This window comes from Phaseolus vulgaris, chromosome 7 (assembly GCF_051622355.1).
Source record: "Phaseolus vulgaris cultivar YP4 chromosome 7, ASM5162235v1, whole genome shotgun sequence".
Lineage (NCBI taxonomy): Eukaryota > Viridiplantae > Streptophyta > Magnoliopsida > Fabales > Fabaceae > Phaseolus > Phaseolus vulgaris.
In genome coordinates this window covers 57,129,010-57,411,386 of record NC_143504.1, presented here as the reverse complement: position 1 = coordinate 57,411,386, position 282,377 = coordinate 57,129,010, and the positions used below count along the sequence as shown (strand labels likewise).

Here is a 282,377-nt window from a genome sequence, read left to right as displayed (position 1 = left end):
AATCATGTCATGTGACACTGTTGAACATTTTTTATTTTTTTTTTCTTTCTCTCTCTCTTCCCACTAAATAGTCACCAGAGTTATTTTTCTACCAATTTGGTGCATGCAATTTACTTTTTCATTTTAAAGATAGATATATTTTTAAAAATATATAAAAGAGAAAAAATTATGTTTGAAAATTTTGACTTGACATTATAAAGATAGATATATTTAAAAATATATCTGTTTTTCTATTTAGTTTTAATATCACTTGAAGTCATTGTGTTTGAAAGAGTATTTTAGGATTTTTCTTCTAAAAAAATTAAATGTGATTATCATATTGTATTTTTTATGTTTGAATATATATATATATATATATATATATATTAGTTTAAAAAATAAACACAACTTTAAAAAAAAAATCATTACAAATATGCTTAAAAGCAGGACTTTAACTAAAGAATTAAAATTTAAGAGATATAAAATGATTTATTTTTTCTAATTATATTTTTAGTTTAAGAAAATATTTTCAACCTTTTATTTTTACCAACAATTGTAAAAGATGGCATATTGTTCTTATTTTGTTTTTACCATTTGTGTATAAAATGGAAAAAAATTCTTTCTTTTTACTGTTTTTAATTAAAGTATTTGTAAACAAAATAACGTTCCAGGTATATTTTTACAATAATTAATATAAATTAGAAAAACTTCAAACTTAACAAATCCAAAATTTCATTAGTTTCATTTCATCTTTCTCAAACACAAATAGTATTAAATATAACATGCTTAAGAATCCTTCCCATGAAAATGAAAAAAAAAAATATTGAAAAAATATACTTCTGTAATGTATACTAAATAATATACGTATCTTCTCTAAAAGAGGTATTTTATTTTTAGTAAAATAACACTCAAAAGCTCCATCCATCATCATCGTGCAAGAATATTTAAAAGTCTTTTTTAAGCTTTATTTAATTATGGTTTCTACAACTAACATAACATGTTCTCTACAAAAAAAATGACAAATATAAATAAAACTCAGAAGATCATACTAAAAAATATATAAATAATAAAGTTTCTTTTGTAAAAGAATATTAGAGTGTTTGGAATAACATTATTCGATTACTTATATTTTTTTAATATATGTAAGGACCAATTGTTTTGAAGATCTTTTTACGAGTATAACGTGTTTTTCCCAATATTACAGTACAAAGAAACAAAAAGTTACCAAAAAATTAAAATTGTGTAAAAGAAATTAAAAAGAAAAATGAAAAATAATTAAAAATGAAGTATTAAAATCATTGGAAAAAGTTTAAATCCTAAACTATTTTATTAAGAGACACAAACATTATAATTTCTATAAGCTAATGTTGGTTATTTGTTTATTTAATTTTGTGTGGATAGTGATTTATATTCAATATTTATTGGAGACAACCATAATTATTATGTTATGGTTAACACGTTGCACGATCACTGTCTAAGGTTGTGGTGTCAACGTTAGTCTATACTTGCTTAATTTTAATTTTTAAGCCATTACATATCAATTTTATTTCACCAGTTATATTTTTATATGTTTACATTGTTTGTACAGGTTTTAGTATTTTAATTGTTTATAAATTTGTGATTTAACTTTCTAAATTTCATGAGTCTACCGTGTAAGTTTGCTAAATTCTAATTTTGTGTGTTGATGTTTTAGAGTAATTTTAATATCGTTTATAAAATTTTAATGATAAACATTTTACATGTAAATGTTAAATTTAAAACTATACAATCACTTCAAATAAATCACTAAAATTTTATTAACATGACATCATTAAAAAGGGTGTGTTCTAGTACACTTAATAAAATTATCATTTAAAAGTTGAGATGAATAAATATATATATATATATATATATATATATTATACGTAATTGAAAGACAAAATCATAATAAAATTTTGAGGAATTCTAAATTTTAAAGCGGATAATAAATACTACTAAATATTAATGTCGTCTCATAGTTGAGGTTTACTAATTTATTTAACTATTAAAAAGAATAAATTGATCTCAAGTTACTACAACTGATCTAAGTAAATGTTTTTTTTTTAACTGTATGGTGCAATTTAATTTTTCATTTATGAAAATTGGTATATTTTAATAATTTGTTATTTTTTTTTAACTTTATTTAATCTCTTTTTATTAGTCTCATAAAGGAAAATGATAGAATCGATAGACTTTAGAAGTGGTGTTAAAAAGTCTTTGAAATTATTTTAACTTAAATATTATTATTTCTATTAAAAGCGAAACTTAATTAAAGTTGTGCTTCCTTAAAAATATTAGTTATAGAAAGTTGTGAATGGTTTAAATTATTTTCCGTCAAGCACAACACAACTATGTTTCAAAGCTTTATATATTGAAGTTGTTTTTAGATGTAAACTAAAAAAGTTGAATGGTAGTTATATAACTAATATTGCATGGAATTAATGCTTATAAAACAAAACAAAAAACTGTGTTGAATTTATTCTTGAATGAACTTTAGCTGAAAACGTGGAAAAAAAAAATATTGCAAAATGAATTCTTGCATAGCATGATTTTAGCAACAAATTATACTAAAGTTTTTAGCCAAAACAATTTGCTAATTTAAGTTTATTTATCGTATTGTTTATTATTTTCTAATATTTTGTATTTTTTTCAAAATCTTTAAATTTCATTAGTACTGAAAAAATAGAATAACCAGTCACAATTTAAGAAAAATATAATTTAAAAAAATGCAGCATAGTAATGGTTTTTTTCAATCAACTTTGTCAATTTCTAAAAAAACAAAAAATTGGATGGATTGAAAATCTTGATTTATCATTTAAGTGGGACTTTATGTAAAACCAATTCAAAAAAATTATTTTGTAATATTATTTAAATTAAAAAATAAAATACATTTGAATTAAATTTATAAAATCAATTAAAAAATATATCTTATTATTTTTAAATACTAAAAAGATAAAAAAAAATACCCACAAAGAATTTTAAACCTAAAAATTTAATAACTTTTTTTTCTTTTAAAAAATAATCAATAATTAAGTTAATCCGTTTTGAGACTAGTTTTCTTGTAACGACTTATATGGAAAAAAGTACTTTTTTATAAATTAAAATTAATTTATGTATAAAATGGTATATAAAAGCTCTTTCATATAAATTATTTAAATTTAAAGTTTTAATTTATAAAATAATCTATTTCAACTATTTGATGTCTTTATCAATTAGAACAAAACCATCATATACATGAATGGAGAAGAAAACAAAGGAAGAATGAATATGGAAGTAGTGTTCAAAGGAGTAATTCAACAAACTCATTAACTTCTAAATGAAAATAGAAGGGAAGAGAAAGCAAACAAAGACTAATTAAAAATACTAATTAAATATTAATTAAACACATAATAAAATGAAGTGCAATCCATCAAGAGTTGAACTGTCCAATGCTAATCAACTTAGGGTTACTTTGGGCAATTCACTTTGTTCACCAACCCTTGAAACCCTAACTTTTTTGGGGGAAAAAACAGGTGTTTGGCCCTATAGTCCAAAATTGGACCACTTTTAATTTTCTTTTAAGATACAAATACTTGTCAACATAATTTTGTGTTCTTCTTGTTCAACTTTATTCTCCTTTTTTCCTCTTCTTTTTGTAAACTATTTTTCCACTTTCTTAATTATGCAATTTTAACTATGCAAATGCACAATTGATAGTGCATTAGCATTAACATAAATTGATAAATAATATAATATGGCTTCAACTTTTTTATAAAAGAAAATGGAAGAACCAAATATGAGATGGGATAATACACCAAGGACAAAGACTAGATTAAATAAATTTTTTTATAGTTGTTTTATTAAATATTATTATTCCATCAAGTTGTTCATTTTTTTTTTGTAAAATTAAATGTATGATAATATATTTGTTATAATATTATGTGTGAGTATATATGTATTATTATTATTATTACATAAAAGATTGTGAAACGATGAGCACTAAATAATTATGCATATATTTTTTATATTATTTCTAAAATAAAATCTATCAATAACACTACTTGTTAAAAAATTAAATTAATAGACACAATATAAAATAAAGCAAAAGTAGTAAGAAATAATAACAAAATTATATTAAAATCATTCAATATCTCGTAAAAAACATATCCACAATGTTGACTCTCTAATCAAACAAAATAATTTCAAATAAGATTATTTGTGCTATATATTTGATATAAGAAGCATAGACAAATTAAATCTTAATTTCATTCAGAATATATATATTAGTTTCTTCATTGTTTAACTCCTAGAATTAATTAAAAAAATTACTCTAATTGCTCTTGGATGGAAGAATACTAAGCAATATTGTTTAAAAAAGCTTTTAAGTGATTTTAAGAAGCTTTAAGTGATTTTGATAGAAATAAATTTACAAACACATTCTAACAAGTTTAGAATGTAGATTTAGAAACACCTATATAAAAGGCAAATTTAATGTTCCAACTATTTGAACTCAATATCAATTTAATCATCAATGCAAACATATCTGAATTCAATAAAATTAAATATAATTCTGCTACCAAGTTTTAGACATCAACTTAAAAATATTCTCTATCTTAACGTTCACAAATACTGAATTAACCAAAAATAATTATCCAATTCTGACAAAGTTTTCTATTTCAATATCAATCTCAAATTTTATTTTAATTCCCACACAAACTCAACATGTAATAATGCATGAGGGATAATTTCCCTTAGGTGCTATTTATTTGCAATTCAACTAATGGTTAAAAAAAGTTGGAAAATCACAAAAATTGTAGTGACACAAAATTTAAATCTAATTACGTAAAGAAATTCTAAACATTAATAACCATATGATAGAATCTGGTTTGGAAAGAAATAAGAAATAATTAAAAATTTAGAGTGGTTGAGTATTAAAAATTGACGAGGAGGAAAAAAATTGATAATTAAAATATTGGTAGCTAGATATCAATTTATAAATTTTTATTAATAATAAAAATTATTTTAAATATAAATAATTTATAAAGTAGTATTGAATTTAGTTAATATAATAATATTTTTTTAAATTAGTTTCTTAATAATGTTTTAATATAAATGAATTATTAACTGAAAATTCGAGAATTAATATATTTTTCAAAAATATTAATTACATTAATAAGATAGTGATTAAATTATGTTACAATTAATTAATCAAATCAACCTAAAATGAATTAAATTACTTTTGAAAATAATATTAATTAAATAGAGCTGAAATGAAGTAATTAGGTTTTGTAACGGTGTGAACAAAAGTCTACAATTACCGGTTTTATTTTTATTGTAACATTTAAAAAAGCTTACTTTACTATTTTTGTAATTATTGTTTGTATTTTGAAAATAACATCAACTAAATAAAACTAAAATGCACTAATTAATATTTTGTAAATGTTGGTTGAAAAATTAAAAATCAATATAATGTGAAGATAAAGTTCAGCTACATGCGTTTATTATAACGTATAAAAACTTACTTCATTTATTATGTGTAAATTTAAAAGAATTATCAGTTATACTTTTATTGTAACATAATATTTGTATTATACATTGTTGTCTAATTATTAATAAATATAAATATTTACAGATTAATTAACATATTTACGAGTATATTCTTATTGAAAATATTACCTTACTTATATATATATATTGAGGTAATAATTTATTTTTATATTTTAATAAAGATTATAAAAAATGAAGTGACACTGGTTAATGTTATTAGTATAAAGAAAAGTATTAACGAAATATACAAACATTTTATTTTATAGGTCCTATTTTTTTTTATCCATAAAAATGGTCTATTTTGATATCTAACTTAATTTTGAAAAATAATGATGGTTTATTTGAAATTTAAAAAAAAGAATTAATAAATGATGGTTTATTTGGATGAGTTTGAAAATGAATTTACATGGATAAGAAAATTAGCATAAATAGGATCCTTTACACAGGCCTTAAATTATGGTAGCCACAACTACACTAAATTTGGTCACTGTTACAGACTCATCAACTAAAGTAGTATTATTAAATTCACAACATCTTTCTTCTGCAGCATTTCTTTATTTGACTTTGTTGTCCTTCAACTCTCTCTTCTCTCTCTCACCTCTCTTTTGGTAAGTCATCAAACTCTCAAATATTTTTGGTATGTCTTCAATCTCCTGAGGAGCTAGTTTAGTTCATGTCATTGTAGTTGTGGAAAGTTCAAACCCCTTCTTCATGCTTCCTCAACTTCATTCAATAGGCACCTAAAGGAGTATAATAGTTAATGGTATAGATTGAAGCTATAGGTTTGTGTCCATTTATAGCACTTGGAAGAAGCAAAAGGGTTGCTGCCTGAAATTCACACACACAACAGCAAAAAAGCTTTGCCATAAAATAAAGAATCAAAAAAGAATCAAAGATTTCCCCAATTGGGTTCCCAGCAAACCAGGATCTGCTGGTTCAGTGCTTCACTGTTTTGTCTTGTAGCTTCTTTTGGAGGTTTCCATGGAGAGTAGTGCCAAGGTGGAAGACTATGAAGTGATTCGGCAAATTGGAAGAGGAGCACTTGGTGCAACTTTTCTTGTTCTACACAAGACTGAGAAAAAGAGGTAAGGCTGTTTTGTTTTTCTCTTTTCTGTGTGTGTGCTGTGTAATTGCTGGCTTGAGCCATGCTATATAAATTCTTCAAGATCTTTTCTTTGGTCAAATTTGGACCGCACCACAAAGAAATTTTCAATCTTGTTCAGATTTTAGTGGTCGGTTGTGGCAATTGAAGCCCTGCAAGTTCAATAGCGGCTAGATTTTAACTTGGGTACTAGATGAATTCATTTTCAGTTCAGAAATGGACAACCCCAGAATTTTGTTTTGTTTTGGACTGAAATCTATGCTGATTCAATACAGTTTTGCTTTTCAGCTTCAGTTCTTTAGTAATTTTTCACTATGAAAATTTCATGTCTATGGTATGGTAGGTATGTGCTGAAGAAAATTCGCTTGTCCAAACAAGCTGACAAATCCAAAGTGACAGCACAACAAGAGGTTGGTGTAACCAACACTTTCTTTCAATGCATGTATTCAGTGTCAGCCGGGCGATTATTTGTTTGTTGCTATTATTTATCATATTTCCTTACTTTCTGTCCAATTGATAGGGCTTGCTACTGTTTCGTGCAAATTATGCTGTTTTGGTTCTGCCCTTAACTTTTGTTGTTTCTTTTTGAAGTGGTTTTTAATTTGTCCCGTCACCAAAGAATAAATAGTAACAATGATCGAGCCATTTCCTACTTTTTTTTTTGACTTGAGTCATCCATGGCTTGAATAAGCTCAACCTATCATCTGAATAGAAGTAACATTCCTTGACACAGACACACAGAGACTAGAAACATACAAGTAAACTCAAATTAAATTTGGTTTCATTTAATGAAATGTTGTAGGTTCTCTGTTACTCAGTACTGTCATTGTCATTTTAAGTACTTACTCATTAGACTTCTACTCCATCCAGAGTGGAGGATGTTTTATTTTTATTTTTATTATACTTACAAATGCTATGGGCACCATGTGATATATCATTTTTATGTGAGCCAAGTACAATCTGAATTCTGAAATGAATACTTCTGTAAATATAATATTATTAATAATGGTTTCACTGACTTCATTTCTGAGAGATTTTGTTCATGGTTTTGAAGGAATGTTTCTTACCTTCTTAGTTCTGACAAATAGTAAAATTCTATCTTTCTCTGTTCCAGATGGACCTGATAGCTAAACTAAATTACCCTTATATTGTGGAGTACAAAGATGCTTGGGTGGAGAAGGTATGATATAATCATTCTTTCCTATGCTTTCCTTTTCTTGTTTAAATTTTCAATTGCACTTTTTTATATTGCTGAAAATTAAGTTTGAAGTTCAATATAATTTATAGGCTTGATTAAATGTTTATGAATCCTTACAATTGCTATTTTTATGTTACGAAGGAGGATTACATATGCATTATAACCGGCTATTGCGAAGGAGGTGACATGTAAGTATGGTCATATCTATTAGCAGCACAAATTGTTTCAAGCATAAATTAAGGATCTTACTTATTCATTGTAGACAGAGAATACCATGTAAAGATTAGAAAGAAGTAAAATATGTATAAAATAAAAACTTCTATCTTCTCCAGAAGCTACACTGAACTTTGTACTGAGTTCAATCCACAGAAAGAAAATGTTATTTTAAAATTTTAATTAGTTGACAGGAGATGACAAGTACTTTCCAAAACCTGTGAACATAAGTGCTCTGTAATATGTAATGTGGTGATTCTGGTAAGATTATTGTTGATAGATGTTAATTCTTTGCAATAGCATAAAGGGCTTTGCGATTCTGTGGGTCTCATGTATTGTATAGCATAGCATATACGTTTAGTGTACATTTATATGACACTTGGTAGCATTATAACTTGTTATCTAAACTTTAAATCATGGAATGTTACATTCTTCTGGAGCAGGGCTGCGAACATAAAGAAAGTTCGGGGATCTTATTTTTCGGAGGAGGTAACTAATAAGGTTTTATGTTCCATTCCTTAGTGTTTGTGTTGCTGGGGGACATTGGAAGGAAAGGGAGGGGAGAAAAGGTTTTAAGTAAACTAGGAATTATCAAGTTATCCTTTGCCCAAGAAAAGGGGGAGGAAACCTTGTACTTCACCTCTCATCTTCCATTTGCCTTCCTTCTCTCTGGATTCCTTACCCATTCTGCGTTTCCATTCTATCCCATAGAAAGTCTGCAAATGGTTGACTCAGTTGTTACTAGCTGTGGACTATCTTCACTCCAATCGCGTACTCCACAGAGATGTTAAGGTACTACTTATTCTTAGAGACTGGGGAAGAAATCCTTACATGGTGTTTATATTAATGGTACCTCTTTTTATTTCAGTGTTCCAACATATTCCTTACCAAAGAAAATAACATTCGATTAGGTATGAAGGTGTTATCCTTTGAATGCTCATCACTATGGGTTTCTGTGTATCCTGTTGTCTAAAGAAAATGTGCATTACATGGACACTGCAGGTGAATTTGGTCTTGCGAAGCTTCTCAATACTGAAGATCTCACTTCTCCGGTAATGTAAATAGTAATATATTAGCCTTATCTGCTTCCTTCTTCATGAATTTGTTTTGCAGTTGTCCCCTGATGGTAATTGTTGTCTTTTAACTAAAATTGATAGCCTTTGCCTTCCTTCCTTAAACCTTAAATCACAAATGAAAATGCTACTTAAAGGGTGTTTATTGTTTGCGTCAATCTTGTATCTTTTGTAGGTTTTTGGAACTCTAAACTACATGTGTCCTGAGGCATTTGCTGGTATGCCTTACGGTTATAAATCTGATATGTGGTCACTTGGTAAGAATTACAGATACCTGATTTTAGTTGACAAAGTCATATGACATGATATCTAACCTTGTGTAAAAATGATGTCTCTTTGTATGTAAAGGTTGCTGCATGTTTGAAATTGTTGCACATCAACTTGCATTTCGTGCTCCAGTAAGAACAAAACCGAATCATCTATGAGTTTGATATTATTAGTGACAATGAAGTTTCTCCAATATGAGTGAAATAATTTGGTGAATCATGCATGAATCAAACAGGACAGGGCTGGACTTATCAACAAAATAAATAGATGCTCCATTTCTCCACTACCAATTGTTTACTCGTCCACACTGTAAGTAACTTTTTCATGTTAGAATATGTACAAAATCTTCGGAATACATCTACAAATTAAGTCTCTCCCTAAAAATTCAACAGTTTAAATAGAACCGTTGTGTTATTTTTTGCAATATTTCAATTCAAGGTAACCATATTGATCTAATATGTTATTACTCATGGTCTTTGTTCTCTCACCAATTATGAAAACTAAAATTTTTTGTTTTTTCCTTATATGCATTTTTGTTTCGTTCTGCTTTGTCTTTATGACAACCTTTTCTCTTCCTCCTTTCTTGTTGTACTCCTGTAAATCTTCATATCTGCTTTCTTTCCTGTTTGGTGTAAAAATTAATTTTCCAATGCTGGCATAGCATTGACGGAGAATGAGAATGATAGACTACATCTCTCGCCACTGAGGTGATGAGTTTGGTGACATCCATTTTTTGTCTATGATCATTTCAATGGTGACATCTCTTCCTGCCAACAATCATTCTGTTGGTGATGTCGCCTCTTGCTGATGATCATTTTGTCAGTGAGATCTCTGCCTACCACTAACAATCATAGAAGTGGTGAGTATTCTTCCCACAGTAAATCCTCGTACTGTTGGTGATATCTCTTGTCTCACTAATGAATTGTCTATTGGATGCAATTTGCACCAGGTTCCCACAGACAAAACATACTGATGGTGATTTCTGCCCTCAATTGATGAGTAATACCAGTGATTCACACTCAATTGTCTGTTGGCTTCAATACAAACTATATTTAATCTTAAACTCTTAATTATGGATGTTATTCACACCCAGCTTCAGTTTTTAGGTTTTGAGGCTACTTGTTTTTCTTTGAATTTGAATCTTCCAAATGCTTCTGTGATGGATTTGGATTTACTTGGGCCTTGTCCCCTGTTTGGAGTTGTCTTTCCAACTATTATACAGTTGACATTATTTTTAGAATTTTCTTTAAGTATTTTAACTGTGACAGGGTTAAAACTTGTAAGCATTAGCTTCAAGGGAAGTGTTTGAATGTATACAAACTATCTCAGAATATATTTTATGTCTTAAAATATATTAGAATATTTCCAAATATTATTAAAGTCTTTAGAATATTATCTCACCAATTAGACATCATATTTGGGAATCGATCTTGAGAGTTGTTTCATAATTTTATTATGTTTCTTGTTTAGTCACTGTAAGCAATTTTACTTTATTAACTTGTGCTGTGTGCTTGGGCTTGTTCTAGTATTGCTACATCATTTCTTAACCTTATTAAATAAAGTTGGCAAAAATAAGCAATCATTTCTTCGAACCAAATATGCACAAGATAGCATCAATGGATTGGTATTTTATATCAGATAATTACGCATCATTCACAATACACCTTTTCATTCTAATATCTTGTAATTTAAAGTCCTTGTTCTTTTACCCCCTTTACTACCAAAACCACAATTTGAACACCTAAAACCCATTAACATTCACACTGTTGTCATACTTTTCCCACCTGAGCTTTTCAAAGTTATTATATATATTTAAATCCAACAAAAATATGCCACTCAATCCCTTTGTTTACTTTAAATATGTCATTGAAATGATGAAATTGAAGCAAGAAACTTTATGTCGTTTATGTTTAACAGGAAACAACTTATCAAGAGCATGCTGAGGAAAAACCCAGAACACAGACCAACAGTGAGTTCATGGAGCTTTTCTTGTGTAACTCATTTATGTGGAGCTGTTTATTCTTACATTGTTCTTTTTTGGCAGGCATCTGAATTATTAAGGCATCCTCATTTACAACCTTATGTTCTACGCTGTCATAATGCTTCATCTATTTATCTACCAGTACATCTTATAAATAGTAACTCCCCAAAGGATAAAACTAAAAATAAATCTAGTGGTAGCAAAGATCATTGGGACAAGGAAGCAAGATTGGCTGGATTAGTAAATCGTTTGGACCGAATTTATTCATTTGAGGGAAATGTAGATGTACAGACACGGAACCAGCATAATGAGGGCAAGGTAGCAGTGCCAACCAAAGACAACCTTGAGACCAAAATGGTTGATTCTACCAGCTACACTCTGGAATTTTCTACAAGTATTAGTGGCTCGAAAGATGGCTCTACAACATCTGAATCAACCGTTTGCAGTGTGAGCAAGGAAGGAGACTTTAAAAATAGACTTGCAAGGGACATAGCTGACAGTGAGATCACTTCAAAAAGTACAATAGATTGTGTGCATGAAGAAGAAGGGCTTACTACCCTTAAGTCATACGCGATTGACATAAATACAGTAATTAAAAATGTTGAAGATACTTTTTCCAATGAAGATCTCAATGCAGATGAAGCACTGAGTGAAGGTGCCAAACCTGGGGATTCCAGTAAATCCACAATGTCCAGTGAAGGCAGCAACGGTAATGATAAAGATGAGTCCATTGATGAGATCATGTCAAAGAGTACCCTTGTTTCTGTGCATGAAGAGCAAGGATTTATGACGGATCATTTTCAGAAGTCAGATGTGATTGACCGAAGCTCAATATCTACAGAAGTTGAAGATAATTTTTCCAATGAAGGTTTTCATAAAATGGAAGCAGAGAGGGAGAATGCCATACCTGAGGACTCCAGAAAATCAATAGTGTTCATTGAAAACGGTGAAGGTAATGATAATGACGGGTCCATTGATGAGATCACTTCAAAGAGTATTCTAGAATCTGTGCATGGTGAACAAGAATTTACTGCTGAACATTTTCCAGAGTCAGATGTGATTGACACAAATGCAGTGGCTACAACAGTTGAAGATAATTTTTGCAATGAAGCATTGGACCAAACTGAAACAGAGAGAAAAACTGGCAGACATGAGGACTCGAGAATATCAGTAGTATCCAATGAAAACAGTGATGCTGATGGTACTGATAGTTCCATTAATGAGATCAGCTTGAAGAGTACAATCGGTTATGTGCAAGAAGAGCAATGGTTTATAGCTGAACATGTTCAAAAGTTAGATGTTGTTGAAGTAGAAGCTGCGGCTTCCATAGATGTGGGCGAAATTTCTAGTGAAGGTTTTGATAAAGCTGAAACACATAGGGAAGATGCCAAACTTGAGTGCCCAAGTGAATCAATAATTTCCTATGATAAGAGCAATGGTAATGATGAAGATGAATCCGGTGGTGAGATCACATCAAAGAGTATGCTAGAATCTGTAGGTGAAGAACAAGGACTCACTGCTGAGCATTTTCAGACATCTGATGCAAATGACATAAATGCAGTGACTACAGAAGTTGAAGATAAACTTCCCAATGAAGGTTTTGATACAGCTGAAACACAGGAGAAAGATGCTAAAACTGAGGATTCCATTAAATCTTTGTCCAATGAAGAAGGTGGTGGCGGCAGCAGCAGCAGTGGTGATAACGATGGATCTATTGACGAGGAAGGGTCATCATCCCCAATGGCACAACCTGTTAAGGTTGAACATGACACTGAAACTGGAAGCAGCTTGAAGGAAAATGAAAACCCTGAAGCATTTAAAGAAGGCTCACGCATGGACAGCTTGACTCTTGATAGTAAGGATGAAAACAGAGAAGAGACACATACAATCAGTTGCTCAACGTGTAAAGAAGACAACAATGGTGTTGTGTCTCATAAGCCAGCAAATGGCATTTCAGTAATGAAGCGTATTTCAAGAGGCAGCACTACTTCCTGCCTGCAAAGAGCTGAAGCTCTGGAATCTCTACTTGAGTTATGTGCACAGCTACTTCAGCAAGGAAACCTTGAAGAGCTTGCTGCTGTGCTAAGACCATTTGGAGAAGATGCCGTATCTGTGTCATCCAGAGAAACAGCAATATTGCTTACCAAAAGCCTCATGGCCTCACAAAAACTTAATCCTGAAACGTAGTTTGTGAGAGGTGTTGTGCTCATTATTTATACATTATTGTAAGAAAAATGTGTATTTCCAAATGTTACATGAGTTTGTTTCTTTGAGACTTTTGCTTGATTGAAGATTGAGGCTGGAGAATAACATGCCATAAATTCTTTGCTTGTTAACTGTGTATTGTAAATGGATTAAATTATATCTGAAATGGTTGAATATTCATTGGTGTTTTTTCTGAACATTCATTTGCAAGAACATTACTATCCTCTCTAGTCCCCTCCCATCTCAAACATGGAAAATCAAGTCCCTGAGCTTCATGCTTTATTTAATTGGACTTGTTTATAAGATATTGAACTACTTTTTTGTAACTGGCCAGATAAGGTGATGTGGGATATCGAAGAACGGATTACATTTCTTTTACCCTGTGCTAATTGTTGCTTGTTATCATAACCTTCTTCCTTATTTTGTGTATAAATATTGCTTAAACTGTGGTAAAGTGAGTAGTGATCATTTTAATCCTTAAGTGCATCCATGCTTCGGATTAAAGATTAGTTCTAAAATCCAGAATCAAAGTTAGTGGGCTAAAGGTTAGTTCCATAATCGGTTCATAGAATCAAAGCGATCACGGATGATTGTTGTTACTTAAAATGTCAGTCTAGCTGAGATCTCACTAGACCGAGATCTCACGTACATGAAAATGTTTTTATGAAAAAAGGAAAGAAAAATAAACAAACACATGTTTAATATAATTTTTTTCCATTATGAACACAAATCAATTACATTGCCAACACTGTTGATGGCACATAAACATCAAAGTAGAAACATATATAATTGCAGTGTTCACACTTTATTCCTTACATATATGTATATATATAAATAAATATAATCAGCCTCTTCCTCTACTGCATGTTTCTTCAATCCTATTACCCTGTAACATTTTAGTGGAACAAGGCAAAGAGGGACATGACTGAGGCACCAACCAAGGAGCCAACAACAGTGGCTGAGGCACCACTGCTGGGGCCAGGAGCAGGTGCAGGAACCTCTGCGTCAGCCAATGCTGCACTCATGGAGGCAGCAACAATGAGAACAACACAGGAAACCTTCCTCATGTCCATGATGATAGTGAGAGTTTTTGGAAGATGGAGAGACCCGCTTGGTTTGAGAGAAAGAAGCTGTTAACTTTTCGTATTTTGGTGCAGGTCTGAGGAAGAATGAGGGGTTGTGAAGGGTTTTATAGTGTAGGGGTTGGAACCATTTAGGGTAAATGGTTATTGGTTTGTTGTGACAGGGTTTGCATGTGTGGATTTGCATGGTTTAAGGGTCACAAAGGGTTGTGTGACAAGTGTTGGAGTTGGACTAGGATTCTATGAATAGTTCAGAGACACCAATTTTGTTTTGGAATAATGATATTTGAGACTTAGTTGATATCACATTCATCACTTATTATAAAATATATTTTTATTTTATTTTAAAATTGTGATTATATTAGTTTCACACAAGTTTTTGTTTTCATTTTCATTTTACAATTTCTTCTAATAATAAATATTATATTTTCTTAAAAATAATATAAATGAAAAATTTAAAATAAAATACTAATATATTTGATTGTCAACTTAACTTAATAAATTTGAATGCCACTTAATAATGTCAACATATCATTATTATTTTGTTTGGAATATTTATTTTTGCAGAAATACATTGTAGATTTTTATTTTCTCCTTTGAAAAAAAACTATCTTTGCCTTTTAGGTTGTGCTTTGATAAAATAAAAAAATTTAAGAACAAATAAGTTTTAATTAATGTTAAATTTTGATTAAATAAAATTATCTGAAGTTCTAAGTTTGAAATTTTATTTTAAAAGAATAAAATTACATAAGGAAATGATTGATATTGACATAATGAAGAATATTTTTTATAATCTTATAATAATAGTCTTGATAACTAAGAATTACGTGATTTCTTAAGAGATATTAAATGCATACATTATTATTAGATTGAACACAAGATATGTATTTATATTTATATTTTTCATAAATTGTTTAAGATATGGTCGGACATTAAATATAATATCTCTAATAGAAATTTATATGTTAGATTTATACTTATATCTGTATATTGTTGTCACATAAATAGATTATTTTTTCTGTACATTATATGTATTTTATTCTACTAGTCCTATTTCCCACACGTTTAAAAGTTTAAATTTAATTCTAATAATAACTGATTGATTTATGTACGGGATAAAATGTCTGTTTTTTTTATGAAGGATAAAATATCTCTTATTTTTTAATCAAGATTTTAGTACGGTTTCCAAAATTATTTTTCCAACGAATCCTAGTTGACAAAATAATTACATAAACCAAACCCTTTTAATAAAAAAATACTTTTAAAAACAGATGAGAACTCTCGATTTCTTTTATGTTTTCTTTTATTTTAAATAATTAAAAAAATCAACATAATACTTTTTTTTTTCAAAATACACTAAGTATGAGTAATTTGTTTTATGTTATTATTATTATTATTATTATTTAATTTTTACAAATTGTTTAACATAGATATTAATGATATATATATCAAACTATAATTTAAGAATTTGATCGATAAAATATTGTTTTTGAAAAAATTACAAAAACAAACCAATGTCAAATTATTTACCAAAGTCGACCCATTATTTTATTTTTCCAATTCAAAATTCAATTTTAGGGAACCAAATTCTCAATTATTTGATGAATATTGAAAAAAAAAAACATTGTGATGATATAAAGATGGAGAAAAAGAAAAAAAGAGAGCTAGATAAGAAAAATAGTTTAGACAAAAAGAAACAAAAGAAGAAGTGGTAAGAGAAAAATAAAATAAAAGAGGAGGAGTTGAGAGAAAAGTAAATACTAAGAAAAAAAGTTGAGGGAAAAGGAAATTAAAAAAAAAATAGAAGAAAAGAGAAAATGAGAAACAAAAGAAGAAAAAGTGAAAAGCAACAAAATGTGAAAATAATAATAATAGTAAATAATATAACTATATCATAGATTTCTTAAAAAAGAAAATTACATATAAATTATATCACTTTTTTACTATATAAGACGAGGTGACCTTAATCACAAGGACTATGACACCTTAAAAAATCAAATAAATATCAAACATAATAATCATTTAAACAAGTAGTTACCTCTTAATCTGAAGTTATGATGAGCACTTAACCAAAGTTTATGTAAATAAAAAAAATTATTAAAATAGTAAATAGGTAAATATTTTAATGTGTACACAATTAATCTATTACCTAATTAATATCTCATCTAACTTAAATGTTAGGAATCTTTGTGACTCCAATATTAAAGTATACAACAAGATATAATCGCTTAAGAGGAAAAAAAATAAAATTCAATCTTAAAGAAAGTGACTTGATCTTTCTAGAAGAACTTTTGACAATAATTTATTATTATTTTTAATTGTAAATAAAATTAATTCAAATGCTCATTATATTTAATATATCTTTTACTTTATAATATTTTAATTATACCTGTTTGACTATCCTAATTTTTTTTTTAATTTAACTATTTAAATATGATATAGTGACTTATAATTATACTTGTCATATGTTATAATAACTAAAATTTAACTATTTATGAATCCTCTAAATAACTTATTTGTAATATTTTATAATATTACACTTTTCCCAAAATTGTTATTATTTATTTTTTATTATAGTTCACTTTCTTCATAATTCTTAGCCGTGTGCACATCTTCTTCTTAATGGATCTCACATCGCAGCTTTCTGCAATGGAATATCGGTCATATAAAACAAGAAGGCAAAATTGATAACCCATTTCTTTTTTCAAACTGTTGTCTCTGTTTGATTACTCTTTTGGTCTATGCAGTTTACAAGACACATTACCCGCAATAAGTAGTTGAATTAACTTGGCACCATACCAACTTCTAATGGATTTATGACTTATCAGTGAAACTTATCCGTGTCGAACACACGTATTGGATATCAATATTTATACAATTGAAAAAAAAACCATCAATTATAATCCCAAAGAACCAGATTTCGTAAACAACATAGAGGAATAATCGTAGGACACGTATCGATAAAGTGTTTAATTCAAAAAATATTTATTAGATTTTTTATCATTCTAACACGATTTTATTACAGTTTTGAAAATGAGCAATACATCAATTTTCTAAAAACTAAAATTTATTATATAAATTTTTAATTTGATTATAAAGATAAGAAACACATTCTTTTGAACCGGTCATGAAAAATATTTTTCTATTAAAAAAACTAAAATATATCTATACACATAAATCTTTATTATCAATTTTTATAATTTATAATTATATAATATATAGTTCCGTATTTTCATATCTTACATTTCAATAATTATACATATATCATAACTGTATCGTATCTGTATTGATGTTTGTGTTAGTGCTAGATAATCATTCAAATTAAACCAAGTGATTCTGATATTTCTTGTTACATCTCTGAATAGCTACATTTATAACTCAGTCAACAAAGCAAATGATGCAAAAGAAAATGAAAATGCTATTAATCGTTTATTCTTAATTGCCAAATGAAACTGAACTTCTAGATTGATCTCTATACTAAGCAAAAGGGTATCTATATGCAAACCATAGACCAAGCCTTTTCCATCATAACATATCAGAACCGTTGCTGTGTCAAGGGTGCTTCAGCTGGGTTGAAAGAGATTTCCCACCAATTGCAATGAATTCAGAAAAGATAGCTTGCCTAGTAATCCCTTTCACATTCCCTTTTATTCTTTTTTCACTTCCAAGTAACCAACAGCACAAAAATGTTCATGAATCCAAACGTGTCACTCATCCAAGCCATGTGTGAAACTCAAGTGTAGTAGTGTAGGGTGTACCATAAGTGGAAGTTACCTGATTGTTCCTACATAGCTGTGATGTAAGGGTCTCTTTGAGGATGCCATGCCACCTTTCCCCAACTAGCTTTGATTGGGCTAGAAGGGTCTTCAAAGAAAGCCTTAACCAAAAAGGGATATCCAAAATGGTTCATGTTTAATGCACCATTTTACCAACTTAAATATCATGACCTTATGATGTAACAACTTTTCCCAAGTCCTATATAAGTACACCTTTTGGCTCCACCTTTGAACAATTCAGTGCCAATCAATATAAATCTCTTCTGTCTATTTAGTCATTTCATTAGTAACATAAAGATTTTATTTTTGTTCTGTTGAAATGGCTCCTTTTGGTAGATTCACTGCTGAAGTTTTGATAGCATTGATGATTTTGGGTATGTTTTGTGTAACCAACATTGTGGCACAGGATTCAGAGATTGCTCCTACTGGGCAATTGGAGGCTGGAGCTGGGTTTGCTTTGCCTGTCTCAAAGGTGATCATGTGTTCTTCTGTGCTGGCATCTCTTGTGGCATTTATGTTGCAGTAAATTGGAAGACACTGGGTCTGGAATTTGTCACTTTCTGGAGTTAATCTTACTTTGTTTGTTGATTAAAATTGATATGTTTATATTTACTTTATGCTTCCTTGTTGAAAATGGTACTGTTTTTGTTGGAATTTTGTAAGATTAGCTTTATGATGAGCTACAGCTACAGCATGTACTTTCTACTCAGCTATTGGTGTGAGCTGATACATAAATGTAATTGAAGTTCCTTGTAATTGATGAGTTTTGTTGTTTCAATTTATCAAATTCTTCAAAAGTCACTCTCTTGTAGCATCTTGCTTTCAAGAAATAACTTGATAAGTAATCAAACCCAACATTAAATTTGAATCTTCAATTTTAAAAAGTTATGTAGTTAGACTTCTGAGGATGATAATGACAATAATTAGTTATTAATAAAAATAACAAAAGTAACTTTCTTTTCAACTAAAAATTAAATGTACACATTTTTTCTTTGGGTTTTGAAAATAAATGTAAAGGTGTCTTAGAAGTCAAAAAAATATTTTAACTTCATTTTTAATAGGTTTTGCTTTTAAAATTAAATTTGAAAATTAAATCTGGCAGCCAACTCTCAAGACCTAAGTTGTTGAGTCAAAGGGTTTTTTAATCAACAAAACATTTAATAAGATGTTGACACACCATTATTAAAATAATATTCTATTAAATTAAACTAATTTTTAATAATTCAAAGTTAAAAAGTATATATTTTTTATATTTTGATTTATATTTTTGATTATGTATAAAAAATATTTTTTTCTATAATATTTCACACTTTTAGAAGTCCCTGTAATGAGATACTTGCTAGATTAGACATGCTTCAAGTACGAGGTAAATTTTCTACTATTCTATTGAATTGTATATACAATCTGTTCCACTATTTTGTATACCTTGGCGATCCCAATGTAACATTGTACAAATTGATGAATTTGGTAACAGCAGCACTAAGCTACCCTTTCTTTCAACTGTTAAACATTGAAAAGAAAGTGTGATATAAAGAAAATGCAGTTGTTCAAGAAGCAGTCCCCTTGGACTCCTCCATGTCCAATGCATGCTCTGCTACCATTATGCATGAATCTGCTTCTAGAGATGAAACTGAGGCTTTGTCTTTGGTTGAACTTGAAATCTCCTTGGCTGAATTGAGCATTTCTGTTGTGCATTGCACATCTGGTGTTATTCCAACCTGATCTATGTCATGAAGGGCTGGTGATAGATATTTTGCCACTGTAACAAAGAGGGCTGATCCATCATGAAGCTCAGTGACACTCTGAAATTAGAATGATATATTCCCAATTAGACAAGGCATGTCAAAAAGTAGCTCAATGTACTTCTAAATTGATTTTGATAGAAAAACAAACACAACATAGATATAGTTCCTTAAGTACTTTTGGTGTTTTCTACTTAGAACTGTTTCAGCTTGAAAATCTAATCTGACCTTTTAATACAATAGATATTGAAGTGAAACTCTAATTTCAATTAGAAAACAAGTACTATAACAATTAGCACCATGGTCTTTGACTATGCATTGTTTCAAAGAATTCAGGGTTAACATTTGTATGGTCATGGCTTTTTACAAGTGAAAAAGACTCTAATATGAAGATTTGGAGTAATTTGTCCACTTTATGAATACAAATCAGTAACTCTTGTTTCATGCTTTGGCTTGTGGCAATCTTGTTTAGAAGAGATTTGAATACTTCAGATCAGACATCCTTCTATGATTAACTTATATGTAAACTATATAAACGAATAATAGTACCTGAATCTTTCCTTTACCAAATGTTTTGCGCCCCACAAGAATAGCTCGACCGTTATCATGTAATGCCCCAGCTAAAATCTCACTGGCACTTGCACTTCCCTCATTGACCTGTTAAGGATACAAAAATTTCAGTTCATTAAACTAGTTATCTCAGGAAAGGAAATTATAATGCTCAAGAAAAACCAAGATGTGTCTAGCTTATGTTTTGAAACAAAGGATACAAGTTGAGTGTATATTTATAGGCAAATAGCATCAATTACTGAAGTTACTATTTTGTAGCATACACAAAGATTGTAGAATTAAAAGGGCATAGTCAATTAGTACTCACAATCACCACAAGTGGATCATGTGTTATAGCATGTCCATTGACCATATTAATCGGTAACATGTTCCCGTCTCTATCGATTGTGTTTACTAGAGTCTCATCTCCATCTAGCCACATCTGTGCAACATCAAGGCCAGCTTTTACCAAGCCACCCTGCAACAAAATTTTAGGAAAAAAGAGGAAAACACTTCCAAGTTACTTTGTTCCAGAGGCAAGAAAACAACACTATGCGTGGAAGATTCTATCAAATTAGTATATTACAGGATTGTTGCGTAGATCTAGTATGTATGAGTGTACTCCTTGATTTTCCAATTCCTGAATGGCATTCCTCATGTCTTCAGCAGCAGTCTGTCAATATGGAACAAGAAGAGTATGTATGATGAAGAACAAGTTGGTATTTGGTTTAGATATTTTCTCTATTAACTATTTGGTTTGGTTCAGTTTTTGCACAAATAATTTGAAAAAACAAAAAGTAATGGCTTAGAACAAGGTTGTTCATTAACACATACTAGATACAAAATTGAGATTTTATTTGATAGTTGATTCTTTGCTAACCTGAGAGAAAGCTGACAATTTCACATAGCCTGTTTTCGTGAGATTACCATCTGGGGATCTATGAGGGATGATAGCACTTGATATCGGAGAGAGCTTGATTAACTCCCTAGGAAGTTTGACCTTCAATTATATTAGATGAGAAATAATTCAAAATGCTGTGAAGTTAAGTTCAATTAAAAGTGAAAGTGCTTGCTAGTTCAATCAAACTAAAATTGAAGAAACGAGTAAACATTTGAGGTATCATACATAATCACTAAAATGTCAACATTACCTCTCGGATACAAGACCCTGTCCCTGAGTCTTTAACCTGTAGAAGAAACTGCTAAGTTAGTTTCTAGAAAGCTTGTGAAAAATTAAAGGGTTAAGCTATTTCCTAATGCACTCTCATGTACTGTTTTTTTAACGAATAAAGGTTGTGATCACCCCCACACTCAGGAAGAAAAAATGATAGTTGAAAATTGAACTCTATCCAGCAATCAACAGCATCCATTGTTTCAAAGTTAGTCCATGATAATTTGTCAGAGGCATAGCTCACTAGTTCAAATAAGGCTTATATTAAGGAAGTATGATAGTTACATGATGAACCTTTACTGTCACAGTGGTTCCAGCATTCCCTCTCAGCCTTTGTGCTGCAGTTTCACTGTCAATGCCATCAAGCCTCTCACCTGCACAATCCAATTATTTTCAAACAAAGAGAATCACACACACACCTGCTTCACCTCAGAGATTAAATCTTTATATCCTAATAAGATCTGACAGTGACACCAGCTGAAAATTTATGAAGCATGCAAAGCAGAAAATTGTTTGAGGACTCGAGGAAGATATGATATTTTCCACGATACTTTTTCTACATCAATTCAATCTATTCAGTATTAAGCATGCAAACTCTAGCACCTTTGAAACAGTCATATAATGGTTTTCAATGATAAACTAAAAACTAGATGCTAATAGCTTCATAAGCAAGAAGAAAAATATAGATACATGATCAATACCATTTATCTCAATCAATTCATCTCCTTGATGTATACCAGCACGAGCAGCTGGACTGCCATCTATGCAAGACAAGACAATCTGTGATTTCAATTAAAATAAGTAATTAGGAAAATCAATACATGTTCATTACATGACTGATATATAGTTCTTGTTGCTGACAATAACCTTTAGAGTTTAATTTTGTTATACCCCCAATATAGAGATTTTTATATTCTCAATGAATTAAAAATCATCCAAAATATGAGTTCTCAGTTACTTATTGCAGAAGTGAATAATTGCCAATTATATGACAATGCAAAAACCTTTATACTACCAATATAGGTCCAATTAAACTATATTTTCAAATGGGAAATTGAAATTAAAAAAATTTCAAAAGGGCAGGGATCAATATCATAATTAAATGAACAATTAGCATAAAATTTCTTTGCTAGTCACTGACCAAGTGCCCTGTTCTTGGTTCAACATTTATGAAGAGGCCAACTCCTTGTAAGTTCCCCTCACTTCCAATTCTAAACCCTTGGTATTCCTGTAAGTAGAAACCACTGTTAAAAGCTAACAACTAAATAAGACTTCTAAATAGTCTTGTTGATTTGTGAATACAACTGTTAGAATATAGACTATTTCATAGGAAGCAACACACTAAAATAGGCAAAATAAATTACTATAAATTGGACCTATGATCATCTTTCTAGTTACTACTTTTTCTATTGAACAAAAAAGGTATCTTAAGAATCATGAAAGTGGAATAATAGTTGAAATACCTTTGGGCTAATAATTCGAGTGAAAGGATCTCCAAGGGTAGAAAGCATTCCACGGATTTTTGTGTATGCAGCATCAGCTGAGTTCAGGGGAAACATTTCCACCATGGTTTGCTGCAACTTCAAGTCCCAATCTATAAAAAAAGTCTGTTATTATTGATCCATGCAAATAATAACATATGAAGGAAAAGGTAAAGTGATGAGAAATACCTTGATGATTAAATGTAGGATCAACAAATGTTTCTCGAATTAAACCCCATGCCTCCACAAGAGTTCTTTGAACTGCATTTACCTACCAAACAAACCTTTTTTCCACTCAGCAGTGTTCATGTTAAAGTTATGAACAACTCTACAATTATCAGTTAGTCTGCTGCTAAAAGCTCAATACTATCACTTAACTAATAATTGCAAACTATAGGCTTTTCATCTAAAAATAATTTATATTTATCACTTTATATCAATTTCTAGATAAAAATAAAGTCAAATAAAATAGCATTTAGACTTTACTAACCAAACAAATATTTTCAAAATATTAATTAAATAATTAATAATACAAATTTTCATGAAAAAGTACATTTTAAATAAGTTAAAAATCATAAGAATTAATAAATAATAAAATTAATTCGGTAGATTTTCTACTTTCATGATCATATTTTTTTTAAGAGAAAACAATACTGTATCACTTCTATAAAGAGATTTCACATTGTATTGAATAGAAAAATTAATAAATATTTTTTTAATAATAATTACCTTATAAGTTATAGTTATCATTATTTTTAATTTTTTTACATTAAAATAGATACAAATTTAGCACATTTAAAAAATAATTTATATATATATATATATATATATTCTTTCAAATTAAGAACATGCTTATTTTTTCTAAATTAGTTTTTATAATTTGAAAAATATTCGTTTTAATATCTTTATGTCAAATATTGTGAATAGTTTTAACCAGATTACTAATAATTACAATTTTTTTACATAATAATATATCCTGATTTTCTATTATTTCAAGTTTGCATTCATTTCAAAATATACTCTAATAACATTTAAATTTAAATAAAAGACATTTAACAAAACGAAAAACTAAACATAAACTTAATTCAAGTTTTTCTAAATCTTTTGAACAATCAGTAGTGAAAAAAAGAGTCTGTTCATACCTTTTACAGCAATAGAAAAGTAGCTAATATATTTTTTTTTAAAAAGAGAAGAGATTATTATAACAGGTATATAATAAAAAAAATATAACAAATGAAAAAATAGAGAGAGAGAGTGAAATGACCTCAGGTGCCCGTGAAACGGGAAAAGCAACGGTGAGGGACTCCGCGAGCGCCGCGGGGGAGTGGCTGAACACAGAGCACAAAAGCGCGGCGGAAACGCCAAACCCGAACGCGCTTTTCCCCGCAGACTCAATCCACCTCTCACTTCCACCGCACTTGGCCTTGAACTTCTTCTCCTCACACGTCCACGCCGGAAACCACAACCTAGGCGGAAACAAAACTTTCCAAGTGGGTTTTCCTAGTTTTGGCGGAAGCGTGGCTCTGACGTCGAATTTCTGACAAAGATTTTTCATCTTCCTTTCCTTAAAATTTGTTTGCAGGAATCCTTACGTTAGTAAGGAAGTGTTGGATCGGTGTTGGTGGTGACCGTTAAGTTGTGTTTGATGTGGTTTTCTAAGACTTGGGTGTGGGACCCGCTTGAATCTTCGTGGGTTGTGGCTATGGTTTGCTCCTAGATCCTCTGCGCATGCGTGTACGTATCTCAGTTTCACAAAATAAACTCTTTCTTCTTCTTATTTTATTATGAGACTCCACGTACACACTTCTTGACTCTTCTTCTTTGCTCTCACTCACTGTCATGTCTCAGAAGTATGAAAAATTAACTACTTTAGCTTTGAAGTATTTTTATTTAAATTTAATTGCTTTAATTTTGTTCAGTTTATATTTATTTACTTTGTGAAATAAGGTTAGATTCGGATTAAGTGTAAATTTATGGAATGATGTATTTAATAAAATAAAAATATAACATTAAAAAATGTATACATATATTGTAATTTATATTACATCAAATTATTGTATCTAAAATTAAAATTAAATTTATTAATGTAACTTAAATTTTAAAAATATTTTTTTTTAGTTTTTAAAGGAGTCAAAATTATCTGTCTCTAAACTTAATATAAGATTGAGTTAAGAACAAAAATTAACTATTTAAAAATAAGTAACTTGTTTAATATTTATTTGTTGTCTTTTTATATATAAAAAGTGTAATTTAATATTGAAAATAATGTTATAATTTTATCATTTTATCACTTTTCGTTTATATATTTTTTTCTTAAATTTTTAATCACAGTAACTTATCGAACAATCAGGTAATTTATTATTATTTTATTTATAAAAAAGCAACACAAATAGATTTACAGTTACTTGTCTCCACTAAATAAGAAAGAACTTTCATAATGTAATAGTAAATAAAGATATGTTCATGAAGAGACACGATCACTTAAAGCCAACCAACATCAGATAAAGCAGATTCTGAGAATTATGTGGGAGGACATTTTTTTTAATGTAAAAAATATGGTTAGTTTTCCTAATGAGTATGCATATTAGTGATTAGTCAAATTAGATTATTAATAAACAAATTTGCAGTTATATTATTATAGTAATTTTAGGATAGGATCACATTTTATGTATAAAGTTAGATGTAAGTAGAAACATTAGGAAAAAGCTTTTTATATTAATTTGGTTAATCAATCTATGTTTTAATCTCTGTATTTTAGGTCATATTTAATAATTAATCAAATTAGATTATGTATATAGACTTTCTCGCAATCATTTTAGGACTCTTTCGGATCCATTTCATTTGTAAAGTTAAATATATATAGAAATATTAGGCAAATTTAGTTAACCAATGTTTTAATCTCTATTTAATGTAATAAAGAATAGAAAATAAAAATATGTTCTTGAATTAGAGACATTCACTTAAGCAACCAAGATCAATAAGGACAAAGGGAAAAAATTATACATATAATGATAATCAATGATTATGCAGATAATGCAGATTGTGAAAATTATATTGGGAAGAAGATTTTTTTGTTAAAAGATTGTTAGTTTTAGTTGAATCAAGGTAAAAGGGAATTATAATATATGACAGTGTATATTTCAGGATTTTTTTTAAGGTGATTAGTCAAATTAGATTATCCAAATTATTGCACTTATTTTAGATAGGACCATATTATGTGTAAAGTTAAATGTATGTAAGAACATTCAGACAATTTTTGTTATGCTAATTTGGTTAACCAATCTATGTTTTAATCTCTAAATTTTAGGTCCTACTTAGTAATTAGTTAAATTAGATCATTCATATAGACTTCCTCAGTTATATTATTGCAATGATTTTAGAACTGTTAACCTGTTCCGAAGACCCCATTTCATGTGTAAAGTTAAATGTATGTAGGAACATCGAAGTTTTTTATGTCAATTTGATTAACCAATCTTTGTTTAAATCTCTGTATTTTAGGTCCTGCTCGATGATTAGTCAAATTATAATATTTTTATAAACTTTTTCAATTACATTATTGCAGTGATTTTAGGACTGTTAACACCTGTTTCAGGACCACATCATTTCATGTGTAAAGTTAAATGTATGTAGGAACATTAGGACGAAGTTTTTTATGTCAATTTGATTAACCAATCTTTGTTTTAATCTCTGTATTTTAGGTACGGTTTGATGATTAGTCAAATTGGAATATCTATATAGACTTTTTCAATTACATTATTGTAGTGATTTTAGGGTTGTTAACACATTTCAGGACCATATTTCACGTGTATTGGAAATATATACAAGTGTATAAAGACTTTCTCCCTCCAAATTACAAGCTAATTAGGTAGGGATCCACTAATCATAGATTTTATAATTATTAAATTAATTGCGTACAATATCGTACAATAATTGCATACAATAATTTGATCATTATTATTTTAACTTTAGGACATGACCACATTTCAGGTATAAAGTTAAATGTATGTAGGAACATTAAGACAAAGTTTTTATGCCAATTTGATTAACCAATCTATGTTTTAATATCTGTGTTTTAGGTACTACTTTGTAATTAGTCAAATTAGATTATTCACATAGACTTACTCAGTTACGTTATTGCAGTGATTTTAGGACTGTTAAACCTTGTTTTAGGACATTTCACATCTCATGTGTAAAGTTAAATGTATGTAGGAACATTAAGACAATTTTTTATGCCAATTTGGTTAAACAATCTATGTTTTAATCTGTGTTTTAGGTTATATTTGGTAATTAGTCAAATTAGATTATCCATATAGACTTTCTCAGTTACATTATTGCAGTGATTTTATGACTGTGAACACCTGTTTCAGAACCACATTTCTTGTGTAAAGTTAAATGTATGTAGGAACATTAAGACAAAGTTTTCTATGCCAATTTGGTTAACCAATATATGTTTTAATCTCTGTATTTTAGGTCCTGCTTGATGATTAGTCAAATTAGATTATCCATATAGATTTTCTCAATTACATTATTGCAAGTGATTTTAAGACTGTTAACATTTGTTTCTGGTTCACATTTCATGTGAACAGCTAAATGTATGTAGAAACATTAGGACAAAGTTTTTTATGCCAATTGGGTTAACCAATCTATCTTTTAATCTATGTATTTTAGGTCCTGATGATTAGTCAAATTAGATTATCCATATAGACTTTCTCAGTTACATTATTGCAGTGATTTTATGACTGTTAACATCTGATTCAGGACCACATTTCATGTATGTAGGAACATAAGAACAAAGTTTTTTATGCCAATTGGGTTAACCAATCTATCTTTTAATCTATGTATTTTAGGTCCTGATGATTAGTCAAATTAGATTATCCATATAGACTTTCTCAGTTACATTATTGCAGTGATTTTATGACTGTTAACATCTGATTCAGGACCACATTTCATGTATGTAGGAACATAAGAACAAAGTTTTTTATGCAAATTTGGTTAACCAATCTATGTTTTAAGCTTTGTATTGTAGGTTCTGCTTGGTGATTAGTCAAATTAGATTATCCATATAGACTTTCTCAGTTACATTATTGCAGTGATTTTAAGACTGTTAACACGTGTTTTTGGGTTCACATTTCATGTGTACAGTTAAATGTATGTAGAAACATTAGGACAAAGTTTTTTATGCCAATTTGGTTAATCAATCTATGTTTTAATCTATGTATTTTAGGTTTTGTTTGGTAATTAGTCAAATTAGATTATCCATATAGACTTTCTTAGTTACCTTATTGTAGTTATTTTAGGATTGTTAACACCTATTTCGGGACCACATTTTATGTAGGTAGGAACATAAGGACAATGTCTTTTATACAAATTTAGTTAATCAATCTATGTTTTAATATCTGTATTTTAGGTCCTACTTGGTGATTAGTCAAATTATATTATCCATATAGACTTTCTTAGTTACATTATTACAATGATTTTAGAACGGTTAACACCATGTTTCATGTGTAAAGTTAAATGTATGTAGAAACATTAAGACAATGTTTTTTATGGCAATTTGGTTAACCAATCTATGTTTTAATCTATATATTTTAGGTCATGTTTGGTGATTAATCAAATTAAATTATCCATATAGACTTACAGTTATATTATTACAGTGATTTTAGAACTGCTAACACATATTTCCAAACTACATTCCATGTGTAAAGTTAAATGTATGTAAAAATATTAGGAAATTTTTTTTTATATTAATTTGGTTAATAATCTTTGTTTTAATATATCTTTTTTGATATACAAATCTTTTTTAATCCTAATGAATTAGATATGTCTAAAAAAATTTATATAAGAATTGAAGTATCTATGAAATGTTCTAATTTATTTATTTTATTCTTTAATGATAAAAAAAAACTTAAGCAACCTTTCATGATATAATATTAGCATTTTACGAACTTTTCTTATAATCATCATAAATAAAAAAAATACTTTTATACTAAATTTTGCATATGTGTGATTTCTTGAGTCAAAATATTTTTTTATGACCTAGTTATATATATATATATATATATAAAATTAACTAATAAAATTATGTTTGAATGGTCACGATAGACTTAATTCGAACGGAAAATGAAATTGTAGTTAGAAAAAAAAATGACGAGACTCCAATCCTTAATTTTTGATAAAATTGTAAAGATAACTATAATCACTAAATTAGATACTAGTTTAAAGATTAAAAAATTATTAGTATTTTTTAAAGTAATTTATATTATTAATATAAATTTATAAAATGATTTTTATATTGATATTTAATCATTATCTACTAATATTTTAGATTCTAAATTAATCTCTAAAAAAATTAATAGAGACTAACTTATTATTAGTATTTAAAGTAATTTATATTATTAATATAAATTTATAAAATGATTTTTATATTGGTATGTAATCATTAGCTACAAAATATTTTAGATTCTAAATTAGTCTCTACAAGACTAATAGAGACTAACTTATAATATAAAGTAGTAAATAGCTAAAATGGTTAAATATCAATTTAAAAACTATTTTATTAATTTTTATTATTAATATAAACTAATTTAGATATAATCCTTGTTTAGTTTATAAAATAGTATCTAATTTAGTCGTAACTGATTATTTTAAATTAGTTTCTAAAATTAATTTTTATTTAAAGACTTTTCTAATTTAAAATATAATTATTTTAAATTGTAGGATTTAGTTTTAGATTAACTAATTTAAAATATAATTATTTTGAATTGTATAATTTATAATATAATTTAAAAGATGATTATTTTAAATTAAATAATTTAAAATATATTTTTAAATTATTTAATTTAAAATATATTTGTAAATTTGAAAATGTCATGGTTACGTATTCTGGAATTAGGTATCATTTCTTATACTATGGTGTAAGAGAAAAAAAGTGTGGAGTATAGAAGAAAAAACCTAAATTTTATGAGAGTGCACTACGAAAAAGCCTTCCAAAACATGTGAAGGGCAGTGAGGCCCAATTCATTTCCTCGCCTCGCTAATGTACACACAAGCAAGTCATTTGGGCCTCTTTTTGATCCAATCTTAGGTATAATACTAAGGTATTTCTTTCTGCACCCCTACATTTTTCTTCATTTTTCTTCATGCACCCATATATCTTTGAAATACCAGAATTATTCTTGATAATTTTGGGTGATTCCAGAATAAGAGTTTAAGAAATCAGAATAGAATGATATTTTCTGAAACACCCATAATTTTCTTTGCAACTAAAAGAAATTGAATAGCAAATACATAGTTTAAAAATACCAAATAATTTTTCCATATTTGGATAAAAACTATATCCCATAACTTCAACATCTTTCACTATTTACAGATGTTCTTACTCAGAGTCAGAGAATATAGAACCAAATAAATTCCTCAGCATGATAAGTTATTGCAAGTAGCAAAATAAGTTAACATTTCCACAGCCAAATTCCTTTAGCAATGCAAAGTGTATAAACAGTATCCCATGAAAATGGATGAAGTGATGCAGATATTTAGGCAGAAGCATCATACACCATATCAAAGTGGGGACATATGTTTCCTATCAAGAACAAAGAAAGTAACCCCACAGAATTACCAGATCTTGTAACTACTTTTCATACTCTCTTCCCATGGTATACCCTTATTTCATGGAGTCAAATATAATCACACAGGATTTATGCTTGCATAGTTATAGTTAAATCAACTTCTTTTCACCCCTACTTCCAACCCTATAAAAATTTCACTCTCCCTAAAACACATCACAATCACAATCACAGGATTATTGGCTTTAGTCACATTCCCCATATGCCCATTGCACGTCAATTAATATCACTGAAAATCTATTATAGGACGTCTCGCAAGAAATGTATATTTAAAGTATCATTGATATCGACTTCTAAACAATATAAAACTATAAAACATATTGAACACGGAGCAACCACAATGAATAAAAAACTAATGTGATATGGAGGACATAATCATAATTCACCGATGTTACATCATTTAAGATAAAAAATGTATATTTAACGAACCAAAACATGAATCCGTTTCTATCTAACGAACAACCACAGTAAATCTAAGAAGTAATGTGATATGGAGTACATACTTATAATCCCCCAATGCTAAGCCATTTAAGGTAAGAAATTCTCCACATCCCAAATCAGCATTTATGGTTGTCATTAAAGGTGTGGAACATAAATTCCCTAGACATCCTAGTAAGAAGCAGTTGATGTCAGGGATTGTGATTGAAATGAAACAAGTAGCAATTGTGGGTTTTAAATTCATGGCTTTAGGATTGGAACAACACCAGAAAACAAGGCCCTTGTAAATGTCACAAATTTTGTGTAAGTCATTCAATGGGGACTAATATAAAGCTACATGTTCAATCCACTTTCCATCATAGGGGGAGAAAAAGTTGAGGCTTTGATTGGTGCTCAAAGATTTATTGAAAGGGTATGGGAAAGAGGGAGATAAAAGCAAAAGCCAGAGAAAAAAGGGGTTCATCCATTCAAGAAGCCATAGCATTGGACAAAGGACAAAGATTATATATCTATATGGTGAAAAGTGTGTATGTACCTTTGTTATTCATCTGTTATCATAATACATAGCATCTGATGTTATCAAAAAGAATATGAAGGGTTGTATGATGAAATGATGGTACGTATAAGAGGTACACAGATTTTGTTGCTGCTCAATCATATACTGCATTGTCCTTGCCATTTGTATTGTAAGGTTCCAAAGCAAAAATCTCTTAAAACAAACCTATTTTCACTTTATAGGGAAGAGGAGGGACCCCCCACTCTCTATTGTTCACACCCTTTTGGAATCACCTTCCATAACTCCAACATAAATCAACTTAAACAAATTATCATCAAAATAAATAAGAGATAACACAACTGAGTACTTTAGGATAAAGAGTTTAAGCTTAAAAAATCTCATAAATTATTTATTATCACTGCAATAAAATCATGAAATAGAAATCAATTTGTAAAAATCAAAATAATTAGTTGCAATAGTAACTAAATTAGAGACCATTTTAGAAACTAAAAAGAAATTCGGTTTCTAAATTAGTTTCTATTATTTTTTATTATTGTTAAATAGTTTCTAAATTGGTATCTAATTAGCAACTAAGGTGTTTGCTACCAAATTTAGAAACTAAATAATTGGTAGTTAAAATCTTAGTTGCTAATTAGATACCAATTTAGAAACTATTTAACAATAATAGAAAATAATAGAAACTAATTTAAATTTTATTTTTTTTAGTTTTTAAAATGATCTCTATTTTAGTTCTTATTGTAACTAATTATTTTGATGTCTAAAAATTGGTTTCTATTTTAAGATTTTTTTCTAGTATACTAGGTCTATAACCCTTCATGTTAAAAGATCGTATATCTTGAATATACAATTTGTGGTACTGAATATTTTGCAGGTGGTTAAATTGTGGGTCACTTGATTTTTAGATAGATTTTTAATTATAAAATTTACGAGTCTAACTCGATTTTAAAATTAGTTCATATGACAAAAGTTTCATTAAAATAATGAGATGTCAATAAGTCTAATGAAAGGTCAAATTATTAGGAACTTTTAATAAATAAAAATAATATTTTGACACAAATAATGTATTCATAATTAATAGTTTTAAGAAATAAAGACACTCATAATTACTTCAAACGTTGATTCAAATATTAATGAGAATAACACTTATATAAACGTAGAGAGATGAAAATGTAGAAATTATTTTAATAAATTTATGTTTAACTCAATATTAAAATTTGTTTGTAAAGTAAGATTTAGACTTATTTATAACTGTGTGAGTAATTATATCACTAATTTATGTAAGATCTTTAATTAACACACTTCATTACATAGAAAAATGAATATTTTTTAAAGATAAGTGAATGATCTAATAAGAGTCTGATAGTAGTGATATAATAATTTCATTAACTTTCACTAAAAGAAAGAGTTATGAATGAGAGATAAGTGTAAAGAAATGAAATGGAAAGATTAGAGTTATGTAATAAAGACTTGAGATTAACCTAACTAAAGTGGTAGAATGGCTATGGAAATCAGCTGACAAAGTAGAGTGAGGAAGTGAGGAATAAGATGTAGATTGAGTTGAGGAGTGACAGACATAGGTTTGGTGGTAACATGAAATGAAAACAAACATCAACTCAAATATCTTTATGAACAAAAAGACAAGAGAGTGACAAACTTTTTCTGCCCCACAATTTTTGTCACATGCATCAAGGCCTTCGTATTATCCAGGTCGATATCAAACTCATGCATATTCAATCATTTTTTTTAAATTTATATAATTATAGATAATCTGTAGTCATGGCTTCAAATTTCAACATTTTAGAGAGAAAAATTATACAAAGTAATTAGGAACACAAACTAGAAACCTCATGCTAACATAGCATGCATGTACTTTTGCTTGCATATTTTATTACAACATCATCATAACACCAAATGACCCAGCTAGGAGAAAGAGAATTCAAGCATTACTTTACTTTTGGGTATATGTCTTTTTCTTGTAAACCCCTTTCATTCAGTCAAGAACGAATCTTACCATTTTGGTTATCTTAAGTATCAGTTACTAGATGCTTCTAGTATGTTAATTTTATTATAGGAAATATTTGAATTGGGTTTGTAAGTGATGTTTGGGGACATAGAAATAAATGAATTTTTAAAAGTAGAGTGATTGATCTTTCTGAAATTTTTTTCTCAGTACAATTAAATGTTTGGTCTTGGATTTCATAAAAAATGTTTTATGTGGGCTTTTCCTTCTTGGATTGGTATCTAGAACTCTTGATATGTACTATGCATTCGATTTAAAGTTTTTAATGTTTTTTAGGTTGATTGGGCTGGTCTTTGGTGTCTTTGAGGGGTGCTAGTTTTTATGGTGGCTTTGGATGATAGGGTATTTTAGCTAATATTGTTTATGTAGGTAGTTGATGACAAAATTGTGGATTTTGTTTTGTCTAAAGAGAGGTGTGTTTGTTCATTTGTTCTATATAAGAGTTAAATCACTATTCAAGTGAGTCATATTTATTTATTTTTTTTGTCGAAAAAAAGTATTAGTTATTTTATATTTTAAAGTTGATAGTTAAAATTTTAGTAACTAATGAGATACAATTTAAAATTTAATTTATAAATATTTATCAGCAATAAAAATTATTTTAGATACTAATAATTTTTTAAGTTTATAAAATAATGTTTAATTTAATTAATATAGTAAAAAATTATTTTTTATTTAATAATTTTTAGTAAAATGATGTGATTAGGTAACATTGTGGTTAGAAGCTTTAAAATCATGAAAATGTTAAGTATAATATTTTTTATACTTCTATGTTTCTTTTGATGGGAAAAACGTACGCAGGAGAACACACAATCACAAATCAACTGCAGAAAATAACAACACATGATTTAACGTGGTTCGGTCGCCAACTGCAACCTACATCCACACGGACAACTATTAGGTTTTTATTATATCATGTTGCACACCAATTACAAGTACAATGATGTCTTTAAATAGAGATAATAAAGGGACACAATGATTAAGTCACATACTAAAACATGGTGTTTACTCAGCCCAACCCAATTGGTCCTGGCTTCATACCCAACATCTTTTTACCATATCATAATAATTTATAAAATGTATTCTCAACAAAGAATAAAATTGAATTATAATATATAAATGAGATATAATCCTTATTTAATAAATTAGTTTTTTGAAATTAAATTAAATATAAATTTTGTTAATAAGATAATAGGAGATTGATTTAGAATTTATTCTAATAAAGTTATTTAGAGACCACCTTTATAAAAATAAGGTTAAATTAATTATAAATCTACTTCCTAAAATATTAATGATTAGTGTGTAGTTGTAAATGGGTTATCTTGATAAGTGTGTAGTGGTAAATGTTTCATTCCTTGACTATATAATATTAGTATCGTTATCAATGGCTTCGGACACTATGCAACTGCATTGCAGCTACCTCGGAAAAATTTATCTGTTATTTATTGTAATATCATGAAGAATCTTGATGAAACAGTGACTGCAACAGGAATTTAAATTCTTTTCATCAATAATTAACAAACATTGGTAAGAAATGTTATACATCTTTTCTGCACAATCAAACCTCATAATCTGAAAAAAGCAGTGGAAGTGATATTTTGGAGAATAAATTCAGAGAACCTTGAGGGAGAAGCACTTTTTTTTACCAGAAAAAAATAAATAAATTATAGAGATATTTTAGAATACCTTAATCCTTATACTTGCGACAGAGATTCAAAACAAAATACCAAACCAAAACTATTATTGTCCCACTTAATTTTTTTATTTTTTTTATAGATTTCACATAAATCAACAACTCTAAACACCAATAAAAATAAAAAAACTAATTAAACAAACTTTAAAAAAAAATTGCACTATAATAAAAAAATTATAGAATCTATCATCTAATTTTTAAAAATCTTCTAATTTCTATATCTTTACAATTTACTTACTACTATCTACAAGTAACTCCATATCTAATTTACAACCTTCACACTCCAATCATCTTAAAATTTAAAAAGTGATATGAAGAAAGCTATTACTTATATGAAGGGATAGCAAAATATTGCAAGTGGGTAGCCTAAAACATGAATTAGAGGACAAAAAGTGTGGTCTTTATTTGTATTGTCCCTACTTTAGATGTAGTTGATATATAGCTTTTCTGATATGCTTATCTTATCTTTTTACTTTGTTTAGGGTTTAAAATGTGCAGTGTAATTCAGGTAGCAGGTTGGTCTTGTTGCACATTTCTTCATAAATAAAAGATGTTTAAGACTATGTAGCTAGGGTAAGATGATGACAGCTAAAGTGTAGACAAAATTATTTTGGCATAATTTGATTGCAAAATTAACCACTCTTAGCCTACAAGTATTCGCATGATTTGGGCATATTTACACTTTGAAAATTATTTCACTTATAATTGAAATGTAATTTAATTTTCCAAACTGATTACTTAAATATTACTGATTACTGAATAAAGAGAAACTCAATACCTCTTTTACTTTTACATTTGCCCAAACTGATTACTCAATAAAGAGAAACTCAATACCTCTTTTACTTTTACATTTGTGCAAACTGCAGATAAGACATAATAAAAACATAAAGATTTTATATACAGTTAATAATTTTTTTTATCAATAATAATAAATAAATAAATATTCAATTCATATATATAACAAAACACTGTAGCATACTATCAATAAATATTGTTTCAACAATATCGTTTCATCCAAAGGTATTGTTATACTGTATAACTAATTTGCATAATCATTCCTGCAAAATCAGCACATATATCTCTTTATCCTAAAGATATAACCAAACAACATAGAAGATTGATTATGTATTACATTTTAAATAAATGAGTTTCATCTTTGTTCAAAACTATTTATCACTTTTTATTTCACAGATTCTCCTAATAAAAAAACATAATTTGTAACTTGATGTAAGCTAAGGTTTGGTCTTAGATTTCTGCAAAATTCCGATCTACGTCGGTTTCCTTTTCCAGTTGGTGTTTAGAACCTTTGGTTTGTAGGACTGGTTGCCTGAAGTATTTTGAGTTTTTAGTATAAATAATGTTTATGCTTGTTGGTCTGGTGATTACTGGTAGATGCTGGACTTTGTATGTATAAGGTTGATCCACCTGAAGTGGTTGGCTTTGTATGTATAAGGTTGATCCACCTGAAGTGGTTCGCATTTATATATTTTTGCTGTTGATAAAAAAAACGTAGTCCCCATGATCTTTATTTGTATTGTTCTTTCATTGTCCGTACAACTCTTTCGTCATCATCTTCTATTTATTCATCGTATTTGCTCTTCTATCGTTTCCCTCCTTCTATATTTACTTCCACTAACATGCATTTTCATATTCCCAATCCATATTCCAAGCAACTTTTTTCGAGACTCTTGGCATCCTCCACATATAAAAATCTTACGAATCAATTTTGATTATATCTCTAGTTGAATCAAAATATAAAATTCTAAATTAAATTTGAATCTTACAAGAGAAGTCCATAGTGTCCATTTGTAACGTACACATGCACCCACTAAAATATTGAATTAAAAAAAGTTCTCTTTCAAACCAAATTTAAACATTGAGTGTGAATAGAAGATTATAGAACATTGTATTTCCTTTCAAAAGTGATTCTCATTATTTACCATTGCACGTTGATAGAAACCTCCACCCTACACCTTTTCTTCTCTTTTGGTATGAATAAATGTAAAAATGACATTTTCATTGTAGTTTTAACCTCAACTTTGGCTCACGATAACGACCCGAGAGACATCATAAGTAGAGAATTTTATCCAAGTAAATTCCCTACATAAAAAGAGACTTTTGTTTTATATCACTATGCAACATTTGTTTGTTTAGCTTTCCACCTTTCTTTTTCCATTAAAAAATTAAATTCGTTTAAGGTAAACATGAGGACCCCTTGTTGTTGTAATAAGATGGTGAAAGTGATCTTTTTTGAAAGGAAAAGTTCCTTGTTTTGTTTTTCTTGTATTTGAGAAAGATATGATGATGGTTGGAATTATTATTTTCACAAATTGTAGAGAAAGTGATGTTTTCTTTCCCTTTTGTAAATTTTGGTATTACAGAAAACAAGACTAGTCCCACCAAAGCAAAACATTCATCCAACAAAATAATGTGATTCACTAGGCATCAGTCAAAAGACGATCATGTCAAAAACTCCATCAAAATAATTAATTATCACCACCAATTACATTGCCAACTTAATTTCATTATGTCAAGGCTTCAACTATAGTTTCAATTTAGTTACCTTTTGATTATATTAATTTAATTGTGAAAGAACTCACAAAGGTGGAACTTCTTTTTAAAATAATGCTACACAGCTAAACATCTCTGTATCTGTCAACAAATAGATAACAGAAAAGTTAATTTATAATGGAATCTTTTGATGAGCATTAGAAAAAAACAAATAATAATACTTGTACAAGTTTTATTTTCATGTAATATTCAAAATATTTTTTAATATATAATCAATTCTTACTGCACCTATTACAGATAATGCTACTTTCTTTAAATCTATATATATGCCAATTGGAACTGTTTTTCTCATAGGTTTTTTTTAATCTAGATAGCTATAGTATTCCCATTTTATTTCATTTGTTACAGGACAAAAAAATTAAAACAATAAACAGCAATGTCCCCATACAACCAAATAATACAGTAATGCCCTCATATGTTATGTTAATAATATATGTATGTAATAATAGGAGAATTGTTAAAATAAAAAAATAAGAAGATTTTTAAAAACGGATGAATAGATTACATTGGAATTTTTATGATAACACAGTTAAAAATTAACATCAAAGGTATGCTTAACATGTTTTTCTTATTCTGATTGAGGTCACAAATCATTGGTGTGTATGAAATCTATTAAAAATAATAATAGTTAAAAGTAAAATGGTCTAAACAAATGGGTGAGTAGATAAGGTATAGGGAAGAACATGTTTGGTCATGGTCAGAGATTTATTTCAGATTTATTATGTTCTCGTCTCTTATATAAATGTTGAAATATCTCTAAAATACTTTCATTTTATATTTTTTTTACCAATAAAACAAGTTATGTTAATAATTAATTTACCTAAAAGTAAATGTTTGGAGTTTCTTGTGTTTAAATATCTTCACAGGAATAATAATATAATGTCATATGGTGAGTATTTTGAAAAGCTTGGGGTTGGGCAAGGTTTAATTGTAGAAGGGTTAAACCATAATAAAGTTTTTCAAGTTCAAAGGCAACACCTTCAATCACTGTTATCTTTCTTATCATGTGTGGATGCTGGCTCTCTTCAGCTTCAAGCTTTTTCAGTGTCCTCACCAGAAAAAAAGAAAGTTAATAAACCCACCAACTTGGACAATTCAACCAATGTCTCACATAGAACTGCTAATGGGGTTGTCGTCCAGGAATAACCCGTCTAGTTGCAGATTACATCACATAAAAAATTTAGAATTTTATTAAAAATAAAAAATATTAGGGTTTTTTTCCAGTATCAATTTTTTTTCACCTTTCATTAATTTTGTAATTTAATTTATATAACATAAAGTGAATTCCAGAAAAAAAAATTTGAAAAAAAATACATTTTGAAATAACCTTTCCGTAACAATTATTTTACGTAACAATTATTTTACCTTTCAGAATTTAGAATAATTATTTTGACTTATAGAATTTGATTTTTGAAATTGATGGGGTGTAAAAAGAAATTATCATTTTTATTGTTATGTGGACTGATCCATACCTAACTTGCACAAATTGCAGATTATGTGGAATGGACCTAAACCAGTTAGTGAACCAAAATAGTGAATCCATCTCACGTTTTTCATAATAGGTTGCAGGTCGACTCACATGACTCACCCTATTATCACCTCAAGTGTCATTTGAATATGAAAATAATGACTTTCTTTTCTTTTAAGTTTAGTTTTGATATTATTAAGTAAATTTTGCATAAGTATATGTATAAAATGAAAAAAGAATGTAAAATTTATTTATAAATTAAAAATAATTAGATTTCAAAGAAGTTGATACCATATAATTTGTATAAATCGATTTATACATAAGTTAATTTTAGTTAATAAAATATATTTATTTTTTTTATTTTCTCCTTTTAAGTGCTTAAGAGAAGTTTCTCCATCATACCTTTAACATAATTAATCGATTCAAATTTATGTTACAAATAATTTTTAAAAAGATATAACAAAATTGTATAAAAAAAAATCTTTACACTATTAGATGATAATATATGATTTGGACAACAATATAAGTTGAATCTTTAAAAATTATAATAATTAGTGAACAAAGTAAAAACTTTACATTGTAAATTATAATTTAATTAATTTTTGTATATAATCTTGAATATAACTTTTTTTGCTTTCAAAGTTATCATGATTATGGGTCGGAATTATTTTTCTTTCCCTTCTCCTTGATTGGGGTCTCTTAAACAAAGTTGTCTGATCTACTTTGAGGAGGACTAAAAGTGCCTAAAATAGTCCTACTTATAGTGTACTCCTTTTATATTTAAAGGATCATAATTTTAGTTCAATCATTTTATTAAAACCTAATATATAAAGCAGAAAACATGAAGATGCAATTTTAATCAATTAGGCACGTCAAACAAAATAAATTTAACCATTATGATGAGCAAGCACCACCTTTTTTCCCCATTCTCTCCTTGCTTGGATATGCAATCAATTATATGTAGTGTCATATACATATATGTATATTCTACAAATGTACACTATAAAAAAATTATTAAATAAAAGTTAATTTTAGAAAAAAAATAATTAGTTGTTATATTAATTAAATTATATATTATTTTATAGACTAAAAAAATTATTGGTTTCTAAATTACTTTATATTATTGATAAATAGTTTCTAAATTGGTTTCTAATTGGCTAACAAGATTTTTGCTACCAAATTTAGAATCTATATAATTGGTAGTTAAAACTGTAACATCCTTAGTTTTACCCATATATAATATAATAAAAGTAAAACAAGCAATATCTAATTACAAATAACATATACTACTTTCTCATATGTGTATCTCAAAAGAAATATCCCTCTTCATAGGGATTTAATATATATACATCAAAAGTTTTAACAACAAAACAAAACATTTAAATAAAACTATCTCATTCTCCAGCTGTTCACTAAGGAGCTCTATCACCTGAAATCTCATCTGCTCCCATGTAAAACACGATCATCACAGATAAAGAAACAAACACAAACAAATAACAGGGTAAGCTATCTATATAAAAAGTTTTGATATAATTTAAATTTCAAATTAATAAGCATAATTCATCAATTCTCATATGATTTCTCAAACCATCAAGAGTCTATTACATTCATAAAATTCATCTTTCATATGGACTTTTACTGACTCACAACACATAGACACTTGACTCTACTTCCGGAAGACTCGTGTATTGAAATTAGCATCCAGAGACCTGCACCTGTCATACTACTGCTGTGAAACCCACACAGCCATGCACATAATTATCTCAATATCTCATCATCTCATCATCTTCATATGACAGGGTAAATCCATTTGATATGCTCTGATCAGTTCTTTCAAACCTCAGAATCAGCCAAATGGACCTCCTTCGACTCTCACCAACTGAATAACTCACAAATCAATACACCTTAATAACAATCTCAACATGGTATTTCCTTTCCTGAAAATACTACGTCTTGATCACACTTTAACCTCATTACATACATCATTTAACATATCAATGCACCACTCAATCACTTCATATATATAAACTTTCTAAACAATCCAAATATATCTCAAACTTTACTTAAAACACATAATTAATTCCAAATATATGCTCTTTAAATCAATCATCATCTGAAATCACACAACCACTTCTCATCAAACATCTCACTTAAGTAATTCAACCAAAATATTCAAAAAGAATAGTTCAACTCATTTATATTATCATTCAAACACTTTCAATTCTCAATCACAAAGTTTCAACAAATTATTCCCATAACAGATTCAAAATCAACCATTCCAGTCAATATATTACTTTACTCTTCAAGAGAGACAATCCTGCAAGCAAAAACAATTGGAATTGGTGACCACGTCACCTCCACATCCAGAATCTTCTAACCTAGGGTTTTATTGAAAATAATAAGACTAGCTTAAAGGTAATTAACCTGCACCACAGAGTCCTAATCAAAATCTAACTTTATAACTAGGACCTTGAGTTAACAGAGATTAACCTAAAGCTAAAAGAGTCACACGTAAAACTCATATAGACAACCTATCAAGTTCAAAATTTGACTCAAAGAAAAGGGCCAAAAATGAACTTACTCTATTTAGGATTTTGATCGGGCAATCTTGTAGAGTTCATTGACAGGAGTTCAATGACAGACTCCGATCGTCAAACTGATAACTGAGGATGTCAGAATCATAGAGAGAAGGAGAGGAAAGGAAAAGGGTACGAAAATAAACTTACTCTATCAGAGATTTTGATCGGGCAGTCTTGTAGTCTTGGCTGCCAGGAGTCTAATGGCGTACTCTGATAGTCAAACAGAGAGGAGGTCAGAATCTTAGAGAGAAGGGATAGAAAGGAAAAGGGAAACTTTTTAGAGAGATGGTGGTTATTTTAAAATGAAACCTAATAACTGAATTTTCTATTTATATGTCATTTTCATTTTAATAATAAAATATTCAGGTATCATTTAAAATATATCACTTCTACTCTAAGGTTATTTTCTAGATCCTTACAAAAACCTTAGTAACTAATTAGATACTAACTTAGAAACTATTTATCAATAATAGAAACTAATTTAAAAATTAATAAATTATATAGTCTCTAAAATAGGATCTAATTTAATCAATATAATAACTAATTATTTTTAATCTCTAAAATTGGTTTCTATATAATAATTTTCTAGTAGTGATATTTTGGAATGTCGAGAACTTTTTTTCTAAGATATGCAGTTTTTTGTTATGTAGTTTTCAGGTACATTTTAACTTGCAAGTAAGGATATATGGAAGGATATTTCGACCCTCAATGTAATAAATTGTGTATATTTGGAATCTACATTTATTTATATTATTTTAATAAATGTTTACTCATTTAGACTTTATTGTGCTTCCATAATCACCTTAACATTTAATTAATAATAATCTAATTGTCCACCCAAGTTTTTTTATCAGTAATAAAAAAAGTATTTAAGGAATATTTTAATCCTTATAAAAAAAAAATTAGTGAAAGTAGTTCATCAAAATACCTAATCTCAGTGTATATATCCCTATATGGATCCACATGATCCAAATAAACATTATTCTAAAAATCTAAATAATTCAAAAAAAAAAAACTATCAATTATTTAGATTTGAAATGTTGGTAGCTAATTAAATATCAATTTTGAAACTATTTATCAATTCTAGAAACTAATTTATATTCCAATAATTTTTTAGTCTTTAAAATAATATTTAATTTAGTCAATATAGCAAGTAATTATTTTTTGTCACTAAAATTGGTTTGTATTTAATGATTTTCTTGTAGTGTTAGCTTCTATTATTAATAAAATTTATAAACTAATTTTTAAATTAGTATCTAATTAACTATCAAAGTTTGAGCTACCAATTAATTTAGATTCTAGAATTAGTAACTAAAAGTTGAATAACTAATTAAATACTAATTTAAAATTTAGTTTATAAATTTTATTAATAATTGAAACAAGTCTGAAGAGTCTTACTAAGGTGAAACATTCAAGAGAGATTTAAAATGAGATTCTCCAAACAAGAAATTATTAACACTAGGTTGGATAACATAGACTTCCGTGCCAATTCTTAGAAATGGAGAACAGTGAGTTCTTCACTAGTATAATCAAAGAATAAAATAGATTGGATAACATAGACTTCCATGCTATTTCTTAGAAATGGAGAACAATGAGTTCTTGACTAGTATAATCAAAGAAATAAAAGAAGTCCAGGTGGATGGTTATAATTTGAATATCCTTAAGAAAAATTGGAATACTTTAACATGATGTAATAAAGATAATTAATAGTTTTCATACTCTAGGAAAATGGCCTAAGATTACCAATGCTTCTTTTATTTGCCTTGTTCTTAAGATTGATAACCCACAAACCTAAGAAAGAAGTTTTTGTGGATCAAGAAGGGAGGAAGACTGGGTGGGTAAATGAAAAATTACTTACAAAACCTAAGCAAAAAGATGGTATATGAATAAAATATTTAAGATGTTTCAATAAAATCCTCTTAGGTTAGAGATTAGGAAAGGAGGAGAGTGACTTATGAATGAATATGTTAAAGACAAAGTAAAGAATAAGACGATCACTAAATAAAAATAAATGGGTAGTTACGAATTCTTGTAGTAGAGGGATCTTAAAAAAAGTTTGTGGATTTAGAAAATGGGAAAAATGTTTAAGAATAATATAATGTGAAAAAAAAAATCAATGATTTTGGAGATTTAGATGGAGGGGTTAATAATATATAAGTAATAATTGTCTACAAAGCTGACAAATAATTCAAGCAGAGATTAAACAATAACTCAAGGATTTATAAACTAACTAAAAGGTAGATGGGGGATAATTTTTTTTATAATAAGAAAGAAGTATTAAATACTGTAGGAATGTGTTGGAATATATAAATATATATGTGTATCTATATCTGTGTGTGGATGAATAAAAAGGTGGTGATTCGAGCTGAAGGAGACAAAGATGTCCCTACTGTGTAGGAATGTGAATACAAAAAGCAGAATATCACATTTAACATATTATTGGGTGTTGGGTTGTTTGTGTGCTTTAGATCAAGGAATTACATATAGTATCATATATATATATTTTACCTAACTCTGTTTCTACAGTATGGTGATGAACTATAAATTAGATATTTATCAGAAGGAAAAGAGATGTTATGGAGAAAGAAAATATTGGGATTAGAAGCAAAAGTATATTGTAAAGATGGTGCATGTACATGCATGGATTTATACTTGTGTTACGTATACTTTATTTGAAAGTGTGTTAGGTATGTTTATATTGAGCCCTTTTTGGGATAGTGTTGATATTTTTGAAGATAGTTTCCCAAAAATAAATGAAGTTGAGGCCATAATGATTGAGGATGGCATGTATTGACGTTGAAGGAGATATTGTGGGTATGGGTGGTTTTGAGATAGGGACTTCCCATAAAGGAATAAATGCAATGCAAATGAAAAAGATGATCAACATAGTGAGTGCTGTGGTGGGGTTCATCTCCTCAACAAACGGCTAGGATATTGATGCTCAATAAATGCTTTTATTTCATTCTTCACTGTTTCACTTCTTCCATTCTTCACAATTATTCTTCCACAACATGCAAATAGATTGTCTTTATTAAGGTAATCAAGTCTTTTAATCCTTATTTAGTTCCTTCTTGTTCTTATCATTTCTTCTTTCTATCATCATTCACCGTATTAATACACTGTTACCAAACAACTTTTTTACACATTATCACTGTAGTAAAGACAAAATCTGACTAACCAACCATTTATAAAGCTTTTCAAGTTTAGTAACAGTGAAACTTGTCGATAAATTCAACTCATGAACAACTACAGGTAATTGAGTAATGATCTGCAATTTTAAATTGAACAGTATCTTGTTATCTCACTCGGTGAGCTAACCACTTTGTTGTTGTCGTGTTCTTCAGTTGATAGTTGTACACAGTATACATGCATTATGCATACTGTAACTTCTTTTTATCAGTGGATTGAATGCATGTAATAAGAAATTTATAACCATTAACTCTTTTTTTTATCAAAAAAATAAAAATAAATAACGAAGATATTTTGAAGATACTTATAAGAGGCCAAACACTCAACTTCACACAAAAGCTTCTCATACTAAAGAGACCAAACTCTTCTAACCTTACCTCTATTTAACCATTCATAGTTCTAATTTTTAGTGTTATTGATAGATCTGTTATCTTTGCAGTTATTTATGACCAAACTCATGGTGATTAAGAACTGAAAAAGGAAGAAAGAAGTGGTGAAAATGAATTAAAATTTGGGTGAAAGGTCGATTCAATGTACAGTTGATCCCTTAGAAGGGATGCATGTACTGTAGGAGGCATCTGTAGATGTTGCTAATCAGCCCAACCAACAGAACTTGGGCTCCACACCCTCACAGTTTTCAGCTCTATCTCACCTTTTCCCATCTCTCTCTCTATAAACATACCAAAAGCTGCAAATCACGTTTTTTGTTTCTTTTTTAAATCAAAATATGCATGATTTCGCTTTTGAACTTCTGTATGCAGATTTGGTTGTCAAAAAGTATTTACCATCTAAAGTGAGTGATTTTAGCTTCAATGTGAATTATGGATCTATGTTTTGAGTTAACCTGATATGAAATCAAACATATACAAATACTGAATCAGATATCAAACAAGGAGCTCGTTGGTAAAGTTGAAAATGAGATCCATTTAACCTGTTTTTTTTCGTTCAGAATGCTCATTATCTTAACCAAAATACGTTTATATGTTAAAATTTTGTCTGAAAACTATTTAGCAGAAGCAAAACTTCGATTGTTTTTGCAAACTCAGTTTGTAAACTTATGTTTGCGTAATTTAACCAAACACAATCTTAGTTTTTATTTAATAATTTTTTACCCTTAAATCTTTGTATATCCTCCTTTTATAAGATTTGTATTTGTTTAATTTGGCTGAAAAGCTAATAATTTGGTTTGAGTATTCCGAGCAAGGGTGAATCTCGAATTGGCATATGTTGTATCCATCAAGAAACACATAGTCTTCTCTCCCACTATGCAAAGCAAAAGGGCATCATGCACCCTCCAACAAAAAGCTGACGTAGGTTTTTAGCTTCACGGGTTGAAAAGGCTATCCAATGACCTACAGCTACAATCATAACAATATATGCACCACAAACTTGTATGCACCAACTTCATCTTTCTTTTATATTTTTGTCATCACACTCTTCAATCATGTAATGACACGTACGTACTTTATTATCTCATTAACTCGCTTTCATTAACTTGCGTTGTTCAATTTCAAAAAACACATTCACATGTTAGTGTGTGTTTAATGAAAAGAATTAATGAACAATTTAGAAAACGTGCTACAAATTCGTCCCTGTAAGTACATGCTCTCAAATGCTGAATTGTAGAAAGTGGAGGTTCAAATCTCACCCTTGTTATCGTATGATAAACTTCATCATATTTATGTATGAAATTGTGGAATAATTGAGAAGACGTACCAAGAGGATCTTGAGGAGAAAGCCAGTTGTGAAAGGAGAGAAAACCATGAAATGCCCCCACAGATATTTGTCCATGCACATTCATCATTGTTCATCAAAGTTTGAACTTTGATGAGGCCTACAGCCTCTGGATTTGAGAAAAGAGGCTTTTCTTCCTTTTGACCCTTCTTCCTGTTGATTTTGACAAGCAAGAATGCAACATATATAGCTCCTTTCTCGAGTGTATACGTACAACAGTGTAACCACATAACATACCTCAATCTACATATAACGTTATGATACACACGTAGAAAGCAACAGTGAACTTTGTACATACATCCAAAAGGGCATAATCACATCAACGTACAGAAAACTAAAACTTTTTTTCAACATGATACTAAAATCTATGTTGGTTAACGCTCAATTCGTTCAACCCTTATACAACAGATAATAAACACAAAAATCGATCAAACTACTCTAAAACCAATCAAACTACTCTAAAAGAAACCCAAGTCTAAAAGCTAAAACGAATATAAACACACTAAAACTTCAACCAATGATAAAGAAAAAAAGTACCATAACGCTCATACAACAAGCGTAGATGACTAACAAATATAGCTGCTGATATCTCAGCACAATAAACCAACCAGCTATGGTAATGGACCCTAAAACCATTGAAATTTTCCGACAAACTAAGAAAGTGCAATTCAAAATACAACTGAGGCTGCATAGTGTGTAGGTTACTAGCTATTAACCAATTAGCTTGAGTTATATATGCTTTTTCCAAAAGCATATACAATGTAGAAATCATTGTCTACAATGCCTTGATCAATTTGATGTACAAAAGAGAGAAATCTTATACATGAAAACAAAGTAAATGAAGTTGGGTTTACACCTGGCTTTAAAACTTTGTTACCTGCGTGTCAGTTCCATGAGAAAGGAAAGAAAAGCAAAGGAGAAGAATGAAGAACAAAAAGGTTTGCCTTCATCTAAACTTGGTGCTTATATATAGTTCTCAACTGGGAAGTCAAGGATATGTACTCATACCAAATAAATAGTTCACAAATTAACTAAGATTGAGAATAAGATAATTCACAGAGACATATATATAAAATAGAACCAGTTCCATTTTCCTTATGTCTTTATGGATGAAATTAGTCATTGTCTTGTTCTACTTCAGATGCAGGCTCTTCTTCTTCTTCAAAGCCATCGATTCCATAAGCTGCATGGCCACTTCCAAAAGCTTTGATGTGATCTTTAAGAGACCTCTTGTGCTTGAAATCAGAGCCACAGATGCAATACCAAAGCTTCCCACAGTTCTTTTCATGGGTCCTCCAATCACCTCTCACTGCAAAACTCTTACCACATTTTCTACACATGAAGGGCTTGATTCCATGCTTCCTCTTGTAGTGTGTTTGAAGAGTTCTGAAATCTTTAAGGGGCTTTGCTCTTGGGTGATCAATGTTGTTCCTGCATCCTGGGGAACAACAATAGCATGGAAGCCTAAGCATACCTGTTGGTTGGGTACCCCTCAGAGATTCAGGCCCTTTTCTGTACTGTGATCCGTGCCCCCACATATGCATCTGACAAAACAAACAAAAGAAAAAAAATTATGGATACCGCAAAAAGAAGATAACTAGGATAGAGAAAACAACGCAAACATGATCAAAAGCTGCATTAGTTAATTTTTTTATGAGGTTGTCTCAGACACTTCAGAATCAGAATGTACAAAGCTGCATTAGTTAATTACATTCGGGAAATTTAAACAAAATGAAAATGAAAAACAAAAGCTGGTTAAACTTGACTAGTTCGGATTTTGGATAAAGCTGACTTAGAAAACTACTGTCTCAGCAGCCACTTCTATGGAGCAAACACTTCAATTGTTTGCTCTGAATTATTTAATTCTAGGACACTGAAATCAAATTAAGAAAAAAAAAAGATCTTCTTGTGATGTAATGAAACAAATAGTTAAATTATAGCACTCTTTTGATTTTACAATATACATCTAACGCAAAAAGAAGTCACATTGAGGTGAGAGAGAGAAGGAAGAGTACAGCTAATAGTATGTCGGTGTGTGAGACTTTAAGGTATGGAAGGTGTTTGAATTCAGACAGAAAAGAACTACAAAGAGAAACAAATCTAAGAGTTGTATTGATATCATTATCTGAGAGATCTGGAAGGAAACACTGCAAATTTTCAGTTCTGTTTGCAGCTGCATGCCAAACGCATACGAAGCACACACTTCAATGCACTCAGACATAAAGAACATTGGCTGAGTAGTTTAATCAACGAAAAGGATATAGCTCTGATCTCAGTCACAGTTTGAACCAGGAAAATATTAATCAGTTCATACATTAGTACCCGTTCCACCGTGCAAGAAAACAAAAAGGCTGAAAATAATTTTTATCATAATGATGACACAAGTACAAGTGAAAAAAAAAAGAACCCGGAGGAAAAAGGAAGATATGAAAAATGGGAGAAGAAAAAATATAAAGGAAAAGAAAAGGGTACTGTTTTCCTCTTGGTACTATATATGCAAATTAACAAATTCATTGTGTTTGTGTGGTTTTTCTCATATGAATTGGAAGAAAAATGGTAGAAGAAGATGAAGAATAAGAAGTAGAAGGTGGGTGTTTATTCTTTAACATAGTGTCGGTTATGTTTATGTTACCACTCCTCTTCTGGTTATGGTACAAGGGTTGAGATATTCTTCTGTATATAAGGATTGAAATATTAATCCTGAAATGTTTTTCTTAATTCATTAATCTTTTGTTAAAAAAAAAAAACTGACCTGCATGTTGTTGTATCTGTTGAAGGTTTTGCAACAAACTGGACAAGAGAACTGTGTAGGACCAATGAGAATCTGAGAAGGGGTAGGGATCCAGTACTGTCCCTTGTTGAGGCTGTTGGACAAGAAGGATGAAGAAGAATCCTGAATCCCATTATTATTACAATCTCCTCCACCTCCCCCTTGCTGTTGCTCTTTGTCTGTGGCACAAGCTGAAGACAGCACAGAAGCTATCTCAGCAGCACTAGGGCTTGGCAACCCTATGTGGAGTGCAACAGTGACACTGTCATCACCACCATCCTCTTCTTGCTCCTCTTCTTTGGGGTTATGGAGGGTCCTGTTGAAGTTGTCTTCCACATCCATGGTAGTGCAAACCTGATCCTGATCCAGGTACTCCTCTTGTTCATAATTTTTTGGGCTGAGACTGAGAAGAGGAAGGGCCTCTCTCAAGGGAGGGGAAGGGGGTGAAGAAGAACAAGTGGTGGTAGTGGTTTGAAAGTGGTGGTGGTGTTGGAAGTGGAAAAAGGTGGTGTGGTTGATGTTGGTGGTGGTGGTGGTTTGGTTGATGAAGTTGTGAGCATATGGATGGTGGTGGGGGGGAGGGTTTGGAGAGGGGTAGTGGAAGAAAGGTGGTGAGAAGAAATTGGAGTAAGGGTCTCCCATGGGTGGAATGGAAAAAGGGTTGTGTTTGAGGAGAGAGTGGGAACAGTAGAAGGCTATGTTGGTTTGCTTTATATACCGGTAGAGAAAGTACAAGATGGCTGAAGGAAGTGAATGGTGGAGATAGATAGAGAGAGAGAAAGAGGTGTGTGGGATATGGGGAAAAGAAGTAAAGTCAAGTGGAGGAGAAAATAAAGTCACCAAACAGCAAATTATTTTTATCAAAAACAAATTGCTGATTATGATTTTAATCATTACCAGAGTACAGGAATTTAATGACTTTTTCATTTTTGTTCTTAGTTTTCATTTTTTTTATTGTAATCTTCTTTTGAGAGAGACCACCGTTAGTGGCAGTTTATAGTTATGGAAAAACATTCAATTAACTTCAAATTATTAGTTTACTGGTTTACGTGCAAACTGTACATTGTGATTAGGGTGGATTCACTATCAGAAAAAGATAACAAGATGCAAGTTGAATCATTTACTGAAGCAGAAATTAGTGATGCCGTGGCTAATATGATTGCTTCTACGGCTAATTATGAGTTAACAAGTTGTTGTAGAATTGTTTTAGTTAGTTTGAAATTAATATTATGTTTGGTTTATGACGACGTCGGTAGATTATATCGATTTTGTTTCATATTTTTTTATTTTAAATTCTGGAACGTCTCAGTATGTAAATGTTTGAAAAAGTGTTTGGATTACATTGATAAGATTTTTGTTTTGATATGTAAAAGGGTTAAACTATATTGGAATAGTTCGTTTTTATTTTTTTATTTTTTTTCTTACTGATACGAAATATATTGACTTTAAATATTTTGCATTTATTGGTAAGAGAAGTTTGCTAGTGTGTTAATAGTTAAGGAGGTAGTAAAAGAAGTCAAGAGAAAAAGAAAAATTGTGTTATATAATTAAGGGAGATTATGAAAAAGTATATGATTTTGAAAAAGTTAATATAATTTTTTTAAATTATTTAATAAATTAAAATATTTTAATAATTTTAAATCGAGACGAGTATGAGAACTATGTCAATAGTTATTATACTAATTCCACAATTTACTTTAAAATCTATCAAATTAAAATTTCAATAATAAAATTTATATAGTTGCAAAAGAATTTCATAAAAAAATATAATATAAATTGATATATATTTCATCCTAAACTATAATTCATTACATAAATCACTTCATTACAAATTTCAGCTAGAAGTCATATCAAATAATAGAATTGGTGAGAGAAGGTGAATTAGATTATCCATTTTAAGTCTAAATTAATTTGCCGAATACATTATTTTCACAGCCATATTATCCTAGATGGACTCTCTCCATGAAAACAAAATTCACAATCTATTCTCTTTTTATGAATGCAAACCTTTTATAGCAATGAAGAAATATATGAAGTTTTAATAATAGTTAGTTGATTATTTTTTAGTATAATATTTGTTTAATCCTAAGAATGCCTAAGTTCAAACATGGAAAATCGATTATTGTTTCTCGTTAATTGATTAAATCAAGATTTCTATATTTCAAGAACCCAAAACAGAATAAGTAATTCATTAAGTGTGAATATATATTTTCTTTATACAAAAGTCAGCTGGGCTCAAACAATTGTTCTTAATCATCAATTAAATGTGAATATATAAGTTTATTTTAAAAGAAATTGTTGGAGGAATTATAATAAAATGTAATCGTTTTTTATAATCACTTCGAAACTTTTAATTTTTTTTTCTAAGAGCTAAATGATATTAATGATAAGTTTTTTTTTCTAACTCGTACAGTTATTTCACATAATTTACTTGTGGTTTATGTACTAGTATGGGCGTCACCGAGGATCCGATCACTCTAACCGAGATCCGTGAAATCCGATTGATATCATGGAAACTTGGTCGAGGCGAGAGAAATCGTTACGGTTGGTCTGGTCGGCTGACTCATACATCCATTAACGTTCAAACCAAGGTCAATGAAGTTAATTTGTTATTAAGAATTAGGTAATACACCCATAAGTGAGATCCATTTCACTAATCAGGCTCAATAAGGTAAGTCCATTAAAATAATATAAATAGCACACATTTCAAAGAGAAAGGTACGTCATTTATTACTTTGCACCTACCTGAATACCGATCACCCACTTTACTGATTTGAGCGTCGGAGTGCCTTCCGCAGGTACTCCCATTCGGTGTTCACCAAAGACCGAGAGTCGAAGGAGAAGCACGAAAACGATAAGGACCACATTCAAACACCCAACAACTTGTCCATCCGAAGAAGGAAGACGAAAACTTTAATAGTTCTCTAAGTCCCATCTGTCTATCAGAATCAATTTTCAATAAAAAAAAACTATCAAATGTTAGTGCAGAGTAATTAATTATTAATTAAGAATAGTGACCAATTGCGATCCCTAAATCGTTTAACAATCACATTTTCGATTGCTATGTGATGATTTTTGTAGCATCTTTTTTTTTCATAACATCATCCTTTCTAAATCAGATTAGAAAGTTAGAAATATGTGATTATAAGGAGAGAGTTTGAGTACCCAAAAGCTATTAATTAAAAAAAAAAAAAACTTGGAAGGCCTTGTGGTTTTGTGGTAAAAAAATCTGAGAGTTTTGTTTGTATTATATTGTGTTTTGTGGTTTGGAGGGGTAAAAGGATGTGTAGAAGACATGAGATGTTACATAAAGATTGGAAAGAATAGAAGATTTGATTAGTTAAGTTAGGATTTAAGAGAATAAGATAGTTTTGTGATAATGAAAGAAGTAATAAAATATTTAGGGACAGTAGTGCAGGCATCCGAGGATAGACAAGAGGCATAAAAGATAGAATCTGTTTGAGACAAGAAGCAAGCACAGTTCCAATATGCCACCAACATTTTTATTGGTCTGTGCACTCTGGTCGGCTAAACCTACTCTCACATTTCAACTCTTCAATGCTCACTACTCTGCCCCTTTCAACTCCAATTCTGTTCTTCTGCTCTTCAACTCAGTAATTAATCACACCTCATCCACACTTTTTTTATTTTTTTCTATTTAACTCTGTTCATCATATTAATTAGTAGCTAATCATTTCATGTTTACCATTAACAACTTCTCTTTTTATTTTTGCCCATTATTCATTGTCAAATCACATTGTAATTCAAACTCTAAATTAATTTATTAAAAAAATAATAGAATAAATTGATGTATTTCATGTATTTATTAATTTTTTTTATTGACCTCATACAACCGAGAAATTCAAGACACCAATCAAAGTAGAAAGAGCTCGTAAATTTTAATAAAATGCTTTCATTGAGAGTCGAACTCAAGACCTCCCACTTACTAAACGGGTGCTCTAACCAACTGAGCTATGAAAGCTTGATAATAAAATAAGTTTATTTAGGTTTTGAATTTTGTTTATTTACATATATAGTATATAAGTAGTTTGCATGGTGTTGTAGTTTAATAGTGAATTTAGCATTTATTTTTTTGGAGGGTTGATAAAAAGTGGTTGTTATGATTGGTGAGAGAAACAGTAAAAGTAGAAGAAATGTGAATGTTGACATGCATTCTATTCATCAATTCAGCCTAGGCCAGTCTCACAACAGTGCATCTTCTCTAAATTCAAACTATAAAACAATACCATCACATTATATATATATATATATATATATATATTAATTAATTAATTATCATCACATTTTATATATATTCAGAATTAAATAGACACATGTTTGGTTGTAGCTATATAGCTACGGACACATGGTGTGTCTCACTATAAATAAAATTCGGCTACACACCATAATCTATAACCTATACCTATATTTATTTTATTCTTATAATAATTTTATTATAAGCTTTCCTTCTAATGTTATATACTTTAGTAATTCAAATTTATTAAATTTTACTAAATTATAAGAATCACTTGTGACTTAATAATTTTTTATCAATAATAAATCATGTAACAAAAACTAATGTTTCAAAACAAGATTAGTCAAAGATTCAGGTAGAATAGTGAGTGGTTCAACTTTTAGTAAGTTGTTCCAAAATTAATTATTTTGGATTTGGATATTGAATGTGTCAATTTTTCTTATACTTTCATTAAATATTGTCTCAAAAGATAATAATAAAAAATATTTTTTATTAGTAAAAGAATGAATAAATAAGGATACATCAACCATATTAAAAAAATAAGTTATGTATATGTATAATAAAAAAAGGAAAACTCAACTAAATATAACATAACAATTACTTCAAAATAGTGGATCAGTATGACTGCCAACAAAATATACCTTATAGAAATAAAATTTCTAGCAGCAGAATCATGAAAAAATTGGATTAAAAAATATGTTTAGACTAGAATGATTCATTGACTCAACCACAAAACGAGTAAACAAATTGATTCAAATTAAGAAAAACATGTAAATATTACTAATTAACTTTTACATATTTTACATATGGTAAAAAATCCATCTTCAAATTATAGTAGATAAATAAATACAAATCTTATTCATATCGATTTTATGAATTTGAATTACATTTAAAGTTCACTATTAATATAGTATTAATGTTTATATTTTTTTTATCCGCAACGAATAAATTCAATAAAATAAAGTATTTATGTTTCAATACTCAGTAAAAAAAAAATACTACACACTGAATCTCGTACACATGCATTTTGACTTTCAGGAGCCACATGCAAATAACATATGATACCAAAAACAATTGATCTAGAAAGAAAGATAATTAGTTATTTGTTCATGATTTCGACCAGCTTCTTCTCTTCGTTGTAAATCCTTTGATCAGATGATTCAATTTTCGACACCATATGATCTAGACAGAGTTTATTTCTTCATTGGGGACAAAAAATACTTATCATGCATAATTAGTCAACAACAACATAGCAAAAGAAAAGCAAAAACATTAATATTCAACAACAAACATTGTTGCATAGAGCAAACTAAGGTTGCTTGATTTACCTAACAGACTCATTCCCTTCATAGTCATCTCGAACTACAAGAATTTAAGACTCATAAAAGGGCACAAACATCAATCAATCTGTGTAGGAGAAGTTGGCTTTGGGATGCTTACTAATTATACCTCAGTTGTGCAACTATGAATTTTTTTTATCAACAAAAAGAATAAAATAAATAAATTGGAACATTTAAGGATGTTTCAACCCGAATACAAAAAAATTAAGGACAAGAAGCTCCCTCTACCCAACAATACATTCTTATCTTACATTGTGCAATTGTGAATACCTCAATACAATTTGTCACTCTATCTTTAAAAGTTATATCATTCTTATGGTTCCATATAACCTAAATGATGGTCATCCACATACATTTTCATACTCTATTTTCTTTAGAGCTCATACCTTGAAGTGTTGTTTAACTTGTGAATGCATAACATTATTGATACCCACTCATTTACTACATTTGTCTCACACTCTGTTAGCAAAGGTACACATAAAAAATTGTTTGACATTTTCATCACCAACTACACACAAAGGGCACAAGTTATTGTTAACATTAATTGTTCTTCTCACTAGTTGATCTTTGGTAGGTAACCTATTAAGAAGAAGCCTCCACGCACAAAATTGTGTAATGAGATTTGTTGGATCTATCGTCTCACTCGTTATCAGTTGTCGAATCACCTATAAGTATATAATTCACGTTCCAAATATTCAATCCTTAGTGTAAAAGAATGTATTGAAAATTCGACATTAACTAGACATAAGGTGGTTAGAAGGTTAAGGCTAATTTGATTGTTTTTTGTGAGATGACTATGATACACATACATGTACAATAGTTTCTTTTTCACATACATGTAAATATATTTTGTATATGGGTTGGAACACTCCAAGTACTCATTTTAAATTTTTTTTTTATTGTTGATAAAAAAAACTAGACATAATGCAAAATATAAACTAAATGACAATATATATAAGAAAATGAATGCAAATCTCCTCTTACTAACAGATTTTGTGACATTGAAGTAAATTTAACATTCACTTCATAATACAGTCCACATTCTTTTATATTTCTCTCAAATACATGACATAATAATTAGACACTTGTATGGTAAATGTATAATAAAGAACATTATTCTTCTGCCATACATATGCTACAGAATTTGGTAGTATAGTGATGACTTGGTGGGCATTGGTGATGGCATGAGATATGTTTGTTACAGTTACACCATAAATCTAGGCTTTATTTATTCATCTCTCTATTCACTCGATAGCGTGAATGGGAGGACCACACTTTCTTCTGCTCAATCTATGTCTCCTCTTTCTCATTCCTTTTTCTTCTTTTTCCTCATGTATCATTCCAACCCTGTTACATTCTCTTTCAGATGAACATTCATATTGCACATGCATGCTATGAGTCTATGACTCGCTTGTGCAACACTGTAACACACAATCTTATAGGAAATGACATTGTTACTATTCACATTCAGACCTAATAAGAGTACAATGTGTGTCCACGTGCAGATTCTCAAAGTAATTAACAATGTGTACAACATTTGTATACAACAAATCAAGGACCAAAAGCTTACCTTTTATGGTTTAATAACAATGTTTGATACACAGCAATCTTTGATATTGGGTAGAAAACTTACATATATGATTCTGTAATGTTTAACTTGAGACCTTTTCTTAAAAAGAAAGTGAAATAAAAGAATTGAGTCATTGGTGAAGGTACAATAGATGGCGTACCAAGAGAAGCAAGTGAAAGTTGAAAAGTGGCTATCACCATTAATGATTTGGTAAACATACTGCTGTCTTCTTATGAACATTCAATCTTTTGAATTATGATGTGCACTTTTCAATTTCACACGCATGGCTTCATAGGTAAAGTCTTCAAAATAATGGATGCGTGAAACATCATTTTCTACCAATTTCACCACCACTATCAACTTTATACATGTGCATGCAGTAAGTTAAAAATAATTCATTAGTAAATCAAATCACTAACTACTTATTATAATGTTGGATTCTTCATGTCGTTTAGTCCTCAAGATTCTTATTCACATTTCCTTCAGTTCAATATGTGTTATATACCTAAATCTATCAACTTAGTTTTGAGACATTTTCAAAGGTGTAATGGTATATCATTTCAAAATTTTCTCCTTAGTTCAACCTATGTACAAAATTGCACATAAACGAATAATTCCTCTTATCAAAAGTTTGTCACTAACTTCTTACAAAAACAAATACAGTCTGAACAACTTAAACTCTAAACCCTAAATACAATTATGTGTATCATTTTTAATAAGAGTTAAAGTATCCTTTAAATACTTTCATTTATTAAAAAAATTTATTATTGATAAAAAAACTTAACCAAAGTTACAAAAATTTTGTTCATGAGTCTTCCCGAGAGGTAAAGATAACACCATGATGATGCTCAAAACTCTTGGAAAGTTAAGTTCTTTAATTGAAGTTAGGTTTTTTTTTTCGAAATTTGAGAACACATAAAAGTATTTTTGGGAAGAGATAAGATATAAGTTTAAGTTGATAGTTGGATAAGAGGAGTGGGGGAAGCACTATACACATAGGTTTGACACTGATGAAAAAATAATGTAACAATATAGAGTGTATAGCATAGTTAGGGTAGGTTTTACAAGGATACAAGTTAAATTTGTGTAGGAAAAAGGGGACACAATAAAACATTTTTTAGGAAAAGGGGTATTTGTGTTGACCAAGATCCCATGCATGCTTTCTTTCGTCCTTTCTATTCCCAAGACAACACGAGTGACTTTATAATAATATTATTGCAATAACATCAGAATAATATAGTTAATTAATAAGCAATAAATTAAGCATCATTTCTAAGTTATGGTCATGTTCCATGTCTTCTGAAAGAGAATTTTCTGAGTTAATTAATAGTGTAGTATTATTGTAGAAAGAGAATAATTTAATTAACATCTTTCCTACTTTTCATACGTCCCTGTCTTCAGAAAACCTCCAAACTATTAATATATATGTTCTACAATGTCTAATCCCTATGATCATTGCAAAGAATAAATTAACAATAGACTCTATGAATTAATTTATTGCTCCTTAATTCCTTCATAATATTCCTTAGAATTTGGTGTGGTCCCATTGGAACTTATACGTAATTAATTATTAGTGGTTTGAATCGCAATGAAGCATGTGATGGTAGATTTAGAAAAGATATGGTGAAAATTGACAAATATTCCAATGTGATTCACAAAATAAAGTTGTATCTTAAATATGTTGTTAGAAGTTTCATCAATGGTGTGTACTTGTGGAAAAAATATATATGTTGAAAGAGACAATCTCATAAATGAATCCCAAGTGTTTAGTCGCTATCTTTCAATCAAGAGTGAAAAATAAAATAACACATATTCCAATTGGTTGTACCTAATAAATTTGTTCAAATTTATAGACATGATATATTAATTTTTCTCAAATATATTTCTTCCATTTCTTTTTAAGTGTTTAAAAAAACACAATGATTTTAATTTATATGAAATAACTAATATTATTTTTTATTTTTATCTCTATAAATATTTATAGGGAAACTCCTAGAAGATAAAAAGTAATACCCACATAGTTATGTTGTTGTAACTTGTAAACTTTAGTAACATTGCAAAGGACTTTTGCTTGGTCGAAATATATAAATTTATATTTTTTTATTAGTAAAAAATAATAAAAAGATTAATTATAAATATTTAGCTGATTAATGAAGTGATGATCATTAGGATTGCAATTACATGATAGCTTGCTTATTTATCCCTTTTCAGATAGCCTGATAGAAATCTGGCCTAATGATAAGGACAGTAAAACCATAATTTTAGGCCTCTCAAAAATATTTTTGCTTTTTTTACAGAAAAAAAAGTTAATAAGTATTTTAAGAAAACAATAATTACTTGATAAATTATATTTATCTATTAAGAAACATTAAATATTTTTTAACCAAAAAAAGTCTCGTGTTAAATCACTACAAGAAAATCATGAAATAGAAACCAATTTTTAGAGATAAAAATAATTAGTTACAATAGGAATTAAAATAGAGACCATTTTAGAAACTAAAAGAAAAATGATTTCTATATTAGTTTCTATTATTTTCTATTATTGTTAAATAGTTTTTAAATTTGTATCTAATTAGCAACTAAGGTTTTAACTACCAATTATTTAGTTTTTAAATTTGGTAGCCAAACTTTGATTGCTAATTAGATACCGATTTAGAAACTATTTAACAATAATAAAAAATAATATAAACTAATTTAGAAACCAAATTTCTTTTTAGTTTCTAAAATGGTCTCTAATTTAGTTACTATTGCAACTAATTATTTTGGTTTCTACAAATTGGTTTCTATTTCATGATTTTCTTGTAGTGAATCAAGATAGAGGTAAAGTTAATGTAATAAATTATGAAATTATATTTTAATAGCTAATTTTTAAATTAATGATTTCAATTTTTGTTTTACTTTATAAAGTGAATCTCTTCTTTGGATTTGGATAATAATGTGACTATTTCTAGTTTTCTTTAACTTTTTTAAAGAAAAAAGTAATAATTACTAAAAATATTATTAAATCACAACTTATTTTTAGAGATAAAAACAATTAATTACTTTATGACTAGATATTATTTTATAAACTAAAAAAAATATTGATATTTAAAAGAATTTTTATTATTAATAAAAAAATTATAAATTAATTTTTAAATTAATATTTAATCTTAGTTATCAAGATTTTAGTTATTAATTACTTTAATTTTTATAGTAACTAATTTAGAATTAGAATAGTTAATTATTAAAATAGAATTAAAGTATCTCAGCAATACACTCTCCAAAATTAATAGGTGTAACTTTTCTTGTCTAGCTAGCATTGTTGTGAAAAACTATTTTGTTACAAAAAAAGCTCTATGTTGAGCAAAAGAATAATTAAAGTGACAATGGAACTGATACTAATTATATTGTGTGGTAGGTATAGATTAGGAGTGTTGGTGGCACTTAATCTTGAAGGAGAGATTGCAGTTTGAATGGCCATAGATGATTGAGAGGCACTGTAGACACATAGTTGTGACATCACCTTCTTTCTTTCTCTGTAGACCCTAAAATGAAATCACTGTTCTTGAGAGAGACATTCACTCCACCAGGCATGCATGCATCAAGCATCATTCAGGGCTCATCAACACCACTCTAAAGAACCAAAATATACAGCTAGATCATGTATTATTATATGTGTACTTTATCTCAAGAGTGTGGTACACTGCATTCATCTATGTATTCTTATAGAGAATAACACTCTCTTTATGTGTTAAGGTTGTAGTTCATCCTAAAACTTAGCTACATTAATCCTTTTCAAGACAGAGAAATCATTAAATGTTGAACAGTTTCTGTCAAAGAAAAACTATTATCAAAATGCTTCACATAAAGTTTGTTGTTATGATTTGACATATTTAAAATACAATTTCTTTCTGTAAAAGTCAGGGAATTTATCATATACATGTGAGTTTCTGGTTGAATGATAACTATAAAGTTTCTTAAAGTTTGTCTAGTATTTTCTCTTATAATAAGTTTGAAAGCCAAAGAAAAGAAAAACCAGTGGATGGATTTTTGTTCAGTGTACTAAAACATTGTTTATCTAAATATAATGCTGTGGATAGGTTTTTAGTTGCTAACAGGTCAGAAGGAATGTAGTTAAACAGCAACATTCTTTTCATTTTAAAATGTTTTGTCATATTCCAAACAAAAGATTCAACATGATGAACAAAGGTTTTACTATTGGATTATTCACCACTTGTCCCACGGGTCCCTCACGTGATTCTCTTTTGTTTTCCTGTTTTTATTTCTATCTGCTTTTGGATGAAACGTTTAATAAACACAGCTTTATGAATCAAATTTCTATCTTCCAGTTTTATTTAGATGCATTTACAATATTTATATCAATGTTATGATTTGGTTTATGTAGAAAAGGTGAGAAAGAGAATGAGCATCAAGAGTGAAGAGAAGGGTTGTGAGTTGGGACAATGTAGAAGGACCCTACTGAGTTGGTGATGAATTAAATAAAATACAGACACAGTTTGATGCATTTTTTTCCATCTCTTTTCAAGTCATTTTCCTTCAGTTTCTTCATTGGCTCTCTGATATGATGAGAAAGAAGGGAAAATGATAAATTAGGGGACAACAGCTTCGAGTGTCATTACTGCTCCCTCTCAACAGTCCAAAAATAGTGTCATTTTCATTCGGTGGCTTCGGACAGACCACAGTTAACCTGTTTTGAGACCATAATTGCTAACTTGTCACTTTGTGTTGAATCTTCCAAATGTTTTTTTGGGGAGCTGTAATACACATGCATACTTTTTGTTACACACTTTTTTCAATATATATATGATAATGAAAATATGATTTCTAATGAAAACCAAAAATTGGTCGATGTTTACTTCCAAAAGTTTTAGATATGTTGAAAAAAGTTTAGACAATGTAAGTGCATCTTAAATGGGATTTGTTTATTGGATATTTGAACATTAATCAATTCTTATTCTGTTTCAACATTAGATGAATTGACTTGACAGTTCTTAACTATTTGTTGATTATATTAAGCAGTGATGTTTAACCCTTTTTAAAGAATAGTGAAACAATCATAAGACTCGTTTGTTTTATGATCTTAAAATTTGCAAGGAGAAATAAATTATTAAATATCATGTCATACCATAGAACTAGCCAAAAATGTTCTTATATCAGATAGTTTCTAATCATAATTACCATTACAGAGAGAATACGCAATGTCTCAAAAAACATCATATGTATTACAGAGAGATCATAATCTGATATGCCCTAGCCATGACCTATGTTAATTATTACGAATGAGCTTATCATTAAACTTTGGAAAAGCAGTCTTCCACAAGTAAAAATCAACAACCATGTAGATTGGGTTGAAATATAAACTCGATTTTGTTAGTCTTCATTGTCATTAACAAAATCCCAATTTCTATAAACATGTTAGCTTGTTCTAGAGAAACATTTTAGAAGCATGTTCTAGAAAAAAATATTTTGGAGATAATTTTATGATATGTAGAAATATTTAGAATACTTTAGCAGGTTAATGTTTGCAAAAAAAAAGTCCTAGAGGTATTTGTAATCATTAAATTAAAAGTGTTAGCAAAATCCTAACCATTGTTTTGTGAGGAGCCACAAATAAAAATAAAATCATGAATTTCCTAAAATTTGGATAAGACAAGAAACAATAATCTATTGTATAAATACCTTGTTCCTCTAAAATTCTAATATTTCTCATTCTCAAACTAAAGCCGCATTCCAACAATCTGTTTGTTGAAATTTCCAAGTAGTGAAAACACTGATGCTCTATTTGATATCATTTTAAACAATAGATTCTGATTAAGAGGTATCTCGGTTTTTTGTTCATTAAGTTTGAATTGACTCAGTTTCATGAAATCAATGTTTATTACTTCCAGTACCTTGATGAAATATCTTCCTTTATTTACATGAAAAAAATATACATGCAGAAACATTTTGTATAACGAGTTAACGTAATTTCCCTATGAAAACATCACTATTCTAGTAAATGTTTACCACAGGATGTAATGATTCTCTAAAATCAGTTCACATTACCAAATTAACTATCCCCCCAATGATATATTACCATTGAACAACGGAGTAAATGCTAAAACCATGGCCTCATGTATTTGTCCTAAGTTGCAACCTATTTCAGTTGGTGAGATAAGACTATTATTGTTGAAGAAAAACAATCAATATCAAATTATATATGTGAAAAAAATATAGACCAACCGGAAAATCAAGGTCACAGGAACACTAGTCATTACAGCACCTAAGTGTACATTGGAGAATGAATGGCATTTCAGACTAAGCTAATTCTACCTCAAACAATTTAATTTCGAACCACAGACAAAAATGGACTCGGAAATTGTCCTAGTAGCAGTTATGGTATCAAAATTTCGCATGACCTCCAGGCATGCGGGGGCCAAAGCTGTGGTGCTGAAGAACATGCCGGCTACATCATATCTCCAATTTCTGTATCAAGTCATGGCACCCAGTTCCCATCTTCACAGGCAAACCAAGACAAATTCTGGAAGATGGTGTCTCCAAGTTGTCCACCTGCCCATGATAAGCTGCCTCAACAATAAATTTGGAAGCTGTCTCAAAGCACATTTTGATGAAAGGGGATGTGCAGTCTGCTATGCTCCCGTTTCTGTTCATAGGACGATAGCCACCAGAGTGCGTCATAAAGTCAGCAATGAGTGTCAAGTGCCGGATATTTACCGATATCCCATAAGATTTGAAAACATTTTGCACTTCCCTGATGATGGTCTCCCTGGCTGCTTCCACCCCATAAGCATTTAGCATAGCATGCACGTTGTTTGAATAAATATACCTAACATCAAGATCATCTTGCAACTCCCAGAATGTTTTAAAATGTACCCCTGATGTCTGCAGTGCTGGTATTTTTTCTTTCACAGAGGCTGGAATATCATCCCTTTTTCTGCTATCTTCACCATAGTACATTACTCCACTTTCTTTACATGTAACAGCTTTACATTCACCAACCCTTCCAGAATTTTGAATGCAAACCTTCTTGGCTGATCTCAAAGCAATCTGCATAGAGTTAATTTGAAAACAGTTGAGTTTTATAAGCAAAATAGGTAGCGACAACATATATATATATGCCCCCAAGAGGCAACGGCAGGCATATTTGTCATAGTTCACTTCACTTTCCTTAGAACATATACATAGGATAATAAAAGATCGAGGAATGGCCACTATCACATCTCATATTTTTCTTAAAAAAAAAACACGCTAGCACATATATAACATTGCCAAGATTTTCGAATGAAAAAGTAACTAACACTAACTTCAAAAAACCATATTTTACAAAATATTAAACTGCTTCTATGACTGACTCCATGTCAGAATAGAGGCACCCATACTATGGTAGGAAAAAAATGGCAAGAATATAAAATAAACTAATTTTAGCGTGGTAGAAGAAGGTACTGTTTTTCTAGGCATTTATAATGCCCAGGGTACCTGACCAGTGTAGAAGGCACTGTGCTTCTAGGCATTTATCCAAGAATATAAAAATAAACTATTTTTAGTTTTAAGAAAATAACACAACCTAAACTTTGATAGCAGTATAGAAAGACATGAAACCCAAAATTTATACAGCGTATTAAACAGAAATGAGCTAAAAGTACCTCAGCTAACAAAATATCAGGTTCACCGGTAAATTTAAAGTGGATCTGGAAATGCATCCCTTTAGCTTTCACAAAAACTGCCCTGTCATATTTTCTTGTTGTTGGTCTAGATTTTTTCTTTTCCCGTTTCAAACTATCTTTTTCAAAAATAGACTTGGACTCGGATAATTCGTCAAGTCCTTCAGAATCACTAGCATCAAGTGTCATGTTATCATCCACATTATCCTCATCATTTTCAATTTCCTCTGACAGCACACCATCATGTGTTTCCTCTTCAGGACCATCCTCATAATCAACCTCATCAGTACCTTGCCGTTTTCTCTTTTGTGCATCTGATCCCAGATCTTCATACCCTTCAGTGTCTTCAACAACATCATCATCGTCGTCATCATCATTACTTTTACCTTTTGTCTCTGATTCTGATCCATTGCCGTGAGCATCTTCTGAGCTGTTTGAATGTGATTGTGGATCTGTCTTGAATTTTTTTATGCCACTAATTTTAGAAAGCAGTGCCATGTGATTTTCAATGGCATCCTCCAACTCTCTCACAAAGGAAATTCTTAAAGTGTCCTCCCAATCTTCAAGGGTAATATCACTGTATTTTGGATACTGTTTAGGTTTATATAGCTTCATCACAAGTTTATATATACTGCAAACCTGACCACCAAGAACGGATACTGGTACAACAGAAACCTTCATACTCTTAATTATGTCAGCTACAGTGATTTTCTTCAATTTGTCAGCAAGACAAATAGCTTCTTCCCTGCAAATAACAATAGCATAAAAACCCTATGCATGTCGGAGTACAAAAAGCAATAAGTTTTCAGAAACAAAAATAATGTACACACAAAAACTATAGATAATGTATCTCACATAGATTTATTCGATCTCAAGGGGCATGTCATAAACGGAGTTTTGATATCACGTGCAGCAGCCATGACAATTTCTTGCAATCGTGGAATTCCAAGTGTCACATTCATTTCACCTCGACCAGCAAGGTGGAAAGTATTCAAACTAGAAAAAAGAAGCCAAAAATACAATTAATCAGCCACACAGGTGTACAAATTAATCTTACTTTATCATTACAGAGAATTTTATAGATGCAACGAGAACAAACCTATATAAACACCAGACACAAATAAAGACATTGTTCTAGTTTTGCTTAAACTTTCACCAGGAATACATACAAAAAAGTTGTCCACATCTGAAGATTTCCCTATGAAAATTTCAGTATGTGCTCATCGGAAAGCACTGCAGCTTGTATAATACCATATAAGCTTATACTTGTTAATTAAGATATAATTAGTTTACGTTTACATCAAGGCCAAGTCATTCCATAAACTCATTACACCCACATTTGTTTAACCCTATAAAAGCTTTTATAGAGTTTATATCAAACAAAAACCATTAAGGAAAGGAGCTGACTTCACAAATGACTTGCTTTGTCAAACAGTTATCCTCTTATCCTAAGCTCAGTGCAGGATAAGTTGTAAAAAGGCATTCCAGTATTCATCTTCCATAAGTGCTCACCTCAGAATTTCATCACCCACTTCCAACCTTACAAGTAAAACTCATTCTGTGTTTGCTAACTCTGGTTCAAGTAATCATAAAAGAATGGTTCTGCTAACAAATTCATACTTCTCCATGCGCTTTAATAATAAAACAATGCATAAAGAGCACCCCTAGGTGACAACACGTTATATTCACATAGTGAGGATCAAAGTTCACGAGAATGCAAAAATCTTACGTCATTTGGGTAGCTGGTTCGCCAACAGATTGAGAAGCTAATACACCAACTGATTCACCTGGTTGAGCAAGACAAGAGACATACTTATGCTCCATCAACTTTAAGAATTCTGCTCGTTTCAGAGAACCAAGATTTCTCTGTTTTAAGGAGTCACGAAAGAAATTCTCTGCTTTTTCTTTGAGAGCATCGGGCAATTTGTTAATATATGGACTTGATCTGTCTAGCTGACGGCAACAGTTGCCATAAACCAATTCTTTATTCTGAAAATAAAAATAATGAAACATATAAGCAAGCTACAAATTATGTGTAATTTATGGTTTTCTCAAAATAATAAGCACTCATACAGTTGACAATGCTTCAAATTTGTTGATAAAGCTAGTATGATGGACATCAACACCATCTTCACCATAGTGAAACTGAATAATTGAACCATCAGCATCTCGGACAGTATGATCATAACAAACTTTAAGACACTCAAGGTTTTTCATCAGGCATCTTTGCAGGTACCCACTCCGAGATGTTTTGACTGCAGTATCAACTAACCTGTGGAGCAAAAAAGAGGTTATCCGCTAGGATCATCATAGCACTTTTTCAAGGTTACCCTAGTATTATTACTCACATGCAAATTATTGTTCTAAAAATGCAAATTACAATGGTGTGAACTGATGATCTAATCATTTCTTAAGAAGCATGAACATGCATATTGAACTTTTTTCTATCATGTAAAAAGTAATTTTTATACCCTTCACGACCAGCCATGCAATGAAAGTAATATTCCTGTGGATGAAGGCCTGTAAGAAACCGATCAATAATGAACCCTCCAGCCCTAGGGGAACAATCCCAGGGAGCAAAGCAGGGCAAGGTCTTTCCAGAAACCATGCGTGGGACTCGTTTTCCTTCCAACTCTTGCTGGCCTAGATGAGAAGATATCTGCTGGAAATTCACCTGTTTAAAAGAATATGAAATCAAATTCAAATAACTAAGCCATAAACATGATGCATAATTGATTTGTACCACGCTAATTTTACAACCTTGTAAACTATTAATGAAAATGAATGAAAACATGTAAAAATAACAATAATCATAGTATAAAGATAAAACTTCAAGCTATTCCTTCTATAATTTGGAATGTTGAGAAGAATCTACTTACTCTTCAATATGATCTTGTATTTCAAAAACTATAAAACACACAATAATGGTTTAACTCTCGTCTCATCATAATTAAAATGTGTAGCACATAATAATGGTTTCAATAGGATCTTCTCATGCACAAAATTTTAGGACTTCAAATGTCTGTAGCATTAAAGAAACTTGTGCCACGCTCCACTTATAATATTAATAGAAAGGTCTTGGTTTTTCTAACAACGCATGTGCAGTATCTACAGTACTCTGAATCATAAAACAATACACTCACAACTAACAAAAGAGAGTAATGTAGACAAACATTTAGACAACAGTGCACTTACCATACTACCCTTAGCTCCAGATGTAGTCATAAGGGAAATACAATTTTTTCCTGAAGGTTTCAATATTCCATCAGATAGTAGATCCTTTAATATTCCTGAGCTTGTTCTTGAGTTAAGATTGCTTGTCATTTTCCTATCCAAGTATGTTAAGGCCGCTTCTCCATTACTGCGTATTTTTTTCTCAATATTCAACTGCAATGTTATTGGATCTGAAATGAAAAATATACTAAAGCATTACAATTTCACACAAAAAATATCAAATGGCAGTAAGGAAAGACCATGTACAGCCCTAAAAGATAACTGTCAATCCTTCATAAAATCTGTAAGAGCACAAGTTTTTCTTCAGTTTTCTACTATTGCATGAGCATGTTGTAGACACATTCTAATAGTTTCCATAACAAGCACAAAGACTAAACTAACATCAAATGAGTATACAACTGATGTCATCAGAATAAAACAACCCCAACCGATGATGGCCATTCAGGACACATTTGGAGAACATTCATTCATAGTAGCCACCAAATACCAATGGTTACAAATTATATTGATAATCCAACGCATGCACCCATCTCCATATCCGGGCAGTTACTTTTGTTCGTGGAACAATAGGTGAAATAAATACATTTGAGGCAAATTTTAGACGGTGAACATTCCACCAACAAATCATCAAAATGGTGTTATTGAACGTAAACATCGTGATATTGTTGAAATGAGACTTCCTCTTCTTTCCCAAGCTTCTCTTCTCATGACTTATTGGGATCATGTTTTTCACACTGTTGTTTATCTTATTAATAGACTTTCTACTTCTGCTTTGCTTCATTATGTTCCTTACTCCAAAGCTTTTCATAAAATTCCTAATTATGATTTCTTTAAAGTGTTGGTTGTGCTTGCTATCCACAAACTCGTCCCTATAATCATCATAAACTTGAGTTTCAATCCACTACTTGAACCTTTTTAGGATATTCTTCTTGTCACAATGATTACAAATGTCTGGATTCACATAGAAAACTTTTTATTTCAAAAGATGTTTTGTTTGATGAATATACTTTTCCATTTGCCATCAACCCTATATCCTTGCAGATGTCTTCTTTTCATTCTAACGAGCTTAGCCAGTAGTTTCTATAATTTTGTTATTACTTCCATCTATAAATAAACAACCTTATGTGTGTATTTTACACAGGGGGGATTAATCCTACATTTATTTTCATTATTCTTAATAATTATCATATTTGGAAATGGAATATTATTTTAAAATATTTTTTTGTATAAAATTATTTATTTCAATTACCTATATTATCACTATTCATTACTCCAATGAATTCCCGATGCACAATGTCACCAATTTCCTCACAACTTCTGAGTTGATCCATTCTTTCAACATCCTTTTCTTCAGTTATCATAAGATCATCTACTCCACATGTGAACCCATGCATCTGAAAGAAACAACAAAACCATGCAAGAATGTAGGCTAAATAAGTACTGACAAAAATGTCACAATAGCAAAACGATTGAATTGGTAGGTAACCTGTAAAAAGGTAGTAAACAACCGACTTAATGCTGAGAGTAGGTTACCAGCAACCTTGGATCCATAAAGTTCTTGCACTGTATGTATTATACCATAGTCACCAAATTGAGCCTTATCAACCACACCCCGCACCAAATCATTTTTATAAATCAATAATTTATCCTCATCATCAGGCTCAACCTTGTTCCTTGACTTATCACGTGTATGTCTTTTTCCATCCCTGACCTGAGTTTTGAAAAAATTTGATGGTATTTTTGCATTCTTCTCAACTGTAAATGGTGGTGAATCTCTGGTGATATAGTATAGCAATGCACTGATAACCTAGAAAAACACAAGAGACCAAATGTACTTGATAAAACCATTATATCATTCAAAGATACTGATTCCTTAATAAATTATAATGAAATAATACAAGGGAAGAAAATATTAAATGAAAAAGCTTCTGCCCAGTTTATGTTGAAAGTAATTTGCTAAAACATCAGAAGTGTGGAAGTCTTAAGGATAAGAGTAACAGATAGCAACCTGTTTTCCTGTCCATAGGGGTTCAGGCTTCCATATTGCTGGAGGAAACAAAAACATTTCAAACTCAGAATTTGTCATGAAAACTTTCTGCCCGTGTTTGCCAGAGAATGAGCCTAGCCCAGTCATAGATACACCAGAACTGTAGAGTAGTTGAATGAACACTTCATAAGTTATGAAAGTATCCTTTTTGGTAAGAAGAGCAGCACTTACAATATGATCCTGGAAAAATAGAGCAAAATGAGAGGGAAAAAATATTAGGACCCCAAAGAAGAGAAGTTTTGTAAAATATGTAAGGATTAACTAAATAAGCAAATAGAAGGTGAGGAGGTTCAGAAACAATGTTGTCACATAGAGACCTACTGGTCATAGATACAATACAACTATGGGAAACAACCCCTGATCCCACAATGGAGGGATCATTATGCCCTGCAGCATGGATCCGCCCTTTTTGAATAAATTTATGCAAATACCTGAATCAAAGCTCTGATTGGATCCCCGCTTGTAGGTTTCACATATTGATTGTTAGCATTTACAATATTGTAAGCTTCAGCCCGAGAAATTTCATCTTGTGGAAAATGTACATTAATTTCATCACCATCAAAATCGGCATTATATGTACTGAGATCACAAAGAAGAAAAAATAAGAAACAATTTTTTTGACATTAGTTACCCTATATGATTGTCAGATAGTCAAATGTATTGATACATAATTTATAGCACAATCACACCAATCTCAAACTAAATACTACCTGCAGTTTGCATAGTGCATCCGTACAGTTTTCTCTCCCTTCAGAACACGAACTACGTGAGCCATTATACTAGGTTTATGGAGTGTTGGCTGCAACAGAATATAAAGTCAATTCACATCAGAATGTTGTTCATTCATATCACACATTACTCAATATTATCTTCACATTTTTTCTATGTTGTAGTATACAATACAAAGTTATGCAAACAATACTATCAATACCAACTTATGAAAAAACAAAACTCAAATCACACATTTTCAAGAACCACATCAACTTGACAGTTTCCAATTGTAGATGAGAATAATCAAACAACATACATCCAGCAATCTGGTGTGATACTAGATTTTCTGTTTTTTCTATACCTAAAAAATCATTAAAGGAATCAAAGACAGTTCCACAATAAATATAAATTGCATTATTTCTATAAAACATCTGATGAGACAATGCATTACCTGTCGATTGACAAGCACAACATCACCATCCTTCAAGTGGCGATACACAATTTTCCCTTCAAATTCCTGATCAGAAATCTTCCCATGATCCAAAATAACTCCTCTTGACGATGGTAATTTTCTTGATATAAAAGAAAGCAACTTCCCATTTGGTGGAAGCTTGACTGTTGCTTGTTGATCAGTATAGTGTGTAGCACCAGGATGGGATTGAGGGCCATTAAGGATAGCATTTCTTAACATCGTGACATTCCAAGGAGTCACTCTCTGAAAGGTATTAACATAAAGGCATTGGCAGGAAACAAAATGAGATATGAAGATAATGACTAGTAATAACCTACTCCATGTAGAGTCCAATAAGACCATTGCAGTATAATAATCAGTTATCAGCATGTTATTGTATAGAGTAATTAATAAATTCTGAACATTTCACTTCTTTCTGGACCAATTTATCATTCTATATACATTTCTGGTGCTCTGGTGATAATAATTAGGCCAAAGTTTGGTGCAGTTATATTTAGAGAAAAAGACTTTACAACGACAGTGTAAATTAGTTTTATACTATCATCATAGTACACCACAATCTCAAAAGCCATAATATTGGTGATTTGTAATTGGAAGATTGAATTAAACTGTGTTTGCATTTCAGAGCATAATTAAACCCTTGTACTTATAGGAGAACAGTTACTTCCCAGTATCAATTTACCTTCTTTAAATTATATGGGTCACACCAAGGGAAAGATGGTGTGCTTGTCTAAGATTATTAGATTTATATATTATTAGCCGAAAATGAAGTAAAGAGAAATACAAGACCAAAATATTCTGACATGCAGTTCATGCATCAGTTAAATGCATTTAGTATTAATAGAAATTCGTATTTGTGAAGTAGCATCTTATACAGAAAACAGTTCTACTTAGTCTATTAAGAATCTATATAGATGTTCTTAGTAAGCTAACCACTTCACACTCAAGCTATTCCATTCTATCTCCCTCCAAATTAAACAAGAACACTTCACAAATGTATGCAGTATACATGTTGTGATCCTATACGCTATAGCCAAAATGAATAAACATCACAAAGAAAATAACAAATATGGAAATTGAATGATACCTAGTTACAACCCTCACCTCAGGATAGGATAACCTTAAAGCAAAATATGGGGGTATCCCAATTTCATTGACTGCCAAATAAGGATCAGGTGATATGACAGAACGGCACGCAAAATTAACTCTCTTTCCCATCATTTTCTGGCGAAAGATGCCTTCTTTCTTCTCTAGCAATTGACAAATGCCAGCAGCTACTTCTCCCTGGCCTAGACCAAGCAAAAAGAAAAGATAAGTTCATGTATGAACCATTAACAGCATTGTTCCATGTTTGTAATGATTCATTCCTCAGTTTATAGTAAACTATTCATCAAATCACAAATAACAGATATGTCAGCATTGCTCAACTTATGTGAAGGGATTAACATGTTAGAATAGGTTAACTCATCTTCTGTATAACCTATGTTTAGATTATCATATTATTTTATTGATGTAAGAATCCATATAAATGAATGAATCAGACAAGAGAAAATTGAGCTCTCTTAAAATATTTTTTACATTTTCCATTCTTAGGTAGATCATCTTATAAAGTATTTTATCACAAATTAAAACTTATAAGATTAATTTTATTTTCATTCTCTGCATTTGCTTTATTATCTATTAATAATAATATTGGTCAATGTTTTTATTGACAAATTAAAACCCACCCAAAGGCAGGCAGTTCCTTATTACCATTCAAATCTTGAACAGGTTAAAGAAAATGAAACAATAAGAAACTATTACCAGAAGTTTTATTGTCGAATAACAAATTAACAGATTGCTGAAGATCCATCCACCGGCTCAGTACTTTAGAAGGATCTAACTTATTTATATGGGCATCTCCTAAGGATATGTTGCCTTGTAAAACCTTAGTCAACAAAACAGTTTGAGGATGTTCCATCACCTACATAAGCATTCACTACACAATTAAAAGAAGTATAGGATAAAATGGTCAAACATTAACAAAATAAATAAAATTAAAATCAATAGTTACAATCCTAACCTAATTTCTGCAACAACCAAGTCTCACGCTAGGTGGATTCATCACATAGAGAAATTAGAAGATTGGAAAAGGTCAATCTTATCATTAATCATTATCATCCCTAATCTTATCACATACATATAATCATTATCAGCCCTAATCTTATCCTTCCCTGTATGTCCACAAATTTCCAGCCAACTACTCAATTTTTTTATTTATCTACTACACTCAACTATACCATTAAAAAACACAAGCAAATTATAGGGTACATAATCATTCCTTTATTCCTTAGAATTAAAAGTTGGTTAATCTGTTGGGTAAGATGTCAAATTGGTTTTTCACCAAAGATCAGTATTAACATGATCTAGAAATAGAAAAAAAAAACACTTTAATAGAATAACACCTATAGTAAATTATTGAGGATGTAAAGGAACTGAATGAACAAATTTATGTTACGTAGTTAACAGATAAAGAAAAGGCATACGTACATCATCACCTCCTTTAGTTGGGGGACGGAATTTGATTGGGGGCACAAAAATATTCTCTAGAAAGAACATTGAGTGACCGGCTTTCTTTCCAAACCCCTGATCTTGAATATCACTAATATAAGAGCAGAGTCGGGCCTCGTTTTCCCACAGAAGCTCTAAAATACCTTTAACCTGTAATTTGAAAATAATTAAATGAAAATATCCACACACATTTGCAAACAGCATCTATTATTACATTAAACATGTCATCAAGCAGACAATTCTCCTTCAAAATAGAATAGGTCAATATAAGCATGAAACTAACCTGTGATGGTAGCAACGACCCAGAAAGTTTATTTTGTGCAGCTAGCTTGGAAGACAATTTCCCTTTTTTTCTTTTATCTCTTTTTGCAGTCCCAGTAGATGTTATATCTTCTTCTTCTGTAGTCTCCCCACCACCTAAAGACATATCATCATTGATTGTTTCACTTTCCAGAGCTCTCATGGTATTTGCTCTAGCCTCATCATCAGATAGGACATTCTTGAGCCATCAACCAGAAACCAAAAAAGGAGAATGGAAAGGAAATGAAAAGAAAGGTAAGAATTAGACACTGCAACTATAAATACCTACAAACATAAATACTTCATATGAAAAAAAATACAATATCCACAGTAGAGATATGGACTTTATGGTATTCAAATTTCAAACTTACTAAGTCATCATCCATATTCCAAAAAAAAAAATTGCCAGTTCTAAACTGTACAAAAAGATTCGTTTAATATTTGTAATATATATTTTTTTTTAAATATCACAAAAGTATTATTACATCTAAAGAAAGTGTAGGGTAAAGATGTAAAGTAACTTGGAGCTAGCACTGACAGCAAACTATTTTTTATTATTACACTGATTTAAATTTTTTATTATTACAACGATTTAAATTCTACAATAATTTAATTTCTGAAAATAAACTAAGTAACAAGAAGCAATGAATTTACCATATGAAACCATCCAAAGGTTGGTTTACTGATTCTAGGATTCACGACTCCACAATTTTGACACTTCTTATATTTTCGGAGCAGAAATTTCCTTAGAACAGACATTGCCTCACTAAATTGAAGGGAGGACCAATTTTCTCCCAGTTGCTCAACACCCTGGCTCTCATCACCATCACCTGAGTGGTTGGATTCATCTGAAATAATAGAATCCAAACTTTTGGCCCTGATAATATCCCCTTTCATTATGAGCTCAAATTGAGAAGTACGCATTTCCACCTTACATCAACACAAGAACAAACAAACAATAGCTAAGAAATATATAAATATCTTACACAAATATAAGGACAAACATATACAACTACCACATCACATCTACAAATCAACATAAATTTACCTCTTTCCTGCTAGCATGAAAATGATGGCAAGAGAAACAAGTTCTCTGTAAAATACTGCTAAGAATATTGAACATCAAAGGGTTGTAGACAGGAGAAACAAGTTCAATATGACCAAAATGACCGGGGCAATGTTTAGAACCTTGACCACATGACTTGCAACTGCATCAAACAAAAAGGCATGTCTCATTCAAGCCATGAAACATAAATGCAACATGAAATAAACATCTTCAATTATCTGAAAACTATCAATTACTACTCTATACAACTTGTCTCCACCCAACCAAGTCAAAAACAATATTCTAAAACCAGAGGCCAATAAGACATAAAACCTCAATCAAAATATCAGAGTAAAAATCGATGAAATATGAAAATATGAACTTACAGAGACTTGTCATCCAGCGGACCCAAAGCAGGGTCGTATAGTCCACCAGAAACAGGGTTAAGCAGCGGATTGAGCAAAATCGGATTCGTTATCTTCACGCGACTGCTCCTTAGTAACTCGTCACTCGTTAAGAAACTGAACCCCACCGCCTTAACGGAATTCGTCACGCCCTGCGAGGTCACGGCGTCAGACAAATCTAACGGAAGAAGAAGAAGAGAGTTGCAATGTAAACCAGAATCATTTAGAGAGGACCGTTACCTCGGTGAAGAGAACCATGGCGGCGCCGTCAAAACAGGTCCAAACGTCGTCAAGGGTTTATCGGAGAGATACACGAAGAAGAAGAAGAAAGATTCAGTGTTAAAAGAAAAAATAGGTCTTTGATTTTAGGGGTTTTAGGAATCAGGGGTTTTATTATATTCACCCCAATAATAATCTTATTCATCTTATCTTATGTATCTTTTTAAATCAGTATAAAAAAAATAAATCAGATACTTCTTTATCTTACATTTAGAGTTTTTTAAAAAATAAATATTTTTAGTTTTATGGGAATATAAAGTTTGAAAAATAATTTTCTCACTTTTAATTTATCTTTAAAAAATAACAGGAAATTAAGTTTCCTAGTTTATAGTATGAAAATATAAACCCTGATAAATAATTTTTTTCTGTCACGTACAAGTATAATTCACGTCCTTTCTCACATAATATTAAGAAATCTCTTTAAATATTTAAATATTTAAATACTCAAGTATTATTTGATATTAAATTACTTATAATTTTCAAAAACACTAAGTTATTTATGAAAAATGAAGATATAGATCCAACAAACAAAACAATAATTAACAATTGAATATTATGTATATATATTGTGGTTCAATGAGTGAATTTAAACTTTGTTATTGCTTTCTCACTAATAATTTATTTTTCATCTATTTCTTCTTTACTATTTCTCAATATTTTTATTTGTGTAAGATTGATATGTATTTTACAATTTTTTTAATGTGTTATGTGATGAGGGGAGAGATCAACAATAAAATACCGACAAGAAAAATTAATTTCAAGAAAAATCCTAAAAAACATGATAAGTAATAATGTTTTTATTTACAAAAATATTTATTTACTTTGTATTTGTTGGAATTAAAATTTGTTGAAATTATTTTATTTTATTGTAAGTTTGAGATTAATTGTATTTATAAATAACATAAAATTTGGCTCCACTTAAAAACTTATTAAAATAAACTTCAAGTGACATGCAATGGTTCCATCTCATAATTCTTCTTCACCTTTTACATTTGATTTCTTCTATTATGTGTTGTTGTTATTATGCTCTTATCTAACATTATGTTATTATTTATTTTGTTCATGATATGTTTCTATATTATATAAAATTCAACCTTATTTATTTGTTTTGTTCTTTATTAATATATGTTGTTCTCGTGTTAATGGTATAGTTAGCTCAAGTCTCTAATAAATTCAATTCATGATAAATGTAAGGATGAGATTCTAATTATAATATAAACTTATATTATATGCTTCTATATTATTTAAGCTTTCAATTCATAGAAGTATTTTATTACTGAGTCATTTATTTTCTATTAAAAAAATATCAAGGGATTCGAATTACACCATCTAAAAACAGATTGTACAACTAAATATGTATATTTAAATTAATTGTATAATCTAAAATATATTTTTAGATTTTGCATAATCTAAAAACAGATTGTACAACCACCCAAATATGTATATTTAAATTAATATATTTTGAATTGTATAATCTAAAATATATTTTTAGATTATATAATCTAGACTTTACAATATATTTTTAATCTGCAAATATATATCAGATCACATTATATAGAATATATACTCAAATTGTGTAAACTTAAATGCATTTTTTTAGTTTTGAATGGTGTAATCCAGCATAAATATCGACACTGTGCAATTCATAATTTTCCATTCAATGAACAATTTAGACTTTTCCACACCTACAATATACAAGAAAAAAAAATAACATAAAACTTTAAAAGTGTATGCATCTTATCATCTACCTTTAAAATTGAGCCTATTTTACCTTTTAGCTCTATTATATGTCTAATATTAGGGTCAATTAACAATAAACTAATTGTAATTGAGAATTGTACAAAATGCAAGAAAAGTGAAAATTATAAAGATGAAATGAACGAAAATCAAACTTAAATTATAAAATTTGTAAAACATTATAATTGAGTAGTAAAATATGTAATTTAACCTATATTTTTACCACTTGAGGTGAGAATTCGAACCCCATTTGTTATGCTTTTAACTCAAAAGATCTAAACAATATAAAGTCTTATAGCATAAGGCAAATTAGAATAAGCTAGATTGATACCAGATGAGGCCTTGTTTTATTTATCATTTATTATTCAATAGTTTAATAATTCATTATGCTGTATTCAGTGTGAACCTATTACTGCTACAATTATTTTTTGCAGAAAAGGAAAATGGACTAAGCAGTAACTAGTGAATCAAATGTTTGTAAATTGTTTATTAAACTTGAGTTTATGAAAAGTGCATCTGAGATTGTTTAAGAAAACTGAAGAATCCTCTTGATGAAGTAAATAAAAAGTTTGAAAAGGGACCAAGATACTTCAAATTTTCAAAAAGAAATGAAGAAGCTATGTGAATCATTCAAGTTACAAAATTTCTTTTTCAGCATAAACCTGACTAACAACCCATATTAGAATCTCTTCTGCCATCATACTTATTCATAACATTAAAATCTGAAACCTTAAGTACATTACAACCCGGATTCTCCACAAAGATTTGCTAGAAATAATGAAGACTATACATGCATTGATGAAGTGATGAAAAGATGTTGGACCAACCATGCTTTATTCGCAAAATGGTAAGATTTTACATGCTTTTCCAAAGAGGAAAAGTCCATTCACAACTATTTTACTGTGATGAACAAAATGAAAAGGCAGACAACAGTTCACAGACATTTAGAAACTTGGAAAACAGCAAGAAATAACCACAAAATAATAGTCCAAAAACAGAAAGTGTACAAGTGACCAAAAAAAGTGCGATGTTAGGTAGGATTTTGTACGCCATTCCTATATATTTGTCTATACAAATTCATCCTAATTAATCTGAAAATAATGAGTAGTACATCCGTAGTACTGAACACATACGAGGTGGAATTCCAAAACAAACAAATAATGAGTCCCTAAAGACACGTTAATGCAATTTTTTTTATAAACCACAGAAGTGCAATTTTCAAGTTCAAGATGTGACCACTGAAGAATTCCCTACCTATGTATAGAATATTCAGGTAACTTGTGTGAACTAGTCTTGTTTGTTATCTCTAGCTTCTAGCTCTTCCCTATTCCTGGACTTTGCTGGGGCAACCTTGGAAGGGGTTGAACGCTCAGCTTGTGAGAACTGAATCAAGATGTGCATGAGTAGAGTCACAACTCCCAAACCAATTGCTGAAAATGCAACACCCTTCCAGGAAGATAGTAGTGAAGACCATTGGAGGAACTTGAGGGCCCCTGTTACAACCACACAAGCCCAAGACAAGACAACCTGTTCCCACAGTAAAATAGTTTGTCAGGAAAAATAATACCCCCCAAGATCTTTTTTACAGGAAATTAGTAAATGTAGTTAGTTAGTAGTATTAAATTTGTCTATAATTTATATATTTTCTAATATTACTCTTAATGTTAATAAAACTTACTTTTACTGCTTTTTACATATTTTTTAGATCTAATTCTTCTAAGCCTTCATCATTAAAATATTTGTTGTTTTAATATTTATTGGCTATGCATGTGAATGTTAAAGTTCCAAAATGCTTTTTATGCATGAGAGAGTTAGAGACTGCAAAGAACTTAAGATGCTAATGCATTCCACTTATAATATATAGTAGAACTCAGAAAAATACCAGTCGTTGAGGATATTTTTGTGAAAAAAAAATACTAAGGCAGGAGACATTCTAGATTGAATTATATAAAAGACCAACCTAGATTCTATGAAAAGGACAGAAAGAGTACAATTTATGCAATACGACAAAGCTGATAAATAAGGAATATGCAAGGTTAGACATGATGAGATGAAGTATCTCACCACAAGAGACTTTATGGGTCGACCGGTATCCTGCAGCTCTTGATCACTAAATGTGTCCTCAGCTATATGTTTGTCGAACAATGCATCCTGGTGTCCCAATGGAATAGGGAGTGAAAAATGTGCCAAAAGTGTAATACAAAAATTAGAAGCTACAAAGTATATCAAAACATTCTTGCAAATAGACCAGTGGGAACTAATACATAGTAACATTATTTACACAGTTATCAACAAAAAAAATACAGACTGGCCTACATGCTTCAATTAACAGCTAAAATTACAATTAACACACCTTAGCCACGAATATGTCTCGACACCATTGAGCAACAGCTTCATTTTCTTCTGGTAAATCCTTCATCAAATGTCGCTTAATATGCACATGCACCTACGGTGGTAAAGTGAGTAAATTTTTAACTAAACTATACATTCAATATAGAAAATATATAAGATTATGAAGGAAAGATAAGAAATCCTCTTGATGAACAAAAGCAAACTAAGGAAAAACGGCATATTGAAGTGGTGTATATCATTCGGTCAAGTAGCTACACAGAAAAATCTGAATCCTTACAAGCTTCGTTATTCTTCAAAGTAAAAGCTAAAAACATACGCACTCAATTGCTAAGGTAGCTGCAAATAAAACTATGGATCCTTAAAAAGTTCCGTTATTCTTTGAAGTAATAACGAAAGTACCAAATGCCAAGTCAAAACTCTTTTTCCTCTAACAAACAACGATATTGCCTCCAAATTCCCCAGCAATAGGATGGTTTTCCATAAATACAAACAAGCCTACTCCAAATCTCCAGCATAAAGTTTTGTAAAATAAGATTATCAGGTGTCCTACAATGGTCGTTAAACAACAACCAAGTCTTATCATACTAAGGGAGATAGTCAATATGGATAAATAAACACCATTCAGATCTGCTAAAAATGTCTTTTAATAGTTTCTTCTGAAGTTCTCTTTAGTCTTCTTTCAATCCATTTAACCAGACAATCTTCTATTTGATTCACTTTTCTTACTACAGTCTCTTTTGGGCTTCAACACCATAAAACCAAAAATCAAAGAAGAAAAAATGAAATCTTATTCCATACACACTTTGAAAAATATGCTCTGGAAATAGCATATAATTTGGGGAAGAACAAAACAAATCAATTCTACCTACATGCATCGGACTCCTAATCTTAATGCGCCTTCTTCATGGCTACCATAGTACCAAAGAATACAGATTGATCAGAGAGGCATTCATAAATCAAGACACACATTGAGAACACTCCTTTTCCTGCCTCCTGACCTAATTCTTATTTATGGTCACATTAAATTAATTCTGCAGTTAAAAACCCTTCACGTTAATTACTAGTAGGAGAATAGTGAAGACAATGAAATTAAAAGAAACTTGATGAAAGTCTCATGTTTGATAGCTTCTGCTCTTATTTTGTTCTTTCTAAATGTCTACTTTGATAGGCTCACCACTGAAGATTTCCCTCTGAAGAGTCTTAGCATTGTAGGAGCAGGTGAACTCTTGGGAATTGCCACTGTTACATCATAAATGGCAGGAACAAATGAGCGCATATGATTTACTGCTGAAACAAAACCCTGAAAGCAACATAGCCGAGTAAATATTTCAGAGCAAACAGAAAAGAACAATAAAACCTAATACAATGCTTAGCAATATTAGGTCATATATGTGACATTGAATGTGTCAAGTAAATTTAGAAGAACAAAGAAGCCAAACCATGAAAGTAAAATGAAATGATGAAGTCAATATCTACTTCGAAATCACATTAAAATCATGTGAACTTACTGTAACAGGTAGCTTAAACCATTTCGACAGTTTTTACAACAAGTAATTTGAAGATTTAAAGAGTGAAAGTACAGCTACAAGGAGGATGTGATATCTTCCCAAACAGAAAAATCCAATATATGACAGAACACAAAATCAGAAAGGCAAAACATCAAATTAAAACACAACCATCTCCACAGCAAGGTAGAGTGACATTGGCAAGATTGCATGTTTCTCAAACAAAATACAGCAAAGGGCAGCAACAACCTGATTTTAAAGTCAGTTGCATTGAAGAGTACAGGTATTTTGTCACTTGCATACGTATTTTTTAAGATATAACTGGGTATCTTTAATGGAGGAATTTTAAGATTTTTTCATTGTTTTTTAAAACTTAAGCAACAAAATTTAAACCCAATTTGGACAGAAAAAAGAATTTAATAAAACAGCAAGGATATTGGTGTATTCCCTTCAAATGTGTTGCTTTTAAATGTTGCAAATGTGACTTTCTTTGAGGACTCTCATTACTTCACCTCACTAGTAAAGCCCAAAAATGCCTCAACTTACTGTTGGAAAGCTACCTTAGTTATGGCCTCGTTGGGGGTATTAATTGCAGCCTCAAGGGTGTGATTGAGTCCTGCATCATCTAGTGATACGAGTTATAAACCCAAACCCTAAAATTAAGAACCTATTTTAGATCATCGTTGGGCCCTATGTGTGAAGGAGAGTGTTCAAAAGTTACTTTAATTGCGATCATCTCTAGCCTACCTTAGTTGTGGCGTCAATGGGGCTACCTTTAATTGTAGCCCTCATGAGTGGTGGTTTAGTTCCACATTAACAATTGACATAACTTAATAAGCTCTATAAAGCTTAGCTAGTCCACACCTTCAAAGTCAATTTTGAGAGCTTGAATTAGGCCTTAAATGCAAATTCTAGGACCTACCTTGATACATAAGTCTCTACTCCAGCTTCAGATTAGCTCAAACATCATGTGGACCAATTGATACTTCTGTACGCAAATGTTAAAAAATATACAATTGACGAGTTATATTCAGACCTGGGTAGGTATCAAATACTAGCGGAAAAATTAAATTTCCGTGCCATGACTAGTCCAAAAATGTTCAAGTGAGCAACATAGGGATAAAGTCATTCATATCCAGGGATATATAGGTTTTCTTCGAAAGGATCTAATGTACAAAAATATGGGCCACTACAGATAAAAACTAGGCAGGCTCCACTTGCGATAGATTATCAACTTGAGTACTGTGTTCAGAGTGGAGGAAATAATGTTTCATGGAAAAACAAGGAAAATGTAGTTGATAAATCAAATGCAAAAGTATTGCATTTAGCTCTGGCTCTTAATATGTGTGAAACTAATACAGTTGAAGATCAGCAGCATAGTCCTTACCCTTAAATGTGATGCCTAGAGTATTTTAAATTGCCTACACTTTTGGAATTAAAAATTGTACTCAATTGGAAAGGTAAAAGACACACCTCCCCACTTCTTCAAAAAAGTTGAAGTTACAGGAGTATTTAACTTTTTTTAATATGTTATTGATAACAATTATTTTATTGTCTTTAAAATGTTTAATTTACTACTATATTAAATAGGTTTTAATATGAGACTTCTACTTTTTTAATTTCTATCTCAAACATCCAAGCAATAGAATTGGAATGAAACTTAGAAGTCTAGTTCTACACCCTAATTCTTTCATTGGGCGACCACAGCTCAAACATAGAATCTATGGTTGTAAACCAATACCAGAACTGTTAGAATGAAATTAAAAATAAACAGTCACTACCAACTGGACCTAAACCCCCATCCAACAGCGTGCAAAATTTCCTACCCGATGAACTTCCAATTTTCTTGTTTTTATATGATTGATCATTTCTAAGAAAACCCAAATAAACATGTTTTTGTAGAACCCCTAATTATTTTTCTAACCTACATTGTCTAGTTTGGGAGACAGACCAAATTTACAATAAGAGTCAAGAAGTCACGAAGACAATAATACGAGGTGAAACAAAGAGTGAAATGAAGACACCCTAATTAAATTAAAAAAGGGTCTCGGGTTTTTTTTTTATTTAAATATAGTTTATATTGTAGTACAACAACAAAATTGATATAGGATTAAATCAACTTTGATGAAAAAGCTGTAAGAATATTCCACAAAATAAGAGGGTTATACATTCACAAGAATCTAAATAACTCATCTTACAAATGAAATTCAATTTTCACAATCCTCAAAACATTAGATAAATCAATGACCAATTGTCCATATTAACCTAGCATATATTTCACAGAAGTATCCAAAGTATCACCATTCTGAATCATTAAAAAGAAAACTAGTTCTCCATTTTAAAACTCAAAATTAAGACAACCCCTTTAACCACCCTTGACAGGTAGAGTGACAACAACAAATTATAAGCAGTAGAGAAGTAATATGTTTTCACATAAAATCCCTCCAAAAGTATGCTAACATGGATTAGTTGAGCCTGAAAATTAACTAGACAAGAATCATGCAGAACCTTCAAACAGTGGAAAGAAAAAAGACAAGGAAAAAAGACAGACAAAAAAATCAAGGAATTATATTCAACCTTAGTTCTTGGAATCAAAACATTTCTAGGAACAGGCAATCCAGCTGAGGCTGCATACTCCTGAGCAGCTAATAGTTTGGCTTGTGTAAAGCGAGTTCCTTCTACAAATAGAGCCAACCAAAAGGGAAGAGGGAAATCCCTCAATTGCTGTAGGCCTGACTGCAAATACAATATTGCAAGACTCAAATGAGGTTCACAATAGTAAAACAGTTAACATACCAAGAGATAGAGGACGTGGACAGCGCAAGGGTTAGACAGAAAATTTACAGTAATTTTTACATCTAGGTGAATAAATAAGAAGACATTAATATAACAGTTAAACTATAGGAAAAAACAAACATTGAGCTGAAACGGCGTGATTTTGAGACAATGATGCTTTATTTGTATTGAGAGAAAGGAATTAATACAATAAATAGAGGAGATTTAATATCCTTTAATAATAAAGATATGATACAAAAATAAATAAAAATGTTCTTAATAATACATATAGAATCTAAATATTAATAATTATATAATATTTGATCCTTATTTCTACAATTATAACAATAACATGTGCAAATATCAATTATATTTGAGTATCCCATACCTTTAGTGTGCTTTCATCCTTGGCCCAACTTCTCTCCAAGAAAAGATATTCGGAAAACCACATTGACCAACCAATAACCTGCACATTTTAACTTAGTTGATGATCAACATTGACATAAATGATGATATGATCAATGAAGCTATCAAAAGTTCAAGTAGGTTCAAAAGCATCCATGTCCAACCACGCCTTAAGCAGACATAGATCATGTGATAAACAAAACTAGCAAACGGAACATCCCGTTATTATCAATATATGCATACAATAAATGCCCCCATTTCACAATTCATTCCAATTTCAAATCATATAATTTCTATCACCCCTAATCAAACCATTAAAACATAAACATAGGAAAACAAGTACCATTCAACAAGCTCTAACATAACATACCGGTAGAAACTTAGAGGATTTCTTCATCACAGCTAGAGTGCTCCCAAGGCAACCTGAACGCTGAAGAATAATAATGTTCAAAAATAAGTCAGTAGTTGAAGCAAACCCAGATGAGTCAAGAAACACAATTCAAATCTAAGAATATCACATTTATGATGAAATAGACCTATAAGTAGGCCTCAACTATGAGTACTTTTGTCCTAGTAAGATAATATTAAACATTTCAGAATGACAAATGAAATATGCAATTGATTCTAATACATTGTAAATTCTAGTATTAATTTTCTTGTGTTGAATATGTGAAAGGGGTCATACTAAATACGACAATCACCTGAGCTAAAACCCATCCAACGAGCCAATCAATGTCACTTCTGTGATTGGATATGACAAGAGCATGCTCTTTACCTGGAAAATTCTAGACAGAATCAGAATTCAAGTGATTTATATTAAGAAAAATGCAGAGACCTTATATACTCCTTTTTCCTTTTCCAAAACACGTGCACAACACAAGAAGAAACAAAATGAAGGGGGGAGGGAGAGGTAGGAAAGCGTAAAGCACCAAATGCAATAGAAGATACTTACCCATTGAACGAAAAGTTTCACTATCTGTGAATACTTGGACCTGAAGACATAAAAGTTCCAAAAGAAGATTTGGTTATTCAAAATGCAACAATAAGAACAATTAAGTTAAATTCATATATGATGTCATTTAAATTACTACTTTTTCTTCTTAGATGAAAAATCAGTTTTACACATTGTAATACGCTTCAAATTAGTTAGTAGAAATAATAGGATTAGAACATGAGTCAGGGTGATCAAAAACATTAAACAACAAAAGAGAAGAGATATCAGAAGGATTGAATTTTTCCTATAGTTTAAATGAAAAGAAGGTCTATCAAGAAGAGAAAAGAATGGATAAATGTGCCAAATTGGTTGGTAAAACATGCCTGCAAGCAGTAATATTCAGTCATCCTAAATCTCTACTTTTTTCATAGCTTAGTTGCTAAGGGAAAAACAAAATCTATCACAAAAGGAGAAAAGTAAACACAAAAATAAGAATGATAAAAAATAATTGTAATCCTCAATCCAATTTCCCACCGTATGGACCCATCTAGCACTGTGCAAGATCTCCCCTCCATTTTAATGCCAAAATCCCTTAACTAAAAAAAGATTACAGTGTCTGCGCAAACCTGCTAATCACTAAAGAACTAGATATTTGTATTGCAATCATTTCAAGTCCATGAGCAGAAAAAGTAACTTTAACCCAAAAAATTCACAATCTCTAATCCTAGCCATTGCCACAGCAGTAATCATGGAAAAGTAGCAGTTATATTCTGTCTTGTCCATTAAATTCCCCCATTAAAAATAAACACAAGCTAGAACAGCTTCATTTCAGTTGAAAGTCGACATCATACAAGCCAAGCATCAACTTTCGCATTTCTTCACTTTTAAGTATCCTAAACATCACGACCCGGTTCATTCCCCAATTAAACAACCTTCACTCAAACGAACCTTAGGGTCTAATCGTACACCCGCCTATAAATACCCAAGGTTTAAAAATTCAAATGCCAATTCAAGAAACCGGCCAGAAATAATTCAGTAAAGATAAATAATACATACCCAATCACAAACCATAATTTACAGTAGCTACTTTAAAAGTCATACCAAAGATAATCTCTGATTAACTAACAGTATAAAAACTTACACCGCCATTGCACGCCTATTAAACTCATTCAGTACTCCAAAGCCACACCATCTAGCAGAGCAAGCAAGTAAAGCACAAAACAACACTTTGCACCAGTGAACTATGAATAAAATCAACAACATTAACCAAGACAAGAGAAACTAAACCTTAACACCAGCCCACCAATCAATAATCCACACGAGTTCCAACCACAGCAGTTCCGCCACCACCCGGTTCATCCGCCGGTACAAATTCTTCGACACCGGCCGCACAAACACGTAGCATAGTGCCTGAGAGCATCACACCACAACTTTTTAACACCCCACAGTACCAATTATCATCAATTAATCGACAAACAACTAATACTCAGTGAAGAAAACTTTATCCGAGTTGAACAAAATGAAGGAGTTCCAACAAGAAGGGGCGGAGCGAAATCTCGAATAATAACCAAAAATGCAAAAACATAAAATAATGATAAAAAAGAGTGTGAAATGGATCGGTTGATGGTGAAAGAATAGGGATTTTGATTTATTTAGAAAGAAAGAAAACCTGAATGAGGTTAACGATGAGGCCAGAGGAGAAGAAGAGAAGGCCCAGTGGAACGACAACAGCTGCAGTCATAGCCAGCGGATTTCTGAAACTTCGATTTGTCGATGATTTTGATGATGTTTCTTGCACTGTTGTCGATCTTGTTTACGCTGATGCTTGCTATGCCTACCTAAGTGCGTGTACCTCACCGTCTCTTGCTTCTGATAACGTGCTCTCTATTAGTTACTTTATTTTTTTATTTTAATTCCAACTTAAACTATGAAAAGGTATAAATTAAATGTTAAATTATATATTTAATATATTTTTATATTATAATGATTTGATTATTTAATTTTTTTAAAACGAGTTAATACAATCGCTTTCATTATACTTATTTTTTTTCTATTGATATTAAACAATAAAAAAATATGAATGATTGTTTCAATTCTTATAGAACTCATTCCTAATCTTCATCACAAGTCTTATTGTCAAAAACAAAATTCTCCTAACTAATCAAGAGAAAAGACATAGATGATCATACTCGTAATAAAAATAAAGATTGATATAAATAAATTATATATTAATTAAAATTGTTTATTAATGAAATATGTGACATAGTTAACTAGATGTGTAATTATAATAATGTCACCGTAAAATTAATAAAAAAATATATTATATTGACTAGTTTTTAAAGAAATTATATTAAATAATAAAATGAAATTAAAAAGATATTATAATAATAAAATAAAAGAATCGCAAGCCATTAAAAAATTAGAAATAATACATCTCACAAACTAGTCTTGCAATCAATCATTTATATAAATTTGTTATATTTAATTAAAATTTTGAATTGTCGAAATATAGGATGACATGGGGAAGGTTTTTAAATAAGTTTCTATGGTTGATTTTTAAATAGTAGTATTTAATTCTTTTATAACTTGGGCACTTAATAAAGTAAATATTTTTATTTAATTCATTTGTGATACCGACTTCAATTTTAATAGTGATATGGGAGTCAATTTAATGTAAATATGATTGAAGGAGAATCTAATAAAAGGAAAAGGAACTTCATATGAATAAATAAAAGAATAAACATGAGAAAAAGAACTTAAACACTTTAAATTTGGTCATTGCTGAAGTATAATATAATATTGTTTGTGATAAAAAAATATTAAAATAATGATAAAAAGATAATAAAATTATTATGTTTTAGTATATTTTTAAAATATATAGTGTGCCTATTTGATATATACCAATTATCTATAAAATAATGTTGGATAGATCCAAAATTCTAACGAACAATTAAACAATTCAATAGTTAATTGTTACACTGCTCAATAATTTTCAATGACATCACTATTTTTAATTTAGTGATAAATTTAAATTTCTTTTAATATAAATCGTATTTGATGTATGATTCATATAAAACAAAATTAGTAGTTATATATATATATATATATATATATATATATTAAATATAAACTATTTCATTATTCCTTCAATTTTTGAAAGAAAAAAAAAACTGGTATAGATATAAAATTATAATTCAATGTTTTAATCTACAAAGTTAATATTTTATATAAAGTTATTGATAGAATAAAAATTACATTATATATATATATATGATGTCTCTTTCTTTCATTTAATAAGTTTTTTTTATTACTATTCTAGTTGGAATAGTCTTTTTCCTAAAAAAAAATTTCTATTTTTTTTTCAAAAAAATCTAAGAATTTTCTTGTTTTTATATAATTTATATGTATGGGAATATGAATCTATCTTTCTTTTTCTACATAACAAATCCTCTCAGTTACAGTTAAAACATTTTCACATTTTTTTTTAGCAAATTTTTTTCTATGAAAAAATATATTATATTGTTATTGTCGGTTGACTGTTCGTTGGTTGATTTCAATCACAAACTCTACATCCGTCTGTTTCCTGCTCCTTTGGAACGTAACTCTGCTGAAACAGATGGTCCTACCTGTTCGTTCATTGCAATCTGACAATCAAGTCAGTGCAGGGCTTATAAGAATTTAAAAAGTAATTAGTTTTAGTCTTAGAAACAACCTCCCTTAACCTATGATCTCAAGTCCCTTCTAATAATTGACCTCTTATAATAGTTTTCCATAACGAAAATATAATCTCAACTGAAAGCATACTCAACAGAAAAGAAATATTTTGTTTAAGGGCTTACTCTCACACTGGTGCAACAGATCAGAAACTTTCCTATAAGGGTGCATAAAATAATAACAGAATAACCACCAAGGTACCAACTCGTGTACCAGCATCACGGGTCCAATTTGTTTACGTAGGCACCATTAGCGTGACTCTATGCATCATAGATGCAACCTAGACTTTACATGTCCTAGCACACATGGACTTGGGTTTAAAAGAAAGTGTTTTACTTGTGTTGGACCCTACGCGCACTAAATGCACCCCTAAGTTCATCACTACCCCTCACTAACCACCTAGGCCTTATGCGCGAAAAGTTAATTTAAGCATACAAAGGGGCGAATACATATGTTTTGGGGCCCAATCACATAGCCCACCAACTTGACCCAAGAACCGAGTTAACCTGTTTATGGCAAGTGCTGAGGTTTTACCTCCGAGTGCTGAGCTTTGAGCGCTCTCGTCCAGTACATAAATAAATAAAGGGTAAGAAAATAAATATTCTTAATTATATGTATTGTGCTTTTATTTTATATATCATAATTTAAAATTTTAGTTCATTTTTTTTTCAATAAGTTCATTACTTGTATTTTTAGTTTAATTAAAACAAATAAGAAATGTATGATACAACTGTTTAGTATATAAAAATAAAAAATAATTAGTTATTATATTAATTTATATATTATTTTATAAATTAAAATATTAATATTTAAAATAATTTATATTATTAATAAAAAATTATAAATTAGTTTTTAAATTTGTATCTATCAATTATTTAGTTACTAATTATTTAGATTTTAAATTAAGTTTATTTATAATTTAAAGTAATTAGTAGCTAAAATTTTCATAGTTAATATTATATACTAAATTTATAATTTTTTAATAATAATAATAATAAATGTTTTTATCTTCTATCAAGTTCTTCAATTTGTCTATCAGTTTCTCATCTTGTTGATAGAGGTAGAAGTAACGATAAAGATACTCTCACAATGAAGTTAAATGTGATTAAGTGTTAAAACTTTCATTACCTTTTACCTTAAATGTTTCTCTTATTTATAACTATGTCATGGGCCTACGGGGAGAGCGTTCATAGATTTTAATAATGTTTTACTTATATTATTGTTCTCGTTGTCAACTTACTACGCTAAGAGATTGGCTGATTGTAATATTATGACCTTCAACTAAGTGAGCAATCTGACTTGTCTAGAAACTCGAGTAATATTATGTTTGGGTTAAGTACCAAAAAGTGGTTAATTCTTCTTGTACTATTTTATTTCAATTTTAATGTGCACTCAACATAAAATTTAAAACTCCAAAGTGTCATTGTCATATATATTTAAAAAAAAATGCAAAAGAGGTGTTTTATTGTGGTGAAGGCGCTTTGAGTGGAGGTGCTTGTGGTGTAGTGGTTTGCTCAAGTGGTGAAGCGAAGCCATTACTTTTAGGTGTTGTGCATTTGTCTTTGAGGTAAGCAAATTTGTTTTCACATTGCTTTTTCAGTTGTAACGGGTGTTAAGCTCTTACCGGATATCACGATCTGAAACATTGCCTACAGATGAAGAAATCTGAAAGTATCTATGTGTACTTTGGATTTTCAAATCCGAAATGAGGTCATTGTTTTTCGGATGTTGACATTCGGAAGGTCACTTTTTATTGTCAAAATAAGTTTCTGAATGACCATATTCAGAAGAAACATACTAATTTTTAACTTGCATATCAAAAACTTCGTGATTTGAAAGGTATGAATATCCGAAAGACAAAGACTTCTGATATGTGTTTTTTTATGCTGTCAATGAATATCATGAATTTATACATGAAAAATTAAGGAAAGATTAATGTATGATGATCACGACCAATCAACATTGCCTTCTCATCGACAACTCTTTATCTTCGTCATAGTCGTTTTCAAGGAGAATGAATAAGTGAAGTGTGACTCGATGAATCCTAAATAGTATTTTAAATAAGTAAGGACAAAAATGACTTTTTCATGTGTATTGGTGCAAATATAAATTGATATAGTATAAGAAGAATCAGCCATATTTTAGAACAATAATTGTAGTAGGATCGTGTGCCAAGTTGTTTTTGGCATTGTTTGATAGTAAAAAACTCTTTTATATATCAATATTTTTTAGTTTATAAAATAATATTTAATTTATTTAATATAATAATTAATTATTTTTAATCTTTAAAATTAAATTTTATTTGATAATTTTATTGTAACAATAATAAAAAGTTTGAATTACAAGAATCAATGCTCATAAACATTTTTAATTGCAATGAAAATACATGACCCTTTCTTTGGCTTTTGAAATCTGCATCATTCCTTAAAAAAATATAAAGAATAAATCTGCATAACCAGATGATGATTTTTCTCATCTGAATATTAATATTGGAATAAAGGATTGAATGGGTCCACCAAATGGCCAAACCTATTATATAATAATAATGATAATAATAGTAATAATAATAACAATATTAATAGTAATTTAATGGAAGAGTTGAATAATTTATATAACGTTTTATTTCTTTCATTATACATTAAATTCATTTTGTTTAGTTCAACGTTAAGTTATATTAAAAAGTCTTACACTCTACAAGATTTTATTATACAGTTAGATGTTAAATATAATATGTGTTTATTTTCAAATTAGTCAAAATTATTTTTAATTTATTAGATAAATTTGCGTTGTAAGTTTTAATTAGGAAAAATAGTTTAATTTTTGTATAGAAAAATAATTGCAAATTAAATTACAAAATTACACATCACTGAATGAATCATTCTGAGCATAAGACAATGAAAACCCATAACTGCCCTCACAAAATAAGACAACATTTTTGCTACTTTTTAAAAAATATTTTTAATACGTGGCAAGTTTATTATTCTACAGTGTACTAATATTTTTTTAATAGTTTATATATTTTTAAATTCTACAATTTTATATTTTAATTGTTTATTTTTGTTTTTCATTTTTTTTTAAAAAGTGCGATCCCATTATTATATTAATCAACGCATGATTATAGAAAACAATATTTGTTTAAGTATGTTTTTTTTTTATATTTTAAACTTGATTGACAAAATTTTAAGATATATAGTATAAAAAAATACGAAATTACAGACGTAAAAAGTTAATTAAAAATTAACATTACAATACATAAAACATTACTTATATATAAAACTAAGTTTATGGTTTATTTTTTGACTATAGTTGATCCAATGATAAAAAAATTAGATAGTATATATAGAAGATAAATTAAGTTGTACCCGTGTAAGTTTTCTTGAATATTATATCATTAATATATTTATAAAACAATTATTTTTAATTTAATTATTAAATTATAATTTTATATTATTATAACTATTTATGTTGTATTTTATTGAAATTGTATAACAGTTAAACGATTCATATGTTAATATATATATTACGTTACTTTTTATTTATATAAAAAAAATCAGAATTTAAACTTAATATTAAATTTTGCATATTGGTTTGTGTGAAAAGACTTTTAATGTAATCATCAATTTTAAAAAATAACTCAATACAAAAATATTTAACAACATGTTTAGTAGAGTTATACCGTATAATTATATATATATAAAATTATATATATATATATATATATATATATATATATATATATTCCAATCTTAATATGATGATAGTATAAAAATAATGTTTGTTTCATTATTTTATATTTATTAACTTTGGACTACTTTTCCCAATATACTATACTGTGCTACATGCAGGCCAACCAATTATTGGTTCTCAAATTACTGTTATTTTTGTTTTTATTCAAATAATTTATTAGGTTTGAGAGATGTATGATGTGTTTATATTATTATTTTATCATTTAGTAACATAATATAAAAAAAAATTATGAAATAAAAATTAATTTTGGAGAAAAAAATAATAATTGCTATAGAAATTAAATTAAATATTAACTAATAAATATTTCTAAGTTAGTTTATATTATTGTTAAATAATTTCTAAATATATATATATATATATTTTTTTTTTTTCATTACACAGTCTTTACATGATGCTTGTTACAATAAATGTATAAAAATAATTTATAATTTTTTGTTGAATACTTTGCAAGGGTATAAATGTCTATTAATGCTTTAGTCTGTTTTTTTACTGAAAACTCAAAATAAAATCAACATTCAGTTTAGTATTGTTTAATTTCTAATATAATATTAAAGTCAAATAATATTGTTAAGTAATAAATGCACCAGTAAATGTATAATTAAAAATATGTTAGTGATATGGTTCAATTTTTCTTTTGATTGAAAAGTAACCCACAGACTTAGTTTGAATGTAATATTAATATTAAATTTAAACAAATCAAGGATTTTTCTAAATTTTATTTTAAATCCATCAAAATGTTTTAAATTTAACAATTAGTATCAAATTAACATTATACAAATTTTATAAGGAATGAATTCACAATTAATCCTTAAACCAATATTGGCATAACTACGAGTAATAAACAAAATAGTATACGATAGAATTTATATTACAAAACCTCTAGAATGATAAAATTTTCATTTGAAGTATTTTGGAAACCAAATCTTCATGTGGACTAATTTCTCTAAATAATTGGAACCTTTTGACATTTTTCTACACAGAGGGACATTTTCATTTATTTATATCTTAACACTAATTATTTATCGAGTAAACTATATTTTTTTTTATTTTACATTCTTGATGTTAAGATTGTTTTGGTAGTCGAGTTTTATAAAATTATGAACAAGTTTAAAAGACGAGTCTTACTAGTTTATGATTTGAATGTGATTATGTTTTGGTTTGTATTGTATATTGTTAAAATTAATGTTCATTGGATGTTTTGTAATAGGTAGAACACTTATCTTAACTAATGTGGAAAAACCATGTTTAAGATTTCTTACATTTTTTTTTAAAAGGAATATATGTGCTGATAAACTTGCTAATAAACTTTCATTTAGTTTTTTCTTATATTTTTTTTATTAATAGATATAAATTATTCATATGCTGTTTTTGTTAATATATGAATTTTGATATAGTTTTCCTATATTTTCTTTTAATAGTATTTTTTTTTCTGTGTTGATAAATTATTGTTGTTATTTGAGATGTTAACCTAATATGTGAAGTCTCATAATATCTAATCTGATAATTTTTTATTTTCAAGTTTCTAAAACAACTTATGTTTTTTAAACGTTGATTTCTAAGTATGCCAATATTACCGTAAAAGCAGCTACCAAAATAACAATTAAGATTTAATTTTATAACTAAAATAAAACTTCGATGTTCTGGAAATTATTTAATTTTTCCTATTTTTGAAAAGGTAACATGACAATAATGTATAACTTTAGGAATTAAATTAACTACTTATTCATAAGTGTTAATCAAATTTAATAATTATTTCCATTGACAATATTATCCATACAGTAGAACTCTCTCATCAAACAGTTTTCCAGTGCAAAAGTACAAAGGCGATAATACAAACATGACTAATAATCTATTTAACATAGATACAGAAATAGACATTGATATAATATATAGACACAAAAGATATATACAATTTTTAAAATGTAAGATAAAAAATTTATATATATAAATATATTTTAACACAGAGATATTTTGAATTTTATAATTATAATAAAAATTTATATAATAAATTTAAATTTTTGATAAATTAATATATTTTTACTTTTTAAATTTATGTTAGAATTATCTTATTACAATTGTCATACGTGTGTTCTGTGTGGTATAAGTGTCTCGGTGTCTGAGCCTTATAGCTAATGATTGTTCTGTGATAATTTGGAGTTTCAATGCCAGAAGGGTAAAATGGTATTTTCATACATTAACGTGAAAATCAGTTTGGTTGGGACATGATTCATTTCCGAGAAAGAGAAGAGAACCTTTGGCGGTTTCTGAATGAGGAAAACTCATTCCAATCTCTTTAAATGTGAAACCGAAACTGAACTGAATGTTACATTAAAGAGGAACTAGCCAACAACGAGGAAGTGGTCCCATGTTCTTAATTGAAGTGCTGACAACGTGGGTCGAGAAAGTTGCCGGAGAACAAAAAAAAAGAAAGAGCAGGAAAATTAAAACAAAAAATCAATTTTGGTATTTTCGTTGACCCTTTGGTGATTTGAGGTAGCTGGCATTTCAAAGGATCCACCTTTATAACTCAGCTGTTGAATTGGGCAAACTGGTTCTTGCCCACGTTGAAACTGCGGATGAGGTTCTGTGTTTTGGAGATTCAGATCCGTGAAAGGTGAGTCAACGCTTTGCAGACGTCAGAATACTAATGTAGGATCATGTGATGGTTGCCTTTGTTTATTGAACTCAGGATTCTTCAGTTTTTGTGTTTAAAATCTAAATGGGTTTGTGCTTTGCAATAGTTGTAGTAAATTGCTGCCACTGCTTTCTTCTCTTCGTTTAATTACGAGGAAAAAAAAAGGCTTTCGTAGTTTTAGGCAATTGGGTCTAGTTGAACTTTGTATGATGTTGGTCATTGTGATGAAGAGTGATTTTATTGATGCCATTTCAGGTTATGATGTCAAGGCAGCCTGGTGAATCAGAAGGGTTTGAGTTTGTTTTGTAGTGTTGTGTTGTGGTGTGTTAAGTATGGGAAGGGACTTGTTGGATTTGTTGTCCAAGAACAAATGGAGGTGTTCTTGGTCCCTTGCGGTGACAATTGCTTCTGTTGTGGCATTGGTTTCTGTAGTACATTTGTTCATGTTCCCTTTGACACCTACTTTCAATTATTTTAAGATAGCTAAAGACTCTTGCATCCAAGCTAATGCTTCGGCTGAATTTCCGAGCAACCGTGATCAGGAACAACCTGCAGTTGATTTCAAGCTTCAGTTTCCAGCTGACTTGCACGGATCAGTTGTTTATCAGGGTGCACCATGGAAGGCTGAAATTGGCCATTGGCTTGCTGCTTGTGATTCTGTTATTAAGGAAGTCAACATTACTGAGGTGACAACTGATGCCATTTTCTATTATTTCGGTCTTTTTTGTGTGTATATTCTTGTGTTCTTCGAGTTGTTAATTTAGAGGCTTCATGTTTCTGCCAGTTAGTTTTTCAGAAGAGGTATGGTTGTTATTGGCATTGACTTGATATCTTCTTATCAAAAGTATTTTTTGCCTCTGTAATAATATTGTTGATTAACAGATAATAGGTGTCAATAACTGCAAAAATGACTGCAGCGGCCAGGGGGTTTGTAATCGAGAATTGGGACAGTGTCGATGTTTTCATGGTTATTCTGGTTAGTTCGCTTCCCTCCTTCTGTCATTTTATTAACCTGATACATCATGCTTACCTCATGTTTAACGAGAAGTGAGTATGGTAGGTTTACTCATTTTGACAAACATTTATTTTACCAGCTAATGAATGATGTGTTTTTTCCTGTTTGTGGACTTATACTAGGTTAAATCTAGAATATATATGTAATTTGCTTGTACATTGTTCCTTGAGGGCTCTGCTTCCATGTCTAAACCTTAGCTTCCTTCACTGTGGTACCTTGGGAACGAATAAGGAATTCCAACAGTTGACAAAGTCTAATATGAGATGCTTGTTGGAAAGCTAATTATCTAGTCCACACCCAACTTGACATAGTTTATGTAGTTAGCCAGCTTATGCATGATCCATGGTAGAGACTTTTTCAAGTCATAACTGGGATTCTTCATTATTTGAAGATTATTCAAGGATGGATTTCTATTTAAGAGCGGGGCGAGCTATCATTGAAGGTGTATACACATGTAGATTATGTCGGATCCATTGTTGATAGGAGATCCACCTCATGATAATACATTTTCTTAAGTGGTAACTTGGTGAATGGAGGTGCACAAAACAAAATATGGTTGCAAGGTTAAATGTCGAGGGTTGTGGATGAAGGTAGTTCTGGAAGACCTCAACAAAAAATGGAGCCCTTGGGAGATTTTCTATGTGACTACAAATCTACCACTATCATTGCTTGTAAGAATTCAGGCCAATATGGTACCACAAAACACAGATAGGCTTACACTTCACGGACAGTGGCCTCAGCAGCAACATATTAATTAACAGTTATATTAACTAAGGAGCTTTCCGTGCAGTGCTTCCATGATCTTTCTTGCAAGCAAGGAATAATAGATATCCATTCACCAACTTGACATGTAATAAATGTGATGGAGATAATGTGTTATTTGTGTGCCATGTGAACAGCATATTTCCAAGTAAATTTGTTTCTGTTTTCTTTTCTGTAAATAATAGGTTAGAACTAATATATATATGTTGTTCCCCTTGTATATTAATCAGAAAATTTTTAAGCTTTTTTAATATTTCAAATCTCTTACTAGTCACTTCTAAATTTGTTGACTAATAATTTTTTTTGCTATTGACGTTAACATTCTTTGATATATCTGGTTATTGCACAAAGACATTTCAGAACAAAACAAATTACATAACTTGTCACTACCATTTCTTGAATATATTTGGTTATTGGACAAAGGCATATTTAATTCATTAGTTGGCCTGAACTCGTGCTAATTTCTGAGGTGACAGGGGATGGGTGCACTGAACAACGGCAATTGGAATGCAACTATGAAGGATCACCAGATCTTCAATTTGGGCGATGGGTAGTCTCTATTTGCCCTGCCAATTGTGACAAGACAAGAGCAATGTGCTTCTGTGGAGAAGGCACAAAATATCCAAATAGACCATTGGCAGAGACATGTGGGTTTCAATATATGTATGTAAAATCAGATTCCTGGCATTGAGTTTCATTGGTGAAGTTTCTCAATATGTATTATTCAAATATCACTCCTTTAATCTGTTTCAGTCCACCTTCTGAACCTGATGGTCCCAAAATAGTGAATTGGACAAAAATTGACCAAGATGTGTTCACAACTAATGGTAGCATACGGGGTTGGTGTAATGTGGACCCAGCTGATGCATATGCTGGAAAGGCAAAAATTAAAGAAGAATGCGACTGCAAATATGATGGCCTTTCGGGCCGACTTTGTGAAGTGCCTGTAGAATCTGTTTGTATTAATCAATGCTCTAGACATGGTCATTGTCGTGGTGGATTTTGTCAGGTGATTCTTTTCTTTATTATTGGGTTGGGGCACTTGGATTTTGTTGTCTGTTTATTGGGAGAAAAACTGTCAATCATCTATTGTTTTCATTTTTTATTTGTAGGGATTGACTAGTGGCAAATAAATTACTACTAATACATATATGGTAAAGGAAATTATTTTATAACATTTAAGCCCATACTGAAATGTCTTTTTCTTAGAAAAGTTGGTTTGACCATGTTTATTTAGAAATCAAGTAATTGAAACTGAAGGAGAATAAGCCTATAAGCAAACAGTTAAACAAGACAAAGGAATGAAAGATCAGTGAAGGATTGAAAATTCATGAACAAAATAGCAGAGACTCACAACTTTCAAAACCTTTGTACAGATGCTGTTTCAGTTTTAGATAATTTGTGGTTTTGGTCATCAGTGTTGAGACTTTGCACTCAGTAGAACTAAGAAGCCTATATACTGTGAAGCTAATTGACACTAACAGTTACTAGAATGAAATCTCTTTGGAACACTAAATGCCAGTTATTACTTGTCCAAAACAGTGTCTACCTTCGTTCCTTTAAATGACATCCACAAGTTTATATAGGGGAACAGCAGTAAGATAAAATAAAACTACACTCATCTTTTCGGTGCTGAATAAATTCAATCTATGTCCATTCATTGTATGTAGATAAAAACATTGTGTATATGTAGTGTGAGAATGCTCACTTCCATCTAATGTCAGTAAATAAGGTGAATATAGTGTATTTTCAGTGTGATAAGGGCTGGTATGGAGTAGATTGCAGCATGCCATCTGCCATTTCTTCTATAATAGAGTGGCCTAGTTGGCTTCGTCCTGCTCGGATTGATATTGTTGACGATACTCATGCCAATGGAAAAATGATTAATCTCAATGCTGTGGTAGCGAAGAAAAGGCCTCTTATATATGTTTATGATTTGCCCCCAGAGTTCAACAGCTTGCTTCTTGAGGTCAGGATAATTTGAATGTCACTCTTGATTACATCTAAGATAAAAAAATTTACTTTTTTTTCTTTCTATTTTCTTAACTTATTCAATTTTGGTTACTGCAGGGACGCCATTTTAAGCTAGAGTGTGTAAATAGAATTTATGATGACAAAAATGTAACAATATGGACAGATCAATTGTATGGTGCCCAGGTATTTCATGACTTTGAGCATTTCATTTGATAAAATATAACATTTATAGCAGTATATTTATCCTGTGCGGGTACTTGTCTGCAGATGGCACTTTATGAAAGTTTGCTAGCTAGTCCTCATCGAACAGTAAATGGTGAAGAGGCAGATTTTTTCTTCGTTCCTGTTCTTGATTCATGTATAATAACTCGTGCTGATGATGCTCCCCACTTGAGTTTGCAGGTATATTTTACTAATTGTTATTTTTACCAGAATATATCTGTTGAGTATCTGTTTCTGCACGTGGCATGTGTATAAAGACTAACTGCATCAGTGTTTCAGCCTGTGCATGCTCGCAGTGCTTTTAGATCATTCTGAGTTATCTGTGATTGATTGGATGGCGTGTCATTCAACACTAACATCTATGTTATGATATGTGCATGGATTTGCCTTCCATTGATGTTCCTGAATTACTTTCAAAATGGGAAAGACAGTTGCATGCGATGTTCTTTTCCCTTTTAGAATGGAAGGATATTAATATCCTGAGTTATCTATTACTTCTTTGTTCTTACCATCAGTAATGCTCATATTATGTTATGCTACTCTAGGGTTGTAGATCTGTTTTGTAATATATATATATATATACATACATATAATATACTTATATATTTATGAAGCATTGGTTACAGATTCCTTGTTTTTACACTGTCATTTTTCTCCTTACATTTTGTTTTATAACATTCAGGAGCATATGGGATTGAGGAGCTCTCTCACTTTGGAATATTATAAGAAGGCATATACTCACATTGTTGATCAATATCCTTATTGGAATCACTCATCAGGAAGGGACCACATCTGGGTAAGGAGAATTGTTTATCCCATGTTGAACATTTTTTTACGAAGAAACTTATACTGTATTTTCTTGTGAGAAGCATATGCTAATCAGTTCGCTTTTGTTTCTGAAGGCAGTTTTTTTCTTGGGATGAAGGTGCTTGCTATGCTCCTAAGGAGATATGGAATAGCATGATGTTAGTTCACTGGGGAAACACAAATTCAAAGCATAACCATTCAACTACAGCCTATTGGGCTGACAACTGGGATACAATTCCTTCCGACAAAAGAGGCATTCATCCATGTTTTGACCCTGACAAAGATCTTGTGCTTCCTGCATGGAAAGTTCCTGATGCTAACGTGTTGACTTCAAAACTTTGGGCTCGGTACATACTTGTCCAAAATTTAATTTTCACCTCAGTCATATGCTCTTTTTTTTCTGATCATGATTGATCTTGTATTCTATTCATTCAAGTTCTTCAAATGAAACAATACAACCATGTTACAATTTGTTTTCAGGACCCATGAGGAGCGGAAGACACTGTTCTATTTCAACGGGAATTTAGGACCAGCGTACCCTCATGGAAGACCCGAAGATTCGTAAGTTTACTGTAGAGAAATATTTTGGAATTTGTAGAAGGAAGCTGTTAATATGGCATATACATGTTCTCATTTTCCCTAATTATTAACCTTGATTTCCTGTTGCTTAATGTTTTTTATGAAATTGAATAGCTTCTCACTTTCTTGTCATCAAACATTGTTGATTATGTTGTTGGTCTGCTGAAGTTAGTTAGATATATTATTAAATGTTATAGAGGATATCTGGTTTCAATTTTGCTGGAAATGGTGCAGGTATAGCATGGGTATCAGACAGAAGCTGGCAGAGGAGTTTGGATCAAGTCCTAACAAGGATGGAAAACTTGGGAAACAGCATGCCAAAGACGTCATTGTGACCCAAGAGCGTACTGAAAACTACCACCTGGATCTAGCAAGTTCTGTTTTCTGTGGAGTGTTTCCTGGAGATGGTTGGAGTGGTCGTATGGAAGATAGTATTTTGCAAGGATGCATTCCTGTGGTCATTCAGGTAGTAATTCAAACTCTTTATCATTTCTTATCATTAGTTTATTGCTAGCCAGTTTTTTTATCCAATGTCCTGACTTTGTCACTGCTAAGGAGGTGTATGTCATTTGGCTAGATGAAAAATCCTATTGCATTTGAACTCAGCTAGCAATGGGCCTTAACAAAATGATGATTCATAACCATAGTTATTAGCATAATTCGATTCAAAAAATAGTTTGGTGTTTCACGATTCAGTGTCGATTGATGAGCTTGTTCATAACGAATTGGAATTATTTCTTATTCATCTTCAGAATGTTTTCATCACTTTAAATCTCACGAGTACTTTAGAAATGATTCACTCCTATTGGTTAGTGTTGAAAGTGGCTTATGTTCTCTTTTTATGTTAATAGTCTGTTATGTGTTTCATAAGTAATTGTTAAATGACTAAAATTAGCAATGATGATAACTGCATTCCTTTTGGCTCTTTGTTTTCTTGTTCTGTAGGATGGGATTTTCCTACCATACGAGAATATTCTCAACTATGATAGCTTTGCAGTTCGACTATCTGAAGAGGAAATTCCAAACTTGTTAAAGATTCTTCGGGTATTTATTTTCCCTGTTTTTTCTCTAGTTGTTGAGTTATTGCATAATTTATCATACAAATTAAATCAAGACACTGCCTAAAGTTGTCATCCTAGGAAACATTGGTTGAGTGATTTGCAATCCATGTCTTCTTGCAGGGATTCAATGAGACAGAAATCAAATTCAAGCTGGCAAATGTTCAGAAAATATGGCAAAGATTCTTGTACCGTGATTCTGTTTTGCTTGAAGCTGAAAGGCAAAAAACTGCTATTGGATATGTTGATGATTGGGCAATTGAGTTCTTAAAACTGATTGAGGATGATGTCTCTGCTACTTTAATACAGGTACTTTTCTTCATTTGTCAAAACCATTTTAAATTTCAGCAAGCTGTTATCAACTAGGTGTTATGGTACTCAAACCCTGAGAACATAAAAAGAAAATAAAGTTGGAAGCAAACAAAAACTACTGTTCTCAACCTGGCTTCCTATTTATATGCAAGATGCCTTACTTTTTTTTAATTATTCCAGCACTCAACTAATTAACTCCATTTTTTCTACTTTCTAACTAGTGGGTATCTATAAGATTTCACAAAAAAGATTAATTTCCAATTTCTAATTCAGTTATGAGACTGTAGGAGAAGATGGTTTCCTATGATATAATTATGCTGTTGGGTTATGTGGCAAGTAATTCCAAATTCAATATATTATGACCAGTAGAAATTGTACAGATTTTTACTAATCTGGTGCAATTTTATCTCTTAATTACTGAAATGGGTAAAATTTAAAAAAATTACCAAAATGGATAAGTAGTTCCACCTTCGCACGACTTAGTTTAAATTTGATTATATTGGGCACGACTTCAGTTCAAATTCAAATTCACTAAAGTTGTGCTACCTTGACACGGCTTGTTGTGCTACCTTGACATGGCTTCTTCACAATGAAGTCGTGTCATGTTGGCACAACTTACCCATATCGGTAATTTTTTAAAAATTTACTCATTTTAGTAATTAAGAGGTAAAATTTTATCAGATTGGTAAAAAATCCAAAATTGTGGATGAACAGAAGCGTGATGCTGTATCATCAAACATTATATGCAAACTGGAAAATAAATAATCTACATTGCAGTTCGTGAGCATGTTTGTCTATAAAGATGTGATGCATGTACCATAATATATACAACATTTTTTGTGTCATTTCCCTTGTCTATATATGTTTGGTCTTTTGACTAATAGTGTTTGTGTTAAACAAGGTTTTGCATTACAAGTTGCATAATGAGCCTTGGAGGAAACAACTTCGCCACAACAAACAGTTTGGATTACCTCACCAGTGTCTGGTAACCACCAGCTGAGGAACTTGGTTACCAAGATACTTCCGGAGGGAAAGGAAAACCTTTCTGCTTCATTTTGGCAATCAATTTTCATACCATGTTTCACATCATTTGTAAAACTTCATCAACTTCCTTTGTAGATGTTTCCATCTCCAGTGCAGAAAATTATTCAACTAGGTCGGACATACATCATTCTTTGTGCCTTTTCACATAAATATATATGCTAACTGCATTTTACAGTTCTTTTTTCAAAGGCTGCAGTTGTAAAATTTTGTCATTCACAAGAGATTTTTATGGTGAAAGAAAGAGAAAGAAAAATGGTACCGTATTTATTTTACGGCTCTTTCTCCCGCACCATATCATTTAAGATTGACATCCAACGTAAAATTTAAAACCTAATATTGTCCTTGATTTCATGTTTGCTTAAGGATGCAGAAATCCGGAAGATAATTTTTGTGCTTCATTTAAGCTTATGGATGACCATATCCAGAAATGAGTTATGAGTTTCAGATTTTCATGTCCGAAATGGGTGTTGTAAATGGTGTTGAGGATTGAGATTCATAACTCATTTATGCTGCTTACGGAGCTTGACATTCAGAATGTCATTTATGTTATCTAGGTAAGCTTCTGGATGGCTAAATCTAGAAGTGACATTAATTCTGGACCTGCATATCTGAAATTTTGTGATTTGACTTATAAATATAAATATCTGAAAAACAAATAAAATATTTTAAATTATTAAAGATATTACCAAATAGACATTACAGATTTTTGAATAAGGTTGACAAGGTGGTGTTATACTGATATAAGTAATTATCGCTATATAACTGATCTTAATATTGATTAAGACCTATTCTTGGGAAAGAAATTGATTATTTGTTTGGTAAGATCATAATTATAATCATAAGCAAAATTAATAATCTCAAAATCTCATGGAAACGTGAACTAATGCTACGAAAATAATTATGTTGTATTTATACACTGTTACATAAATACTATATATATAACTCTTGTGATGTAGGTAAGTCTAAGAAACTTTATGCTCACAATTATTAATATTACAAGATATTCATAATAAAAAATATATAAAATTCAATCCCTTTATTGTTTCATTCCACTAATATTTTATTTTACTTGAACACTCTTCTACCCCAAGATTATGAGACTATTAATGTAACCATGATAAAAAAACTATTCCATCAACTCCAACAAATTTATAGAAATAAGTTTTCCTTTTTTACACATGTATTTCTTGTATACAAATAAAATAATAGGTAAGATAATAGTATTTAAATAATAAAGTTTGGTTTGTATACAAATTGGGTCTCAGTTCTGAAAAAATAAGATCCAAATAGATGTATATTAGTTACATTTATCAATCAATTGGGTTTTGAACATTCATAATTTATCCTTAACATGAAAAAGTTATATAATTATTGCAATTATTATATTTTACAATCAAGTATTACTATATCACACAATCTTCCAACACACTATCTTCTCCTTCTTGCACTTCTCTAACAACTCTTATAGTAAGACCATTTCATCACTAGCAGTGAAAAATTAGGAGATAAGATTTAAAATTTGAACTTTTGTTTATATATTATGTTTTTATTTGATGAATTGGAACACTTGTTTGATGAATTGGAATTGTTCCAAGTGAATATAAAAAAGTTCTCCGATTCTCAAATCATTAATAATAAATAAGTAATTAGTAATAATAAATAAATAAAAAATGTATTGAGAAATCAGTAATAATAAATAAGTAACCAGTAATAATAAATAAATAATTATTGAGTTTAAATGATGCTAAAATTATATTTTTAGATTAAATCTATAAGATTATATTTTTAGATTTTTGGGTATGTTAAAATATGCATAGAAATTATCAAATATAAAAACTATTTATACAATAATTGAATAATCAAAGTTAGTTTTTAAGATATTTCCCAGTTGTGCTATGTGTTTATTTATTAGTAGGTATATTCATTATTTTTGAGTAATGGATAAATATATAAATATTGTTCCTATACGGTTAATTAATAGTTTAATTGAATACAATTTATATATTTCCTTCTCTCTTAATCTGTTTTAAAGATAAAAACTCCTTTCTTAACTTCATTTTGGACAATAATTTAAAAAGCATGCTCCAAAAAATAAAAATTAGAAAAGTATTTTATATTCTTTAACAATTCTTTTATTCGTAACTAAAAATTAGATCCTTTAAATCCAAAGCATGATCCACTTCGTTAAGAGAGAGCAAAGAATAAGATGAAGGAATCACAAGAAAGAGCTACACCTTTTAACCAAAATCCTGATAAAGTTGTCAATTTTGTTGTTGTTGAAGACTGAACTAAGCTCCTTTTTCACTCAGCCACTTTTTTTATGATAAACTATTTTCCCTCTAATAAACAACAGAAAGAAATTTTATCCTAAAAGACACAATCGATAACAGATAAGTAACCAAAGGTTCAACACCTTCTGATCATAGTTATAACATGGTTGAACACTTGATCCACTCAGAACCAATGTGTAACTAGTTTCAACCATAGGAAAGTAGGTGTATTTTGTTCAAAAACTTAGTTGTTCCAAATGGAAGTGGAGAAAGTAAGGTCCTCGTTTATGTCATATGCTTCAAACTGGATTTCTTCTGATGCAAGATAGTTACACACAACTTCATGGTCATGCATCTCAATCAATTCCTCCCAGTTAACACTACTCATGTCAGAAAACACTCCTGCTTGTTCATTTTCATCTCTTGATGCAGCTTCAGACACTGTTGAGCTTCCCGAGCTATCAGTTTTCTCTGTCTCTCTTTCATCTTTTAGTATTCCCATCTGTTGAAGAAACTCAAGCAGGTCTATCTCGGGTTTCTCCTCAGAATCACCAATTATTTTTGGTGGTGAAACTTGAGAATCTTGGGGAAGTGGAGGCAGAGTCTCTGAGTGGTTTTGGCTGACTAAGTTCTCAAGTTCTGCCACCCTTGGATGAGTAGAATGTGGTGGTTGAGTTGTTGTTGTTGTTGCAACCACCCCTTTTTGCTTAAGCTGTTGCAGCCTCTGGTGGATGACATGGACACTCGGTTGAGCATTGAGGTTGAGCAATCCACGTGAAGGGAACATGGAGATGAAGTTCTTGGAAGGGAACCACTTGAACTTTTGAGATCTGGTGGTGGAGTTTATGAGGTTTGGTTGCATGTGGGGGAGGTTGAGGTAAGCATCAGGACCATAGAGTCTCCTTGCAGCCTCATCATAGGCCAAGGCAGCTTCTTCTGCTGTGGCAAAGGAGCCAAGCCAGAGTCTTGATCTCTTCTTAGGCTCTCTTATCTCAGCCACCCATTTGCCCCATGTTCTCTGCCTAACACCTCTATACTCACATGAGGCATTTTGGGGACCACCTTTGCCCCTTGTTGGCCCTTTCTTCCATGGTTTTAGAGGGGAGTTTTTGCAGCCCTCCATGGTGGATAGTGGTGGGAATTGAGAAAGGCAAGGTGGTGGTGATGACACACTTGGAATTGATGCATGATGTGGGAGGAATGGAGCGGGATATGTAGGAGCAAGAGTGAAGTTTGGTGTTAAATGTTGTCACGTTTGGAGAAGTGGCCATGTGACCGTTGTGCTTTGTGAAGCCACAGATTGCTTCAAATCCTTAGTGTTTATTTATTTTTTATTTTCTTCTTTTTACTTAGAATTTTCTGGGTTGAGTGAATTCTTTTGTTGTTGTTGTCAACTTTGCAAATTACACGTGTTGCTTACTGCAACTAAGAGTTGCATGTTCTTAACATGTGGTGGGGATAATCATACTTTTGTTGTCTTTTTTTCATACAATACTTTTGCTGTCTAAACAAAAGATAACTTGTCTAACTGAAAAGTTGGAAAAAGAATAAACTTTTTACTAACTTATGTTCTTGGAATTATGGTCAAACGCTTTTTAATTGATTCACCTACTTGTAATTGGAAGTCACGGATAAAGGATTGTTGCTGCATATATACCAAATATTTTTCAGACAGAAAAAAATACACCTTAGAATAAAATGTTATTTGGTCCTTTCTGTTTCTTTTTTCATAATTTTGGTCATTCTATTTTTATTTTTGCCATTCTATGTTTGATACTCATTTTTACAGAATTGTAATTTAGCTAAATATATACACACATACATATATATATATATATACATACATACATACATATATATATATATATATATATATATATATTCATGTAAAAAACTGGTCAATAAATAGCAAATGCAAATATCCCATATAGGAAGTTGGTTTTCATCCATAGTTCTTAGTAGGATCGATTATGAACTGTATATATAAACTGGTCAACCTATGATTTTGAAATTGAATTGACAGCTCAAAGGGACTTTAACAGTAGTCCGTCTTAGGTGTCAGCTTAAAATAAACTTCACATGGCAGGAGAACCATCTTGAATTATGCAATATACACAAGTTTATCAGTTTCTCATCTCCAAAAAACTTTAATTAATAGCAATGTTACAAGATAAGGATCTGTAAATGAAGAGCTATAATTGATCCCATGAGGATAGAAAATAAGGTTATTAAATGTAGAGGCAATGACTACAGTATATACATGGAAAGAGTTTTTCCAAGTGACTGTGAGTGCTTTGAATGAACTCTGACACTCATCTTTGGATTCTATACAATAGCTGAATTTGACCTCTTAAGGGGAAGATTATCAGAAAGATCCACCTCAACATTTTCCAATATCACGAGCAACATTTCACATGTTTTCCTGCTATTCACAGCCTGATTCTCGAGACCTACTTCACCTTTATCCCATGATTTTCCTCTATTTACATAGCTATGTCATCTGTGAATTACTTTCTTATCATTGAGGCCTTAAAAATTCCCACTTAAAACTAAAGAAAGCGAATTTAGACATTACAATGAAGTGATGGTAATGTAAAACTGATGCTAAAGGCAATCGTATGACACAACTATAAATACGATTACGAGACAAATAGGAAATAGATTATTCGAGGAGGAAAAGAATGATAAACTTGTAAGTGAAAAGATAATTCACATAAAGCACTTGTGTAAAACAAGTTAAGAGATATACCATCGAGATTTCACATTTTCACTAGAACCTTATAATACAAGCGACTACTTTATGTGAAAATTTACACCGACAATTGATTTTAAATGGTAGATCTGAATCAACATTGTTATTGGCATCAGAGCTGATCAACCTAATTGTTAAATCTCATGCAAAGCACCACTTCCATGATTCTCTTTTCTTGGCAAAAGATTCTGCAACTTTCTTGTAAGGGTAAAGGCGATGCCGTACATGTAATAGGAGACTAGGTGTGACAGTATGGAGATCATCTGCCGAGTTTCTTGAGGGAAGAAAAAATGGAATGCATTAGATAAGCAAACAATATACATACATGTATAAATAACTAGATGTCATACACTTGGCTCAACCAGATTAATCTGGTAAACCAAAATGATCTTAGGATACTATTCAAAAGCCAAAAGCCAAAAGCCAAAAGGTGAATACAAAATTTGAACATTCAAATTAGAACATTTTGTAAATATCGAAATTTGAGCACATTCAAAAGCCAAAAGGTGAATACATATTCCATACCAACATCTTGATGCAAATGCAATCTGCCTCTTTATTTTTTGTTTTCATTCATAGAACATTATGGACTAGCAAAGAAGCAAGCTACAATTTTTACTAACTTCTGAATTTTGAAGCTATAAATAAAGATCCACAAACCATAATTCTTGTGCTTTGAGGTCAAGATATTACGACACAAAACCCTCGTTTGAACCATATATGTTGGTACAGATACTGTGGATATGGGTCCTGTCCTTTTTATCAAAAGAGGAATTAATGCAACATTTTCTCTTTTTTAAAAGGACTAAATATCTCCTGAAGTGAAAGAACACGGTAATGATAATCATCAAACCAGTAAGGAAGTGCATGGCACATAGGCTGTCCACATCTAATAAGATACAAAATTTAAGTAGTTTGGGTAGACCTGGGACCTTGTATAGAGAATACTAATTTTACCTAATTTTCGACTACTGGCAGTCGGATGAGGAATGGCGGCAGACAGATGACCACTCTTTCAAGCATAACTTGAGATGAAGCCTTTCATTTTGATTTTGAGTGAGCTTTGCACATGTTCTTCCATTTATCCTTCAGGTCTTGTGATGTACGACGCTTACCAACTTTCTCAAACACATGAGAACCAAAAGCCAAAATGTTTTTCCACTTCCTTGGGTCATCGAAACCAAACTTCTGTACTCCCTCCTTCACAGAGAAAACAAGCAATTATTACAGCAGTTGAAAACACACACACATATACAATATATATAATATCGTTGAGATACATTAAAACTCAAAAACTCAAGGTGAAAGAAACACATAGGAGGGTCCACATCCTTTAACTTTCTATCATAGTATGAGATTGTTCTTAAACAATGAATTGATGTGGAAGCAAAAGAAATACATGTCCCAGGAGTGTTGTTTACACAGAAACATAATGTAATTAGCTACTTATAAGGTGTGAAATCATACTACTTAGAAGAAGTATGGAAGAAAGAAAAATGATACCCTTAACATGTCTTCCTCCTCAGCTGTCCACGGAATTTTTTTTCGTCTTAATTGATTACCCTGAAATACTGGGCGTGCCTGGGGTTTGCTGTCAGTCAAATAACCAATTAAATTAGAATGACTACAACAGTATCAGTCCTTCAAACGTAATTATTACTATAAGGCAGCATTTGGTCCATGATTTATTTTTGCATCCCCAAAATCTTACAGTGGGATGACGCATTCGCAAATTTAGTATAAGATATGAAAAATTACCAGTGAAAGACTTATTCACAGAGATATTTTATAAATTAGGACTCCCACAATCATTTCCACTAGAGAAAGGGGGACGAGATCATTCCCATTCTGTCATGGGAACAGTTCTAAATTGTTAGAAATTGAGGAATAGTTCCACTTGGCACCCCATCAAATCATTCAGTATACCATCAACCAATAATGGAGTTGAAGCATTGGAAGGGAGAGATTATTAGTTCTGGGGTTTTCAGGATTTCTGAGAATTTGAGATGGGATCTATTTTGGGAAAATGACGAAGTTTTCAAGAAAATTGATTTGAGATTGCAGAACAGAATGAAGGTAAGGTTTTTCATTTTGGCTTTTGTTAATGTATATCAATGCAAATCTTGTTACATCATACTTGTTCTCGTAAGGATATTATTAGTTCTGTTTGTCAAAGTTGAATTTGACACTCAGAAGATTCTAAACACCCACTAGCACTGGGAAGGAGGTGAAAATTAGAGATCATACCATACCACAAGTATAGATATCCATGATCTATCATGATTTTGTAAAAGGAAATGGAGAAATAGAGTGAGATATAAATCATTCAAGCTGGATGAAAGAAATTAAAGAATGCATCAGATGTTATTTGTCATAGAAAGGTCTCTCTTAAGCTTAAAGGAAACTTTACTACAGCCACAAATCCAGTGGCTATTTATGTTTGAAAACAGCCTTTCCTGCAACCTCATGGATGGTATTTAGTTCCATATTGACTATGATACGATTGAAATGAAGTATATAACCGAGATGTAAACCTTATCTTACACATCAATTTTGTGGGGTTGAGGGGGAGTGTAATTTAGTCTCATTAACTAGTGATATGGCTAAAACAAAGTATATAAGTACAAACCTCATCTTATAGGTTGGTTTTGAAGGATTGAGTTAGGTCTAAACCCCATTTCTAAGACTTTAATGTTTTTAGTACTGAATGTGTCGCAACAAGGGCCAACAAGAGCATAAGATCCAAGTCGTAAGTTGGAAGAGTGTTCATACAAGATATGATTGAGAGTGGATATTAGAGAGAAAGTTGAAGTGTAATAGAATTAGAGAATAGTTGAAAGAAGTATTTCTACTCAAGTGAAAAATATTGTTGAACCCAACTGAATCAGAGATACAAGAAGTTTTTATACACTAGATCAGTTAGAGCTTAAGCACTCAACTCACTAGATAGATATTGCATCATTATAGAGTTCTACAGGACTACAGCTGTAGAAAGAACATACGAAAAAAGAGAGTAAAACTACTCTAATAAAATGATACCTACCAGGAAAAGATGGTAAAACTGTGTGGAGACTAAGATAGTTTAGACACATGTAAAAACGACCAATGACAACACTAGTTAAGAGAGCTGATCTAATTGAAGATAGCCCAAAAATTGTAGATGTTGAGTTAAACCATTGGTTTTGAAAAAATACATTGCCATCTTTTGATCCATGTAACTGACTCCACAACATCACACAAAATATTCACGGCATAAGAAACAAAAGAAAATGCATCCTTAAGAAAATATTGTTGCCAAAAGTATTTAAAACTCCCTTCACCAAATATGGTAGAACTCCTTAGCAGCCCAACTACTCAGATATTAATAATCACATATGGTAGGGAAAGTTTAAGAACTTACCATTGCATTTCATGTTTACGGTATCTCATGGAGTATCTAGAACTAGAAGTACTATGTTTATCACATTCAATTTCAGACATTTCCTCTTTTCCAGTATTATGTGCACAAACTGGCTCTGTTGCTCCATCAATAGCTTGCTGTTTTGTCATTTCTTGTGGAGTTTCATATCCAGCATTGCTTTTATTAACAAGGGCATTATTTGTTTTTTCACCAGTACATGTGTCAACATCATGTCCATCTACATGGTCAGTTGGCACTTCATTTTCTTCAACTCTTACACCAGTTATGTTCTTTGCATTTCGCATTTCACCAATTTTCTCTTCTCTTAAAATTTCAACTGATCCATTGCTTACATTTTCCTTTTCTCTGCATGATGAATTTTGTTGCTCACTTCTTCCAAACTGAAGATTATTGGCTTCATTTGCATGCTCACCAACATGATCTTCTCTATTGTCTTCACACCTTGTCAACTGATCATCTTTGTTGTTTTTTACATGAATATGTTCACACTCACTACTCTTTCTTGAAAAACAATGTTCTTGCGTACGAAATTCATAAAGAAGATTGTCAGCAGCTTGACTCATTTTACCTTTACTAATAAAGATGGTTAAGTCCTTCCTTGCCAAGGAAGCTTTTTCCTTAGCTTCAACATATTCTGAAATAGTGCGAGAATATGCACAAAATGGGCAAAAAAAGTTGCCCTCTGCATCCAACTGTACAGATGAACCTAGACAGTCTTCATGCACCATCAATGGACAAGTAGTTGTTTTACAAGTCAGTAATTGGCCACCTTGATTACACTTCATGCAAAGATTTTGTTTATTTAGTTCATTCATTGCTGAGAAATCTTGATCAACTGTGAAGTGGGAGCGCAGGAATTCATGCTTTTTTGCTTCAAGACATTTTTTTTCGTTGTGATATCCATCACTATCACTTGATTGCTCAGCTTCACAACCAATAACTGCACCAACTATAGTTTTATCACAAACAACTGGCTCCTGGGAGAGATTTAAAGCTGCGATATCTGGTTCTGTCTGTTTGGGTTGCTGTAGATTAATTATTTGCTGATTTTTTTCTGCCTTAGCATCATTTGTTGGAAGGGTAGTTGTCATACCAAGACAACATTCAGTAACCACTGATTGGATGACATTTACATCAGAAATTGGTAATTGATCACTTTCATTACACTTCAAACACAGATTTTGTTCTGCCTGCTTTTCCATTTCAAGGCTAATTTTTTCACCTTGATACACAATATCACCTGATTTCTCTACCCCACAACCATTCCCAGTATGATCTGGAGCTTTAACACCAGCAATTTGCTGCTGTGAGTCATTTGGATCTTTGAGTTGTAAATCTTTTTCATGTTTAGACCTATGTTTACTTCCGGAAATCTCAAGCAGGATTCCATCTGCGAGTGAAACATGTGGAATTGACTCGACCTGCAGTTGCTTAGAATTTTCAGCACCAAATGTAGGTTGAAGCATCAAAGCATCATTAAAAGGAGTATTTGATTCATCACGGGGAACTTCAATATGGCTGCTAGGTTGGCACAATTTTGAAACAGTGCATTTATTGGGAATATCCTCTGAGGACCCACCACCCAGAGTTTCTTTGTTATTATTTTCTACATGATGATCTCCTCGTTCAGAAACTAGAAGAATTCTTTCAGTTAAATGTTCTGACACTTCCTGTTTGAGTTGAGAAACTGGCTTCTCTTTCTTAGACTCAAAACTTGTAGATGCAGAAAATTTAACCCTCTTTGAAGTTCTACAGAAATCATCACATTCATTTAGACAGACTTGCTTTCTATCAAAGTGTTCTGTAAGATAATCATCAGCTGAGTAAACCCTACTCCTCGTGGAGGGTGAAGAATTATTATCAAGCAAGTGTTCTTTGGAAGTTTTATTCCCATTCTCTAAAGTTAAGGACACTGAGATATCATTTCCTACCATATTTTCAGTATTGGTGGAGTTCCCAACTTCCTTAGCTGAATGATCATCACGTTTGACATCATTTACAATCACCGAATAACCATTATTCCGAGGAAATAATCCACTCCTTTCTTTCAAGTAATCAGTATGAGGATGAGTACCTTCCAAGATTGTTTGTCTCAGCTATTCAGGATTAGGAAAAGAAACAGATCATACAAAAATGGGATGAAAATGTACAAATCTCATACAGGAGAGTTCTCAAAGGACACTTCCATTACCTGCTCTAAGTGACATTTCAAATTGCCAGCTCTTTTGTGATTTATAAACGGGTAAACATCTGATTTCAAAAGCTCTGCTCCAGTCATTTTCAGATTTGATAATGGGGTCTGCTTTATACGTTACATAAAGAATAGAGGGAGATTTATTAGCATAATCATAAAGATCCATCTTCAAATAAAATAAAATAAAATACTAGAGTCTGGAAACAACAAAAATCACGTTTTGATTATTTCCAGTATAAAATCTTTAAACAAGAAATAAAGTAAAAATGAAGTGCCAGTGATGTAATTGTTTATATGAACACAGTAAATGAAAAGAAGAAACATTTTCCAAAACAAACTGAAACACAATATGAGTATTCAAATTAGTTCAAATAGCTTCCAACATTATACAGGGAAAGTAAACTATGCCATTTACATATCGAAGGAGATTTAGTGTGTATTTGGGTGAACATTTACAAAATTGATTTGGGTTAATATTAACTTTGAAGCTAAGTAATTTATGCTTGTATATTTTTATCTCAAAAGCAAGTTTCAAGTATAACTTAAGCGTAGACTTTTCACCTCAAATCAATTTACTTTTAATTAGTCCTAGTCAAACCAAGATTTAGATGCAAAATCAATTTTACCCAACAATAACTAAACAACCTTGTCTATATTAAAATCAAACCATGGCTAACTCAATTCTAACACTTCCTACTGTGATATGATCATATCAAACACACTTAAAATTTGAAATTGTTTTACCTCATTCAATATTTCCTGGAGGACATCTTGACAACCCCGCGAAATGTCAAATCTAGCTCTGGAATCCGATGTAGAAGAAGCTACACGTTCAACCACACTACTGGGCAGTTCCTCCAAACACCTCAAAGAAACTATCTCCTTTGTAATTTCGCCAAATTTATCCATCCCGACAGGTGCTGAATCAATCAAACCTACATCATCATCAACAACAACTGCATTAATCATGAAATTTTTCACCAAAAACGAAATTAAAAGGAAAAGAAACGTGTATGGTCCTTTTTACCCTGCAACATGGGAGTCGAGATTGCTTTACAGGCTGATAGAGCTTCAATGACCCAAACCCAAGCCAATGCTGAAGGATCTTCGCCACCGTCCATGGTCTATGGTGTTTTCTAGTGCACCGAAACCTTAAATGGCTTTGAATTGTGGTTACCAACGCTCTTCGAGGGTTTCAGAGAATGCGGGAGCGTTCATTCCCGCGCGGAACGTGAATACGTCATGGGAGTTGCGAAGAGGAATTGAAAAATGCGATTTTGATTTGAATTGGAATAGCGTTTTGGTTTCAGAAATCTGAGTGGTTCGAAGAGAAAGCTGGGAAGCACTTCTGCAATAGGAATCGCGTTTTCTATTTCAAATCTCTCTGTGATTGATTTTAAACCCATTGGAGTAAGGGTAATGAATGCTTACATTTTTTCCACATTTCAGAATAAAAAAATTAAATTCACATTTAATATTTAAAGTTTTTGAAATGGTAAAATTTTCTACTTGGTCCACTATAAAAAAAAAATTATCCTATAAAATTATATATGAATTGAATTTAGTATAAAATATTTATAATAACATTTTGAAAAAAAAGTTAATAACAAATTAATCATGAAAAAAATACAAATCCAATCATTACTTATGTTATTCTTCATGCACCTATGTTAACATAAATTTTGATGGAAAGAGTTATAATCTAAAAATATAATATATCAAAATATATTATTTATCAGATTATCTTTTATAATGATAACATGTATTGGACCGATTTAGTTAAACTTTAAATATATATTTTTGAAACATTTAAAAAAAATCACTTATTTAAAAAGTAGAGAGTTTAATAATAATTTATTTATTTTACAAAGTTGTAACGTATAATAAAGAGATATATACAAATAATAACTTCAAATGAAAGATTACTATTTTGTGTCTGAAAATTCAAGTCCCCTTGGTTGTTTTGTCAACAAAGATAAGTATAGAGTTCTTAATTTAAAATTAATTATAATCAAATCAATTTAAAAAATATTGATAAATCTATTAATTCTAATACAAGAAAAAGAAAATTAACAAAAATTATTTAACGGAGGTTAATATAATTTAATAATTAATTTAATTAACAGACTTATTTAATCTTTGTTTAAGTTCCAAAGGTTATTTTAAGACTTTAGTAAAATAACATAAGTTTTTTTAACCTTTGTTAAATTTGAAAGACTTATTTTAAAACCTTAGCAAAATAACTCATAATATTTATTTTAAAATCTAAGCAAAATAACATAGGCTTTTTTAACATTCGTTAAATTACTAAAACGTTAACAAATTAACGGGATCATTTTAACTTTTGATAAGTTTCAAAAGGTTTATTCTAAAATCTCAACAAAAATAATAGAATTTTTTAACCTTTGTTAAATTCCTCCAAAGATTTATGGTAGAACCTTAATAAAACACTTCAACAATATTTGCATATTTCTTATGATTGATGGTAGTTGGTTTATATAATTCATACTTTTTTTTATTACAAAATCATACTTCAAAAAACCTTGTGTATTTTGTTTTAACTTTTGATGTACGTATATTAATTTATGTGTAATTTTAGTTTTAGTTATAATTATTAATATTTAATTCTCATAATTTTGAAATATTTTAAATTAAGGCTTTTATTTGCAATCTTTAGCCAAGAACACACATGACTTTAAAACCCACATCTGACGGATAATGTAATTATTTAGGATATATAAAGTAATGATAAACACTAATTGTTGTTGAACTAGGAATAGTGGCTTGTGACCTAAGTTGGGGCAGTAAGGTGATGGAAGAAACAATATTTGAGTAAGAAGAAGATAAAATCTTATTTAGTGTTTATTCTTCTTAGATACAATAGAGATAAATGTGATTCATTGTTAAGATTGTCGTTGACGATCATTGAACTTGTGTGAAAGACAAATAACACTGAAGTATTGGTATCTTTAAAAATATGACCTTTGGCAATATGTTGGTGGAAGCAAAATTTCAACTTTTTCATAGATGAAAACTAAAGAAACTTTTTTTTTCTTCATGTAACTAAAGTCAATTTTTACTAATATTATATATAAAATAATATGTATTGTTATGTATTTAATATACACTATAGATATTGTAATATATTACATTATATATATATAAATATATATTTTTTTATACAAGAAAAAATCAGTACCTATAAGTTATCAAACAAAATCTTTAATTTAGAAATTTTAAGATAATAAGTCTATGACTTTTTTTTATATATAATTTAACTTTTTCATATTTGCTGGATGTAGGAGTCAAGTTTATAGTTTGATTCCTGTACTTGAATTTGAAAGAAAAGAAAAAGTAGAAAATGCTCTCAGAATTCTTTTATTTTTCATAGTATGAAAATTTACAAACACAACAGTTACAAATACAACTACCAATAACAACTAATTCTCATACCTTCAAATTGATCTTTTAACAGAAAAATAACTCCAAGATAACTGCTCCAATGTACAATGTTTTATACATTCCTTAAGAAAACTCCAAGGTTCTGATCCAGTATCACTCCTGCAAACCAAAGTTCATAAAATTCCTTAAAGGGTATCTCTTTTTTTCCAAGAAAGTGATGGATTATAGGAATTGAGAGAAACAATTTAGTCAACATCCTTAACAAACTCAAATATCTATTAAGGATTTTGCTGGCTTGAATACTTCTCTTAAATAACATGTTCGTGTCGGATATATGTATCGGAAACCGACACTCGTAGGATATGTATCGGTGAAGTATTCAATTTAAAAAATATTTGTTAGATTTCTGACAATTCTAGCATGGTTCTAACACAATTTTAAAAAGGAGAAATACACTAATTTTCTAAAAACTCAAATTTATTGTAAATTTTTTTATTATGATTGTAAAAGTAAGGAACAAATTCTTTTGAACTAGCCATGAACAATATTTTCCTGCTAAAAAAAATCTGAAACATATTTGTGCACATAAATATTTTATTGTCAATTTATATTCATAATTGTATAATATATAGATTCGTGTCTCATGTCCTACATTTAGAGATTATACGTATCTGTGTTCCCATGTCCAATATATAGATATTATATGTATCTCTGTATTTGTATCTATGTCGTATCCGTGTCAATGTCGTATCCGTGTCTTTGCTACGTAAGTTGTTGATGAAATAACTTACTATGTAAAAATGAAAATCCCTTCTTTCCAAAATAGCAAAAAGGTGGTCTAAAACAACAATCTGCTATGGAAACCAAAGAAACAAAATTCAATACCTTAAACTTTCTGCTATCAAAGATTTGTCATCACTCTTCCAATTCACCAACAAAAACTTGTTTGATGTGAGATATTTTGTGGCAATCCTGTCCAACCCCCGGCTGGTATCTTCTGCATAATTCAGGACAGTTGTTAATCACTAGATTTTCAAGATTTGTGAGGTTATCAGGGAGTGACTGCAGGTATGGACAGTACTCAATTACAAGCAGTTTGAGACAAATCATAGATGACAGCCATTCAGGAAGCTCCTTAAGATTGTTGCAGTCAGCAATCACCAAGGAATGTAGTGTGTTCACAGATCCTTGCAACCATTGAGGCAAACTGACCAACTGTTGCAAACTTTTAAGACCAAGAGACTTTAACCTTAAATCAGGGATTTGGTTGCCAAAGTCCATTGACAATTCCAACTCACAACAACTCTCGATAACCAAATTCTCCAAATTTGTTATGACATGAAAGGACAAAGACTTTAGATTCCCGCAGTGATGCAAAGACAAATTTTTAAGAGTAGAAAGTTGTATCCCTTCAAACAGTGACTCCAAATTATCACAAGAATTGAATGTCAAAGTCTCTAAAGAAGTCAAATTTGCTATTTCTTTGTCCGGAAAATGAAGTTGCTTTGTGGTTATGTGTAGGCGACGTAGGCTGATAAGTTTTCTCATTCCTTTGGGCAATTCTTGTAGCTCTGTGCATCCATTAAGGTTCAAAGTTTCCAAATTTTGCAGGTTGCATACTGAGGAAGGGAGTCCCTTGAGCTTTTTATTCCCAAAGAGACAGAGATATCTTAAATGTTTCAACTTTCCAAGGGAGGGAGGTAAACTCTCTAATTTAGAGTTACTTAATTCCAAAAATCTCAAGTATTTGCACCTTGACACCAATGTATTCATGAAAACTTCATTGGAAGCTTCATCAGGAAAAATTATAGTTCTCAGACCTGTGGGAATGACAGCTTGGTCTAGCAAGTTATTCTCACTGAATGCCAAATGTCGAGCATTGGGAGATATTATTGAACTGCGAGGGTATATTGTTTGAAACTCACCTTTGGCAGCATACATAGCAAGATCATGAACTAGATCATGTAATTTAAAACTGTAACCATGGCTCAATTCAGTGAAATCTGTGAGAAAAGATCTTGACCACAGCTCATGCAAAAATTGAATGGCAACATCATCCATTGTCTCATTTTCATTTGGTGGTGGAAGAAAACCAAGTGCCTCCCACAACTTAGTAACATAAAAACTAAAGAATTCAGAACCCTCAGAAAAAAGGGAGAAGCAAACAAAACAAGGTTTCAAATGTGAAGGAAGTTGATTGTAACTTATTTCAAGAGCAGGCAAAATGTCTCTTTCTTTTTGTGGCAAATTCCAAATCTTGTCGTCCCTCATAGACTCCCACTTGGTTTTATCAACCACAGAGAATAGTGAACTTGCTAAAGTTTTCACTGCCAACGGTATTCCTCCACACTTGTTCACAATTTCTTTCCCAATCTCCAACAACTGTGGAAAGCTTTTCTCTTTCCCTTCTTTAAAAGCCGTTTTCACAAACAGAGAGAAGGAATCCTCTTCAGAAAGGCGTTCCAGAAGGTAAGAGTTGGAGGATTTGGTGCACATCATGGTAGCTGTCAAGTGGCTACGAGTGGTCACTAAGATCTTACACCCTTCAACACCTACATCTATTATTTCCTTCAACTCATCCCATCTTGCACCATCCTCGTTCCACACGTCATCCAACACAAGCAAGAACTTCTGACCTTGAATTGTATTTCTCAAACGATTTTGAAGTTGCTCTGTCTCAAAGTTATTGAAGTTTTCCCTAGTTGGGTTTATAGCAGAACTGAGGATTTTAATGAGCACATTCCTAAGTTCAAAATCATTAGAGACACACACCCACATCTTCAAGGGAAAACATGCATCAATGTTGGTGTCATTGAAGACCAACTTAGCAAGTGTGGTTTTTCCCAAGCCTCCCATTCCCACAATGGGAATAACAGAAAGACTTTGGTGATGACCATCTTGCACCAAAAGTTTTACTATTTCATTTTTGTCATGTTCCCTTCCTGTAACATTGGAAGGGTTTACATAAGAATGAGTCGTTTCCCTCACGTGCACGACATGTGTATCTTGGTCAATGATTTGAAGGCCAAACATGCTTCTTTGATCTCCAAGTTTGGCCAACATGGTGTTGATATCTTGAATGCGATGCGCCATTCTAAGACGATAAACAAGAGGACTACTTGTTGAGAAGAAACGACGTACCTTCCTTGAGCAGCTACCATAGGTGTTGACAACGTGCTTCCTCAAGGCTTCGCATTGAAAATCATCAACTATGTCTTCAGCATCAGAAAACACGTGCTTCACCTGTCTCAGCCATTCGGTCAATGCACTGCTCAGCGGATTCTTTTGCTGAGCATCTAAGAGCACACCTCTGATGAGTGCCATAGTTGCTTTCATCTGTTGTAGCTCGCTATGCACACCAACCGCCAAGGAAGCTTCTTCAACTGCACGAGAAGCAATCTTCCCTATGAGTGATTCTGCGAAGCTGAAAATAAGTGATTCGGCCATGATGTGTGTTTTGGGAGATAGGTGGGAATGCAAGGAGAACTTGGTGTAGTTTGAATAGTTTCATCTCTTCACTTGATACAAGGTAGGTATAGCCATTAAATGTAGTTGAAGAGTGGTTCTGATAATATGAAAAAAGAAAATAGGAATATGATAATCACTATAATATCATATTTTTATTTTGATGTAGATATATTTTTATATAAGAAAAATGTTTCTTAAATTACTCATAGAAATATCTATGATATGTAGTTCAGTAGTAGCTGCATCATAAATACAGTGGGTTGGGGTGGCACACCCTATTTGCTTAGATGGATAGCTGAATCATAAATCATTGTCATATAGATATTTTTATATAAGAAGATGATAATATCCTTTTATTTAAATTAGTTTTTAGGAAATTTTTTAGTTTTTAAAAAATATTTTTACATTAGGATAATTTTTTATTATTATTTATATTTAAGAAGTTAAAATTCAGATAGAGAAGGGGTAGATGTCATAGGTGTTACCCAGCTACCTTAGTTCAAACTTTTTCCTTCACTTTCCCAATAGATTTGAGTTGAACGGGTACTCACATGAAACTCAAGATGCAAAATCCTTTGATTATTCACAGCAAAATCATTCTCTTCAATTAAATGATTATTCCATAACGAATTAACGATCCTTAGATCCCTTGATCACTTATCTAGTCCCAAGCATGAGATCAACACTTCTTTGCATCCTTATCCATAAACAATTTAGATACATGTTCAAGATCTTCCAATTGAGAACCGAAGCATTCATGTTCAATTAAAAAAGCAGATATAGTTTGCTCTTTCTTTCCTAAAATCTCATCTATATACGAACATTGCCTTTCATATACATATATACAAGTGAATTCATGTGGAGTAAAAAAATCACTTCAGATAAAAACAATCATTTCAAAAGAGCCACCACCCTTAGAAGAGGAAGAAGTAGCTGAAGCAGTGGTACTCCATGATGGGGTATCTCTTCAATGCTGCTTCTACTGTGCACGTTAGAATCAGAATACCAAATCTCACAATGGTTAAAAACAGCATGGAACTACTGGATCGAATTAGAGTTTTCAGTAAGGAAGCTCCAAGGTCCTGATGCAGTACCAATCCTGCATACCAAAGTTCATAAACGTTATAATTTGTTATGTTAGTACTTCTGTTCAATTTCTTTTTGTTTGAAAAGAACAGTGGTCTCAAAAGAAATGAAGGAAAAATGTCTCTAAAACTCAGGGGTGTCTTTTATTTGTAGCAGAAGTTACCTCCAAAACCCTGCAAATATCCTTAGAGACATGTAAATAGACAACGCAATCCAGATACCAGTAAAGCCAAAGCTTGAGGACAGCACATATAAACTACATATGCTCACCAATGCCACCAAAATCTGGGAGTAATAGCAAGTACATAAGCCACAATGGGGAAATAAGCTGATTCACAGCAGAAAGGAGGAGTTGCAATAATTCTTTCAAAGTGAAAATTATGAAAAAGGAAAAGATAACAAGAATTAACTGGTAGGTCAATGTTCACAATATCCTTTTTTCCTTGTTTTCAAAGGCAAAAGGCTGATCAGTATTAATGAACCATGAACAACAGAAGAAGCAATTTTTCTGATTAACTTACCATTGAGTAAGCAGAGTATGTGAAATCTGATGCCCCATAGTTGATTCCATCAAAAACAAATGCCAAAGCATTGATGGGTTGAGTAGCAGCAACATACTGAACAAGTATTCATCAAGTAAAAGAGAGGAAAAACAGATAAGCAAATAGCAAATATTGATATTACTTACTGGAATGCCAATACTGATAAGTTGCAGAACATTGCTGTCATTTGTAAATAACTTAGAACCAAAGGGAAGTAGACTCAAAAGAAGGACTGAGAGAACCAGCCCAAGAATCAAGCCAAGCTGCAAAATAAAATTACTCAAGACAGGTGAATTAAGAGCATGAATAGCTAAATAAAAATATTAAAGTGACAAGTTGAAATACCTGCAGCACACGGGAGGCAGATTCGATAACCTTTTTGTAATCCCTTTTAGCAAATTCACTTGCAATGATAGCCTGAAAAGAATCTCACTATTATCTATATTGACTTGAATGTATAAAAGGAACTTACATTTGGTAAATAAAAACATCCGGAGTGAAGATTGATACGTGAATGATGATAGATATCATAAGGAGAACATGGGAATGCATGCAATTAATTGCAACATTACGTAAAACTCTTCAAAATTACCTTTGTTTTTACTGTTATAGCTATGTTTGTTTGTGTTAGTGGTAATGTTTAGTCAAGTAGAAGAATTAGTCTGATTTTGGACAGATTTGTAATCTTTTGCTGATAACATTTATGATTTTAGACAGATTTGTCATGTTTTTTTCCTTAAATATGAATCAAGTATGGATAATAGTATGGTTATGCAACCAATACAAAAATTGCTTTCTTTCTCTTCCCTTTCATGTTATGGTTTATGGTATAAGCTGTCTTCGTTTAACATGAATGAAGATTCTGAGGCAAATGCTACACAGGAGCATGTAAAAACTCACTAAATGCAATCAATAAGAAATTTGTATATGCTTTAAATAGGCTTGACAATCATGGTATAGAAGTTCCACTAAGAAGTTTCAATGTGTCTTCCTGGCACATGCCAATTATGGTATTGACATCAGCTGAATCTAGGCAGAAAAATGTCTGATAACAGTTAATAATAGTTTGCTATCACTGATAAATCCATTTAAAATATTGGAAATCTTAGATGTCAGATGGAGAAGTGTGAGTTAGAGTCCCATGTTAGATAGAAATGGACAATAAGAACAAAATGTAAGACAAAAAAGACTCAAAAAGTTATTGTTTTAATGTTTTGGGTTGAAAGTGATGTATGCTCTTTTACATGGGTTTACTCGGGATTCATTTGTGCCAAATCTTTCACATAGTAGTGTATTTATTTTGGTATTTCAAATAAACTTTCGAAGTAGGTTTTTGGAGAAATTATCAATTACATACTTGTCCAGCAACAGCCAATCCATCAGCAAGCAAAGATGTTGCCATCCAAATTTGTAAGCAGATTTGAAATGCAGCCATAGTTGTTGATCCTTTCCTTGCTGCTAGGGATGCAGACAAGGTCACACAGAAAGTCACAGCTGCAACTTTAACCAACAACAGAAACCCTACAACAAGGAAGAAAACTGAGTTAGAAACTTGTCCTTAAGAATGTGTCAAAAATATTTAGAACACTACAAGACATTGATCAAGTTCAAGCAGTAGGAAAAAAAGTTTAGGATCCCCATAACACTGTTTCTTTCCCTGAAATTTATGACAAGAGAAAAGGGAACTTTTCACATTCAGATCAGACAGCCCAAAGAATCAGGATGCTTGCGTTTTCTTGTCATTTTATATTTAACTGTAATAAGAGGTATTGAAAGATCCTCACTATTTTCCAAATTAAGCCATTTTTGTTGTGATTATTTAGTCCAAGAAAAGGAACATTCAATATTAGGATAGATTTTTGAACTCAACCAAAGTTTCAGTTTCACTCGTTATAAACATAAAGCAGTGCACATTAAAGATGACATTATTAAACGAGAACTGTCAGATAAGTTTCTGAAGTAAGCTACTGAAAAGAAGACTGCACAATAAAATCATAAGCAAGAAAGTTGCTATCGGATAAACAAGTGATTCTGCTGATCAAATTTTTAAAGCCTGTTTTGATAAAACTAACATGCAGGTTCAGCTGTTTAATTATAAGAAATTGGGAAGCAGGAGATTTTAAAAGTAGAGAAGGAATAGGTAAATAACCATTTTTCAGAATCTTCGCAAATTGAAAGTCTTTCATTGTGGGAGGCAGAAGAACAACTTGTTTCATCAAACTCCGCAGCAGCATTATGGCTATCAAGTACCTGTTAAATCATGTCACCAGTAAGTGAAATGAGAAACAAGAGTGCAATGTGACATCAGTTGGAATATCTTGTCTGTGGGGTATATCCTTAATCATAAATGACTCTCAAGTTGAACTTACTGGGAGAAAATGTGGGCAATGGCTGCTCCATTGACTCCCAACCGCACTACGAACATAAGCAATGGATCCAAAAGGATATTTGTTGCATCTCCCATTACTGCAATCAAGTTTCACAAGTTACTGAATGAGAATAAGGTAGTTCTTAATTTGTGTTTAGAAATAAATTTTAATTGATCTCCACTAATCCTCTAGTCTCTGTCAAGATCTGATTCAAGAAATTTGAATTGATGCACATGAAACAACATAAAGAATATACAGAAATGCTAATTAGTCCCTTTGTAAAAGAAAACATGAAGTACCTGTAGCATACAAAGGAGTTTTGGTATCTTTGATTCCACGAAAAACTCCTTGAATTGCCATAGAGATAATAACTGCTGGTGCACCGAATGATCTCAATGTCAAGTATTGTTGTGCTGGTTTGAACATAGGAGAATTCTGCATGAGAAGTAATATGACAGTGATTTAAAGTCTTCAAAAGCTATAAACAAAAAATAAAACATTAAAGTTACCTTCAAACAATTATTCAAGGGTTAATGGTGTTTTTACTTGGAAAATGGGTCATCTTTGGTTTTAGTCCCTTACTTTTAATTAAAACCATAAGTTTTCCTCGCTAGAGTTTTGAAATACCCAAACTTTAGTTAAAACTAACGATGTAGAGGACAGAAACTTATGATTTTAAGGACTAAACTTTGGGTATTTAAGCATATAGGGATGAAAACTAAGAGTTTTAAAAGTCAGGGAATAGAACCAAAGATGATTAACTTCTAGGGACTAAAAGACACATTATTAAGCCAGCCCAAGTGATTCATTTCATGGTTTGTTTAGAAAGTACTCACAGAATCAACGCCCATGTAATTCAACATTGGTTTAGCTGCAAAAATGAGAAAGAGAGTTTGTAGAACCCCAAGCACACCACCAATAACTATTCCTGATGATGCTGATGGAATATAGGCTTTGCCACGGTCAAGTGTAGCCTTTTTATCAACATTTTTTGAAAAAGTGTTGCCTTCAAAATGTAGATAAAAATAAAATTAATACTTACAGAGTAAACCAGAAAAGCCTTAATTGAATGAACCATCAAATACAAATTCAGAAATTTTAGTGGTTTCTTTTATCCTTGAAAAATATATGTACCAGCTTTCTCTGCTTGGTCCTGTACATCCACCTTTACACTCTCATTTACAACAGATTCCTCAAGCAGAATTTCTTTTTCTGACTGATGATTACCAGCTTTCTCTGCTTGGTGGTGTATATCCACCTTTACACTCCTATTTACAACAGATTCCTCAAGCAGAATTTCTTTTTCTGACTGATGATTTTGTTCAGCAGCATCTTCCTCAGCAACCAAAGAGGTTGTAACACTGACAAGTGGAATTATTGTAATTTTTGAGATTTGATTGAAAATAGCAATGGAGACTCCCACAGCAGCAAGCTCCACAGGACCTACAAAATAGCATTTCATAATATAACTTAATGCAGTCAAATCACAAGCTAATAACTGGAAAATGGACAAAAAAAAATATGAAAGGGAAATTCCTATCTATAGATCTAACAGTTCATGGAAATATTTAGCATTGTTTCATCCCTAATGGGATAGTCTTTTGCTGTTATCATTGTTCCATCACTTCAATTATTTATGAGCAAGGACACAAGAGAAGAGAAGTATTAAGACAATAAACATAGTTAGCTACATTTGTAACACTGCTATAGGCCCCTCAATCTCCAGGACATGTCCTACTTTCTAGATTTCAAGTCTATGACTGGTGAAAATGTTACCATTATGACCTTTCACAAGTTTACCCTGTGTCCTCTTCATCACCAGCATTCATAATATAACATAAAAAACAAAGGCCTTATCCAACTAGGTGGTCATGTAGTACATAATAGGGTTGAATATCTTGAAATATTCACATTTATTAACTTTTTACTTATTGATAAAAAAAAATGGATATCTGCATTCACAATGTGGGCATCTAAATTTTTCCTCAAATATGAAACTTGATAAGGTCAAATCCACAACCAATATCTTATTGTAGGCCTAAAACTGGACTTTAGACACCACTTGTGCATATGAAAAAGCAAAATCTCCAAACAGGTAGCATTATTAGTCAGAACCAAACATCATAAATATTCACAAAAGTTAAATGTATAACAGTTTTCGAGGAAAATGTTAATCAAACCTATGTGGCCGATGAATGCAGTATCAATCAGAGAAGCAATAGGGTCTGCTGCCAAAGCCAGAGTAGTGGGGAGTGAAATATGCAGTATTTCCAGGCCTAGTTCATCCTCTGCCAGAGCATTCCTGGAAGCATAACATCACGAATTTAATATCTACCACAACTAGTAAAACAAGGAAAACTTCATCCAAGTTGAATCAAAGTAATAAAACAGTGCAGTGATGAAGAAACACAGTTGAATTGAAAGAACAAATACAGTGAAAGCAATAATCTTTACCTTATGCCAGAAAATAACATTAAAAGGGGCATGTTTCTTGAGAACAACCTCCTCTCAAACAATGGAATTCGCTTATAGAAGTTTACCACCTTTCTTCTAGTATTCAGTAGTTGATCAACAAACAACCAATGAAAACTAGAAACAGTCAAAGAGCACATAATGAGGATTTGGATTAACAATGAACACCACTTTGACACGAAAGAAAAAATTGTGAATATGTCACAGCTAAAAGAGATCGAAAGGCTTCCATGACCCCATGCTTTTCTCTCACAGATAACACAGTGAATGAAGCAGTATATTGAAGCAAAGGAGCAAATTAAATCATGTTACGTTTATTATATTATGTCATTTAATTGAATATGAGATAGGAAAATCAACATAAAATGATGAACAGGTTGCATCTGTTTGACACCAGATAGGTGCAAAATTCACAGAAGCCTCCCTCAGTTAAGTAAAACCCAGATTATACAAAGTTCAATGAATATTATATTATAATAACTAGTACTTATGCTCATTGCAATACAAGAAAAATATTTTAAATACACTTGTAAATGTATAAATTGTATTATAATAAATAACTTTTTCAAATATAAATTTTAGACTTAAATAAAGTTTTAGTATCTAATAAAAAAATTATTTATGGAATCCTCAATAAAAAAAATGTTTTGTTTTATTTAGGGTAACTGTAGTTACCATTAATTAGTGTCAAACACAAACTTTTTTTTTTCTGTTTGACCATGTTATTTTGTGAAAAGTTGTAATAAAAAAATTCTAAACAAAATATTTTTTTAATGAAAACTCGTTATATGAATTTTTTTGTTGGATATTCAATTAAAAAAAAAATCAGAATTTGTGTTTTATTTTGCAAAGGTGTGAAATCTGGGCTATTTTTTTTAAAATTATTTATTGAATGAAATATCAATGTCATGCAATAGTTAAAAATTATAATTTGAAAATTAATTCAATGTCAATTGAAGGACCAATTTAATATTTTCAATTTTTTTAATGAAGAAATTACTCAAATAATTTTAATCTAAGTTTAACAATGACAATTAATTATTTTAGACTAATGTTGGTCAATCATACGTAAATGTAATATCGCAGAAAAAAATCTGTTAATTTACAAGTGACTTTTGGATCTGGATACTGTTTTTGTTTCATTTTTTTTTGTAGATATATTTATTTCATACTAATTTTACGAGAATCAATCGTGCATTCTCAAACGTTTATATTATATTAATCATGTATGCGTTACGTGATTGATTATTCTTGTATTTTATATCTATTTAATGGTACTAATGGTTATCAGTAAATATTTAATAAATTTATATAAATAAAAAAATAAAAATAAAATTTAAAATATTTTGTAAACATCTTGTGTTAATTTTTTGTAACATATAATGGGTATTATTTAGACGGAGTGTGGTTTGAGAGGTAACATATAAGGCTGATTTGAGTTTCACTAATTTTATCTTCATTTTTAAGTAAAAATATATCTCTATTTATATTTTTATATTTAATGGATATAAACTTTTTTTTTCAGTACATTTTTATTGATTATCCCATATATTTGTACCTGCCACATTCACCATTCATGTTTAAAAAAATAACATAATATTATCAATGATTCAAATAAAAAATATTTCCTCTTCTTTCATGTCAAGTACCAAGAAATACAATTATATAAATATCAAATGATTATAGAAAATAAATAAGAATTATATATATATATATATATATATATGATTTTTTTTCTTTATGTTATTGATTTTTTTCTATTCTTAATATTGGGAATATTTGGAAAATCAAAACTTGATCTCAGATTTTAAAGATTGATTGAAAAACCATAATTTCGAACTTGATTTGAAATGGTGAATTACTTAATTAATCAGATTTCTAGAAACACTAATACCGATTCTCTTTGATTATTATGGAGGAATTGATGATTATTAAAAAGAGTTAAAATATAATTAATTATATTAACAACTTCAATATATAGGAAATGAAAGTAATCACATGCATTGTTGAAAAAGATTATAAGTAAGTTTAGTGAAATTTGATCCAATAATATTCTCTCATTGATATATTTTCCTTTTACTTTGTTTGGTTATTTGTTTTCACAACTTTTGATATAATTAGCTTTAATATGGAATATCATTATATTGAAAGGGTTAAAGAGAATAGTTTGTACACACAATATCCCTTTTCACTGTTTTTGCAAGATATATCTTATTTACCATCTTAAGAAGTAACACAAAACTTCTCTAATTATGTGTGAGAATTAGTGAATAATGACGTATTAGGTTTATTATAAAATATAGCTTTTGCTTACCCAAGATTCAAATGAAAGATGAATTCCTCTTCAAATAAATTACTTGCTTTCTTCTAAATCTATATATCTTGAAATTGAGTTCGCAGATGAGTGCGCCATTCTTCAACTTCACCTGCAAATGTTTAACTTCAAAACCAAATATATAGCAACACAAATATTTGTATCAAAACCATGATATGCATAATCTATAAAAACTCAATTAGTTGCCTAAATTTAACATTTAGACAGTTAAATTATTGAACCAAAATCAAAAGTATTCAAGTAAAATTATCCTAACCTAATCCAAACACACTAAAAAAAAATATTAAATAAAAACTAAATTTAAAGACAAAAAATAATTAGTCACTATATTAATTAATTTGGATACTAATTTAGAGACTAAAAAATTATTTATATCTAAAGTGATTTTTATTATTAATAAAAATTTATAAAATAATTTCTAAATTGGTATCTAAATTAGTTATCCAGGTTACTAATATTTTAGATTCTAAATTAGTATATGATTGGAAAATATTTGTGTAAATTTTTTTTTTTTCGATAAACAAAAGAAAAATTGTGTTCAAAATTTGGGTTTGTGGATAATGTTAGCCGTATGCATATTGTGTTGAATTGGAATGATGTGGTAAAGCTATGCAATGTTATATATAGAAAATGAAATAATTTTGCAAAAGAACTTGATTCACAATTTTGTTGGGAATGATGCAGTTTGGTAAATCAAAGAAAGTCATAAACATAAAACATAAAGAAAAGAACTTTTGATCTCACCAGTGCTAATTTGGAACCCTTCAACCCTTTGCTATGTATACTAAATGGAACCCAAACCTTCTTTCTCACAAGTTCTATCTTAGAGGCCTTCAAACCTCCCATAGTTAAGACAAATGAAACTTGTTTGCTGTCATATTCTATAGATCTTCTAATGCTATAAGAACCTCATTTCTACAGTTGAATATGTGAAATGAGATAGAGAACCATTACCCTTGGTGACAATGAGAAATGATCAATGGGGTGTTGTTTGTTAATAATGGAACCCTTTTGGACAATGAGAAACATTTGGGAAGAGGAATTTGATAGAATATCTAAAAGGGTAAAAGAATGCAAGTGAGGTGGGGTAGGTTACTTTTTGCATGAAGGTTTTCTTCTCTTCCATTGCAATAGAATGCATGCAAGATAAAAAAATTGTGTGATTAGGAGAAAGTTAAGGTATCTAAGAACATGCCTTAAGTTCTACAAGTCAAACTTAATGGATTATAAATAGATTCTTTTTTCCATTTTTGTATAAACCCATCAGGGCCATTAACAATTGAATCTGTTTCATCTTATTCAAAGTTATAATTTAATTAATAAAATCTACTTTTTTATATAAAGTTATTGATATTTTAATAAGTTATGTCAAACAGCAAAGTGGTGTTACAGAAGATCCAATGAATCAGTGTGACGGTGCCTCTAGACACACATGTCAAGGTTTGCACTAACATCATCTCTGATAGACTGAACAACATCAATCATGCAGTGATCTCTAATCCCAATTTTAATCATTGAAGTGTTCTTTGCTTATCATTTACTGTAGCATCTTTCTTTTTGCCAATGTTTTACAGATTTTCTTTTCCATGAAATGTGTTTCCTTCATATTTATTTCAACTGATTCGCTAAGTTCATACTCTTGCAGATGGCAAAGAAGATATCAAGAAATAAATGAATTGAATGTAGTTACTTTGTTGGTTGCTTCTGCAATGTATGTTTTCAATTTTGTGGCTGTTCTGATAATATGTAATCTTGAATTTGAAAAGTCATTTCATTTTTTAGATTTTAGTCAAATATTTATGCATAAAATTTGACAGTAAATTTTTATGTTAAACTTATATTTTCTTAAAGAATAACATTCTTACTTGCACATAAAGAGATAGCCCATCAATATAACACAGATATTTTGACATGAATACTAATATAATACGGAGATATATATAATTTTTAAAATGTAAAACACATATCTATATATTATATAATTATGAATTATATAATTTAATAATAAAAATTTATATGAAAAAATATGTTTTAATTTTTTTTTATCGTAAAGATGTTTCTCATGATTCAAAATGATTTGTTCCTTATTTTTATAATCATAATAAAGATTTATACAATAAGTTTGAGTTTTTAAAAAATTAATGTATTTTTCATTTTTACAATTGTATTAGGGTCGTATAGAATTGTCAGACATCTAAGAAGTATTTTTTGAATTTGACAATTCACCTATATGTGTCATACAAGTATCGTATGAGTGTCAGTATCCGATACGGACGTCTGACATGGACACATCATTAAGAAGAGTCTCGTAACCATCAGCAAGAAAAGAGCCTTCCATCAAAATCTGTGGGGATCTGGAATTCAGCCATTGTTATTTATCGTTGCCTAGCGGCTGGGGATGTGGACAAGATCACATACAAAATCACAGCTACAAATTTAACAGAAAATACAGAGGGAAAAAATAAAAGTTAGAATATTGTCCGAAAATATGCATGAAAATATTTCCAGATGATTATATGATTTTGTCTTTTCGCTTAGAGATAGCCATGAATTGAATCACTGGATTATCATTTGGAAGTCAATATACAGAAAAGATAAAACAGAGTCTAAAGTTATAACTCTGAATGTTCTTAATGTTTCACAAAGTTAAGATCATATTTAAAACATTGAATTAAACTAAGTGTTTCAATAGTTCTAGGAAAGTCACGCAATTAAACTATTGGTAAGTATCAAGTATCAAGTATTTGGGAACTTACCCTCAAAAGCTAGCTATTAAAGGAGAAGAACCAAACACTTAAACACTCTACCTAATATTTCATACTAATCTGATATGGGAACTAGGGAACCCCATAACACCTAAGGCTTATCACATATCTTCTGTGAATTGAAGGTATACCCTTGCTGTCCCTTCTGAAGAGGATAAAATGCCCTTTTTGCCATATGGAAAAGGGTCCTAGTCAATATGCTAATGATGTTCAATTACATATGTATAGGGCATTGTTGGTGTATAAAGTTATATGTACATCAGAAAATTTGATTCTTTCAAAATAGAAAAAGAAAGTTGTCAAAAGCCAAAGTTGATACCTTAAACTTCTTGACTGTGTTATCCAAGAGTTCCTTCTACTCTTCTGGTTCACCAATGATAACTTGTTTGATGTGGGATATTTTGTGCCAATCCAATCCAACTCCTGGCTGACATCTTTTGCATAATTCAGGACAATCATTGATTTCCAAATGTTCAAGGTTTCGGAGGTGACGCGTGCTGTCAGGGAGTGTGATCAACCTTGGACAATGTTCAATTATAAGTAGTTTGAGACAGGTCAAAGTTGACAGCCACTCAGGAAGCTCCTCAAGATTGTTGCAGTCAACAATTAGCAAGGAATGCAGTGTGTTCAAAGATCCTTGCAACCACTCGGGCAAAGTGACCAACTGTGGCAAACTTTGAAGAACAAGCAATTTTAACCTTGAATCAGGTATGGAACTAAGGTTGCTAAGGCCCATTGACAATTCCATCTTACTGCATTTGAAGATAACCAAACTCTCTAAATTTGCAATGACATGAAAGGAAAGAGACTTTAAACCCCCACAACCAGAAAGATGCAAAAACTTAAGACTACTAGGTTGTATAGCTTGGAACAATGACTCCAAATTATCACAAGAATAGAGTTCTAATGTTTCTATAGAAGCCAAATTTGAAATCTCTTTGTCAGGGAAATCTGGTTGCCTTGTGGTTACAAGCAGCCTACGAAGGCTGATTAACTTTCTAATTCCTTTGGGCAGTTTTTGTACCTTTATGCAACCTCTGAGGTCCAAAGTTTGCAAATTCTGAAGTTTGCACACTGAATCCGGGAGTCCCTTAAGTTTTTGGTTACCTGAAAGATTGAGATATCTTAAATGTTTCAACTTTCCAATGTAGTGAGGCAAACTCTCGTATATAGAATAACTCAAGTCTAGAACTCTGAGGTATTTGCACCTCGACAACAAGGTATTCAAGAAAGCATCATTAGTAGCTTCCATGGGAAAAATGATAGTTCTTAGACCTATGGGAACGAGATCTTGGCCAAGCATATCATTTTCAATGAATGACAAGTGTTGGGCATGCTCAGATATACTTGTGCTGTGGGGATACAATATTTGAAACTCACCTTTGGCAACGTACACTGCAAGATCACGGACTAAATCATGTAATTTAAATCTGCATGTGCTCCCCATGTCAAGAAAATCTGTGAGAAAAGATCTTGACCATAGCTCACGCAAAAATTCATTAGCAACATCATGTGTTGTTTTGCTTTCCTTGGATGGGGAAAGAAAACCAAGTGCCTCCCACAGCAGAGCAACATAAGAGCTAGAAACATCAAAGTCCTTGGAGGCAAGAGAGAAGCAAGCAAAACATCGTTTCAAATGGGAAGGTAGTTGATCGTAGCTCAATTCAAGAGCAGGCAAAATGTCATTTTCATTTTGTTTTAAGTTCCAAATCTCGTTGTCTCTTATATTCTCCCATTCTTTTTTATCAACCCTTGAGAACAGAGAACTTCCTAAAGTTCTCACCGCCAATGGTATTCCTCCACATTTTCTCACAATTTGTCTCCCAATCTCCATCAACTCTGGATGATTCTTCCCTTCTCCATCATCAAAAGCCGATTTCACAAACAGAGATAAGGAATCCTCCTCAGAAAGGCCTTTTAGAAAGTAAGAGTTAGAGGATTTAGTGCGCATCATGGCATCTATCGAGTGACTACGAGTAGTCACCAAGATTTTACTCCCTTCATCACCTACCATGTCTATGATTTCCTTCAACTCACCCCATTTAACATGATTCTCGTTCCATACATCGTCTAAGACCAACAAGAACTTCTGACGGTGAAGGGTATTTCTCAAACGATTTTGAAGTTGGTCAGTCTCTAAATTTTTGAACTTTTCATTGGTGGGGTTAGGAGCAGAGTTAAGAATTTTAATAAGCACATTCCTGAGTTCAAAATCATTAGACACACACACCCACATCTTCAACGTGAAAAATTCCTCAACTTTGGTGTCATTGAACACTACCTTTGCGAGCGTGGTCTTTCCCGAGCCTCCAAATCCCACAATGGAAGTTACTGAGACACTTCTGTCATAATCACCATCTTGCAGCAAAAGCTCTATTATCTTCTGTTTATCATGTTCTCTTCCGACCACATTCGAGACATTTACATGTGAATGAGTCATTTCCCTCGTATGCACAACAACTGTGTCGTTGTCACTGCTTTGAAGACCAAACATGTGCCCATAAGCTAAAACCTTCTCTAACTGCTTCTTGATGTCTTTTATCTCACGCCCCATTATAAAACGGTAAATCACAGGATTCTTAGTTGAAAGCAAACGACATACCTTCCTGGAGAAGCTGCCATGAGTGTTGACAACGCGCTTCCGCAACACTTCGCACTCAAAGTTGTCAACTATGTCTTCTGCGCGGGCGAACACCTGCCTAATCTGTCTTAGCCACTCGCTCAAAGCATTGTTCTGCTGCCTCTTTTGCTCAGCGTCTAACAGGAAAGCTTTGATCATTGCCATGGTCTTTTTCATCTGTTGTAGGTCTTGGTACACACCCAACGCCAAAGAAGCTTGTTCGACAGCTCGAGAAGCGAGCTTCACTATAAGTGATTCTGCAACCGCGAAAATGAGTGATTCGGCCATGACTTTGGGTAGATAAGAATGCAGAGAGAAATGGTTTTGTTCTGAATCTTATCTTGGCATCATGAAGTACTGTGAAAAGTCTAGTCAATATTGGAGAGCTCTGATTGTAGCAAAATTCTATTTTGGAAGATGAAAATTGGTGGGTGATGTTACCTTGGCAGTGAAAATCATTCTTTGTTCAAAGGTTTCGAGGTTGCACACGTTTATGAAAAGTCAACAAGATGTTTTATAACGTGCATCTTTGTAAGGTTGAGATAGGATCATAGAAAGACAGATATTACGCTGAAGACACTACAGAGGTTCAACCCAAATGAAAATGAGTTATAATAAATTTTGAATGCACTATTCCCAGTTGTACTAATATATTCAATTAGATCAAACACCCCAAGTAAAGACTTTTGTAGTTTAGTAGTTTGGTTGTTGGGGTGTCTATTTGTGCAGAGTCAATCACATATAAAAATTAATGTACAATTTTGTTTTAAAATCCTTTTATTCCATTTGACTAATATTCCTTCCATTCATTACTTTTCAAAATGCCTTTTAACCTATAGCATAGCCCAGCCATAACCTATAGCCCAGAAATAAAGGACGGACATTAATACGATACAGACACAAAGACACAGACACAAAGATACGTATAATTTTTAAAACGTAGGATACATGGATACAGATTTATATATTATATAATTATAAATTATATAAATTGACAATAAAGATTTATATGCACAAGTATGTCTCTGATTATTTTTAAGAGCAGAAAGATATTTTTTATGACTGTTCAAAATGATTTTTTTTCTTATTTTTATAATCATAATAAAAAAATTTACAATAAATTTTTAGAAAATTAATGTATTTTTTTTTTAAATTGTGTTAGAAGCGTACTAAAATTATAAAAAATATAACAAATACTTTTTGAATTGGACACTTCATGGATACATATCCTACTAAGATCATACGAATGTCGATGTTCGATATAATACTGACACGCAAGAGGAGTGTCTGAATTTTATAATATCATAACAAAACCCTAAATCATAAACACTTTAAACCACTGTGAACCACGAGACAATAGTTAGAAAATCGTGGGTCTTCAAATGATAAAATTTTAAATGTATTAAAAAAATTTACCCTAAAACTTTTGGGCTAAATTCTTTACGGTTGAATTATTTCTTCTTCATTCTGCTGAAGTGTGCCAAATAGGTAATGGTTTCACTTTTCACTTTTTCGTTCTTCTTATTTCTTCCGTTGAAGTGTGTTGGTTTTTGCATTTGCTCGAAATAAGTTAAGCAATTTTCTGTTCTTTTTTTTACTGTTCAGGGTTTTCGCTGAAGGCTTATTTCTTCCTTATTCTTCAGTCTCCATTCTTCCAAAAACATTTTTCTTCAGCTGAAGTGTGCCGGTTTCTGTGTTTGCTCCAAATAGGTAAGCAATTTTTCATTCTTCTATTTTTTGTACTGTTCAAGGGTTTTGTTGTTGAAGGGTTCACTCACGTTCAATGTTCTCTATGATGTTCGAAGATTTAGGGGTTGGCTGGAATGGAGGTTTTTAGCCGTGTTTGAGTTGAGATTTGGTTTATGGGTGTTTCACTTGTTTTTCGGAATTGTTTGTGTAGATGTGACATTTGAGATTTATGATTGATTAAGTGTTATGCTCTGCTTGATTATCAAAATTTTGATAGAGATGGTTGATTAAGTTTAATTAAGACAAATTAGAATTTACACTGTGTTTAAAAGTAAGAGAATATTTTTTTTTTTTGAGTATGATGATACTATTTGGGACTTCCTTGTGTTGATGACCAAATGAAACTTAGTCCTGATTGATTCTTAACATTCCCCCTATAGGTGATGTTGATGGTGAAGTTGAAACTATTAAATTGTTCTGACTTTTAGAAACATCTTGTTTAGAACTAAAACTCTTAGATTCAATTTCAGAGGTAGTTCGTTTCTCTTATGGAGTTGAATTTTTCATCGCAGGATCTTCACCACTCTTGCTTGATTTCACCTCAGACCCATTTAGTTCGTGTTCTTTCATCTCATCCAAACTAAATCAATACGAGTATCTCTTTTACCAAAAAATATACATATTTTAAACTGATATATCAACACAAAATTCTAAGTGTTTCTATCACATTTAATTAAAATCTTTTTTGATATACATGATTCAATAAAGAAAGAAAAATTTAAGTGTTACTATCGAATATAGATAAAATATTTTCTGAAATTGGTTGTGTTGCTTTACGAATACAGTAAATACTTTCAATGAATACAACAAATCACATCTCACTTTATCCCTTATTCACTTTGCTCTCCTTCTACTTAGGTTATTTATAACTCTTTTACAAGGCATTTGTGTAGTACAAGGCAATTTTAAGCTTTTTTTTTGGGCAAAGTGTGGAAGGTGATTAAGTTTTATTGGATTTGAATAAGTTTTAAATTTAGTCAACATCTTTTTTCAATTTGAAAATTGCAGCTTAAAGCATCAATGACTTACAAGTTGGTAATATATAATGTTTAAATAAAAAATTGTGATGATTATGTCATTTTTAGTTATTAGTATCGCCACAGTCAACAATATTTGTGTTTAATGTTATTTATATTTTTTACTATTTATTTTAATTATTTGTTTAATTAATTTAAATTTAATATTTTCTAATAAATACGCATGTCTTTTAGTATTCTTAACATGATTTAATTTTTAATTCACAATAATTTAGTAACTTATTAATTTTAGTTTTAAATTAATATTTAAATTTTAAAAATCCAAATCACTTTTAAAATAATTATGCGTTCACCTTTTATACAATGATCGGTGCCTTAAGCAGCTGATATGCATTAAATCTATAAAAACAACTTTAGAAGGTGGTTTTATATGATTTGCAAGGTATGTTGATAGATATATGTAGTTAGTTTAGAATAGTTTTTCTGTTGATTTTATTTTTGAATATAAGGAGTCTTAGGTTGCCATTATTCTACTACTTTTATCTGATTTAGAATTTTGTCTTTGATAGGCTTCATGGAACCATAGATGACTTGCTTGTATAAGAGTTGAAATATTCTTAAAATATCTCTATTATTTATTCGTTTTTTAAATAAAAAAATATATTAAAAAGAACTTCCAAAATTTATTACTTAAAAATAATTAGTTTAAAAATAGTAATAATACAAATTTGTTAATACATTTTAAAGGATTGACCATAAAACTTCAAATTTGTTAAATTAATTTTTTTATCCTCCACTTATTCCCACCTCAAAGGGAAAAAAAAACTAATGTAGTCGTTTTCTGGTAGCCGGCAAGGATTGAGTAGAAGGTGTTAAATAGAAGTAACCTAATAGAAGAAATAGGATCCACTTACCATAAAATAATATGTAACCAAAACACTTCAATCTAAATTTTTCATTTTTTTATTTCATTTACAGATTTTTTTTATCACAACTTGGCATATAAAACTTATAAACAACTAATATACACAGCAACATGATTGTGGTAGTGGTTGTTGTTTAATACATTTGAATTAGTCAGAATATAGACAGCAACATGATTACACTAAAATCAACTTATTATAAAAAAGCATAGATTCACACACTAATCCAACTCCAGCTAATACAATTTATTTTATGATAAATTCGAGTACTAGGCCGGCATACGAGTTTTGTCTGTATGGAAAATTTACCAAACTAACCATTGTTTTATAAATACCATAATCTAATCATGTCAAATCATTCACCACACAACTTTTCTACCTTTGCATTCTTCTCTCCCAAAACAACAGCATGGCGGAATCACTTCTTTTCAGCTTTGCAGAATCACTCATAGGGAAGGTCACTTCTCGTGCCGTCAAAGAAGCTTCTTTGGCGCTTGGTGTGCATAGTGAGCTACAACAGATGAAAACAACTATGACACTCATCAGAGGTGTGCTCTTAGATGCTCAGCAAAAGAATCCGCTGAGCAGTGCACTGAGCGAATGGCTGAGACAAGTCAAGCGCGTCTTTTCTGATGCTGAAGACATAGTTGATGACTTTGAGTGCGAAGCCTTGCGAAAGCACGTTGTCAAAACCTATGGCGACTGCTCAAGGAAGGTACGCCATTTCTTCTCAACAAGTAATCCTCTTGTTTATCGTCTTAGAATGGCGCATCGCATTCAAGATATCAACACCAGGTTGGCCAAACTTGCAGCCCAACGAAGCATGTTTGGCCTCCAAATCATTGACCAAGATACACGTGTGGTGCATGTGAGGGAAATGACTCATTCTCATGTAAACCCTTCCAATGTTACAGGAAGGGAACATGACAAAAATCAAATAGTCAAACTTTTGGTGCAAGATGTTCATCACCAAACTCTTTCTGTCATTCCCATTGTGGGAATGGGAGGCCTAGGAAAAACCACACTTGCAAAGTTGGTCTTCAATGACACTAACATTGATGCATGTTTTCCCTTGAAGATGTGGGTGTGTGTCTCTAATGGTTTTGAACTTAAGAATGTACTCATTAAAATCATCAATTTTGTTCCAAATCCAACTAGGGAAAGCTTCAATAACTTTGAGACGGAGCAACTTCAAAATCATTTGAGAAATACACTTCAAGGTCAGAAGTTCTTGCTTGTGTTGGATGACGTGTGGAATGAGGATCATGTAAGATGGGATGAGTTAAAGGGAGTAAAATCCTAGTGACTACTCGGAGTCATGAAATAGCTACCATGATGCGCACTAAATCCTCAAATTCGTACCTTCTACAATGTCTATCTGAAGAGGATTCTCGTTCTTTATTTGTGAAGTCTGCTTTTGAAGATGGAGATGAGAAAAAAAACCCACAACTATTGGAGATTGGAGAAGAAATTGTAAAAAAATGTGGAGGGTTACCATTGGCAGTGAAAACGGTGGGAAGTTCACTGTTCTCGAGGGTTGATAAGAAAGAGTGGGAGTCCATAAGAGACAATGAGATTTGGAATTTAAAACAAAATGAAAATGGCATTTTGCCTGCTCTCAAACTAAGTTACGATCAACTTCCTTCATATTTAAAACCATGTTTTGCTTTTTTTCCCTTTACCAACAGGATGCTGATATCTTAAGTTCTGAAGTTTCTATGTTTTGGGGAGCACTTGGTTTTCTTCCCCCACCAAAGGAAGGTGAATCAACGATTGATGTTGGGAGTCAATTTTTGCATGAACTGTGGACAAGATCGTTTCTTTCAGATTATATTGACTTCGGGGGTGCATGTCGCTTTAGATTGCATGATTTGGTGAGTGATCTTTCAGTGTCTATTGGGAAAGGCGAGTTTGAAAGAATACATCTCCGCAATTCAAAAATATCTGATAGTACCCAACATTTGGCTTTTGAGGAAGAGAAGTTTTATAGTGAAGCTCATCTTCCCACATGTCTCAGAACTATGATCTTTCATACCGGAGGGAACAATAAAGATTTCTTGAATACATTGGTGTCAAGGTGCAAATATTTGAGGATTTTAGACTTACAATATTCTGAATACGAGAGTCTGCCTCGCTGCATCGGAAAGTTGAAACATCTAAGATTCCTCAATCTTGCACAAAATGAAAAACTTAAGGAACTCCCTGATTCAGTCTGCAAACTTCAAAATTTGCAAACTTTGATCCTCCGTGGATGCATAAAGCTACAATCGTTACCCAAAGGAATAAAAAATCTAATTAGCCTTCGTCACTTAGCTATAACCACCACACTACCTGATTTTCCTAAAGAAGTGATTGCAACTTTTACTTCTTTAGAACATTTATATTTTAGTAATTGTGATAATTTGGAGTCATTGTTTGAAGGAATACAACTTTCTACACTTAAAACTTTGTGTTTGGACGAATGTGCAAGTCTAAAGTTGGTGTCCTTCCATGCCATAAACAATTTAGAGGTTTTAATGATCTCTAATTGCGACAAGTTGGAATTGTCAATGGGTGGTGGAAGCCAAATCCCCAATTCAAGGTTAAAGATTCTTTTTTTGAATGTCTTGCCACAACTGGTCACTTTACCTCAGTGGTTACAAGGGTCTGTGGATTCTTTACAGTCCTTGATAATTGAAGGTTGCATCAATCTTGAGGAGCTTCCTGAGTGGCTACCATCTCTAATTTGTCTCAAAATACTTGAAATTGTCAATTGTCCAAATCTCTTGTCACTCCCTGATAGCATGCATCACCTCACAAATCTTGAAGACTTACGAATCTGTGACTGTCCTGAATTATGCAAAAGATTAAAGCCAGAAGTTGGACAGGATTGGCACAAGATATCACACATAAAAAAAGTTGATATAGATGAAGGATAATTCTCTCAATAACATGTTGAAGGTACTAAGTTTAACCTTTTGGCTTTTCTATTGCATTATTGTTTTTGTCAAGTTTTTTTTTTTTAATTTTAAAAGAAAGAGTTTTCTTCTTTACACAGGTTATATACCTTTTCGTCGTTCTCTCCACCTCACAAGGGAATAATATAGCAGGAAACTATGGAATATCTTATTGCCTACAAAATATGTACTAATAATTTTGTACAATTTTTTCACTTTTGTACTTTCAAAACAATGGTTTTTTTAATACAAAACAAAGTATCGGTAAAGTCAATGTTTTGTAATAGTAGTGTCAACTTCAAGTAGATCAATTAAAAAAGAGAATATATGTCCTTTTTTAGATGTTTTCTATACCATTATCTTTGAACGAGTTGGTTAGAAAAATTAGATTTTAAATTATTTCAGAACAACCAATTTAGTCTAAGAATTTACTTTTAAAGATCTTTTATTATTTTTTTCATATTTCCAAAATTTGTATAATTCAATTTTTATGCATTTTTTTACATTTTATTTACTTATAAATTGAATAAAATTTATAAATATAAATTTAAAAGATGTCCAATTAATTAATAAACATGCCCAACTTCAAGATATTAATTTTAAAATGAAAATGAAAAATAAAAGTGGGAGGTTTGGGAAAAACCACACTTGCTAAGTTGATCTTCAAAGACACCAACACTGATGCATGTTTTCCGTTGAAGATGTGGGTGTGTGTCTCTAATGATTTTGAGCTTAGAAATTTGCTCATTAAAATCCTCAATTCTACTCCAAACTCTAATAGGGAAAACTTTAATAACTTCGAGACGGAGCAACTTCAAAATCGTTTGAGTAATACACTTCAAGTTCAGAAGTTCTTGCTCGTGTTGGATGATGTGTGGAATGAGGTTCCTGAAAGGTGGCATGAGTTCAAGGAAATAATAGATGTAGGTGTTGAAGGGAGTGAAATCCTAGTGACTACCCGTAGCCATGCAGTAGCTACCCTGATGCACACTAAATCCTCAAATTCGTATCTTCTACAATGTCTCTCTGAAGAGGATTCTCTTTCTCTATTCGTGAAATATGCTTCTGAAGATGGAAATGAGAAAAAACATCCAGAACTATTGGAGATTGGGAAAGAAATTGTAAAAAAATGTGGAGGCTTACCATTGGCACTGAAAACGGTGGGCAGTTCTCTTTTCTTGAGGGTTGATAAGAATGAGTGGGAGTCTGTGAGAGATAATGAGATTTGGAATATGAAACAAAATGAAAAAGACATTTTGCCTGCCTCAAACTAAGTTACGATCAGCTGCTTTCATATTTAAAACCACGTTTTGCTTCTTTCTCCCTTTGCGAAGAGCATGCTAATATTCTAATTTCTCAAATTTCTATATTGTGGGCGAGGACTTGGTCTTCTTCCACCACAACAAAAATCATTCTAAACTGGCTTTCAAAAACAAAGACCAAGGTATGTCTTTATAAGTAAAGATCCAAACAACCTTAAGAAGATATACATTATTTTCATGGTGAAGGTTAATAATCTTCAAACCTCCATTCTCAAGGGGGAGAACAAATCGTAGCTCAATTAACAGTAGTTATACCTTTTTTTAGAATATCGTCAGTCCACATAAATTTTCGACACCACTGCTCAACTTGCTTAAGAAGAGAAACATGTCATTTATACAAATTAAAACTATAAGCTAAAAGACTCGTAATCACTGTATTGACCAACTTAATCTGATCCATCATAGTAAGAAATTTACCTTTTCAAGAAGCAATCTTCAATTTGACTTTATCAGCAAAAAGGTTGAAAAAAACGACACCAACAAAGATAGACACTCCTAAATAAGTGAAAGGCAAACAACCATGACTACAAGAAAAAATACCCTGAATTTTGGTGACAAATCTGGTAGAATCATTCATGGTGAAAAAACTACTCTTAGAATTATTAACATATTGACTCGAGAAATCACCATATGTTTTAAAAAAAATACTCAAATTTATAAGACACTTATAATCTGCCATATAGGAAATTTTTAAATTAATATTTAAAATTTAAAAATCCAAATCGCTTTTAAAATAATTATGCGTTCACCTTTTAAAAAATATTAAAAACAACTTCCGAAATTTATTACCAAAAAATAATTAGTTTAAAAATAGAAATAATACAAATTTGTTAATTCATTTTAAAGGATTGACCATGAAACTTCAAATTTGTTAAATTAATTTTTTTAATACTCGATTCTCCACTTGAATTCCCACCTCAAAGGAAAAAAAAATTAATGTAGTCGTTTTGTGGTAGCTGGCAAGGGTTGAGTAGAATGTTAAATAGAAGCAACCAAATATAAGGTAGTTGTTTTCCCAGGATATGATTTCCTAAAATATAGGAGAAATAGGATCCACTTACCATAAAATAATATGTAATCAAAACACTTCAATTTATTTTATCATTTTTTATTTCATTTACTGATTTTTTTATCACAACTTCATAGGATGGACGTAGCATAAAACTTATAAACAACTAATATTTTCCTGAAGTCAAATAAGTTAAAGAAATGAAGAAAGTGGTAATGTAATGGGTGTTGTTTAATACATTTGAATTAGTCAGAATATAGACAGCAACATGCTTACACTAAAATCAATTTATTATAAAAACCATACATTCACACACTAATCCAACTTCAGTTAATACAATAAGTTGATATTGTATCTAAAATTGGTTTCTATTCAAAATTCAAAAAGTATATGGCAAAATTTTCTACTCTTTGACACTGATGTAGTATTCTCCGTGACTATGTGGTTCTTCCTTTCTAATACAGCATTTTGATATAAAGAATATATAATCGTAAATTATCGTTTAATTTCTTCATCTTCACAAAAAAACTTATCAAACTAGTATGAGATATGTTTTTGTCTCAATCACTTCACATAATTTTTAACTAAAAAAATTAAAACCAAAATAAATAAAACCAAAAAAATTACAACCCACAAACCCTAAATTATACATGCAAAAAAGAAGTTAAAAAATCAAACTGGAACAAATGAACAAAATCAAGAAAAAAAACCGAGATTGGAACGTTAAAGAAGAATGTAATTTTAAGGAAAATGTGAGGTTTAATTAGAAGAGAGGAGAGAAAAGTTGAGATTAGAAGAGGAATGCAATTTTAAGCTCTCTTTTTGTGAAAAGTGTGGAAGGTGATTATGTTTTATTGGGTTTGAATAAGTTTAAAATTTTAGTCAACATCTTTTTTGAATGTGGCTTATTCAATTTCCAGCTTCAAGCATTAATGACTTGCCAGTGGCCATTTATAATGTTGTAGTGTAATTACTCTGTGATTGATGTGTCTTTGTTGTCTAAAACTTGGTGAACCCATGCAGTTGTGATTATTGTTCACATGTCAGGAATTCAAAGCAGTGATTTGCTTTCTACAACATCAAACTCCAATAATTCATTCAAAGGAATCATTGGTGGTCTGCTGCAAGGAAGGATAATATTTGATAATCAAAAACAGTTGTGGTATTCATGTTGGATTGATAACATTTAATATTTTTTTATTTTATTTACAGATTCTTTTCTCACAACTTCATTGGATCGACCCAGCATAAAACTTATCAAGAACTAAAAACCCCTTTGGGTCAGTGAGAACTGAACTACGAAACAAAATATTTTCCTGAATTGAAACAACTTAAAGAAATGAGTGTTTTATAGATTTGAATTAGTCAGAATTTGCACACAAACATGTTTACACTAAAATCAACTTATTATATAATAAGAACCATACATTCACACGGCAATCCATCTCCAGCTAATACAAATTATTTTATGGCACATTAATTGTACCAGGCTGGCCATATGACTTTTAGGTGTGTGGGAATATCATATTCCAAACTAACAACAACAGGAACACATATTTTTATAAATACCATAATCATAATCATAATCATGTCAAATCATTCACCACACAACTATTGTAGCCTTGCATTTTTCATTCCCTAAACCACGTCATGGCAGAAACACTTCTCTTCAGTTTAGCAGATTCGCTCATTGGAAAGCTTCTTTCTCATGCCGTTCAAGAAGCTTCTTTGGGCTTTGGTGTGCATAGCGAGCTACAAGAGATGAAAGCACATATGGAACAGATTAGAGGTGTGCTCTTAGATGCTGAGCAAAAGAATCCGCTGAGCAATTCAGTGAAGGAATGGCTGAGACAGATCAAGCGCCTCTTTTCTGATGCTGAAGACATAGTCGATGACTTTGAGTGCGAAGCGATGCGGAAGCATGTTGTCAACACCTATGGTGGTTGCTCAAGAAAGGTACGCCGTTTCTTCTCAACAAGTAATCCTCTTGTTTATCGTCTTAGAATGGCGCATCGCATTCAAGATATCAACACCAAGTTGGCCAAACGTGTAGCCCAAATAGGCACGTTTGGCCTTCAAATCATTAACCAAGATCCACGTGAGGTGCACGTGAGGGAAACGACTCATTCCCATGTAAACCCTTCCAATGTTACAGGAAGGGAACATGACAAAAATGAAATAGTAAAACTTTTGGTGCAAGATGTTCATCACCAAACTCTTTCTGTTATTCCCATTGTGGGAATGGGAGGCTTGGGAAAAACCACACTTGCTAAGTTGGTCTTCAATGACACCAATATTGATGTATGTTTTTCCTTGAAGATGTGGGTGTGTGTCTCCAATGATTTTAAACTTGAGAATGTACTAATTAAAATCCTCAATTCTGCTCCAAACCCAACTAGCGAAAACTTCAAAGAATTTGAGATGGAGCAACTTAAAAATCATTTGAGAAAAACACTTCAAGGTCAGAAGTTCTTGCTTGTGTTGGATGATGTGTGGAATGAGGATAGTTTAAGATGGGATAAGTTGAAGGAAATAATAGATTCAAATGTTGAAGGGAGTAAAATCCTAGTGACTACTCGTAGCCATGAAATAGCTACCATGATGTGCACTCAATCCTCAAATTCTTACCTTCTACAATGTCTCTCTGAAGAGGACTCTCGTTCTCTATTTGTGAAGTCTGCTTTTAAAGATGGAGATGAGAAAAAACATCCAGAACTATTGGAGATTGGGAAAGAAATTGTAAAAAAATGTGGAGGATTACCATTGGCAGTGAAAACGGTGGGAAGTTCTCTATTCAACAAATCTTCTTCCCACAGGTCTCAGAACTATTATGTTATCTCCTAACGAAGGGATCAGTAAAAATTTATTGAATACATTGGTGTCAAGGTGCAAATGCTTGAGGGTTTTAGTGTTAGCAGATTTTGAATACGAGAGTTTGCCTAATTGTATTGGAAAATTGAAACATTTAAGAGTCCTCAGTCTTGGACAAAATAAAAAACTTAAGAAACTCCCTGATTCTGTTTGCAAACTTCAAAATTTGGAAAGTTTGATGCTTACTGGATGCATAAAGCTACAAACGTTACCCAAAGGAATAAAAAATCTAATTAACCTTCGTGTCTTGGTTATAACTTTCGCACTACCTGATTTTCCTAAAGAAGCAATTGCAAACTGGACTTGTTTAGAAAGAATAGGTTTTAGTGATTGTCATAATTTGGAGTCACTGTTTGAAGGAGTACAAATTTCCACACTTAAAAGTTTGTCTTTGTCTGACTGTAGAAGTCTAAAGTCGGTGTCCTTCCATTCCATCGGAAATTTAGAGCTTTTATTTATCTCCAACTGTGACAAGTTGGAATTGTCAATGGGTGGTGGAAGCCAAATTCCTAATTTAAGGTTAAATATTATTGTTTTTAATGCCTTGCCACAATTAGTCACTTTGCCTCAGTGGTTACAAGGATCTGCGAACTCTATAAAATCAATGGCAATTAGCAACTGTACTAATCTTGAGGAGCTTCCCACGTGGCTACCATCTCTAATTTGTCTAAAATTTCTTGAAATTAAGAATTGTCCAAATCTCATGTCACTCCCTGATAGCATGGATCAGGCCACAAATGTTGAAGTGTTACAAATCTATGGTTGTCCTGAATTATGCAAGAGATTGAAGCCAGAAGTTGGACAGGATTGGCACAAGATATCACACATCAAAGAGGTTGATATAAATGAAGGATAACTCTCTGAATAACACAGTCAAGAGTTGAAGGTACTAAGTTTTTCTATTGCATTATTATTTTTGTCAAGTTCTTTTTTTTTAAATTTTAAAAGAAAGAATTTTCCTCTTTACACAGGTTATACCTTTTCATCGCTCTCTCCACCTTTCACAAGGGAATAATCTAGCAAGAGGCCATGGAAGATCTTATTACATACAAAATATGTACTAATAATTTTGCACAATTTTTTCACTTGTGTACTTTCAAAACAATGGTTTTTTAATACAAAACAAAGCATCGATAAAGTTAATATTTTGTAATAGTAGTGTGAACTTCGAGTGTAGATCAATTAAAAATAGAGAATATATGTCCTTTTTTAGATGTTTTCTATACCATTATCTTTGAACGAGCTGGTTAGAAAAAGTAGTTTTTTAAATTTATTTCAGAACAACCAATTAAGAATTTACTTTGAAAGATTTTTTTATTATTTTTTTCATATTTCCAAAATTTGTATAATTCAATTTTTATGCATTTTTTTACATTTTAATTACTTATAAATTGAATAAAATTTATAAATATAAATTTAAAAGATGTCCAATTAATTAATAAACATGCCCAACTTCAAGATATTAATTTTAAAATGAAAATGAAAAATAAAAGTGTAAGGAACTCAAATGCAAAGTTTGTGACTAAGAAGGAGTCATCAAAAGTCAGGAATCAAAGTTAGTTTCTTCCTTAGTTGTAAAGTATGTATTGAAGTTGTACCTATTTCTTGGTCAGCATCTCAAACTGTTGGGTCAGAATCAGCACCAATGTTTATTTTAAATATTCAGACAAATTTAGGTTTAAACAACGTTTCTTAGATATGGATTAGTTATATATGAACAATTAAGAAATTAGTTCTTTATTAAATATAACTTTTGCAATCTAAATGAAAAAGGTATATGTGAAGTGCAATGTGTTTACTAAAACCGAAAACTAAAATGACTTCTAATGATTAGATACAAAAGTAAATAGACAAGGTAATAAATGTAGGTAATTTTAAAGGTTATTTATATTTTTTTATTATTTATTTATTTTTTATCGACAAAAAAAAAATGGATGTATTTTAGAGATACTTCAACACTTTTACAAAAACAAAGACGTCATCTAACCTAATACTCGCTTTGAAGGGGATTGCACAATACAGAAACCACGACGTCTATCCCATACCCAAAGATAAAAAAAAACACCATCTCTAACCTTAACAAACCTTGGTTACCCCATCCTTATTCCTCTATCTTTTCCTTTTTTGATAAATCTTTTACACACCAATAATTCAATACACCAATCCGAATAAAAAAACATGTTATTATGAAAATTATTATTAAAGACAAGTCACTTAACCGACAAAAAAGCTTTAACTATTATATCACACAAGTTTTGTTGTCATCATTATTATTATATTTTTAAGTATGATTATAGTTATTAATATTAGTATTATCAATACCATTAATACTATTAACATTATAAATAGTAAATAATAATATTAATGGTAATATCCATCAAATTCACCACTCTTGCTTCATTTCTCCTCAGACCCATTTTGTTCGTGTTCTTTCATCTCCTCCAAACTAAATCAATACGATACGAGTATCTCTTTTACCAAAAAAAATATACATATTTTAAACTGATATATCAACACAAAAATATAAATGTTTCTATCACATATAATTAAAATATTTTTTGATATACATGATTCAATAAAGAAAGAAAATCTAAGTGATACTATCGAATATAGATAAAATATTTTCTGAAATTGGTTGTGTTGCTTTACGAATACAGTAAATACTTTCAATGAATACAACAAATCACATCTCACTTTATCCCTTATTCAATTTGCTCTCCTTCTCCTTAGATTATATATAACTATCCTTTTACAAGGCATTTGTGTAGAACAAGGCAATTTTAAGCTCTTTTTTTTTTTTTTTTTTGCGCAAAGTGTGGAAGGTGATTAAGTTTTATTGGATTTGAATAAGTTTTAAATTTTAGTGAACATCTTTTTCCAATTTGAAAATTGCAGCTTAAAGCATCAATAACTTACAAGTTGGCAATTTATAATGTTCAATCATTTATAATGTTTAAATAAAAAATGCGATGATTATGCTCATTTTAAGTTATTAGTATCGCCACAGTCAACAATACTTGTGTTTAATGTTATTTATATTTTTTAATTATTTGTTTAATTAATTTAAATTTAATATTTTCTAATAAATATGCATGTCTTTTAGTATTCTTAACATGATTTATTTTTAATTCACAATAATTTAGTAACTTATTAATTTTAGTTTTAAATTAATATTTCAATTTTAAAAATCCCAATCGCTTTTAAAATAATTATGTGTTCACCTTTTAAACAATTATTTAAAACAACTTTTGAAATTTATTACCAAAAAATAATTAGTTTAAAAATAGTAATAATACAAAATTGTTAATTCATTTTAAAGGATTGACCATGAAACTTCAAATTTGTTAAATTAATTTTTTTAATACTCGATTCTCCACTTGAATTCCCACCTCAAAGGAAAAAAAAAATTAATGTAGTCGTTTTGTGGTAGCTGGCAAGGGTTGAGTAGAAGCAACCAAATATAAGGTAGTTGTGTTTCCCAGGATATGATTTCCTAAAATATAGGAGAAATAGGATCCACTTACCATAAAATAATATGTAATCAAAACACTTCAATTTATTTTATCATTTTTTATTTCATTTACTGATTTTTTTTTATCACAAGTTCATAGGATGGACGTAGCATAAAACTTATAAACAACTAATATTTTCCTGAAGTCAAATAAGTTAAAGAAATGAAGAAAGTGGTAGTGTAATGGGTGTTGTTTAATACATTTGAATTAGTGAGAATGAATATAGACAGCAACATGCTTACACTGAAATGAACTTATTATAAAAAGCATAGATTCACACACTAATCCAACTCCAGCTAATACAATTTCTTTTATGTCACATTAGTTGTATTAGGCTGGCCATACGAATTTTGAGTGTGTGGGAATATCATATACCAAACTAAGCATTGTTTTATAAATAGCATAATCATGTCAAATCATTCACCAAACAACTATTGTAGCCTTGCATTTTTCTTTCCCGAAACCACATCATGGCCGAATCACTTCTTTTCAGTTTCGCAGATTCGCTCATTGGAAAGCTTCTTTCTCATGCCGTTGAAGAAGCTTCTTTGGCTTTTGGTGTGCATAGCGAGCTACAAGAGATGAAAGCAACTATGGCACTCATCAGAGGTGTTCTCTTAGATGCTCAGCAAAAGAATCCGCTGAGCAGTGCACTGAGCGAATGGCTAAGACAGGTCAAGCGCGTCTTTTTTGATGCTGAAGACATAGTTGATGATTTTGAGTGTGAAGCCAAGCACATTGTCAAAACCTATGGTGATTGCTCAAGGAAGGTACGCAATTTCTTCTCAACAAGTAATCCTCTTGTTTATCGTTTTAGAATGGCGCATCGCATTCAACATATCAACACCAGGTTGGCCAAACTTGCAGCCCAAAGAAGCATGTTTGGTCTTCAAATCATTGACCAAGATACACGTGTGGTGCACGTGAGGGAAATGACTCATTCTCATGTAAACCCTTCCAATGTTACAGGAAGGGAACATGATCAAAATGAAATAGTCAAACTTTTGGTGCAAGATGTTCATCACCAAACTCTTTCTGTTATTCCCATTGTGGGAATGGGGGCTTGGGAAAAACCACACTTGCTAAGTTGGTCTTCAATAACACCAACATTGATGCATGTTTTTCGTTGAAGATGTGGGTGTGCGTCTCTAATGATTTTGAACTTAGGAATGTCCTCATTAAAATTCTCAATTCTGCTCCAAACCCAACGAGGGAAAACTTCAATAACTCTGAGACTGAGCAACTTCAAAATCGTTTGAGAAATACACTTCAAGGTGAGAAGTTCTTGCTTGTGTTGGATGACGTGTGGAACGAGGATCGTGCAAGATGGGGTGAGTTGAAGGAAATAATAGATGTAGGTGTTGAAGGGAGTAAAATCCTACTGTCTACACGTAGCCATGAAATAGCTACCATGATGCACACTAAATCCTCAAATTCGTACCTTCTACAATGCCTCTCTAAAGAGGATTCTCGTTCTCTATTTGTGAAGTCTGCTTTTGAAGATGGAGATGAAAAATAACATCCAAAACTATTGGAGATTGGGGAAGAAATTGTAAAAAAATGTGGAGGCTTACCATTAGCACTGAAAACAGTGGGGAGTTCACTATTCTCGAGGGTTGATAAAAAAGAGTGGGAGTCCATAAGAGATAATAAGATTTGGAATTTAAAACAAAATGAAAAAGGCATTTTACCTGCTCTGAAACTGAGTTACGATCAACTTCCTTCGTATTTAAAACCATGTTTTGCTTCTTTTTCCCTTTACAAAGAGGATACTGATATCTTTAGTTCTGAAGTTTCTGTGTTGTGGGAAGCACTTGGTTTTCTTCCCCCACCAAAGGAAGGTGAATCAACGATTGATGCTGCGAGACAATTTTTGCATGAACTATGGACAAGATCGTTTCTTTCAGATTATGAAGACTTAGGGAGTGAGTACTCTTTTAAGTTACATGATTTGGTGCATGATCTTGCAACTTATATCGCAAAAGGTGAGTTTGAAACAATAGATTTCCACAATCCAAAAATATCTGAGGGTACCCAACATTTGACATTTGGGGAAAATAATTTTTATGGTGAATCTCTTCTTCCCACAGGTCTCAGAACTATGATATTTCGTAAAGCAGGGAACAATAAAGATTTTTTGAATACATTGGTGTCAAGGTGCAAATACTTGAGGATTTTAAACTTGCAATATTCCGAATACGAGAGTCTGCCTCGTTGCATCGGAAAGTTGAAACATTTAAGATACCTCAGTCTTGCACAAAATCAAAAACTTAAGGAACTCCCTGATTCAATATGCAAATGCAAACTTCAAAATTTGCAAACTTTGATCCTTATAGGATGCATAAAGCTACAAACATTACCCAAAGGAATAAAAATTCTAGTTAGCCTTCGTCACTTGGCTATAACCACCACACTACCTTATTTTCCTAAAGAAGTGATTGCAAATTTGACTTCTCTAAGAACATTTGTTTTTCAGTGATTGCCATAATTTTGTGTCACTGTTTGAAGGAATACAACTTTCCACACTTAAAAATTTGTATTTGAACGAATGTGGAAGTCTAAAATCGGTGTCCTTCGATGCCATAAGAAATTTAGAGGTTTTATTTATCTACTGTTGTGACAAGTTGGAATTGTCAATGGATATTGAAAGTCAAATCCCCAATTTAAGGTTAAAGTGTCTTGGTCTTAATCAATTGCCACAACTGGTCACTTTTCCTCAATGGTTACAAGGATCTGCGAACTCTTTAGAATCCCTAATAGTTGGCAATTGCATCAATCTTGAGGAGCTTCCCAACTGGCTACCATCTACAATTTGTCTCAAAATACTTAGCATTTGCAATTGTCCAAATATGTTGTCACTCCCTGATAACATGCATCACCTCACAAATCTTAAAGATTTAGAAATCATTGGTTGTCCTGAATTACGCAAAAGATTGAAGCCAGAAGTTGGACAGGATTGGCACAAGATATCACACATCAAACGAGTTTACATTGATGAATCAGAAAATGAAGAAGAATCCTCATAATAATACAAAGAGTTGAAGGTACTAATTTTAACCTTTTGTTTTTCTATTAAATTATTATTTTTGACATTTTTTATTTTATTTTAAAAGAAATGTTTTTCTTCTTTGCACAGATTATACCATTTTGTTGGTCTATAGATAACAAATTTGTCATGTTATTCGATGACTTTCATTTTGTTATCTATTAACAACCAAGGAAATATCATTATCACCATTATATATTGATTTAGGTGAGGGAGACAATCCCTTGTTGTTCAAAAAAATTTCAACAAAAACAATAAAAGACTCATGTTAATTTACACTAACTGCAGCATTATTTTATATTATTCACATAAGTTTATTTGTGGGTGTTGTAACATGGGCAACAACGGCTCAAATGCAGAAGCAGGCCTTGCAATTTTGCCCTATTGTCTATTGGGAGCAGAGCACTCTTGCTATGACCACATTGTTTGAATATTAAGGATCATAGGGTGACCACAAAACATACGCTGGTTCGCAGAAGATGAATTTTGTAAGCATATCAGATCAATGCCAGAATTCAAATATAATTATTATTTAGCTGCTTTATAATTTGGTTTGCAATTTGATATAACGTAAAATCTGGGAATATGAGATACCTATTGTTCCGACCCGACCTCAAATCGTTATACAGCATCGTTAGGGTCAATCACTGCATCCGAAGTATTGTCCGTTTTGAAGGTTGGTGCTCAGTCACAGTTTTGTCCTTAAAAGACGCCTCAAAGGGTGAAGGAAGTATATAAACTGTCATTGGTCTCGATCCCTGAATGATGTGACACTATATTGAAACACTTATAAGCTTCTAGCTCTTTTTGTAATATGTTTCTATCAGGTTCTCTTAGCCACATTTGGTGCATGTTTTGTAGAACTACCTCGGATATATAATTTTTGTTACGTATAATGCTTCATATAAAGTAATATGTTACTGATAAAAAAATATTATTAACATAACCTCATAATTTTTAATAAATGAAAATAATTAAATAAGATGATAGAATTCACGTTATCAAGTTAAAAAAAATTAAACGATCAAGATTGAATTAAAAAATATAATTTTTTTTAATACATAATACATCAAAATAATTTAGAAAAACACTGAATTGAAAAAAAAAATTACATTAATATTTTTCTAAGAAATTATTTTCCAAATCAATTTTTTAAAAGCTCAAAATTATAAATTTCCTTTCCTTCTTTTTTAAATAAAGAAATTAAAACAAAAATAACTAATTTTGAACTATTTTTTTGAGAAATTACACTCAATCATGTTGAGAAATTGATTCTGCAGAAACTGAATTCTGAAGAGTATGTTATTTAAGTAATTATTTGATACTGTATATTATTTGAGTAAAAAAAAAAAACTTTGTTATTCTGAAAAGATTCCGTCGATATAGTTACCAATTGCGTCTATACTACCCACAAACCCTAAATTATACATGCAAAAAGAGAAGTAAAAAAATCAAATTGAAACAAATCAACAAAATCAAGAAAAAAAAAGAACAATATTTGCATAAATGAGATATGGAAATAAAAGTGGAAGTGGATGTGAACGTTAAAGAAGAATGTAATTTTTAAGGAAAATGTGAGGTTTACAAGAGAAGAGAGAAGTTGAGGAAGAGGAATGCAATTTTGAGCTCTCTTTTTTTTGCAAAGTGTGGAAGGTGATTAAGTTTTATTGAATTTCAATAAGTTTAAATTTTAAGTCAACATCTTTTTTTAATGTGGCTTATTTAATTTCTAAAGACAGCGTTTCAAAATTGTAGCTTAAAGCATCAATGACTTACAAGTTGACAATATATATACTATAATACAATCATAAAATAAAAATCAAGAAATAAAAAATAATTAATTATTATATTGACTAAATTAGAAACCACCTTAAAAATAAAAAAGTTTGGTTTATAAATTAGTTTATATTATTGTTAAATGGTTTCTAAATTGGTATGTAATTAGCAACCAGGTTTTTCTACCAAATTTAGAAACTAAATAATTGGTAGTTAAAACCTTGGTAGTTAATTAAATACCAATTTAAAAATCATTTAACAATAATAGAAATTAATTAAAAAAACTAATTTTTTTAGTTTATAAAATTGTCTCTAATTTAGTTATACAACTAATTATTTTTTTTTTATCTAAAATTAGTTTCTATTTCATAATTTTTTTTAAGTGATAATGTTGAATAATTTTTAATGTTTAAATAAAAAATGGTGATGATTATATTTTTCTTTTATCATCAGTATCGCAACAATATTTGTGTTTAATGTTATTTATATTTTTTAATATTTTTTTAATCATTTGTTTAAGTAATTTAAATTTAATATTTTCTAATAAATATGCATGTCTTTTAGTATTCTTAAGACGATTTAATTTTTAATTCACAATAATTTTGTAAACTATTAATTTTAGTATTAAATTAATATTTAAATTTTAAAAACCCAAATCGTCGCTTTTAAAATAATTATGTGTTCACCTTTTAAACAATCATTTAAAACAACTTTCGAAATTTCTTACCAAAAAAATAATAGTCTAAAAATAGTAATAATACAAATTTGTTAATACATTTTAAAGGATTGACCATAAAACTTCAAATTTGTTAACTTAATGTTAAATAGAAGCAACGTAGAAGGTAGTTGTGTTTCCCAAGATATGATTTCCTAAAAATGTAGGAGAAATAGGATCCACTTACCATAAAATAATATGTAACCAAATACTTGAATTTATTTTTTCATTTTTTATTTCATTTACAGATTTTTTTATCACAAGTTCATAGGATCGAGTAGCATAAAACTTATCAACAACTAATATTTTTCTGAAGTGAAACAAGTTAAAGAAATGAAGAAAGTGGTAATGTAATGGGTGTTGTTTAATACATTTGAATTAGTGAGAATGAATATAGACAGCAACATGCTTACACTAAAATGAACTTATTATAAAAAGCATAGATTCACACACTAATCCAACTCCAGCTATTACAATTTCTTTTATGACACATTAGTTGTACTAGCCTGGCATACGACTTTTGGCTGTATGGGATTATTACAAAACTAACCATTGTTCTATAAATACCCATAATCATAATCATATCAAACCATTCACCACACAAGTATAGTAACTATCAACTTCCAATTGCATTCTTATCTCCCAAAACAATATCATGTCCGCATCACTTCTTTTCAGCTTTGCAGAATCTCTTGTAGGGAAGCTTGCTTCTCGTGCCGTCGAAGAAGCTTCTTTGGCATTTGGTGTGCATAGCGAGTTACAAGAGATGAAAGCCATTATGGCACTCATCAGAGGTGTTCTCTTAGATGCTGAGCAAAAGAATTCCCTCAGCAGTGCACTGAGCGAATGGCTGAGACAGGTCAAGCGCGTCTTTTCTGATGCTGAAGACATAGTCGATGACTTTGAGTGCGAAGCCTTGCGGAAACACGTTGTCAAAACCTATGGTGGCATCTCAAGGAAGGTACGTCATTTCTTCTCAGCAAGTAATCCTCTTGTTTATCGTCTTAGAATGGCGCATCAAATTCAAGATATAAACACCAGGTTGGCCAAACTTGCAGCCCAAAGAAACATGTTTGGGCTTCAAATCATTGACCAAGATACACGTGTGGTGCACGTGAGGGAAATGACTCATTCTCATGTAAACCCTTCCAATGTTACAGGAAGGGAACATGATCAAAATGAAATAGTCAAACTTTTGGTGCAAGATGTTCACCACCAAACTCTTTCTGTTGTTCCCATTGTGGGAATGGGAGGTTTGGGAAAAACCACACTTGCTAAGTTGGTCTTCAATGACACCAACATTGATGCATGTTTTCCCTTGAAGATGTGGGTGTGTGTTTCTAATGATTTTGAACTTAGGAATGTGCTCAATAAAATCATCAATTCTGTTCCAAACCCAACTAGTGAAAACAACAGTAACTTTGAGACCGAGCAACTTCAAAATCATTTGAGAAATACACTTCAAGGTCAGAAGTTCCTGCTTGTGTTAGATGATGTGTGGAATGAGGATCGTGTAAGATGGGATGAGTTGAAGGAAATAATAGATTCAGAGGTTGAAGGGAACAAAATCCTAGTGACTACTCGTAGCCATGAAATAGCTAACATGATGCGCACTAGATTCTCAAATTTTTACCTTCTAGAGTGTCTCTCTGAAGAGGATTCTCTTTCTTTATTTTTGAAATGTGCTTTTGAAGATGGAGATGAGAAAAAGCATCCACAATTGTTGGAGATTGGGAAAGAAATTGTAAAAAAATGTGGAGGGTTACCATTGGCACTGAAAACGGTGAGGAGTTCACTATTCTCAAGGGTTGACAAGAAAGAGTGGGAGTCTATAAGAGACAATGAGATTTGGAATTTAAAACAAAATGAAAAATTCATTTTTCCAGCTCTCAAACTAAGTTACGATCAACTGCCATCATATTTAAAACCATGTTTTGCTTCTTTCTCCCTTTACCCACAGGACATTGATATTTCTTGTTCTCAGATTTCTACCATGTGGGGAGCACTTGGTTTTCTGCCACCGCTAAAGGAAAGTGAATCGATGACTGATGTTGCCAATCAACTTGTGCATGAACTATGGTCAAGATCTTTTCTTTCAGAATATATTGACTTGGGTAGCGATTCCTCATTTCAGTTACATGATTTAGTGCATGATCTTGCAACTTATATTGCAAAAGGTGAGTTTGAAAGAATAGATCTCCCCAATCCAAAAATATTTTAGAATGTCCAACATTTAGCTTTTATGGATAATAATTTGCTTGCTCAAGCTTTTCCCTTCACAAGTTTGAGAAGTCTGTGTTTTCATGTTGGAATGAACAATGAAGCTTTATTGAATACATTCTTGTCAAGATGCAAATACTTGAGGGTTTTACAATTATGTTTATCTGAATACGAGAGTTTGCCTGACTGCATTGGAAAGTTGAAACATTTAAGATGTCTGAATCTTCAAAATAGTGAAAAACTCGAGGAACTCCATGATTCGGTCTGCAAACTTCAAAATTTGCAAACTTTGAATCTTTTTGGATGTATAAAGCTACAAAAATTACCCAAAGGAATAAAAAATCTAATAAGCCTTCGAAACCTTATTATAACCACCAGGCAACTTGATCTTCCAGAAGAAGAGATTGCAAGTTTGAGTTCTTTAGAAAATTTATATTTTCGTCATTGTCATAATTTGGAGTCATTGTTCGAAGGAATACTATTACCCAATCTTACAAGATTGTCTTTATATGACTGTAAAAGTTTAAAGTCGATGTCGTTTCACGCCATTACAAATCTAAAGTTTTTGAATATCTCACAATGCGACAAGTTGGAATTGTTGATGGGTCTTGGAAACCAAATCCCTGATTTAAGGTTAAAGTCCCTTATTCTTGTAAACTTGCCCCAACTGGTTACGCTTCCTGAGTGGTTTCAAAGATCTGCGAAATCTTTAGAAACCTTATTTATTGCAGGTTGCATCAATCTTGAAGAGCTTCCCGATTGGCTAACAACTCTAATTTGTCTAAAAGAACTTGACATTTGGGATTGTCCAAATCTGTTGTCTCTCCCTGATAACATGTATCACCTTACAAATCTTGAAGAGATAGAAATCAATGGTTGTCCTGAATTATGCAGAAGATTGAAGCCAAAAGTTGGACCGGATTGGCACCAAATATCACACATAAAAAACGTTTACATTGATGAATCAGAAAATGAGGAAGAATTCTCATAGTAACACAAAGAGTTGAAGGTAATAATTTTAACCTTTTGTTTCTCCATTAGATTATTATTTTTGACAATTTTTTTTCATTTTAAAAGAAAAAATTTATTTCTTTATATAGGTTATACCATTACGTCGATCTCTCCACCTCATAAGGGACTCATCTAGGAAGTGTGGAATATCTTACTACAACTAATAATTCTGTACAATTTTTTCACTTCTGATATTTCAAAACAATGTTTTTTTATACAAAATAAAGTGTTGATAAAGTCAATATTTTGTAATAGTAGTATAAACATCAAGTGTAGATCAAATAAAGAAGAAGAATATATGTCGTTTTTAGATGTTTTCTATTCCATTATTTTTTAGTGAATTAATTAAAAAGGTAGCTTTTTAAATTTATTTTCAAAACAACTAATTTAGAATATAAAAGTTTACTTTTAAATATTTTTTATTACTTTTTTCATATTTCAAATATTTGTAATTTGCAATTTTTTTCAATGCATTTTTTTTTTACATTTTAATTACTTATAAATTGAATAAAATTTATAAATTTAAATTTAAATTATGTCTAATTAATTAATAAATATTTCCAACTTCAAGATAATTTCATCTTATTACATCAAATTTACCAAAGTCATTCTTTTAAAATGAAAATGAAAAACAAAATTATAAGGAACTCGAGTGCAAAGGTTGTAACTAGGAACAAATGACTAATAATAACAAGTTAAGTATCAAAGTTAGTTAAAGAAAAAGAACAGTTTGACATATGATCCAAAATTGTGAGGCATGGACAGGAGTGAGGTGATTTCCAATAGGTGACTACGTGTTGAATACTTAATATTGACAAGTATTACATACAAATTAATTTTAAAGAAAAAAATAATTATTTAATATATTGATTAAATTATATATTATTTATTAGTATCTAAAGTAATTTATATCACTAATTAATTAGATACTAATAAATTGTGAGGCATGGACAAGAGTGAGGTGATTTCTAATAGGTGACTACGCATTGAAGACTTAATATAAACAAGCATTACAAAAAATATCATTAAATAGAAATCAATTTTAGAAATAAAAAAATAATTAGTTACTATATTGTTTAAATTAGATACTATTTATTTATTAGTATATCTAAAAAAACTATTTCTCGAGAATTTTTCAGAAATTTTGTGCAAACCAAGCTTATCATCTACCAAAACTTGTGAAATTCCGCCCTACTTTCTGCAATTTTATTCTTGATCCGTATTGCGTTGAAAAAATTCACACAAGTACTTTCATATATTGTTTGCACCCAGGACGTCCATAAACAAATAACAAAAAGAAGATACGGGGAAGAAAGGCCAGGACGTTTTGTTTTCGGAAAACCAGTTTTATTCAATCTCGGTCTGGGACTTACTACGCCTTACTCCTTAAGTATTTTGGTCTTAAATTTTTGTCAGACATTCGTCATTGTGTCTATTGAGTTTTGGCTGAGATTTGAGTCCCAAATTCATCCCAGAAGATTTGCAATAAATTTTTTATTCATCATGTCAGGGTTAAAAGGAATGTCCGTTTGTGTGTGAAACTGTTTGATTTGTTTCCTAAGTTAATACTCATCCGTTTGACCTGAAATTTGTCACACTTTGTCTCAAATTCAATCGAGATTCTCACGTGAAATTTAAAAAAAATATATATATTTTTCAAAAAAATTGTGCAAAAGTAATTTTTATCATTAATAATATTTTCTAAATTAGTATCTAAAGTATATATTTAAGTATATATTTATACGGATGGTGGGGTCGTTTCTTCTAATTCTTTACCATAATTATAATGATGTGAAATCATTCACCACACAACTATACTAACTATCAACTTCCAATTGCATTCTTTCCTCCCAAAATAACATCATGGCAGAAACACTTCTTTTCAGCTTTGCAGATTCGCTCATAACGAAAATCACTTCTCGAGTCGTCCAAGAAGCTTCTTTGGCGTTTGGTGTGCACAGTGATCTACAACATATGAAAGCAACTATGGCACTCATCAGTGTGTGCTCTTAGATTGACCTTAAAACTTGAAGTCTCTTAAATTATTTTTTTAATACATTTTAAATGATGATTGACCATAATTCAAGTCTGTTAAATTTATTTTTTTTAATACTCGGTTACCCACTTGAATTCCCACCTCAAAGGGGGGGAAAATAATGCAGTCGTTTTCCAGTATTAAATAGAAGCAATCTAGAAGGTAGTTGTGTTAAATAGGATCCACGTAGCATAAAATAATATGTAACCAAAACAATTAATTTTTTTTTCATTTTTCATCTTCATCAACAATAATATAATTTGTTTTCCACATATATGTATATACATAAAGTGGAAAACATAGATCATGTATATCAATTAACTCAGTGTTCATATCTCAACATGGCCAATAAATATTTTGGGCGATAACCCTTTTATTAAAGGGTCATCAATTATAAGATTAGTATTAATATGTTTTATTGACACTCTAGTTCTAAACTTCTTCCTTAATGACAAGTATTTCAATCACATATGTTTAGCACCTTTGGAATACTTACCGTTCTTCAAAAAAAATACAACTGCAAAAATTATCACAATAAATTCTTAGCGGTTTGACAATTGTTGGAGATCCCACATCGACTAGAGATTAGAGTCTTTCATTGTATATAAGTGGGTATAAACCTCAACCTCATGAACCGGTTTTATGGGGTTGAGTTAGGTTTAAAGTCCACTTTTTAATATGGTATCAGAGCCATTTTTGAGCCTATCCTAGCGAGTGTTTGTGTTGGGCCTATCGTGTCACCCGCTATCGAGCCTCTATCGGACCAACCATAATATATAGTCCCACGCACGAGTTGGCAGTCTCGGCGTGAGGGGAGTGTGTGTTGGAGATCTCACATTAGAGCCTTTCATTGTATATAAGTGGGTGCAAACCTCAACCTCATGAACCGGTTTTATGGGGTTGAGTTAGGCTTTCCATGAAATCATTCCTCCCACTAAAAGATACACATGACCAAATGTAAATTTTATTCTATCCATACAACCAACAAAATCTGAATATGTATATTCAATATCTCAAGATGATCAAATCTCCCATAAGTAAGCATGTGATTTTTTGTCCATTGTAAGTATTTTAAGACTTTCTTCTTAGTTTTCCAATAATACAATCTTGGATTACTCTGGTATCTACCAAGCATACACTACAAGAAAATCATGAAATAGAAACCAATGTTAGAGATAAAAAATAATTAGTTGCTATAGTGACTAAATTATAGATTATTTTAGAGACTAAAAAAAATTTGGTTTCTAAATTAGTTTCTATTATTGTTAAATGATTTCTAAATTGGTATCTAATTAACAATCAAGATTTTTGTTATCAAATTTAGAATCTAAATAATTGGTAGTTAAATATTTTTTTATGGGTTATACCAGCTTTGTCGGTCTTTCCACCTCAAAGGAAAGTAATCTATGGCATGCAATTAGGAAATATCTAGATCCTATTTATATTCCATATATGTAGTTATAATGGTATCAACATTTAAGTGTAGATCAAATGAAGAAAAATATATTGTCTTACTTTATGTTGAGATATTTAACTTGATCCACACTTTTAAAAAAGAACTTCAAAATATCCTGTAATTAAACATTGTTTGTTTGAGAGCTTTTAAAAAAGTTTGATAATCAATTTTAAAATAAGTTATAAAAAGAAATCTTTTTAATATGTATTATTGATAAATTCAAAAGTAACATTTTAAATCGATTACAGTTACTTTTAAATAGTTTGTGTTATAAATATTTAAAATGGTCTTTTAAATCAATTTTTGAACAAACCGATAAAAGAAAAGTTTGTTTTTTCATATTTCTATTTTTCACTTAAAACTGATGCTAACACTGCAAAAAAAAAAAAAAAAACTTTAGTGATATGAATATTTATCACTATATGTAACTAATATTTTTATTATTTACAAAAATTATTTGTCTATTTTTAGAATTATTATTAATGTGTTAGAAATAGACTGCAATAGGTGAGACTCAAAGCCAAATCTCTTAAATTACTAAAGAAATTTTAACCATTACACCAATCAAATTTTGTTGTTATATTAAGATTATTATTACACTTACTAATGTTATTATCAATATTAATATAAGTAACAATATAAAAATTATTAATATTATTTATATATTTAATAGCATTCATATTATTAATTTCATTATTATTATTATTTATATTAGATATCTCACGAAAATAACTACTTCAACTTTAGATATTCATAAACATGAGTCTTTAAGTAATGTTGAGGAGATGTTTAATCCTAAGGTTACATATGTAATGGATCCATCTAAGAAGCTCAAAATAACAACAGTTTCTCTTCAATTTTACTTTAAAAAAATGCCTTTTTTTATAATTTAATTTAAAAATATAATTATCTCATTATAAAGATCATGTTAAATGTTACAAAATTTTATATTCTTAAAAAAAATTCATAATCTTTTAATAACATTTATTTTTTTTTAATTTTTTAAATAAATTTATAATTTTTTATTTTAATAAATGAGGTTAAATTTTTATATCTTTTTAATAAAGTAATATTTAATTATCTTATTTTATTTAACAATAGACATTGATTATATATTAACTTAAATATAATTATATTCATATTTTATTATTTATTTAAATATATTATAAGGTTCACAGTAAAGTAATAATTACAATTAAATAATTGTACATGTTAATGATAAATTTCACTGCATATTTTTGTAAAACAACATTGATAAACCTAATTTCAAAGAGAATAATTGCATTTTTCTCATAATAAGCCTAAATACTAACATCTTATTTGTATCTTAACTTTGAGATATTTGGAGATGTACCTTCTTTAAACTGTGGAGATAATTATCTACAATTTGAACAATACATGATAACTGATTTAGTTATAACTTACTAAATTATAACTTTCAAACTTATTTTTGAATATTTTAACAGTTATAATTGATTCCTTATCTCTATATTTATGCATTTATACATAATAACAAATTTTGTACTTAATCATTTATATTTTATAATTATATTTATTTTCAGAAAGAGATAAAATTTAATAAATAGTATAAGTTTATATCATTTGTAAAGTATGAAGAAAAAGAATAACATAATCAAATAAAAAGAAAGTGTTAAATTGAAAAGAAAAGATTAAAAAAAATTGTTGACGGAAGAATTATGTACTTTTAATTATTTATTCTATAATTTCATGAATTCTGATTATATGTTTTCATTTTCACTTTTAACACATTAGTTGGATGCAAATTGTTGATTTATATTATTTTTTATAATAAATTTTTTTGTTATTAGTTATGTTTATTTTTAATGAATGGTATCTATATATTTATTTTCATCTATCTATCTATATAACTATTATTTACTTATATAAATAGTATATAATATATATATATATAGAAAGAGAGAGAAAGAAAAAGAAAAAGAATGAAAGAATAGTTAAATAGTTAGACGGTTAAAATTCTATATGCTGGATTTAAATTTGAAGTAAATATATTATATATTAACTAATATTATAATAAAAAAATATTAAGATATGAATAGATGGATAAAAGTATCAAAATAACTATTAAAATAACTATTGTAATTGTAAAGTGACACAGTGAAAGAAAAATTGTCTCTTTAATAAAAGATCATGGGTTCAAATTTAAAGTAGAAAAATTTAATATTTTTTAACAATTACTAGTGATATAATAATAAAATTAGTATTATGTGATATTTTATATTATATAATCATTATTAATTTATAAACATTCAATAAATTTTTTATTAATTATATTTTTATTAAAAGAAAAATAAATTTATCATATGATATTTTATATTAATAAATAATTATTTATAATATATATTTTTTATTTTTAATAAAAATTTAGTAACAACCTAAAAATAATCACAAGTAGCGACAACAAATTTTACATATAATATTATTAATTGCATTAATACAAAATAAAAATAATATTGATATCATACATTTAAATATAGAATAATATTTTCATCAAACACTTTTGTAATTCGGAGGAATGTGTCGGAAAAGAAATGAAGATATATAGACAAGTCAAAATGAAGATAGGAGAATTTCATGTAAGTGTAGGAGTTAAAAGACAGCTAAATTCAAATGGAGGTTGTCCTAAAGAGAAAATCAGGTAGTAGAGAATGTAAGAAGAACACTTAAGAAACAATGTGAGAACAACACCTCTCATATTACACCCCTTATTGTTAAATTTTTACAAATTATATCGCAATTTACTAAATGGGTGATTGCTTGAGTATGGCTCCGAAAATATAATATTAACTTGGTATATAACGTTTTGGGAATAGATAAACTCTAAACCCTAAATTTTAAAGGTGTATAAAAGGTTGTTTCTATTTGGCTGCATATCTGTGACAAGTGTCAAAAAGCTTAGATTTTTTTTTCTTGCTAAAGTGTTGGATTGTAGTTAGTGTGGGTTTTTTTAGTATTTGTATTAACACTGTAAAATGTTTTGTTGTATTTTATTTAATCTTTTCTGATAAAAAAAAGTTTCTATTGGTGAATCCGAATAGTTATCAAAAGTTGAAGTACTAATTTTATCATTTTTGGTTTTTCTATTAGATTATTTTTTTGGACAAGTTCTTTTCTAATTTTGAATGACAGTTTTCTTCTTTACACATGTTATTTCTTGTAATGTGTGGAACTCTTGAGTATGATAAAGGCTTTTGTTGATAGGTTATATCCGCTTTGTCGGTCTTTTCATCTTAAAGCAGAGTAATCTCTGACTTGAAGTTAGGAAATATGGAGATCCTATTTATATACCACAAATGTATTTCCTATAAACTTATACATTTTTTTTAGCTTATGAACTCTTAAATGATTTTTGTTTCATACAAAATAAATGTTGGTAAGTCAATATTTAGTTATAATGGTATCAACATTGAGTTTAGATCAAATGAAGATGTTGAGATGTTTCTTGATCTCGGTTTCAAAAAAAACTTCAAAATACCCTTTAATTATACATTGTTTGTTTGAGAGCTTTTAAAAAAGTTTGATAATCAATTTTAAAATAAATTATAAAAAGAGACCTGTTTAATATTTATTATTGATAAATTCAAAAGTAAATTTTAAAATCGATTATAGTTACTTTTAAATAGTTTGTGTGATAAATTTAAAATGGTCTTTTAAATCAATTTTTGAACGAACCGATTAAAGAAAAGTTTGTTTTTTTCATATTTCTATTTTTCACTTAAAACTACTACTATAATAATCAAGAAATATTTGAAGCATGAATGTTACATCGTATTAAGAAATTTTGCTTTGCCTAACTTTGATATCTATATATACCATTATCATGATTATTATATATAGTTGGATTACTGACTTTAGGAAAGTAGTTTTAACTTGCTTTCATAATCGAAATATATGTCATCATATATCAAACACTTGTTGTAATTTGGAGGAAAGTGTCGGAAAAGAAATGAAGATATATTTGGACAAATCAAAATGAAGAGAGGAGAATTTCATGTAACTGTAGGAGTTAAAAGACAACTAAATTCAAATTGAGTTGTCCTAAAGAGAAAATCACGTCATAGAGAATGTGAGAACAATACTTAAGAAATAATGTGAGAACAACACTTCTCAAATTACACATTTATTGTAAACTTTTACAAATTATATCACAATAACCATGTCATTTCATGCTTGAGTATGGCTCCAAAAATAAAATATTAACTTGATGTATAACTTTTTTAGGAATATATGAGTTATTTTATTATTATATCTACCATAACCTGAATAAAATATTAGAAATAAAGTTACGTAGGATTTTAAATGTGAATAATAAAAGTTAAAAAGTATATAATTTTAAAATTCAAATAATAAAATTCACAAAATTTAAAATCTTATAGTACAATTTAAAGAAATGTAAAATTTTGATAGTAAAATTTGAAATTAAGCCTACTTAAAATATGGAATATGTGTTTTCTTGAAATTTTCTTGAGTACTGCTGATAAAATATGGAATGAACAATGAAATTTTCTTGAATACATTTGTGTCAAGACGCAAATACTCTAGGTTTTAGCATTATGTTTCTCTGAATTTGGTATGGAAACTTCAAAACTTATAAACTAATTTTTATGTATATATTTTTTTTTATCAGCAAAGAATAAATAAAATAAAATGAGACACTTTAGGAGTGTCTCAACCCTTATACAAAACTCCAAAACAGGTTTCCTAGAACCCTACCAACTAAGGATCCAACAAACATTGTACTACTTATCAAGCTTAAATCCCATACAAAGATAAATAAACCCAACAAATACAATTATATCTCCCCACCAGAGAGGTCACACCCTCAAACAAGAGCAACAAATACAATATTTATGTATATAACGCTACAAAAATTACCTAAAGGAATAAGAAACTAATGAGTTTTCAAAACCTTATTATAACCAGACAATTTGATTTTTTTGAAAAAAAAATTGTCAATTTCTTATTGTGATAATTCGGAGTCATTGTTCAAAAATGAACTACTATCCACTCTTAAAAAATTATCTTTATATGACTGTAAAACTTTAAAGTTGGTTTATGTAAAATCTAAACATACAAGAATGTAAAATATAAGAATTTTACCATATATGATTATCAAATACCATACATTCAATTATAATAGAGATATGCACTTAAGAGTGAGTAGTTTCTTCAATAACTTTTTCTTAATCTATCTTTTGCATATTTTTTCTTATCATACTCTTTCTTAATGACCAATCATGAGATAACCTCATTTACAGATAAAAAAACCCTATTTTTTTATTGTTTCCCAATCTCCATGAGTGGTTTTATATATATATAAATGAATGAATCTGTACATTTTTATACAATTTTTTGACATTATAATTACTTATAAATTGAATAAAATTTATAAATTTAAATTTAAAACATGTCCAATTAATTAATAAACATTTTCAACTTCAAGATGATTTGATCTCACCATATCAAACATACCAAAGTCATTAATTTTAAAATAAAAAATAAAATTGTAAGAAACTCATGTGCAAAGTTTGTGACTAAAAGTGGAGACACTCATCATGAAAAGTGGGGAATCAAAATTTGTTGGAGAAAAAGAAGACTTAACACATGAACCAAAATTGTGAGAAATAGGCAAGGGTGAGGGAGCATTGGGTTGACCATTCTCTTTCCTCTTCATATTCACTCTATCCCTCTCTAGTTTCTTAATTTTCTTTTGTTGTTTATGTAACTCTAAGCTTGTATCTCTTTCTTGTAATATGTTTCGATCTGGTTCTCTTATGCACATTTGGTGCATCTTTTGTAGAACTACTTTGTATATAAAATCTTTTTTTAAGAAATTATTTTCCAAATCAATTAATTTTTTAAAATCTAAAAATTATAAATTTCCTTTCCTTCATTTTAAATAAAAAAATTAAAACAAAAATAACTAAATTCTGAACTAGTTTTCTGCGAAATTACACTCAATCATGTTGAGAATTTGATTCTCCAAAAACTGAATTCTGAAGCGTTGCATTAAACTATGTTATTTAAGTAATTATTTGATACTGTATATTATTTAAGTAAAAAAATTAAAACTTTGTTATTTTGAAAAGATTCCGTCAATATATACTTACCGATTGCGTTTATACAACCCACAAACCCTAAATTATACATGCAAAAAGAGAAGTAAAAAAATCAAATTATAACAAATCAAGAAAAATAAAAACATATATTGCATAAATGAGATAAGGATAAATAAAAGTGAGAGGGATGTGAACTAAAGAAGAATGTAATTTTAAGCTCTTTTTTTTTTTCGCAAAGTGTGGAAGGTGATTAAGTTTTATTTGATTTGAATAAGTTTTAAAATTTAGTGAGCATCTTTTTTCAGTTTGAAAATTGCAGCTTAAAGCATCAATGACTTACAAGTTGGCAATTTATAATGTTCAATAATTTATAATGTTTAAATAAAAAATGGTGATGATTATCTCATTTTTAGTTATTAGTATCGCCAGAGTTAACAATATTTGTGTTTAATGTTATTTATATTTTTCATATTTATTTTAATTATTTGTTTAATTAATTTAAATTTAATATTTTCTAATAAATACGCATGTCTTTTAGTATTCTTAACATGATTTAATTTTTAATTCACAATAATTTAGTAAATTGTTAATTTTATATTAAATAAATATTTAAATTTTAAAAATCCAAATCGCCTTTAAAATAATTATGTGTTCACCTTTTAAACAGTTATTTAAAACAACTTTCGAAATTTCTTACCAAAAAATAATTAGTTTAAAAATAGTAATAATACAAATTTGTTAATACATTTTAAAGGATTGACCATGAAACTTCAAATTTGTTAAATTAATTTTTTTTTAATATTCGGTTCTCCACTTGAATTCCCACATCAAAGGAAAAAAAAAATTAAGGTAGTCGTTAAATAGTAGGTAGTTGTTTTCCCAGGATATGATTTCCTAAATATAGGACAAATAGGATCCACTTACCATAAAAAATAATATGTAATCAAAACACTTCAATTTATTTTTTCAGTTTTTATTTCATTTACAGATTTTTTTTATCACAACTTCATAGGATCGACGTAGCATCAAACCTATAAACAACTAATATATTTCTGAATTCAAACAAGTTAAAGAAATGAAGAAAGTGGTAATGTAATGGGTGTTTAATACATTTGAATTATAGTCGGAATTAATATAGAGTGCAACATGCTTACACTAAAATGAACTTATTATAAAATTCATAGATTCACACAATAATCCAACTCCAGCTAATACACTTTATTTTATGTCACATTAGATGATGTATACTAGGCTGGCATACGACTTTTGGCTGTATTACCAAACTAACCATTGTTTTATAAATACCATAATCATGTCAAATCATTCACCACACAACTATTCTACCTTTGCATTCTTCTCTCCCAAAACAACATCATGGCCGAATCACTTCTTTTCAGCTTTGCAGAATCACTCATAGGGAAGCTCGCTTCTCGTGCCGTGGAAGAAGCTTCTTTGGCGTTTGGTGTACACAGCGAGCTACAACAAATGAAAGCAACTATGGCACTCATCAAAGGCGTCCTCTTAGATGCTGAGCAAAGGAATCCGCTGAGCAGTGCACTGAGCGAATGGCTGAGACTGCTGAAGCGAGTCTTTTCTGATGCTGAAGATATAGCTGATGACTTTCAGTGTGAAGCCTTGCGAAAGCACGTTGTCAAAACCTATGGTGACTCATCAAGGAAGGTACGCCATTTCTTCTCAACAAGTAATCCTCTTGTTTATCGTCTTAAAATGGCGCATCGCATTCAAGATATCAACACCAGGTTGGCCAAACTTGCAGCCCAACGAAGCATGTTTGGCCTCCAAATCATTCACCAAGATACACGTGTGGTGCACGTGAGGGAAATGACTCATTCTCATGTAAATCCTTCCAATGTTACAGGAAGGGAACATGACAAAAATCAAATAGTCAAACTTTTGGTGCAAGATGTTCATCACCAAACTCTTTCTGTTATTCCCATTGTGGGAATGGGAGGCTTGGGAAAAACCACACTTGCTAAGTTGGTCTTCAATGACACCAACATTGATGCATGTTTTTCGTTGAAGATGTGGGTGTGTGTTTCTAATGATTTTGAACTTAGGAATGTGCTCATTAAAATTCTAAATTCTGATCCAAACCCAACTGAAAACTTTAATAACTTTGAGACGAAACAACTTCAAAATCGTTTGAGAAATACACTTCAAGGTCAGAAGTTCCTCCTTGTGTTAAATGATGTGTGGAACGAGGATCGTGTAAGATGGGACGATTTAAAGGAAATAATTGATTCGGATGTTGAAGGGAGTAAAATCCTAGTGACTACTCGTAGCCATGAAATAGCTACCATGATGCGCACTAAATTCTCAAATTTTTACCTTCTTGAATGCCTCTCTGAAAAGGATTCTCTTTCTCTATTTTTGAAATCTGCTTTTGAAGATGGAGATGAGAAAAAGCATCCACAGTTGTTGGAGATTGGGAAAGAAATTGTAAAAAAATGTGGAGGCTTACCATTGGCACTGAAAACGGTGGGGAGTTCACTGTTCTCAAGGGTTGATAAGAAAGAGTGGGAGTCTATAAGAGACAATGAGATTTGGAATTTAAAACAAAATGAAAAATCCATTTTTCCAGCTCTCAAACTAAGTTACGATCAACTACCATCATATTTAAAACCATGTTTTGCTTCTTTCTCACTTTTCCCAGAGGACAATGAGTTTTGTTGTTCTCACATTTCTACCTTGTGGGAAGCACTTGGTTTTCTGCCACCATCAAAGGAAAGTGAATCCGTGACTGATGTTACATATCAACTTTTGCATGAACTATGGTCAAGATCTTTTCTTTCAGATTATATTGACTACGGGACCGATTGCTCATTTACGTTACATGATCTGGTGCATGATCTTGCAACTTATATTGCAAAAGGTGAGTTTGAAAGAATAGATCTCCGCAATCCAAAAATATCTGAGAATGTCCAACATTTAGCCTTTACAGATAATAATTTGCTTGCACAAGCTTTTCCTCTCACAGGTTTGAGAAGTTTGCGTTTTCCTTTTGGAATGAACAATGAAGCTTTCTTGAATACAATCTTGTCAACATGCAAATACTTGAGGGTTTTAGAATTATGTTGCTATGAATACGAAAGTTTGCCTGACTGCATTGGAAAGTTGAAACATTTAAGATGTCTTAATCTTGAGTTTAGTAAAAAACTCAAGGGACTCCCTGATTCGGTCTGCAAACTTCAAAATTTGCAAAATTTGAGTCTTTGTGGATGTATAAAGCTGCAAAAGTTACCCAAAGGAATAAAAAATCTAATCAGTCTTCGAAGCCTTAGTATAACCACCAGACAACTTGATTTCCCAGAAGAAGAGATTGCAAGTTTGACTTCTTTAGAAAAATTAATTTTTTGTTCTTGTGATAATTTGGTGTCATTGTTCGAAGGAATACTACTACCCACTCTTAAAATACTATCTTTACATGACTGTAAAAGTTTAAAGTCGGTGTCGTTTCACGCCATTTCAAATCTAAAGGTTTTGAATATCTCTGAATGCGACAAGTTGGAATTGTCGATGAGTCTTGGAAACCAAATCCCTGATTCAAGGTTAAAGTCTCTTATTCTTAAAGACTTGCCACAACTGGTTACGCTGCCTCAGTGGTTTCAAGGATCTGTGAACTCTTTAGAAACATTAGCTATTGTAGATTGCATCAATTTTAAGGAGCTTCCGGATTGGCTACCAACTCTCATTTGTCTTAAAATACTTGTAATTTTCAATTGTCCAAATTTGTTGTCACTCCCTGAGAACATGCATCACCTCACAAATCTTAAAGAGTTAAAAATCATTGGTTGTCCTGAACTATACAAAAGATTCAAGCCTAAAGTTGGACAAGATTGGCACAAGATATCACATATCGAGAAAGTTTTCATTGTTGGATTAGAAAACAAAGAAGAGTGCTGAGAATAACACAAAGAGTTGAAGGTAATAATTTAAACTTTTTGTTTTTCTATTAGATGATTATTTTTTTACCTTTTTTTAATTTTAAAAGAAATGTTTTTCTTCTTTGTTCAGGTTATACCATTTTGTGAGTGTCTTCCCTTCATAAGCGACTAATCTAGCAGGAAGTTGTGGAATATCTTGTTCAGATACAAAATATGTACTTAGAAATTTGTACAATTTTGTCAGTTCTAAACTTTCAAAACAATTTCTTTTATACAAAATAAAGTGTTGGCAAAAGTCAATATTTTGTAATAGTGGTGTCAACATAAAGTGTAGATCAAATAAAGAAGAAGAATATATATCTTTTTTAGATGTTTTCTATATCATTATATTTTAACGAATCGATTAAAAAATATTTTTTAAAAAATAATTTTCAAAACAACCAATTTAAAATATAAACGTTTACTTTTAAAGGTTTTTTATTATTTTTTTCGTGTTTCCAAAATCTGTAAAATTCAATTTTTTGACATCTTATTTACTTATAAATTGAATAAAATTTATAAATATAAATTCAAAATATGTCCAATTAATTAATAAACATTTCCAACTTCAAGATAATCCTATCTCACCATATCAAACATACCAAAGTTATTATTTTTAAAATGAAAATAAAAAATAAAAGTGCAAGGAACTGAAGTGAAAAGTTTGATTAAGAAAGAGGGGGATTGATCATGAAAAGTCATTAATCAAAGTTGGTTAGATAAAAAAACACTTGACACGTGATCCAAAATTGGAATGATTTTTTTACCAAAAGTAAGGTAATTTTAAAGGTTTTTTTTTATCGAAATGTAGCATTTTTTAAAAATTATTGAGATCAACATGTGATGCCAACATGATACAATTTTGTTTTAAAGAAGTCATATCTTGGTGACACGACTTTGATCACACAAAAGTGGAGTTGGATCAAAGTAATACAACTTTAGTGTTGCAAGAATAAGAAGTCATGTTAAGGTTGCACAACTTAAATTCAAACCATTATCTTGAAGTTATATCACCTTGGCATAATTTCTATTTAACACCAAGACTAAAGTCATGTCACATTTGGTACAATTTCGGTTACCAAATTTAGAATCTAAATAATTGATAGTCAAAACCTTGGTAGTTAATTATATATCAATTTATAAATTATTTAACGATAATAGAAATTAATTTAAAAACCAAAAAAATTTAAGTCTCTAAAATGATCTCTAATTTAGTCAATATAGCAAGTAATTATTTTTTATTTCTAAAATTGGTTTCTATTTAATGATTTTCTTGTAATGTACTATGAAATAGAATGCAGTAGTAGTTTCGTAATAAAATGATATTTTGTCTTGTTTTATATGCAGTAGTAGTTTCCTTCCATGTATTACTATATCATCATTCTCGTTAATACAACTTTACAATGAGAAGTCTACAATAAGTTTAAACATAATGTCATTTTCATCAACAATAAAATTATTTGTTTTCCACATCATAATTTGCATGCATATACATAGATGTTAGAAACATGTATATCAATGAGCTAAGAGTGTCAAATAGCAACATTCAGCATACACTAGTAGACATAATAATCATATTCTCAACATGACCTGAATCTATATATCCAATCATCTCATGATGATTAGATCTCCCATATGTAAGCATGTGATTCTTTGACCCTTGTAAATATCTTAAGACTTTCTTTGCAGTTTTTCAATAATCCAATCATAGATTCTAATATCTACCAAGCATACCAACTCCAAAACTAATATATGACATTGTACATGTTTGAGCATTTTTTTTTTTATCAGCAATAAAAAATAAATAAATGGGGACCACTTCAGGGGTGGTCCAACCCTTTTACAAGAACACATAGAATCTAACTCCTAACTTGGCACCCAAAATCGTCGGACAAAGGACCAACCAAACCAAGCGTTAACTAGCTTTACCGAATCAGCCGTATACATGCCAAAGGATCCATAACCCAACAGGGGTAGGAAAAGTAAACTTCGCGGGACTTTGCAGCAATCCAAGACCATACATTTACTTGCGCAGAGGCAAAAACTTCTAACACATCTGCCACTCCTCCATTAAAGACGATTGAGTTCCTATGCTTCCAAATTTCACTCACAATTCCAACCCAAATTGCCCTCCAAACATCATTAACTGAATCTGATGTCTGACTCAACATGTTTGAGCATACATCAAACTCTCAACAACAGATACACATAAGAGATATTATTCACCCGTTCCGAATCATTCTCTGGACATTCCATGAAACTAAATATGCATGGCTTTTAGTTTTTAATGTAATTTAATTTCTAATTCACAAAATTTAGTAAATTATTAGTTTTAGTTTTAAATTAATATTTAAATTTAAAAAATCCAAATCGTTTTTAAAATAATTATGTGTTCACCTTTTAAAGAATGATTAAAAAGAACTTTCGAAATTTATTACCAAAAATTAATTACAAATTACAAATACAAATGTTAGTTTAAATATAGTAATAATAGAAATTAGTTAATACATTTTATATGATTGACCATAAAACTTGAAGTCTCTTAAATACTAATGCAGTCGTTTTCCCGTACCTGACACGGTTGAGTAGAATCGGTATTAAATAGAAGCAATCTAGATGTAGTTATGTAACTAAAACCATTAAATTTATTTTTTCATTTTTTATTTTATTTACAGATTTCTTTTTATCACAACTTCATTGGACCGATGTAGCATAAAACTTGTCAAGAACATAAAAAAAAAACCCTTTGGGACAGTGAGAACTGAACTAAGAAACAAAATATTTTCGTAACAACTTAAAGAAATGAAGAAAGTGGTAATGGGTTTTATAGATTTGAATTAGTCAGAATTTACACACCAACATGTTTACACTAAAATCAACTTATCATAAACATGTTTACACTAAAATCAACTTAAAGAAATCACCTTATTCTAAAAAAAACATATATTGATAACAAGGTAATCCGCCTTTACCAAATACAAATTATTTTATGTCACATTAATTGGGTTTGTGGGAATATGATATACCAAACTAAGCACAGGATTATACATTTTTGTTTTATAAATACCATAATCATAATCATGAGAAATCATTCACCACACAACTATTGTAGCCTTGCATTCTTCTCTCCCAAAATATCATGGCCGAATCACTTCTTTTCAGCTTAGCAGAATCGGTCATAGAAAAGCTCGCTTCTGGTGTCGTTCAAGAAGCTTCTTTGATCCTTGGTGTGCATAGCGAGTTACAAGAGATGAAAGCAACTATGGCACTCATCAGAGGTGTTCTCTTAGATGCTCAGCAAAAGAATTTCCTCAGCAGTGCACTGAGTGAATGGCTGAGACAGATCAAACGCGTCTTTTCTGATGCTGAAGATATAGTCGATGATTTTCAGTGTGAAGCCTTGCGGAAGCACGTTGTCAAAACCTATGGTGGCATCTCAAGGAAGGTAAGCCATTTCTTCTCAACAAGTAATCCTCTTGTTTATCGTCTTAGAATGGCGCATCGCATTCAAAATATCAACACCAGGTTGGCCAAACTTGCAGTCCAAAGAACCATGTTTGGCCTTCAAATCATTGACCAAGATACACGTGTGGTGCACGTGAGGGAAATGACTCATTCTCATGTAAACCCTTCCAATGTTACAGGAAGGGAACATGACAAAAATCAAATAGTCAAACTTTTGGTGCAAGATGTTCATCACCAAACTCTTTCTGTTATTCCCATTGTGGGAATGGGAGGCTTGGGAAAAACCACACTTGCTAAGTTGGTCTTCAATGACCCCATCATTGATGCATGTTTTCCACTAAAGATGTGGGTGTGTGTCTCTAATGATTTTGAACTTAGGAATGTGCTTATTAAAATTCTCAATTCTGTTCCAAACTCAACTAGGGAAAACTTCAATAACTTTGTTCCAAACTCAACTAGGGAAAACTTCAATAACTTTGAGACAGAGCAATTTCAAAATCGTTTGAGAAATATAATTCAAGGTCAGAAGTTCTTTCTTGTGTTGGATGACGTGTGGAACGAGGATCGTGTAAGATGGGATGAGTTGAAGGAAATAATAGATGTAGGTGTTGAAGGGAGTAAAATCCTAGTGACTACTCGTAGCCATGAAATAGCTACCATGATGCGCACTAAATTCTCAAATTCGTACTTTCTACAATGTCTCTCAGAAGAGGATTCTCGTTCTCTATTTGTGAAGTCTGCTTTTGAAGATGGAGATGAGAAAAAACACCCACAACTATTGGAGATTGGAGAAGAAATTGTAAGAAAATGTGGAGGGTTACCATTGGCAGTGAAAACGGTGGGGAGTTCACTATTCTCGAGGGTTGATAAGAAAGAGTGGGAGTCCATAAGAGACAATGAGATTTGGAATTTAAAACAAAATGAAAAAGGAATTTTGCCAGCTCTCAAACTGAGTTATGATCAGCTGCCTTCATACTTAAAACCATGTTTTGCTTCTTTCTCCCTTTACCCACAGGACTTGAGTTTTACTTGTGCTCACATTTCTATCATATGGGGAGCACTTGGTTTTCTGCCACCGTCAAAGGAAAGTGAATCAGTGATTGATATTACATATCAACTTATGCATGAACTATGGTCAAGATCTTTTCTTTCAGATTATGATGACATGGGGAACGATTGCACATTTAAGTTACATGATTTGGTGCACGATCTTGCAACTTATATTGCAAAAGGTGAGTTTGAAAGAATAGATCTCCGCAATCCAAAAATATCTGAGAATGTCCAACATTTAGTCTTTATGGATAATAATTTGCTTGCTCAAGCTTTTCCTCTCACAGGTTTGAGAAGTCTGTGTTTTCCTATTGGAATGAACAATCAAGCTTTGTTGAATACATTCTTGTCAAGATGCAAATACTTGAGGATTTTAGAATTAAGTTCTTATGAATTCGAGAGTTTGCCTGACTGCATTGGAAAGTTGAAACATTTAAGATATCTTAATCTTCAAGTTAGTGAAAACCTAGAAGGACTCCCGAATTCGGTTTGCAAACTTCAAAATTTGCAAACTTTGGATCTTTGTGGATGTATAAAGCTACAAAAATTACCCAAAGGAATAAGAAATCTTATCAGCCTTCGAAACCTTATTATAAACACCAAACAACTTGATTTTCCAAAAGGAGAGATTGCAAGTTTGACTTCATTAGAAAATTTATATTTTTATCATTGTGATAATTTGGAGTCATTGTTCGAAGGAATACTACTACCCACTCTTAAAAAACTATCTTTACATGACTGTAAAAGTTTAAAGTTCGTGTCGTTTGACGCCATTACAAATCTAAAGGGTTTGAGTATCTCTCAATGCTACAAGTTGGAATTGTGGATGGGTGTTGGAAACCAAATCCCCGATTCAAGGTTAAAGTCTCTTACTCTTCAAGACTTACCACAACTGGTTACGCTGCCTCAGTGGTTTCAAGGATCTGCCAACTCTTTAGAAACATTAGTTATTGCAGATTGCATCAATTTTAAGGAGCTTCCGGATTGGCTACCAACTCTGATTTCTCTTAAAATACTTGTAATTATAAATTGTCCAAATTTGTTGTCACTCCCTGATAGCATGCATCACCTCACAAATCTTAAAGAGTTAAAAATCTTTGGTTGCCCTGAATTATGCAAAAGATTAAAGCATGAAGTTGGACAGGATTGGCACAAGATATCTCATATCCAAAAAGTTGACATTGATGAATCAGAAAATGAACAAGAGTTCTCAGAATAATACAAAGTTGAAGGTAATAATTTTAACCTTTTGTTTTTCTATTAGATGATTATTTTTTACCTTTTTTTAATTTTAAAATAAATGTTTTTTTTTCTTTGCACAGGTTATACCATTTTGTCAGTGTCTCCAAACTAATCTAGGAGGAAGTTGTGGAATATCTTGTTCACATACAAACTATGTACTTATAAATTTGTACAATTTTGTCACTTCTGAACTTTGAAAACAATTTTTTTATACAATTTTGTAATAACGGTGTCAAGAGGAAGTGTAGATCAAATAAAGAAGTAGAATATGTCCTTTTTTTTAGATGTTTTAGTATATCATTATTTTTTTTAACGAATCGATTAAAAAATAATTTTTTTTAAATTAATTTTCAAAACAACTTTAAAAAATAAAAGTTTACTTTTAAATTTATAAAATTCATTTTTTGACATTTTAATTACTTATAAATTGAATAAAAATTATAAATATAAATTTAAAACATGTCCAATTAATTTATTAACATTTCCAACTTCAAGATATTCTATTTCATCATATCAAATATACCAAAGTTATTATTTTTAAAATGAAAATAAAAATTAAAACTGTAAGGAACTCAAGTGAAAAGTTTGTGATTATGAAGGAGGGATGTGTACAACTTCAATTCAAACCATTACAAGTTTCGTCAAACCAATATTTTTAAAATGAAAATGAAAAACTAAACCAAAACCAAGACAACTACATTTAACAATGTTTCCAGAGTTAAAATAAAACTAAAACAAAAAAAGAATGAGAGGTGATCTTAGAAGACATATTATCCTCATACATAACTGATAGAGAAGTGATTCTTTCACAACTTCTTTAAACTCTTACAATCCCTTAACAATTTTTTATAATGATTATTTCTTCAATAATTTAATTTATATTTTAATTTAATATAGTGTCAAAATAATTTTTTCCTTAATGATAACATTAGAATGCTATGAAACTGACAAGACTAGGGAAATGATGCTAAATTTTTTTTGTTATTTATGCGAATTCATAATATTTCATTCGGGTTATTATTTCTATCAGGCTTTGGTTGGCTTTCTTTTTAGGTGAATTTCTTTTTATACCCCATGTTTACTTGATTCTATGGAGGTTTTGAAAAAAATTAAAATATTTATACTTTATATTTTCACATTACAATATTTGAAAATATGTTTAAAATTGCACTATTATAAATATATATTTAAAATTCAGAAATAATTTGAGGTTATATAGTGTAAAATGTTTTTTGAGAGCTATGAAAATGGTAAGAAAAAGGAATAAAAGGCTAAAAAAAATTATCTTTATTTCAGCCTTTTTGGTTGCGTCTCCAATGGGCACACATGATGCTAGAATCTCACCTCACTTATCTTCTTCCTTTTCAAAACTCAAGGATTCAACTACGAATATTATATATATTTATGGTTTTTACATGTAAAAAGATATTTAATGAGAAATTCATTTTGATTAAAAACTAAAATTTAGATCATACAATCATTTATAAATAAAAAGTTAAGATTATTTATCTTAATAGTCACGTGATTACTTAATATTATAATAGGACTTCCTCACACCACTTATGTTATTTTAATATTAAATAACTCATCATCAGACTTTATAATTAATTTTTATTTTCTCGCTAAACATAGTTCCTTCATGCACATTGACAGATATATCAAGTAAGAATTATCATTATTATTAAAAATGAAAAACTCAACATAATCATTAGATTGTATCTGAATTATTATTTAAAATGCAATGACGCGTAATTTCAAATATTGATATCAAGTTATAATGAGAAGTATTTTTTAAAAGTCCTTTTAAATCGACATTAGTAAAATTATATATTTTAATTCACTTAACTTAATTAATTTAACACTAATTATTTTTTTGTACACATTGAGTTTATAAGTTTATCGTTATAGTTTTTTTTATGACAAATGAATTCATCTCCATAAGTATTGATTGAATTCTACATTAATAAATTATAATATGGATAATATCTAATTTTTTAAATTGAGTAGGAAGATTAGAATAGATATGTCTATATTTGTCTTCAATTTCACACCCATTTCATTATTTATTCAGGTCTTAAATCACTATGTATATTTTTTTTATGTTTAATACTTAATATCATATTTCATTTATTTTTATTTATTGTAATTTTTATTTTTTATAAAAAAAATATTTAATTAATATTTAGAACAATGAAGAAACAAATAAGAATAAGCATACTCATCGTTGCTAACATCCTACTTTGCAATATATAAGAATACAAATAGATACAATTATTTTTACACAAGAAATATGTGAGAAAGAAGAAGAGGAGAAAAGAGAATCGTAACCCTATAACTAAAACAAATGGTTACCATCACAACAAACTAAAGCAATGTTGACATCTGAAGATTATAGAGAGAAATATCATATTTATATTTATGTAATATGATTCAACGTCAAACACCTCTAATCACTTTTTTTCTATCATATTATATAAATATATTAATTTTATTTTGTTAATTATTTTTTTATTTTAATATCTAAATAAGTATAAGTCTTAGGTGTAATTATTATTTTTTATTAGTTTATTTCACAAGCTAGGTTGTCATGAAACTCCAATAATTTCCTTGAAAGGAATCATTGGTGGCCTGCTGCAAGGATAGAATCTAAAACAGTTTTGATATAAATATTGGATTGTAATAATTCAAAAGAGATTGAAATGTATCTATTTATTGCAGTTGTGGATTTCGAGGTTCTCCATAACTTTGTTTAAATGAAAAATGTCAGAAAGTTGAAATGGAAAAGTTCAAAAGAGATCACAAAGTTAAAATGTATCTATTTATTGTAGTTGTCGATTTTAGTTTTTAGTATTGCCACAGTCCAACAATATTGTGTTTAGTGTTATTTATATTTTTTACTACTTATTTAAATTATTTTTTAATTAATTTAAATTTAATGTTTTCTGATAAATATGCATGTCTTAGAGTATTCTTAACATGACTTAATTTTCCATTCACAATAATTTAGTAAATTATTAATTTCACCTTTTAAACAATGACTAAAGAGAATACTTTCCTAAATAAAAATTATAAATAATGTTAGTTTTAATATTGTAATAATACATCTTAAGTGATTGATCATAAAACTTGAAGTCTGTTAAATGATTTTTTTTAATACTCGATCCTGCACTTGAATTCCTACCAGAAAGGGAAAAATAAACTAAAATCCTTTATAGATTTGAATTAGTCAGAATTTACACACCGACATGTTTACACTAAAATGAACTTACTATAAACATGTTTACACTAAAATCACCTTATTATAAAAAACCATATATAAAGAAATCAGCTTCACCAAATACAAATTATTTTATGCCATACAAATCATGTGAACCATGCATTCACTCACTGATCCACCTCCAGCTATTACAATTTATTTTATGACACATTAGCTGACATACCAGTTATGGGTGTATGGGAATATTACCAAACTGAGCATTGTTTTATAAATACCATAATGATAATGATGTGAAATCATTCACCATTCCAATTGCATTCTTCTCTTCCAAAACAACATCATGGCAGAATCACTTCTTTTCAGCTTTGCAGATTCGCTCATAAGGAAGATCACTTCTGGTGCCGTGGAAGAAGCTTCTTTGGCGTTTGGTGTGCATAGTGAGCTACAAGAGATGAAAGCAACTATGACACTCATCAGAGGTGTGCTCTTAGATGCTCAGCAAAAGAATCTGCTGAGCAGTGCACTGATCGAATGGCTGAGACGGGTCAAGCGCGTCTTTTCTGATGCTGAAAACATGGTCGATGACTTTGAGTGCGAAGCGTTGCGGAACCACGTTGTCAACACCTATGGTGGCTGCTCAAGGAAGGTACGTCGTTTCTTCTCAACAAGTAATCCTCTTGCTTATCGTCTTAGAATGGCGCTTCGCATTCAAGATATCAACACTAGGATGGCCAAACTTGCAGCTCAAAGAAGCATGTTTGGCCTTCAAATCATTCACCACGATACGCGTGTGGTGCACCTGAGGGAAGTCACTCTTTCTCATGTAAACCCTTCCAATGTTACAGGAAGGGAACATGACAAAAATCAAATAGTAAAAGCTTTGGTGCAAGATGTTCATCACCAAACTCTTTCTGTTATTCCCATTGTGGGAATGGGAGGTGCGGGGAAAACCACACTTGCTAAGTTGGTCTTCAATAACGTTAACATTAATGCATGTTTTTCCTTGAAGATGTGGGTGTGTGTTTCTAATGATTTTGAACTTCGGAGTTTACTCATTAAAATCCTCAATTCTGCTCCAAACTCAACTTGGGAAAACTTCAATAATTTTGAGACGGAGCAACTTCAAAATCGTTTGAGAAATACACTTCAAAGTCAGAAGTTCTTGCTTGTGTTGGATGATGTGTGGAATGAGGTTCCTCAAAGATGGAATGAGTTGAAGGAAATAATAGATTCGGATGTTGAAGGGAGTAAAATCTTAGTGACTACTCGTAGCCATGCAGTAGCTACCGTGATGCACACTAAATCCTCAAATTCGTATCTTCTGCAATGCCTCTCTGAAGAGGATTCTCTTTCTCTATTCCTGAAATCAGCTTTTGAAGATGGAAATGAGAAAAAACATCCTGAACTATTGGAGATTGGGAAAGAAATTGTAAAAAAATGTGGAGGGCTACCATTGGCACTGAAAACACTAGGAAGTTCATTGTTCTCGAGGGTTGATAAGAAAGAGTGGGAGTCCATAAGAGACAATGAGATTTGGAATTTTAAAAAAAATGAAGAAGACATTTTTCCAGCTCTCAAACTGAGTTACGATCAACTGCCTTCATATTTAAAACTATGTTTTGCTTCTTTCTTCCTTTACGGAGAGCATGCTAATATTCTAATTTCTCAAATTTCTACGTTGTGGGAAGCACTTGGTTTTCTTCCACCACCAAAGGAAGGTGAATCAATGATTGATGTTGCGAGTAAATTTTTGCACGAACTGTGGACAAGATCGTTTCTTTTAGATTATGTTGACTTAGGAGGTGAAGGTGTTTTTAGAATCCATGATTTGGTGATTGCTCTTGCAGTGTATATTGGGAAAGGTGAGTTTGAAAGAATAAACTTCCACATTCCAATAATATCCAAGAGTGTCCAACATTTGTCATTTGGGAAAAATATTTTTTATGGTGAATATCTTCTTCCCACGGATCTCAGAACTATCATATGTTCTAACGGAGGGAACAATAAAGATTTCTTGAACACATTGGTGTCAAGGTGCAAATGCTTGAGGATTTTACACATACGTGATTCCGAATGTGATAGTCTGCCTCGTTGCATCGGAAAGTTGAAACACTTAAGAGTCCTCAATCTTTCACAAAATGAAGAACTTAAGGAACTCCCTGATTCAATCTGCAAACTTCAAAATTTGCAAACTTTGATCCTCAGTGGATGCATAAAGCTACAAGCGTTACCCAAAGGAATGAAAAATCTAATTAGTCTTCGTGAATTGGTTATAACTATCACACTACCTGAGTTTCCTAAAGTGATTGCAGATTTGATTTCTTTAGAAAAATTATATTTGACTAATTGTTGTAATTTGGAGTCTTTGTTTGAAGGAATGCAACTTTCCACACTTAAATATTTGTCTTTGGTTGGTTGTACAAGTCTAAAGTCGGTGTCCTTCCATGTCATTAAAAATTTAGAGGTTTTGTCGATCTTCAATTGCAACAAGTTGGAATTGTCAATGGGTGTTGGAAGCCAAATCCTCAATTCAAGGTTAAAGGTGCTTTTTTTTCATCTCTTGCCACAACTTGTCACTTTTCCTCAGTGGTTACAAGGATCTGTGAACTCTTTACAATCCCTGGTAATTCAATGTTGCATTAATCTTGAGGAGCTTCCCGAGTGGCTACCATCTCTAATTTGTCTCAAACAACTTTATATTTTCAATAATCCAAATTTGTTGTCACTTCCTCATAACATGCATTGCCTCACAAATCTTGAATACTTACGAATAAGTGGTTGTCCTGAATTATACAAAAGATTCAAGCAGGAGGATGGACAGGATTGGCACATGATATCACACATCAAACATGTTGTTATAGATGAAGGAGAATTCTCATAATAACACAGTCAAGAGTTGTTGAAGGTACTAAGTTTACCATTTAGCTTTTCTATTGCATTATTATATTTGTCAAGTTCTTTTTATTTTTAATTTTAAAACAGAAGAATTTTCTTCTTTACACAGGTTATACCATCCTATCACCCTCTCTCATCTCATAAGGGACTAATCTAGCAAGAAGTTATGGAATATCTTATTTACATACAAAATATATCTAATAAATTTATAGAATTTTTTCACTTCTTTGTTGGTAAAGTCAATATTTGTAATAGTGGGTCAACATCAAGTATCAAGTGTAGATCAAATAAAGAAGAATATGGCCTCTTTTATATGGTTTCTATATCCTTGCTTTTGAATGCTTTTGAAAGAACTGATTAAAAAAGTAATCTTTATTTTCAAAACGAATAATTTAGAATATAAAAATAGTAATTTCGTAATGAATTGATATTTCCTGTTTATATGTTCATTGATATCCTTGTTATGGTGTAAAGTAAGGAAATTTAGTTTCTAAATTTGATTGAAAAATCTTGGTTGCTAATTAGATATTAATTTAGAAACTATTTAATAATAATATAAACTAATTTAAAAATTAATTTTTTTTAGTTTTTAAAATAATCTTTAACTTAGTTAATTATTTTGATCTTTAAAAATTGATTTTTATTTTATGATTTTTTTTTAATAAACAAATATTCAATAAATAGAAAACAGATAATAAAGCTGATTTTAGATAGAATAAGTAACTGTGTGGTTTGATTATTAAGAATTTTGGTGTTACTTTAATATCTCTATGATGTAATCATTATTCTGACTTTAAGAAAGTAATTTGGATGCTTCTTCCTACACCCCCAACAAATTTTTTCATGCACACCCATCAATTTCGTAAAAGACTATTTTACCTTTTTAAAAATGACTTCTAGATTTTTTTTTTTAATGTTTCCGGAATATGCTTTCTAAAATTTATAAAATATATTTCTGGAAAACGTTTTTCAAAACAGAATTTTCAAAATAATTTTTTCAAAACGCATAATTATAATATGTTCTGAAATGTGTTTTAAACTTTTCAAAATATAATACGTTATGGTGTTATGGTATGTGTTTTTCATAATAAATTTTTCAGAGAATATATTACATAAAGAAAGTTTTAGAATAAAAACTAATTAAATTGAGTATTTTGACAATTTTACCTGGCTGATGGGGTGAAGGGAGAAATTTGATGGAGTGTAGGTAGAAACACCTAAGTAATTTTTACTTGGTTTCTCATTAGTAGTGGATCACAATCCAAGTTTCCAAGTTCATCATAATTCTATCAAACACACCAAACCAATATTTTTAAAATGAAAATGAAAAGGCAAATTCTTCCCACGTCCAATCATTTTTAACTTGCACCCTAAACAATTTTAAATTTCTAAAAATACCTTTCATTTCGGAAATGAAAATCCAGAATTGAAAATATACATTCCAAAAAAATAGATTTAGAATAAATTATTGTATTCTGGAAATAAAAATCGAAAAAAAAATCAAAATTTGTTCTGGAAAAAAAAAATTCAAAACATATTCCAGATAAGGGGGTTTAGAATGTATTTTTCTATATACTTCATGTTATCTAAGGACATTTTAGATTTTTTCTAGTGAATTTGGGTGCAGTGATATAATGCAGGAAGTAATTGCCACCAAACCATAAATTAGTATCTAATTACTAACTAAGATTTTTTATATTAAAATTAGAATCTAAATAAGTGATAGTTAAAATCTTGGTAACTAATTAGATACCAATTTAACTATTTCACAATAATAGAAACTAATTTATAAAGAATTTTTTTTTTTAATTTTTAAAATATCTCTATTTTAGTTACTATTGCAACTAATTATTTTGGTTTCTAAATATTAGTTTCTATTTAATGATTTTTTAAATGTATTTATTTATATTGACATTTTCGTTTTTTTCCTAATGAGATTGGGTGCAATGATATCATGCAGGAAGTAATTGTCTAATGAAAAACTAAACCAAAACCAAGACAACACATCTAACAATGTTTCCAAAGTTAAAATAAAACAAAAAAATTAAAAAGAATGAGAAGTAATCTTAAAAGACATGTTACCCTCGTTACTGATAGAGAAGTGGTACTTTCACAACTTCTTTAAATTCTTACAAACCCCTTAACAATTTTTTATAATCATTCTTTATTCAATAATTTAATTTATATTTTAATTTAATATAGTGTGAAATAATTTTTTTCCTTATTGATAACATTACAATGCTATGAAACTGATAAAGACTAGGGAAATGATGCTATTTTTTTATTTTTTTTGTTATTTATGCGAATTTATAATATTTCATTCGGGTTATACCCATGTTTATACGGAGGTTTTGAAAAAAATTAAAATATTTATACTTTATATTTTCACATTAAAAGATTTGAAAATATGTTTAAAATTGCACAATTATAAATATTTATTCAGAAATATATTTTCAATGTAATATCAAAATACCTTTGAGGTTATATAAATGTAAAATGTTTCTTTTGACACCTATGAAAATGCTAAGGAAAAGGAATAGAAGCACTAAAAATAATTATCTTTACTTCAACCTTTTTGGTTGCGTCTCCAATGGCACACATGATGCTAGAATCTCACCTCACTTATCTTCTTCCTTTTCAAAACTCAAGGATTCAACTACGAATATTATATATATTTATGGTTTTTACATGTAAAAAGATATTTAATGAGAAATTCATTTTGATAGTGTCGTCCTACTCTGCAGTAAAATAGTGATTGGAGTTTATCATTCGTTAATAAAAGTACATTTATATTATATAAAAATATCCTAAAGTAATAAGAATACTAAGGAGATTACACAAGAAATATGTGAGAAAGAAGAACAGAAGAAAAGAGAATCGTAACCCTATAACTAAAACGAATGGTTACCATGACAAGAAACTAAAGCAATGTTGACATCTGAAGATGCTAGAGAGAAAAAGAGGGATTCAGAAAGGGGTAAAAAATGAAAACATCGACAGTGTAAATTCTTTATCAACAAAAAACAATGTTGCTTTGTGAGTTGTGACTATGACTATGTTAAAGCTACAAACACGTTTTGTCAGAAGAGTATAAAAATCTTACTGAAAAGAGAACACTTGCTAATGCATGTATGCTGATACCATTTTAATTCCTTTTGCAAAAGGAGGAATAAAAGACAGAACAAATCATCAACATGATCAAGCCAAAAAATTGTCAAAAAGGAGATCATGCGGTTCTGAAGCTTCTTACTTAATTCCTTTGGGATAAGTTAAGATTAAAGGGCACTTCACCTCTTAACTTTTTGTTCCATCATAAAATACCAAGTGATTGCCATTGATTTGAATTTCTGGGTAAGATCATTTCAAACATTTGTAGCTGTCACGTGAAACATCAAGAGCCAGTAACAGAGTAAGTTATTGAACTTTTGTGTTCTTCTCTAATTGCACAAAACTTACTATTTATGTTTGTACAAGAAGTTTTCCAAATGAAACCTTGTGTACTCAACGTAAAATTAGTATTGAAGTACAAAAGGGTTTAACTGGTCCTCAATATTTACACCGCCACAAGATTATAGGACATATAAATGTTTGTGGATATCTGAACTCTGAAAGGGAGAATCCAAGCAAACATATTAATTTAGTTGAAACCTATGCACATAAAAGATCCATGGATATTTAGAAATTCAGAACAGTTCACGTAATGGATCGACATGGAATAAGAAAACAAAAACAAAAACCAAAAACAAAAAACAAAGGCATTAGGATTAATAGAGCAACAAACATTAATTGAATGTTACATAATCCAAGTATCAACCTTTCAATATTCCTGACTTACCCACTACCTAACATATTCACTATTATTTATTCCAAATTACATGAAAAATATGATATCCAACATCCTGTATTTTCATCCCCAAAACTGGACCAAAAAGGAGTCTCAAGGAAATTATAACTCCAATGACCCTTGTAATTTTCTACCCCAAAATGAAAAAGGAAGAAAAACAGAACATTTACTCGTTGAAGGACTGGAATGTGAAGCTAAAATTTGAAACTATGGGCAAGCCAAAACTGGGAGCAGTTGCATTAATACTACCCAGTGGTTGTGAGCTTCCTAAGCTACTCATGTAACACTACATTTGAAATTTCCTCTTCTGCTTCCTTTCAGACTTACCATTATCTTTTTCCATCAACACAACAAAAATTAAAACAAAAGCATTCTAATCTTAAGTGAAACTTTTCTGGTTGACTACCTCAGGATCAGCAAAACTTATTTAATTTTGCTGAGCCACAAGATCGAGCTGCATTTGTTCAAGCCATGCTCCTAACACCGCATGATCAACAGAATCCATTTGTGTGCTCATATTTGATACCTCACTGGAGGATCCAGCTGCTGCACCACTCGAGACAGTTGTAGTTGAATTCTCCTTAATCTCAGTTGGAGATTCTTTAACAAGTGACTGGACCCATGAGAAATCAGGCTCCTCACTATTATTCCCGTGCTCAAACGAGGATGATCTACGATGTTTCCTTAACTCATCAGCATTGACAGCCCAATCCAATGTACCATTGGAGGGTCCCCATTTTGACCAAGAATTGACTGGGGACCCAGCAGCAGCTGCAGCAACAGTAGCAGAGTTGGAGCCAAGTTCCCTGGAGCTAAGGCTTCGGAATTGTTGCTGCTTCTCACGTTGAGCTAGCACAGAAATCCGAGAGCTCATTGGAGAGATAGGTTCCACATTCCGAGGAGACATCCTCCCTGATGCTTGAACCCCAAATGAGGCAGCCTGCAATAAAGGATTCTCAACATTTTTAGAAGAAAAATTTGTGTTCACAGGCGACAGCAGGCTTTGCTGCTGCTGAAATTGATTAAGAATAGCCGATTTATGTGTCGGAGAAAAAACAGCCGAAGCCAATGCTGGATCAGCAAACCGAGGTGATGAACTCTCAGAAGAAAATAGATCATCAAGATTTGAAGGGGTCAGGGTTTTAATGCGACCGGAGCGGTTCATAGCATTAGACTGTTTAGAGAGGCAAGAGAACTCGTTAAGAAGCTGTTGCTGAGCATCGTACTCAGGCAACATGTCAAACTCATCCATAGGAATATCTCTGGCATTGAATGAAGATCGTAATCGACTGGAATGAAGATTGCTCCCTGGAAGATGCAAGGCTGGGACATTTGGTTGGGGCCAGCCAACAGATGAGTGTGACATGCCATTGGCAGAGGGTGACATGGGTGGAGTGAACGGTGAAGGAGACATGACAGACATTGAGGAAGGAGAGCCAGGTAACATATTCATAGCTGCAGCAAATTCCATAGCAGAAGATGAACTTGAACGAGGAGATGGTACAGCAGAACCAGTTGAAACATATAATGGCCGAAGCTCCTCAGCAGTGTGAGCAAAAAAGCAAACTCTTCTGGAGCAACTTGTCCCATCTTTGCAAAGACGGGTACGATACTGTGCTGGATGCAGCCAACACTCGAAAACTCCATGGGCATATTCACACATATCTCCACGTCGGCAAGCACCCTTCCGAAAATCAGGACAAGGGACACAGCTGTAGTGGTACTTTCTGGGGTCCCTTCTGCGAGCATTCTCCCCTGGATGAACAAAAGGGCATTCAGTCCAATCATGTGAATAAGCACGTGAACAAGGTCGAACTTTGAAAGAGTACATCCGGAATTCATCGGTTGAATATATGCTATTCTTGATGTCAGGAAGGGATGGATCAACAGGATATTCTTTCTTCTCTGATGCAGAAGAAACAAAGCCATCGTTTAACTTTGACTTCAGTTGGAAATCTGGTGCAGAAGGAGACCCGTTCTCGGGTGAAGTTGACAAAGGTGGAGAATATGCATTTGATGGGGCCGTGATCACCCTGAGATTACACACTCCAATGGAGTCATCAGTTTGAAGAAGTGCTTCAAGACTGTTTCTAACAGATTCATGCTTGGGAGGAAAAACAATGACATCAACTGGACGATGACCATTTCCATCCACAGAGTTTGGATCGGCTCCTGCAGCTAGGAGCAATATAACAACATCAACAGCATTTTCAGCCCCGCCCGAAGCGGCACAATGAAGAGCAGTACTCTTGTCAAGGCCACAGGGTTTATTTATATCATAACCAGAAAGTGAGAGAATCAGATCCAAAATATCAATGCTCCCGTAAGAAGCAGCAACCATCAACGGGGTTCTGAGCTCATTGACCATCCGCCTAGATCCCTTCTGGCGACTGTACCATAGTCCTACCTCATCTACACAGGAAGGATCCCTCTCAATCATTCGTTTAAAACCTTCAACATCGTTGTTAGCAGCAAGCTCAAGCAAGCTTGCAAAAGAATCCTCAGTCTCAATGGTCAAGTGGTTCATCATGTGGCTTCTGGGTTGAGATGCACTTACAAAAATAACAAAAAGAGTTGGTAACAGCACTGACTTTAACCTCTCCAAATGCTTTCATCTGCAGCAGCTTTACCTGCTTAAAAAAAACAATCACATCTTCCTTGAAACTAAACTTTAAAGATACAATTGCCTAATTATTTGAAATTAGAAACAAAATAACTATGCACCAAAGTGCATAAACACTCTTGACATAACAGTCAGGTTACTGAACCTTCACGAAGTTTCCATGAGACATGCAGGTAACTATCTATCAAATTAATCTTCTAAACTGGAAGAAAGGAAAGGCTAATGGTTTTCCAATTTTAAGACACTCAAAAGAAAAAAGAAACTAAAGATATCAAAGGACATAGCTTAGAAACAAGACAAACCCATTTGTTAAAGAACATGTAAATCAAACAGTGATCAACCCAGTGAACCTCACTCGACATTAAATCTGCTACTAAAAAAATCCAGATTTTCAGAAGCCCCACAAAAGATCGTCACTCGGTACAAGATTAAGTCCTCAAGGGCTATCCTCACTTTTCAACACATCGACATACAACAAAAATTAATCAAGATTATGTCATCCAAGACACAGTCAAAAACAGACAGCTACTGAACCAACAAGATATCGGCTGACCTCGGACACCCATTAACGAGAAAACAAACTCACGATCAAACAACAAGATGAAACTTTTAACAAATACTTCCGCCACCCATTTTTTATATATCTGAAGAAAAAACATAAGATCACTAAGTTCTGGAACTGAGACTACTAGTTCAACTCACACCGGTTATTCCAGTTTACCCAGTGGTTAAGAATGAGTAACTGAAAGACAACCTTTGCAAAACATGGGATACCAAAGATTGTCTCCTAAAAATACATATAGTCTCTTAAAAAAATTATATTAGTAGAAATGAAAACACCAACTCAAAATTTGCATTACTGCAATTATCATCATCATTTAAAAATAAATAAAAACAAAAAAAGCAGGTCCAAGAAAAGGGAAAAAGAACCAAAATCGCACAGAACAGAAACACAATTAAAGTGAAAACAGTTTTGTTTGGTCTGGTAGAATCAAAACAGCAAAACATAAAAGATAGATGAAAAGAAGAAAACTTGAAGGTGATCTGAAGTGTGATGGAAGTGAATCTTACCAGTTTTGTTGAGTGCAGAGGAGAAACCCATGAGTGAGAGAGAAGGTAGATCTCAACAGAAGGGAGGTTCAGCAAAAGGGTGTTTGGATTCCGAGAAAAACTGGGACTTGGAGAGGAAAATAGTTTGACAGAGGAAACGATCGCGAGAAAAGAGGAGACAGCAAGAGAACTTCTTCTTCTTCTTCTCTCTCCATTTCCTATGCCCTTTGAATAGAAAAATAAAAATAAAAACTTTATTATTTAAATTAATTAATTCTTACTATTTTTTTCGGATAAAATGGCCAAACCAATAAAAAGAGAGAATGAAAAAGAAAAGGAGAAAAAGGCTAAGCGCACTGGAGAGTTACGGGTTCATTATTCTTGCACTGCACCTCACCTTTGTGCCTTTTTTTTATTTACCAATCACATCATGCCTTGTCACTACACCAAGGCTACGATCGTCATTCTCCTAATATTTTGGGGATAGATCTGTAATTTCCCTTTCTGAATGTGTTTTTACACCTTTCCTTTTCCTAGGGAGTTAAATTTCAGTTGTTGATTGATGTGAATCTTCTCTTAATATCATGTTTGGATTTGTTTACCAATTAGGTTTAACACCAAATTTAGGTTAAGTCAAGTATATTAACTTATAACATTTGTTTAACAACCATCCAATTTGCCTTGGTGTGATGTTTTGAATGATATGGTATATGATAAGAAGATATTATTTGGTATGAGTAATTTTGTATTTATTATTTGGTTTTTCATAATTTACTTTTTTAATTAATATTGTTATTTCATGTTGATTTTTAGTAAAAAAAATCTATTGGGTTGTGATTAAAAAAAGAGATTAAAAAGTAAGAACAAAATTTAAATATGAAAAATACTATTTGAAGAGAATGAGTTGTGTTAACTATGAAAAAAAGTATGTGATCATGCAAGAAAAAAAAAACCACACTAATATCACAATAGGTTATATTGGAAAAGATGAAGTAAAAAATTAAAATTATTCAAAAAAAAATTAAGAAAATGTATTGAACTGTTATATGAGTTTGTTTTTTAAAAACTAAATTGCTCTTAAATAGGACTAATTAAACTAAATTAAAATGTATTTTATGAAATTTGAAAATATATTTTAAAATAAAACATCTATTGACACAAAATTATTATATTAATTTAGTTTTTAAAAAATAAATTACTCGAATTATTTAAATGAAAGCTATAAAATTGGAGAATATTCTTTTAAAATGGGATATAGATAGTAACTAAAAGAATTCATATGTTTCAAGTAATTAAAAGGATTAAAATAGTTCAGTTTACATGTCACTCAAAGCATAACACAATTTAATTTTATTTATTTAATTTAATTATATTGAAATACTTTCAAAATTTATTTCAATTTTATTGAATTAGTTTTAAAATTTCATTTTATTATAAATTAAATTGAATTGAACTTATATCATAGAAATTTTTTTCTTGCACAACCTAATAGATGGTTCACCTCAGAATTCATATACATAATATATATTCATTTATTATATGGAACAGTATACAAATTCTGACTTAATTTATATAGTATTAAAAAATTAAAGTTTTCGCTTCCAGTGTTAGTTTAATTAAAAAGAGTCAACTTATAATTAAATATTGTTAGCTTAGATGTTAAAAACTAGAATGCGTTACTAACTTAAAACAAAGAGATAAATTCAAGTGTTTTAGGTCTTAAATGACATAGAAGTAATCAAATTAATTAATTAGTTCACATTTAATTACTTCTTTGAAATTCATAAATGAGTTTGTAAACTGTTATTATCTTAACTATTAATTTTAGAATATTTTTAATTTGAATGAAATAAAGAGACAAATCAAATATTGTATTAAATCTATTGGAATTTATTAAAAAAATTATTATAATAAATATTATAAGGATCGATAAAAGTAATTTTATAGTATAATTGGTATAATTAAAATGGCACCTGGATATTTTATTATTAAAGTTAAAAGAACATATACATAGAAATTATAGAAATTAAGTTATTCAGCTTTCATCTTAAAATAATATATCTAAAAACTTTTTTTCTTTTTCTCTATCTTCTCTTTAAGAAGATTTTGACCTCCTCGCTCATCAGTTTGACAGTCGGAATCCCGTCATTGGGTTCCTAGCAGTAAACTCTACAAGATTGTCCGATCAAAATCTTAGATAGAGTAAGTTCATTCTTGACTCTTTCTCATTTTAAGTAGTTTTGATATGGTTAGGTTTGCCTTTAGTTTAATCTTGCATGTGATGCTTTTATCTTTAAGAGTAGTATCTGCTAGCTTAGGGTCCTAGTGGTATAGATTTGTGATCAGGGTTCTTTGGTGCAAGTTAAGTGACTTTTAAGCTTTTGGTAGATTTGGAATTCTTAGTTAGTACTTGCTTAAGTTCACGCAAGGGAAGCTAGTTTAAATTTTCAATAGGACCCTAGACTAGAAGATCTGGATGTGGGGTAACGTGGTCACTAGTTCCAAAAATTTTGTTTATAGGATTTCTTGTTTTAAGTAGATTGGAATTTGATTGTAATTGAAATGTAAAATTGTAGAAGTTGTGAAATGTATGAATTTGGAATTGAATGAGTTAATGAATGTATTTGAATAGTTTATTGAATCAAGTTAAATGAAATTTTTAATGAGAATTGGTTGTTTGATTTTAAGTGATTTTTATTTATAAATGATATATATGTATAAATTGACATAATAGTTCAATGACCCAATAAAAGTGCTTGCATAATTCTAAGTGGCAATCGTCAATGTAATATATAGATTTATAAATTTATGAATTGAATGAAATGTTAGTTTAGAATTTAAACATGCTTTATCTATAAATTTCAAATAAGTTCAATAATTAATATTCCTTATAACCTCGACTCATTTACCAAATTATCAACTTTTTAAATAAATGCATAAGTATAAATTCTTATCAAGAATCTCAAAAATAACTTTTTTCAGACATTCATGACCTTTTTATTTTCTTTCATTCCATATATTTTAGATTTCCTATATATATAGGTCGAGAATGTTGATCAAGATGCTTCCACTTTTATTTTCTATCAATTTATTTCCTTACATACTTTTCTACACTTACATTGAATTCATACTTGGCATATTTTTTAGATCTAATACCTGACAGATTCACCAAACAACTAAACAATTGAAGTATCAAAAGAAAGTGAAGTTGCATTTGTAGAAAAAAGAATTTACTTCAACTCATTTTTCCCTAATGTGGAATACAAGAAGACATTGAAAAGGAAGTTCATCATTTAACTCCAACAAAAAAATCTTTACAGACAAAGAGTTAGAATAAGAAAACAAATATTAACAATTCTCTTTACTTTTTTCACTCTTCAATTATTTCCTTTTAACATTCTCCTCCATTTTACATCATAATTACCAGTAATACAAAAAAATATAAGAAATCTTATATTAGAAATATTTTACATCTTTTAGACTTTAAACTTTTTTTTTCCCAATAGCCTTTACCACTTTTGTGATAAGCAAGAAAAATCATACATATAAAAAAAAATAGTCAACACAAGTAATAAAATATGGGCATCATTCTCTATATATTTATACTCAATTCACTTGTGTTTCAATCTTGAAACGTCTTTTCTATAACCTATGAACTTTCCTCTTCAATCAAATTCATATTTAGTTCTTAAAGAAGAACTTTCAATCCACTCGCCAATGTGTTGCATTCAAAGTAAAAGATGTAACAAATCTTAACTCTACTAAAGAGATAAAAAAAATTGAAAACTCTAAGACAAAAATCCAGAAAATTTAAAGACAAGCAATAAATCTAGAAGAAGGAAAAGGAAAATCAAAGTAGAACTCAAAAGAAAGACAACTGGAAAGTAAGACCAACAAACATCAAAGTTACAAAAATGTTAAATTTGTAGAAGGGCAACTGTAATAAAAAGAAGAGACACAATACTAGAATGTTATATGACAGAGAAACAATTATAATATATATATATATATAAAAAAACTTTGTGTACAGTAAAGTCTAATTCATAGTGCAAAATCACCAACTTCAATTATAATTTTTACTTACATATATATGATAATTAGGCTAAGTTTGAGAGAACTAAAATTAAAGATATTTGTGTTTTCTCTAAAAAACACTAGAATCCAAATTTAATATTTATAATTCTAATTATGACCTACAGAAGGCAAATAACTCTAAGTGAGAAAGATTCAAAAATTAACAAAGAATGCAAGTAAGTCCACTAAAAAACTCTATTTCTACTCACTTGAGTTATCCTCTAATTTAAGTCAGTGTTGGTTAAGCAACTCCCACTTATGCAAAACTATATAGTACACCTCTATGTTTACTTTTAGTTGCTATCACCTTAGCTTACTTAATCAAGATTAATTTGATAAGCACTTTTGAGACATTTAATTTTTATTCTGATTGAACATAATTAGAATATTTTTTATTTAATTTTTTTATCAATAAAAAATAAATAAAATAGAATGAGACACTTTAAGAGTGTCTCAATCTTTATATAAAAAATTGTGAAAATCAAACTGTTCAAAACCTAACCAACAAAGGTTCCAAGAAACACTACAAGTCAACAAATTAAACTTCAAGAAATTGACATATAAGAGACAGATAAAATAACTCGTCAAAACAAGTATACATCATCCTACAAATAGGCCCTAACATCCTTCTAGTTGCAAACAAAAATAAATACATGACAACAAAAAAATCCCTAATAAATGTGTCTGCACCTTAGGCATGCAGCCACAGATAACCCTCACCCAAGTTGACAATCCACCTGATAAGTGTCTAATTTCAGTAATATTTCATATTAAAATATAGGCACTTATGAGGATTTATTGTTAATTTACATATAAAACAATCCCTAATTTATGAATTTATACCTTTTTACATTTTTTATGATCTTTATTTGAATAAGAGTATTTTATTTCCAAATTTGGTGTTAATTGCAGATTTCTAAGGAAGATTGGAGATTTGGATTAAAGATGAATGATTTGAGCTAAAAAGATAAAGATAGAAGGTCCCAGAATGGAAAAAGATGCAAAGGAAGATTTGGCCTTTTTTATGTTTTATCATTTAGCCCATTAGCGCGACTCAACCTTAGTGTGCCAGATTGAGAGGAAAACACCATAGAGTGAGTTGTAACCCAATTGGGAGAATGGAAGGTGATAGAAGTATGCGTGGCTAATTCTACCCTTTGGGATTGAGAGTAATCTGCTCAAACTCTTATGTATTGAGGTGATATTTTATATATTAATATTCAGTTCTTGATTGATTATTGGTATTGTTGTTTTACTTTTAATTTTCCGTGACAAATTGAGAATCTTAAATCTGACCGGGAGGTATTTTTAGGGTTCGGACCTAAACAACAATACTTAACATATTTGAGTGCTAGGAATAGACTTGAAATGTTAATTGCTATTAAACATCTGAGCTTCGTTCTAAGTTGTTCTTATAATTATGCGAGGGATCGATAGTTAGGGGACATTCTTAAGGATTTTATATGCAAGGAATCAATATAAATGATTTTTATACGGACATCAATTTCAATCAAAGAACTTAATATTGACATGCTAATCAAAATACTTGAGAGTGAGAGAGATGAAACTAATCCTTATTTTTCCAATTGAAACAACTAATTCTTTGTTTGTTTTCTTATTGATCAGTGCCAACACAATTAATTCAAAACTCTTTTAATTGTTCTGTTTTTATATTTAACGATTATTGTACTCGATAATTCACTGTTCCTTGTGGGATTGATATTCGTCCTTAGGGATAATTATTACTTTTGACAAACGCGGTGCACTTGCCGTAAAAAGTCATCACCACCCTGCAACCTTCTCCTTCTTAAAATACTAAGCTCAATTAGATTAAATAGCCAACAATTTAACAAATATGTGTTGACAATCCACCCTGCAACCTTCTCCTTCTTAAAATACTAAGCTCAATTAGATTAAATAGCCAACAATTTAACAAATATGTGTTGACAATCCACCCTGCAACCTTCTCCTTCTTAAAATACTAAGCTCAATTAGATTAAATAGCCAACAATTTAACAAATATGTGTGTAGTAAGTTGGTGAAGGAAATTTTTTTACTTAGTATTTAGCAACTAAGGTTTCAGATACCAATTATTTAGTTTCTAAATTTAGTCTCTAAAACCTTGATTGCTAATTAGATACCAATTTAGAAACTATTTAACAATAATAGACAATAATAGAAACTAATTTAGAAACCAAATTTCTTTTTAGTTTCTAAAATGGTCTCTAATTTAGTTACTATTGCAACTAATTATTTTGGTTTCTAGAAATTGGTTTCTATTTCATGATTTTCTTGTAGTGAACAAATCAAATATAAAAAAACTGATATATAAGAGAGATAAAATAATTCATCAAAACAAGTATACATCATCCCACAAATAGGCTCTAACATCCTTCCAGGCAAAAACAAATACATAACAACAAAAAAATCCCTTTTATATGCGTCTACACCTTAGGCATGCAGACAGAGATAATCCTCACCAAAGTTGACAATCCCACCCAAAATCCCACCCTGCAACCTCCTCCTTCTTAAAAAACTAAGCTCAATTAGATTAAATAGCCAACAATTTAATAAATATGTGTATAGTAAGTTGGTGAAGGAATTTTTTTTACTTAGTACACATATTTATTAAATTGTTGGCTATTTAATCTAATTGAGTTTAGTTTTTTTAATTTTGTTTATTTTTAAATTTATTTTTTACTTCAAGTTTTTTTTTTCACAATTTATAAATGACTACAAAATTTGGATTTAAATGAATTTGATGGTTATGGAAAGATGAGACAAATATTTATACGTTTATCTCTCTTCGGTTGAAGTCTTTCAATTCTTTTTCAGGATAAAAAGTCTATTATAAGTTTATGTCTGTGCACAAGTTTTCTTTCTAATTCAGATTTATATTAAGAGTTTTATGAAATAAACACAGTAGTATAAGTTATTTACCTAGTAGTTTAGAGATATTAATTCACATTTTACACTTTCAGTTTCTTGCATTTGAAGTTTCTCTCATTTTCTTTTATTTTTCATATTCTCTTTTATGTTTTTTAATGGTTCTTGATTTCTTCGCTCGTTCTTTTATGATGATTGTTATAGAAAACTAAATTTTTTAATCAATTCAAGATTCCAATAATTGAGATTAGAATTTGAATTCAATCTGTGCTTTCCTTTTACGAATTCTTCTCTATGTCTCACTCCTATTTCTATACGTGTTTTAGGATTATGATTTTGTGATTAAAATTGTGTGAGATTATGATTAATTAATATGATAAGTTTAAATAAATTTGTATTTATAATAAATTGTGATAATTCTACTTTATGCATCTTATCTTAGATTGATCTTTTAAATGTTTAATTCATTGAATTTATGTTTTCAATTAGTTATATTTTTTTAAAAATTTATATATTAACTAAATCAATAAGTTTGGATTTTATGATCTTGTGTACTTTGTTAAATATAGTCTGTTATAGTTATTAAAGAGAAATCTAGGATATTTATATTACTGATGAAGAAAGATTTTACTTCTCATTACATTTTTATTTATTATTAATATTTTTCTTTAAGAGAAATCAAATATAGGTCTTATGAGTATATAAATAACTTTTTAACCATTACACCAATAAAGTTGGTATAAAATAAGTTTTTTCATAACATTTCTATCCATTTAAGTTAGCGTTATACTTCCCTTTACATATCCATTCACTCAAACTAGCATTATTAGTTGTTTAAGCAATATCGACTACTTAAATAACAAATATTACTTACTTAAGTAAGATTGATGATTTTTATCTTCTCGTGTTCTTTGTGTTTAAGTTGTTAGTGACACCCACTTATAATAAACTAAGAAACATGATATTATCAAATATTCAATATTAAAATAATACATATTTTTTAATATCAAATATATAAAAAAAAATCACAAATCTCAAAACATAATATGAAAAGGTTTGCACACTTAAAATTGAAATTCACACATTTTAATGAAAAAAACAAGTAACAATATATAAATATATAAAAATATTAAAAATGAGTAAAAGTAGAAGTGTATACCTTATGAATTATTTGATTAATTGAAATTAATTAATGTTTGTATTCTCTGAAATACTATACACCATTTCAACAAAATCCTAAAAAGAAACATTATGTAATCAATGTTCTCTTAAGAAGAAAAAAAATACTCTGAAAATCTGAGTAAACTTTATACATATTAAACCAGTTGAAAATTTGAGAGAGAACAAAAAAGTTGTATACAAAAAAAGACAAAAAATAAAATAAAATAAAATAATATAAATATTTTAATAATTTAAAATATAAATAAATACTGAAACGAATGTAAAGATTAAGAGAAATATAAGAGATAAATTTAGAAAATACCCAGAAAGATGAGTATATTTCTCAAAGAAAAACCATTACTATACATAAAAAAAAAAAAATCATTCAATATTACAGTTACTGACGGGAATATAGGTGCATGGGGTAAATCTGAAGCCTTGGTGTTGTTGTTGGGCTTAACTACTTTAGGTGACATATTAGTGGGTAATACAAAAAACTTTGGGATAACTTTTTAAAACATAACCCATCCAAATATATAACAAAAAATCGTAAATCTATTAAAAAAATTATTTTTTTCATTCTATTATTGAGTTTAGTTTTTAGTTTCAAAATTAAGAACTGAATAAAATTGTTTGTTTATAAAAATATAATATTATATATTTGGAGTTAATTACTGTTAAGTGTATTTCTTTATTAAAAACATGACCATTGTAATTTTTAAATAAAACTTATATAATTTATCTAGTGAGAGCAAGTACAAAAAAATGAATATGTTAATGGTTATAAGAAAATCGATAATAGATATTTTATTTAACATTTTTTTATTATAGGATATGAATAACTTTATAGTAACAAAAATCAGTTTGTCTAAAATCAAAATAAAATATTTGTTTCGTTATATTAAATTAAAATTGAATTAAACAAAAATATTGTATGTTTGATCTGAAGAAGTGGTAATATAAAATTAAATCAAACCGTTATACTTAAAATATAAAAATGCGACTAATTAAATCTATTATATTAAATATATATAAATATTTTTTTTTTCATAACACTTTAAAATAATAATAATAAATACTTTTTTAAAAATTATAGTTATTTTATGTATAAACTAATTTATTGAGATTTGATCACATATTTTTTTTAAAGTTTTTTGTTTATAATTTATAATAACTAACTTTAATTTATAAAAAGCCGTTGCCCTTAAATGGATTTAAGATATTTAGTTTATAACAACTTTTGTTTTGAATATCCATATTTTTAACTTCAAATTAGATATATATAATATGTTCTTATAGTGTTTTTACTAAGATAAATTTAATTATTCTTTCAACGTCCTTATTTCCTTTATACTTCAATGTGTTTCAAGTGATTTATTTTTTTTACAAATATCAATAAGTGGTATTGTATGTAATTGCAATGTGCTCAAATGATAAAGTTAGTTAGTCTAATTAAGTGATTATTTTTCTAAAAAAAACACTCTTCATACATATTAATCAAGTCAACTAAATTATTGGATTTTAACAATTTTATTAAACTTTTACTATTTATATTTATATTTATTAAATGTTAATAACATGCAATACAAGAAAATCATTAAATAGAAATAAATTTTTAGAAAAAAAAATAATTAGTTGTTATAGTGACTAATTATAAACCATTTTAGAGACTTAAAAAATGTTGGTTTCTAAATTAGTTTTTATTATTGTTAAATTGTTTCTAAATTGGTGTCTAATTAGCCATCAATGTTTTTGGTACCAATTATTTAGATTATAAATTTGGTAAAAAAAAAAACTTGGTTGCTAATTAGACACTAATTTAGAAATCATTTAACAATAATAGAAACTAATTTAGAAATCAAAATATTTTTAGTTTTTAAAATGATCTCTAATTTAGTAGCTATAGCAACTAATTATTTTTTGTGTCTAAAATCTGATTTTTATTTCATGATTTTCTTGAAGTGATGTATAATTTTATGATCTCACATTTGTAATATTTGTAATCAAAGCTTTGTTAAAATAAAATAATTAGTAGGACGAGAGATAATTTGATTTGATGGTTTTTCATCTCTAAATCTTCCAACTGATATTGTTTAACTGAACAATTCATAATAAATTAAATATTTTTATTTAAGTGCTATGGTAAAAGATTGATTTGTATTTATTGTAGTACACGTTTTCTAATATTTTTATTATAAGAGTTAATATATTTACAATGTAATATTAAAAATTACCATATAGTCATTAAAAACAAATATTCATTTTATCAAATCCAATGATATAAAATATGAGGAATATATATATAATAGAAATCCCATCTAATATTTTTTGTGTGTGTTACATAGCATGATTCATAATGCATCACATTATCCAAGTAGAGTGAGGAAGTTTGTCCACTTATGTTTGTCCCTTTATAACTTTAAAGCATCTTCATCTTCATGCCTTTTCATTTTCATCCCATACCTCTCTACATGGGGAAACACATCTCCATATAATTAAAATGAGTTATATTTTTTTTACTCTTTTACTGATTTTTTTTTTCATTTATATGAACACAAAATTGAATATTGTATTATATTTAAAAACTCTATTCTTTATCAGTATAACTTTTTATGAAAACCTATAAGGAAAAAAAACTCTACCATAAACACAAAATTAACTGATTCATAAATTAAAAATATGATTTTAAAGAAATTAATATATAAAGAGAAATCACAAACTAATTTAAGAACATATTAATTTTAATTTATAAAAAAAACATCTTAAAAGTGTTTACATTAAGTTCCTTTTTACCGACTTTGGATAAATTTGTTGCTGAGTATTTCTAGTATATAAAATAAAAAAACAGAGATGAAATAATTTTTTATAAATTAAAATTACTTTATAATAAATTAAAAATATTATTTGTAAAATAGTTTACCTAAGTAGAACCTTATTCATGTGGTGTCTTCTTCGGTGAAATGAACTCAGAAGCAAAGTTGGAAACCCAAAAGCCATATAAAATTGCAAAAAGGTCTTTCTAGTTTAAACCTATTCAACAAGTAAAAAAAAAAATCTGATTTCAACTAATTTTACTAGAAAATGCTGAAGAATGATAATACATAATCTGACATTTCATTAATACCTATTAAAAAAAATTCTATGTATTTTTTATTACTATATTTTGTCATCTATTATATCAACATTTTTCTTTGTTTTATCCCTTGTTAAATAGGATAAAATAAATATATACATTGTACCGACTTTATTTTATTCATATAATTTTATTCTTAAATATATAAATTGGACTTTAGATTTTTAATTGGTTCCAATAGTTTGGAGCTGGCTCAGTTCCTGCACCCTATAGCTTCAGGGACACGTGTCGAGCCCTGAATTCATAGGCACTTACATCACAAAAATCACCAGTATCGAATTCTTTGTCTGTTTCTAAATCTTTCAAGCAAGTTTGAAAACGAAAATGTGAAGTATATTTTCTCTTTCTTTTTTATTTTAAGTACAAAAGAATAATATTATGGGAGATATCTAGAGTGTCTTAACACATAATATATAAATGTAAAATAAAAAAACAGATTTATGAAAAAGATAGGTTATTTTGTATTTATATTTATAGTATAAATAAATAATAATTTATTTATCTCTTAAAATAAAACTAAACCACAAGAACATGTTTATCAAATTTAGTACAACAAAAGCACCATGAACACTGTTTCAGCAATTTTTTTCAGAAAAAAAAAACAATTCTTTTCAAAAAAATAAAAAAACGCCGTTGCCGGGGATCGAACCCGGGTCACCCGCGTGACAGGCGGGAATACTTACCACTATACTACAACGACTTTGATGATATTACAATGAAAAAATATTTATTTGACTATTTTAATATGTATAATAGCAAGATACACTAAAAAATTATTAACAATTATTTTTAATAAATGTAATAAATTACAAGAAATATTATATTTCTTTTTAATTGACACGTTTTCTTTTTATTATTTTAAAATTTTTAAATTTAGTTGTGTTTGCTTTTTAAATCAAACTTAAAAACAAAAGTTGGTTTGGCATATACCTATTATGTTTGTGAAGAAGTTGTTGAGCTTCAACATCTTGATTAGTGATTTAACTCGTATTTAATTATTTTTAATATTTTTATATTTTGTGTCAAATTAATTCTACCATCTCTTATTCACATATTTTCAAACTACCTTGCAAATCCAGATTCATTGAGTTAATTTTCAAAAAAAGTACCAAAAAATACGCTTAACAATATACAATATTAATATTTTAATTATATTTATTTTATTTTTGAACTTAAAATATTATTATAATAAAGTTACCTACTTTTGCAGTGTGAAAGGAATTTCCAATTGGACTCAGTTTTTTAGCCTACAGACACAACAAGGAAGGGATTAAATTGTGTTTTTTTAAATTTTCCACTTAAAATATTTTCCTTTTTCTTTAAAAAATATTTAAAATAATTTTCTTAGGATAGCAAAAGATAGAAAGGAGACAAAGGATTTTTTTATATTGATTTGTCTCACTCACACGCATGCGTTCATACTTACATGCCACATACCGAAATAAAACCCAATTTAATTGTTTCAATTTTTTTTTTCATCTTAAAACATATTTATTAGTCATTCTCTTATTTAATTTTAGATTATGCTGCAATTTTGTTGGGTTTTACTATTTTTTAATTTTTTTAATCTATTTTGCTCATGGAATTGATAAAAGTGGGAAAACATAATCGTTGATGAATATAGGTAAAATTAGGTTTAAATAAGTTCGAGATCTTTAATATATATGATCAATTTATATTTTATGTATCTACATTTTTTTCAAATTAGGTGTTTAACAAATTTAAAATTTTTGGTTTAAATTTAAAATATTTTTGAATTTGTGTTTGATCTTATAATTTTTGTTATTATAATATCTGCACAAATAACAAAAGAAATATAATGCATATAATTACTCTCCAAATTGAATAATACATATTTCAAACTAGTAGACAGGTAATAATATCATACATTTAAATCAAAATTTTCAATTTATTAAATATTGATAAAAAAAACTAATTAATGAATTATATATTAGAGATTAAAATCATTTAAGCTATAAAACTATTTAAAATGAATGTCAGAGAACAGAACCTGATTCCTTGGGATATAGTTTTTTTTTATTATTATTTCTGCTTCTTTTGTTTATTTAACAAATAGAATTGCTTTAAATGGAAAATCTAAAATTGAATTGAATTGTCAAATCTAAAATCTGACAAGGAGAAATTAGATTAATTAGATTGTAACTCTTTTAGTAACAGTTCCGAAACAACGCAAGAGGAAAAGTTGGGCCTGTTTATTGTTTTACTATATTCACTCCCCTTTCCTTGGATTTTTATTTGATTACTAAGTATAAAACCTAAAATCTTTTTTTTTTCATTTTGGCTTCCCTTTTATTGTATAGTTGCAGAAAAGTAGTTTCTAGAATTTTGAAAAGTAACTTTCAGACAATATTTTCTAGAATTTCTTTTCATAGAGTACTTTGTAAAATTATTTTTTAATTAAACTTTGTTTATTTTTCAGAGAAGAGAGAGAGGATAGGTTTATAGAGTGAGTTAAATTAATAGTTATAATAAGGTTAAAAGTGTCATTGTCCGTGTCTAGTCTTTGGAGAAAGAGAGAGTGAAACTCTAAACCTTAAATCCTAAGAAAAACACAAAAACAGTGAGAGTGTGAGTGAACATGATGTTTTGAAGAAAAGAAAAAAGTTAAGGTTAATATGGCAATTCCACACTGAAAACAAAGAAAGGGGAAGTGAATTTAACAAGTGGGGGGAGTGTAATAGGAAAAGTTGTGTAAACTTTATTTGATTAATTTTGTCTCTGAGGTTCAACATTCTCTGGAATGGTGTGGCTGAACGTGAAAGTGAGGAGAAAAAGGGAAATGAAAATAATGCAGAAACAGGAAATTTTGAACAGTGAACGTAAACAGTAACACGTCAAATACAGAATATAAGGCTTCATCATGATCACGGGAACTTTCTATCTAGTTGCTATAGGTAGCACACTAGGTCCATCTTATTTTTACACTCCACTATCGGAAAATAAGAAAATTTAAAAAGTATTTGTACCAGAGAAAACTTACAACATATTATAAAATATCATTAATCAATAACACGTCAAATTATCAAATTATCTCTAAAGTATAATTAAGACGTAATTGAGTTTTTTTTAGCCAGTACATTCTGTCTATAACAATAAATTCCAACCAAAAAATATCCAAGAAATAAAGATAATGATGAATTAATTATAATATTTTCAAATTATACTTGAATTAATTTGAGTATTGAAATATTTTTGTAGATATTATTCATTAGGGATAAGAACTAAGAATGAAAGAACTAAAAAACTGAGACGTCGAGAAGTCGATAATAAACTTTCGACCTCTCGACATGACTTATAGAACTTGTAAGATATTTTAAAACGTTATTAATCAGTAACATGTCAAATGATCTGCAATGCATGATTAAGACATAATTGAATTTCTCTTAAACCCTGCACGTTGGCGTATAACATTAAAGGTTCAACAAAAAATATAAAAAATAAAAATAATGATAATTAACTCTAACTTATGAATCGTACTAGAACTAACTTAAATTACTAATAAAATGGGAAAAATGAAAGGATTGAATAAGTGAGATAGTGAGAAGTGGATAAGTTTATAGAGTGATGGAGGGGAAGAATGATCCGTGGAGAAATGGTGATTGTAATAACACTAATTTACTGCATGTGAAAACCATCTTAACCTTTGTGAAATTCATGTTCTTGTAGTGAGGAATGTATAAAACTAAGTTAAGAGTGTTGGTAAGAAGTAAACATTGGATACTTTTGTTTGAAAGTTGATATGGAAAAGAAAGAATGATGATTCATAGTAACTAAAGTCAACGACTGAATGATGAAAACAACAAAGCTGTTCATGTCAGACTCATTGAATATAAAAAAGAATTAACTCATGAAAAAGGAAGTGAATGTGGGCACCACGTTGCTACTATTGCTATTTTTCAAACTACTTTATGTTCAAAAGTTTATTTTATTTTATTTGGACTCGTCCATTTAATTTGTAACTTCTTTGACTTAAATATATTATTTACATATCAAGAATAATATTTTTATATATTTTACTAGACATTTTATCTCAGTAAAATACATATGAACAAAATTTGTAACTTTAAATTTGATAGATTAGTAATTGATTTGAGATCGATACCCATAAAGAAAGCATGTGATGGGGCTACACATCTATAAAAAAAGATATTGATTTTGGGTGTTAAAATGCATGTTTAAACGAACTTTTTTATAAATAATTTTGGGAAAGTAATATTAAAATAAAATAAGTTTATTTGTAAACCAAAATTAGGTTATATGTATAAGTTTTTTCATACAACCTTTTATTTATTTTTAATTTGTTTAAAAGATAATTTTATCTTTAGATTAAACTTATTTTTCTTTGTTTCTCAAAAGTTTGTCCAAAAGCATATCTCTGTACATCTTTCTTCATACAATTTCTATTTTATTTTCGTAACTAAATTTTCTAAATAACTTTTAGCTCTAATTATTATATAAACCACACATTATTATTATTATTATTTTAAAGAATATATTGAGGCACCAAAAGTGACCTGTTTTCTTTATTTTGAATAATAAAAATCTTTTGTGGACCAAAGTGAATCCTAGTCAAAATGAATGCTGGGGTTGGAAAATCAGCTATTCTTAAGGCTCTTACTTAGGTGGGACCTAGTATTGAATATGTCATAATTGAATTATATTAACTTTATTCAATCATTTTCAAAATGTTGGGGTGGCTTCATCAAAAGCTCACAATTTATAGATAAAAAAAGATATAGATAAAAAATTATTTAAATAATTTTATACGTTTTATCAAGTAAAGTTATCATAAGAAATCATTTGTATTATTATTTATCAACTAAAAAGTATACAAATAATATAAAAGTTTATGTAATTTTTATACAAGTTTTTAAAATGCAAATATGTATAGTTATATTTAAGAATAAGATTATTGGTATAAATAATGCATCGTGCACTACAAGAAAAATTAATTTTAACGGGTTATATTTGTTATTTTCGATGATTTTAACTCTTGTTAAATGTGTTATTTGTGGTTTGTCTTTCCTTTAGAAGATCCAACATTATCGATGATTTTTACGAATCCTTAAAAAAAATTATTTTCTGATGGTTTTGAAACCCCACTATTCTCAGTGGTTTTGAAACCCATGTTCCAATGATTTTTGAAACTCCCACTCGACTGTTTTAAAACCCTGATTTTGAGAAAAATCAAACCTTTTATTCTTAAATATTATATATTGACTCTTTTCCTGCATTCTAATTGAAAGTTACATACAACTTAAAAAAAAGTAATATTTTCTCTTTGGTAGTTTTTTCTTTAACAAAGTGTGTCCCTCTTTTATTGAAATATAAGAAAAAACATAAATAAAAAAAGATTTTGTTATTAAATGAGCACATATAACGTTTTAGACCCTTAGAATATGAAGATTAAACTAGTATTTTCCTTTTCTAATAAAGTTTTAGCAAATTAGATAAAATCAAAAGAATTTTTAAGATTGGTTAAAATTCTTCTTCATGTTACATCATCTCACATGACAAAGTGTATTATTATAAAATAAAGTTTTTTTTATCAGTAAAAAATAATAAATAAATATATATTATTCCTAAGTGAAAAATAATAAATAAATATATATTACTTTAGGAGTGATGAAACTCTTATATAAAAATTAAGAAGAGAGATAAGATAATATCTCACACCCAATCGATTCCAAACTTCCAAAAAAAAACTACGAGTTATTCCTTACCCAAAATTAACCAAAGAAACTCACTGTTGACAACAGTCAAAAATAAAATTTTAAAATTTAATTTAATCTTAAACATTATTTGTTTAAAGTATTATCTCTTATATTAAGTATTAAACATCTTAATTATAAAATTTAGATTTGTAAAGGGTTGAATAATAACAACATATAGGAGTGAATGATACTATAATTTGAACAAATCTTACTGAATTAGACTCTAATACCTATCAAAAAATAAAATTGAGTTACCTCAATGAGTGAAACCAAATTGGAAAACCTACATGTAAACATGTAAAGTGAAGTTTGATGGGTATATACTATTTGAAACCTTTTTCCAAAGTTAGACATAATTTTTTATTTATTGAAGAGTTCATATTGTGGTTGACAATTCAAGAATGGCAAAAGGCAACCTTTTACGTTGCATACAATATGCACCCCACGAGCATTTTTTTGCACACAATTTAATAATCTTCTATTCTTTCAATGAAAAAGTGATAGTGATTCCAATAAAATAAGGAATCTTCCTTATTTCTTTGCTTTAGACTTTAGTTTATCTTTTCATCTTCATCCAAAGGGTGACTTCTATAACCTCAAAGTTTCTTTAGCCACCACCTTTTCACTTTCAATTATTTTTCTCCAAGGACACCATACAAATTATTATTTATGATAAAGAAGATCGAGTAAATTTAGTTGTTCTAACTAAAAAAATTGAATGTTTTCGTGAATTTATTCAATTAATAAAATAAATATCAATTATAATTTTTTTACACTAGCAATATTTTCAATTTAGATAGATAAAAGTTAATGAAATAAATATAAAATCAATTTAAGATATACAATATAACAAAGTGGTGTAGATGACTAATGTAATTGAAGTTAAAGGACGAGTGCAGTAATTTTTTTATAATAAAAAAATTTGAAAATTAAAATCTTGCTTTATTTATTTATATAGGTTATGTAAACAACCGTATAAACATCGACATTATTGTTTAATAAACATTTTTAACATAAGGTATGAAATAAAATAAAGCATCTTTGTTTTCATTATGTGACAAACGCAATAGAAATAAGAAAAAAAAGGTATAATATAATAAGATAATGTGGATGTGGCTGGCATGTTCCTCTTACATTCTCCAACGCCGTTTTGTCTACATTGTCTTTATCTCTTTGTCTTAATTCAAGTTCTCTTCAACTAAACCACCTTATTAAGTAATAACAGTATCAAATCACACAAATTATAATATAGTATTACTTTTTATTTTTCACTAATTAAAAAAAAATAGCAAAGCAAACTGAAAAAAATAAGGATGTAAAATAAGTTGTATTCAACCTTAAACTCTTTCCACCCAATTCAATCTAATTACATTTTTTATTATGGGTCTCTTGAGTTAATTTTTTTATAGTGTATCTAATTATAATTGAGTTGGATAATGAGTTTATTATTTGCCAACTTGATACACTTAACCTAACTCAAGAAGAATATAATTTATTTAATAATTTTTTTTATAAAATATAATGTTATGTTTTATCATATAAATATTATTATTTTTATATAAAGTTTTCATCTTAGGTATTATTATGCAACTTGACATCTCAGTTAGGCTGAGACTTTAAGTAATAACAATCATCTCTCATCACATGAAAAAAGTATTATTAAAATTAAATATATAAAAATATGGGGGATTAGACCTGAACTCATATGTTAACAAAAACGATACATAAGTAGACTATACCTATCCACAAATAATTCTAAGAACAATCTAGATGGAAACCTATTATACCAATGAAATGATTTTCGATAAATAAATCCTAAATTAGACAACTTATCAGCATCCGCGTTCCCTTCACGAAAAATATGAGTAATCCTAACCTGATTTTTCCACAGTAATTAAGACAAATATTTCATCGATTACGAAACATTCACAAAACATTAGTCATTTAAAATAAATAAGTTTGATTTTGGTCCTATGAATATATTTTTCATTTTTGGTTACCCTAAAATTCAAAATTATCACTTTTTTTAATCTCTAATATTATATGAATGTTTATGTTACATTCATTAATCATAAGTCAACTTTGACTTATTTATTGTATAATCACTCTATGTCTTGACTAAAAAAATTCCTTCTTTTAAAATGTTAAAAAAATATATTTAAAAACATAATAATTGGTTATGTTAAAGCATATAAACATTGTTGTGTTTTTTTTAAAGATTGATTATCTTATGCAATAATCAATACTGAATAATCAACTACCTTAATTAATAATTCATTATTTGAAGTTTGATTCAAATACAAAACTTTCAAATAATTAACTACAAGCATAAATAATTGATTATATTATTTTTATTAAGTTTTTAAATTCAATTAAGAACAAAATAATAAACTATTATCACACACAATGAATTAGCTTTGATTTCAAATTTAATTAAAACATCTGAAATTTTTGAAAGTAAGGAATGAATATACATTTACCAGTCATTCTTATTCATTCTATTATTCTTCAAGAACTCTTCAAGATTAAAATAGTGCATTGGAAACTTTTATTGGAAGTTTTTGCTTGAAAACATTAAAAAATTATATTTCACAATCTTTAATTTTAATCTTTTTATAATCCATCACATAAGGCGATTTCTCTCCATAATTTTTGAACTCTTGTATGAATTTATGTATACCTATATTTGGTGCTTCATGGAGTATGTTTATACATGTATAGTTTGTATTATTGGTAAGTTTTGAAACAATTGTGCATACGATATTGAGATTATGAATTAAAAGTTTGAATGGTAGAAAAATAATATAAATTACAACAAGTTTATGTTCTAACACTATAAGAAATTTTAAATTTATCTATAAAAATTATCCACGGAGTACCTACATATATACCCAACCAAAAATTTATTGATGTATCCGTCGATAATTATTTATTATAATAATATTTAATTAAAATAATAATTTTTTTTATTTTATATTAGTATTTTATGAAAATAAAATATTGACTTAGTAATTTAATTTAATAATAATAAAAATAATGATAATAATTTTATTTTATATAATTATATATTAAAAGGAAAATCTTAACTAATTTGACTAATAATAATATTATTATTAATTTTATTATAAATATTATTAATTATTATTATTAATATTGATATTATTAGTCATTATTAACTTTATTAACTATTATTGAGATTATTAATATTATGAACAACATTATTATAATTATTAATATTACTACTAATATTATTAATTGTAATAATGATTATATTAATAATAATAACAATAACAATAATAATATTATAATAAAAATATAAGATCATCAAAATATTTTTTTTGGTATAGTAGTTATGAGTTGTATATGTATTTATAAGACTTGAATTCTGGAGCAACAAAATTTTATTAACAATAATAAAATCATTAATAAGTAAATAAATAATTAAAATATTAATGGTACTTATCCACCATTGTACTGCATTATTATTGGTACTTTACTTTTTGACCGCGTTAATTTTAGGAGTTTTATAGGTCTTTGAAAAAGACGTCAACATGTTGGACTCATATTCACCTTTTGTTTCTAAAATAAAACAAACAAATTATAAAAACGTAAAGTAATTCAAACTTAAAATAATTTAGTTATCTTAATTAACTATTCTTTATCAGTTTAATTAATTCAATTAATATATTTTGTTGTAGGAATGATGTGAATACTATTTAATGATAAGAGTGCAAAATATTAATAAAATACCAACATGTCTATAAATAATAAAATTATATTTAGAGAAACTTAAAACACTTAAATAAATTTTGAATGTGTTTTTATCAATTCAAAATTATAAAACCGTAAATGAACTATTAAATAAATAAAAAACTAATAAATATTAACTAAAAATAATAAACACTTTAAGAAATGTGTTACTTTCATTTCATTTTAGGCTCTGTTTAGATTAGGGAGAGGATGTGTGAGGATTTGAGAGAGTGGATGTGTGAGAATGTGTGAAGAAAGTGGGAAGAAAGTGAGAGTGTTTGGATTGAGGTATGTTAGGGTATAGGAGTTTGTGAGTGATGTGATGATTGTGAGAGAATTTTAATTTTTTTTAAAGGTATGAAATGTTACTTTACAGATTTACCCTTGTCAATTAAAAAAATTAATAATAAAGTGAGTTGTTTTTTTTTTAAAAAAAAAATAACAACTTTCACATATTTCGTAGATTTAAAAATTATAAATAGAAAAAAAAATGTTAAATATAAATATGTATAATATAAAAATTATAATTAGAAAAAAAAATTATGTATTCAACCAATTAAATAAAAACAAAAAACAGAACTTTAAATAACTTTTTTAAAATATTAAACATGTGCTATAAAATTAAAAAATAAATCAAATTTTATATAAATAAAAAATATTATTTTTTTAAAATTAAAAACTGTAATAATGAAAAATAAAAAGTACTAAAAAAAATATAACGTAATTAACAATAGAAAAAAATAATAATAAATAAATTATAGCTCATAAACATAATAACTATACATAGAAATATATTAATATAAATACAACAACAAATTAAATAAAAATATAACTTCAAATAATTTCTTTAAATATTAAACATATACTATAAAATTAGAAAATAAATCACATTTTATATGAATAGAAAGTTACTATTTTTTAATATTAAAAAACCTCACAATAAAGCAATCTAAAAAATACTACAGCAACAAAAATATATCTTAATTAACCATAAAAAAGGATTTCATAAAAAAATTATAATAAAAAATAAGGATAAAATAAAATGAAAAATATTTAGTATTGGTGATACCCATGATCCATGTAATATTTTCAATGTTAATTAGATATAGTATATATTTTTTTTTTAAACAAAACTAAATTCAACCACATTTAATAAAATATCTTATTAGAACTTGAAAAATAGGTATAACCTGATTTACTCTAATAACTAATATATAAATGGAAGATTTTATTTAACTATATTTTTTTTACACTGGTTTATCATTATTTACCTAATTTATATTTTATAAAATAATAAACAAACTTAAAACTTCCTTAAAATTTATGATGTTTTTTTTTTTTTAAATATTACATATATATATATATTTTAAACATTGTACACTTAAAAAAATTTAAATACTAATACATTCAAATGAATCACTCTTACACATTTAAATGAGGATAAATTTGGAAATAAGGGATACTGACATGACTTTTCCTCTGGATCTCTTCATTTTGAGAGGAGAGAATATTTAGTGTTCATAGATATATCTTCTCTCTCTTCCTCACACAACTATAGATCCAAATAGCTGATATTCTCTCACTTCTTTGTCTCTAAACAATACATTCGTAGAAGCAAACAATGGGTTATTGATGATGCAGTATTGAAAAATAACTTTTTTATCCCTTGTTTTTTTTTTTTTTATTTAGAGGGAGTAGGGTGTGTTGTTATCTTAATTAATTTGACAACATTCGATTTCAACTTTCAAGACTCTCTTTGTCTCTTTGAGCACAGAAAAGTTACTGTATACTGGAAAATGGGTTCCTCATTGGCCTAATTTGGGCCACATTTCAGTTTAAAGCTTAATTTTTTATTTCTGAGACATCATTTTTCTCCCTGTGACTGTGTGCAAGAAGGAAAAGTGCTTCTTCTTAGTAATCTCCCTCTTGCAGCTAAGTCACACATGGCTCCAAAATCTTTCTTGTTTGAGGTTGCATTGTCAAGTCCATATCTTGCTCCCTTGTGAGTTTTTGTCTCTGGGAATGGCTAAGCTTTTGTGATGAGAATGGTAGTTGGTGGCTTCTTGAATTTCTGAGCTTTTGACTCTTTCTTAAGGTACCAAACCTTTCCTTTTTCTGCCCCACTTGGATCTTTTGAGATTTTCTCCTCACCTCTTCAAATTTGTCTTCACTCCTTACCTAATATTCTTAGAAATTTTGTGTCTTGTGTTCTTTATCATTCACCTCTGAACAGCACTTTGAGCTTTGAAAACAGAAAACCTCAATCTTTAGCTTATCTTAGCTTCCATCTTCCCATTTGTTTATGATAATTGCTGAGATGGAGTTCAATGTCTTTCACATGTAACTGAGAGTTGGGGTTTGGGATTGTTTGTTGTATCTCTTAATTTGCCCCTCTAAGCATATCTAGATATGCTTGGACAAGGGAATTGTCTCCTTAGATCACCATTCTTGCTATGTGTACTCATTGGCCTCTTGATGCATTCTGTTGTGGGAGCTGAGATTCCCTTGGGTTCCAAACTTTCTGTGGCTGACAATGATTATTGGGTTTCCTCCAATGGTGATTTTGCAATTGGATTCTTCAACATTTCAGATCAACCCAACCAATTTAGTGTTGGAATTAGATTCAGTTCCAACTCTATACCATATAGCCGACAAGCTATGGTTTGGGTTGCTGGGGGTGATGTCACAGTAGGTAACGAGTCCTACTTTGAACTCACTCAAGAAGGGGAACTGGTCCTGTTTGATTCCTTGCATAAAGCTTCTGTTTGGACCACCAAAACGGGTAGCCGATCTGTTGCTTCAGCTTCACTTCTTGACAATGGAAATCTTGTTCTAATGGACAAAGAGCAACACATGCTTTGGCAAAGTTTTGAGACTCCATCTGATGCACTTCTCCCCGGACAAAGTTTATTTCCCAATAAAATGCTTCGTGCTGCACCTGCAAGTAAGAATAGCAAGTCCAGTTACTATAGTCTTCACATGAATGCTTCTGGGCATTTGGAGCTACATTGGGAAAGTGAAGTTATCTACTGGACAAGTGAAAACCCTTCTTCTGCTTCGAATCTCAGTGCTTTCCTTACAACCAGTGGAGCTCTAGAACTACGAGACCGGAGTTCGAAACCTATTTGGTCTGCATTTGGAGAGGATCACAATGATTCTGTGAATTACAGATATCTTCGGCTCGATGTGGATGGAAATCTTCGGTTATATTCTTGGGTTGAAAGTTTGGGATTGTGGAGATCGGTCTGGCAAGCTGTTGAGAATCAGTGCAAGGTCTTTGCAACTTGTGGTCAACTTGGTGTCTGTGTCTTCAATGCCTCAGGTTCTGCTGAATGCAAATGCCCGTTTCAGGTAACTGGGGGTAACAAATGTTTGGTTCCATTTGAACGAGAGTGTGCATCTGGCACCAATATGATAGCATACAAGAACACATATTTATATGCATTCTACCCTCCTGATAATTCTGTCATCACAAGTAATTTGCAGCATTGTGAACAGTTGTGTCTGAATGATTCGCAGTGTACAGCTGCAACTTTTTCCAATGACGGAACTCCACAATGCTCAATAAAGAAAACTGGGTATGTCACTGGTTATTCAGGTCCATCTGTAAGCTCAATATCATTTGTTAAGAGATGTTCAGGTCCGTTTGCTGTAAATCCAAGTCTCACAAAATCTCCTCCTTCTGAACCACCTCCCCCTCTCTGTGTTTCTTGCCTAATGGGGGCTGCCACAGGCACATTTTTCATCATTGTTATTCTCCAGTTGGGAATTATGTTCTTCATCTACAAAAGAAAAAACTCTACCAGGCCAAAGGCCACTTTAGGTTTCACAGGCACAAACTCAAAGGGTTTAATTGTGTTCTCCTTCTCAGAAATCAAGAGCCTCACAGGGGATTTCAAGAATCAAATTGGGCCAAAGGTGTTCAAGGGTTTGCTACCAAACAATGACCCTATTGCACTTAAAGACCTGAACGCGACCTTGGAGGAAAGGAAGTTCCGAAGTGCTGTTATGAAGATGGGTAGCATCCACCACAAGAACCTTGTGAAACTGGAGGGTTATTGTTGTGAGTTTGATCACAGGTTTTTGGTGTATGAATATTGCAAAAGGGGTTCATTGGACAAGTACATAGAAGATCCTGCTCTTAGCAAGACGCTAACATGGAGAAAGAGAGTTGAAATATGCTCAAGTGTGGCAAAAGCCATATGTTATTTGCACTCAGGGTGCAGGGAGTTCATAAGCCATGGAAATTTGAAATGTGAAAACGTTATGTTGGATAAAAACTTGGTGGCCAAGGTGAGTGAATTTGGGTTTGCTATAGCAGATGGAAAGGCAACATATTGTGGTTTTTCAGCTGAGAAGGATGTAGAGGATTTTGGCAAGGTGGTTTTAACCTTGTTAACCGGGTGTCGTGATCATGAACACATTGAACTTTGTGGGTGGGCTTATAAAGAGTGGATGGAAGAGAGGGTTGTGAATGTGGTTGATAGAAGAATGGAAGGGGGTTACAATTCAGAGGAACTGGAGCGTGTGTTGAGAATTGCATTTTGGTGCCTTCAAATGGATGAACGAAGGAGACCTCCGATGGGGGAGGTAGCAAGAGTACTTGATGGTACTTTGAGTGTTGATCCTCCACCACCTCCTTTTGCCTTTCAGAGGCCCTTGCAGGTACATGATTCAGAAGAAAATGTTTCAGAGTTGGAAGTGTAGATGCTAGCTCCAATTCTAGTAACTTTTTTTCTTTTTCTCATTTATTTTACTTGTTAGCTTTGCCTTTATATTTGATGTGTATAGTAGGAGTGGACTAACTTCTAGATGAGACAAGAAACCATGTTCATTGTTTTTTGTCCCTTAACCATTTAATGGTAGTTCAACTGGGAAGACAATGTTGTTCATTTCAGATTTGCAGCATCTGTCTTAAGTTAATGAACATTTTTGGTATGTGTGAACATTGCTGTTTGTTATAATTAGAAGTTCAGTTTACACAGTCTGCTTGTTTTCAATAACTATGCACTTTATTCAAATTGATCAATTAGGTTATGTGAGAAAGATTAGTTATTCACACAATGAATGAATATTTCACAAATTTAACAAACAAAATTGCTATTTTACAAAGCACACAATTGGCTGCTACAATGTAGCCAAGTCAAAGGATCTAATTCCAAAGTCGTCGAACCTACCGATATTTTCATTTTCTATGGTGTAAAAATTACATTATGAAGAATCCTTTGAATATTCTATATCGATTAAAGATAAAAAAAAAAAATCATATAAGTGTGTATCTCATTATCTGAGTCGATTTTGTAAGGAAGAGTTAAATTTAAAACTTATTTCATAATATAGTATCAGTCTAATAGAGTCTATCATAATAAAAGTTGATTGTAATGAATTGACAAATCTCGATGTGAGAGAATGTATTGAAAATCTCAAATCAATTAAAGATAATATTTAATGTTATATAAATGGAGATTGATTGGATTGATAAAGAAGTTATTGGTTTGGACAATTGTTAAAAATAATAATTAATAATATATTTTTAAAGCATATACATTCATTAGAATTATTATAATTAGAATTTATGTATAAAATTATTATATTTAAAAGTTAAATTTATATATATGTATATTAATTTAGCATTATTTTTTTCTTTTCTTTTAAATAAGGTCAAAATGTCGTAATCCCATGTTTTTAAAACTCTGATTGGATTAGGGATGACGAGGGATACTCACAAATCATCTTGTTTAACAAAATTTGTTGACTACCTCTTTGAAAAATATTTGCTAATTATTTAATTTTTTAGAATATTCATGGATCTCCGTGGTCACTTTTTTATTTTAAAAAATGAAAATTTAAAATATAGAGTTAAATTAAAAATTTAATGTAAAGTATAATCCAAACAAAAATTATCATAAAATATTAGTATAAATAAAATTTGATTTAAATAAAAATTCAAATAAGTTATACTGTCAAGTATAAAGTTAAATAAAATTAATTTAAAAAAATAATTTTAATTGTGTAAATTAAAAAAAAATCTATAAAATAAAATTAGAAATATTTTTTTAATAACTAATGTTTTCTTAATCAATAATTATAGTTTAGTATTTGATTCTAAATAAATTCAAATAATAATCCCTAAACGGATATCAAATATCCACGAATTAAATATTATTATATATGTGTTTATATAATTAAAATGTTTTGTATAAATTAGAGATTAATATTTATTAGAAATTTAAAAAGCCTTGACTCAAGTTTGTAGGACCAGCCCCTTCCCACGGTTCTAAAAGGCCGAAAAAAGAAGATAAGGTTTTCACTGAAAAAGCCTTGTCGGTGAAAAACTTCAAAGTTCAACTCACACACAGTGTTGTGCTTTGTTTGGTTTATTAAAATTATTATTATTTTTTTACTTCTTTTGAAGTGTGAATCACTGAAAGAAAAAGTTAATTGTAGTTTGAGTTGGATTAATCAATATAGAAGCTTTCAAGCAAAAAAATATTTTAGTTTATTCCGTAATTAAAATTAATTTTACAAAACCTTTATTTTTTAAATAACTTAATAAAAAAATGTTTAAAAGCAATGAATGGTGTTCACATTGGTGCGTAGCCCAATCAAACTTATCAACAAAAGAGATACTTTTGAATTGTCGGCTTTAAAAGATATAATGAGCCGTTTGCTTTGTGATTTTATATTTTTTTTAAATGTAATTTCTGAAAAATGTAATGATTGCAAAATTATTTTTAGGTAGGTCTAAAACTATGGTTGGTTAGTTTTGTTACATTTTTAGGAATATTTTATAAATTCTAAATTAATTAAAATAGAAAACTTAAAGAATGAATCTTATGAGGTTACAAGATAATTTTCATATTTTCTAGATGAATATAACTTATCTACTCTCTTCACATGACAATAAAAGTTTTATAAATAGAGATATTTTGTATTGGATTTTAAGGTCAAATTAAGTTACATGAAATTGGATTTTAAGGTCAAATTATGTTATGTGAAATCAATTAAGATTTTAATAATTCAACTTACATCAACCAAAATGAGAAACAATTCACATTATTATTTATATATAAAGCAATTAGAAAACAATGCACATACCCTAGATATAATAGATGGAGTGCATTATTCATGGCCAAACTTTATTTTCTCGTCTAATATAAATAAGAAAATGAGATTATAAAAACTATAATTAAATATATATGTAATTGCAAAAGACAAGTATTTATAAATTTAGATATTTTTAGTTGAGTTTTTATTAAAAAAATTCATTATATGTTCAAAATATTTTTTATTTTGGTCTAAATATACTGTGATTTTACTGTCAAGGATATAACGTGATTATTTTTGGGTCTTTCTATCTTTAAATTGTTCTTTCTCTTTTTAATTTCTTCAAATTCACCAGTCAAGTTACTCTTGGAGAGCGAAGAAGTGAGTTGATTAACAAGTTGGATGAGATTGAAGAGAAAAAAAGCATGTTGATTAGTGTTACTTAGAGATGAGAATACAAAAATAACAGTCACCTCTTCTAGTTGACAACAAAATTAAACAACATAATACTTAGACAAAAATAAAAAATATTTTGAGCACTCAATACAATGACAAAATTTGAATACAAACTTAGTTGAAAATACTCAAATTTATGAGATACTTAAAACTTAATTAAGCCTTACAAAAATTATCAATAACTTAAGTTATCAATTGGAGTCCAATCGATAAACTCCTCAGTAATCTAGTACTTTAGACATAGATTCCCGTCTTTATACTTTTCAAAAGAATATTTTCATGTCAAGAAAGTATTGAAGTCTCCCTGTCTAACAAAATTTTTTCTTCATCACCTTAACGTCTGGAATCTCAAAATTTTGTTGTAAAAATAAAACATGAAATATTAATGAATTATTAATTAATAACACAAAAGTTAATTTATGATTCTCTATCTCTTCAACCTCATCTTAAAATGGAACGATAAAATTACACTCGACATAAATATCTCATTTTTATGTCAAATATCAATAATTTAGGTGATTTAAAAAAAGTGAATATTTTTGGAAAAATATTGAAAAAAATAAATTAAAAAGATATATTAAAAACAAATCAGAGATTTAAGGAGCACTTGGTTAATTTTGGAGAATATTAATGTGTTTAAACCAAACAATAAAAAGAGAATGATATTGTTGTGTAGGATATTGGCTAAAAAGGAGAATTGATAATTTGTAAAGTACTTACGAAAACTAAGTTTGATGGTCAACATATTAGTATGATGATTACTTGCCATCATTGTGAAATTGTTACTAATCTCTTAATAACAAGGTAAATTTAACTTTGCATAATTTATGTAATTTCTCTTTGATCTCTTCCTTTTAAAAGCCAAATGTCCTTATCAGTTTGCCTATATTTATGCATTATGATCACAATTATATAAATTTATCTTATAGTAAAAGTTAATTTACACTTCAAAGAAATCCTTAGTGGAATCCTAGGTGCATCGATATTATCACTAACGATTAATGTTAATTAAGTTTGTACTTAGCGTTCAATTCAACGTGTGATTTTATTTGACATGTAATTAAAACTAAATACAATTATTTCCATTGTTAATATAATTATTGATTAAATAATATTAAAAATGTCAATAATAAATCATTCATTTCAAAATGCTACAAAGATAAATGGAATATACATAATTACATTTACTTATTTTTAAAGATGTGCCAAATTTCAGCTAAAACTAAATATCTAAACTAATTTTCATTTTTTTATTAAATATTGTATCAACATATTTGATAGATTTACAGATTAAAAATTACTTCAAACTACACTTGTGTTAAAACTTATAATGAATTAATTTTTTTCCAACGTTTAATTCATCTTAATACACATTTAAGTACTTTAAAAAAATTAAGTATATTTATCATTATAAGAAAATCATTAAATAGAAACTAATATTAAGAAAAATAATAATTAGTTATAAATAATTATATACTATCATAATAAAAAAATATTGATATTTAAAATAATTTTTATTATTAATAAATTTTTAAATTGATATTAAATTAGTTACTAATTTTTTTATATTTTAAAATTAATAGTTAAAAACTTAGCAGCTAATTGGTACCATTTTAAAAATTATTTATTAGTAATAAAAATTATTTTAAATATAAAAAAATAGTTTAAAAAATAGTATATAATTTAATCAATATAATAATTAATTATTTATTATTTTTAAAATTTATTTTTATTTAATAATTTTAGTGTGAACATTAGAAGCTAGTAGAATTTCCAATCACTTTTTTTAAGGAGTTCTAGATTTAGCTTATCTAAGAGTGTAAACTTCAGCTTTTTAAATGAAATACAACTCACTCTTAGATAAAGGGGTCCCTTGAATGTTATTTTAATAGTGATGATTAGAGATTTTTAGGATCTATGTTCTTCACAATATTTATTCAAATATATTTGGGCAGCGGAATTTTGGAAAGTTGGTGATTGTTTTAACACTTTAGAGGAATCCTAGGGATGGTTATAAGTAATTAGATATAATTTTATTAATTTCGACAAATCATTTTTTCAACAAAATGATTTATTTTTTCAACAAAAGGAAATCTAAATATAATTTTCCCTTCATTTTATCTTTTGTCTCGATTTTTTTTTTCATTGCATCGTCTTTTAATTATAAAAGACTAATTCTATTTGCAAATAATGTGATTGCAATTAGTTAGACAAATTTTTACATACATGAGAATCAACCATAAACTTTCCATTAGATGAACCATTTTTTTGAATGCATGCTATCTCGTAACTATGTGCTGTGGGTATGAAAGAGTGTTTTTTTTTAAAAAAAAAAATCTGAAAAAATTATAAGCAACCATTTATACTATAATTTTTATAATATTATAAAAATGACAGCAATCATTTAAAAAAAAGGCAAAACAATTAAAATGAAAATAAAAATCAGTATTTTTTTTCATAGATTTGTATTTTTTTTATCAGTAAAAATAAATAAATAAATAAAAATTATTTCAAAAAATAATTCAACCCTTATACATACATCTTGGTTGGATAAAAGTTCACAATAGTCCAAAAAAAACAACAATAATTTGATTAAAGATCGATACACTAATTTAAAATGAAAAAAGAGAGTATTATATACTTGCATGACCCCGTTAGCTTTAGGCTGAACTGAAGTGTTGTAAACTTGAACCTCATGTACATAGAATCTGACCAACTTTTTGATACAAAAGTGGTTTCTCTTGATGCTACTTTAATGCAATGATTAGAGATTTTAAAACTATGTGTTTCATTCAAATGTCGATACCTAATAATTCTCTACAAATTGTGCACTGTGTGTATACTCTTTTAAAATCTTCAATACATTTTTAATGGCTTTGTAAATACGTGTAAATATATACAAATATTATGCATCCAAAATTTGAGTTAGGGTTTTTTGTTGAAATTCTCACCCAAAAAAGTTGTTTGAGGTGGTTGTCCGTTTTGTTTAGGGCCATGCTAATTGTTTGAACTTGGAATTCATTAATTATAATTTTGAATCAGCAAGAAATCTCAACCAACCCACCATAACCAAAAGTAATAATATATCATTGTATATACATTAGGTTTGTGTCTGGAAGAAGATCATCATAACTTTGTATGGTAAAATACGTGATCTAATACACCATATATAAGACAATCACTGGCTGCCATAACTTAGCCAAATTTTAATCCATTTCGTCCTTAATTTGAGACAATTCATGGAATAAACAAACTCGTAAAGTCATCATCTTCAGGGAACAATAATATCCCTATTATCTCTTACCCTCATTTTTTTTGCTTATTTTATACCCTCTTTTCTTTGTGTCTCTTACTTTTCTTATATTACTCACTACATATCATTCTCCATTATAAATAAATAATTACTTAGTAACATTTAAGAGGGCTATTTTTATTTAAAAAATAAACATTTAAAAAAACTTCTTTAAAAATTGATATAAAAAAAAGAGATTGAAAATTAATTTATAATTAAATTAGACTATTTAGATATGGAGAGAGAGTATATATATATATCAAAGGAATGTGTATTTATTTTATAAAAAGTTATACTGTTTAGTTGAAAAATAAAAAGGAGGAAAAATGAAAATATAAGCATAAAGATGATATCTTTTTGATTTCCCAGTTTTGGTATTAAAAAAAGGAGTAAAATGGGGTACCTTATAGAACCTGGATCATAAAGTTTAGGTTCAGTTGAAAAAAGCTTTAGAAGAAACGCGTAGAGTTAGAAAAAGGTGTTAACTGGGACCGGCTACATTCATCATCAAACATTGCTAAAAAACTTTAATTCCAACTTTTCTTTTAGATTTTTTTTGAGGAATTGTATTTGTGTGTAAATTAATAGTATACAGAAAGTTATAAACAATAGTTTGAGAGGGAGAAAATATGAAATGATTTAGATAATAGATGTGATAATAATAAAAGCATGTTGTAAAAAAATAAGCTGTAAAAATGTATTAATAATATAAAACTTATATTAATTAATCTGTGTTAATCTAAGTGGCAGTAGGTTGCTGCTGTGGCACTGTTTTTTGTTTATTTATTTTTGCAGTTGTGTGATGTCAGCTCCGTAACTTTTCAACCATGAAGAATCTTTCATGTTAATTTAAAAATCAGAAGATAAATTGACCTTATAGGATTTCTCTACCCTACAAAAGGGTCTTTTTCTTTGTGCCCCCGTTTTCATATGCAATCTCAACTTTTCAACTAATCTTTGTGCAGTTCTTCAAGGAGAAGACCCTTTGACATTAAGATTCAGCTTAGGTTACATGGCACCAGCTTCTTCAAGAACACTAGTGAAGTGTAAGAAAGTTGTGGAAAGAATGCAGAAGAAAAAATCAATGGCAAGGTCTTATGCTACTCCTACTACTTCTTCTTCTTCTTCTTCTTATTCTTCTTCAGGTACAAAAGAAGTAATAAAGAGTGTGGATGATGATAATGAGGAAGATACATGTTGTACACCAAAGGGTAAAAGGTTCAGAATACCAGAAGTCTCAACATGTCCACCAGCTCCTAAGAAGAGAAGGGTAGCCATCACATGCTCCACCAAGAAATCCCCAATTGCATTTTTTGCTTCACCAGATATGGAGCTCTTTTTCTTTTCAGGAATTAAAAGTGTAGCAGCTTCAAGTTTTACCCCAAGTGGAGTTTGAACTTCAGTTTCAGATCACCCTTTTCAAGTCACAGGGTTCATGACTAGTTTGTAGTATGCAGATGCAGAATACATATATACATATAGATATATAGCTTAATTGTTAGAGTTCTAATGGATTCTTGTTCTTGCTGATGGAGTGATGTTGTTAATCTAGCTTAGTAAAGCATGAAACTCATTTCATAACCATTTGTATGTTTGTATATTTGGTTTATCTGCCATCTTTGTCCTTCTTATTAGGGTCTGATTTTCATAGGTATGTGTATGTGATGAATATATATATGTATACATAATTTGCTTTATCAATATGATGATCGAAAGTATTATGAAGTCAACTGAAACTCATAAAATCGGTTTATAAAGATCAAGTTATATATAGTAAAATCTTCTAATCTAACTATGTTTTGAAATTCAAACACAATGTTCATTCATAGAAGCATTTTTCTGTTAATATGTTTAATCTTATGAGGTATATGTTAGTTTTCATCTGCTATATCTCTCTTGCTTTAATGTTACCTGGATAGAATAATCTCCACACAACACGTAGAGAAAGGAGAGGAAGAAAAGTAGCTTTTTCAAATGAAGCTTAATAAGCTTTTGAATATTCCCTCTTCTACTCCTTTTTCAATTTTTCTTTTTCATCTTTATCTCCTTCACTCACTCATCAAAATGCATTTCCACTGACACATGCAACTATAAAAATTCACTTTATTTTCAATTTTTCTCAGTTTAGGAAAAAAAAGTGAGGACAAAATATGTTGAAATGTGTTATTTTTTGTTTGAATTATTATTTTTAACTCATTATTGACTGGAACATATATATAGTTAGAATTGAGAGAAGTTAACACGAAAATGGTTGATGCTAGTTCTTTTAAATTTAATTTTAGTTATTGTCCATTTTCACTGAACTGTTAAGATTGAATTTTCACATTTCTCTATCAGACAAACATTTTGGGACTGTTGATAATTATTGGATCTCACAGAAACATATATGCTTTGTTTATTTTTAATTTTTATTATAATGCAAATAAATATCACAATAAGATAAATGAAATTATTTTGATATCATGCTGTTTACATATTCCATACCCATTTGTGCAATGCAAATGTAACAACAATTTGGAACTGTCTAGTCCTTTATAGGGTTAATTACGTTTCAAACTGATACATTGAATGAACTTTGAATTAAACTAAAATAGATGAGAAAAAACAAATGATATATTAACTTTAACATGTTTTTAGTTTCTAAAATATTGAACAAGATTATTTTGTTCTCTCAAAATGAAATTAATTGTTAATTAGTTCTTATAATTTACAAAATATTAGAAATTAATCCCTTTATTATGACTTTTTTTAAACTTTACTCATTGGCTAAATAATTAAAAATTAATTCCATGATTTTGATTTTGCATTTTATACCAGGAAATATCCTATTACATGTGAGTTTTCTTTTTAAAATACTTATTTGGAAGACAAAGTTAATTTAGAAGAAAAAAAAGCATAGTAGGATTCAAAAAATCTAAAGACGAAAAATTTATTTTATATTTGAGAAATTAAAATGTACTTATATCTAATATATTTATTTATTGAATGTTAAAAATTATTAAAAATATTTAATATTCCTAATTCATATCACTAAAATCCATCTATAGATGAATAATATTACACCCTTTCATTTGAAGAATATTTTTACTTAAAAAAAGACTTTTATAACATAAAGCTCAATCCTATATAGATTCAAACATGTAGTATTTTTTTTTTCTGAAAATAAATATAAGACTCATATCTTAAAGACTTGTGCTTAACCAATAAACATTCCATTATTTGACTTATGATTTATTCATCCAATAATAAACAGTGATTAGTCAATATATAATCAATCACTCTACCTCTTGTTCTCATCATAATTAGGTACTCTCTTTATATTTGTATTTTTCTTCTGAATCATGCATATTTTGTATTGACCCAAATCCTAAATGAGGGTTAATAGGAAGTAAAGAGAGAAAAAGGAGATGTGTGATAAACTAAGATATTGTGTATGATTATGATTGCTGTCGATCTTATCTTGTAGATGATTCGAAAGGGAACAGAAAAAGAATATAAATAAGGCAAAGGAAAAACGAGAATCCAAAGACAATGAATAGGTTGGTGATGGAATATGCAAAGGAAAAAAGTTGGGTATGTGCATGTAATTGTTTAGGGTTAATTATTGAAGAAGGAAGAGATGAGGCACATGGAAGAGAAGAATCCGATGAAGGAGCTCGTGTGGAGGCTGATAATTTTAATTTAGGTTTCTATGTATGGACACACATAATGGGGAATCTCCAGAAACTCCTCGTGAAAACTTTAATTCTTACGTTGTTTTACTTTATGACCATGAGCCAAATCGCAGTTATAAATTTGGTGTCGGCGCAAGGGACACGAACTTTTGGTGCATCTCTGACGTGGTCGTTTCATGGGCAATGGTCGTTTTACAACTGCTTCCTCTGTTTTTTTTATTGCCCACATTCAAATCACTTTCTCATTCAGTAGAATAAAGTATTTTAATTAAATTTTAGAACTTTTTTTTTCCAAATTATATTCATTTCTACTCAACTTAGAAATTTAATATATATAATAATAATAATAATAATAATAATTTTGACTGAGTTGAAATTAAAAAAAAAAAATGAATTGATAAATCAACATTTTTGTTTTGTTTGAGTTTCTCTTTTTTTTTCAAGTTTTTTCTCTTATTCCATTGGTAGTCTTCAAATTGGGAAATGTGATGATGTTCACGTTAATGTTAAGATTCATTTGATGGTAAATACAAAAGAATAATAGTTTTACCAAAAAATAGAGTTGCTCAAAATCAAGTGAAAAAATATTGAAAATGAAAATTATTTTACTTGATAAGTGAGATTTGATATAGCCGAATGAGGGTGAGAATATGTTATCTCTTTGTTTTTGTTGTTACTTTAAAATAAAGAATTAAAGGAAGAATGAGAGTGAAATTATATATAAAAACTACCCATTAATATTAATTAATATAAAATTTATATCAATTTGATTTTATCTAAATCTATGTATAAGTTTAATTATCACAATCTTATTCATTTTAGTATTTTGAAAGTCATTCGAGTAATAAAATCATTATTTAATGCATTATTGAATGATATTGGAGTTAAAATAAATAATATGATGAAAATGTTTAAGTTCAACTAAAGAGAATAAAATGATTATAACATACATAATCTCAAAAGAAACTTATACTAATGCATAAATAAATAAATAAATAAATAAAGGACATTCGAAAAGTAATACCCAATGTGATCTAGAGATTGAAGATGTTAAAGGGTTGGGCCTCATCGGACTCCAATAAAAAATCTACATTAAACTTCATTATAGGAAAATTCTTTCTGCACTTCCAAATCTTCTTCTTGCACTTATATACTTATATAGATGAAGTAACAATTTTACCATTTTCTTCATCTTCTCCATTAAACACCCTTTTTTTTCCTTTTCAGTTGCAGCAACTCCTACCTCCAACTTCATAATACAAACCAGAATTTAAATTCTAGTTTGTAAAATGCTAAATACAAATTTGTATTTTAAATTATATTTCAGATTCAACAATTCGAAATGTAAAATTTTGTATTTCAAATTATAGAATTCGGAATACAAAATTTGCATTCCAAATTATAAAATTCAAAATGGGAAATTTGAGTATTTTTGAAAATATGGACGTGAAACAAGAAACTATGAAAGTGCTGGAAGAACTTGCCTTCATTACCTTTTGAGGTGTGTTGTATAGAAATTAAAATAGCGTTGAAAGGCTTGGGCCTTTTTGGTTTAATAAGAACTATAAGCTAAAACGGGCTTTGTGATAAACAGATACTCTCCTACTTTTTACTTTTTACCTTTAGTAATTTACTTTAGACAACAATTTTACCTTGAAGAGATAAAGTTTATTTCACACTGCAAATAGTAAAAAACACATATTTAATAATTATTTATAAGAGTAATATAATATTTTATTTTGGTGAGTAGCATGTGAAGAAAGAGGAGTGGTGACAGAAGTGTACTATAGGAAGCAGAAGTTGGGAAGGAGAATTGTGACTTTGGAGTTTCCAAGTTGGGTCCCAAACTCTGTGGGGAGATGGCAAGTTGCACCTTTTCTCACTGTCAAACCTCTCTCACTTTCACCTTTTCACGTGGACCCTCTTACACTTTTCTTAATATTTTTTTTATTTTTTATTTTTATTTTTATTTTTAACTCATCAAATTTTCTCAATCACATATCCAAAATGCATTTTCTGTTAAATCATTGTGAGCCACTCATCCTCAATTCTTCATATTAATGTCGCGTTTGGTGAAGGAAAACACTGGCCTACCAAAAACTCTGAAATCTAAATTTTAAATGCTATTTCTTCTTCTCAAAAAATATAACAACATAGAGGTCCACACTCTGCCAACTCAGAATTAACTAATTTCTGTTGACAGTTACAGATAAAAAAAAAGCTCCTAATAAAAGAAAATTGAAAAGTACCACCAAGATTTTTTTTTCTTCAAAATAGGTTTAACTAAATTACAAGTAATTCATAAATATTTTTTTCAATTAATTTTTTATTTAAAGGTTTCGTTTTATTAAATATTTAAATTATTTTTTTATTCTTTGATTTGATTTGATTTTTACACATATAGTAGAAAATTGAATTCTAATAAAACTCTTAAAATACTCAATTATTTAACGGCTGTCAGATTTTGTTACTGGGTTACTAGATTTTATTTAACTTTTTCTTAACTAGACAAATGAGTGAGTATAATATTTTCATTGAAACCTTTTGATTCACTGATCAATTTCCCAAGAACATCAATTGAGATTTAATTTGTTGGTTACTGTTAATTGGTCTGCAAATTTTTTGTGTAGACATGCATGTGAGTTTATGGACCTCCAGTTACAGGGCAATGCTCCTCCACGTGATATGTTGAGATGCCAAATAATTTGTGTACACAAAAAAGTAAATTGTGGATTACAACCTTTGCCTTTGTTGATGATTGGAATATACTACAAATGACATGGGGGGAAAATTGTTCCAAACGTGTCATCTCAAGAAAATGAAAAAAAATCTCAAGAAAATGAACCTAGTGCCTCACCCTCATCCTGTGATCTATTGTTTCAAATAATTTTTCTATATGAATGGAGAGAAAGAGAGTTAGTTAGACCAGGTTCATTGAATGTCAATTTGGTTCATTTCCACTGCCATTGAAGCCTTCTGAAAACGAGTCAATGGCTTCAAAATTAAGTCCTCTTGTCCGTCCAGGTGCACCCCCTTTAAGAGATGACACGTCTAGCATGATCCTGTTTCACCAAAATACAAAGATTTGATCACATCATTGGTTGATAATTAAGAAAAGGGTCAGTGGCCAACTTGTTTGAGGGTAAAGTGAGAAATACTTAATCTTGTATTAGTTTATTTTCTCATCAATGATTGTAAATGGCAAGCAAGGCTTACAAGTTCTTTGATTCCTTTTCTAGTATTGAAGAGGTGGAATTTATGATGATTTTGTCGTCAATTTTTGACACTGAATGATCCCTTGGGAGATCTATCTCTTTTGGTGCTGGATTGACAAAATTAAACACTAATTAATATCATGAAACATTATGTGAATCTGAGATCAAATTTATCTGCTTTAGGAAAACTCTTACCAGACTTGGGAGGAGTGACATATCCATCAAGTCCCAATAATTTCTGCACCAATGGGTGCTTTAAATCAAGCTTGACAGTGAAAGAAAAACAAGTTTATGTAAGGAAGTTTGCATGGCAACTAAATAGTTACCTTCAGATTCTCATAACACTCCTTAAGATTGTCATTGTATAAGATGTGATCAAATATGCCTGATGAAGTCCCTTGCTCAATCTCAGCCTGAGCATTTCTTAGTCGCTTTAGGACCTGTTCTTCTGTCTCTGTCCCTCTGCGCAAAACATAATGGTTTGAAGTCTTTAGAGAGCAGCAGCATTGTGGGATGATTTTGAGAGTGAAAGAGCACAAGTAAGAAACAATTACTCACCGGTCACGAAGACGCTTCTCCAGCTCGTCCATTGATGGAGGGCAGATAAAGATGAACATGGCTTCTAGAGCACTAGCCCTCACGGATCTTGCCCCTTGAACATCAATATCAAGAATACATCTCTGAACAAAATGTAAAAATTAAAGACTTCAGTATCTCAAGAGAAAAGGGTAAAGTCATATCTTAAGGAAAGTAATGTACTAATGTTCACAAGGTTGGTTTGGTATGATGACAAACAGAAAATTCAATCTCAATATACAATCACATGGCAAGACCATAAAATACTACTTTATTTTTAAAGTTCAATTTTGCTTGAGCAGATCAAGGTGTTCCTAAGACAATCCAATGCACGTCTTTAACATTAAAATTCCAGAAGAGGGGGAGAAAAGGCAAAAGGCTGTTATATTTGATAGAAATCATGTTCTTTTCCACAGTATGTGGCGTTAAAATTTATTAATGTGCAGATAGGTGACAATACACCATGGCATCTACTATGAGGCTGCATTGTGCATGCTGCAACAATTACAACCAAGGAGGTTAAAAATATACAAACATTTCAGACCTTCCTAGTGCTCATAAAAATCAATAGATTACTATGAGTACTTTGAGAAAACCCAATTACTAACAAAGCAATTTATTTGAAATAGGAAACAATAAAAGCAAGGCATATTGAGAGAGTGATTGATTTGTATAGGCCTGTGATTTAACATTCTAAAATCAGATCAATAAGGAACTTACTTTCCCTGCATCTGATACCAGCTCCACACCCTCAACACTGGTCCCGTATAGATTTTCATGGACAGAAGCAAACTCCAGAAACTTTCCATCCTTTATCTCTTTCTCCATAACATTCTTCTCCGTAAAATGGTAATGGACCCCATCCTTCTCCATGCCTCTCGGGGCACGGGTTGTGTGGCTCACTGAGAAGCCAAACATAGAGGGGAATTCCTTCATGAGCATAGATATCAATGTTCCTTTACCTACTCCAGAAGGACCACTGATAACAACAGGTTTCTCAGCATTTCCTATAACACCCTTACTCCATGCTACAACCTCAGTCCCCAAATTTTTTTTCTGCTGCTCCCTGACAAACGTAGTGTCCACCTGCCAACAATAATAGACAAAATACTTAACACCCATTAAGCTATTGCATTATCTAATAATAATGCTTCAGAGTTTCCACACAACAACAGCACTTTGGCATTAGATTAAGGACCAGGGTCTGAAAACACCAACCTCCAGAAACCATATACAGTCATCTGGGTTAGAATCTTTCCTAAAAATTAGTATTCTGTCTTTCAAAACCACGGCTGAGTGGCCATTACATGAAATGGGTTTAGTGCCTAGCTCAACAACATTAACCCTGCTCATTAAAATATGCATCAGAAACCAAATTAAATAACCAAAAAACAAAACTGAGATAAAGAACCTTAAACCTACCATTCCCCCGGACAGTTGTTGTCAAGAATTTGAACTTTCACATAAAAAGATTCAGCAGCGGTTTCACCAATGACATACTGTCAAACAAATGGAGGTGGATGATTTGTTTTAGACAGAAGATTTTCAGCTTAGTAAATTGTGCCACATTGAGAGATGGCATACCTTTTTATCACCAATGATAGTTACCGTTTCCAAAGTCCCGCTTTTTGATTCAAAGTCATCAATGATAATAGGTGCTTCTCCCTATTGATCACAAGAAAAGAAGGGTAACATACACCAAATCAAAACCAAACCCGCTCTTTGATCCAATATAATAAACTAACCACATTCCACATTTTGAAATCATTCATTCGAATCCTCAAGAAAAAATTATGCTTAAAACTTACCATAGCTAAATCCTTGTCAGAATCCAATCCTGATCAAAATGAGAAAACAAAAGTTAAAAAACACACATAGAACGTTCCCAATAAGATTCTGATAGAGCTCATCAACAAATACGAGGCTTGTATTCAACATCATTCTGATCCCGCCTATACCAAAAAAATTAACCATACTTGACCTTTATTCAATATCTCACTGACCCCACATCATGCAATTTTCCAGAAGATTACCATTTTACAAAAAAAAAAGAGAAAACCAACTTGAAAAGAACAAGAACCCCGAAAAGCAAAACAAAGACACGTTCATCACTGAAAGAAACAAGAAAAGAAAGGAAAAGAAGAAGCAATGAAACAAGGGTGGATCAAGGAGAACCCAGATCGCATTGATGAAAAAGTCGAAGCCTTTGAAAGGCCGAGAGCAACAATTTCAATGCTAATGTTGTTACCTTACGATAATAGCAGCAGGTTGGGTTGTGCACATGAAAGCAAAGGTTTCTTTGATCTATTTTCAAGGTAGCAGTGTGTGTTGTTCCTCTGAGCTTCAACTTGTGTCTTCCCTTGTTGACAAACTTTTCAACTTTGGATTTGTAAGAACGAAAAACAAGGTATGATGCAATGAGAGAGAAAGAGAAAACAAGAGAGAGAGGCGGCAGAGGAAGGTGCAACAAAAATCAAGAACGAAATTTTCATATTTGTAGGCACAAATAGTGAAAAAAGGGGTTCCGTTCGGTTTGTTGTTTTGCTTTCGGTTCACGAACCGGTTTGACCGGCTTTAGTTTGTTGTGAGGTGCATGTGAAGCTTCATTCCTTCTAATTGCTGATTAAGAATAATAGTTTACTTTTAAATTTTTTATTTAACATATTATATTTCATATAATTTATATGGTTGAATTCATATAATTTATATTTTAAAAGGAAAAAAAATGAATTTTAATGGAGTAATTGTTTTTCAGTATTAAGACAAAATAGTTAACAAATAAATGAGTTCAACACCACTTTTAATAATGTAGACATGTGCATATTATTTAAATTATAAACATATACAATTAATATATAAATTATATCTTAGATTAAGTAATATAAAATATTTTAATTGTTAACTCATATGTCAATTGAAGTATAAAATTTATTCGTGCCTTAAATTATAAGTTATTTTTCTAAATATTATGATTCACCTCTCATATCCTTTCCAAATGTCTAAAATAATGTACAATGACATCAATAAAGTAATAATAATATAAATAAGGAAGAAAAAAAATATTGAGGAAGGCATTTGAAGATAATTGAAATACTTTATCAAAATAAAAAGAAATAAATTGAATAATTTAAATTATTTTATCTAATTATAACATTTAAAAAATAATCAATTTAAAATAAAATAAAATAAATTAAACTTGAATATATTTAATATCTTAAAATCATAAAAAGTCATGTTATTTTCTTGTCTCAATTTACACATAAAACAAAGATAGGCATAAAACAATGAGTAGATAGATTCTAGGAATTTCCATGTTTGTGGAAGCATTTTATTTAATTGTACACAACATGCAAAAATGCTATATATAAATCATAGATATAGTACTTTTTTTATGAAAGTCAGACAGAGAAAGCTCTTTACTAAATAAAGAAAACCAATAATATATGAAATAAATTTGTTTCATTTTTTTTTCATTTATTATTAAAATTAAAAATGAATTAATGATAAAAGTAGTTTCTAAAATAGAATATTTTTTTTTCATAAGTTAAAATTAGTTTACACACGAGTTAAGATAATAATTTTAATAAATTACAAAATATAGTTTCTAAAAATTAAAATATTTATAAAATAATTTAAATTTATAAAACATATTTGTCATTCTGTATTTTTTAAAATTATTTCAAAATTTTGGAAACTCTACTGTATAGGGTAGCACAAAGCACCATTAAACAGATCTTGATAATACTGAACTATATGATTCTGAATATCCTTATGATATGTAGGAATATCTGTATCATTTTTTAATAAAAAAAATATTATTGGAACATTCATGATCTTGATAACTCCTTGAAAATATTTCATATTTCTACCACCTTATGAATGACAATTAATTTTGGATTTCACTTTGCACAATTCCTCTTCAAACATTGAAAACTTTATCTAATTCTAAAAGAGAAGCATCCAACATATAATTTTGTAAGTTTTGCTTAATTTTGTAAGTTTTGCTAAATTTGATTTAGAATTTAAAATTTAGGGTTTAATCAACACTAACTTTAATAAAACATTCTCAGAATTAGAATTAAACTTAACATAGTAAAAACACATCTCTATTCCATTGAATAAGCCTAGAATTAATCTCCATAAGCTTTTGAGAAAGAATAGTTATTAAGATAATGAAAAAGTCTTGTTATATATTTTTTATTGGGGATAGTGATTGCAAAAGTTATCTAGATATAAGATTTTAATTAGTTTGGAGATATAACTAGAAATGAGACTAGATATAAGAAAAGGAAAAGAACCTTACTAGATATAAAGAGAAAGAAGATGACCTATTAAGATAGAACAACAATTCATGCAAATTACTTTTTCTAATTTATAAAACAAATTGTAATGATTGTCTTCAGAATTTTGTAAACAAAATATACATAAATTCAGAGAAAGAAACTTACAATGAAGAATTATTGTCTTGAAAGTCCCAGAATGTGTCATCATTAATGGATCTAGAATGATTGAAGGAGGATCTATAAAACCCTAAAAGGGTTAATTCCACAAAGGTCTGAGAGGAATATTTATACCAAAATTGAACTACTCTTTATTTTGTTCAAACGTCACCTAAAATATTTATTTTAATTTTCCTAACTCAATTCTGCCAAAATTCAACAAAACTAGGTGAAGCTGTTTATACATTTTAACGATAAAATAATTAAATCATAAAATACAAAATTTAATTTAAGATGTATTTATAATGTATGTTTGAAAATAAATAAATTTATTATAAAAATAGTATATATATATATAGTACAAAATATTATTTTTAAACATTTTTAATATACAAGTATCCAAAAAAATATTTTTAAGAAAATATTAAAAACAAGCCGACTAAAATGACAAAAGCATATGGAGCTGGCTGCTTCAATTTGATTGTGACAAGGGCTGCTTTATCTATCTCTATTATTGGTATTATATGGTCTAGTTACTTAGTTATTTATCATTACATAGGGTTTTAAAATTTTTGAGATTTTATTTTAAGAGAAAAATAATATTTAAACTGCTTTTAATTTTTAAGTGAGGTAAAATTATACTAAAATAAATCTCTTAATCAAAATCAATAATAGTTTAAATACACATTAGTGTCTTAATCCATTAAAACATCTTTTAAGAATAAAACTGCTACAAACTTTAAAACGAACAATAATTCAGATGCATTTAACTAGTAATACTAACATGTATATAAAAAAAAAGTAATACTAATCAATAGACATTACCTATTCTATAAAGGGATGCAAAGTGCCCATTATTGCTCACCAAGTATATGATCAATTTCCAAGTAAAGCAAATACTATAAGGTTTGTGATACAGTCATGTCTCTTTCCAAAATCCCTCAAGTTGTGCTGAAATCTTCTTCCAACCAATGCATGATGCCAGTGATAGCACTTGGAACTGCAGCTGATACAAACGAAAGCAGTGCAGAAACCACAAAAGTGGCAGTAATAGAAGCTATCAAACTGGGCTACACACACTTTGATACTGCATCAGTCTATGGATCTGAAGAGGCCTTGGGAGAAGCCATAGCTGAAGCTCTTCAACTTGGTCTAATCAAGTCTAGGGAGGAGCTCTTCATCACTTCTAAGCTCTGGCTCACTCACAATTTTCCTCATCTTGTTCTTCCTGCTCTGCACAAATCTCTCCAGTAAGCAAAACTTCATCCTTTTCCACATTAAAACCGTAGTAATAAGATTTTCTTTTGTGGTTATGGTTGTTTTAATTAGTAATTTTTAAGGTATATGTGTTTTAGAAAATAAAAAACATCAGGGGTTATTTATTTCAGCACATCAAATTGGTCTGTAGTTTATTTACCTTTCAAACAAAAAAATGTGTGGGATGCAATCAATTCTTCAATTTCTAACTCTATCTATGTTTTCTTTTGATCAGTTACATGTGAACATAAATAAATTACTCTACCTTAAATTTAGTGTTATATTCTCGCTGATTGTACTCAATTTTGGAAATGTTTCCCTTAAGAAACATAGGTATTAAGAGTTCCATGATCAAATATGTTATAGAGAATATGATGCATATGCAGGTATGCACCCAACGGCTAAGTAATAATTGTGAATGAGTAGTTTGATAGGTTGGTTCTCTAGCTTCCATGATCATCTTTTCTGGATTAGTTTCCATGATCAACTTCATGAGGTAGGTTCAGGGTTACATGTATCTAAAACTGGGGATGGTACAACAACATCAACAAAGATTTGAGGATAGCTACATAAACAAAGGTTTAAGGATAGCTACACACACAAACATTTAAATCATATAGTATAACATCTTGGCTCTTATATGGTAAAGAGAGAATTATATTCAAAATTGTATATTGATCACACAGAATTCTCTATGAAGTTACTAATTAAACTGCATATGTCATTGGAGAGATCCAAAAAAAAAAAGCCACATTTACACTTTTTCTGTTTCATTGTAGATGAAAGAAGCCTTAGGATAGCTACATATACAAACTTTTAATGTTTTATGTAGATGAAAGAGGCACAAGCCCAAGTCAAAAGCCTGTGCAGTTTAAAAATAACTGCAGGGGACCCTCACCCTTAACTTCTGCTTCTGTTTCTTCTGCTTTATGTAGTAAAGCTAACTAAATGTATTGAAGAAAAATTTAGTTCCTGGATCTTAACTGTGAGAGGTGAAGTTAAAAATGGATCTGGATATGATCCATTTCCCAAATTCAAGCATTTGTGTTGTCAGACTAATGAATCAATGAGGACAGGCCCTGGTGTAAAAGTAAAGTGGTGCCTTGGTTACTGGTTGTGAGATTTTCACTATAGGTAGGTACAGTTATATTATCTTAGAATTTGAGTTTAAGTCTAATCAATATCAAAACTAGCTGAAAGGGTATGGATTATCCTCCACACACTATTTTGGCCATATCATTGGTCAACATGAAGTTTTCATCATGCATAATGTATGCATATTGCATAAGGAATAAGAGAATACAGTGCTGAATTGATGACATGGTGCAGGAGGCTGAAATTAGAATATTTGGACCTTTATTTGATCCATTGGCCCATCAGTGTTCAACCTGGAGATTGGCAACCTCCATATAGTGAAGAGGTAATAACAACATTTGACTTAAAGGGTGTGTGGACAGCCATGGAAGAATGCCAGAAACTAGGCCTTGCAAAGTCTATAGGAGTCAGCAACTTCACATGCAAGAAACTTGAAGATCTACTCTCATTTGCTACCATTCCTCCTTCTGTCAATCAAGTAAACCCATGAATCCATCTTGGTCATTTTCTTAATCATGTTAATTTAGTTTGACAAGTGTTGACCATACCCTATTTCTTGACACTGTTACCAAATAGGTGGAGATGAATCCTGCTTGGCATCAGAAGAAGCTAAGAGAATTCTGTGAAGCAAAGGGTATAATCATAACTGCATTTTCTCCTCTGGGAGCCAAAGGGGCCAGTTGGAGTTCCAATGAAGTCATGGACAGTGAAATACTCAAGAAAATTGCACAAGCCCATGGCCGAACTATTGCTCAGGTTACAATTTTAAGACTATTTCATATGGCAACTACATGAACCAAATGATGGTTGTTGCAATACTGTTAAAAGTATAGATTTTGATTGTTGAACAGGTGATGAGTAAAGTTAATTAATGTTATGAGTTGGTTGTGATAGGTAAGTCTAAGATGGTTGTATGAACAAGGAGTGAGTATTGCAGTGAAGAGCTACAACAAAGAGAGAATGAAGCAAAACTTGGAAATATTTGATTGGTCTCTTACAAGAGATGATCATGAAAAGATCAATCACATTAATCAGATTCGAGTCAACAACGGGCCAGTGGTGTTCTTTGCTAACCTTTGGGACGGGGAAACTTAGGTTTCATATGGGAAAAATACTATCAACACTTTCTGCAACTCTTCAATACATTATATCATATAATATCATAGATTTTATGTTGTTTTTCATGAACAATAGTCTTTAAAATTATATTAATAGATACAAAAGATAAATTTGTATCTTGAATAAGCTTTATAAGTATAAATAATATTTGGTTTTTAAAATTAAGTATAGGGACTGATTATGCATCTTCTTCTATTCTTATGTTGTTATTTTTAAAAATTACTAAAATATTCTTATTTATTTGATGTTATATTTAAACTTTTTTATAATTATAGTTATTTTTATTTTTGACATTGAAAATAAAAAATAATATCTTATTAAAATTGAATTCTTAATAATATTATTTTCATTTTATTATGATTTTTAATTTTTTTATAAGAAAATATTTAGACAGAAATGCAAATACATGTATACTATAGTTTGTTACGCGATAGAAATAAAATACAATTTTTATATTTACCATGAATATGAAATTTTAGATTCTAAGATTAGATAAAAAAGGGGACACCAATATAATTAAACTCAAACTTATTATCACTTAACTTTGAATGGTCTTAGAATAAGGGGAGATTTATTTCACATCCAAATAACATTATGTGCCTTCTCTTTTTCATTTCTTATATATCGATGTAATTATTACAAAAAAATATGGTATAATATATAAAAGTTAAATTCAGAATCTCTATGGTCAATTTATTCTTGGAAACACTGTTTATTTAATATTCTAAAGTGACATTATATAATTCGAATCTTATAATACTCTATTAAGGAAAACAATTGCATACCATTAGTATAAACTAACATTAATAAACTAAGGATTTTAAGTATTATTTTATTAATAATATTATGGAAATACATAAAATTGTGGGGGTGCAAGAAGAAAAACGCGGAGGTGCAAGAAGAAGAAGCCGTAAGACTATAAGTTAGTAATGGTAAAGGCACATTCTCCATGCACCCAACACATTCTAACTGGCACCCAATCACTTAATAGTAAAAGACGAATATACCCTTAATGAAATTCTGAAAACTATAATTGTGATATGCACCCAATCACCTGCACCAACCCTATTCTTCTCTTCTTCCATTCCATTGTGTCTGCCGCAGCCACCGTAAGCCACCGTGTTGTGCAGCCACCGTGAGCAAGCTTGTTGTCCAACCACCGTGAACGACGTTCTTCTCCATTCTTCTGCACCCACCGTGACCTCCATTATCGCAGGCAGAGCACCAGATTCGAAGGTACGTCATGGTTCTGGATATTTTTATCTATAAGTGAGTGAGAGTTGCGGATATTTTTATCCGCAAGTGACTTTTGAGAGGTGCGGATATTTTTATCCGTAAGGGAGTTTGGGGTCCGGATATTTTTATCCATAAGTTTGTTTTGACTTACGGATATTTTTATCCGAAATATAGTTGGGTCCGGATATTTTTATCCGTAGGCACAACTGTGGCTGGCTTCCGGATATTTTTATCCGTAGACACAACTGTGACTTCCGGATATTTTTATCCATAAGCAACGATCAGTTCCGGATATTTTTATCCGTAAGCAACGAGCAATTCCAGATATTTTTATCCGTAAATGAAGAAGACAAGGGCATTTTAGGATTTTTAAAAGTGTGTCGGGTGCCAGTCACAATTGATCGGGTGCAGGAAGCAATTGCCAATGGTAAAAGGATCTTCTACAGTAGTCTCATTTGCTTAAGACTGGAAGACATGATGGGTCATGGGCTTGGACCGACCCTGGGTGATTAAGGTAGGATTCCGATCTACATGGATAATTTAAAGGAAATAGCGTGAAACATTCTGAATTAATTAGCATTAATCAGGAAGTAAAGAGAGAATCATAACGACAATCTTGAGGTTAAAACTGACTCCATATATACTGGGTAAAATCCTCACAAATTACATATTAGGTCAAAAGCACACTTATCACCCTTATTCTTAACTACCTTGAATGTTTTGGATTAAGGTCATTCATTCACTTGTCTGGAACAATTTTAAAATTAGAAGAAATATAAATGTCTGAATAGTAGAGATTAAATTAAATTAATGTTAAGTTAATAGAGGAGATTAAATTAATTGTTTTTACAATAGAAGATAGAAGAAGGTATAAATAAATTAGGTTGAGTTAAATATCCGAAATGGAATGTGGTGGAAGAAGACATAGAAAAGTGTAGAACTTGTAAAACCACAAAAGCCATGGTTGTAAAGACCCACAATTTTTCTAGAACTTTTAAAAAATTAAACAAAAGAAGGTTGAAGATAAGCCTTTTCCACACTCTTTTGTTTGTACTGCAATTTATGGACCAATCTTCTTACACTACTCACTCTTCAAATCAAATAAACTCTTAAACTTTTTTTTAAAACTTATAAATTTTGTAAAGGAACCCAATCATCCAAATAAAATGGTTATTTTAATAACTCCTACCAAACAAATCCAATGTCACTTCCCAAAACAACCCAAGTCACGTACCATTATTTAAGCATCTTTTCCTAAGTAATTATAAAATAAAAGAATAAGAAAATAATAAATAATTTTTTCGTAAGAAAAGGAATTTTTTTTTATATTTATTAAATATTGTTTTTAATTTTTACATAAATTAATTTTAATTTATGAAAAAAATCCATTTACTTTTTTCTTATTCTTTTAGAAATAGAGAAATTTGTCCAAATAATTTTTTTTTTTCAGTTTTTAACGTTAATCCACTTGAAGAGATAAATTTTCATGTATTATTTATGAATATTATTATTTAAACTACAATAATTAGTATATTTTTTTTATCTTTCATCACAAGCAAAAAGAAGAGTATTTAATTTTCTGGTAGGGATCTAAGGTATTTCTATATATTTCGACTTTTGAGACAATGGTCTTAAATCCTCTTCTACAATTTAGTTCCACTTAAATATAAAAGTAATTAAATAAAAATAATTTTATTTTTTTTAATAATTATACTAATTAAATTAAATATTATTTTATAAATTAAAACAATATTAATATCTTAATAATTTTTATTATAAAATAAAAAATTATAAATTAGTATTTAATTAGTTAATTATTATCTAATTAACTATTAAGATTTTTATTATCAATTTTAAAATCTAAAATAGTTGTAACTATAAGATTTTGATAATTAATTAAATACAAATTTAAAAATTAGTTTATAATTTTTTTATTAATAATAAAAACTATTTTAAATACATTAGTTTATAAAATAATATCTAATTGAGTTAATATAATATTTAATTATTTTTATTTTAAAATTTATTTTTATTTAATATTTTTTTAATGTATTAAATTTGTTACAAAAATTATCCTAATAGTTATTTTTTTTAGTTTTTGGTAGACTAATTTCATTTTATTGATGATCCCCCAGTTTTCATACAACATCTCATCAAACAAGAATATTAATATTTGAATAGGTAATCTAATAACAATCTATTATGATTGTTTGAACACATATATGTAACACGAATCCAAAGAATCACCTAATACAGTGTTTGAAATTTTATATTATCTATAACTATGTAGATTTTCTTAGTTGATGTATACAAATTTTTCTTTTTAAAATGATCATTGATTATGATTCTTTTTTAGTATTGAGCTAATAATCACTTTCTCTTTAAACAAACTCTCAAATATCATAAATATGAGAAAGGAAAGTTGAAGTTGTGAAGACATTCCAAAAAGATGATCAGCCATATTATCTTAAAGGTAAATAATTATCAATAGGATATTTAACACAAAAAAAGATATCTTCTTTATTCAATTTTCTTTTATATAAACCTGTCTTTTTTTACTAAAAAAGATTATTTTTGTTTAAGTGAATAAAAGTATTATAAATGGTAAAACTTTCTTATTTGAACATTTAACAAAAAATATGGTATATCTAAATTTTATACTCAAAACCACTTAATAAATACAAAATAATTTATGTGAGTTGATATCCACACACTCATCCTTTTGCCACCATTTTCACTATCAATAAAAAGGATTAAAACCTCAGAAAAAACACAGAGAGACACAATAAATAAACAAATAAACCATGATGTTCTGCTTGAACCTCTGACTTTGTCTCTACTTTCCCTTCACTTTCTCTGTTCCAGTACTCACTCCACAACACACATCTTCACCTATGCTGAATTATCAAACACCTTCCACAAGCCATGCCAGAGAGGAACACAGGGACTATACTGATAACAATGAACAACAAATCAGAGAAATTCATGCCTTGACCCCACCCCCCAGAAGAGAGCCTAACTGGGAAACACACACACACAGCCACCACTCTTCTTCTGTGTCCATAGAAGGTGGTTCCAGTGAGAACTTCAGCGTGAGTAGGGAATTCAGTGCTCTCGTTCTAGCAGGCTCAAGTATTGATCACAGCAACACCACCCCTAGTCCCATGAGTGTGAATATGATGCATGGCAATGAAGGAGGTGCTAATAGTAGCATTAACAACAACAATAGCAACAACTTGGGGAGGATTGGAGAGGATGAGTTGCTGATGATGGAAGAGACTAACCCTTTGGCAATTGTGGCAGATACCAACCCTTTGGAAGCTGTTTCAGCATCTTCACCTCCAAGGCGCGGAGGGAACTCTTCTGCTTCAGCTTCTGGTGCTGCTGTGAGTGAGTTGACAGTGCAGAGGGTGAGAAAGGAGGAGGTTGAAGCAAAGATAGCAGCTTGGCAAAACTCTAAGGTTGCTAAGATTAACAACAGGTTCAAGAGGGAAGATGCTGTTATAAATGGGTGGGAGAATGAGCAGGTTCAGAAAGCAACTTCATGGATGAAGAAAGTTGAGGTATGTGATGTATGAATTATGAAATTACTTTGGATGAAGAGAGTCAGAGACTAATTCTTCAAAATTCAGAAAATTATTAAGGGGTTAACTTCTTTTAACAAGTTGTTTTTTAGTACCTGAGTATGGGTATATATAGTAACTCTTGAGTTGAATTTTGGCTACTTTTTTCTTTGGTGGCTGTTAGTGGGTTGGTCAGTGATCATGATGAGTTGGTTTTGATTTTAGGGTGATGGTGGTGCTTGTTTATGATGACTACTGTATAGACTAAAATTGAGTCGTTAGATTAGTCCATGGTTGATCCAACCAATCGGTGAAGAGGAACTCTTAACCTTAATTTCTTCTGGGTCTTCATACAAGTGGACTTTTATTTTAACTGGAATTAAAGATTGGATATGATTGACATGTTATGGGGTAAGGTTGATACCCTTGATAGCTTAATTGTTGTTGTTTAGACTCTTGGATCATGGATCAATACTTAACATGTTTTGTGGGAATGGTTGGGAAAGAAACTTACTTCTATATGAGAGTATGAATGTTTGAAGGAGGTCTATATTGCTTGTCAATTTTCATTTTTCCCCTCTTTTTTATTATCATTTTCCCTGAACAAAACGTGTCAGTGATAGCAGGTATCCTTTGAATTTTGATGTGGGTTTGTGATTTTAGCATCCAATTCAAGGGCTTGATCTTGATCATGTCCAGGTTTAAAATCAAAAGCCTTCTCATTTTGAAAAATATGTTATATGAAAAGTTGAATTAGGATTTTGCTCCATCATGAGCTCTTCCTTTTCCTTTTTTCTTTTCCTATCTCTGGACAGGGAGGCTGTGATGCCAATTTGAAAGAAAATTATCATCATCCAGCCACAAGCTCTTCTGCATTTTTTATGAGCAAAAGTATATTCTTTTGGTTAATAAGATAGTAACATGTCAATATATGAAAGGACTCATTTGGTTTGCATCCATTGCCTTATCTCCAAAGCTACTTTTACAGTGACAACAAAAAAGTGCTGGAAATATGGTAGCCTCCAGAAAAAAGCAAGTGGTCTAATGATTTGATTTTGATGCTAGCTTTTTCATTTTCATCCTACATTACACCAACTCTATTGGACAATAAAACAGAACTTTGACTAATAAAGTGCACATTGTTTGTAATTACAATTTTGTTCATGAATAACCAAAATTTTGCACTCATTGCACAGAGGAAGCTGGAGGAGAAAAGAGCAAGAGCACTGGAGAAAATGCAAAATGAGATAGCAAAAGCTCACAGAAAAGCTGAGGAGAGGAAGGCATCAGCAGAGGCTAAAAGGGGCACAAAAGTAGCCAGGGTTCTGGAGATTGCCAACCTTATGAGAGCAGTTGGAAGAGCACCTACCAAAAGATCTTTCTTTTAAGATGTATAATAATAAATGTTATATTTGGAAACCACATTTGTAGACAAATATGACCAAAAAGAGAAACATAGAGGGAAAATATCATGGCATAATAGATGACATAGTGTGGTGGTGAGAGTCCCTTTTCCTTTTTAAATTTAACTTAAAGGTTAAAGAGATGCAGTATAAACAAAAAAAGAAGATATGGGGGTGTACATTATCATCTTATATTATATACAAACCAATTGGAGTGTTTCTGAGTGATTGATTAGTGCATTAGAATTTATAGACATGATCATCATTTGGTTGGTTGTGCTGCTGATTAACACGTTTTGTACATTAATAAATTTGATTTTATTGCTATTAGTTGGCCTCCACTACTTTCAAATGCATTGCCAACACGTAACTAAGTCCAACAGTTTTCCAATTCTCTCCACAATCTTGTGGCCCTCACTAATCTTTCTAATCTGTTGTTAATTTTCATATCCCATCACAGCAAAAAAGAAATAATTGTTTAGTTTATGAGAAAATATCTTGCAGATCATGCTAACACATGCAAGGAAGCTTAAGCACTCGCGTTGCATCATCTTAAATTCATGTGAAAGATTGAAAAGCAACATTAAGTTATTTCAATCCAATAGACCAGTACATATACATCTTTTAATAATATTATTGATGTAAAATATCCATCAACTTTACTACTGATTAATCTTAAAAAAAAAAATTGATTGATTATTTTTTATGATAATGTTTCAGTACCGTCAATATAATCATACATCGTTAAAGAGTCGAGGTTAAGAGCAATTTAAATACACATTTCCTTGACCCACTGATGCGCCTACAAAACCGTGATGAAACACCAACCTCCAACATAAACAATACTTCGAATACAGTGATTGACTCTAACAATGTTATCTCTTGAACTTGAGGTCAGAACAGACAATATTTCTTCTAATAGTGCTTTTCTCTTTACTTTAACTTGAATTTCAAATTTTATTAAAAGATTTAAATTTAATTTCACTTATCACTCATCTAGACAAGCAAAAGCTACTCTTAATAAGTTCAATAAACACTTATGTTGGTATGTTATGCCTATCCAAACAAATGGTAAAATATAGTCTACTCACCCAGCTTTTAATGACGGATTAAAAGTAAAACTCTAAATTCTAGTTGGAGAATAACACTCAAAAAAGTTCTGAATCAAAATCTTATTGATTAGTAAATCAAGAACCAAGTTGTTTAAAAGGTGAGAAAAGATTAGACGTGTGACTACTTCGTAGACCAGAGAAAAAAAAGTAACAGAATAGTTGATGCTCAAGCTTTGCACGGAAATTGCGCAGTGATGTGGCTAGTATTTGTTCACCTCAAGTAACTAAAGTTTCACGCTTTCAATCTAAAAAGCAAGAGCTAAAGTTAAAAACAGTGGAGACAATTTTCGTCTTTTAGTGTTTTTGTATTTGGAATGTGAATCTCCAGTTGAAGGCAATTCTCACCAATACTGATCTAGAAAAGGATTGAGTGTCTGCATGGAACGCATTGTCAATAAAGCTATATACAATGTCTGGTTTGATAAATTCATCACCAACCAAAAGGAGAAGATTCTTGGCAATCAAATATGATCAAGGCATGGTTCATAATGTTTCAATTTCTCCTGTTCCTGTGTTTGTCCAATGAGATTTTCAAGTCCTTGGTCCCACGTTTTGCCAATCTTGTATCTATAATGTCACTCAAGATAAATTATTATATAGTCTGATACTATCACTTGTTCGTAGTATGTCAATCTTTATGACACAACTTCATCTTTTTGTCAAATCCGTGGTTTGCCAATAAAGTAATCAAATAGGCTTCTTTTATCTTAGATGGGCTTCACAGATATCTTGAAACAATACCTTCATGTTTGTTTGTTTGTCTTTGGTGCTTGGACCCTGGGCAAGGCTTCAAAGGATATGCTTTTGTTTTTTTATGCAGAAAATGGTTTATTATTTGAAACAGCAACTAGATCCATGGTATACTGCATTCCAAAATAAATAGTAATAGTCAATTCTACCAACTGCATAGCATGCTGGAACCTGATTTCATTTTCATGTAGTATAATGCATGAGATTCAGGTTCAGTGTTGAATATGATTTTGGTTCATTTAAGAACAAAAGGAGCTCCTGTGTACCAGTTTCTAACTCAAAAACATTTGGCACTCACTGGGCAATGAACATTACAAAAGATGTTCATGTTTTTCCAACCTTTTCTTGGTTAGAAGGGGTATACAAAATCAATATGGTGGAACTATTACAAAATTGTTATGGAAGAGTGATCTACTGGCAAGTCCTCCCTCAATCCTCAGACTATTGCTGAAATCTTACTAATGAAGTGTAGCAAAACTAAAGCAGTATCATAGGGAATTTGATATCAGTTCAAGATTATTTCTGTTCCCGAAGCTCCAACGTAGTTCATCTTTTAGCAGATTCAGATTTGCATAAATTTCTCTGCTCTGAGGGTGGTCTTTGTCACTTGCTATAAAATAGTGAACCTCATTATCAATCTCAATCCAGCTGGAGCCTGTTTCTTTAGTTAATTTCAAGTCATTCATAGCCGTTCTCACCTTTGCAGCCTCTCCGAACATGCCCCCTTCGGCAAACATGTTTGATATAAGTATGTAAGAGGAGGCATCATTCGGGGCTAAATCAAGCAATTTTCTGGATGCCCACATTCCAAGTTGTAAATCACCACAAAGCTTACAGGCATTGACAAAAGTCCTCCAAAGCAAAATTGAATCTGGAAATGGGCTATTGTTGATGATATCAATGGCTTTGGATAGATTTCTTGCTCGACCTAAAAGATCAATCACGCAAGAGAAGTGCTCAATCACAGGCGTGATCCCATACTTTGATTGAATATCATTGAATAAGTATAACCCAGTTTCCCACAAGCCTGAGTAACTGCATGCTTGGAGAACAGCCAATATTGTAATTCCATCAGGATCAAAACCCTGTTCCTTCATCTCCTCAAAGAGCAAAAGTGCATTGTTTCCTTCACCATGAAGGGCATACGCAGAAATTATGGCATTCCAGGTAACACAATCACGATTCGTACTACTAAATATTTGATAAGCGTCCTGAACAGTGCCACATTTAGCATACATAGTAACTACAGAATTTCCTACAGCAGTATCATATTCAAGTCCCACCTTTATTGCGTAAGCATGAAGACTCTTTCCAGTTACCAAGCATGCTTGGTTAGCAGATAAACAAAAGAGCCGTGAAAATGTTACACCATCAGGTTTTACACCATTGAATCTTAGTTTGCTGAAAAAAACCATAGGGTCCTCTTCATCATCTCTTACCTTTGAATTCAAATATCCAACTAAAATGGCATTAAATGAAGCAATAGTTTTATTTCGGAGCCTGTCAAAAATGGATCTTGCTGACTTCAAATTTCCACATTTAGCATACAAATCTACTAAAGCAGTACAACTATTTACATCAGAGACGTGACCAAGCTTTACTGTAAGTCCATGAATTTGAACCCCAAATTTCAAATTATTCCACTCTGAACACCCATCAAGAACAGTGCTGAAGCAACCAGAATCAAGAGGCACACCAATCCGAATCATGTTTAAGAATAATTCAAAGGCTTTGTTAGCATGGCCGTTCTTAACAAACACTGAAAGAAGCGCAGACCAGGAAATCAAATACCTCTCGTCCATTTCAACAAACACTCTCTCAGCTTCTTCGACCATTCCATGTTGCCCATACATTGTAATCATTGCATTTCTAACAGATGTTTCACACATAAAACCATAATTCACCGCAAGCCCATGTAGTTGTTTCCCTACACATAATCCTTCACTAAAATCACATGCACCGATCAAATTCGTAAACGTATAATCAGTTGGTTTCAGTCCAGACTGTAGCATATCCACAAAAATCTGAAATGCCTTGTCGCCCAAACCTGCCTTGCCATATTCCAAAATCATATAATTTATGCACTGAGCATCTTTAGCACGTATGCCACCGAACACTCTTTCTGCACAACCCAAGTGGCCACTTCTAGAGTACATAGAAACCAATGAAGTAGCCACAACAACATTCTCCTGAAGCCCACTTTTTACAACAAAAGCATGAACCTGCTCGCCAAAAAACCGATCTTCGGGGGACCTACATGCCTGCAGGACCACTGAACAAGTATGCTCGTTGAACTTCTCATCAACCATGCACATATCACGTGCGATACAGAGAACAGACTCAACATCCCCATTCTTCAAAAACCCCTTCATGAGGGTAGTCCATGTGACTACGTTCTTCACAGGCATTTCATCAAATATCCTCTGTGCATCATCCATGTTGTTGAATTTTGAGTATAGATTCACAAGATTGTTGTCCACAAATAGGTCACCTTCACAACCAGATTTGATGAGAGACCCATGAATTGTCTTTGCCAGCATATAATCCTGTGACCCAATTGAGAATTGAAGAAACTGAAGCCAGTCATTGAGAAGAACATTATTGTTCTGATTACAGGGTAAAACAGCACAACATTGTGTTGTCCCAAGTTTGAGGCTTTGTGAAGGGTTAGGGAAAATGGGGTGGAAGCCATTATTGGGTGGAAGGAAGTGCAAATGACATGCAGAAGAAGGAAGAATGGACAGTGGAACAAGTGGTTGGAAAATTGGGTAAACCATTGGAATAAATAGTTGTAAACTTAACAAAATCAACCGAATGCTATTCCTTCCATAGCTTAAAATTATAGGTGTTGTTCCCTAGAGTTATATATAACTTTTTTTTAATAAATAAATTTAGAAATAAATATATATATAATAAAAGATAAATTTAAAATTAAATGATATAAAATAAAATAAAATAATAATATTAAAAATTGTAACATAATTATATAAAAAATATGATTGTCAAATGTATTGTTATTCTTTAAAATTTTCTATTCATCGTTACGTGAAACTTAAATAGTTACAATTACTGTGCGAAAATTAAGTTTAGGGTTATTTTTTTTGAAAGAAATAGTGTACTGATAAGTTGATTAATTTAAGATTTATTTATGGATAATCTTTTCATTAGTATAATAGGCTACCATCTAAAATGTTCTTATCCTTTTTTTTAACATATGAGTTTTGGTTAGTCTCCCATATTTTTGTATTTTTTTTAATAATATCTTTTTTTATGCGATGACAAATGATTGTTTTTACTTGAGATGTGTCAGCATAACTTAGATATGAAGTTGCAAAATGATGTGTAATATAAAAGCTTTTATTAAAACAAATAATAGTTTTATAGCATACCATTCCTTTCTTTTAAGAATCATAACATTATGTGCCAAAATACTCATTATGTTAAAATATTTATAACGTCTTTTACGTTGATATTTGATTAAAATGCGTATAATTAGATTTGAATACTTTATGTTAGATGTTAAACTGAGTTTATAAACGGAAAAAATGTAATTAAAAAAAATAAACTTCATTAAAAATTATTATTCAAAATTTTCAATGAAATAACTCTAGCCAACATTGTATATTTAGCACATTTTAGATATTTTACACTTAAGTGGATATTTAAAAGACAAAATGTTAACATGAGTCATTCTTTCTAAAATCTATACATAAAAATAACTGAATTTCCAAAGTAACATTTTCTAATTATTAATGTAAATAGTTAATTTAAATAATCAAGTAGTTTGAGGTTGTAAACTTTTTAGAATTATAACTTTAGGTTAAAGGATATGTTGTTATTAATTATGAAATAATTTATTCACGGTAAATCTGAAACAATATATAATAGGGATTTCTCTATTTAATGTACACAACTTGCCTTTTAATTTAATTTTAATAATATTTTTAAGTTATAATACAAAATTCAAAATGAAGAGCGCTAATGTAAAAAAAATTAAAAAAAAACAGCGAATAAAAAATAAGAAAAAAAAAACATAGAATGAGAAGAGACTCTTATCTGAATTAAAATAAAATACCTGTATTTTATATACAATTAATTTCTAAGTATTCTGATTTTTTTATTGCAACACGATTTTCATAGAATATATATATATATATATATATATATATAATAAATTGCATGCATTTTAGTTAATATTATATAAATGCACTTATTGTCACTACGATGAGAAACTTTTTTCCTTGCTATGACATTTCCATCATGATTTCTCTAATATCCTTCCTCAAGCAGTATTAAATTGTTGATTTGTTATCAATAAATATATATTAATGTAGCAATTATTATCAACTTTTTGTATGTTTGCATTCTTGAATATCTTCACAAAATTTTGGTTAATGTATGTAATACAACATACACGATTAATTGTGATCATCCACTTCGATATTTTAACTAAGCATTCTTTATTTATGTGTACGTGAATATCATGAAAATACTATTGGATAAATGATAGACAAAAGTATTGCTGAGGAAGCAACAAAAAGGTTTATGTGATTATATAATAAGTTTTGTTTATATAAGATGAATGTTTGATAGAATTAATGTTGAAATAAATGTTTTAATATATGATTGATATTTTTTTTTATAATGTGATATAATATAAATATATAAAGAATAGTTACAAACCAAACTATACTTAATTATTTAGGTAGTCAGTAGTAACTTTGTTTCAAACTATTATCGGTTGTTTAGTCATGATTAATTGCATTCCAATTAATAATAAATTATTTAGATAAAAAAATACTGAATTTTAATCAATATTTTATTGTTTTGGTTAGAAGTGACTAATGTTAAAAAAAAATACTCATCTTCTAAGTAAAATTAAACTTGATTAAGTTGATAAAGAATTAAATGTAATTTTAGTTAACATATATAAACCGGTATCTTAATATTAATTATAAACTTCAGTCTAAACATTCTTAAATTGAATAATATTATGGAATTTCCATATATATTAATCTTTTAACCTATATTTGAAAAATATATTGATAATTAGTTTATCCTATTAAAATTTGTCTCAACATTTTTAACCGAACATTGTTTTTATGAAAAATAACAAAAATTTTAATACACAATTTAACTATCTCTAATTCTATTTATAACAAATTGGATGATGAAACAAAATAATACAACTAAAAACTAAGAATATTTAGATTATGTGGAAAGAGAATCAAGTTTAATAAAAATAAGATAAATATCTTTATTACTAATACTTTTATTTGTTGATAATTTTTTTAATACTTTTATTTGTTGATAATTTTTTTAATACTTTTATTTATTTATTTATTATTTTTAGTTATTATTTATTAGTATTATTATAATAGATAATACGTGAATATTTTATTAATATTTACAAAAATAATTGATTATACAACTTAAATATTGATAAAATATTTATAACATAAATTATGTGAAAGACATAATTCATCTACACAAATATTAAATATTAATATTGTGTAAGATATTAGAGTGAATTTTTGTGTAAGATATTTAAATTTAGATATAAAACATTGTAAGAGTTATTTTCTATAGGCAGGATTACATAAAACAAATTTTAAGGTTAATAAAAAAGGTTAAGGTGGGAAGAGACATTGGTTTGGTTGGATGATGTGGAAAAAAGTGGTCCATTGAGAGAGTGAGAGTGAAACCTTATACGCCATTTCCCACACAGTCTTCAGTATCCATTCCTTTGCCACTCAATTGCGGAACTTCCCATAACAAAACCAATTCATTAATAGCCTCATACTCCTTTTCTTCTTCATCCCTTCTCTTCTCTTCTCTTCTCTTCTCTTTTGTGTTTCAGAGTGAGAGTGGAGAAGATGGCTGCATTTACTACTATCCACACGCCCCTCTTCCCCACCAACACCACTCTTCCAAAGCTATCATCTTTTCAACCCTTCTTCCCTACCCAACTTCTTGGCCTACCCTTATCATCTTCTTTTTCCGCCGCCAAAAGATTATCTTCCTTCACTTGCAAGCCCATCAAATGTTCTGTTTCCGAAGCCACAGAACCCAAAACTGGTGGTAATCACTTCACACTCTCTTCTTTTCTTTATATTTCAATTTTATCATTGACAAAGTGTTGTTAACCAGTGATTCAAGTTCATTGGTTTAGGAATTAGAAGCAATTTTTTTTACTGGGCTGCCTAAAAATGTCATCTTTTATAATTTTTAATCAGCTCTTGTATGGTTTCAAATTAAATTTTGCTCCTTTTAGTTCCTTAGTGAGTTCAGTGGTTAGCAAGACCCTTTATTATAAGGTTTGGCCTTTTGAGATTTTCTTTTTTCTGGTGGGGTGTCATTTAATTTGATTATTTGTCTCTTAGAGAAGAAGAAACAATTGTTGAGAAGAGGGGACGTGAGAAACATAGCAATTGTGGCTCATGTTGATCATGGAAAGACTACTCTCGTTGATGCCATGCTCAAACAAACTAAGGTATTGTTCATTACATGGAACATGGCTTCAATTGAAGTAAATAGAGTTTATGCTTGACTGTACATTTGGTTCTTGCTATCATCATTTTGTGGATTTAGTTTCAACGGATTTCTATGGAGAATTTGATTTTTTTATTTGTGTAATTTTAGTTCATTTGTTAACTTTAGCCAATTGGCATCCATTATTTAATGGAAGTGATGTGGCGTACTGGCCCTGAAGTAGAAAATGATTTTGTGCAATTTTTTTTTTGTGTTTGGTAGAATTGATTTTGAACTATTAACGTGATTGGAACGTGCGTCAGTGTGTGGAGTTGATTTTGCTAGCAACTAAACAGAACGATATTTTTATACAATCGTTGAGAAGTTGTATTTTAGAGACATTTTACATCTGTTAACTGGTTTAACCATTGTTTTTGCAGTAAAGTCGATTGGTTTGTTCTCATAAAAAAGTATGTGTTGAATTTTTTGCAGGTATTTCGTGATAATCAATTTGTGCAGGAAAGGATAATGGACTCAAATGATTTGGAGCGTGAAAGAGGGATCACAATACTGAGTAAAAATACGTCTGTCACCTATAAAGACACAAAGATCAATATAATAGATACTCCTGGTCACTCTGATTTTGGGGGTGAAGTGGAGCGTGTCTTAAATATGGTGGAAGGGATCCTTCTAGTGGTACTCACTCTTTACCCATTTCCTTGAAAATCATCATGCATCCTTTTGCACCATTTAATTGGTTGTGATGACTGATATTGACTATTAAAGCTGGTTAAGAAGAGATGGTTTTCACTCATAAAATTCTCCTGCACTTTGCCAGTTCTGTTGGGTAATTTTGACCAAAGGAAAAGCGGAAGGGGGTGGTAGTTGGTGTCTTCAACACTTCCTTGTAACAGATTTCTTATTCAAACTATTTTCAAGAACAAGAATACACAGACTTTGAAAAAACTGCTGTATTCATTTCTTGTTTTGATGCCTAACATATTGCCAATATTGGTTTTGAATTTAAAATGTCCTTATTCTTTGCGGGACATTATATCTATAACAATTGCAGTTTGCTTTCCTCTATTAGGAAATTTGTTACATATTCTCTCATATAATAAATACTTCATTTTCTTTTCTGGAGTGTGGCTTCTCGTAATTTATATGGTTTATCATGCTGCTCTTGGTATTTGTAGGTAGATTCGGTTGAAGGACCAATGCCACAGACAAGATTTGTCTTGAAAAAGGCTTTAGAGTTTGGTCATTCAGTTGTTGTGGTTGTGAATAAAATAGATAGACCTTCTGCTCGCCCAGAGTTTGTTGTCAATTCGACTTTTGAACTCTTCATTGAACTAAATGCCACAGACGAACAGGTATGTTGGTGATCATATAAATTAAATAGTTGTTGTTTTGTGTGTTGTTTACAAATTGGGTTGGAGCTTGGAAGTTTGTATGTAGTCAAAACTCTACTGCGATTTCTTTATCCCCAATGACTTGTGGGAATAAAAAATCTTTTAGATTCTGAATGGTGTCTGCAGGTAAATTTAAACATATCATTGGTGTTTGAAGGATTAAAATGGTTTCTGTATTATGAAATATAATATTGGTAAGCATCATAGTTTTGTAAAGTTTTTTTTTTCTGCTTCCAGTGTGACTTTCAAGTAATCTATGCAAGTGGTATAAAAGGGAAAGCAGGTTTGTCTCCCGAAGATCTGGCCGATGACCTTGGTCCATTGTTTGAATCCATCATTAGATGCATCCCTGGACCGCGCATTGTTAAAGATGGTGCTCTTCAAATGCTGGTTAGTAGTTGCTAATTATATTGCTTCTTAGTCTTTTTTATTTTATTTTTCTATTCGTAATGGTTAGCTTATTTTTTTTACAACTAATTTTCCACCACAGGGGAAATAGAAAATTAAGAAGCAAATGAAGTTCTCGACCAGTTTATTTATGAGAAAATACATAATGACAATCCTGTTTAATTTCTGCTTAACTTTGATAATGCCATTTCCGCATACAAAATCTAATTTGTTTTTACATATGCTTATTTACTAGGTGACAAATATTGAGTATGATGAACATAAAGGGCGTATTGCGATTGGACGTGTGCTAGCTGGAACTTTAGAAAAAGGCCTGGATGTTCGAGTGAGTATTCCTTTTGCTTTATTTTTGTTCCTCATTTTGTGAATTTCTCCATGCTCACATGTTACCCTTTACTTACATCGAGTTTATATTACCAGGGATAAATATGTGTGCTTGCATATAATAGGTGAAGTTTATTTACTTCATAAGAACTACATTTTAAGTCTCACATTCTCTTCTCTGACTCAATCTTTTATTTTTAATTTGTGGGGGAGGAGGAGTAGAGATTATGGTGGAATGCAAGTGGAAGTTGTTAGAATATATGACCTTAAACGAGAGGGGGGTGAATTGTTTAAGAGGGATTTTTGAAAACTTTTTTAGCTAGAACAAAATCCTTTGTATGAAACTCAATCAGAAATTCAGTTAGCCAAGAAATTAAGCACAAAACAGCAAAGCACCAGAAAAACAATCGGTTGTTTATACTTGTAAAGCAATAACAACTGAATTTAAAAGAGTTTAAGGGAAGAAAGAGATACACAAACAATTTATATTGGTTCACTCTTAAACGAAGAGCTACATCCAGTCCCCAGAAGTCACTGGGCAATCCACTAAGCAATCAAAACAGATTACACACAAACCACCAAAGTAGTGACCTTGAACCCTTCAAGAAACACACTCACTTTGGCACAACACACCAAAAATGTTGATCTTGACCACCTCAAGAGCACACAACACTCCTTGGCAACAACACCAGAATTTACAGAATATTCAGAACGAATTACACTTGTTTACAGAACAATCTGAAATCAATACAGATGTAATCCTATTCCACTTTCTCTTGAGAAAATCCAAAACTTGATATGAATGTTCAAAACTTGAAAGCAATCTTTCACAACTGAAAAACTCAAATCTATTTTTCTCTTTTGTTATAAGACATAAACAAACTATTTATATCTTTCAAAGATTGGTCAAAGCATTTAATAAAGGAGCGTATTCAGTTGGAAATCATTTAAAGCACACTCAACTAACAAAACAAAATTCTGTTAGGATTTTTCAAAGAAACAATCGATTGAAACCACGAAACAATCGATTGTTTTGGTGTGACAGCAAGTTAACCAACCAAAACAGTTTTCAACCTTTTCAAAAACACTTAAGAGTAAAACAATCGGTTTTTTCGACAAAACAACAGGTTGTTTTTCACTTAGTTTGAATAACACTTTAAACTTAAAAAGGTTTTAAAACACATTAGCTTTAGATTCAACAAAGAGTGGATTACACATTTAAACTACCCAGATCCTATCCTAAACACAGCAGCAACTCCAGCCTTGCATCAAACACTTGGATTTGGATTCTTCAAAGCCTTTGATCACTCTAGATCAACAGAAGTTACATTATTTCTGCACAGTACTCTATTCTTTCATACAGTTCCTTGGAGCAGTAATTGAGAATTAGAGATTTATATTCTGATCCTGTTTCTATCCGCATACCACTTATTTGTTGATTTTGTCCAGGTATGTACTTCAGAAGATTCGTGTAGATTTGGAAGAATTAGTGAGCTCTATGTGTATGACAAATTCAATAGGGTTCCTGCAAATAATGTGGAGGCAGGTGATATATGTGCAGTGTGTGGAATTACTGACATTCAGGTAAAGATTGAGGGTTTTGGATAAAATGCATAATCTTGTATTACAGTAACCTTATTAACCTTTACAATTTACAATTCTGTACTCAGATTGGGGAAACAATTGCTGATAAAGTACATGGGAAGCCACTACCTTCCATCAAGGTGGAAGAACCAACAGTGAAAATGTCTTTCTCCATAAACACTTCACCTTTTGTTGGCCGTGAGGTATATTAATGCTTTACTGTAAAACTGTTCTGTATTATCTCTTTCTCTGTGTGGATTCCTGATGGTGTCTGTTAGGCACGACCATTGCTATTATGTTCAGCTTCTTTATTGGTAACAGTGTAATTTGTGTTTTTCACTGCAATGTAAGAGATCACCTAAAATGTATTTGTAACTTTTCAGGGAAAGTATGTTACTAGTAGGAATTTAAGGGATAGGCTTTATCGTGAACTTGAGCGGAATCTGGCTATGAAAGTTGAAGATGGTGAAACAGCTGATACATTTGTTGTCAGTGGGCGTGGAACTCTGCATATCACTATACTCATAGAAAATATGTAAGTGTTATGAGTATTCCATTTCTCTTCTCATTAATTATTCGTCAAACTTTTTAAATAATATTGCATCTGCAGGCGAAGAGAAGGTTATGAATTCATGGTTGGGCCTCCCAAAGTTATCAACAAGAAGCTGAATGAACAACTTTTGGAACCCTTCGAGGTAATTTCTCAATCAATTTTTTTTGACCTTCCTGTAGAACTGACGCACTTATTTGATGCACAAACTAGCTTAATTACCATGATTAATTGCTTCATTTTATGCTTTTATGATGTGTCCTATCAAACGAAGGTTGGTCTGACTATAAATGTATCATGTAAGTGAATGCTTTGAAATCATATATTCTTGTGTTTAGGAAAAGCATATGAAAGACCCTCACAATTTGTGATAGCCTTTTTCATACATTTTTGTTTTCGACATATACTAATAGCATAAAAGCACCTTTTACGTGCAAAATCAACATTGTTGGTTATAACGAAGATGATGTCGTAAGATATACCTCTATTAGTTATTTTGATATACTGGAAAATTTGAAATTTAGAGTGTCTTTTCTTCTCTTAGGATCTTGTATGATAGGGAAGAGAAGAGAATCTGAAATGAAATAAATTCTATTTAAGACTATTTAATCTAAAACTCCACTTCAAGTTGGAGCATACAAAACTCTGGCAGTGGACGGTGACCGTGCCCGTGCCCGTGCCGGACTGAGACAGGCAGAGTGGGTTCCTGCTCTGATACCAACTTGAGAATAATACAAAGGAATTTGAAATTTAGAGAGTGTGTCTTTCCCTCTCTTAGGATCTCATACTTTACATAGACCACATCAATGTATGAGAGGGAAAATAAGAGAATCTGAAATGAAATAAATTCTATTCAAGACTATTTAATTTAATTTAATCTAACAGATATTTTCATGTTCATGGACTTTTTCTTCTTTATGCTAAATATGGGAAGTGCTAGTTCAAGTTTTGTGCTGTTTGAAAGTTCTTAATCACTTGAGTTACCCACTTTTTACTGAACAGTTTAATATATTGTTAAAATGGGCGAGATAGAGTGAAAGGATTTATGGTAGAATTGTAGGTAGGACTCTTACCATTTTGACAAGGAGAATTTTTGTTTTGAACACCCAGCGAAATTTCTATCCTTTTTGGTGTGGGACCAACAAACAAATTTCTCTTCTCATTTTTATCCTCTATTTCTTCTACTCTTCCCTACATTAGAGATTTTTTTTTCTTGCACATTGTTTTCTTTCTATTCACTCTTGTACACATCAAAACAAAGCAAATAGAATTTTTTATTTTTTTTTCATTTTTATCCATATGAACAATACATCTTTTCTACTCTATTTCTCTCTTTTGTTCTTTCTTTTTCTTCCTATACTCTATATCATCTAAACAAAGAATAGTTTTATTTTCTCCTTTGTTATATATTTTAACAAGAGGATCTGTTGCAGGTTGCAACTGTGGAGGTACCAGAAGAGCACATGGGAGCTGTTGTTGAACGTCTTGGCAAGAGACGAGGACAGATGTTTGACATGCAAGGAGTTGGGTGTGTAAATTCTTTCTTTGCTTCTATTTTTATCGTGATATAATTTAGGACAGCACCAAAGTTATAGGAACAAAGCATTGAAGTAAAGCAAAATTAAGGAGTTTCTTTGTTGATAGTATATGGGAGTTCTATCTCGTATTGTTACGGATTAATAGATTAAATTCACGTAAAAGACATTGATAATATATTTGTTGGCTATAATAATTGATAAAAGTTTCACATTTATTCAGATTTTGCTATGGAGTAATCTTGTTTTGCTGTTGAATGATTATCCTAGTTGACAAAGGACACATGTTACTCTACCTAGTTGACTAATGAACCCACCATGCTAATTTACTGATAATTTTTCACCTCGTAGTGTATGTGATCAATGGCTTCCTCCTACTAATAAAGGTGGTTCAGCCAGCCAGCTATCCTATTTCACTCAAAACCAGAACATCGATATGACTGTTTTTCTGCTAGCCTGCATCTAGATTAGGATTTGCCTCCTCTAAAATGCAGGATGCATTAAAGTGAGTAAAATTCAAGTGGTAATTGCTTACTAGAAAAATAAAGGAGTTAAAAATATCGGCTATATCATTGTCGATCCTACAAACTTGAATTGATGATTTTCAGCCTTCTATTGTATCTCTGATGACTGGTATTGAAAATAAAAACTTTCAATTTTCTTTTTAAATGACAATATTCCAAAGTCCAAGCTATTATCTTTTGCTTATGATGTCTCGTTGTGTGATATCTTAATTGTTTTAGAACTGTTGTATCCCCATGCCATGCCAATTTTATATCCAATACCATACTTGTCTCTGTCAGGTTATAATGCATGTGCTTGTATTATATTGAAGTCTAATCTGTTAACTTTCTAAATCATTGTTGTCAATGGATATCATACTTCCTAAACTCTGATTGCATCTTATCCTACAGTGTAGAATATTTTTATCAACTAGACTTGCATAGCATTTGATCTGATACTGACAACATTTATTTCTCGGTTTAGATCGGAAGGAACTACACTACTCAAATATAAGATCCCAACACGTGGCCTTCTTGGATTGCGGAATTCAATTCTAACTGCCTCGCGAGGGACGGCTATTCTCAACACCATCTTCGATAGCTACGGGCCTTGGGCCGGTGACATTAGTACCCGCGATCAAGGCTCATTGGTAATGTCTGCACTGAAAGAAACTTGTAAACATGATTATATGTAGCATGGTACTCCATAATTCTATTGTTTCCCTCAGTGATTCATGATGAAGTAATGGAATTTCAGGTTGCTTTTGAAGATGGAGCAAGTACTTCTTATGCAATCTCTAGTTCACAGGAGAGGGGACAGATGTTTATTGGTCCTGGTATGGAAGTTTATAAAGGTCAAATTGTTGGCATCCATCAGCGACCTGGTGACTTGTCCTTGAATGTTTGTAAGAAGAAAGCTGCTACCAACATACGTTCCAACAAGGAACAAACAGGTGACAATCATCTCTGGTGCAACTTTGTTATCTTATATGAAATACACATTCAAATAACATGGTTTGATGATATTTTTAGTTCCTTAGTTAAATCAGTTCTATTAAACTGACTTCAAATGATATACCCTTTTGATTAATTTTAACTTCAACTTCAACCTTGTCTTCTACTATTGAAGAAATAATGCTGCTTCAATAATCTTTGGTTTATCTCAGGCTGCTTTGCTTGCTACTATTTCTTTATTGATTTTAACCTTACAAAGAATGCCAATGTGACTATAGGAGCAACATTAACACAGCCTCAACCTTATGTGTGTTATTATTTGTTCTTTTTGGCAATAATATTTATTTCTTTTATGATTCTTGCAAACTATTTGCAAAACAAAAATCTGTTCTAGCAAATTATAATTTTTTCATCTGAGTCTGAGACATCTGTGCATGGTAAATACATTTTAAGGTCAAAACATAACTACTGCTATGGTATTACAAAGCTGTTGATACAACTTCACATACACTTATGTGTAGTAGTAGTTATGCTAATATGCCAGAAAGTTTTAATTTACTTCATTCCTCCCATATGCAGTGATTCTTGATACACCATTGGACTATAGTCTGGATGACTGCATTGAATACATCCAAGAAGATGAACTTGTAGAGGTGACCCCATCAAGTATCCGAATGTGCAAGAATCCAAAAATAGCAAGGAAAACAAGGTAGACTTTCACTGTGAAGCAGTGACTTGCAAATGCTTTTTGAGTTACCAGTTACCACTGCTGAAGCTGCATAACTCATTAATGCTGTTGCTGCTAAATTGATGAAGAAGTAATTCACTACCATTGATGTAGTGTCACACATTCTTCCAAAGCTGCAGGCAGAATAATATAGGAGCTGGCTGAAAGCCGTATTCAAGATTCATTATAGCTATTGGTCACAGTTGATTTAAAGGGATAAAGTAACATTACAGAGTTTTGTTTACTTGCTTTGTAAAGTTCATATTTTAGCAGTAAGGAACATGAAGATATCAATTTTTCATATTGGTTGGCAAATAGCAATACAACACCTTGGGTTAAATTCCCAGTGAGATCAATGATTTGATTACAATTTAAAAATTTAAAAGTATTTATATTAAATATTATTTTAAGTCAGTAACTCTTCCCTTTTATATATTTTTTGTGTGCATGTTTAATGTTGTTACACACTTTTAGTCCTTTGAGGTGAAGGTGCCTGCAAAAGTGTGACAACAGAGTAGGTAGGTAGTGATTAGCTTTTATTGTTAATTATTATAAATAAGGATCAGTTTTTTAGAAAATAAAATACAGATATATTTGTATAAAAAGTATTATTATTTATTTATTTATTTGTATATTCTTTCAAATACTTTTGGTGTATATTTTGTATATATTTGTATATCCACCATTTCCTTTTTGTTTGAATCATAGACTCATGATAGAGTTTTTTGTTGGAGATGGCAAACTAAACATCAACCACTATATCCTCCTATTCTATTTTTCTTTTCTTTTCTTAAGTCTCAAACATTTTTTAAGAATGATAAGTTACACCCTCTTCTTTAATTTACACGAGAAGTTTCTTTTTCTTTGAACAAATATATTCATATAATTATTGATATTTTTAGATGATTAATTTTGTTAATTATAGTAAAAGATTGGTTAAATATACTTTTTATCTTGGTGTTATGAGGATATTTTTTAAATTTTATTGTACTGTCTTAAATATTCTTAATTTGATCTATTTAAAAAATAAATAAATAATGTAATCCTTTAACAAAAACATGTGACTCAAATTAATGTAATTTAATTTTCAATAAAGTATTTCTCGAAAATCGGTAAACTTAGTATTCCTAAAAAAACTTGCTAAACTTAACTCAATTACGTGAAACTATGAAAAAACAAATGTAGAATGTTCATCACAATCTATTAATTAATTTTATTTTTTTTACAAAGTTAACCATTTATATAAAAAAAAAAAAAATATAAGCAATTATACATTCCATACATATTATATATATAATTAAACATATCAATAATTTTAATTTTTAAATATATATAAAAACAAAATCATCAATTGATGTCTAAATAAGTAATTTTTAACTAAACCAAATTTATATATTGGCACAAAAATTACATTATTTTAATGAAAAATGTGTATAGTATGTTTAGCTCAATGTTAACTTTTGTACCATATAATCATAACAATTAATTATTATTTTTTTACACGTTCATACGTTATTATTCAATAAAAAAACAAATGCAAGTACTTTGATTTTGAGAAGTAAAAAAAGTAAATGTTCTAGAAATGTTTAATATTCCCATCTTAAAACTATATAAAAAAATTATTGTACTTGGAAACTTCAGTTTTGACTCACTCAATACAAAATTAAGCTTGTCATATTTTTCGTATGAAAATTATTTTATTAGGAAAAAAAATAGAGAAATTGCCAAAATTTTAATGTGTTTCCTTTAAATTCGTGTTCTAGAATAAAAGAAAATAAATTTCCTGAAACAGAGTTTTCAAACATGAAATTGAAACAGAAAAGAGAGGTATACATGAATATTATTCAATATTTTAATTTTAAAGCAAATCCATTCATGAGATTTTTCATTCAACTTATATTTTATTTGTTTTAATAGAAAGAAAATATGTACTCAAAGTTACGTAAGGCTTTCAACTTTATCACATTTAAAAGTCATCATGCCCATAAACTCGTGTATATGATGTAATATACATATTTTTACTATTATATTTAACATTAAATGTCTTTAATATATTTTTTTATTGTATTTTAAATTATTTTTCAAATAACTTTTACAATTTCCAATATTACAATTTTATTTATTATAACAAATTTTATCTTCATGAAAATTTTTCACGTTCGACAAATATAACCAACTCTCGTATTTTTTCCTTAAAAATAATTATCCAATGATATTAGAAACAATTTACAAAATTTTAATTAATTAAATTTAAATAAAAATATCTCATAATTTATTATTCAAATATGATTAAATATAAGGATAAATTTATAAACTTACATTTTAAACTTTTAAAAAAATTAAAAATTCTCTTACAACTATTACTTACCAATTTCACTAATTTTTTTCTCACAAATCCACTTTACATACTTTAATTCAAACAACCTTATTTTCTTCATATTTTCCTCTCAAATCACTCTCTTAAATCCTCACACATTTCTCCCTAATCCAAACACACAATAAAAGTATTAGCTAAAGAAAGTCCGAGCATAAATTGTAAAAATATATTTTGATGAAATCTTAAAAAACATCGTCTCTAGATTTATTGAAGATTCCATATCAATTAGAGATTGAAACATTTCATAATATATAAGTGCATGCAAACCTCATATTATAAATCTATTTTATAAGACTGAGTTAGACTTAAAATTCACTTCTTAATAAGGTTTAATAATTAAATAAAAAAAATAATAAAAAAAAGGAATAATTATATATTTAATATGCTGAAGATGAATTTTGTAGTGATAAATTGTTCATGATGCACAATGCATCGTGTGATTTTTTAGTCATAAGAATTTTGGTGAAACAAAAACATGTAGATATGTTGAAATTGACTGTGACGATACTTTCAAATTAAAGATTAAAAAAATAATTGATCGGTTCAATATAACAGTTATTCATATATTTTATTTTTAATATAATAAAAAATTAAAATCTCAATACAACATCTCTAGTTACTTAATTTTGTTTGAATTTCATTAATACTCAAAGTAATTGATTACGTATTTAATCTTTTAATAATTATTATGTGTGTTTAATAAAAATATAATTTATTGTGTAATTAATTTTGAATCATCATTCCTAACTTTAAATTTATAAAGAAAAAACAAATATTAATAGTAAATGGGGAGAATTAATTCTTATTCAATTTGTGTGGAGGCAGTTGCTTGGGAGCACTGACATATTTTTTATTACTTTATACTAATTCATCTTTAGTGGATCTCTTCATAATCAATAAAAAAATTGATAAATTCTAGTTTCACTGAAAATTTAAGAGGGAAAATTATTTCATAAGTAATCTTGAGTCAAAATCTACATTGTATAAGCATATTCCACTATTTTGTATCAAACACAAAAGTTGTATTGTTTTATAGAATATAACTTTTGTGTCTATGATTAGAGAAAAAGTTTATGCTAAAATTTGTTTGGAATCATTAACCTATTGACCATTAAATTATCAAATCCTCCCACAACAAATAACACTAACTCCATTATCCCTTATCTAGTTAATAAGAAAAACTGAGTGGAAAGAGTGTTTGCATACTCAATTATGGTCTCTCTATGATTAATTATGTCAATAACACATACTTAACTTATCATCTTCAAAATTATAATAGATTTTATTCTCATTATTTTACATATTTTTCCTTTATTTTAGTCAAATATAAGAAATAGTCAATAAATAAAAGAATAAATGGTAGTTCATTATAAATTATCATTTTTTTCTTTTTTTTAAAAATTAAATAAATAAATTTGTACTTACAAAAAATCAGAAAACAAAAAGTCGAACATGGTTTAGTCTTTCTTTAAGCTCTTTAAACTATTGCTGATTCTGATTGATAATGTTGTACGATATTTGGTATTTCGTTGGTGTAGATGGTATACCTGCAAAAGGTACTTCAATGCCTAGGTCAGTGAAGTTGTTGAGTATAAAAAATATTATTTAATGTGTACATTAGTTTTTATTGATATGTCTATTTATAGGATCGGGATCAACCTAATATTGAACCGAAATTAAGGTAAATTAACAGGTTAACCTTTGAATTTGAGATAAAATTTTGTATCATAATTACATTAATTATCTTGTGTTAATGAGTCTTTATGAGATTTATATGAACTATATCGATTAAGTCCTCCAAAAAATATTCGATCAATAATATTGATCGAGATTACTTTGAATCGATAGAACATCTTTGTACTTTTTATTCATTTATTCTTTTTACTCTATTTAATGTTGATCGAGATCACTTGAAACCGATAAAACATTTTTACACTTTTTATTCATTTCTTCTTTCTAATCTATTTAATGTCAACAATTTAGAATTTCACTCTTCATCATATTGTTGCCTAGTCTCTCTTTCCATCACTTAATTTTTTTTCCATCCCATCACGAACAAAAATGTGAAACTTTTATCTAGATGAGAAAATAAAAGGTTTATTATAAGAAATAAGAAATTAGTAATAATAGCAAAGTCACTATTAACTGCAATGTGTGTGTGATTGAATATTTTTTAATGTGTTTGATTGTGTCACAATAAGAAAAAAAAACTGATATTAGTAATTAAAGTCTCAATATAAATATATTGAGTTTATATAGCGATTATACATCAATTTATATATTAAGAAATATTTGTTGATTCTCATGGTACGTGAAAATTGGAGGAGTCAACTATATTCATAATATTATAAAAATATTAGCATTGTCCCAATGAGTTTTAAAACTTACGATAAAACATTAAAATTTTTGTATAAAATTTGATGTCACAAATTTAATCTAAAAACACATTATTAAAAGGAAAACAAATACAATATTAATCATTTGTGGCGATATTTTTGTGAATTTCGTGAGATATAATATACTACAATAACCCATACTAAATAAGATTCTGCATTAATAATGCTTTGATATATATGAGTTTATTTCTTTCAACTAGTTTTTGTTGGTACAATCTTACTCTACTTTCATCAATTAAATTTTATAACAAGTTATGATTTTTTTAATTTAATTTTCCATTTAACAGATTCATATATAGGATGATAATAAATGATTAATAAAATTGATTTAATAGTAAAGTACATTCAAATTAAACATTGAAGGAAATTATCTGTATATAATATGAAAGATAGTGATAGAATTTAAGAGGAAAAAATAAAGATGAATTTAATTTTGAAAATTGTGAATTGATTTTTGAGAGAAAATGAGAATTAGTTAAGGAAGGTTCTTTGTGTAACGGTGACACATCAGGTTTGCCAAAAATAAAAGGTGCAGAAGAGAAAAGCGAAGTGGCGCAGAGGACAAAAATGGAAATAGAAAGATTTTCCACGCCATTAAAGATAGAAATAGAGAGAAAAGAAGAACAAACGCAGAGAAAAAGAGGGTTAAGGAAGAAGAAGAAGAAGACAGAGGCGCTGGACCCTGCGTCCGCGTTTCATCCTTCGCTCTCTCCAAAAACCCTCATTTTTCCCATTCCTATTTTCTCATCTCTCTCTCATTTTCATTCCTTCATTCGTTCATTCGTTCATTGATTCTTTCATTCATTGATTCCTTCATTCATTATTCATTCGCATATTCTTCCAATTGATTCATCGTTGTTGCCGAGGGCTTCTGCATTGGAGATATGGGGAACAGTTGCGTCACTCCGGGGAGGATCAGGAAGGTGAGGAAGCAGAAGAAGCGGGAGGAGGGGGCGGGAAAGAAGCTGGTGGTGCTCAAGGACCCCACGGGCCGGGACATTGGGCTGCGCTATGATTTGGGCCGGGAGCTGGGCCGAGGGGAGTTCGGCGTCACGTATCTCTGCCGCGACAGGGAGACGAAGGAGGAGTGGGCGTGCAAATCGATATCCAAGAAGAAACTGCGAACCGCCATTGATATTGAGGATGTGCGCAGGGAGGTGGAGATCATGCGCCATTTGCCCAAACACCCCAACATCGTCTCGCTCAAGGACACCTTCGAAGACGACAGCGCCGTTCACCTCGTCATGGAGCTCTGCGAGGGCGGCGAGCTCTTCGACCGCATTGTCGCGCGCGGCCATTACACCGAGCGCGCCGCCGCCACCGTCGTCAAAACCATCGTCGAAGTCGTCCAGGTCCGCTGCCAAATCTTTTCTGTTCACCGTTTTTGCATGATCGTTAATTCGTCTTTCTTTTTCGTGTGTAAGTTAAATTTAGTGTCATCACACGTCGTTGGATGGTGGTTGCCGCGGTAGGGTGTCAAATTGGTCCAAACCTATGAGCAAATCACAGAGCCGGTAGGATTGAAAAAAATAATCTTTATTTTGAATTTTTAACAAAATGAACCCAATTCTCACTAAACTGGGTTTGAGGTAGGTCCAAGGTGGATTGATTCGTACTCATTTCTATACGAATTTTTAATCATACGATAAGTCGCTATTAATTGTACTGCATAAATAGCTGGGTAGAAGCAACCGACCCACACTGCTACTGTTGCAATAAATATATAAAATAAATTCAGAGTCTATCTGCCTAACTCACTAATATCTGATAATTCGAGTTGGGTTGCAAATTTGTTTTATTTATTATAAAGTTAATTGGGTTAATTTGACCCATTTTAACTTTAGGCTAGATTAAGGTAACCCATTTTCATCTCAACATGTGGTGAGCCGGGTGGGCTCACTTTCTAGCCCCTATGCCATGTTACTGTATTCGGTTCAAAGTCTCCGTTTCCAACTTGCAGAAAAAAAAGTTGTTAGAATGGAAGATGACTTATAAAATGAAAAAAATAATTTGTTTTTAGTATTCTTCAGTAATCAAACTTCAATAATTTGCATAATGGAGGTTTGCGTTAATATGGATACCAAGCATAAATTTTAACTGATTACAGAAGAATAATAGAAGCAATAATGCAGTTGCATTGATTTTTTTAAACTATAGTCAAATAATGGATTAGGAATTAAATTAATTAATTAGTTTCAAGTAATGGTTTAGTTTCTCCAGAAAAAAGTAATGATTAAATTTGTTTTAATCTCTGAAGTTTTGAAATATTGGTCGGTTTGGTGCTTATCTTGGAATTTTAAAAGGGCTAAAATGAGTATTACTTGATGTTGATGTTATTACTGATAATTAGTGACTAATAATTTCGGATACTAAAATAATGTTATGATTTTAGGTATTAAATAAACTGATGGTTGTAGTTTTATGTTATTAGTCTTTTTTATTCATTATGGGATCAGGAAAAAAATTTCTTCATCTCTTTTGCTAATTTTTAAAAGATGTATAGTTTGAAGTAGATTGAAATTTAATTTTGATATTAATTTGAAATGAGAGAAAATAGAATAATAATTGCGAAATTAATTGGTGCATGCTAGTCAGTGTTGGTGTGATAAGAACCTTGAGGACAACCACACCATTAAACTGACAAAAGGTAACTGTTGTAGTTGTGTTTAGTTTAAAATCGGGGTATAGAAGACTTAGTATTACTGTATTTTCTTGTGCTGTTTTGTTTATTTTTTATGGGAGTTTCCACTTTTATCAGATGTATATTTAAAATTAAAATGGCATTTCCTTTTATCTCTGTTGATGAAAGAGCTGTTTTGTATATCTCACTTTTCAAACCTGCAAATAAATGATATATTATGCATGAATGGCATTTTAACCTTTGGAGTTGAAATATTGGGACTGGTTGTAATTTGTTTCTTGGTTTCTATGAAGATTCTTTTCTCTTCACTGCACCTATATGCTTGGAGTCTCTCTCTCTCTCTCTCTCTCTATATATATATATATATATTATTGGTTATTCTAAATCTGATATTAAATCATCACTCTTTTGTATTTTTCTTGTTGTTTAGATGTGCCACAAACATGGTGTGATGCATAGAGATCTCAAACCTGAGAACTTTTTGTTTGGAAACAAGAAGGAGTCAGCACCTCTGAAAGCAATTGACTTTGGATTGTCGGTTATCTTCAAACCAGGCAATGCTTTGGCTAGTTATTAAATCTCGATGGTGTTGTTTGATACTCAACGTTTTGCTGCTGCCATGCCTTTACAATAAGCTGAAGTTTGCTTTTTTCTGCAGGTGAAAAATTTAATGAGATAGTTGGAAGTCCATATTACATGGCTCCTGAAGTATTAAAGCGTAATTATGGCCCTGAAGTGGATATTTGGAGTGCTGGAGTGATTCTTTACATCTTACTGTGTGGTGTCCCACCTTTTTGGGCAGGTTAGTTTTGTATTCTGAATGATTTTTGTGGTTTTTGCGAGTCTTAGATCTTAAGTAGCTCAGGATCCACTTTTAGGTCACTGTGGGGGTTCGCCCTGTGCTACTTAAACATTTACTATAGTAATGTTAGAAAAACAATTCTATGCGTTGGAAGAAAAACAATTCAAGTTTTTGAATTTCAGTTCAGCATAAACTGAGCAGTCTACTAAATAAAATATTATGTCTTGGTTACACTTTCTATATGACCAGTGATCTTGAATAAGCTAATTTATCTTCTGAATATCAGGTGCTGAAATGACTAATTGTAATGCTTGTGATACAGGACACGTCAACATGTTTATCTAATAAATTGATGGATCATCAAAGAATTCAATATTTTGTTTCCATTTCTTTATGGTGAAATCACTTATAGATCTTTTAACATGGATAAAGATGTTGTTTGGTGCTCGTGTGATATTTTTCATGCATTGTATGTTTAATATCAGATAGGATGGAATTATGAATAGTGTTTTGCTTATTTTCCATCTTTTAGTAAAATTTGTATTATATTATTATTTCTTGCTTTTTGTCTCTGATATATTTCATTCTCTAAATATTTTGTCTTGAATACAGAGAATGAACAGGGAGTTGCTCAAGCAATTATTCGATCTATTGTTGATTTTAGAAGGGAACCATGGCCCAAGGTTTCTGATAATGCAAAAGACCTTGTAAGGAAGATGCTTAATCCTGACCCAAAGCTCCGGCTTACCGCAGAAGAAGTGTTAGGTATATATATGCATTTCATATAACTGCTTGCGTTTTTTTTCTTATAAGATGGACTGTTATGATAAAAAGTTGCCTGAGAAAAATGTGAGGATGGTAATGTTGCTTGTTCACTAAATGCAGATCATCCATGGTTACAGAATGCAAATAAAGCTCCTAATGTTTCATTGGGAGAAACTGTTAGATCAAGGCTGATGCAATTTTCTGTAATGAACAAGCTTAAGAAAAGAGCTTTGAGGGTAATGTTCTAAACCTTATTTTGAATAATCTTTTTGGGAAATACTCTTCAAATTGTTTATTAATATATCGAATTATAATTATGTATTATGTTCTGTTGACTTTCATGTGAACAGGTGATTGCAGATCATTTGTCTTCAGAAGAAGCTGCTGGAATAAAAGAGGGATTCGAGCTGATGGATTCAGGCAATAAAGGCAAGATTAACATTGATGAGCTGCGAGTAGGGTTGCGGAAACTAGGTCACCAAATTCCTGATGGAGATGTACAAATTCTTATGGAAGCTGTGAGTATTTTTCACTTTGTCTGGAATCTTTTCTGTTTGTTCCACAATTTATGGGTGAAGAAGCAAGTAGTTTGTTCTCTTGTTTTCTCAAAAATTATTTTCGTTGTAATTTATCAAACTAATTGTAAACATTGGATATTATACTGGGTATGAGTAATTAGTTCATGCATTCTAACACTAATCATACCATTTGAAAGCTTTCTTCAACTTTTAATCTTTGATGGGTGCTGCTTATTACAGGGTGATGTAGACAAAGATGGGTACCTAGATTATGGAGAGTTTGTTGCCATTTCTATTCATCTGAGAAAGATAGACCATGATGAGCACCTTCACAAAGCCTTCCAATTTTTTGATAAGAATCAAAGTGAATATATTGAAATTGAAGAATTACATAAAGCCTTAGCTGATGAGGTTGAAACAAACAGCGACGAAGTCATCAATGCAATTATGCATGATGCTGACACAGATAAGGTCAGGATAATTGACTTTTTATTTATTCAATTTGATTTTATATGGGTTTAAAGTTTACAGTTTATTTTGTCATGTTGGCTATATCAGATTCAATTTGATTGTAATAATGAACTCAGAAAAGTAAATTATGATTCTTACTGATAACATGTTTTTGAGCTTTGTGTGGATGTGATTGCAGGATGGAAGAATAAGTTATGAAGAATTTGCTGCAATGATGAAGGCTGGCACAGATTGGAGGAAAGCATCAAGGCAGTATTCAAGAGAGAAGTTTTCTAGTCTAAGTCAGAATTTGATCAAGGACGGGTCTTTGCAGTTAAACAATTGAGTTTAGAAATCACAACTTGTTTTACTCCCACAAAGCCAAAGGAAAACCCACCCTTTTATTCTTTTCCCTTCATTCTTATTCTTTTCTCTATTTTTTCTTATAACCAGTAAGAAGGAATCAAAAGCCAAAGTTTATTCAGAAGTTTAACAATATACTCTTTGTAATTTTCAATGCCTCTCTAATATTGCAAATTTTCTATTTACAGATTCATTAACCTTTGGGCTCTTGTTAATCTTATATATACATTACATTATTCAATTTCAATTATCAAAAGATGTCAAATAAACTATAATAAAATATATTTAGATTATCTATGAAAGCAATCTCTCGGCAGTGTTTTTTCTATACCTTCAATATAATGTCTATGATAAAGATAAGAGTATATTTTGGGACCTAAAATAAAATTTATGTGGTATTTATATAGTTTTATCAATTATAAAGCTTGAATATTTAATGATATATTTGGTCCATACAATCTCATGTTATACAATTGAATACAGATGAAAAAGTTAATTATATTTATCAAACATCCAGTGTTTTGGATTAGAAGTGAAAATAGTATTTCTAAAAATGAAAAGAAAACACTGATAAAAATCTGGGGTTTACTTCAGAAAAATTTTAGGAAAAAATCTCAACATTTATATATGTATAACACTTCTAACATTTTAGGATTCACTTCTAAAGGTTCAGACGGCTGCATGAATCAGAGATCACTTATTATAATAGTGAGCTTATACTTATTCTTATTGATATTTACTTAAGGTATGGGATTAAGGTATAAGATTCTAGTGTTATGGTCCAATTCGATTACATTATATAAGTAACTAACTACTGATTAACAATATAGTTCGGTATTGTAAAATTTTCTGATTTTTTTTTTCTTAAAATAATAAAATTATAATGTTAAATAAATTTAAAAGTTGAGGTATTATAAAAAGAATAAAGCAAAATTTAAGATAATCTTTTAGATTTAAAGTAGACTTTAAATTTTAAACACTATTAATGCAATGAATTAAAAATTGCTACTCCAAAGCTGAATAAGAGTTCATTTAGTAAATTTGGAAATTCTCTAAAACAATTAATAGATTAAATGCAAACATAAATGGTGGTCATCCTTTTAGTCTTTGTACTTTATCCTAAACTTGGCAATATCTTTTAAGGTTAATATTATGTAAAATTATTTTCCCTTTAATTTTAATAATTTATTTTTATTTCTCATTGAATCATTATTATATATAATTTTTTATTTTGATGTGTTCATTTTCTTTCAATATTTTAGTATTTGGTGTGTCTAGAAGTAATATTGGTTTTAGGTGAATGTGAAATGAAACAAAGTTTGCAATCACAGAAATTGGGAGTTTCAAAAAGACTATGATGCGTAATGAATGAGGTCATTGGTAGTAAAAAAGTGCAGTCACTAGATTGTTCAGGAAAGTTAGAAGTCATCTTCATATCCAAAATTATTGACATGAAAATTATTACATTTATTTGATCTCATTTATCTTGTAAGAAGACGGTTAGATGTATAAAAAATATTTACCTACTGCAACAACACTCTCTGCAGCAAACCTCTGTCAGACTATAGTAATGCATGAAAATATAGTTATAAATGAATCACAGATACCATAGATAGAGAGTGTTATTTCAAATATGGATATCCTGCATAGTACAAATAAATAATAATTCAATATACTATTAGCCACTAGGATAAAGAAAATTAATAATAATCTGAATATGTAACATAATAATCAATAAAAAAAAACTGATTATAAAACCTAACTCAACCTATCAGAATCAAATATTTATTGGGTTTAGCATATGAAAACTACAGAGAAACTAGATTTTATTTATTCAATTTTATCATATATATTAAAAATCAGTTTAATCATAATGTTAAAATCATTATATCTAATAATTGAAAAAGAATTCGATTATGCTGGATTGTATACAAATTTACATAAAACAACTTCCATAGAAATTAATAAATCAATACATAAATTAATAAACTACACCAATTATATAAAAAAAGATTAAGCATATTTTTTTATGAATAAAAGACTAAACATATTATTTATATGATATGCTAATAATATATATCCACTGAAGATCAGATGTCCAATTCATACTATTAAAAAAATAATAATTAACATTTTATGAAAATTAAAAATACTGATTGATTTAATTTTTACAAATCCTAAATTTACAATAATTTATGAAAAGAAATATTTTCTTTGCTGTTATTGTAGACCAAAAATAGTGACCAATCTAAACACGTTACTTCAGATAAAGTTGGAATTTATTTTTTCTACCTTAGAAAAAATGAAAATTCCCTTTTTTTAAATTCACCATTTCCCAAGATCCATCTACCATGAATTTTACATCCACGTGTCACAATCTCAATCGACGGAGGCCTAGAAGTTGCTCGACCTTTAGTCCTCAAGCACTATAAATTGCTCTCTTGAATCCCTTCGTTTCATATTCCAATTCGAATTCAGCTAACAATTGCAGCAAACTTTGAGTTTCTGATACAAAAAGTGTTTCTTGTGTTCATTATTACACACTCATTCTGTTGTTCTGATTCAGCATTTCACTCTTGTTCCTCTTCAGGTGAGTTCTTCTACAATTTCATGAACTATCACAGATAATCACTACTCTGTTTTCATATTTAATTTGTTATGCATTTACCTGTGATGATTAATTTGTATTTATAGTTAGTAATTTGAATTTATCTATAATTATAAATGTTTATCTAAAATTATCTTCAGAAGATATAAAAAGAGAACAATCTTACCTCAAGAGACCATTCAACAGTATTTATTGTTAATGAGACCTTAAAATAATTAAGGTAAGAGATAATTAAAAAATAGTAAATTAAAAAAACAAAAAATATTTAATGGATTTTAGTTAAATGTTTTTTTATAAATATTTTAAAAAATTCACTTGAAAATTAACTTAAACACAAAGTGAAAAATAATAAATTTGTTTACAAGTTAAAATTTACTTAAATAAAAAATAAAAAATAATAACTTAAAAAAGTTTTATAATTTTTTTACATACATAAGTTAATTTGAAATTAATATAACTACTATCATGCATTAACATTTTTATTATTTTTAATACATGTTTATATCTGAATGTAATATTGATTTGATAGGAGTGCAATAATATTATAATTTATTTTTATACATCCTCATATAAAGCTTTGTTTGTAATTGATAAATTAAAAATTATTATTAGTTTTTTAATATTTTTTTTATAAAATTTCCACGTATAATGGTTTTTAATTAAATTACTATATTAATCTTTCTACGATAAAAATAAAGTGAGTAAATATATATTATTTTATTAAAAATTATAAAAAGTTTTTCACTGGTCGTGATTTCTGATAATTTTTTAAACTTTTTATATATTTGTTCTTAAAACAATTAGAACATAGCGGTACTTGGAAGTATTTTGGTTAAAAAATAGTATAAATTTGTAATATTTGTGACAAAATCATATTTAGATACCTTAAAAGCTCTCTCTTGGAAGTAGATAGAGCTGTCAAAGTTATTCATAAGAGTATCTTCAACAACGAAAATCTCATTTCTTATATTATTTTTTAATGTGATTTCTATATATTAATTAATTTATAAATTAAATAAAATATTAATATAATTTTTTTTACACTTTATAAATAACTCTTTTAATTTTAATCAAAATATATATAGGATTTATATTGAAATGATATTTTTATTTCTAAATAATTCTTTTTAATTTTAAACAAATCATATGTAAGACTTATATTAAAACAATTTTTTATTTATAAACAACTGTGGTTAGCAATTCCTATAGAAGGTACTCTAACATGTTTGAGTCTATAATTTATATGTATTTAAATTTTTAATCTATACGGAAAATTAATAACACTTGATTTCATTTAAAACTATATGTCTTCAAGTAGCAATTGTTGTTAGGCTAGTTTCTTATGTTAATAATACCGGGAATCGAATTTTGGATAATGTTGGTAACTAATTTAGTGCTTCCAAATGTTTGATATGGTGTTGTTGTCAAAGTAGTTAAGTGTTCAAACATGACGGTTACACCTATGATCTCCATTAATGATGGGAACCTGGTGGTTCATGACAAGATCATACTGAGTGGAGTGCCAGACAACATTGTCCTAACTCCAGGAACTGGAAAGGGCCTTGTGAGAGGTGCATTTATTGGTGCCACTGCTTCCCACAGCAAAAGTCTCCATGTCTTTCCCTTGGGTGTCTTAGAGTAAGTTCCTTTAGCATTTTCAACTTTATTACTTACTCTTACATGCTATGTTGTGCTGATTTGTACTTGCTCACCAGCTTGATGAATTAGTATGCTATCTACATTCCTAAACTTTGGTTGGTTTATACAATTTAAACTTGCTTGATGAACTAGTATGGTATCTAGTTTCCAAAACTTTGGTTGCTTTATACAATTTAAGCTTGCTATCTATCTTGTTTATGAATAGGGATCTCCGGTTCTTGAGTTGTTTCCGGTTTAAGTTATGGTGGATGACTCACAGAGTGGGAACCTGTGGGAGGGATGTCCCATTGGAGACTCAATTCATGCTTATAGAGAACAAAGACAGTAAAGATTATCAAGAGAATTCTCCAACCGTTTACACTGTTCTGCTTCCTCTCCTGGAAGGCCAGTTCCGTGCTGTTCTACAAGGCAATGACAAAAACGAGATAGAGATTTCCCTCGAGAGTGGTGAGTTGCTTCTTGGCCATGAAAATTGATTTGGTGTTAGCTATGAGAAACTCTGCTACTGGGTTGAGCTTTAGCTCCCCCAAGTTTTAGAGAAGCTGTGGTGGAGCTACAATATGTGAATATACTAATTGGATGAAGAAACCTCTCAATGGCTTCCTACCAATCAATTAAATCAATCAAATGGAGTTTATAGCTTTGGACAAAATGTATATGTAAGGAGGAGTGCCAAAGAATCGAAACGATATGTTTCCTTTTGGTGTATGGTTTGGTTTTGCAGGAGATCCTGCTGTTCAGACCAAACACGGCCTTCACTTGGTCTACATGCATGCTGGTACCAACCCCTTTGAAGTCATCAACCAAGCTGTCAAGTAAGGCAGCTTTCCCTTTTTGTCTCTGTAATATATTATTTGTCTCTCGAGTACCTTACACAGTCAGTGAAGCTCAAGTTACAGAAATTGCATTGACTTGAATTTGTCATTTTCTCGTGAACATTGGAATTTGTTTGTTGTCTACTGAAATGTTACTGATTCCTTTTTTAATGTCACTCAAGGGCTGTAGAAAAACATAAGCAAACTTTCAGTCACCGTGAGAAGAAAAAAGTAAGAATATCCTCTTAGCCGTAGAGAAATAGATTCAGTGCTGAATATGTGATGCATTTTGTTTCTTACTTTTTGTTGGTCTTTTGCAGTTGCCATCTTTTTTTGACTGGTTTGGCTGGTGTACATGGGATGCTTTCTATACTGACGTCACAGCTGAGGGTGTTGAGGAAGGCCTCAAAAGGTAACTTAAGGGAAATAGCAGTGTGCTAGTTTGTTTATGACCCTGAAGAAGAGTCAAGTTACCGGATACTGAAACACTGAACTTTGTTTAATATTACTTCAGCCTATCAGGGGGAGGCACAAGTCCAAGGTTCCTCATCATTGATGATGGTTGGCAACAGATTGAAAGTAAACCAAAAAATGGTGATGATTGTTTTGTACAAGAAGGATCACAGTAAGATTAAATAAGTTTTGATAACTACTAGTTTAATTCAGCATTTTAAAGCACTTGTAATTTATATTTTGGAGAATTTTGATGATGGCAGGTTTGCTACTAGGTTGACTGGTATTAAAGAAAATACTAAATTTCAAAAGTATGGACAGAGCAATGACACAATTTCTGGTCTGAAGCATGTTGTAGATGAAGCAAAGCGATGTCACAACATGAAGTATGGTCTTGGACCTTGAAACTTGAGTGTTTTGGCATATATTTAAATTTTGTTAGAGAAGAATCATGAGAGAGATTTTGCTTACCAAATTTAACTTTGTGAATTCTGGATAGGTATGTTTATGTTTGGCATGCTCTAGCTGGTTATTGGGGAGGAGTGAAGCCTGCAGCAAGTGGCATGGAACATTATGACACTTCCTTGGCATATCCAGTACAGTCACCAGGTGTGCTAGGAAACCAACCAGACATTGTCATGGACAGTTTGTCTGTACATGGCTTGGGACTGGTGCACCCGAAGAAGGTGTTTGATTTCTACAACGAGCTTCATGCTTACTTAGCTTCATGTGGAGTAGATGGAGTGAAGGTTGATGTGCAAAACATTATTGAGACCCTAGGTAGTGGACACGGTGGCAGGGTCATGCTCACTCGCAGCTATCTTCAGGCACTTGAGGCCTCAGTTGCTAAGAATTTTCCTGACAATGGATGCATTGCCTGTATGTGTCACAACACTGATGGCCTTTATAGTTCCAAGCAGACTGCTGTTGTGAGAGCATCTGACGACTTTTATCCCTGTGATCCTGCTTCCCACACAATTCACATTTCATCTGTTGCTTATAACACACTTTTTCTGGGAGAGTTCATGCAACCTGACTGGGATATGTTTCATGTAAGTTTATGTAATAGTTGGCTTCTTACAACAACTCTTTTTTCATTCCATCTATTTTTAAATCAGTGAGTTTCTTATAGTTAACAAAAGAATGTTCATGATTAACTTTTATGTCAGAGTTTACATCCAGCGGCAGAGTACCATGCTGCGGCTCGTGCAATTAGTGGAGGTCCAATTTATGTTAGGTACGTTACGGATATTGTCCTGCATTAGGCCATACATGAAATGAGCCCATTTGTGACGTGTAGATTTGTTGCTTTTACAGTGATAAGCCAGGAAAGCACAATTTTAATATTCTCAAGAAACTGGTTCTGTATGATGGTTCAGTTCTCCGTGCTCAGTTGCCTGGCCGGCCTACTGTTAACACTCTCTTTGTTGATCCAGCAAGAGATGGGACCAGGTTTGTTTAACTTTCTTACCAATGTACTTCTCATGCAATGTTTCTGTGACTTTTTGATATAAGTTGTCATCTCCAGCTTGCTCAAGATATGGAACTTGAACAAATGCTCTGGCGTGGTTGGAGTATTTAATTGCCAAGGTGCTGGGTGGTGCAAGATACAAAAGAAAACCCGAATTCATTGTCCATCACCTGGGACACTCATTGGCTCTGTTTGTGCCTCTGATGCTGACCTCATTGCTCAAGTAGCAGATGCTGATTGGCATGGTGACACTGTTGTTTATGCCTACAGAGCAGGTAAATTTAGTTTGACATAGATAGGATAAAGCATGTATCTTAAAGGTGCGGTTGGAAGAACATATCTTATGGAATAAACACTAGTACTAGTGTTTGGGAGAGCTTACAATATTTGTCTGTGAGCTTTATGAAAACAATATGTAGGTGATGCATACTATGTTAAAGCTGATTTTTTACTATTTGTGATAGTAGGTGATGAAAAGATTACAAGTCCCATTCATTATGCTTTTGTTGAATTGCTTCATTTCAACTTCATTGAAAATAATCTGTTTACATGTTTTAGGTGATGTAATTCGGCTGCCAAAAGGTGCTTCGGTTCCTGTGACACTGAAAGTTCTAGAGTATGAACTTTTCCATTTTTGTCCAATCAAGGTGAGCCTTCATAGTTTTGTACCTTTGGGGTATTCCTAAGATTGCAACATGATATACTAAGTGAACCAGTGTTGTTGAACAGGAAATTGAGCCAAGTATTTCATTTGCACCGATAGGGTTGTTGGATATGTTAAACGTTGGAGGTGCTGTGGAACATTTTGAGGTCCATAAAGAATCTGAAGTCCCTGATGGAGGCAAATCAGGAAAAGCAACTTTTATTCTCAAAGTCAGGGGAACTGGCAGATTTGGGGTTTACAGCTCCCAGTGTCCTCTGAAGTGTGTGGTTGGTGGCAATGAAACAGATTTCAACTATGACTCAGAGACTGGGTTGACAACCTTGTACATCCCTGTGCCTCACAAGGACATGCACGTATGGCAGATAGAGATCCATTTTTGAGTCTTAATTCTGATCCTAGCAATTATGGACTTGAAGGAGAGAGATTTTGCTTCAATAGCTTCACATGTAGTGGTGGCACATAGTATGGAGAGTGTCTTTGTAGTAGGAAGAAAAGTTTTTCTTTACTAATAAAAACTTAACATCTTTCTTGCACTTGGGCATTATACATGTTTGGATCTTGTTTGAAAGCATTAGTAGACAATTAATGGCTACAATTGAGCAATTTGTGTTTCAGCCAAAAGTGCTTTTTGGTTGACTTTGGTAGAATAGGTTTTGTGCTCAAACATGTATATTACTAGATTTTGTGATGAAACAAGTGTATGATTTTGTGCACATGAGGATCTGAAGCAGCCTTATTGAAATATTAAGGTCCAAATGAAACAACTTCTAAAAAAATCTCTTTGAACAACTCCTAAAATTCAATGACCTCTGCCAAGGAAATTATAGACCAAGCATTCAAATTGCTCAATCAAAATAAGCAACGGTTTCGAACTGAACCACCCATAAATATATGCAAAAGTCTCATTCCTCTAATTAAGACCAAGAGAGATATGAATAAACATTTTAAGATATTTGCATATAAATTTGCTGTTTAAAAGTTTCCATATGGAGTTCTGAATATTAAAAAGATATGATATAACTTTCAATTACTTCTGAAGTGCATAATTTTCTGCAGCCCCGAAAGCTGAATCCAAAAATAGTGTAAGGAACATTAATATCTATTAATGTTGGTTAATTCCTTCCCAAAATACACAAGATTAATGTTTCAGATTAATGTTAAAAAAAACTACAATAAATGTTAGAAGAGAAAAGCATTATTATATTTATTTAAATTATATTTAAGATTAAATATTTTTCTGTAAGATTAAATAAGTCGACACTGAATTTTATTTATAAAAATCATTTTATATTATTCCCTTTTTAATATTCTTTAACTTATAAATAAATTTTAATTTATAAATAAACTGATTTATTTTTGTCTTATGGTTTAAGAACCCCTACTAACTGAGAAATTTATCTAATACAGTTCTTACTAATAATATACCCCTACCTAATTTTAGATGCCAAACAAATTTACATTTATTACGTCCAAACTTAAATATAAACAATCAGCTTATGTGTGACGAAGTTAATAAAAATAAAATTATTTTTTATTTATTTAACAATATAATTTCTAGTAAGAAGTATTTAGAAAATAAAATAAAATTGAGATTAGTAAAAGAAATAGTAAAATTGAGATTTCTAGTAAGAAGTATTCTTTTTATGAACTGAAATAATAGAAAATTTATGATATGTTTTTGGACTTACCCACGTCACCAAATGTAATTTTCAAATATGTTAACCTAATTTTGAACAATATGTGGAGAATATATAAATATGAGTGTTGTGTCCATAAAAATAGTAAGTAAAATACAAAAAGAATACGTTGTTAGGATAGTAAGATGAAGTGCAAAAGTTAAGAATAACTTAGTCGCATTCCTTTTAAGTTTTGAAGAGTTAATCACCTTCTGCTCCATACCTTCATCATCTTACAATTCAAATTTCAATTTTCGAGAATGTCTTCTCACCAACACCTCCTTCTTATTTTCTTCATCATCCTCTATTTTAATTGGAATCATCACCAAATATGTTTGCAATGCTTGGAGTGTTTTTTTCTTTTGAAGAATAATTCATTTTATACAAAATTTAAAATTTTGTGTAATAAAATACGATGTTTAGATAAAAAAATTTGAAAGAAGTTAAAAATTTAGAAATATATAGAAGTGATTTGATTTCAAAATTATAAAAAATCAAAATATCAAAATTCGATCCAAAAAACTAAAAATTAAAAATTTCATATCCCTTCTCTCTTATTTGTTTCCTTTTTTTGACCTAGTTGGTTTAATATTAATATCATTTGATCATAGTTATTCATTGTTAGAAGTCAGTGTTATTATGTAGTTACTATTATTTAATATTTGAGGAGAATGAAACATTCGTCAACTAATATTTTTTTAATTAATAAATATTATTTTATATTAAAATAATTTTTATATTTATTGGTAATTGAAACGTTCTATGTACATACAAAAATTAAAATTGAATAAATTTAAATTATATTCAAACAAAATATTCAAAAAAATAAAATAAGAACAACAATTTAAATTTAACATATTTGTCTTTCTTTACTTTCTTAGTTATCCTATATTTGTTTGGCATATGTGTAGAACGATGATATTTACTAGATACATTTATTTTCATTTACCATAAGCTTTTTTTGTCATAAGGGTTATCCAAGTCTTGTCACTTGTGAAAGTATTTTCCATGGGAGTATGTGGAAGTTTATTAGAGTTTTCTTTTCGTTTCTTGACGTTCAGACTGCTTTGGTTGCTAAATTTTATGGAGTTATATATGCTTTGGAGGAAGCTTAAAAGTTGGGTCTTACTAATGTCTGGCTGAAATGTGATTTTGTGTTGCGTTTACTGCTAGGACAAATGTTCTTT

General features: G+C 30.2%; 25 protein-coding genes, 2 non-coding genes and 3 pseudogenes across 38 annotated transcripts; 15 read left to right on the top strand and 15 right to left on the bottom strand.

The window, feature by feature from the left end:
* The first annotated feature begins 5,992 nt into the window (after window positions 1-5,992).
* On the top strand, window positions 5,993-13,759 carry LOC137830594 (uncharacterized). 2 transcript variants are annotated; one of them, XM_068638033.2, is made up of 14 exons: window positions 5,993-6,131; window positions 6,487-6,608; window positions 6,969-7,035; window positions 7,740-7,805; window positions 7,965-8,011; window positions 8,480-8,525; window positions 8,748-8,828; window positions 8,905-8,947; window positions 9,039-9,088; window positions 9,285-9,366; window positions 9,458-9,507; window positions 9,612-9,685; window positions 11,294-11,345; window positions 11,421-13,759. In XM_068638033.2, exons 2-14 carry the CDS (start codon window positions 6,505-6,507, stop codon window positions 13,542-13,544), a joined length of 2,886 nt encoding a protein of 961 aa, XP_068494134.1. In that variant the 5' UTR covers window positions 5,993-6,131; window positions 6,487-6,504; the 3' UTR covers window positions 13,545-13,759. The 2 variants fall into 2 exon arrangements, with proteins under 2 accessions (XP_068494134.1, XP_090160843.1); XM_090304717.1 differs by lacking the exon at window positions 5,993-6,131 and having other exon boundaries at window positions 6,163-6,608; window positions 9,612-10,235; window positions 10,326-11,345.
* A 500-nt stretch (window positions 13,760-14,259) lies between these two features.
* LOC150026017 (uncharacterized) lies at window positions 14,260-14,717 on the bottom strand. Its single transcript, XM_090305291.1, has one exon. The coding sequence runs from the start codon at window positions 14,633-14,635 to the stop codon at window positions 14,459-14,461; it is 177 nt and encodes a 58-aa protein (XP_090161417.1). The 5' UTR covers window positions 14,636-14,717; the 3' UTR covers window positions 14,260-14,458.
* Window positions 14,718-19,780: 5,063 nt separating this feature from the next.
* On the bottom strand, window positions 19,781-25,149 carry LOC137830593 (Peptidase S41 family protein). Of its 2 annotated transcripts, none has more exons than XM_068638031.1 (12): window positions 24,628-25,149; window positions 23,553-23,634; window positions 23,346-23,476; window positions 23,024-23,110; window positions 22,584-22,662; window positions 22,168-22,256; window positions 21,863-21,898; window positions 21,592-21,711; window positions 21,298-21,384; window positions 21,040-21,189; window positions 20,712-20,819; window positions 19,781-20,222 (listed from the first exon to the last, which is right to left on the bottom strand). In XM_068638031.1, the coding sequence occupies exons 1-12, from the start codon at window positions 24,916-24,918 to the stop codon at window positions 19,968-19,970; spliced, it is 1,515 nt and encodes a 504-aa protein (XP_068494132.1). In that variant the 5' UTR covers window positions 24,919-25,149; the 3' UTR covers window positions 19,781-19,967. The 2 variants fall into 2 exon arrangements, with proteins under 2 accessions (XP_068494132.1, XP_068494133.1); XM_068638032.1 differs by having other exon boundaries at window positions 22,177-22,256.
* A 22,971-nt stretch (window positions 25,150-48,120) lies between these two features.
* LOC137830591 (zinc finger protein WIP2) lies at window positions 48,121-50,779 on the bottom strand. The gene is made up of 2 exons (XM_068638028.2): window positions 49,947-50,779; window positions 48,121-48,738 (listed from the first exon to the last, which is right to left on the bottom strand). The coding sequence occupies exons 1-2, from the start codon at window positions 50,604-50,606 to the stop codon at window positions 48,310-48,312; spliced, it is 1,089 nt and encodes a 362-aa protein (XP_068494129.1). The 5' UTR covers window positions 50,607-50,779; the 3' UTR covers window positions 48,121-48,309.
* Window positions 50,780-53,872: 3,093 nt separating this feature from the next.
* Window positions 53,873-53,946, bottom strand: TRNAT-AGU (transfer RNA threonine (anticodon AGU)). The gene has a single exon. It is a non-coding gene; the product is annotated as a tRNA-Thr (tRNA).
* A 9,348-nt stretch (window positions 53,947-63,294) lies between these two features.
* Window positions 63,295-75,975, bottom strand: NRPA1 (nuclear RNA polymerase A1). The gene is made up of 21 exons (XM_068638027.2): window positions 75,794-75,975; window positions 75,536-75,705; window positions 75,153-75,312; window positions 74,759-75,034; window positions 74,088-74,303; window positions 73,784-73,954; window positions 73,058-73,217; window positions 72,359-72,543; window positions 71,234-71,497; window positions 70,782-70,870; window positions 70,503-70,650; window positions 70,033-70,251; window positions 69,511-69,831; window positions 69,274-69,418; window positions 67,986-68,194; window positions 67,262-67,464; window positions 66,864-67,062; window positions 66,520-66,779; window positions 65,646-65,786; window positions 64,773-65,535; window positions 63,295-64,176 (listed from the first exon to the last, which is right to left on the bottom strand). Exons 1-21 carry the CDS (start codon window positions 75,809-75,811, stop codon window positions 63,580-63,582), a joined length of 4,914 nt encoding a protein of 1,637 aa, XP_068494128.2. The 5' UTR covers window positions 75,812-75,975; the 3' UTR covers window positions 63,295-63,579.
* A 2,537-nt stretch (window positions 75,976-78,512) lies between these two features.
* On the bottom strand, window positions 78,513-87,454 carry LPAT2 (lysophosphatidyl acyltransferase 2). 2 transcript variants are annotated; one of them, XM_090304303.1, is made up of 12 exons: window positions 87,210-87,408; window positions 86,828-86,950; window positions 86,682-86,732; window positions 85,559-85,598; window positions 85,308-85,381; window positions 84,977-85,036; window positions 84,590-84,667; window positions 84,004-84,162; window positions 81,096-81,221; window positions 79,923-80,015; window positions 79,634-79,720; window positions 78,513-79,096 (listed from the first exon to the last, which is right to left on the bottom strand). In XM_090304303.1, the coding sequence occupies exons 4-12, from the start codon at window positions 85,560-85,562 to the stop codon at window positions 78,857-78,859; spliced, it is 921 nt and encodes a 306-aa protein (XP_090160429.1). In that variant the 5' UTR covers window positions 85,563-85,598; window positions 86,682-86,732; window positions 86,828-86,950; window positions 87,210-87,408; the 3' UTR covers window positions 78,513-78,856. The 2 variants fall into 2 exon arrangements, with proteins under 2 accessions (XP_090160429.1, XP_068494125.1); XM_068638024.2 differs by lacking the exon at window positions 86,682-86,732 and having other exon boundaries at window positions 87,210-87,454.
* Window positions 87,455-95,096: 7,642 nt separating this feature from the next.
* Window positions 95,097-103,597, top strand: LOC137830588 (exostosin family protein). 2 transcript variants are annotated; one of them, XM_068638023.2, is made up of 15 exons: window positions 95,097-95,615; window positions 95,892-96,322; window positions 96,519-96,612; window positions 97,890-98,076; window positions 98,167-98,422; window positions 99,167-99,382; window positions 99,484-99,570; window positions 99,655-99,789; window positions 100,292-100,405; window positions 100,516-100,763; window positions 100,897-100,977; window positions 101,230-101,461; window positions 101,941-102,039; window positions 102,177-102,362; window positions 103,267-103,597. In XM_068638023.2, the coding sequence occupies exons 2-15, from the start codon at window positions 95,969-95,971 to the stop codon at window positions 103,363-103,365; spliced, it is 2,388 nt and encodes a 795-aa protein (XP_068494124.1). In that variant the 5' UTR covers window positions 95,097-95,615; window positions 95,892-95,968; the 3' UTR covers window positions 103,366-103,597. The 2 variants fall into 2 exon arrangements, with proteins under 2 accessions (XP_068494124.1, XP_090161010.1); XM_090304884.1 differs by lacking the exons at window positions 95,097-95,615; window positions 95,892-96,322; window positions 96,519-96,612; window positions 97,890-98,076 and having other exon boundaries at window positions 98,283-98,422; window positions 99,156-99,382.
* Window positions 103,598-105,592: 1,995 nt separating this feature from the next.
* On the bottom strand, window positions 105,593-106,884 carry LOC137828376 (dehydration-responsive element-binding protein 2F-like). Its single transcript, XM_068634913.2, has one exon. It carries the CDS (start codon window positions 106,800-106,802, stop codon window positions 105,924-105,926), a length of 879 nt encoding a protein of 292 aa, XP_068491014.2. The 5' UTR covers window positions 106,803-106,884; the 3' UTR covers window positions 105,593-105,923.
* A 1,457-nt stretch (window positions 106,885-108,341) lies between these two features.
* On the bottom strand, window positions 108,342-115,438 carry LOC137830586 (uncharacterized). Its single transcript, XM_068638022.2, has 7 exons — window positions 115,074-115,438; window positions 114,791-114,981; window positions 114,044-114,151; window positions 111,832-113,948; window positions 109,935-110,022; window positions 109,389-109,631; window positions 108,342-108,705 (listed from the first exon to the last, which is right to left on the bottom strand). Exons 1-6 carry the CDS (start codon window positions 115,165-115,167, stop codon window positions 109,473-109,475), a joined length of 2,757 nt encoding a protein of 918 aa, XP_068494123.2. The 5' UTR covers window positions 115,168-115,438; the 3' UTR covers window positions 108,342-108,705; window positions 109,389-109,472.
* A 1,975-nt stretch (window positions 115,439-117,413) lies between these two features.
* On the bottom strand, window positions 117,414-120,995 carry LOC137829467 (putative disease resistance protein RGA3). 2 transcript variants are annotated; one of them, XM_090304528.1, is made up of 3 exons: window positions 118,530-120,995; window positions 118,334-118,445; window positions 117,414-117,607 (listed from the first exon to the last, which is right to left on the bottom strand). In XM_090304528.1, the coding sequence occupies exons 1-2, from the start codon at window positions 120,893-120,895 to the stop codon at window positions 118,364-118,366; spliced, it is 2,448 nt and encodes an 815-aa protein (XP_090160654.1). In that variant the 5' UTR covers window positions 120,896-120,995; the 3' UTR covers window positions 117,414-117,607; window positions 118,334-118,363. The 2 variants fall into 2 exon arrangements, with proteins under 2 accessions (XP_090160654.1, XP_068492369.2); XM_068636268.2 differs by having other exon boundaries at window positions 118,334-120,995.
* A 596-nt stretch (window positions 120,996-121,591) lies between these two features.
* Window positions 121,592-127,797, bottom strand: LOC137830585 (protein DETOXIFICATION 42). Its single transcript, XM_068638020.2, has 13 exons — window positions 127,368-127,797; window positions 127,094-127,215; window positions 126,048-126,356; window positions 125,750-125,919; window positions 125,213-125,348; window positions 124,914-125,010; window positions 124,694-124,794; window positions 123,902-124,065; window positions 122,890-122,961; window positions 122,691-122,807; window positions 122,524-122,619; window positions 122,166-122,287; window positions 121,592-122,015 (listed from the first exon to the last, which is right to left on the bottom strand). Exons 1-13 carry the CDS (start codon window positions 127,523-127,525, stop codon window positions 121,955-121,957), a joined length of 1,725 nt encoding a protein of 574 aa, XP_068494121.1. The 5' UTR covers window positions 127,526-127,797; the 3' UTR covers window positions 121,592-121,954.
* A 3,986-nt stretch (window positions 127,798-131,783) lies between these two features.
* LOC137830584 (putative disease resistance protein RGA3) lies at window positions 131,784-135,755 on the bottom strand. Of its 2 annotated transcripts, XM_068638019.2 has the most exons (3): window positions 133,866-135,588; window positions 132,805-133,592; window positions 131,784-132,148 (listed from the first exon to the last, which is right to left on the bottom strand). In XM_068638019.2, exons 1-2 carry the CDS (start codon window positions 135,391-135,393, stop codon window positions 132,841-132,843), a joined length of 2,280 nt encoding a protein of 759 aa, XP_068494120.1. In that variant the 5' UTR covers window positions 135,394-135,588; the 3' UTR covers window positions 131,784-132,148; window positions 132,805-132,840. The 2 variants fall into 2 exon arrangements, with proteins under 2 accessions (XP_068494120.1, XP_068494119.1); XM_068638018.2 differs by having other exon boundaries at window positions 132,805-135,755.
* An 856-nt stretch (window positions 135,756-136,611) lies between these two features.
* On the top strand, window positions 136,612-143,085 carry LOC137830583 (putative disease resistance protein RGA1; annotated as a pseudogene). Its single transcript, XR_016523091.1, has 3 exons — window positions 136,612-136,815; window positions 137,367-141,694; window positions 141,792-143,085. The product of XR_016523091.1 is annotated as a putative disease resistance protein RGA1 (transcript).
* Window positions 139,343-154,330, top strand: LOC137830582 (uncharacterized; annotated as a pseudogene). The gene is made up of 4 exons (XR_016523209.1): window positions 139,343-139,469; window positions 145,069-146,853; window positions 147,092-147,727; window positions 150,845-154,330. The product of XR_016523209.1 is annotated as an uncharacterized LOC137830582 (transcript).
* LOC137829466 (putative disease resistance protein RGA3) lies at window positions 142,392-142,964 on the top strand. The gene has a single exon (XM_068636267.2). It carries the CDS (start codon window positions 142,392-142,394, stop codon window positions 142,962-142,964), a length of 573 nt encoding a protein of 190 aa, XP_068492368.2.
* Window positions 154,331-156,574: 2,244 nt separating the features above from the next.
* On the top strand, window positions 156,575-159,152 carry LOC150026016 (putative disease resistance protein RGA3; annotated as a pseudogene).
* Window positions 159,153-170,089: 10,937 nt separating this feature from the next.
* LOC137829465 (putative disease resistance protein RGA3) lies at window positions 170,090-173,031 on the top strand. Of its 2 annotated transcripts, none has more exons than XM_090304526.1 (2): window positions 170,090-172,706; window positions 172,797-173,031. In XM_090304526.1, the coding sequence occupies exon 1, from the start codon at window positions 170,136-170,138 to the stop codon at window positions 172,683-172,685; it is 2,550 nt and encodes an 849-aa protein (XP_090160652.1). In that variant the 5' UTR covers window positions 170,090-170,135; the 3' UTR covers window positions 172,686-172,706; window positions 172,797-173,031. The 2 variants fall into 2 exon arrangements, with proteins under 2 accessions (XP_090160652.1, XP_090160653.1); XM_090304527.1 differs by having other exon boundaries at window positions 170,093-170,441.
* A 2,794-nt stretch (window positions 173,032-175,825) lies between these two features.
* LOC150026015 (putative disease resistance protein RGA3) lies at window positions 175,826-178,726 on the top strand. The gene has a single exon (XM_090304525.1). It carries the CDS (start codon window positions 175,845-175,847, stop codon window positions 178,437-178,439), a length of 2,595 nt encoding a protein of 864 aa, XP_090160651.1. The 5' UTR covers window positions 175,826-175,844; the 3' UTR covers window positions 178,440-178,726.
* Window positions 178,727-181,983: 3,257 nt separating this feature from the next.
* LOC150026014 (putative disease resistance protein RGA1) lies at window positions 181,984-184,897 on the top strand. The gene has a single exon (XM_090304524.1). The coding sequence runs from the start codon at window positions 182,020-182,022 to the stop codon at window positions 184,558-184,560; it is 2,541 nt and encodes an 846-aa protein (XP_090160650.1). The 5' UTR covers window positions 181,984-182,019; the 3' UTR covers window positions 184,561-184,897.
* Window positions 184,898-188,313: 3,416 nt separating this feature from the next.
* Window positions 188,314-192,476, bottom strand: OXS2 (CCCH-type zinc finger protein with ARM repeat domain-containing protein). 2 transcript variants are annotated; one of them, XM_068638015.2, is made up of 2 exons: window positions 192,113-192,476; window positions 188,314-191,048 (listed from the first exon to the last, which is right to left on the bottom strand). In XM_068638015.2, the coding sequence occupies exon 2, from the start codon at window positions 190,946-190,948 to the stop codon at window positions 188,846-188,848; it is 2,103 nt and encodes a 700-aa protein (XP_068494116.1). In that variant the 5' UTR covers window positions 190,949-191,048; window positions 192,113-192,476; the 3' UTR covers window positions 188,314-188,845. The 2 variants fall into 2 exon arrangements, with proteins under 2 accessions (XP_068494116.1, XP_068494118.1); XM_068638017.2 differs by having other exon boundaries at window positions 188,314-191,051; window positions 192,113-192,324.
* Window positions 192,477-203,973: 11,497 nt separating this feature from the next.
* On the bottom strand, window positions 203,974-204,045 carry TRNAD-GUC (transfer RNA aspartic acid (anticodon GUC)). Its single transcript has one exon. It is a non-coding gene; the product is annotated as a tRNA-Asp (tRNA).
* Window positions 204,046-214,554: 10,509 nt separating this feature from the next.
* Window positions 214,555-217,776, top strand: LOC137830580 (curculin-like (mannose-binding) lectin family protein / PAN domain-containing protein). Its single transcript, XM_068638014.2, has one exon. It carries the CDS (start codon window positions 215,240-215,242, stop codon window positions 217,535-217,537), a length of 2,298 nt encoding a protein of 765 aa, XP_068494115.1. The 5' UTR covers window positions 214,555-215,239; the 3' UTR covers window positions 217,538-217,776.
* A 12,211-nt stretch (window positions 217,777-229,987) lies between these two features.
* LOC137830579 (guanylate kinase 2) lies at window positions 229,988-233,565 on the bottom strand. 2 transcript variants are annotated; one of them, XM_068638013.2, is made up of 11 exons: window positions 233,339-233,565; window positions 232,899-232,927; window positions 232,675-232,755; window positions 232,513-232,589; window positions 232,309-232,435; window positions 231,811-232,176; window positions 231,073-231,194; window positions 230,841-230,976; window positions 230,710-230,752; window positions 230,516-230,621; window positions 229,988-230,361 (listed from the first exon to the last, which is right to left on the bottom strand). In XM_068638013.2, the coding sequence occupies exons 2-11, from the start codon at window positions 232,899-232,901 to the stop codon at window positions 230,241-230,243; spliced, it is 1,182 nt and encodes a 393-aa protein (XP_068494114.1). In that variant the 5' UTR covers window positions 232,902-232,927; window positions 233,339-233,565; the 3' UTR covers window positions 229,988-230,240. The 2 variants fall into 2 exon arrangements, 1 of the variants encoding a protein (XP_068494114.1); XR_016523090.1 differs by lacking the exon at window positions 230,710-230,752.
* A 2,786-nt stretch (window positions 233,566-236,351) lies between these two features.
* On the top strand, window positions 236,352-239,165 carry LOC137830576 (NAD(P)H-dependent 6'-deoxychalcone synthase). The gene is made up of 4 exons (XM_068638011.2): window positions 236,352-236,779; window positions 238,116-238,359; window positions 238,458-238,637; window positions 238,776-239,165. Exons 1-4 carry the CDS (start codon window positions 236,451-236,453, stop codon window positions 238,974-238,976), a joined length of 954 nt encoding a protein of 317 aa, XP_068494112.2. The 5' UTR covers window positions 236,352-236,450; the 3' UTR covers window positions 238,977-239,165.
* Window positions 239,166-242,836: 3,671 nt separating this feature from the next.
* On the top strand, window positions 242,837-245,430 carry LOC137830575 (remorin 4.1). The gene is made up of 2 exons (XM_068638010.1): window positions 242,837-243,799; window positions 244,996-245,430. The coding sequence occupies exons 1-2, from the start codon at window positions 243,131-243,133 to the stop codon at window positions 245,185-245,187; spliced, it is 861 nt and encodes a 286-aa protein (XP_068494111.1). The 5' UTR covers window positions 242,837-243,130; the 3' UTR covers window positions 245,188-245,430.
* A 1,004-nt stretch (window positions 245,431-246,434) lies between these two features.
* On the bottom strand, window positions 246,435-249,893 carry LOC137830574 (pentatricopeptide repeat-containing protein At5g27110). Its single transcript, XM_068638009.2, has one exon. It carries the CDS (start codon window positions 249,839-249,841, stop codon window positions 247,553-247,555), a length of 2,289 nt encoding a protein of 762 aa, XP_068494110.1. The 5' UTR covers window positions 249,842-249,893; the 3' UTR covers window positions 246,435-247,552.
* A 2,813-nt stretch (window positions 249,894-252,706) lies between these two features.
* Window positions 252,707-261,888, top strand: SVR3 (elongation factor family protein). The gene is made up of 14 exons (XM_068638008.2): window positions 252,707-253,145; window positions 253,448-253,557; window positions 254,028-254,231; window positions 254,732-254,908; window positions 255,185-255,337; window positions 255,591-255,680; window positions 257,129-257,263; window positions 257,350-257,466; window positions 257,647-257,798; window positions 257,874-257,958; window positions 259,247-259,341; window positions 260,336-260,501; window positions 260,609-260,804; window positions 261,385-261,888. Exons 1-14 carry the CDS (start codon window positions 252,941-252,943, stop codon window positions 261,516-261,518), a joined length of 2,019 nt encoding a protein of 672 aa, XP_068494109.2. The 5' UTR covers window positions 252,707-252,940; the 3' UTR covers window positions 261,519-261,888.
* Window positions 261,889-266,806: 4,918 nt separating this feature from the next.
* LOC137830572 (calcium-dependent protein kinase 8) lies at window positions 266,807-272,041 on the top strand. Its single transcript, XM_068638006.2, has 8 exons — window positions 266,807-267,657; window positions 269,377-269,500; window positions 269,605-269,748; window positions 270,361-270,513; window positions 270,634-270,749; window positions 270,864-271,031; window positions 271,272-271,502; window positions 271,681-272,041. Exons 1-8 carry the CDS (start codon window positions 267,190-267,192, stop codon window positions 271,825-271,827), a joined length of 1,551 nt encoding a protein of 516 aa, XP_068494107.1. The 5' UTR covers window positions 266,807-267,189; the 3' UTR covers window positions 271,828-272,041.
* Window positions 272,042-275,532: 3,491 nt separating this feature from the next.
* Window positions 275,533-280,128, top strand: LOC137830571 (putative galactinol--sucrose galactosyltransferase 2). The gene is made up of 13 exons (XM_068638003.2): window positions 275,533-276,090; window positions 276,317-276,558; window positions 276,836-276,926; window positions 277,109-277,157; window positions 277,247-277,338; window positions 277,441-277,551; window positions 277,643-277,765; window positions 277,879-278,431; window positions 278,549-278,616; window positions 278,697-278,831; window positions 278,908-279,125; window positions 279,409-279,497; window positions 279,580-280,128. The coding sequence occupies exons 1-13, from the start codon at window positions 275,900-275,902 to the stop codon at window positions 279,892-279,894; spliced, it is 2,277 nt and encodes a 758-aa protein (XP_068494104.2). The 5' UTR covers window positions 275,533-275,899; the 3' UTR covers window positions 279,895-280,128.
* Window positions 280,129-282,377: the final 2,249 nt, after the last annotated feature.

Excerpts from the sequence above, each read along its gene's own strand:
- LOC137830594 (XM_068638033.2), top strand. The coding sequence starts at position 6,505 with ATGGAGAGTAGTGCCAAGGTGGAAGACTATGAAGTGATTCGGCAAATT. Across the intron at positions 8,526-8,747 it reads GATCTTATTTTTCGGAGGAG|AAAGTCTGCAAATGGTTGAC; the intron begins GTAACTAATAAG and ends TCTATCCCATAG. Across the intron at positions 9,686-11,293 it reads ATTGTTTACTCGTCCACACT|GAAACAACTTATCAAGAGCA; the intron begins GTAAGTAACTTT and ends TATGTTTAACAG.
- LOC150026017 (XM_090305291.1), bottom strand. The coding sequence starts at position 14,635 with ATGGACATGAGGAAGGTTTCCTGTGTTGTTCTCATTGTTGCTGCCTCC.
- LOC137830593 (XM_068638031.1), bottom strand. The coding sequence starts at position 24,918 with ATGAAAAATCTTTGTCAGAAATTCGACGTCAGAGCCACGCTTCCGCCA. Across the intron at positions 23,635-24,627 it reads CCGTTTCACGGGCACCTGAG|GTAAATGCAGTTCAAAGAAC; the intron begins GTCATTTCACTC and ends TTTGTTTGGTAG. Across the intron at positions 22,257-22,583 it reads TGAATTGATTGAGATAAATG|GTGAGAGGCTTGATGGCATT; the intron begins GTATTGATCATG and ends TGGATTGTGCAG.
- LOC137830591 (XM_068638028.2), bottom strand. The coding sequence starts at position 50,606 with ATGGGAGACCCTTACTCCAATTTCTTCTCACCACCTTTCTTCCACTAC. Across the intron at positions 48,739-49,946 it reads ACAGATACAACAACATGCAG|ATGCATATGTGGGGGCACGG; the intron begins GTCAGTTTTTTT and ends TTGTTTTGTCAG.
- NRPA1 (XM_068638027.2), bottom strand. Across the intron at positions 73,218-73,783 it reads CAACTAAAGGAGGTGATGAT|GTGATGGAACATCCTCAAAC; the intron begins GTACGTATGCCT and ends ATGCTTATGTAG. Across the intron at positions 70,871-71,233 it reads TTGTGCTTGTCAATCGACAG|CCAACACTCCATAAACCTAG; the intron begins GTAATGCATTGT and ends ATTCTGTTGCAG.
- LPAT2 (XM_068638024.2), bottom strand. The coding sequence starts at position 87,281 with ATGACTGCAGCTGTTGTCGTTCCACTGGGCCTTCTCTTCTTCTCCTCT. Across the intron at positions 85,382-85,558 it reads TGAAACTTTTCGTTCAATGG|GTAAAGAGCATGCTCTTGTC; the intron begins GTAAGTATCTTC and ends AGAATTTTCCAG. Across the intron at positions 81,222-84,003 it reads TTTTGATTCCAAGAACTAAG|GGTTTTGTTTCAGCAGTAAA; the intron begins GTTGAATATAAT and ends TGTTGCTTTCAG.
- LOC137830588 (XM_068638023.2), top strand. The coding sequence starts at position 95,969 with ATGGGAAGGGACTTGTTGGATTTGTTGTCCAAGAACAAATGGAGGTGT. Across the intron at positions 99,383-99,483 it reads TCAACAGCTTGCTTCTTGAG|GGACGCCATTTTAAGCTAGA; the intron begins GTCAGGATAATT and ends TGGTTACTGCAG. Across the intron at positions 100,764-100,896 it reads ACTTCAAAACTTTGGGCTCG|GACCCATGAGGAGCGGAAGA; the intron begins GTACATACTTGT and ends ATTTGTTTTCAG.
- LOC137828376 (XM_068634913.2), bottom strand. The coding sequence starts at position 106,802 with ATGGAGGGCTGCAAAAACTCCCCTCTAAAACCATGGAAGAAAGGGCCA.
- LOC137830586 (XM_068638022.2), bottom strand. The coding sequence starts at position 115,167 with ATGGACGGTGGCGAAGATCCTTCAGCATTGGCTTGGGTTTGGGTCATT. Across the intron at positions 114,152-114,790 it reads TCCAGGAAATATTGAATGAG|ACCCCATTATCAAATCTGAA; the intron begins GTAAAACAATTT and ends CGTATAAAGCAG. Across the intron at positions 109,632-109,934 it reads AGGAGGAAGACATGTTAAGG|GAGGGAGTACAGAAGTTTGG; the intron begins GTATCATTTTTC and ends TTCTCTGTGAAG.
- LOC137829467 (XM_068636268.2), bottom strand. The coding sequence starts at position 120,895 with ATGGCCGAATCACTTATTTTCAGCTTCGCAGAATCACTCATAGGGAAG.
- LOC137830585 (XM_068638020.2), bottom strand. The coding sequence starts at position 127,525 with ATGTGCTCTTTGACTGTTTCTAGTTTTCATTGGTTGTTTGTTGATCAA. Across the intron at positions 127,216-127,367 it reads ATGTTATTTTCTGGCATAAG|GAATGCTCTGGCAGAGGATG; the intron begins GTAAAGATTATT and ends TTATGCTTCCAG. Across the intron at positions 125,349-125,749 it reads ATTACATGGGCGTTGATTCT|AATTCTCCTATGTTCAAACC; the intron begins GTGAGTACTTTC and ends CTTCTCATGCAG.
- LOC137830584 (XM_068638018.2), bottom strand. The coding sequence starts at position 135,393 with ATGGCCGAATCACTCATTTTCGCGGTTGCAGAATCACTTATAGTGAAG.
- LOC137829466 (XM_068636267.2), top strand. The coding sequence starts at position 142,392 with ATGTGGGTGTGTGTCTCTAATGATTTTGAGCTTAGAAATTTGCTCATT.
- LOC137829465 (XM_090304526.1), top strand. The coding sequence starts at position 170,136 with ATGGCCGAATCACTTCTTTTCAGCTTTGCAGAATCACTCATAGGGAAG.
- LOC150026015 (XM_090304525.1), top strand. The coding sequence starts at position 175,845 with ATGGCCGAATCACTTCTTTTCAGCTTAGCAGAATCGGTCATAGAAAAG.
- LOC150026014 (XM_090304524.1), top strand. The coding sequence starts at position 182,020 with ATGGCAGAATCACTTCTTTTCAGCTTTGCAGATTCGCTCATAAGGAAG.
- OXS2 (XM_068638015.2), bottom strand. The coding sequence starts at position 190,948 with ATGATGAACCACTTGACCATTGAGACTGAGGATTCTTTTGCAAGCTTG.
- LOC137830580 (XM_068638014.2), top strand. The coding sequence starts at position 215,240 with ATGCTTGGACAAGGGAATTGTCTCCTTAGATCACCATTCTTGCTATGT.
- LOC137830579 (XM_068638013.2), bottom strand. Across the intron at positions 231,195-231,810 it reads TGGTATCAGATGCAGGGAAA|AGATGTATTCTTGATATTGA; the intron begins GTAAGTTCCTTA and ends CATTTTGTTCAG. Across the intron at positions 230,622-230,709 it reads TGTCACTCCTCCCAAGTCTG|CACCAAAAGAGATAGATCTC; the intron begins GTAAGAGTTTTC and ends TTGTCAATCCAG.
- LOC137830576 (XM_068638011.2), top strand. The coding sequence starts at position 236,451 with ATGTCTCTTTCCAAAATCCCTCAAGTTGTGCTGAAATCTTCTTCCAAC. Across the intron at positions 238,360-238,457 it reads TTCCTCCTTCTGTCAATCAA|GTGGAGATGAATCCTGCTTG; the intron begins GTAAACCCATGA and ends GTTACCAAATAG. Across the intron at positions 238,638-238,775 it reads ATGGCCGAACTATTGCTCAG|GTAAGTCTAAGATGGTTGTA; the intron begins GTTACAATTTTA and ends TGGTTGTGATAG.
- LOC137830575 (XM_068638010.1), top strand. The coding sequence starts at position 243,131 with ATGCTGAATTATCAAACACCTTCCACAAGCCATGCCAGAGAGGAACAC. Across the intron at positions 243,800-244,995 it reads CATGGATGAAGAAAGTTGAG|AGGAAGCTGGAGGAGAAAAG; the intron begins GTATGTGATGTA and ends CTCATTGCACAG.
- LOC137830574 (XM_068638009.2), bottom strand. The coding sequence starts at position 249,841 with ATGGTTTACCCAATTTTCCAACCACTTGTTCCACTGTCCATTCTTCCT.
- SVR3 (XM_068638008.2), top strand. The coding sequence starts at position 252,941 with ATGGCTGCATTTACTACTATCCACACGCCCCTCTTCCCCACCAACACC. Across the intron at positions 255,681-257,128 it reads AAAAAGGCCTGGATGTTCGA|GTATGTACTTCAGAAGATTC; the intron begins GTGAGTATTCCT and ends GATTTTGTCCAG. Across the intron at positions 260,502-260,608 it reads CCCGCGATCAAGGCTCATTG|GTTGCTTTTGAAGATGGAGC; the intron begins GTAATGTCTGCA and ends ATGGAATTTCAG.
- LOC137830572 (XM_068638006.2), top strand. The coding sequence starts at position 267,190 with ATGGGGAACAGTTGCGTCACTCCGGGGAGGATCAGGAAGGTGAGGAAG. Across the intron at positions 269,501-269,604 it reads GTCGGTTATCTTCAAACCAG|GTGAAAAATTTAATGAGATA; the intron begins GCAATGCTTTGG and ends TTTTTTCTGCAG. Across the intron at positions 271,032-271,271 it reads TACAAATTCTTATGGAAGCT|GGTGATGTAGACAAAGATGG; the intron begins GTGAGTATTTTT and ends TGCTTATTACAG.
- LOC137830571 (XM_068638003.2), top strand. The coding sequence starts at position 275,900 with ATGACGGTTACACCTATGATCTCCATTAATGATGGGAACCTGGTGGTT. Across the intron at positions 277,552-277,642 it reads TTTGTACAAGAAGGATCACA|GTTTGCTACTAGGTTGACTG; the intron begins GTAAGATTAAAT and ends TGATGATGGCAG. Across the intron at positions 278,832-278,907 it reads CCAGCAAGAGATGGGACCAG|CTTGCTCAAGATATGGAACT; the intron begins GTTTGTTTAACT and ends TGTCATCTCCAG.